At 38.8% G+C, this 288,358-nt stretch overlaps 11 protein-coding genes and 1 long non-coding RNA gene across 30 annotated transcripts in view; 7 read left to right on the top strand and 5 right to left on the bottom strand.

The window, feature by feature from the left end:
• The window catches only part of scara3 (scavenger receptor class A, member 3), a 24,997-nt gene extending 10,013 nt beyond the window's left edge, over positions 1–14,984 (top strand). The window contains 12 exon segments of the mRNA XM_044169303.1: positions 2,170–2,205; positions 3,227–3,268; positions 4,218–4,337; positions 6,744–6,824; positions 7,731–7,849; positions 8,079–8,323; positions 10,174–10,393; positions 11,447–11,535; positions 11,862–12,054; positions 12,729–12,906; positions 12,994–13,407; positions 13,410–14,984. Of these exon segments, the coding sequence (XP_044025238.1) occupies positions 2,170–2,205; positions 3,227–3,268; positions 4,218–4,337; positions 6,744–6,824; positions 7,731–7,849; positions 8,079–8,323; positions 10,174–10,393; positions 11,447–11,535; positions 11,862–12,054; positions 12,729–12,906; positions 12,994–13,407; positions 13,410–13,483 (1,811 nt within the window). The 3' untranslated portion in view covers positions 13,484–14,984.
• Positions 14,985–34,506: 19,522 nt separating this feature from the next.
• On the bottom strand, positions 34,507–41,799 carry LOC122863136 (adenylate kinase 7-like). The gene is made up of 18 exons (XM_044169302.1): positions 41,595–41,799; positions 41,355–41,510; positions 40,556–40,670; positions 40,345–40,439; positions 40,147–40,257; positions 39,881–39,964; positions 39,685–39,773; positions 39,505–39,595; positions 39,161–39,238; positions 38,352–38,501; positions 37,923–38,051; positions 37,600–37,705; positions 36,920–37,048; positions 36,768–36,833; positions 36,363–36,560; positions 35,152–35,369; positions 34,801–34,959; positions 34,507–34,703 (listed from the first exon to the last, which is right to left on the bottom strand). Exons 1-18 carry the CDS (start codon positions 41,676–41,678, stop codon positions 34,662–34,664), a joined length of 2,100 nt encoding a protein of 699 aa, XP_044025237.1. The 5' UTR covers positions 41,679–41,799; the 3' UTR covers positions 34,507–34,661.
• Positions 41,800–47,967: 6,168 nt separating this feature from the next.
• On the top strand, positions 47,968–53,922 carry actc1a (actin alpha cardiac muscle 1a). Its single transcript, XM_044169301.1, has 8 exons — positions 47,968–48,120; positions 50,093–50,246; positions 50,368–50,496; positions 50,593–50,788; positions 50,898–51,059; positions 52,722–52,913; positions 53,345–53,526; positions 53,652–53,922. The coding sequence occupies exons 2-8, from the start codon at positions 50,118–50,120 to the stop codon at positions 53,793–53,795; spliced, it is 1,134 nt and encodes a 377-aa protein (XP_044025236.1). The 5' UTR covers positions 47,968–48,120; positions 50,093–50,117; the 3' UTR covers positions 53,796–53,922.
• Positions 53,923–55,807: 1,885 nt separating this feature from the next.
• LOC122863551 (neuroendocrine protein 7B2) lies at positions 55,808–65,079 on the top strand. Its single transcript, XM_044170127.1, has 13 exons — positions 55,808–56,108; positions 56,205–56,301; positions 56,529–56,785; positions 57,805–57,956; positions 58,057–58,158; positions 58,277–58,450; positions 58,540–58,621; positions 59,021–59,132; positions 60,866–61,091; positions 61,846–61,995; positions 62,255–62,367; positions 63,292–63,345; positions 63,631–65,079. The coding sequence occupies exons 1-13, from the start codon at positions 55,933–55,935 to the stop codon at positions 63,757–63,759; spliced, it is 1,824 nt and encodes a 607-aa protein (XP_044026062.1). The 5' UTR covers positions 55,808–55,932; the 3' UTR covers positions 63,760–65,079.
• A 112-nt stretch (positions 65,080–65,191) lies between these two features.
• On the top strand, positions 65,192–66,709 carry grem1a (gremlin 1a, DAN family BMP antagonist). Its single transcript, XM_044169299.1, has 2 exons — positions 65,192–65,320; positions 65,493–66,709. Exon 2 carries the CDS (start codon positions 65,501–65,503, stop codon positions 66,038–66,040), a length of 540 nt encoding a protein of 179 aa, XP_044025234.1. The 5' UTR covers positions 65,192–65,320; positions 65,493–65,500; the 3' UTR covers positions 66,041–66,709.
• fmn1 (formin 1) lies at positions 66,710–101,216 on the bottom strand. 3 transcript variants are annotated; one of them, XM_044169286.1, is made up of 19 exons: positions 101,107–101,216; positions 98,361–100,283; positions 94,176–94,354; positions 89,006–89,114; positions 86,515–86,576; positions 84,446–85,200; positions 83,295–83,436; positions 82,392–82,479; positions 78,648–78,709; positions 78,469–78,557; positions 78,154–78,283; positions 77,361–77,507; positions 76,878–76,937; positions 75,511–75,631; positions 71,153–71,245; positions 69,293–69,344; positions 68,061–68,210; positions 67,413–67,494; positions 66,710–67,106 (listed from the first exon to the last, which is right to left on the bottom strand). In XM_044169286.1, exons 2-19 carry the CDS (start codon positions 100,165–100,167, stop codon positions 67,062–67,064), a joined length of 4,173 nt encoding a protein of 1,390 aa, XP_044025221.1. In that variant the 5' UTR covers positions 100,168–100,283; positions 101,107–101,216; the 3' UTR covers positions 66,710–67,061. The 3 variants fall into 3 exon arrangements, with proteins under 3 accessions (XP_044025221.1, XP_044025222.1, XP_044025223.1); XM_044169287.1 differs by lacking the exons at positions 94,176–94,354; positions 98,361–100,283; positions 101,107–101,216 and adding an exon at positions 89,269–91,619 and having other exon boundaries at positions 78,469–78,578; XM_044169288.1 differs by lacking the exons at positions 94,176–94,354; positions 98,361–100,283; positions 101,107–101,216 and adding an exon at positions 89,269–91,617 and having other exon boundaries at positions 66,719–67,106.
• Positions 75,782–83,286, top strand: LOC122863134. The gene is made up of 4 exons (XR_006374922.1): positions 75,782–76,079; positions 78,116–78,305; positions 79,959–80,072; positions 82,417–83,286. It is a non-coding gene; the product is annotated as an uncharacterized LOC122863134 (long non-coding RNA).
• A 4,364-nt stretch (positions 101,217–105,580) lies between the features above and the next one.
• On the top strand, positions 105,581–225,501 carry ryr3 (ryanodine receptor 3). Of its 12 annotated transcripts, XM_044169273.1 has the most exons (108): positions 105,581–105,717; positions 123,371–123,490; positions 128,388–128,492; positions 131,248–131,268; positions 136,338–136,352; positions 136,805–136,879; positions 137,150–137,228; positions 137,645–137,757; positions 139,797–139,896; positions 140,136–140,229; positions 141,113–141,187; positions 142,252–142,408; positions 144,124–144,288; positions 146,783–146,904; positions 147,054–147,234; positions 148,267–148,402; positions 151,844–151,939; positions 152,104–152,222; positions 153,803–153,936; positions 154,294–154,535; positions 155,977–156,169; positions 156,618–156,834; positions 157,540–157,644; positions 158,584–158,687; positions 159,203–159,286; positions 159,799–159,958; positions 160,228–160,372; positions 161,088–161,293; positions 161,561–161,735; positions 162,405–162,613; positions 162,898–163,061; positions 163,331–163,379; positions 163,502–163,662; positions 164,941–165,103; positions 166,136–166,222; positions 166,761–166,987; positions 167,776–167,988; positions 168,818–169,427; positions 169,951–170,151; positions 172,267–172,369; positions 172,755–172,889; positions 176,890–177,163; positions 177,372–177,486; positions 180,145–180,277; positions 181,749–181,852; positions 182,741–182,876; positions 183,903–184,086; positions 185,437–185,539; positions 185,918–186,038; positions 187,023–187,192; positions 188,418–188,638; positions 189,394–189,484; positions 189,848–189,988; positions 190,589–190,752; positions 190,899–190,977; positions 191,245–191,334; positions 191,837–191,980; positions 192,799–192,861; positions 193,024–193,099; positions 193,243–193,366; positions 193,701–193,816; positions 193,934–194,001; positions 194,109–194,230; positions 194,471–194,520; positions 194,610–194,670; positions 194,759–194,997; positions 195,857–195,938; positions 197,984–198,114; positions 198,256–198,374; positions 199,108–199,306; positions 200,051–200,145; positions 200,470–200,615; positions 200,725–200,812; positions 200,922–201,014; positions 203,291–203,458; positions 204,148–204,207; positions 204,333–204,467; positions 205,189–205,301; positions 206,482–206,866; positions 207,632–207,744; positions 208,092–208,143; positions 208,246–208,302; positions 208,454–208,553; positions 209,167–209,246; positions 209,411–209,487; positions 209,575–209,648; positions 210,552–210,566; positions 211,418–211,498; positions 211,650–211,738; positions 211,835–211,963; positions 212,078–212,182; positions 213,538–213,619; positions 213,778–215,063; positions 215,190–215,242; positions 215,313–215,475; positions 215,640–215,726; positions 216,036–216,236; positions 216,371–216,501; positions 217,155–217,197; positions 217,680–217,807; positions 218,351–218,411; positions 219,132–219,278; positions 220,807–220,941; positions 221,416–221,572; positions 221,728–221,792; positions 222,267–222,367; positions 222,456–222,507; positions 224,394–225,501. In XM_044169273.1, the coding sequence occupies exons 1-108, from the start codon at positions 105,670–105,672 to the stop codon at positions 224,487–224,489; spliced, it is 14,871 nt and encodes a 4,956-aa protein (XP_044025208.1). In that variant the 5' UTR covers positions 105,581–105,669; the 3' UTR covers positions 224,490–225,501. The 12 variants fall into 12 exon arrangements, with proteins under 12 accessions (XP_044025208.1, XP_044025211.1, XP_044025216.1 ...); XM_044169276.1 differs by lacking the exons at positions 131,248–131,268; positions 206,482–206,866 and adding an exon at positions 205,564–205,663 and having other exon boundaries at positions 193,240–193,366; XM_044169281.1 differs by lacking the exon at positions 136,338–136,352 and having other exon boundaries at positions 206,482–206,578.
• aven (apoptosis, caspase activation inhibitor) lies at positions 219,173–259,447 on the bottom strand. 3 transcript variants are annotated; one of them, XM_044169292.1, is made up of 7 exons: positions 259,184–259,447; positions 257,380–257,551; positions 227,949–228,019; positions 227,033–227,128; positions 226,631–226,913; positions 225,896–226,066; positions 219,173–219,309 (listed from the first exon to the last, which is right to left on the bottom strand). In XM_044169292.1, the coding sequence occupies exons 1-6, from the start codon at positions 259,376–259,378 to the stop codon at positions 225,924–225,926; spliced, it is 960 nt and encodes a 319-aa protein (XP_044025227.1). In that variant the 5' UTR covers positions 259,379–259,447; the 3' UTR covers positions 219,173–219,309; positions 225,896–225,923. The 3 variants fall into 3 exon arrangements, with proteins under 3 accessions (XP_044025227.1, XP_044025228.1, XP_044025225.1); XM_044169293.1 differs by lacking the exon at positions 219,173–219,309 and adding an exon at positions 222,504–223,187; XM_044169290.1 differs by lacking the exon at positions 219,173–219,309 and having other exon boundaries at positions 222,504–226,066.
• On the top strand, positions 247,217–262,186 carry chrm5b (cholinergic receptor, muscarinic 5b). The gene is made up of 2 exons (XM_044169289.1): positions 247,217–248,280; positions 260,215–262,186. The coding sequence occupies exon 2, from the start codon at positions 260,281–260,283 to the stop codon at positions 261,796–261,798; it is 1,518 nt and encodes a 505-aa protein (XP_044025224.1). The 5' UTR covers positions 247,217–248,280; positions 260,215–260,280; the 3' UTR covers positions 261,799–262,186.
• A 3,732-nt stretch (positions 262,187–265,918) lies between these two features.
• On the bottom strand, positions 265,919–269,622 carry emc7b (ER membrane protein complex subunit 7b). The gene is made up of 5 exons (XM_044169298.1): positions 269,252–269,622; positions 267,848–267,967; positions 267,582–267,720; positions 267,032–267,112; positions 265,919–266,796 (listed from the first exon to the last, which is right to left on the bottom strand). The coding sequence occupies exons 1-5, from the start codon at positions 269,482–269,484 to the stop codon at positions 266,647–266,649; spliced, it is 723 nt and encodes a 240-aa protein (XP_044025233.1). The 5' UTR covers positions 269,485–269,622; the 3' UTR covers positions 265,919–266,646.
• Positions 269,623–270,193: 571 nt separating this feature from the next.
• katnbl1 (katanin p80 subunit B-like 1) lies at positions 270,194–275,289 on the bottom strand. 4 transcript variants are annotated; one of them, XM_044169295.1, is made up of 10 exons: positions 275,059–275,289; positions 274,363–274,487; positions 274,188–274,225; positions 273,699–273,981; positions 273,448–273,563; positions 273,307–273,357; positions 272,763–272,852; positions 272,335–272,439; positions 271,646–271,739; positions 270,194–270,791 (listed from the first exon to the last, which is right to left on the bottom strand). In XM_044169295.1, the coding sequence occupies exons 2-10, from the start codon at positions 274,474–274,476 to the stop codon at positions 270,759–270,761; spliced, it is 924 nt and encodes a 307-aa protein (XP_044025230.1). In that variant the 5' UTR covers positions 274,477–274,487; positions 275,059–275,289; the 3' UTR covers positions 270,194–270,758. The 4 variants fall into 4 exon arrangements, with proteins under 4 accessions (XP_044025230.1, XP_044025229.1, XP_044025232.1 ...); XM_044169294.1 differs by having other exon boundaries at positions 275,089–275,288; XM_044169297.1 differs by having other exon boundaries at positions 274,363–274,469; positions 275,059–275,287.
• Between the last annotated feature and the right edge of the window lie 13,069 nt (positions 275,290–288,358).

Genomic DNA, 288,358 nt, shown 5'->3' with positions numbered 1-288,358 from the left:
TATCCCGGTGAGCATGGGCTCATCTGAAGGTACCACTAACAGTGAGACATATTCACTCATTTTGTATTGGTTTGAGAAATGGAATAAAACAGAAAAATAAAAGATCTTCTTACAACTCAAAATGAACGGTAAGCAGTAAATCCATGCGTACAGTTCTACCAATTTTTTTTATTACATAAAAACACACCAAAGTTAAGGTTGCAAAGCAGGAGTGACAGGCAAAGTTACACTTTATGTATTTGCTCATTTTGCATCCCTTACATTGAGTGTTGTACCTTCTGACTAAAGGTGGCTCTAAAAATTTAAAAAATTTTGCTCAATCCTTATGCAGAAAACAGAAGATTTATTCAGCTTGGATTCAGAACAACCACAACTGATTCTGATCCAGCCACACAGTTTCCTCTCAAACCATTGTATGCTTAATATGTTCCAATTATTATTATTTTTTTAGTAAATAGCCCTATTTTGGTGAAAATAGGGCTATTTACTGTTTTGCCTGTGACAAAGGTAAACATAGTTCAGTTAGAGATGCATCAAGGAATTGACCGTTTATAGCAAATGGTTATGCAGTCAGATTTGTTGGTGGAAGAGGCTCTGCTTTTGAGGGAGCTCTCAAAAAGTCAGAGGATTCTGCTGGGAGAACCAACCCCTCCTTAATAAACACATACATGAATGTTTAATCTCTATAAAGTCAACAATACCAAAAGATTAGCCAACAAATCCTCCAAAACAATACGTTGTTTGTCCTTGCCCTATAGAACGACACATAAATAAACATAAACATTGACTCACAGTTGGAAACGGCAAACGAACAGCGATCTCCCGTGTTACAGTCCTATGTTTGTTGTTGTTGTTGTCACTCTATAATAACATCATCTAACTTCCCCCTTTCCCCCTATCATAATTACTATGGCCGCTTGGGGGGTTTGTCACTTCAACATAAATGTGTCGCTTTGGGGTTGAAACGACTGATGCTGTCATTTTTCTTGGGAGGACAGTCTCAGATTAGCACATAAGGAGGAGGTTGGAGGTAGGAGATTATAAAGACCTCTATGTTTACCTGTATGAATATTATTGTATGTTACTAGCCAAGCAGCTATTGCAAGCATGACTTCAGTTCTCTGCCTGAGCTAAAGCTATGTATGCCCCATTTGCCTACAACAAGGAGAAACCTTTCAGAGCCACCTTAAACCTTACAGGTGGTGAGTATTTGACACTCACAATGTAGATTTTTGGCGGAATATTCCTTTAAATTACATCACGTCTAGACTCCGTCAACACTTTTTCCACATTTCCACAATCAGAATTATCATTGCAAAGTAATTTAGCTGTGCACATTTTCAGGCGCAGCGTTGATGTAACTCTGCAGTAATATGTGTAGCTGCATACATTACGCAGTCTGACAACTCAGCCTGACACTTTTTGCTTAAAGGCCAGCTCCTTTGGCAATATCAACACGGCACCATAGCATACTTTCTCTCTTCAGCTAGTCAGCAACATGCCAAACCCCCTTTTTTCCAGTGTATGAGTGTGTATTTATGTTTCCCAGCTCCTTTCCTTCAGAAACAGCCTCTCCTGCAGCTCCACTGAGTGTTTTGGCTTCCTCAACGTCCAGTGCCACACCCGCGGTGCCTAAAGTGTGGGGTTGGGTACCAGTTTGGGTGGTGTACAGTTAATGACGTGTCGTATAAAGTCCATTGCTGCTACATACAGTTATGAAAACATGACGTTGTACACCTGTTTATTAGGCCCTCTTGTTATATTCTGTGGAAGTCATGCTTCTTTCTTTGGCCCTTTCCAGCCAGAGTGTGTGATGACAGCCTCCTCAGACACATGTACACACACATAACACACAATACTCCCACCAGAATCGGCCCACACAATCAACAATAGTTCTCATACTTTGCACCACTATGGGGCTGTTTTCTCCTGAGTGGGTAACAGCTCAGAGAAAACATCTGAGCAGAACAAAAACCTTCCTTTTTATTGTGCTGCGATAACAGCCTCATACTGAACACACTCAGGGAGAGGCTGTGGGGGATTGTGAGGCAGCTGGTTTGTATGATTTATCAGGAGTAATAAAACCTGTTAGTGGCTCCACCAGAATTAGTTTCAGTCAGTTTTGTTTTTTTAAATGTCTGTTTTGTGTCTCTCTTTCTTTTTTGGCAGACAACTATGGCGGATACGAGAACCAGCTTTTCAAAGGTAATGATCAAGGTTTTCTATTGTACTGAGCTAACATTAATGTCAACTAGTTCATTATATGCATTATATGTGATCGTCAGTCACATGATAAATATGGTTCTGTCACTTGAATTCAAGGTCTGCAATCGAATGTGGGAGTGATGCATGCTGAGAGGTTTTTTTGAATTTCCACAATCTTGTGTTAGTTGTTTGCTGCCCTGATCTCGTGAGATTCACCTTGATTGGTTTCAGAGAAAAGTAAATGAGCTTTAAGCATGCTGTGAAGGGTATTCCATCTCAAAAGAATAGTTTTACATTTTGGGACATTAATTTGCTTTCTTGCAGATGAGAAAATTGACACCCCTCTCATGTCTGTGCGATAAGTACAGAGCTAGAGCCAGGTGGAGATTGGCTTAGCTTAGCATTAAGACTGGAAGCTAGCTAAAATCCACCCAACAGCACCTCTAAAATGTGACATGCATCTTGTTTGTTTAATCTGTACACAAACAGAAATGCAAATGTTGTTTTAGAGGAAGACAATTTATCCATTGAACTTTGGAGAGAGCCAGGCTAGCTGTTTCCTTCTGTTTGCAGTCTTTATGCTAAGCTAAGCTCCTAACTCTAGCTCCAGGGGGGACAGATATGAAAGAGACAGATATGAAAGAGGTATCAAGCTTCTAATCTAACTCTCGATTAAGTGTATTTCCCAAAATGTTGCACTATTCCATTAACACAATTACTACATACCATTTGCATGGTTGTAATTCAAGCAGGGTGGGTTTAGTTCATGCTGTCTCTGTTAAGAAAATAGAAAGGTACAAAAGTGTTGTCAGTAGTTTCAGTGACCTGGAGAATGAATAATGTGACTCCTTTCAGATATTTTTGACTTAACTTGTATTTTCACCACTTTAACTGATAAAAATGACATGACCATAAACACTACAAACATTAAATTCTGTATATTCCATGATTTCTTTGTTATTTTGTCAGTAGTAGAACATCATGTTTTCAAATTGTCATGTTTCCTTGTCTTGTTTTTCAGAGGAGGATTTCACTGGAGAGGAGGAAATGCCTTCATTTAGAGGTGAATACACACAAGTCTAACAACAACAAATAATGTCATCTGGATTATGGTCTTTTTGCATGACATGTATAAATGCCTGAGTTTGCCTTCCAGAGTGTGACTCATTTTATGTGTCTGTACATCTGCCATGACTATACCCCCTTTTTACTCTGCTACATTTATTTAATAGCTATAGTTACGACTTTGCAGATTCAGATTTTTCAAACAAAACATATGATGATCTGATCTAAAGGATGCTGCATTGTTGGAAGAGTAAAGTATTACTATAGCAGTTAAAATTAGCTCCACTTTAACCATACATTAAAACGCTGCTATCAGTAATAATAATCTTATATAGAGAGCTGAAGGGATTAATCGATAAGTCAATTGGGTTTAAATTAATCAGCAAAAACTTTGATAATTTTTTAAGGAAAAATGCCACAAATTCAAAGTTTCCAGCTGTGAATTTTTGCTAGTTTTCTTAGTCTTCTATGATTCAACTGTTAGTTGGACGAAACAAGTAATTTGTATATGTCAACTTTGGGAAAGTGCAATGGGTATTTTGTGCTATATTTTGACAAATTAATTAATTAATTAATTTACTATTATTTAATTAATTAATTAATTACTTGCAGGCCTAGGGATAATGTTATAACATTCTTAACTGTATAACGCACAAAGGGCCATTCTTTATAATGACTACTTTATGCTTAAAGTACATTTATTGTAATTACATTGTGGTATATTTATATTGTACTGCTATTTTTACTTAAGTAAAGGATTTAAATACTTCTTCCATCACTGGTTACACTCATCTCCAAACTAGCTAAAACTTATATGAATTTTGGATTTTTCAATAATCAAATCAAATGTAGGCACACATACTTGTCAGATTTTGACATTTTTGTTTTTATTTAGTCATTCACTCACACAAGTTAATTTATGTGTACATCCATTCAATGTCCTTCAGGTCGTAGCAGAGGTGGCTGTATGAGGTGCCAGCAGAGCCGCTCTCTCCAGCTGGCTGTCAAAGTCCTCTATGGATTTGTTGCATTCCTCATCATTATTGTGGCAGTGCTTGCATCACTTGGTGAGCTCAGTTTGACCTTTAATTTCTTCAATCTCAGTGGTTTATTGTGAAACCGAAGCTATAGTTTAGTTTTTTTCCCCCCCATCAAGTTGCAATCCTGCGAAGTAAGAGTCTCTAAACCAAATTAGCACCAAAAATACCCCCGATATTATCTCCCTGACTCCCCCACAGAGACGCTAATCTCTAAGGCTGGATACAGTCAGTGGTCCAAACAGCTGTTCTCAACAGCCTTGTGATTTGTTTGGTAATTTCACTGATTAATGCTGGCACCATGCATTGAGAGTGAGAAGTAGGCCTGTCATGGGAAAATATCACACTCTACTTTTCTATCTATGTGTGTCTTAATAAAACACAGTCCTTTTAACTCCCATAGATCAAATGAATGTGGTCCTGGATCTTGTGTGCCATGTTTTACCCGACAGCTGCTCAGCACAAACAGATGCTTTTCACATTAACATCACATTTTATTGGGTTTGAAAAGCCGTAAATCTTCATCTTTTACTACCATTCAGGGATCTCAGAGCAGAGAGAGAGTGAGGCTTGCTGTACATGTGTACCTGAATACAAGCTCGTATGTGTGTTGTGGGATTTGACCTCACTCTAGCAACGTAGTTAAGTTCAGTTTTGTTCTGCGTCTGCTGTAAACTGTGTGCGGACGTTTCATTTACTTACACATGTGCTGGAAATATGTAGACATACTCTACATGTTCACTAAAGTTTGCGTTGTGCCACCAGCAGTTGCTGTAATGTCTTTTATCCTTTGTACTTTAACTGCTGTGGACTCTGTGTACAGTATGTGTTTACTATATTAATAACTGTGTTGTACTTCCTATAGTAGCTTAATGTTGTTCTTTTAACATTCTGAGGGACAGTGTAGCTACAGTAAGTAATTTGACAGTTAACTAGTCTATATTTTTGTGAATCTAGTTTCTTGTTACTGTAACCAAGGGCATAATTTCCACTAGGGATGAGGGGGGGTTATGTCCCCTTCACTTCTCAAAATGTACCCCTAACTTTTATTGTTACAATGACCTTTATTGTTTCAGGTTGATTTCCTTCCAATCAACCTGAAACAATAAAAGTCATTGTTCTCTTACTGTCCAGCCACACAGTCATGAGTGAGTGAGGGAGATACCAGCTGTTAGATGCTAGCAAGAACAGTCAAATGTCTGCCTGAAGATGGGATATAATCCTGAATTTCAGTGGAGAATTTCAGCATCCTGTGGGCAAGAATAATATTCTGGGGGAAATATAATTATAATTTTGTAAATGTCAAAAGCAAATAAGCATCCAAAGACAAATCAACATTTACAAAAGTCCATTGTACCCAAAATGTGTGCCAACACACATATAAACATGGACACCACAAACACAGAATCGCTGCTGTTTTTTAATGCTTTATACACAGAAAAATAACTTAGTTTATGTTTGTTTCAACTTCCAGCACAGCTGTACAACACCAAAGTCCTACAAACTTAAGTATAAACAGAAAGGATATTGCACTTGGCTGCAACTCCCAGCTGTGCATGTGCACAAAGAAAAACAGAAACAAATAATCTTTGATTTTTCCATTCCCAGCTGAACATCTGTTTTATAAAAAAATAAATTCTTCAGCAAAAATCAGTTAAGTAACAAATGTGGAATGAAGTAAAACATTTTTTAGCTCTTTGCTTCATGGAAAAAAGGACTTTTTGGAGTAACATACATTTTGCCAAGCTGTCACATCCAAAGCATTAAAAAACATATACTGTTGGTAATGCATGTGTAGCAATTTGTATTGGTTGACCTACACATACTCTCTGAGGATGTTTTATTAAATTAATTTATTTTAAAGTTGCAGTACACATGTGGAAGCATTTATAAATGCAAACACACTATGGATCAGACTTCCATTAATCCCCTGAGTCAGGGTTTAGGATGCTGAAAAAGTCTGCAAACTTTCACAAATGTATACACAAAAATGTACTCTCACTAAATGATTCTTACTCTCTTGGGAAATATGTTGGGAGAGCAGGACCTGGCCAGCTGGCTAAACCATAATTCATTAGTGTTTTAGTTACATTTGTTAGCTAATGAAAGCTTTCCGTGTTTTGTTGTCGGGGCTTAAATTACAACTTCCTGTTTTTACTCCTTTAAATATGTCCTGTTAATGCTGAAGCACTGCTGATGTTAATCATTTCTGTATCTACTCCTCAGCATTCAGAACCACCCTCCATGTTTATTTTCTCTCCTTGAATACTACTGTTAATACTAAATGTTCAAGCACCAGTGATGTTGTGTTTCCCTGTTAGCATTTGTTTTAAGATAATTCCACATGTAATGTAAATCCTGAACTCTGAACAAGTGTGTGATTGTATAACCCTTGAACATATTTCCTTAACTTACTCAACTTTGCTGTGTATCCAGTGTTCAGGAAGGTTGACAAACTGTCTGAAGAGGAGTCCGTCTACCACAAGAAGATCTCCAGGGTTCAGCAAGGAATAGAGGGTAAAGTAGCTGGAATGACTTAAAAGTTGTCATTTTTTTGAGTCATTATGGCCTCATAGACAAGATACATTATTGGAAAACAATAGCAATGGAAAGACACTTATGCACACAGAAAACAGTTCTTCAAGGTTTATAATATATATAATAATAACTAAAAAGAACATATACAAATTGTAATTTTTATCTGCTTTTCTACCTTCATAAACACTTAAAAAGTGTTTGTAAATGTAGAACTATTTTGGTATGTTACTGTACAGAAGCTTTTTTGTGTGTCTGAAGTACATAGACCCGTGAGATTTTTCAGTGTTCAGAAGTTCATTCTTGACAAAAAGATCTCACCACAAGGTCCATTTAGTAGCTATTCTGGATCTTTTGCTCAGTTGTCATGAGGATGTTCAAGTTTTAAATTTTTCTGAGCACCTTAAAGACTTCTCGTTCACATTGGCTTAAAAACTGAGATTGAAAGTTCATTCTTGACCTTGAAAACAGCAGTTGACAAAAACAATCTCACTACAAGGTCCATTTAGTAGCTGTTTGTAATAGTTACTTACTTACTCAATTACATTTAGTGACTTCCCATCTGCTGAGGAGGATGATACTATCTAAAGCTCCTCAACAGCTACTAAATGGACCTTGCGGTTCAATTGTATTGTTAACTACATAGACCCTTCACATGTACCAGGTGTTTTAAGGTCATTCATGAATTGTGAAGCAGTACGGATGATCGAGTGTGATGTCAGGGGAGCTCAAAAGATCTTTTTCTCGCTCGTAAAACAGACGTGGTTACCAGAAGCTTTGATATATATCATATACATAAATCTAGAACTTTTATCCATCCTGCCTCACTGTCTCTCTTTCTCTGTCTCTCATCTCCCCTCCTTTTTTTTCTCTGACTTCATCTCTCAGATCTGAGCTCCACCTCTAACTGTTCAGGCTGTCTGGATGTGACTCTGTACAGCGAGGAGATCAGCAGGCTGAAAAGAGAGTTTGAAGACATCCAGAGGATGATACTGGGACAGGAGCAGGTACTGTATGGTGAATCACAAAACAAGTTCTAAGAGACAAAGGTGACATCTTCAAGTTGCTTGTTTTGTTCAAACAATAGTCCAAAACCCAAATATATTTAATTTGTGAAGATATAAAACAAAGAAGCAGCAAATCCTCACATTTCAGCTTTTTATAACATAAAAAAACAAGCAGGATACTGCCTGTGACTCCATTCATTTCTGATCACGGATTCCTGTCCCCCTCTAGGTCCTGGACCAGGCCTCCCAGACCCAGACCACCCTAAAGGCCACCAGCAACCGGCTGACACGTGACGTGCAAAACCAACTCATGTCGATCAAACTTCTCAACCAGTCGCTGGAAAGATACCTGGATCGGGTGGAGGGCTGGAAGGACGTGATCAAGGAAACTGAGGAGAAAATGAAGACGCTGACGGAGGATCAATATGACGTCAAAGCTACAGCACAGCAAGTTAACATGACGGTGGCACTCAGGTGATTGAAATGATGCAGGGAAGAGACAGATGGCCAAATATTCTCTGAACTGTGTTTTATACTTTTTAACACAGATATCAACTATGTGTCAAATGAATTATTGTGCTTTATTGTGACTGGAAGCTTTGCAGGTAAAGATACAGTAAGATTTACAGTTTTGGAGAAACTTTGGAGAAAATTTCCAAAACGTTTATCACTACAGTATAGTGTTCATTTTGTCAGCTATTTTTTATTTTTAGTCTTAATCCTGAGATCAAAAATCCATGTTAGTTTTAATCATATTTAGTCAACTTTACCCTTTATATTTTTAGTAAATCTTTAGTCACAAAAGACACCTATTATAAAGACAGTCAGTGGTTTAATTTGGTAATTTTTTAGGCCATAGTGGTAGTGTTGTACTAGACTGTTATATTCCTAAGTATTTATACATTTGAATATTATCTTTTGCATAAATTTGGAAAGAACACAAGCTAAGTACTTGCCACCTGGCTACTGCCCAGTGTATTTTATTCAAGCCCAAAACCAATTTTCCATATAAAATGCTGTGCGTTTTGATAACCAGTAAATGTTGCAGTACATTTAGCGGGCATGTAGCCATTCAAAATTGACAAGACCTGATTATGAAATGTGTGTAGCAATTATATTATGCATGCTTTAGCATGGATAGCATGTCTAACACACTCTAAATTAAACAAACTTGTTTTAAGCAAGAGGTTATCCATTTTGGCTGGTGACGTTTCACTTGGGCTAAACCCCCGAAATATGTAAGCATTGCCTCGCTGTTGTGAGATGCCAATAATACATTGCGTTACACCACTCCCTCTTGTGACTGCCTGAGTTAATATAAGTTAAAAAGTAACATGACATTATTAAACATCTTATTGTTAATGTTGCCTCAGTTTCTGTGTGGTGCACCTTGAGGTGTCTCTTCAGATTTGTAGCCACAAGGCTTTTCTCCCCATAACGTCATTACACACTTACTTTTTCTTTTGAAGTGGGTTCAGATGTCGATGTTTTTTCCGACCAAGCCATCACAGTCTGACGTTGGCCGAGCTCCTACAGTCTTAAGGTGCAGCTAGCTCCAGGCTTTAGCACTGTTGGCAGTGCACTGGTGGTGTGCAAAGTCATGAAGATGATTCAGGCACACAGGAAGTTTCATGTACATGTGTTGATGACCTTTCAGTAAACTGGCCAAGTGGGAACTTAATCAGTGGTTTACCGCAGGCAAGAAGCCAGAGTCATAGACACAACTGCAGTTTTTTTGACAATGCTCATAAGCAATTCATTACTTATGAAGGCAAAGTACAGTAAGAATAACAACTGGGATTTCCCATTTGAAAAGGGCATAGTTGTGACTCAGTTGCAGCACACATAATGCTGATTAAAACCTGCTGTAGAAGGTGACCAATGGAATTTATCATCCATCAATTTTTAGTTGTTTAAAATACTATATTTCAATGGGGTGATGATATCTTTTGCAATGTGTACATTATTTATTACCAACGAATTTTCATTAATTCCTGTTTATAACAGAAAACGCATGTAGGTCAATTATTTAGATAGATACTTAAAGTAGTGGTTTAACAAAATATCTACTCATCATTGGCATTCATTTGGCTTCTTGCTAATAGTTTGAGTGTGTGTATATTATCTATTCATCATGTTGTGGGGACATCTGTTGACAATGTCGGAGCTCACCTTCCAGATTCTTATTATATATATATATATATATATATATATATATATATATATATATATATAATTTATTTATTTATTTTTTTACATACACACAGCCGGACATTTTATCCACTTCATCTCACATGCCTTTTGTGTTTTCCTCTGCTCTCCAGTACAATGTGGATAGATGCCCTGCAGAGAAAAGCAGATGAGGAGACTCTGGTCCTCCAGAAGTTGACCACTGACTGGCAGAACTACAGCCGAGTTCTGAGCGCCATCAAATCCAACACGAGCAGCACCACGCAAAACATGCGCTTACTCCAAAACAACATCGTAGCAGATCATCAGAGAATCGCCTTGTCAACCGAGGTGTACTACGACCTCACTCAGCAGGTGTGTGTGTGTGTGTTTGTGTTTGCAGTGCACAAAACCCACCCCATTACATACATGTCTTTAGAAAAAAGAAGAGTTGTGATTGTTTGACTGATATAGTATCATAGCTTTATACACTGGTTTTATAGATTTAGAAGGAAAACACTTTGCAAAAACATACTGCTAATAAGGAATAGAACCGTTGTATCAATCTGCATAATTACAGGTTTAGAATGAAATTGTCCATCAGCAACATTCATCTTTCAAAAACCCATCGGCTGAATCCTGTGTTTTTGTGGGTGTGCTGTTGTACTTGGAGATCAATTTTAACATCAGTGCTGATAGTTTGGCTGCTTCTTACCTCTTAAAAAGTCTGTTTGAGGGCTAAGACTTGGTTTTAGAATTAAAGTTAAAATTTGTTAAAGTTGTGGTAAAGGTTGGGCTTAGCCATGTTGTTGTGATGGTTAAAATTAGGGTTCTGGTCTATGCAATGCATTACCATAAATTCTCAAATAGTGGCTTTTAAATATCTCAATGTCAGAGAGAACCAGGGCTTTATTTGTAAAAGGCCTATATTAGAGATAGGTCTTTTCCCCTGCTTTCAAGTAAATGCATACTCAAAACTTCCTCGATGTTTATCCATTGTCTTGATAAATTTTCATTCACCTATTAATTCTAGTCCTTTCACTTTTCTGTTTTTCCCGATCAATGTTAAGCTACCATGAATGCAACTCAATGCTTCCAGCAGATTTTTCACATTAATCTTAGTCTTCGAGCCTGCCTGTGATTGGTAGGCTTTTAATGTGAAACATCTAGAGGAAGTTTAAATGACGGTAACTTAACATCGATTGGGAAAAACAGAAAAGTGGAAAAAGTTAATAGGTTGATGAAACAGGTATTTCAAGGTGGTGAGTATGACATGACATTGTTGTAGGCTACAGATAATTTCACTCCCTTCAATGATTGTTTTACTCAGCATTTATTAAAGACCAGGCCTTTATATGAGAATTTACGGTATGTCAATGAGGGTCCTCACAAGTAAAGAAGTACAACATATGTCTGTATTTTCTCCAGGTGATGAACCTGCAGATGCAGCTTGACAATGTAACGTCTTTCATGGACGAACACGAGGAGAACATGCATGACCTTCACTACCATTCCAGGTAACGCAACTAGCACACGTGTACTACTATACATGAGAGGGCATTGTATTGACTTGCATCGGTTCCCTGGAGGTGAACTGTAACCTTATATGCCTAATTCCTTTACCCTATCCTTCACCTAAGTCAAATTCTAACCTTAACCCTAAAGACAACTCTTAAAACTGGTTAACTTTGCAGGACCCAGATTCTTTGACTCAGATGGGAAGTGAGCCCCACAACATGATGAATAGATAATACACACACACACACTCGACATGCAGACACAGGAAGAAAGAGCATTATCATTCCGGAAATGTAAAAACTAACATTGTAACCATACTCTTTAGGTACTATGAGAACCGAACAGGTGAGCGTTTCTCTGCATTGGATGGTCGTCTGAACTCCATCTCGATGGAGATTGACACGATCTCCTCCAGTATCAACGCCACCGTCAGCCACGTCCAGAGCATGTACAAGTACATTAACATCGAGAGTTCGTCCTGCCAGAGTCGCATGGGCAGACACACAGAAGATCTACAGGTGGTAACCACATAAGAGTTCTTTCTTATTGCTTACATATCTACTGACAAATACACAGGAAAAAATGCAGGTTAGAGCTGAAGTCCTGCACAGTAAGAGATTATATATTTTTAAATGTTTTATAGTATACTACACATGAAAAGCACCATTTGGTAAAATACATCCTCTATAAACACTAGGGTACCTTTCCATAGAAATACTTCTTCTGTCTGTGAACCAAATATGGTGTCATCTACATCCAACATTAGACACACCCCTTACCTGACTGCTATGTCATGCATGTATTAATGGCCACATATGTTGTCATTTTTTTGTTCTTTGTAAAGTTTTGTCTGATGACCAAGCTTGATACTTCAAGACAAAATAATCAAAGTTAGCTATGGCTAGCAAGCATCTTTGATTAGTTCACAAAAAAAGTTTATGCACTTCTCCTTAATATTATCAACTGGTAGTTTTACAAGCGCAATCAGGATAGTTTGTTAGCTTAAAGGTTAGCTAAGCTGATTTGTAATTTTTGACACACAGCCCAGTCTCTCGATGACATTTTTCTGTACTTAATCTTACCTGATTTCTCTTTCTTCTCTACTCTTCCCTCGTTGTTCTTTGTGTTCGTGCTCTTACACACATGTTCTTCTTTTGCTTATCGGTATCCTCATATCCTCTCTTTTGTGCAGAACCTGAACAACACAGTCCTGTTACTCCTCCACTTGGCCGACACACTGAGACAGCAAAACATGTTGTTGAATGTCCGACTTGATGTGGATGTCAGGAACCTGTCCATGGTGATGGAGGAGATGAAGCTTGTGGATGTTCACCATACCCAGCTCATAAAGAACTTCACTATAGTAAAAGGTACAGTAGATGTCGTCATATATAAAGAGCAGAACAGTTCATGTACACTTCATTATTTAACTTCACCTCACGATCCTGTCTCAACAGGTGCTCCTGGACCACCAGGGCCCAAAGGGAACCGTGGTGAGACCGGCTCAAAAGGACCCATGGGACTGACTGGGAGCAAAGGTGACCGAGGCCCTATAGGAATCCGTGGATCCGTTGGAGAAAAGGGCTCTCTTGGGCCCAAAGGAGCACAAGGTGAAACAGGCCCTGGTGGCAATAGAGGGGCAATAGGAATCAAAGGAACTAAAGGGTCTCTTGGTCCTCCAGGACCGCATGGTGAGAAGGGCCAGAAAGGTGATATGGGCCTCAACGGTATAGATGGTGTCCCAGGACCCACTGGGCCTCCAGGGATCCAGGGTCAGACAGGACTACCTGGCATCGTCGGGCCACCAGGACCAAGGGGAAAACCAGGGCCAACAGGTCCGCCTGGACCACCAGGAACACCTGGACCTCCAGGCTTCCATACCCACATGACCTAATCAACACCCAGCACCTGACCATGACGCCTGCTACTGGGCCCAAGAAACAGTAGAAAGATGAACTCAGAGGTGATTTGTCCAGTACAAAGAAGCTTAACAAGCTTATTGACAGATAGAAACTGAAAGAATATCATCCATTGTGACTGGAGACGCAATAAACCATTTCTATGGGATTATGCAAGACAATGAAGAACTTTATGAACAAATGCAACAAATCAAATTGGAGATGGGGCTTTAAAGGAGGCATTCCCCTGATATTATGACATGGCCACATGAAATGAACCAAGAGGAAGGTCTAAAAAATTGAAAACAGAACTGCTGCCACAGACTGTTTAATGTACTGGAAGCAAAGAATATGTTTGAGGTTGCTGTCAAGCCACCAAAAACTCATGGGGCATAATAAATAGGAGGGCTGTTAACCACAGATTTGGAGTAACGTAGTGATGTTTTCCCTGTCCGGATGACTCAAAAGTTTACATTCCCATGCACTACTATCTGGGCACAGAAAAAATATCTTTTTGTTTTGACATTATGTACACATTGACACATCCTTTTCTGATGGATGGCACTTTATTGGTTCTTAAAGTGTAAAAATTAAAGTCAGTTTACTTATCTTTTGGCATTTCAGAGCAGGTACTCTGAAGACTTTTCTTTCATCTACTGGGTGAAACTGTCATTTATGATCTGTGTTTGAAGAAGTGAAGTTGCAGAATTTATGCCCTCTGAATTTGAAATTAAGTGCTCTGATGACTTGTTTTACATTGTATGAAACTGTTGCTTCTATTGTTGCTGTAAGAATGAAGAAAGTAATAAGTAACTCTCTTGTTGACTCCTGTTGACAAACATTTTGGAAAATACACACATTCGCTTTCATTCTGAGAGTTCGATGAGAAGATCGATACCACTGTGTGCTGTAGCCAGGAGGTGATTAGCCTAGCTTAGCATAAAGACTGGAAGCACGGGGAAACAGCTAGCCTGAATCTGATAGTGACATTACTGTCACTATCAGATTATACAAACATATCATACAAAGATACAACGTGGTAAATAATAAGATTTAGAGGTTTTGACAGGTGTATTTTTGAACTTTGAAGAGAGCCAGGCTAGCTGTTTCCCTCTGCCTCCAGCTTTTATGCTAAGCTAAGCTAATTGCCTCCTGCTCTATCTCCATACCTTATGCACAGACATGAGAGTGGTATAAATCTTCTCATCTAACTCTTGGAAAGAAAGCAAATAAGCGTATTTCACAAAATGTTGAACTATTCCTGTAAGAGGTATGAAGACTAGCAAGGTCATGAAACTCATTCAACATATAAATGAATAATAATATTTGTAAACATGTCAAGTAATACAATTAAACACACACAAACAATTGTGATAGAGTAATGACTTATATTAGGTTTTGGGTCTTATGATACACACATAAATAATCTTTTATATCTCAGAAAAAAAAAGTTTTACAAAAAAGGGAAACATACTATTTTTGTAACCGTGTGTTGTAATGAAATGCGACTGGCTTGCATTGAACTTCAATAAAGCTTTTTTTTAACAGTCTGGTTCTTGTTAGTATCCTAATGTACTTCCAAAGCAGAGTGCTATTGTTGCCTTGTGAAGGAAAGGGAGCGGCCATTAATTCAAAACACATGTCAACCCCTCCCATTAGATTTTTGAGGTTTGCTGCCACAGACTCAAAGATATTCGAGTCGAGATATAGTTGTTTTAACATAGGTACTCTACCAAAAATGTTGCTTACAATTAACATTTTGCAGTTCATAGTAGAATTTAGTGATACAGTGATACATGTAGGGTACAGATGTCCAAAAATAAGAGATTCTGAGATTAAGATAAAAAATAATACCTTTGATATGCCCAAAATCACCTGTTTCTTGCCATCTAAAGCAAAGCATTTATCCTCTTAGTGTGAGTATGATTTATCAACAATCAGCAAACATTAATATCTGAAACAGGCGAATGTAGATGTGTTGTTGACAACCTCTCTGCAGCAGGCTGTGGCGACAGCGTAGGTCTCCTGCTGAATGATATTTTCACAGCATTTCCCTCTTTCTCATTGCTGGAACATTACAGGCCTTGTGGGATGTGAGGAACCTGATATCCAACAAAAACTTCCTTCAAGAATCCACCCAAACCCCTTATTCCTGTAGTCCCCATGACCGTTATGAGCATGAAGCAAAAACCTAACATTGCTGCTGTCTCTGAGCTATGAAGCAGGAAAATATGGCTGAGATAAAAAATCCAGGATTAGCCTTATATATATGTATATGATTTAAATGCTTATACTTTATTCTCACTTTAGACATCCTTCAATCTGACCAGCACCATTTCTGTGCTTTTTTGACAGATGTGTGAGGGAGACCTCCAGCAGACAAATCCAAACTATTCCCACATGTGGAGCCATAAATCACCAGTTGCTAAATTGTTGGAGGACAGATTTGCAGGGCACAGTATAACAGATGTCACCTCATCCAGCCACAAAACAGACACACTGAGAAAGCAAAGAGACAATGGAAGAAAAAGAGAGAATTGAGAGAAAATGTGAAAAAGAGAAGGAATGGAAAGAAGAAGTCTTGCACTATAAATTCATTAAAACCCCATAGATATGGCCAATGACCAGTGACATAATATTATTTGGTCAGTGTGATTCTTCTGCCCTCGCTATGCATGTGGATGCATAGCTATGCAGCGAGCTAAACACACTTCCAGTAAAGTTTCAAGACTGGAGTTAGCTTGTGATGTTGTTACTGGAAGCAAATGTGAAACTGAAAACAGTGCTGAATAAAACACAACAAATGCAGTGACAGTGATTACAAATCAGAAATAGACGCATCACAATGAACAAGAGTTAGACCAAGGGTATTGTAACAATGAATTTCAGATTAGTTACATTGTCTCTATGTCGCCACTGAATGAACAACAAGTCCCTATGAAAAGTGCAATATAGTCATTAATTTATAATATAAACATAAAGTCCACAAGACAAATAAAACACATAACAGTCCAACAGTAAATTAACAGTGATTTATAATGTTGCCTTAGCAACACATTATCTTCAGACAGCTAGTACAATGGCTAACTTCACTAGCACTAAAGTGATCACACAAAACTCATTTAACGGTTGCACTTTATATTACAGTAAGATGGTGTAGTCCCTCATTCGTCCAGGAGTGTTCTATCGTAGAAAAGGTTTCAGTCGTAGTCATCTGGACACTGTTTTCAGAATCAAGACGTTTCGGCTCCCATCCGGAAGTCATTCTCAATTGTGAAAAAATGAGACGGGAACTAGAAATTTAAGCTACTCTGTGTTACATAAGCCCTGCCCTCAGGAAGGAATCTACCTGTATCTGTTGATTAGCTAGTTTCACCGGAAACTGACCTAATTGTTTCCACGATGGCCCAGTAATCAGGCCTGTTGTTTCCTGGCTGCACCTACCTCATCACTGTTAAGTATCTGATTAGCATATGATTGGCGTGACCAAGGTGCTAATACATTGTGATAGACTTTGGGCAGATTGAATCTCAGACCACCATTTCTGTTCAAAGAGGTGTTTTCTTTTTTCACAAAAATGGCTTCCTTGTCTATCACAGTAGCAGTACTGTCATGGTTTTGGGTTTTTGTCCTGTTATTTCCTGTTTTACTTTGACGTGTTCTCCTCTCCTCGTGTGTCTTGTTGTTTTACTTCTTGTCTTTGTTTGCATTTCCCTGCAGTTGATTGTTTGCCCCACCCTAATTAGTTGCACCTGTATCTCGTTGGCTCCCCTACTTAAGTGTATATAGTTTTTCCTTTGTTCAGTGTCAGTTTGTCATTTTTACATTGTCTCTATGTCAAGCATCTCGGCCTTTGTGTCCTGTGTTCCCTCCATTGTGTTTTGGATTACGTCTCTGTTTCGTTTGGACCTTGCCTGCATTGTTGGACTCTGTTGTTTGCTCCCCTTGGACTGGTTTGCCTTTGTTGAACTGTGTTCCTGCTTTTTTTGGCTACTGCCTGCCTCTCCATGCTGGAAGCCTTTTGTTTTTATTAAATGGTTTAAGCTGCACCTGTTCTGCTAGTGCATCTGCCTTTGAGTCCTACTCCTGCCTTCCTGGTTCTCTGGCTTGACTAACAAGTACACAAACAATCAATCAATGAGTACATTTGTTAAAATACCACCTGTTTATTTAACCCATGTACTAATATGCAAATCTGTGCATAAATCATCCATGTTAGTCTAGTAATACTATTTAGGCTACTATTAACTAGAGATCTAGTAAGAGTGACCTGTTGTTACATCAATACAGCTTTAATGTGTGGTTAGGGTTAGATATGATTTCACTTTAGTTCAAGGTACAGTTCTGTTGTAATGTTGCATATTAGCCTCTAAGAAATCTAATAACTGACTGGGAAATAAAAATGGATTTCACTGTAGGTCACGGTACAGTAGATTAAACCACTTATTGCAACAATTGGAGATACAGTTATGCTGGATGCTGATGACTCTGCTCTTAAAATGCTCCCTGAATTAGCCAAGCAGCATGCTAAGCCAAAACAGGGGGCGCATTGCAAAAAAAACCCATGGGTATACAAGAGTGGGCCTAAGCAAGGCATGAATACCATTTGAGCCAAGTTAGGACTCTGAACTAGAAAAGTGGAGGCTGGGGTGGTGGAGGCAAAGCTTTAAATGAACCACCTTTTTATGAGAATAGGCTGTGATTGGTGTGTCACTGATTAGAAACGAAGATTCAATCAGTGGGCTGTAAGATGATTATAGCTGGGGAGTATGACTTCCCTGTCCTGCATGAACTAATGCGATGCTTCATGACGTTCAACTGAAGCCAGCTGCTGGTGTCAGAATGATGACACCTGATTGGATGTAGGTTGCTCTAAAAATCCTGTTCCTCAATTCGCTATTAATTGTTCTGAAAAGGGGTCCATTCACCTCCTTTTTAAAAATTAAATCTGTAACTAACTTATTTTTTGTCATCAGCATGGTGGACAGTCAGATGTTATGACTTGCTGTATTGGAAAAGTGCAATGAGATAACTTCTGTTATGAATTGGCGCTATATAAATAAAATTTAATTGACTTGAAATCTGAATTCAGCAACCGTAGCAGTGTTTAGTTTCTCATTACGACAAAGTGTTCGTAAATTGCTACAGCATTCATGTTCATTCATTCACCACTGGAACCTCCTCCAACTTCACTACTCTATACACTACCAATTAGTCTCATTGATCTGGTAGGGACTTGCTGCCTAATTAGCTAGTATTGTGGTCAAATTTGACCAACCCCCAGAGGAAGCGATTTAAAAGTTAGTGTGGAATGCCTTATATATCGTAAAAACTATAGCCTGCCTTCCCACACTACTTTAATATGTAATTTCAACACCTTAGCGTATAAATAAAAAAGGTGGCACTCTAGGTGCTAGAGTGTTATTTACCCACCAGAACACAACATAATGACTTTGGATGTTCTGCCATCTTTGTTGTAGCTCAAAACTAGAGTCAGAAATTTGTCTCAGGAGCAAACAGACTGAAGACAGGACTCTAAATTAATGCTAATGTTGCTCAGTGTCTGCTGGATGAACTAAGGAAATGTACACTATAACAACTGGAGAAGGCATACATAAGGGCTGTGGGTTGCCAGCTTGTTGTAGAGTTGGCAAAAGTGGCCAAAAAATGTATTCATGCGCCTTTAACAGTGAAAAAGTGTCAGTTGACAAAGCTACGGTAATAAAAGACTACAATACATTTGTACAACCTTTCCAAATCCTGTGCATTATGTTGAAGCTTTAGTTAGGCTAATACTGATTCTATAAATGCTAAATTGATTGACTGTCAGTTTACCACAGAACCAGAATGACCAGGACACAACTACATCTTGCTAATTCATTCCAGTATCGATACACACATCAATATTTTATCTTTTCTTTCCAGTCTCAACGCCATCCAGACTTTCATAATAGTTACAGCAACATGCAGTGATTCGTGTTTCAGATTGTCAGCCAGCCACAGTCCCGATCAAACTGAGGTTCACTTGAGTAATATGGGAAAAGGGGCAGGGTAACCAAGGCCTGTTTAAATTGGCAGGGATCACTTGTTAATTTCGGTTTGCACTGTACACCGCACCCTTACTTGCAAGGTATATTTGAGAACTTTAAAATTGCCAGAGGTCACTGGAGGGGGATTTTTGGAGGAGTTTAATTATTGTTTTTCTACTTATTATAGTGGCTCAGCATCTCATCAAGATGAAAACCTCTATAGTGTCATCTGTTTGGTGACTCAGAAAAGCAGCATTGTTTTTATCATTCTGCTTTGAGTTTATTCAGTGGGTTTTGAAAAGGTATCATTAACCTGAGGGGAGTATACTTGAAACAGTGAATGATGTTGAAACATGAAAATTTCCAACATGGACAGAGAGAAAGAGAGCAGCTCTTTGCTGTGTCAAAGGAAGTGAAGTAAGAAGTGTGAGAGGAGGGCATGGTGAGCTATAGCTGTAGTGAAAAACACCAGGCCAAGCCAACATAAATGCCGGGGCCAGATGTGCTTTCTGGAACCTCTGCCAGGTCTGACTTTCCCAGGTGGAATATATGTCACCATTTCATATATGTGTAATTTTCCTCCCCCCAAGGGCTTCACAACAAGCTGAAAGTTTTAACTTCATAATTTACCTGGGTTTTTTTTTTCTTCTGAGAGTCATTAATGACCGGGATGTAACACTTTTCTCTCCCTCTTTCCACATGAACACTTCAGGGCTGATTGGCTGTGAAGTGGATTGAGTAGCTGTGATGTACTGTAATGGAGTAATGGTTTGTTGCCTAACGCACCCCACAGGACCAGTGCTTTTCTGCTGACTCAGTGATGTAATGTCAGGCGTGCACATGGCTGTGATGAGATGAGCAATTTTGGTCTTTCAGTCCACCTTTTTAGTCCAGACTGAAATATCTGAGCAGTTATTTGATGGATTGTCATGAAATTTGGTTCAGGCATTCATGGTCCCCAGATAATGAATCCTACTGACTTTGGTGATCCCCTGACTTGTCCTCTAGCGCCACCATGAGGTTCACATTAGTGGCTTTGAGTGAAATGTCTCGACAACTATTTGATGGATTGCCATGAAATTTGGTACAGACATTCACGTTCCCCTCAGGATGAACTTTTCATGTCGCGCCATAATCAGGTCAAATTTTTAACTTGTCCAGTACTTTGTGTTTGTGACCAAATACATTTAAAATTAAATTCCCATTAGCCTCAGCTGTACTTTGTGCTTTGTGTTTATGCTAATTAATAAGTTAGCATGTTAACACACTAAACTAAGATGGTGCACATTGTCATTGTGAGCATGTTGCCATGCTAGTGTTAGCATTTAGCTCAAAGCACCGCAGTGCCAAAGTACAGCCTCACAGAGCTGCTAGCATGGCTGTGGGGTCTTGTTGCCTATGACCAGTATTTTGTTTTAATGTGACTTACTTTGTGAATTACTTTTTCATACAGACATGTATTCTTGTCAGAATGAAAATAACATTTATATCCTTATATATTCTCACATCCAACGCCGAAGACCATCCTTAAACAGAGACAATGCGACCTCCTTCCCATACGACCAGATTTCATCACATCGCCATACGTTGGTCATATGATGACAACTTATCTCTGAGAAAATTCAATCCGCTGTGGTGCAATTGACATCTCTAGAGAAAGGTAGCGAATGGTTCTTGGTTTAAGATTTTCCAAAGTCAAGAATAAACTTTCACACTCATGTTGTACCTCTTAAAACTCTCCATAGATGACAAGAAAGCATCATCCTAAAGGAACATCAAGTAGTTTTCCTGTTGATTTTCCTCAAGTGTTCTTCCATGCCGTTATATAGAACAATAATACTCTTTATACTGCAACACCTGCTGCTGTAATGATGTAAGAAATTATAATTTTTCTGAGTTACCCAAACAACCTTGGTGTCACTTCAAAGGCTTTTTTCCATTTTCACAGCCTCTCAAATCATATGTTTTGCAAAGCCATATGACCTTACTAATGCCTTTTGATGGACATGTTTATTCTTAATAGTCATTGACTGCTTACATTTTCATAAAGAGCGACAGCACTGGCAATTGAACCCTTCACCTTTGCAGTGTTCGCACTGCTCATTAATATAACAACTTTGTAATGCAGATCAATTCCTTTTCCAGCTTTTCTCTTCTTTTTCAGATAAGATTAAATTATACGGATCTCTGTACAGAATAAATTAATTCTCTTTATATTCCCCTTTTAAATGTCATGCTTTCTCTGAGCCTTCTGTCACTTTGATTCCCAGGTCAGGTTGTGTAATTTCTCTCTGTGCCACATGTCATAATGACATGTGGCACAGAGAGACATTACCTAACCGGGACCAGCACACACACACACACACACACACATTTAGACATATGCACATAATACACACACAATTTGAGACGTTAGCTAGTTGACTTGACAAGCCCCCAAAGAGCTCATTACGTAGACAGCTGTAAAAACACACTTGGCCTTTCACTCTGGCTCAGGTAACCATTATTCTGTATGTGTATGTGTGTGTGTGAGAGAAAAGAAGAGGATCACGTCTGCTGCAATGTGAGCAGTGAGTCAGCAAGTAACTCTGAAATAAAAGTATTTGGGTCTATGATTGAAATGCACTAAAAGAAAGAAATTGTGATTGCGATGTTGAAGCTGTGCACAAACAAGATGGAAGCAAATGGTAGGACAGTTCCAGTTGTTTAAACCACACAACATCTGAAAACTCTGTTGTGGGATGCCTCCCTTTTTGAGATCTGCTGCTTCGGTCAGGTCTGTTTAGTTTTGCCAGATTTCACAGGCTGAATGTCTGAGTCCTCCATACATATGGGATATACCGTACATGTATGCACTGGGTGGAAAGATAGTGTCAATATGACGGAGACCTTGTCAAAGAAAAACCAACATAAATGCACAAAAACCCTCATACAGTACATAATACACGTACAAATACAGACTTGCAATTTTCATGTCACACACCTGTTTACCTTGAGCACCAGCCCAGCTCCTGATCCACTCTCTAAGACTGTTTTCCTCCGCTAGAGGAAAAATGATTCGCCTGCAAAACAGCCTCCTCCAGACTAAAGTCAAGTTATTTCAATAAGTAACCTAACATTTAATACAGAGGCTAAGTATTATATGTTTGTTTGCTTTGCATAGCAGCAGGGGAAAAATGAGTCGTTTTATTATTATAACCATGTGTTTGGAGTTTGGAGTGAAGCTGCAGCTAAATGAGGAAGATTAGTCTGCAGTCACCGGCTGGAGAACATTGACTGATTTGTTTTCCTTCATTTTATTTTTGGCACAGCGTGTCCCACATTGGCACTGTGTGAGGACGGCACTGTCGTATGAACTGGTTCCGTTTTTAAATGCTAATTTTATTGAAACTAATTCCAATAAAATGCTTCTGCCCAGTTATTGAAGCCTGGCGATAAATGTAATGAGTAATGCCTCAGAAGCATAAATCAGAAAATTATACACCACATGAGTGGACGACTTATAAATCCAAATAAAAATGTCTGTTGAACAACAGAAAAATGACTACAATTCCAGACAGGGTATGGTAATAAACACAGTTGGTTTTGTTATTTTGGTTTTGTATTTTTTACACAAATATTAAAATTCCATCAGTCGAAACCTTCACTTTGAAAAACTAATGTCCAGTTCCCACAAACTGTGTTTGGTTTGTCAGTGGAAGAGCTCTTGGGATTTTTTCATTAAGGTGGAAAGTGGTTATCTGATCCAATCTTTTGCAATCTGAGATGTTTTGTTTATGAACTACATTCTTCTTTGTTCTCTAGCTTTGCCAAACAACCAATTTGAATGTAATAGCTAAAGCTCTGGGTCCTGGATATCGTCATTGCAATTTAGCAGCAACATGATGGTGGTCTTGTTGTGGGTTGGTGGGTTTTTGTCTCATTGCTTTTCTTGTTTGGTAAAATAGGCCAAATTGTGTACGAGTCATGCAGGGCCCACATGGAAGACAGCTGTGGTAACCGAGAGGCCAAACTGTGACTGTTTCTCAACATTAAAAACCAGTAATTTGGTTATTGAAATAAAAACATATTTCTCTTCGACTTTGTCATCATCTATAAACTTACCTCATTTCAGTCACAAAATACATCTGACAGTTTGCAAACTCTGGTGCTCATCAATGAACGGTCAAATGCAATTTTGCAAAGATTTACCACACATCAGTAATTCCCCGATTATGCAAGTAGAAATAATATAATTGTAAATCACCATCTCACTCCAAGATTTAGCAATAAAAATGTTCCATTATGTTTGTCTTCAAGTCCTGTCAGTGCATTCAGTGTCATTACAGATAATAATCAGTTCAATTAGGATATAGCTTAAAAGCCATGAGTTTCCAATAAAATGGGTTTGTGTCTTTAAAGCTGCACTAATCAATATTTTTCAATTTTAACAATGGATGAATTTACTATGTGTAATGTGAAAGGTGTTGCGTGTAGTGATGAACCCACAGAGGACTATCACCAACTCTAAAGTTCCTCTCAGATCTACAGTGTTTTAGCATCTTTCAGCTCATTGTTTTGGTTTTAAGACCCCCAGTGTTACGACTCCCAGCAACCTCATTTTCAATTCTCAGTTTTCAGCATAACAGCTCTGATAAAGCAACTGTATGATACCTGCCATGTGTAAATAGGCAACTGTTTGCTTACACATTGCTAACAACTTCATTAAGTGATAACAATCAAATGTTGTGCTTTCAGCTACGAATGCTGCCCCCAAGTGGTCAAAAAAATCTAATAAAAAGGGACATGTCCTAATTACAATAATATGAACATTAGTTGGGTGATTTATGAAAACATGGACAGCAAGCATATCTGTGTATCCCCAGTTGATCAACAGCTTTAGTGCCAATGTTTTAATGTTTTAATAAAAACTATCCTGAATGATGATAGAACATTATCAACAGGATCATCTAAAATGAGGGGAAAACTTTAAGCCAGGGTAAAGCTAAAATCTGGAGAAGAAAATAAGAAAAATCACACACTGTTTTGAACTACAATAATCTACATTTCATTGTTTCCATACCTAAGGTGTTAAAGAAGTAAAAATCATGCAAAAAAAGTCTACAATCTACAATGAATAAATTATTTTTCATTTCCAAATTTATGAACATAAAGGCCAAAATTCACTTCTTGTTTTGGATAATGGTTGTTGATTTAACATTGTGTATGCTAATGATATCACCTAATAGGTAAGTTGATTACCTACCTAAAACCTGTGTCAAACCTAAAACATGCTGTAGTATCTCTTTAAAAGCTGCACCCAACACATGACCCTGTACAGACACACAGTCAGACCCTTAGCTAACCCTCATCCAGTGTTTTTGGGAGGAGCTGCAGTATAAAATCCTCTCTTCATTTCCCTCCCTGTGTTTATAATAACAGAAGTTCAGCTGCTCCAAATGGAAACTGCTGCTTTCAGACACTTTTCCCTGCTCTTTCTCTCTGCTCTCTTCCTCTCTGTTTTATTTCAAGTGAAGCAGTGCCTCGTTGATCCAGCACAGCAGCTCTGCCAGAGGAGGGATGTTGGCCATCACAAATTTAAATAACCTCTCGCCTGTGTTATGCAACTAGGCTCCATACCCTGCCATACATCTGTGTTTCTCCATACTGTAATGCTGCCCTTCCTACACACACTGAACATAAACATTAGCAGAGACACACACGTGTATAAAGTTACTTGGTTTTCTGGGTTTCATTTGCACATGTAGGGAATAAAAAAAGAAAGGGAAACTGAATTTTATGTAAACAAATCCATTTCAACACAGATAATTATTTCCTTGGGGAGCAGATTATGGTAAAGCTGTAAATGCGACAGGGCCTCAAATGTCCTGATATCAGCTGCACGACTGTGGGTTTTGTAGGAGTCGAGGGGGGGTCCCCACGGCAATCAGAGATAATTATGGGATGTTTATAATGTCATTGCCCGAAACACGCAATCACCCACCTACACGGCTTATTCATATATATGCACACTCATGTAAACACAGAAAAAAAAGACACAAGATTGTCCTGTGAAGGGAGTCAGATCTCTGTTATTTGGGAAATGGTTTTTAGGGTATTTAAGCCCTCTATATTCTTAAGAGCTCAAAGTATTCATATCCAGACGGCCGTTATATTCTTCAGGATAAAGGATTTCCACTGAAGATCTACTGTACTGAAAGGCTAACCCAAACTTAGCCTTTTTGTGCAGGTAATTTCTTCTGTGTTATATCACAAATCACATTTTCCTTCTTTATATTCGAACAGCCTCTTCTCGCTGTCCAAACATTCCTCTTACAGACTCGCAGGAATCTCAGCAGACCTGGCTCCCATTAGCACTTGGAAACCATTCAGATATTTCTATCTGTGATTGATCGAGAGGGCCTGTTTACCCTGGAGCCTGCTGAGAAGTCACGAGTAGAACTGCTGACACTTCCTCTACTCGAACCTCGCCCCTACCTGACCCAGAGAGGTTTTATTATGCAAATATTATGTCAAGATGATGTAGCAAATGAGTGATCAAGTGTCAAACCTATCATGTCAGAGGTACACAATACTAACTAGCTGATACACATGTATCCACAGATACAGTATATGGAAGCAAGAGAGAGGGAATATTTTTGGGGTGGAAACACAGGCGTGCAGGCAATTTGTGGTGGGTCTGTGAACAATCCGTTCATTGGATTTCCTATACTGAAAGTCCTATTCTTAGTTCAAATAAAATAGATTTGTATGCCTCTTTTCCTCACTGTTGGGCATTTAAGTACTGCAGCAACATCCAGTTTGAAAGAGGAAACAACAGATTAAAAGGTAAATGAGGTTTTCATGTAATATTTTCCCCCATGGTCAAATTTTCTTTTACCATATTTACATCAACATAATGCATTTAATTTGACATTAAGTGAAGTAAATGGTGTGGTCAATCAGAGCCATTTTATCCCCAGCAGTCTTACTGGAAATAAGCACAAAATCATAAACATGTTATGCAGAACTCATGCATGCTGACGAACACACGCAAACACAAAGAGCTGCCAGATTGAACAGCAGGAGTGCACATGCTGAAAAGAAAAATGATCTCACAGCGCAACATCACCTGGTATGGGTTAGCTGCACGTTATTAATAAGTCTATCTGATCATAAACTTGAGAGCAAAAATAACTTGAACTAAATGTGGAGAATGCCAGTGACCTCGAGCCACTGCAGTGAATATGATACTTGAAATGAAACTTTGATTTTTAATAGGATGGTGTTCTTTTTGAAATGTGTTGTTTATGAACTATTAATGGAAACATAATGGATGGTTTATTAGGAAGATGAGTATTTCTCTATTACTGCTCTAGTTCTAGGAATCTCATGTCTCAAACAGATATTTTTTATTACTATTATTATTTATTTTATTTTGACAAGAATTTAACCAATCACGTTGCGGTTATGAGGTATGTAGGCGCCTTAACCATTCGACGCCCCAGACCTGTTTTATTATTATAACCTCTTTAAGGCTGTGACACACACTTTGTTTGTTTAACCATACATATAAGGTATGATTTGGGAATCATAACTGATTGGACCAAGCTGCAGTATGTCCAGTCTGGGGTAGTTTGCGTTTGCAGTAAGGAGATAAAATCTGTGGTATGTAATGATCCTACAATGTCTTCTGACCCAGTCGGTTCCCACCGTTCTTATTACGATTGTTTTAAAAATGCTTGATTTTTGACTGGAATCAGCCTGAGAGATGATACATTTTAAAAAACTGGCCAAAAACGACAAGCAAAGGTTAAATAGCGTGGTGTTCAGTGAGTGAGAATTATTTTATAATCCAGTTCATCAGGTTGTAGTGCAGAGCCACAACTCAGCTGAACTTACTGCTTTAGTTTAGCATGCAGGAACATGCAAGAAATTGTGTTTTTGTGGAATATCGAGTGTTGTCTGATAACAAGACACTAATTATAATCTGTTGTCCTTTCTGGCTGTCAAGACTAAAAAAAATCTATGTTCGTATTTTGGTCGAAATAGTCTTTAGAGGTGTCAAGTCTTTGTAGGTTTCAATAATCTTAATAAAAGAGTTCTGCACCGATTTAGCATTGCACTCCTGTAACACTGTCAGACTCAAAATGGACGGTTTAAAAAAAGAGGATCAGCAGAACTAGACATATTGTCTTTTTGATTCTTCTTCCTTGTAAAAGCCTGGTGCATCTAATACCCACAATGCAACTCGACCGCCAACAGTTCAGTCAAAGATTCAGGTGTGTTATGCTAGTAGAGGCTAATGTAGCCTCCAGCCTCAAGCAGAGATGAGGCGCTATTACAGAGGTTTGATAAGCTCACTTCTTTCTAACTCCACACCCCCAGATTCTTTTCCATCTTCAAACTTGTGGTCTACAGCCCCAACTGACCCTGACTCAGGTGACGTCACTTGAGGCAATTTATCAGACTTCATGCAGCTCCCTCTGGAGCCACAAAAGGTTTTATACAACTTTTTTCACCTGTGTAGTAGTACTCCCCAACAACTGCAAACAAACTTTGATGGAGTTCCCCTTGGAGGTTTGTTCCCAGCTTTTGTTTGCATCTCTCAGAGCAGTTAAAGAATTCAAAGACAAACTTCAAAGCACATGGTGGCTCCATAACATGTGTCCTCTGCTGGGCTCTTTACAACGTATTACAGCAATTGTTATTGTTGCCTGGTTGCAGCCCTTTAATCCGTCTTGACGTGGACAACATCATTTGGAAAATTGGTGAAACCACATCTTCACCAGCAACACACAGACACAGCATGTTTCCCTACAAAGTCTTTGAAACAAACGAGGCACGACCTTTTGGACCCCTCTTGGGTGACCGGTCTGCACGCACAGTGAAGCATGTCTGCGTGCAAGGACACACATACACACACTCTCTCTTTAGGCTGCCACGTCAGTTTCATTATCCAACAAAAGCAAACACTGCTGTTAAACACAGCTTGGTAAAATGAATGAGTGTGTGTGAGTGTGTGCACACAGGTCAATATGGCCGACACATGGGGTCAGAATGAATAAGACAATATATGCAGTACTAGTCGTGGTATAGTATTCTTGTGTCTGTGATTAAGGAAGAGTTAGAGTGAGGTCTGTGGTGGTCTCAGTTAGCCATGTTGTTTTATCTGCTAGGCTTCCAGTCACAATAACCTCTACCAGCGTTGTAGTGGTCTCACACACACACACACACACACACACACACACACACACACACACACACACACACACACACACACATATACACATTGGTGCTGCTGGTGGTTTAAAATGCTTAGAGAGGACCACACACACACTATGCCATAGATGTATGTGGACAGAGAAGTGTAGTGAACAATTGTTTCTCATTGTGATAACACCCACCCACACACACACACACACACACACACACAAATGGAAATAGCATCTACCACCCCGGTGGTGGTCACCCTAACATCTGCTGGTGGTTGAAAATGCTAGAAGAGGACCACACACACACACACACACACTATGCCTACCATGCCATAGATGTATGTGGACAGAGAAGTGTGGTGAACCATCTCAGTGTTTCTCATTGTGATAACACACACACACACACACACACAAGCTGTGTGCAGACCATTTGGCACCACGGTAATTTTACTGTTTTTACTGTTAACAGGAGTGAAGTTCCCCTTTCTTTTACACAAGTCCTCTCTGTCTCTCTCTGTTTGTAGGTGGAGGATGGACTGTGGAGAGCATGACAACATATTTCCTATGCACAGGAAGACAAACACACACAGACACACATCAATGAAATCTTAAAAATGAAACTGCCAAAAGACAGACTGACAGACTGCTACAAGAGTAGAACAGCTAGTTACCACTTACAACTGATTCTAATGCTACTATTATTACTGATACTGTTGATGCTACTACAGTACAACTTGTACTTGAACTACTAGTGTCACTGATAATACCACCAAAAACAAAGTTAAAATAACACATTTAATTTCTGCAGCAAATAAAAAAACATAAGGAGAATATGACATTAGGAAGCAATCAAAAGGAAGGAAAATGACTCAAAATAAATATGAATTAAATAAAACAGGTGGTCAAAAAAGTTGAAGGAAAGAGGACGGTATTTCCACCATAAACCACCAACGCCCTGCACCACAGAATGAGACCTTTCTTCCTCGCTTGTCCAGGTGAAAGTCCTCACTAATACACCATTTCTGGCATCCTGGATTAAAGGTTTTCCACTGGACAGCGATCATTATGGTGAACCAGACAGTGACCTCTGGCTTTGACCAATGAGGGTTTTTAGAGGCCAATACTGAAGTTTTTTGGGGTTTTCTTCATTATTCATTTATGCATTAAGGGGAAGGAGTTGCTGAGGGTGTCCCTAGATATATTGTCAATGAGTCATAATGTAATCAAGCACATTTTATCATCAAATCAACATTAATTTGTTGAGCTGTATGTCTGGTTTAGGAGTGATGTGTATGGATTTAAGATAGGGTAACATAGTTGTTTGAATTTGTTAGTAATTATAGGGAAAATAGGAATATCCTTGAAAAAAAGCTTAATTTAAGCTGAAGAAAATATTCATTCATTATTCATTTATTAGTGTCAAATTACATAGTTATTTTCAGGAAACTTTAGGAAATTATTCTGACATTACGGACCCATGTGACTGATAACAACATGGATGTGTTGCCTGTCAGCACTCTCATATGAATGGGGTCAAATTGAAGGATGAAATTGTTTGCACTGTACTGCAGCCATGCAGCCTCTGATGTGCTTATAGGATGTGACCCGCATAAGAAATAAAAAAAGGGCTAAAAGTACTTTAGGCTGAGTCTGAGACACTCATGACCTTAAACCAAACCAGTGTTCGCTGGTTTTAGCTCCTCAACTGCAAATCATGTACAGTATACTTATATGTACATTATACATTTTTTCTGACCATGACCATGGCTACATGGCTACACATTTTTAGGTTTTTGGATGTGTTTTTCCTTACGTTGGTTTCCATTAATTTCTGTACAGTATGCAAATCAATAAGAAAATCCTCAAAACTGTGTTACATTATAACACAGTTTTCATAGTAATGGAGTTGAAGTACAGACTGATTTGAAAAGTTTCCACTGCGTACCACATAACAATAGATTACACAGCTCAAGCAAGTTTTAAAAATCTGCTAATAGATCATATTGTACAAAAATTAATGGAAGTCAGTGGGTGGCTGGAATGGGGTAGTGGTGGTGGTGGTGGGGGTGCATAAACATTTCTGCAGTATGGATTGCAAAAGCTGTAAAGTGTAAAGTATAAGTGATGTGCTCAAACATACTAAACCACTGGTGTGGTCCTTTAAGGCTAAAACCCTAACCTTTACCGTTTTCATCTGCAGTTTCAACTTGTGTTGTTGACTTTTACTACATTTTTAAATGTTTTGGAGCCAAAATGATTATACAAGATTTTGTCCAATCATCTGCTACATGGAGGTCAAAGGATAAACTTCAATAATTGCAACTTGTACTGCTGTGTTTGTTATCATTATACTTTGAATGGTGGAATTTACTGCTTTAGGATATTAGTATAATGTAGTTTAAATAACAAAACGAGGGATGAGGAATCAGTTCACAATGAAGTTAATTAACAAAAATCTTCCACCACGACTACCAAAATATTGACTGTTGGACTACATGAGTGCTTCTACTAGTGTTTTCAAACTTCTAACTTGCTCCAGTGCATAGTGGGAAAAATAACTAATATGCAGAATAATATCCTCCTCTTACAGCAGTAAAATACTGGGAATGAGGAAGGGGCTGGCTGACTTTGGGGTCCAGTACAAAGCTAAACGACACATACACATATTGAAGACATGAATTATGGAAACCGTGGGTGTTTGGCAGGACATCTCGTCATTTCTCCCTATAAATACGAAATTAAATGTCAGTGACAGAGCTGGACCTGCTCCCTGCTGAGGAAGTCTGTCCTAATTTGTTCTGCCAGACCACTCTGCCTCTCCCAGTGTCGCTGCCAACACTTTTATTATGGCTGAATGGGCGACCCTTTGCCCTCTTGTAAATTACAGTGTCTCTTGCAAGTATTTTACTCCCCCATCATTTCAGAAGCTGTCATCGCTGTTTCTGTCCTGCAGTAGTCTTCAGTATGTTACCATCTTTTACCATCACCTGACCTCCACACCCACCTGCACATCTGTCCAGCCTTTTGTTCTCTTGTTCCTGGCTTGTTATGACCCATTGATTGTCTTTTTGGACTTCTTGCCTGCCTGTTTTGCCCTTTTGGTTGCCTGGTCTGACTGCCTGCTTGTTGCCGATCCGTGCTTTGAACAATGACCGAGTAGACTTTGCTTTTACCTTACGTGTTTCGTGTACGAGTCCTGCATTTGAGTCAACAAACGGTTTAACTGAGTCATTAAAATAAGTTTCCCCATGAGGATTAATTAAGTAAGTTAACTTAAATCAACAATCTGTTAGTTATTAAAGGTTCATGATGTAGTAATGATAAGTTTAACTGTGTACTCTTAAGGAATTCAGTTAATACTACAAAACAGTAGCTGCTATACACATTTGGACAGGCAATAATAAACTATCTATGAAACTCTTTCTGTGTAAATTATAATGACATTCTTGTATTAATAATGACACTGTCTTTAACTGTCAGGGTTCAGGTTACTTACTGAGTAAATTAAAGGCCCTGCACACCCACACAGGTGTTTTCTGTTACTCTTGTCACAGCACAGGTAGTATTGGTAAAATAATTAGTTTTAGGTCTAGGGGATTTGATCACTACTGAGCCTTATGGCTGTACCAGCTCCTAACAGGACAACTTGTCCGAATGCCTTGGTTGCAACTCAAGAAAAGGATGCAGGCCTTACCTGCCGCAGGTGAGCTCAGCTAGCTTTTCGCCTTCGCTTCACTTGTTCCCCACAGTGTCGTTCACTCGACCGTGTGGTTGGAGGACCGAATGGATTATATGCATATACTGTGACTGCGCAGCTACAGCAACAATTATATAGTTTTTCAGCTTTAATGACCTGGAAAATACTATTCTTGCCATTTGTTGTGGTAAGACCTTGTATATAAAGTGACTGACAGGAAGTGCTTCTGATTTATTTTCCATATACTGTAAGCAAACTAAAGACAGCTTCTAATTAGCTGGTGGATTCCGCAGTTTCCTCAGTCACAAATAAACTACAAAGCAAACTCCTGACACTAGTTTGAGTTTAATATCCACAACAACTGGAGCAACACATTCCTATTTTATGACACAGTTTACAACAATATCAGAACAAAGGCCTTTTCCACAGCCAGACTAATTTATTAAAAGCACAGCAAGGCAAGACATTGGGATTGCAATGCACCTCATAGCATGAGAACTCTCTTGCCTTTAAGTGGAATTGAGAAAAATATAAACACTTAAACAGACACTTTAACACTTGAATCCAAGTCCTCATTTCTCTTGTGCCGCTGTGAAGTTTCTAGATAGAATTCCTGCACCACCTACTGTTGAAAGTGCAGACTTCACAACTGCATGCACAGTGATCTCTTGTAGCCTAAATGAAAGTTAAATGATTCACATGCACATGCAAGAAATATATTTTGATTGTTTTCTGTACTTTTCAAAATATGGGCATACAGTGACTTTTTATCTGATCCATTTTTAAAACATTTATGAATAAGTTTGAAAGCTGTGTTTCCTGTCTCACCTCCAACCGAAGAACTTAAAAGTCTGTGTGAAGATTGCTGTGTTTACATCTTTGCTGGATTGAGACCAGAGTCAGCATGCTTCTTCCAGTAAGTGCTGATTCAACAAAGTGGGAGCTGAGTCACAGACCAGATGGAGGCTCTAAGAGGAAAGATTAGTAATGAGTGGAAACCTGGCTAAAACATAAATGTCTCTAACAAACACTGAGCCAAGTCCCACACCAAGAGGAAAAAATGTGGCTTTTTTCGTGTTTGAAGTGTGTTATTAATGTGTACAAATATATTTATACCATATCACAATGTACCTGCAATGTACTTTGTGGTACTTCCTGTGTTTTGTGTTTATTATGTTAAAGTTTTAGTTTAGCATTTTAATGTACTTTAAGTTTTTTAGATGATGATATTGTATTTTTTTTCTGTAATAATGTGTTCTGCACCCACTCAGCCATTTTACTGAAACTATTCATAGTTTTGCTTTCATATCCACACTGTGCAGGAACTAATACTTTATTTTCCACTTTGGCGGCTAGTTGAGATTCTTGCACTCCTGCTTGCTAGACATATATCTGATTTCCAATAAGTCACTCTTTATAAATGCTTTGTGTTTTTAGCTCTTTAGTTCACCAAGAAGACCCTCCAATGGAGCATTTAACCTCTGACCTTCTGAAAAGGGCTGCAGGGCATCTGGACAACAACCCATTTATTAACTATTCCTTAACATTTACATCTGCAGACTGGATGGATTATTGTAAAAACCCTTTATCAATGTCTTGACATGAATTAATATTTATATTTGATTATATATGACTTACTAAGTTTTGCTGAAGAATTATTAGAAAATGAAAAACTCATGACCCTTCATTAATGACTTTAACATGTATAACTGAAGAAGAGATTCATGAGCATTTATTAATGATTTGATTAGTAATGACTCACCAACCTAAAAGTTTCTCTTAACAATAGCTTATAAATGATCAATAAAGCATTATTAAATAATTTACTATCCATTACTTACACTTCATAAATCCTTTAAAAAAGGGTGACTTAGTTACTGAAAGTGGTATCGACCAGGGATTACACATGTAAGTGCTGTAACTCAAATGACTCACTGCAGAAAAATATTTGTAGAGAAATACCTTAAATGAAATTATTATCAGCGTCAGCTAAAACGTAAACCTATATATGACAACAAAGGCTCAATTACGCATGGGCATGTTGGTGGTTTTATGAATAAAATCTGTGACATTCAAGTCACTACTGCAAGGAAAGATGAACCAGATCGATTGCTTGAATGATAGGATCAGAAACCAAATTCTGACAACCTTCTAATCAAATTCCTTCATATTTATTATGAGCCTGTAACACTGATGTAGCACTCTTACAATGCTCGGTACAATCATCTTTTGATTATGTTAATTACTGTAGAATAAACACAGCATCAAATGCTGGAAATTTCTAACATGTATTGGATCATTTCATCATTAGACTGATTCTTGTTGGTTGTTCCGTAGTAGATGTTCAGCCTGCAAAAACAAAACAGAAAATATCAACTGTCAACAATTCACTCATATTAAACAAAAGGCACTTGTGTTCAGCACAGAAGGTCTACTGTGTAAATACCAGAAAGTCGACTGGGTCCTCTGGTTTGATCTTGCTGCACTCTAACATGGCCTCAGTGAGCGAGGGCATCACATACTTCATCAGGTAGTTCCTCAGAGGAATACAGTGAGCTTCGAGCAGCTCGCGCTCCTGTCTCTTCACCTCGGACAAATTCTTCTGCTAATAAATAATAAAATAATCGAACTGTTAGTATTTACCAGTAATTGTGTTCTATAGACAGTAAAGTCTGCATTCTTTCTTTCTGCTCCTCTTTTTGGATTATACATCCTCTCTGAATGCTAGTTTGACACACTTTGCTTAACCTATGCGTATACACGCATGTATAATGCAACACTTCTTCTCTCAACTAACCCACTCCTCATACTGAGCAGCCATCTCCGCCAGCGCAGCTTCATTCCTACGTTTCTTCTCAGCGGCCTCTGCAGCCACTTTCTGCTTCCTCTCTTCTTCTTTCTTTCTGTCCTCCTCTTCCTCCTCCTCTGGACTCAGGCCATAGTTCTTGGGAATCCCCACCATCTCAGTGATCTTCTTCATAACATCTGTGTACTCTGAATCACTTGTAGTGACCTCTGGAGAAGAACAAGTCATACTTAATGTAAAGAAATATCGTGACGTGGATTGGCAACTTCCACAAGCCTCTCTCTAAACATTGTGTTGTTTGCCATGAGGGTAACGGCTTAACGGTACACAATTTGATTGATTTATGGCACAAAAAAAGGAAGGTCGCTGTCTTTCTAATATGCTGGAAGGGGGAAAAGATGAAGGAAGCATCACATCAACATTTTTATCCTCTTCATTATAGGAACAGTTTGCTAGTTTGTGAAATTCGCTTAATCGCTTTCTTTCCAAGAGTTAGATGAGAAGATCGATACCAATCATTTCTGTGCAGTAAAAATGTAAGTGGAGCCAGCAGTTGGTTAGCTTAGCTTAGCATAAAGACTGGAAATAGGGGGAAACAGCTAGCCAGGCTCTGTTTTAAGGTTACAAAATCTGTCTACTAGCTCACTAATTAACACGTTATATCTCATTTGTTTAAAACATTAAAAACTGACGTGTCAAAATAACAACTTCCATTTTTACAGAGTTGAGCTGTTTCCAGGCAACCAGAAGAGACTCCAGGAAGTTACTGGTCCTGGCCAAGAAATAGTCCGGCCCATAACCTCCATGAACTGTTCCTTTAAACTTTTTAACTCAGAAGCAACATGCTCTTTGAAATATGAAGCAATGGCCTTTACAGGAAATGTGAACTTCATTTCAAGAAACTCTAGAACTAGAAGAAGACTACAAATAGTCTAAGACATGGTCACATTTTTCATAGTCGCATCATATTAAATGTAACCCAAAGAAATGTTAAACACACAGACACAGACACACCAGGACAAACCTGCTTCTAATGACCACACTCTCAGTTTTTCTACAATTTAATTTTCTATATCTGAGGGATTTTTAAATATTCTGTTTATGGCTTGCCATGTATGCGTTCTGCAATAATCTTTGTTTCTTGTTTGTGGTCTGAATCCTGTTGTGGCCTAATATGAACTATGTGGCTTTGAGAACACTACCGATATGTTCTGGGTGAATCTCAAGCTCATCAAAGAAGTCCAGCAGGGTTTCCTCAGCAGTACTGAGTTGTCTGTATCTCGTCAGGCGAGGTACAAATTCCTCCTGGGTGTAGCGCATTTTCTCTGCCACACTCTGTGGAAGTCCCTGTGCTCTCTTTGTCAGAAAATCATCTGTCGCATTTAGGGCAAAAACGTGCTCTGCAAAACATAAGACAAGTAGAATAAGAAAGGGCTTCAGCCAGAATGTGTTGTATTATTAGAGGCACAAAGAGAGTTTTGTTGAGTTAGTTCTAAGGTTATTTTACATGATTCTTTGTATCAATTCCAGTAGCTGCTACGCTGTAAGAATTGAACAAGCTGTGTTATATCGTTGTGGTAAATTAAAGTAAGAAGTACATCAGCAACCTGGAGTGATCTTCTTGTTGTACACAGGTGCTTTGGACAACAAATCCAGGTTCTCTGTGTCCTCATCTGAATAATAAATACACCACATCCACATTAGTGTAATCAATATTAATAAACATTACGCAGTTATTAAATGTATGGATGAAACTTACCAGAGAAAATCAGCTTTGCTTGCTCATACGTCTTAAGGAAGCCATCAAGAACAAATCCTTGGTTCCTACATGGCTTTGAATTCAGCTTTTCTTGCAAAATGTCAAAAACTAGATGGTCAGCCAGTCGACCTAATGGACCAAAAGAGTCGTTAAAACCTAGAGTGAGAAACTAAAAGGCTTTCTATACAACAAACAAGCCATCAATAATCCAAACAACAAATAAGACATGAATAAAATGTAAAATGACCCTTTAAAAATTAGCCCAACCCCTGGCCCAGATTGTGTTGCAGACAATGATGTGGAAATTACTTTTCTGCAACAAAAAAGGATTAAGGCAAAAACACAAAAAAGGAGAACAACTTTGGCTATGGTTAAATGACTAATAAACTAGTAAACTAGAAACTTAACTTAAAACTTTCAGAATTTATTAAACACATTAACATACTCTTTTCTTCCCATCACACTGACTAAACATCAGACCTGTTTCTGTTTTTCTCCTTTACGCGGGGTATAGTGCAGTTTTAGAGTACAAGTTTGAAGTAATCCAAAGACTGCTGTAGTCAAACATACAAAACAAAACTTTTAAAATAATGCTAATAAACCAAAAGATGTCTTCTTTATAGTTTTCTGAGCCTGAGAAGATGGCAGTTCTTATTTAAGGAGGTGGTTCTGTTACTAACCTGCATTCATTTCCATGCTTTTGTTTAAATGTTCCAGTTGTTTCTGTGCAGCAGCTGCTACCTCTTCACTGACATATTCAGTGTCAGTTTCATTCATTATTGCCTTCTGTAGCATATGGAAAGGAACATGAAAAATTAACAATGAGTATGTATTTTCCATACATCAATGTTGCTTGTGAGAGTCTAAATTGCAGCAACATATTCATTACATATCTTGTTTTCAAAGAACTTCCACAAGAGGGCAGTATATTTCCTTTAGTTACATGACAGCAGTGAGAGAAAAATGAAATCTGTTGTCTATGCAAGTCTTTGATTCCACTGACCAGTTGTGTGATCTTTTCCTCAATGACCTCTTTGATCTTGATGTGGTGTATTTGGTAATGACTGCAGAGCTTCTCTGCAATGGTGGTTTTACCCACAGCTGGAGGTCCAACCAGGCAGATTCTGATTGGCTAAGTAAATAAATAGAAAAAATTAAATCATAGCAGCTTTTATCTGGTATCAAAATAACTTTTACACCCCAAATACTCCATTAAGGTGTTTGTATTGTTGTGGATGACTTTACTGACATATTGAATCCAGGCATACTGTAAACCAGAGTAACAGAAATTTACTCTTTAGACTTTCCTGCTATCTGTATATAACAAAACAATGAAAACTCTGAACACTCCTTTAAGCCTTGTATGTCTCTAGAACCAACTGGGTGTCAAAGTTAAATTGTGTTAGTAAAATGACTTTATTTGAACACTCACAAGTAGCTGCCTGGTGTCTTTGTATTCTTCCACAATGCTCTCCATGTTTTCAACCATCCCAGCGTCAGACGTCCAGCGGAGACTGAAGGAGTCTTTTATGATAAAAGCTTCCAGGCGGAGGTTGATACTAAGGTACTGCAATTCCTCTGGCTGAAATTAGAGAAAACTTCAAGGATTATCAACACAGTGTGTTTTAATATTAAATATTTACAGGCAGAAAATGCAATGATGTGCTGTAGAGGGCCGACAGCATTTTCATTAGAACCATAGGCTACATCAGGTGGTTTCTCTGATCCTGTATCTAGAGCCACTAAAGCTAGAAACAACTCAGATATGAATTCATGTGTGTGTTGTTTCTTTACCCAGTTGTAAAGTGTATATTTGAGCCAGTGTTGTCATCCCAAATACAAAACATCTAGCCCTGTTTTAATTGTGTCAGATAGTAGACATTTTCAAGGGGTAAAGAATAATCAAACAACTGATAATAATAGTATATTTTAGTATTATTATATTGTGCTAAAGCTTGGTTGTGTATTCAAATGTTAAAACGAGTCTATAACAATAGCCTTCCATTGATTTTCCATGGAGCAGCAGCTCTAAATTTAATTAATAATATGGTACTTTTGAGTGCAAGTGTCTCTGGGTTGGATTCTCCCTCTGGGAGAAACTTATACATAGAGACTTATCATAGTCAAAAATATTAATTGAATATAGAAAAATCATGAATGGAGAAAGACTTGAGCATACTGAGCGATAGTCCAGACTAGATTCTTACTTATTTAAAATAAGAAAAAAATGACATACTGTACCTTAAAAGCCTTCATGGCGATGGCTTCCTGCTCTGCGACTTTGTTAACTTTTCCTGGCCCAAGTGTATCACTTACCATCTGAAGGGTAAAGAGTCAGAGAATAAGAACAATTGTTGAATTGGGTTTTTTTTTTGTCATTTTGTCTTTGCAGCTCACAGCAGAAAGTTCACAATAGTGATAAGAAACACAGAGAGCTACAGAGAGAGAGAGAGAGAGACGACATGCAGCAAAGATGCCACGCTGGATACGAATCAGTCTTGGGTCACCAGAACATTCTACAGTAGTGTTTTACAACAAATTCATTATCCATTTTCTTTAATGTTTTGCTGCATTAACAAGGTTACCTTCACAATATCCTCTAAGGTGTTCTTGGAGTCATCGACAGCAAGAATGGACTTTGACTTTGGCTTGAGTTCAATGATGTTTTGGATCACGCTGAAAAAGGAACACAGTTCAACCCTGCATTAATTATCTCAAAAAACAAATTACGGTCGATATGTAGAGGTACATTCAATTATAATCACCCTCCAAGGTCGTATACGTGAATCATGGGGATGTAATTTGTGCCCTGTCCAAAGAGAGGAACATTTGGAAACTGCATCAACCAAGACACCTGTTTGAAAATACAAAAACATTTTTAAAAAGATGATATTACAAATTAGGCATGCAGTATATACACAGATATACAGTATACTGAGTTATTATCACATTAATATCTACCTTGAAAAAGTAGTGAAAGAGGTTCTCTCCCTTTCCGTACTGAAGACCACTAGCTACAACATAGCCGGTAAGTTTGGACTTTTTCTGTAACATTGGAAAATCAAAAGGTTTACAGGCATCCAGTCTATGTCTTTTTATAGCTAAATTAATTTTCCTGGTGCTGTTTTCCACTGGGCAGTTCAATATTGGTGAAGATGAAGTTGGGACAGCACAAAAAATGACATGATGTAAAATGTTACTATTCTGTTAGAATATTTTGTACTTACACCTTTACCCAGTTTGAGCACAAGTTTCTCCAGATTATTGTGGTTTCTGAAATTGGGATGCGGCCTTTTTCTTCTGAACTCCTCCTCTGTTATCAGAACATCTACTTCATCCTGAAGAGAGAATTTATAATCACGTTGGTTGTGTTTCATTAACAGGACAACAGTCAACCATTTGCCTTCAATTTCCAACAGGCTCACCGGATTCTGTGGCTTGGTCATGGCCCATGTCATCACAGTGGAGACTAAGATAAAAATCTTCCGAGACTTGAAGTTCTCCATCTCAGCATGAAGGGCTGAGGACAATAAAGGAAGCAATAGGCTTACATTAATAGGTTGTTGTGGATAATGGCAAGAGACCAAAGTATACTTAAGCCAGTCCACTGAGTAATAAGCCTACTTACTCCCTTACCTGTGATTGCCCATGTTGCTTCTTCAACCTGCTGTTGTGTAGTACTTTCTGAGATGTTGTACACCACTACATCACACTTCAGCAGGCGCTCAAGAAGCTGATCTCGAGCTGGTGACTACCAAAAGAGATTATATACCCAATTACACACTGTTTGTAATTTGTATTGTCCAGAAACAGACATAATTTGGTAGGTATCAAGTAAAAGTAGCAATGTCACCATTTAAAATACATGTAAAAGTCCTGCATTCAAAGTTTTACTTCAGTAAATGTACTGAAGTAGTGTCAGCAAAATGTACTTAACATATTAAAAAGCAAAAGTACTCCTTAACAGAATCTTATATTATTAATGGATTACTATTACTGATGCATTAACTTGTAATCAGCATTTTATTGGAGTATTTGGTCAACATAATTATATCTATAGGGTAGTTTAATCTTTAGCAATGAATCATATTGTACAAGCAGATCATATGCTTTGCATGAAAAAAACTTAATCTGCACAGTAACTAGTAACTTTAGCTGTCAAATAAGTGGTACAAAGTACAATAGTTGCGCTTGAAATTAAGTAGAGCAGTGTGTGTGTAAAGTGTAAAGTGGAATAAAGTGGTAATAGTAACTCAAGTAAAGTGCAAGTACCTCAAAATTATACTTAAGTACAGTGCTAGAGTAGATGTACTCAAGTTAGTTACTTTCCACCACAACCTTTATGTGTTTGTCAGTAAAGCCTGGAAGTAATACCGAATTTCTCTAGACAAACGAAAGAATGACAGTGTTTCTTGTCATTTAATGCCTGACTCACCGCATACTGTTCAAGTAGAAAGCTTTCTTTTTCGTGTCTGGTGGAAGGAGACACAGTTCCCACTACTTGGAAAGCAGGTTCACCTCGAGGGGAGGCCAAAGTCTCACCTGCTTCGGCTTCCTCCGAGGCCTCTCCGGCCACGCATGTCGATAAAAACTGTTAAGTAGGCCAGAAAAAATGCTGTAAACTTGCGAACAAGCCATTTTACAACAATATGACATTAGCTACTTATTTAGCTACCTTGGCGATGTGTTTGGAAGAATACCTGTCGACGTCGTTAATAAAAATACGTTTGGGACGAGTTTGTTGCTTTTTGTCCCCCATTTTGTAGTAATGACTAACTTTACTACTAAAAGAAATGTGTTAAAACTCTAACTAGTACTCTAAATTTGTGAGAATAACTTTAACTGTTGCGCTGTGTACTTGTAGTCCGTTGCTATGGACTCACCCCGGTTGCTATGGCTCAGCCAATGAACTGCTTCGCTGAGAATGCGTAGGGATGACACGTTACGCGTTACTTCACGTAACTTGTCCACTGCTTTACTGAATAACCAACATGGCCGTAGCCACTGTTCAGTTACACATTATATATGTTTTATTGCCGAATAATATGGTCTAAGTGGTGTTTCAAAGCCTTCACCGCAGTGCCAGGATATAATTCAGGGGGTGAAATGCTAAAGCTTTTTTTATTTATTATTTTGTTGGCTTAAAAGTAGTAAAATTTAAACATATTGAGTCTAAACATACTGGAACAACCTTCCGATTCTCTTTATGATGATAATTATGTAACTTACTGTACCTTTTTCACATTCATCCACCTTAATGACTTAGGTGTACTTTATTCATTATTAGTAGATCAAGTGCTTCACTAATGCCAATAAGAAAATAAGTTGTTTTGATGTGTAATTAAGCTATACCATACACCTACTGTAATTATATTTCCAGACTGGACTGTTGCAGAGTTATCATACGTTATTATTTCATTATCTCTTACAACACTAATTGTTGTACATGTGTAACAATTTAGTTGCCCATTTAAGCCCTACACATGGTCATTGTAGGTCCTTCATGCTGTTGTTGCGCTGATGTGAACCCATAAGGGAGAAGGTTGGTGTGTTTTACTGTTTTGGCATGTTGCCATTAAAAAAATATTATTCCAAGAGAAAGTGTTGCAGGCTTAACAGCCTAGAGAAACTTCAGGGATTCAGGGTTACAATTATTGTATATTGTGTATATTTACAGTAGATCTATTGATATATCCACTAAGTCCTATGCTATATAGGGAATATTAAATATGTGTGCTGTGTGTTAGCCTATATCTATTGATCTTATTGTACCTATTTTTTTTACATGGTGTCACTATAGTATTCCTCTAATGCTGCTTTAATTCTCCTGTAGGAACTGCCAATTTAACACCCACTATGCAGCTCCCCATCTAACTCCTGCCCCCTTAAGCACACACACTCACAAACCACACACCTGTGGGTCTGTAGATCCCCTCAAGGCGCAGGACAATGGAGCGCTGACATGGAAACTTTCAAAGCACCCCATATATTTATAGAGCTGACATTATCTGAGAAACTGCTGGCAGTGCTTAATGGTGTCTGCTCTGCATAGATCTCAGCACTCAGTAAAACACACCCTGTCATATATTAAAAGCAGTGATACTGAAGGGACCTGCTTCATGGATGATTGGTTGTTTCTGGCCATGTATAGTAAACCTCTACATTTAAATTAACCAGTTGTTTCTTTAATCATTCATTCAACCAACTGTTACAAGTCCTGTAGTTCCTGAAATATCATGGCATTCTCGGAGGTGTATTCCAAACAAGGGAAGTTAAGGAATTTCATAATTTTCCTAGAGAAGTCAGGGAATATATGGGAATTTTATAAATGTTTAAAAATGTAGCAGAACTTAATTTACAACATTTGATTATTTTTTCATGAAGGATATTCTTGCAGCTGTAGCAAGCACATACAGTAGTAGTACGGAGGAAGAATCAAAACCCAAATAATAAAATGGCTGATATTATCGCCCAATATTAGCTCATCGGAGATATATTGTATTGGCACATATGTCTATGGTTAAGGTAGTTTAGCAATAACCATTATATCGTTTGTCCACCAGGTAGGAGTTACAAGTTTATTTTTCACCTATAAAATGTCCTATTGAGTACATTTCTTGGTCACAATTCTTGAATATCCGAAGTTATAAGGTTTATAAGGGATCCTTATGAATAATGTTTGTTTCTGTTTGATATTTTTATAATAACAAATTATCAAACGACAATGTGAAAACAAAGTGACAATGAAAGGGGTCACTTGTAGTGATGAACCTACCCGAATCTGCAGCTCCCCCCCTCGACTTTACGGCACTTTGTAAATAGTTTCAGCTCATTGTTCAGCTGTCCGGCCTGCAGCTTTACTGTTTTGGTTGACTCTCACCGCTCTCATAGTGTCATTCTTGGCTGCAGCAAGCAGCTGTCTGTGAAAATGCTCTAAAAAACCCACTGTACACTACTTGCTCAGCACCAAATGGCAGACAGACTAAGTTAGCAACTAGCTGATGAACATAGTGGAGCATTTTGCAGCTAAAGAGACAGATATCAGGAGTTGGTAGAGACCAAAAACAGAGCTAAAAGAGTGAATACTGGACTTACATTCGTCAGGTGGCCAGAAACACAACTCCAAATGATAAGCAACACTTGCTATATCAACTTAAAAGGGGATTATATGTCGTGATATGATATGTTATGTTCAAAACTTGTTTCCAAGTTTGGCCAAAAATATCAGTTTTTGAATGTATCGGCCAATATCAGATTTTAAAACTCTCGAATATCAACATCGTTATTGGTCTCAAAAAGCCAGTTTCTGTCATGTTCTAGGAAGAATATTTTTAGGTGATGACAACATTTGGACTTCATGTCATGAAGTAGTCATAAAACTGAATGTTTCTGCTGTCACATTTCTCATATCTCCTTTCTCAGCCTCGTGTATAATGATTTACAGTTACAAAAAGCTACTGATGTGATTGTTCTGATTAACATGTCAACCAGCATGCAGTTTGTCAAACACTGCCGAGCCGTCAGCTGTTTACAGCAGGCATGTGGCACATTAGGATAACAGTTGTTGGTGCCAAAGACAGCACTGCATGTTCATTGTCATTGGCTGTTTATGAAATTTACTCCTCTGCAGTGACATGGTTTTGGTCATTGTAATCATCTGGACTCAAACTACTGGTATTATACAAATATTCAGACAATTAGCTATCTAAACGCATTAAAAAGCACATTTAAAAACACATTTTTACTCAACTTGAAATATTCCTGTTCGTAGAAAATTAAAGTAATACATCTATTTATTTTGTAGTTTGAAAAATGTAACAAATTTGCCACCTATACTGTGTGAAAGTATAGTAACCTAACTGAAAGTAATCAGCTTGAGCTTCATTGCTAATAATTTCTAACATTTTGGTACAAACTTGGTTTCAAGGGTCTTTCAGCAACAGATATTACTCTATGTACACCAGCTTAATTTTCTTGTGCTCTTTCTTTTTTGCCATTTCTGCAGAAATATGTATTGTAACATTGTATTGTCAATGGTAAACAAACCACTGTCTAAGCAGGACTGACTGTTAAAAAGCAATTGTTGCCAGCAGCTGCTGAAGTGTGTGTGCATGTGTGTGTGTTGGAGGAGGTGGGGGTGAAGTGCAGAGGGGGCAGCTGTCAAGACAGACAAACCGTGTGCTTCCTACATGCCCTTATAAGGACGAATGTCCCTCAAAACCATGACCCATTTAAGACCAATCTGCTTTATCCTGATAAAGACCTGGTGATAAAGATAGGACTCTGCAAAAAGTGCTTCGTTGACTTTAAGAGAGCTGTTGACAAAACACAGCACCGGTTTCATCCAAACGTGATGTCTCTGCCTCCTACTTTTGCTCAACAATGTGCAGCAGTTGTCCCCTTACTGAACAAGAGAGAGCCTGTGCCACGCAAACACTTATTGGAGTAATTAGTTAAATTTGACATGTTTGGTTAGTATAAATGTTGTCAACTCATTCAGAATCATTCAGTGAAGCTATTAATGACACTAAGCTGGTGTGTTTCTGTTTGTAGTTTTCTTTGTTGATTTATTTACCAGGGAATGAAGACTATTATGTTGTGAATGTGATTATTTGCGTTTGATTTGGGATTTGTGGCCTGTAGAAACTGTTGTCAGTGATGGAGAGTAACTAAGTAAATATACTCAAGTACTGTACTTTTAACTACAATTTTGAGGTACTTGTACTTTACTTGTGTATTTCCATTTTAATGCTGCTGTATACTTCCACTCCACTACATTTTAAAGGGAGATATTGTACATTTTAGTCCACTACATTTATTTAACAGCTATAGTTACAGGTTACGTTCTGATTAAGATTTTCCAAACAAAACATAAATAAAAACCTTTCAAAGTCATTTTTCTTTTGATACTTTAAGTTGATCTTTGCTGATTATACCATTGTACATTTTTGAATGCAGGACTTTTACTTGTAATGAAGGAGTGTTTTATAGTTTAGCATTGCTACTTTTCCTTGAGTAAATGATCTGAATGCTTCTTCCACCACTAACTGATGTTGCAGACCATCAGAGGGCAAAAGACTCCTGAAGGACTGTGTTCCTTCACTATCGCTACTGCTGCTGCTGCTGTAAAGATGTATATACAGAAGATTCACTGTGGCCAGAAGAACAACACTGAGTTAAGATGTGACCACACTGAATCCATTTGTAGTACGTCCAACATAGTTGTCACATGCCTTATTTGGTGGAGTTGTAATCCCAAATCATACCTTTCTTCGGAATATACTTCTCTTTTCGTTGGACTGATCGTGCAGATTTCTGGGTAACTTCATTACCACAGAAAGTACACAAAGCTTTACGTCCCGTATGCAAATAATATTCAAATCCTCTGTTGGCTTAAGTTGCCTAAAGTTACACTCATGTAACGCTCTATGTTGTTCTCTGTTGTTTTGCTATATTGTCTTCCTGATTTACGTTTCATATTGTTGTATGTTGTCTGTCCTTCATTTTGCTCTTCAAAAAAATGTATTTCTTAGTGACTGAGATCATTGTAGAGCTGAAACAATTAGACGATGAATTGATTAGTCAATCAACAGAAAATTTATCAGCAACTATTTTGATAATCGATTAATCATTTAAGTAATTCTTTGAGTAAAAATGACAAACATCCTCTAGCTGGAACTAGAGGATGTTTGTCATTTTTACTCAAAGAATTACTTAAATGATTAATCGATTATCAAAATAGTTGCTGATAAATTTTCTGTTGATTGACAGGTTGTGAGGCTTTGCTGCTTTTCTTCATCTTCTGGGAAAGTAAACTGAATATTTGATCCTTGAATTAGCTGATTTTTACATGACCCTCTTTACAAGACACAAAACCCTTTGCAGACTGTGGTGACTCACCAGGAAATTTACCACAAACTTTATGAATAGTTATCTGCTGGCAAAGATATACGATGTAAAAGTAATCTCAGGTCTCTGTAATGTAAAAGCTTGGAATAGAAATAGACAAGTAGGTTAGTAGCGTCTCTCTCTGAGGTACATTGCAGCACATGGCTACAAATGGAATATTTCAAAGTGTTGGTGGTGTGGGGGGTATTTACATTCCTATTGCACTCAGAGTGGCCTGATAGGGCTGCAGCATGGAGACGTAGACGCTGTGGAGTGACGAATAAGGAGCCTGAGTCTGTGGTGACATGCAGCATCTGGCACCTGTTACACTCCATTTCCCTAAAAGGAGACACTGGAGCCAATCAGAGCTCAGAACTGTTGCTCGTCGATCCCAGCACAGGCCATCCCAGGGATCTGTCGTCTGCTGGAGGTCTGGGCCCTGGCCTCAGCTCCCTCCCACCCCCTCTTACAATATTGCCTCTCAGCTGTCTGGCATGTTTTTGGCCCCCCTCCCTCCTTGCCACATGCCACAACACTGGCAAACTGTCACAGGCAGGTCCCCTCAGACAGCTCCTTAACCAGATTGCTCAGACAAGATCTCAGATTACTATCACACCCTCCAATCACCCGTATCCCCAGTGCCCTGTTTGAGCTTAGTCATATTAACACACCCTTGGGGACCTGAAGGGCAGCTCCACAAAGTATCAGTGGTAGAAAGATGCTGCTATGTATGAGGCAGGAATCTGAACTCATAAAGTTCAATATTGCAGTTGAGGGATTTTCTGAGTGTCCCAATCTCTCTGTCACATTCAATTTAAAGGGCATAAGTTGATTTAAAGGGCATGAGTTGATTTTTAAAGAATCCACATAAATAATTTGACACCTAAAATGCAATTAAGATACAGCATTTTAATGTACAAACCATATATATTTGTCTCAGATGTGCATATTGTGAATGAGGATCCTTAATCACACTGAAATTAATATCAAACTGGAAAAAATCTCAATCCCAATTTTTTTAGTCCTCTATCATGAAACCATCCATCTAGGCAAAAGTCTTCACGAAACTTCCCACTACACCTTACTTCTGTCCATTGCCTTTTGTCTCCAAGGCAACATCTCTCCACTTTGGTGTCTGACACAGGATCCACTTTACTGAACCATTTTGCTAAGCAGCACTTAATTTGGGCTTGTGTGAACTCCTGAGCCCGCCCACTGGCCCCCAACCTCAGGACGCTGGGACATATTTAAGGACCACTTCACACTGTCACACTTTGTCCCAGTGGAAACTCCAGTCTTGTGGTTACAACTTGGTGAGTCCCTTTGCAGTCTTTCAGCTGTTGGTTTTTGGACCGTAGGGATCAGGGATGATGAGTAGACGCTGCTGCTGTAGGACATTACTGCCACAACATGGATATATTTTTTTTTACAGTTTGAAGTTGTTTCTGTGATCAGAGTTGATAATGTTGGGGGAAGGATGAGAGCTGAGAATAAGAGAGGGGGAAGAAGTTGAAAGAAAATTGGTGATGTTGAACAGTTCAAAGTGTTGTATATGTACAGGTCATCCAGATTCATTAACAGTGACCTGCAGAATAGGAAAGACGCTGAGGTTTAGTATCCAGGGATGGGATGCTTGCTGTGGAGTGGCAGGCATGAAGCTCTAACTCAGGATAGATACAACCTGCGAAAACATATTAGGTTCAATCAATATTAATATACTTTTAGATTAAATAGATAATATTAAGTTTGACTGTTTAAATACCAAAAACAAACAAACTCTGTGCACCGATTATTTTCATGGCAGGGATAAAAACCCTCTGAAGTAGCATTTATAATGTTGTGGTTGAAAACTCTCCACTGAAACCCACAATAATCAAAGTCTAGTCTGCCTATCATGGCTTTAAAAAAGATTTTTAATCTCATTGAGGCTTTCTTGGTTAAATGAAAATGAAAAAGTAGTTCAAAAATAATTAGTTTTTCTACATTAATAGTAGCTATTTTAATGCAGAGTGGTACACTATGGAAACCCCAGAATACAAATGGCCTCTTTTTATAATTCTTAATAATTTTGCAAATAACTTCACAGTTATTTATTTTATACCTTTCTAAAATCATTTTAAGCAAGTTGTACTACCTTGGAATGACAAGATTATGTTTAGTTGTATGCAAGTATAATGTAAATAATGTTGAATTTAAATTAGTTTAATTAAATTAATAAATAAGATATGCATACTAACTCAAATTTGATGAAGAGATTCTTGTACTTTAGCTCTGGTCAGAGAAGAACATAACTCATATTGCACCTGATTTGAAAAGGTTTATACAAAATTAAACAATATTGGCCCAATGTCTCAGAAACAGTCTTTTGGACAACCTCAGAGGAGGGATTTTAGAGTGCACAGTAGGGATACATGTTTGCTTTCCAGGTATTTTCAGTAGTAATTTCATAGTTATTTTGATAAAGCTGTCTGAAAAACAAATGCCTTTGTCAAAGTACCATTTTACTGCTTCATAAGTGTCATGCGCAGTACTGTCCGCAGGCTGATTTCCATGAAAACATTACATAGAATGCTACAGCAGCAATTTAAATTGAACTTACAGATTTGAATGGGGAAGCCTGTATGAAGGAGGGGATGCTGCCACTTGGGATGCAGGCTGTGGCCAGAGATCCTGGCAGGATCAGAGCACATGGTCCGGCTCCAAACAGAGTAGTCCACTATGTGGCGACAGCTGAGGAGAGACCCAGGCCTCTGCTGCCACTTGTCAAAAGACACACCGCCTCAGCTGTTGAATGGCTAAGGCTTAATGATGAGATACAGAGGACGGGTTGTGGGGGCAGAGGAGGGTGACAGGGGTTCAGAGGCTGAAAATAGACCTGTGAGTGTGTGTGTGTGTGTGGGGGGGGGTCGAGCCATGTCCCATTTTGGCTTTTCAGGCAGCTGTGAGACTCAGAGAGGAGATTAGAGCACTCAAAGGTGTCTTCATACTGAACATGGTGCTATATTGTTTCTCAGAATTGCATGGTGTTGTTTATTTCATGTCAAATGATCTTCCACTTAGTCTTTAAATGGAAATATTACACATTTTAACATGATAGGTTAAATGTGGTAGGTTGATTTAACAAAGTACAACTGAAACTTTGTTAAGAACCTTGAAGAGAGCAAATAATGTTAAGTGTTTTGATGTAAATATTGTCAAAAAGAAGCTCCTGATCCAGACTAAATAAAACGTTCCTGTGAATATCATTAGCTAACGTTTTGCCTGTGTTCCCATCTTCTCGTATAGAAGGCCAGCCAAGAAAAGACCAAACATGTGTGACGACGATGAGACCACCGCCCTGGTGTGCGACAATGGCTCTGGCCTGGTCAAGGCTGGGTTTGCCGGTGATGACGCTCCCCGTGCTGTCTTCCCATCCATTGTTGGACGCCCCCGTCACCAGGTAGGAATACTGAAAGGGCCATGAGTCTCTGAAAGATTACATGTTTGTAGCTTTATAAAAGGCTGTCTGTCTGTGTCTGTCTTGTTCCTGAGATTCTGAGATGTGCTTGCTTCGTTCTCAGGGTGTGATGGTGGGTATGGGTCAGAAGGACAGCTATGTGGGAGACGAGGCTCAGAGCAAGAGGGGTATCCTGACTCTGAAGTACCCCATCGAGCACGGCATCATCACCAACTGGGACGACATGGAGAAAGTGAGATTTTGGGACATGAAAACAAACAGAAATATCTAAATATGTTTTTCTTTTTATTCATGATTGGACATATTCCTCCTTGTTCCTGTTTCACAGATCTGGCACCACACCTTCTACAATGAGCTCCGTGTGGCCCCAGAGGAGCACCCCACCCTGCTCACTGAGGCCCCCCTCAACCCCAAGGCCAACAGGGAGAAGATGACCCAGATCATGTTTGAGACCTTCAACGTCCCAGCCATGTATGTGGCTATTCAGGCTGTGCTGTCCCTGTACGCCTCTGGTCGTACCACCGGTGAGTCTCTACCAAGGACTTAAACTCCTTGACTGTGCAACATTGCAGGCCGTTAAAAATGCACTCTTTATGTGTTGTCTTCTGACAAACTGCTGCTTTTTCTGGATAGGTATTGTGCTGGACTCTGGTGATGGTGTGACCCACAACGTGCCCATCTATGAGGGTTACGCTCTGCCCCACGCTATCATGCGTCTCGATCTGGCCGGTCGCGACCTGACTGACTACCTGATGAAGATCCTGACTGAGCGTGGCTATTCCTTCGTCACCACTGGTAAGAAGGCCCCAACAACTGACTGGAAACAAAAATTGGATGATTTATATGATTAATGGAGGTTTTCTAGAGGTTTTTTAAAAATTACGGGCAGTGGAAAGAAGTACTCAGATCCTTTGCTTAAGTAAAAGTAATAATACTACAGTGGCCTGTAGTGAAAGTCCTGCATTCAAAATTTTACAAGAAATATTGTCAGCAAATATACTACTATATTGGAGTATCAAAAGTAAAAGTATTCATTGTGCAGAAGGTTATATTATTGGATTATTATTAATATTGATGCTTTAACATGTAAGCACATATGCTACAGCTTGTCGAGGTGGAGCTAATTTTAACTACTTTATATCCTGTTGGGTAGTTTAATTTCTAACAATGCATCATTTCATTTGTTGTAAAATCTTAACCTGCAAAGTACTAAAGGTGTCAGATAAATGTAGTGAAGTAAAAAATACAATAATTTACTGTGAAATGTAGTTGAGTTGAAGTATAAAGTAGCATAAAACTGAAACACTTAACATATAAAGTACAAGCACCTTACAATTGTACTTAATTACTGCAAATGAGTAAATGTACTTAGTTACTTGCCACCACTAATTACGTGATAATGACAAATGCTAACACGTAACGTAACCATAGCATAACTAAAGAAGAGTCATGTCGGCAAACTGACAAGTATATAGCAATATCGAGCTAAAGTTTGCTAACATTGTCATTAGCTAACATTAGCCCTTAGCTACTGGTCATACCAGACCAAGTAGCTAGCAGCATGCCCTGAGTGTATTGAATTGAGAAAGGGTGTGTTTTATTTCTCATGAATTCAACTACAATTCAACAATTTATAAGAGAAAGAATTAGCTATTGCTACTTTAAAAATTTCATAGTCTCACTAAAAACACAAAAAGACATAAGAAAGACAAAGTGCAGGGCCTCAGTCACTTCCAGTTTACAGTTTTTGTAGTCTTTTCTCTCAAAGTATTGGTCCAAAAGGCTCAATCACACTTGTTTTGACTCGTAAGACACAAAGCTTGTATATTAAAGTAACGTTAGTAAGGCTGTCCAAAATACAGTGAGTCTGTTACAGTAGCACAAGTGGAGAAGAGTCGTAGGGTCAATGAACTGACTCGTGTACGTTACATGGCAATATGAACTCATGTTTGCTAACGTCAGCTAACATTTGCTACCATAAGCTACTGGTAATACCAGACCAAATAAGGCTGTAGCAAAACCCCTGAGTGTATTTAGTTGTAAATTGAGCAAGGGTCGGTTTTATGTCTTGAATATAAATTCAACTTTTCATTTATAAGAGCAAGAATTTGTTATTTCCTATTCTTAAAAGTCTCACTTTAACATAAGCTAACATTTGCCACCATAGGCTAAGATGAGGCATAGCAGCAAAACACCATTTGAGAGAGGGTGCATTTAATTGCTCATGAATTAAACTTTTCATTTGTAAAAGGAAGAATGTGTTATTTCTTCTTTAATAAGGTACATTACTTTAAACATGAAAAGTCAGGTGATGAAAGATAAAGTGCTGAGCCTCATTTTACGTTTCTTAACTGGCTCCAGAAAAGAAGACATTAAGCTGTTTGTAGATTATGTATGAATGAATGAGTGTTATCATGTGAGACTGGTCCACTAAACTGTGACTTTTCCTCCCTCCAGCTGAGCGTGAGATCGTGCGTGACATCAAGGAGAAGCTGTGCTACGTTGCTTTGGACTTCGAGAACGAGATGGCCACCGCCGCCTCCTCCTCCTCCTTGGAGAAGAGCTATGAGCTGCCCGACGGTCAGGTCATCACCATCGGCAATGAGCGTTTCCGCTGCCCCGAGACCCTGTTCCAGCCTTCCTTCATTGGTGAGTCATAACAGCAACACTCAACAGCTGTGAACGCCACACATTCTGCAAGTTGTATTTATATGCGATTAAGTTTCATGTGTACAGTGAATGTGAGTTTACTCCACCTAGTGACCAGTGGAAGATTTTTTCCTTTTCAAATTAAGACCAATAGTTAGTACAATTTCAGATCGTATGTTTTTAAATTTGTATTTCTCTATATTTTTTCTTAATATTTTTTATATTTCAGTTCCCTCTTTAAAATCTCTTCTTATGACTAATTTGTATGCCGACACTTTACTTTAACCCCACCTATTTAGCACTTATGGGCATTATATAAACATTAAACAGTAAATTACTATTATTATTATTATTTCTGTAAATATTTCCATATTAGCATGCATTTACTGTCAGCCACATGAACACTCACCTTTCACCTCTCACCTGCCCAGGTATGGAGTCTGCTGGTATCCATGAGACTGCGTACAACAGCATCATGAAGTGCGACATTGATATCCGAAAGGACCTGTACGCCAACAATGTGCTGTCTGGTGGTACCACCATGTACCCTGGTATTGCTGACCGTATGCAGAAGGAGATCACCGCCCTGGCCCCCAGCACCATGAAGATCAAGGTGAGCCCCTATTGACCACCACTAACTGGTTAAATCCAGTTGACAGGAAGTGCATAAGTTCAGTATGTTGTAAAAATGTTCTCGTACCAACCTGTACCTCTGCTCCTCCTTTCCCCTCCCTGCAGATCATCGCTCCCCCTGAGAGGAAATACTCCGTCTGGATCGGCGGCTCCATCCTGGCCTCCCTGTCCACCTTCCAGCAGATGTGGATCAGCAAGCAGGAGTACGATGAAGCAGGCCCCTCCATCGTCCACAGGAAGTGCTTCTAAATCTCCAACCAGCACCAAAAACCCCACACCAACTGCACCAGCTCTCCTTCCATATCTGTATTTCTACCATGCCTTTTGCTGTATATACATGTACCGTTGTAATAAAAATAGTTGCTTTTAACAGTAACAGTCTGGAGTGTTTAGTCTCAATAGCAAGCATTTCCATGAACATATCAGATGTCCTGTTGATTCAGCATATATAATTTGGCTATGACTGCACTGTTTAATAATTTTCCATTTACCAAAAGTGTGTATGAAAGAAACTGTAGTCATTTCCCCTTGCAAAACAGATTGTCCAAAGTAAAATATCATAAGGTCAGGTGCTAAAATTAAATCATACATAAAGGGTCAAAGACTCCAGCCACATTTGTCGTATTAATACCAACTTTTTTGTGACACCTCTCACACATTAGGTTGTTAAGTGCTGCTGGAGTTTTGACCCTATATTAAAGCTTTCTTTTCTCCATGAACCTTGAAGAAAAATGCGCCTCACTTTAATTAAATCATGCAGTAAAGACCATGTGAGATTAAAAAACATCTTTTAATTTTCCATCTAACAAAGGTATATATAAAAAAAAATTAATTTCCTCTTTAAATAAAAATAGATAATTTCCTTTATTTAAAAGGCTGCCTAAATGAAAACATACCGTCAGGTGCTGAATTTAAGTCATACTTAAACACCTTCCCCTCACCACATCAAGTTCTTCTTAATACTTAAAGTGTCGCTGGAGTTTTGACCCTCTAAGATTGTTTTTCCTTTTCTTAGTGGGGACATAATCTCAAGTGGTTGCTCTTTATGAGTTTTTTCCACAAAAATCTACTCAAAAGTGTTTCACAGCTGAACAATTTACTTTTATGATGAGATTGAGATCACTTATTTTGTCTTTTATTATATAATAATGCCCAATACTACAATAGTCTGAGAAATCAGATTCATCACCAGTGGTGGAAGTAAGTAAAAGTACTAATACCACACTGTGAAAATGCCACACTACAAGTAAAAGTCCTGCATTCAAAACCTTACTTAATACAAATAAGTATTAACAGCAAAATTTACTTAAAGTTTCAAAAGTAAAAGTACTTATTCTGCAGTAAAATGCTCCTGTCAGTGTTTTACTATTATATATGATGTGTTTGGAATAATATTACTGCTGCATTAATGTGAACGTTGTATTTTACTGCTGTAGATGTTTAAGGTCGAGCTGATTTTTACTACTTTATATACTGTTGGGTAGTTTAATCTACAGCAGTGCATCATGGTCTATAAGATCATCATATGTTTGTAGCGTTGCTGTCCTGTGAGAACCACGTATCTCTAAAAAGTCAACTTTTCATGAGCTCAGAAAAACGGCCCTGTTTTCAGCTTTGTGACGATGCATTTTCCAGCTAATACAAGGTTTTTTTTTAAATAGTGTATTTAGCTTAAGAAGTAGGAGACATTTCTCAACCCATAAAGGAACACTTCACCTTCAGTTTATCAGAAAAATTCAAATTCTCAAATCTGAACTTAAAGGAGCAGTGTGTAGGATTTAGTGGCATCAAGCGGTGAAATTGCAGTTTGCCTCACCCTCCCCTTCCAAGCGTGTAGGAGAAACTCACGGAAAAAGCGAACAGCCCTATCCAGAGCCAGTGATTGATTTGTCCATTCTGGGCTACTGTAGAAACATAATGGTGCAACATGGCGACCTCTGTGGGAGGGGCCCGCTCCCTCTGTAGATAAAAACGGCTTATTCTAAGGTAATGAAAATAGAACGGTTCTTATTTTCAGGTGATTATACACTAATGTAAACATACTATTTTATTCCTTTCCTGCCAATAACTGTGTTACACAGTGGACCTTTAAATACAGTAATTGAGTAAATGTAGTTATTTCCCACCACTGTCCGTCACCACCTGAAAGCTGAAGTGAAAGTTCTTTTCAAGTTGAAAGCTCATATCTACCACCTTCCCCATGAGACCTGAACACATCACTTTTCCTTCCTTGTCACCTGTGCCACAGGTGAAATGGATGAGCATAATAAAGCCAGCCTCCTTCATTCACCAGTGATTTTACCAAGTGAGTTACAGAGATTATGGTGTCACAGTCAAAGGCTGTTGAACTGTGTAGTTTTTGACATCTCTCAGTCATATTTAAATCATGAAGGTTACAGACAGTAATGTGATTCGGTTTCACCTTCAAGTTATTTATGGAATAACTGTGAAGAGCTTTGAGAAGAAGAAGGAGAGACTTTTCATCTGTGGTACAAAGATCTTTGGTGTTCCTCTGGAAAACTTACCCCGGCGATACATCCCTGAGTTTGGACTGGTGCCCTGGTGAGTGGTAGCAGGATTAGGAAGTTTATGATATTACCACAGACAACATGTCAGAGACTAATCCTTTTTTTTTTTTCTTTTTTTTTTGTGTCTCAGCTTTTTGGTGGATGCTTGTTCATTTCTTCTGGAGCGTGCTGGGACCGTAGGCCTGTTCAGAAAACCAGGCTCTCTTCCTCGCATTAAGACCCTCAGGGTAAGATTTTAACCTTTTTGTAGTTTTTATTCATATAAGTTCTACTGTAGTAATATGGCCATCTGGTGGTTTGAGCAAACACTGCTTCAGTGTCTGTCAGTTTTGTCTCAATTTGACATGTGAATAAACAAAGTATGTGATGCTGCATGCAACCTATAGTGTTAGTGATGTGACCTTCTTATTCTGGCAAGGTCAAAATAATTTTACACTTCCTGCGTCTGTTCCAGGCCAAGTTGAATCATGGAGAGGGGTGTCTATCCACAGCCCTCCCTTACGACGTGGCAACTCTCATCAAACAGTTTTGCAGGGAGCTGCTGGAGCCTTTGTTTCCCTCTGAGCTCCACGCAGCTCTGCTCAAAGCCCAGGCGCTGTCCAACCTGCAGGACAGGACTTCAGCCCTCCAGCTGCTGTCCTGTTTGCTTCCTGCCAGAAACTCCTCCTGTCTGCATTACCTCTTTGACTTCCTCACCAAAGTCTCCCAGAGGTTTGAGCGAATACTAATGACGTGGGGAAATTAAACCCTAGTAGACATAGTGTTCAGAACACATGAAAGTACTTCAGTCTGCTTTTACTGCTTTGCACTGGAATAGATGAGAGCAAACAAGAACCAGACAGATGTAAAGTGTGTTTATATAAAGCTAAACTTGTTTTGGTATTTGATCTGCAGTTAGCCGAATAGATAACACAAATGTTAAAGTTTTGAAATAGTGCTGATAATGTTTCTTAGTATCACACTAACTACTAGCACTGAAGCCTGATCTCTGTAACACTTGTGACCAAACTCAAACTTAATGTCAGAAAAAAGACTGATTTTAAAAAAAGATTTTGAGCTGCCACCTGTTATGGCTGCCTAGTGGGCAACAAGCTGGACGCTGCTGCTTTACTTCTTGCTTCCTTTTTGTTCAGTCATGATCATGGCATTTATAATCTGGGGTCAGCAGGTTAAATGGGCTATGAGTATTTTAAACTTAAACAGCAAGGCTACCTATAACTTACATTAGTACTGTATGTTTACACCAGTGGTTCCCAACCATTTGTCTGCTTGTAACCCCTCGTCCAGATCATGGCCTTAGTGTGGACATGAATTATGAGCAGCTTAACCAACAAATTTATTTTTTTCATTCAGATTGTTTCATTTGTTTTCAGAAGCCTGATGACATTAAAATATCCAGTATTTTTACAAGGGGGAAAAAAAGCACAAAAAAGTCAGGAAAAAATTAACATAGTTTGGTGTAACAGAATTTTTTTTTTCTTTCTCATCCTTGTGTATTGTAATCATCTTGGGACCCCTTAGATTTATCAGGGGACCCCTAGATGGGCTGGTCCTAACCCATGCAAGTCTAATTGGCTTACAATTATGGGCTATTTTCTTTCTTTCTTTTTGCCTTTTACAATATGAGTTAAAAGTACTGGATGTTCCTCAGAAAGGATTTTATACATTTTCAAGTGACATGAGTACATACTAATGATTTCATTTCAAGTGTTTTTGTGCTGCTATGCTAGATGCACCGAAAACTTGATGACAAGCTCCAACCTCGCCACAGTCTTCACTCCGTGTCTCTTACCACCTCCCAACAAGGCAGAGATGTCCGAAGGGCGTCTTGAACTCAGAGTTCTTGTCCTTCGCACCTTCATTGAAAATCCTCACTTATTTGGTAATAAACCAATCATTCTGTCTTGATACCATCATTTTAATTAAGGGTATTTGTACGGACTGGATATCTGCAACACTCAGATCGTCACTATATCTGCCAGGTGTGATCCCTAAAGCTGTAATGGACAGTATGGAGTTTCTGATGAATTTCCATCTTCTGAAAGACACAAAGAGAGGACATAAAAGAAGACACAGCTTCAAAGGTAAACCATATAAGCCATTAGAAAAATGTTCATCCTACTAAAATAAATTGTTAGTAGCTTCTTCTTAACTGAAAGCCTCCTGTGTGATCTTTAATTTCACTTTCTCAAATACTTAAAGTAATGCAGACTGTGAAGACGGTGCCCTGGATTCACAGGAGGTCAAAGGTCAGGCCTGCAGTCTCTGAGCAGAAGCAAGGGTCCACCTCAGGAGACAAAAAAATGCTCCGGAGAAGCCTCGGCCTGGAGACTTTCCCTAATGTCCAGCTGTTTAGGACCTGTATGCCTTGTGCAGGTAAACACAATGTGAAGAAAGAAACAGATTGTGATGGACGTGAATTTTCCGTTTCAAACAGATTGTAATGATATTAAAATTGTTTACAGACCAAACTTTCGGACCTGCAACGGCTTTGTTGGACAGTCCCCCCAAAGAAGCATGCAAGACCCCGCAAGAGAGACTGAAAAGGTAAATTATAAAAGCACGGTAATTCATTTCACAGGATTGCTTTACAGTGTAGAACCAATTAAATAATTACGTAGCCGGAAAATAGGAGATTTAAGACTGAGTGTGTGTGTGTGTGTGATCTCTACAAAATGTGAAATCTAGCATTGTTTCCTGCGAGAACTAATTGCAAAGATTGCAGGGGGATGTTGTAGTTTTGTTTTTTGTGCATTTTTGAGTAATATATCATACCAAAGCTGATCTATGAACGATAACATACGCTGTCGTTGCATCACGTTTCAGTTTAAGTATTGTTGACAGTTTTTCAGTGGCTTCATGTTAAACTACAACTTCCCAAATGTAAAACACATAATAATCTGATGTTTCTTATTTGGTTTGTGTCCCGTTTTTTTTGGTTTTCAGAGATCTGCATTTGGGTGATTTCCCGAGGTTCACCAGAGGACCAGATGCAGGCAGCTCTCCTGTTCTCACAGGTGTCGGGAAACTGCATCTCACAACTTGGAGAAGACGCACTTCACTATAATGTATTAAATATTAAGAAGCTGTTATGTGGGTTGCCCCACGTTACTGCAGCATTTTAGGGTATGATCTGACAGACCAGTTTATATTTATATGGTGTCTTAGAGCAGTTTAGTCTTAAATCAGATCACTGAAGTTGCATTCTACATTTTAATGAATTTATGTATTTGACTATTTCACAACAGGACTGTTTGTGATTAAGTCACCATACTTTTATATCAAGTGAATAAATTTTTTATTCAAATTTTATTTCTTTTACCTGCACATGTTTATACATATATTATAGGTGTGAAGTGGTTATGGTAATGTGAGGCACTTGCCTTGTCGATTAATAAGTATTTATTTTTGATGCAAACCAAAGATCCAAGCCTAAAATGCCTGAACAACAGTTATTTTTATTGAATTAAACATATGGCTAGTGGCATGCAGCGATGCCCTGACCACAGAGGTCCATGAAAGCAATCCACATAAGAAGTTAAACAGGTCAGCAAAAACAAAAATAAAGTAGCCTACAGACCCAGAAATAAGCACAATAACAGAGAATAATTCAAATGAAATAATGGTCAGCATATTGATCACCAACACAGGTCACAAGTGACCATATAAAGCCTCAAAACCAAAACAGCCAGGATGATGGGAGAAAAAAATATGTGCAAGGAAAATAAACAGATATAGGCTATATACGAATAAATATAATAATAAAAGAAAATATTGGATAAAGGGGACAAAAAGATAAGACATAACATTCGGTATGCATGCAACATTTTGATGGTATATACTGTAAGATCTCAGATGAGATCTCAGAGATTTTCATGACGCCTGTGATTCTTCTCAGTGTCGTGCATTTTATGTGCCCTGAACAAATAATTGGCACGAAGTAACAGCCAATGAGAAGGAAGGATTTTTGGTATCTTAGCAACTGCATCTGAACCGTGAAGTGAGGCGGATCGCATCCTCCTGTAAGGTTGCATAATGGACAGCTATGACGTGACATTGGAAGTATAGTGTGTTTCCTCCAAAATAAAGTAGAAAATTAAAATGAACCGGGGAAAGCAAAACGCGTAGGCCAGTTATTTTAGAACAACAAGGAAAACATTAAAATCTAAAGTTATGCTAAATCAACTTTATTGAATGAATGAATTTGTGAAAATTGGCGAGAAACAGATTCTGAAATCGCTTTTTCATCGTGTTTGTGAGGCAAGCTTTTATCTTGGAAACCGGAAAGACGCGTTTTTATTCTGGCCAGCTTGACAGAGGTCTCACACAGTAGGCAGGTCCCTCCATCAGCGCGGACACGGTAAGAAAAAATACACCGAAATTCCTTTTTTGATCATTTGTGATGTTTTCTAGCAATAAAATCATACATGTCCACAAATAAATGTAATTGAATTCAGCTTTTATTATAAATGATGGTGTTTTTTCTGTTTCATAGACATGTCATGTAGGCTATTTATAGACTATTTACATCGGCCTAACTGGCTCTGTTGACAGAGTGAGTGGCGCACCGAGGCTTTATACCATTTACAGGTCTTATAACGTTTCTATTAACCATAATAACAGATGACATAAAAAAAACATCCTACGCAATCACACTTTCCAGGTTATGGGCCCTTTTTATCTAATTAGCCTGTCATGTGTCTAACGGGAGAATGCAGCTGTGTTTGCACGATTACACGCATGTCCATCTTTTGTACAGTGCATTTTTATATTGTGTTTTCTTCCCTGCAGATGACAGAAATGGGCTCGGCGGTGCGGTTATCGTTGCTCGGCCTCCTCCTGTGCCTGCAGCTCGGCAGGGCTCCAGCCCGCAGCCCCCGCACGGCGGACCAAGTGTCTGAGGCCGACATCCAGCGGCTCCTGCACGGCGTCATGGAGCAGCTGGGCATCGCTCGGCCCAGGGTGGAGTATCCCGCACACCAGGCCACCAACATTGTCGGGCCTCAGAGCATACAGGGTATGTTGGGATGCATTCCTGTTATAGGGTCTTTTACATGTTAAGAGTAGACGAACCAGGTGTATTTTTGTATAATTTGTATTGTATTGTATTTACTTTCTTTTTTATTTTTAAGCAACAAAACAGGAGACATGTCAGGAGAGCAATGTACACATATAATGAAATTTAATACACAATTTTCTTATACCTCTGTCCCAGCATGTGCACATATGAACAAAACAACAAGGAGAGCAATACTAAGGGATGCTACATTTACAGTAACTTAAAGTCTGTACTTACTTATTTAGCTCATCAGTTTCCCAGAGCCCAAGTTGACATCTTCAAATTGCTTGTTTTATCCGACTAACAGTCCAAAACAAAAAGATATTCAGTTTACTATCATACATGACAAAGAAAAACATCTAATCCTCAGGTTTGATGAGCTGAAACCTGAGAGTTTTTGCCATTTTTGAAAAAATGACTGAAACAATGAATCGATTATCAAAAGTTGTTGCAATTTCTGTCAATTAATCAGCTTATGGTTTCAGCTCAGTTCAGCTGATTTCATTTATTTGTCATTTCATTTGTTGCTTCATCCTGTGCTGAAACAATGAAGCTAATGCTGTTGGAAAATGGAAAATATTGTCATATATGACATTAACAGAACTGTAAACGCTTCATTGACGCCTGCACTTGTATCATGAAGCTTTTTCTAGCTGTTGTTGTTGTTGTTGTTGTTTTTGGGGTGATTGTAGTGTTTGTTGTCCTCCACAAGGTGGTGCTCACGAGGGGCTGCAGCACCTCGGCCCCTTTGGCAACATCCCCAACATTGTGGCCGAGCTGACAGGCGACAATGTTCCCAAAGACTTCAGCGATGACCACGGATACCCAGACCCCCCAAACCCCTGTCCCCTGGGAAAGACAGGTAGAAACTCTTTTTCTGAGCACATTCCTCAATGAGGGCAAATGTTGCTATTAATGCTCCTACAGTTCTTTCTGTTCTTTATTGTATTTATTTGCACTGTGCTGCTTTTTGGACATACATTTCAGAAAAGACAAAATGATCTGAATCAGTATATTAACCACTTTTTGATTCATTGCCGGCATTTTCCAGCAATCCTGATGAACAGTTAAAGTGATACATTCTCTTCTTCTTCTCTGCCTGCTCCTCATCACATTCACAGCAGCGGACGGCTGTTTGGAAAACGCTCCGGACACAGCCGAGTTCAGCAGAGAGTTTCAAAAACACCAGCACCTATTTGACCCAGAGCACGACTACCCAGCCCTGGCGAAGTGGGTGAGTATAGAGTGGGACTGGAACTAATTATTATCTTTACACCAGATCAATCAAATGGTGAAAAATGCTATTTTTCCCTCTAGTTTTACTAGTTCCCAGAGCGTCAAATTGCTTGATTTGTCCAAACAACACTCCAAAACCCAAATATATTTAAATTACAATGATATAAATGACAATGAAATATAATGAGAAAATTAATACCATGCACCAATACCTCATTAACATTCTCCAGTTTTTCAAATGCAAGCCTGCATTTACACTAGCAATTTTAATACCTGAGACACAATATCAGGTGCATATTTCTACCAGGTAAAATATGTATGGCACAACTCCTTTAGTATTAATATTATTTTTTCTTACATTACATTCATTTGGCAGATGCTTTTGTTCAAAACAACTTACAATAAGGCATTCAAACTCAAAAGGAATAAGAGTTAGATGTCATCAAAAATTGGAAGTGCAACCCTCTCAAGCAAACTACAAGAGTATATTCTGAGTGCTATACATGAAGCGTTTATTTTTAAAAGAAATTAGACATAAGTAAGGGGGGTGTCGAGGTGTAGCAGTATGATAAGAATGTATTCTAGTTTCATTGTCTAACATTTGAAAAAGAGAAAGTTTCTCTCATCTCTTCCTCTCTGGATGTTTGGAACAAGCAGTCACAGCTTTGGTTTCTCGTGGTCTACTCACACTGGCGACTGCTTAAAAACAAAATGAAGACAAGACTTTTGCCATTTAAAAGATCAAACAAAACTTGTATCTTGGCTGGACTGGACTAAAGAAATCACCCCTTGGAGTGTTTTTATTTCCTAAAAGGCATTCAGGCAATTTGTTGACTGTAATTTAGGAACAAAGGATCTGGCTGTAAAACAACAGTTACATGATTTTATGTCTGAAAACAGTTTTTTCTGCGTTTCCTTTCAGAACAAGGAGCTTTTGTACCAAAAACTGAAGGGAGGCCCGAAAAGAAGAAAAAGGGTATAGTTTTTGTTGGTTGTCTTTTTCCTCTTCCTTTGTAGTATTATGTCTGAGAAACCACATCACCAGCACTGACATCTACCCCTGAAGGGAGCATTGTTCTCTAAAACTCACTGCTTTAGATGTGAAGTGATATTTTCTGAACAAGCTGAGAATCTCACTTTGGATCTTTTGGGATAAAACTCACATTTTTCTATTCAGATTTTGTTCTATATTGTCAAATGTTAAGTCTTTACGTACATGTTTACAGTATGTATAGTAATATTTTTGTCTGCCTTCCTGCAGAGTGTCAACCCATATTTAATGGGCCAGAGGCTGGACAACGTGGTCGCCAAAAAGTCTGTTCCTCACTTCTCTGAGGAAGAGGAGGAAGATGCACCGACCAGCTCTGCTGCCAGCAAAGCCACAACCTAAACTCCGGCACCTGCAACACTCCCTGTAATATTAACGTATATTCTCAGTTTTTAATGCTACATATTTAAGCATTTTGGTTGACAAGCAATGGAATTGTGACTCCAGAGTAAGTACTGTGAAATAAGAAATAGTAAGTAGAAAAAAGATAAACAATTTGAAAATTGGCCCCAGATCTTATTCACTAATTAGGCACAACATCTGTCTTACAACTGGGGCTCTTTATTTTTAACATATGGGCTTAATTGGTAGGCCGTTACAGTGCACCTGCCTTTAATAAACCATTACAATCTGAGAGCTTGGTCCATGGAAACAAAATCTGAGGGCCTTGTTGACACTCTGTGACCCTCATCTGTCACTACGGGGGGCAAATTTCAGCTCAAGACAGAGAAAATGAAAAATCTCAACACAAAATCGAAATTACTTGTTGTTTCTGAAGCTCAAAGCTTCGCAAACAGCAAGTAGGTTGGACTTTGTGTTGAGATTTATTTTGACAGCTGCTGTTTTGAAGGTCAAGAAAGAACCCTAAAGCTCAAAAACCAAAATATTACTCTGAAGTTTGAAAGATTGTCTTGGAGCGAAAAAACAAAACATGTCAAAATATCTCTGAGCACTGAGGATTACACTTCCAAGTGTGATAAATAAATTGGAAAGATCTCTGATCGAAAACTTAATGAGCCAAATATCCGTTATAGTGTATTTTATTAGAATATTCAAGATGTATCTTTATAACGGGAAAAAGATTCTCAGTTTACTTATACCAACCAATTTTAAAGCATATAGAATAGTCACATTGCCTGAGATTTACAAATTAAACCCAAAATGCTAAAATACAATGTGTTAAAAAACTTGACTGGCAGTGTACAGTATATCTACAACTGTATTATAATAAGAAGTTGTATAAAGATATATTGATTTGGAGGAATGTTGAATGAGAAAGTTATTATTACTCATGAATGTACAGAGATCAATTTACTCACATTTTGAAGTTTCTGAAGTTTAATTTTTGTATGTCTTGATATAACCAGTTAATCACCTCTGTGTCTTGAAGCAAAGATTCAATACAGATCATATTCTTAGTAGTGAATTATAAATTGTAGTAGCTTTGCTTTGTCATGTAAGGGATGACTGTGAACTGTGTCACTGTAGCATGGCAAATATTTTAAATCTTATTGTGATTAGTATCTGTTCTCTTCACTATAATGCAGTAATATGAGTCTCTACAGGCAGCAATGAATCTGTCTTGGGTCACTTCATGTTGACAAAAATGTTTGTGTTATGTTTTTGTTCTGTAAAGTCAAATAAACGATTTATCTGCATTGACAAAGTTTGGAGTTCAATCCCCCACACCCACCCCCACACCCTTCAAACCGATAAAGTGAGGATCGGGGTTTTTTGGGAGGCGTGTTCTGCTGAAACTGTGAAGCTCAAGACAGTTTAGAAAACCCCTCAGTGTGTCATTCATGAAGCCACTACAGAGGACGCAGGACCTGAAGGAGAAACACATGCTGTAAACTGTCTGACTGGATAAAGTTTTATTGTGAGGAGCTTAAATAAACAACAGGTAACTCAACTTAGTAGCTGCTGATTTTGTTTGTTAAACTAAACTCCTAAATTATCATGTGTTTGACAAAATACTGCATGTGCACTGCTTGTTTGGTGAGTAATGTGCGCGTAAAAGTTGTGCGTAAAATCATCACAACACTGACTTTTGTATTTGTTTTTTTTCCTTTCAGCTTCAAAGATGAAGACACCATCAGTGCTGATCTCTGCAGCAGTTTTGGCGCTGCTGCTCAGCCCGCTGAGGAGTACAGGTGTTGCCACCTTTCAAGGCGCTTTCCCACACACAAACAAATACAACCCAAACGAATCGGATAGATGCCAACAACCCGCCATCAGCGGACTACTTTCCCGAGGGACGGGGCCTGTAACCTCAACCGACGAAGTGCTGGAGTCCAGTCAGGAAGCGCTGCACGTCACGGAGCGTCGGTACCTGCGGCTAGACTGGTGCAAGACGCAGCCGCTGAAGCAGACCATCCACGAGGAGGGCTGCCTGACCCGCACTATCATCAACCGGTTTTGCTACGGACAGTGCAACTCCTTCTACATCCCGAGGCACAATTACCAGGACGGAGACGCCTTTCAGTCCTGCTCTGCCTGCAAACCCAAAACCTTCAGCACCATCACTTACACCCTCTTCTGCCCGGGTCAGATACCCAGCACCAGGAAGAAACGGGTCCAGCGCGTGAAGCAGTGCCGCTGCACAACAATAGATACGGATTAGACGCAAACTAACACATCCAGGTCGATAATAACCTTTTCCACTGAAGTGCAGCTTTGTGAAAAAAAATAAAAAAACGGAAAGTGGTTTTTGCTTAAAGGACACATGAGAATAAAGTGGGAATAGGAAGGTGAGGAACTTACCTGAGCCTTTTCTTTATCATTGTAAGTGGTCGCTTCAGGTGCCATGTTCCCTCTATGATGATACTTTGACCTGCATTTAATATTATCTCACTGACCAAAATATCTTGTCACTTATCAGTCATTGCTTCCACAAAGTCAAGGGTTTTTTTGTTTGTTAACAGATTTGAAGGATTTGGTTTTAGATGCAGGAACTTTGCCAAAGTTTAGGGTTTAGTTAAGTGAACTGATGGCCTTGTGTTTAAGCTTAAGGCAGGCTGGTTTGTAACAATAATATCAATATTTGTTGCAGACATGCAGGTCAATGGATGTGCAACACATGTACCTTATTAGAATGTGTGTAAGGACACATCTTCAAAGGACTCGGATGGTTGTATTGTTTCCACTGTGTGGGATGTAAAACTGAAGGCTTTCATGATATACCAATTTTTTTTTTACAACCTGCACTGCTAAATGCCACTTCATTTTATCACTGTGTGTATAATATGTGTATCACTGCCTGTAAATAAAACAGTTAAGCTATTACATCACATATTTTCTGATCAGTGATTTTATTTCTGGTAAAATATTGAAAAGATTAAACTTTACATGTCAGAATCAATGCAAAATGTAAGTGCAATATGAGAATCTATACACAGTGGAAGCTGATGTCTACATATTGCACATGAGATTTTTTCACACATTTATACACATTTTTAGGTAGCAAATTATATTACATAAAGCTGTCAGCTGATTAATGCAAGTACTCCATGGAGTGTAAGACAAATAAACTCTGTAAAAAAAATGTGAAAAGTATTGGTTTGGTCTCATGGTCCACATCCAGTCTGATACAGCTTGGTGAAGATGGTTGTGTGACCGTAGCACTTTTATACCTCCTGAGTCTCTTAAGTTGAAGACATGTTGGCTTCTTTCTGACGCAGTCGCTCTTTCTGTTGGGAGCAAATTATCATTGGACTTTGGAAAATTAGTAGAAAACTTTATACTAATGTATGCACTGTCTGGGTTAGGTAATATTTTCTATGGAGACAGTGCAGTACTAACTTATATTGGTTGTTAAACCTTAGGCGGTGTAACATTTTAATGTGGATTTGCAAGTGTATTCCTGAATTTGCAATTATCTATCTGCATTGCATGCTCAAGAGCTAGTTTAGGAAATGTCTGCTGGTGTGTTTTTACCCACAGAGGCAAATCTCTTTGCCTCTTCAGTATATCAACTTTACTGAATCCCGTCTTACCAAACTGTTGGGGTTGATCTTTCTGGTCTCAACCTTCTTCTCTCCTGTGATCCTCTTCACTGACAGCTGAGCCTCTTTTAATCTGCAAAAACAACGGGCATGTATATTAAAAAATGTAGTTATGTATCAACCATAAAATTGGTCCAAGGGGTCCATTTATATAATTTAACACAAATAAATGAATAAAATAAGGTCAGTGGCAATACAAGTTCTGTTCAATCAAACCAAAAAAGAAACAAAAATATACCCACAACAACATGAGGTAAGGTATTTCACTGTTCGTCCATCTGTCACATGCAAAACTTCAGACATTACTGACTTGGCTTTTTACAAAACATTAGTTGATTTAGGATTTTTTTTTATTGCATTCATTGAGAGAAGCTGACTGACTCAACCTGCACATTTCTGGTATTTTGCAAATACACAGATGAGCCAAAGAAGAGACACACCACCATTTCTTACTAACAGATGAGGGAGTTAATCCCTCATAGTTTGATTACAACAAAATTCTTTTTCCAGAGATTAATATTATTATTATTGGAATTCTAAAACTGAACCCATTTTTCTAAATTGAACAAAATTCCTGCTTTTTTACAAATGATGGTGCTTCTAAAGATGCTCAAGCACAGACAGGGCTATCTGATATACCTCTCTTTAGAGATGCTCTTGTTCTCCCTCTTCCACCTGGCCTTGAAGTCGGCACAAAACTCAAACCAGAGCATGAAGAAATGGCCAGTGGTCACCTCCTTCTCTCCCGTCTTGGGCTTCAGTCCAAAGTACATAGCCAAGTCCTGAAAACTGAACAGCAAGGGCAAAAAAGGAGAGGATTAAAAACACAATCAACCAAGATGGAGGTGTGGTTTTATTTCTGTTCATTTGTTTCTCAGTCACTGTTTCAGTTGAACATTCTGTTGCTAGTAGCAACCACTACTGGCAGAGTTCCGTAGCAGTTTAACTTACTTTGTTACGTCCGCCATTTTGTTACTATATCTCCGTGAACAAGCAAAGATTGACAGGCATCTTTTATCTACTTCCCAAATGCCCTTGTTGGGACCATTAGCTATAGGAACTAGTTTTATTTATATTGTGATTGTTGCTTTGTGTTTTGTTAATAGCTGCTAGCTGGAAGTGCTAGCTAATGCTGCTAACCAAGCTAGCAGTTATACTAGCTGTCTAAGGCTGATGTGTTGCTAATACAACATTCTAAGTGACTGTTATTTTACTGGACTAACTGTTTAACTTTTTTAACTTTTATTATTGTGGACTCTCTTTATGTTTACTAAACTAATTGCTGTGATGTACTTCTACATTTATACTTTTGTGAATGAGTTTCACTGTTATTATACTAATCAGTGTTGACAATACCTTTGGTCTAACTCTTGTTTATGAGTTAATCTCATTGTTTTCTGATTTTTAATCTCTATGATTGAATTTTTTGTCCAATAATTTTCATACAGTTTCATAACTGTTTCCAGTAAAAACAACACAGGCCAGCTCCTGTCTTCTAGCTTTACTGGAGGTGTGTTTAGCTCACTGCATAGCTGCAAACATAGTGAGGGTAGAAGAAGTCTGTGACGACATTCAGGAAAGCATGATATCACACATTTGCAGGGCCTTTGGTGAGTGTGGCTAATTTTGCCCAGCAAAACTTATGATGATAAATTATCCAACATTAGAATACAGATGTTGTTGAAATTGATGTTCATACTCATTCATAGATGCTACCGGCTTTGGTTTGTCAAATCTGGACCAAACTTTTTTATCTGAGCATACTGTAGACATTTTTGTGGCTGCTTGGGTTGACACTGAACTTAACAACCAAATTCAGATAAAGGCTAGTATGATGCCCACCAAAAGACAGCATGATTTAATTCTCCAACCTTTTTTGTACAGTCATCAACTGATAGGAAGCTTCTGCATGTTCTTTTCGTGCTGCAAAAAAAACAAAAAAACAGACAAGGACACGGTTTATTTGTAGCCAGACTCCCCAAAAACACATATATTTTAAACAGTTGTAATCCCTATGGAGATTCTGTTGATATAAATACTTGTAGAAACATAATAAGAATCTCTTGTATGATGATGATCATGTCAGGTGGAGCCAGACAACCATTTGGGTCTCTTCAAAACAGCAATTACACAGCCAGTTATTCAACAATGGTGCCATTCTTGTTGCCACTTTCAAATTGCAAAGCCATTATAACAGAATAACAGGCACACTACTACCTGTGTCTGTCTCCCTGTAATGTTGTGGGATTCTGCTTTAGCCTCCAGATAAATGTCCAGCTCAACAAATCACTCAAGTTGTCTATCTGAATGAGATCATTTTACTTTATTCCAGTGCAACTTTACGAATTTATGAAATATTTTTTGAATAAATACACATTCTCTTATAAAACTTGTATTTGTTCTTTTGTTTATTACAGTTGTGATGTTTGTCTTAAAAACATCTTGAAACATGTTTGATTTTGCACCTACTGCATTTTAAGAGGAAAATAAAATGTCTCAGGCTAACTTCACATGTTTCAAATGACATTCAAAGGCTTGTGTGGCTGTAATGGTTTTATATCAAATGAAAGTGATACAAGGGACAAAAGATCTAACGTTAATAATTCCAGTGTGTTCGGATTGGAGCACACCCTCACTGATGTTTAAAAGAATGGCTTGGGCTTTACTTTGAAGCTTTGATGTGCCACTTTTTTGTCATGGGGGCGGAAAAAGTGATGATATTCCAAACAAGAAAAGCATTTAGCAATTACAATGCATCTATGACATTTCAAATACTGGTGGATGGGAAGCTTTTCTCTACTGCAGGACCTCTTGTGATTTATCTCTAGATGGGTCAATATAAAAATCTTACAACATGGAATGCCTCAGTTAGTTGGATGAATATTTCCCAGTGCCTGTGTGTCTGTCAGTCATTGCCAAATCTGCCTGATCCCTATCTGAGTGTCTAGCCTTTACTCTGAATCCATCCTATCTCCCCACACACACACACACACACACACACACACACACACACACACACACACACACACACACACATACCAAAGACACTCCATGAAATAGGAAGAGGGACAAAGATATTCATCCCAGCAACAGGATGAAACCTACATTTATCTGACTGTTAAAAAGACAATAGAATAGTTTAGAACAGATGGAGCATATGAAGAAAGAAATTGAGGTTGGTGTTGTAGTGGATGTCACGCAGGGAAACGGGGAACACAAGGGAATACTGTACTGTAATAGGACTGTAGGTAGGGGAGACACAGGTGTAAACAATCAAGGCGGGGTCAACAATCTAAACTGGAGGGAAAGCAAACAAAGACAGGAAGTAAAACCACAAGACACACAAGGAGAGGCGAACACTACAAAGTAAAACAGGAAACAGGACAAAAACCCCAAAACTATGACAGTTGGAGATGACAGGTTTCTCGAAGTAGACTGGGCTATTACATGATCATTCTTGAGGAGTTTGCATTGCATTTAAATTGAACCATCTGACCTCAAAGAGTAAAATATCTTCAGTACTGTTAAATATGGCTCCAGAGGTGTTAAATTTTGTATTTTTCTTTACCAAGCACTACGTCTCCAGAAAGAAATCTACCTTGTTAACACAGTAAACTAATGCTGGTACTTGAAAGTCCTAATTGACATGTTTGTATTCTTCCAAAGTACAGACTTGTTAAAAGTAACACTTGGTGTTTGCAGCTGCACAATATATGACTGTAACTACTCACCGCTGAGAACAAAAGCCTCCATCTTGTCCTTAAACGGCTGCAGGTGTTCTTCAGGAGAATCAGAACAAACCTTCTGTACGTCTTTCTCACATCCTGAAAAAAATATAAACAAGAGAATGCACTTAACCTTTCTTTTTATGTTTCATACATTTTGCATAAGAAAAGGAAAAGTGTAGCTGTGGAGGACAGAGAAAACATACTGTATGACAATACAATATATATTAAATATAACATAAAAATAATACATAAAAAAATAACAAGAGTGATTTCATCCTGTACTTAGATCATGGACATTATTTACATTTGCTGTTAAAGGTGGATATCAGACAGGTCTTTCTTGGGTAAAAGTCTGTAGTTTCCAGAAAGTGGGATATATTTACGTTTATGGGTTGTTTGCAGTAGTTAGAAGCATGAGATAGTTAAAACACGAGCAGTAATAACAACCAGTGGCTGAACAGCTTACTTCTGTAAGTGAAGTTTGGGTCACTTGCCAAAAGTACACAAACTTCAAAAACAGAAAATCCAAGGAAGGAAGGCATTAACAATACTGGACAGGTGAAGTGCCGCAATGTCTGCTCATTATTAAAAATAAAGATCTCACACAGAAGTAGACTATTTTAAACCTGCAAGGGTTAAACCAGAATGAGGCAATTTATCTTCAGCAGATCTTCAGGAAGCAAGACATGATTCCCTTGTTGGACTTTGATACCAAGAAGTCACCTGACATCCTTCAAGGGGTACTCAAGTGATTTAATGTTGCACTTCCAAAAATTAGGGGACTCTGAAAAACAGATTTAAAGAAGATTGGTCAAATCTGGTAAAGCAGACGTTTAGTCCATGTAATGGGTCAAACTCCAACAAGGCTAAGAGTCTACAGCCATGCTAGCAACTCTGAGCTCTGTGAGATTGTACTTAGGCACAGCGGTGCTTTGAGCTAAATGCTAATGCACAATGACAATGCTAAAACAATAATGTCTAGCAGGTACAATCTTTTCTATGTTCACTACCTTAGTTTAGCGTGTTAGCATGCTAACATTTGCTAATTAGCTTAAATTTTCATGCCAATCCATCTAATAGCTATTGAGATATTTCTGTCTAGACTAAAGTGGTGAACTGACCGACAGACCGCCATTGGCCTCTCTAGAGCCACGCCACTAGCATGGCTAAAAACATCGGATCCTACATTTCCCATAATGCAACTCAATAGCGTCTTTTGTTAGAGAGTCCCTGTCTGGTAAACACCCACTTCTCCACATTCCACAGCTTCAGTTTGTAACATGGGCTTTACATAATAAATTTGTGGTCTTCAAGCCCAAGCTTATAACCCTGATGACATCACTATGAGATCATCAGGGTTATTTTCCTCAGACTTTCAAAAACTCTCTCCAGAGCCACTGAAGACATTATACAAGTGTTTTTACAGGCTGTGTAGTCCTCCTCATGACTTCTATGTTACAGTGAGATTTAAATGTATAAATCACTTGCTTTTTTTAACTTAAATGTTGCAGCTTTAACCCATAACTACAATGTGATGGATGAAAAGAGATACAGAGAGAAAGTTCTGGGTTAAACTAGCTCCACCTGTGCCCAAGCAGGAGGTTATCAGCACCGCTTCCTCTTTAGATATCACTTGTTGAGATTCACCCAGAGATGGCGACTGCAAACTCCCCTCTTTCTCTCTTCCTCTGCCAGTCTGCGGCTCCATGTTACTCTGCGTCCAATCAGTGGATCAGAGGAGCCAGTCTGCGGAGCCAGTCATAATAGAGGCTGCAGAGGGAGCCGAACCCCTGCCCCCCCACCCCAACGCTCGATCAACATCTCCCAGATAAGATTACAAAAGAATACTGTTTTCATTCAGTATTTCTGTAAACTGTGGAGATCTCTCTCTGCATTGTGTGGCGAGCCTTTCTTTCTTTTGTCTGCCTTTTGTGTTCGACAGAAGTTTGCTTATTTCAGACTGAAGAGGGTTAAAGACGTTCACATAAACAGAGCCGGATGATGAGGAGTATGGTGCTTTCAGATGTGAGACTGAAATTACACAAACTGCACTGAAGCAGTGATTTGGTTTCATAGTGAGGGATGAAGAGATTTTAAGGTTTTGATGATGGTGTGTTTAGATCAGTCACCCCATAAATCACAGCACTATCATATCAAAGAAGCCAAACACAGACTACAGTACATTACAGTAAGCAGAAAGTCTTCAGGAAGGAAACACTACGTCTTCACAACCCATATTTCACATTAAAATAGCTGAAGCGTGCCAAGAAACATGCTTAACAAGTGTAAAAATAAAGAAAGATCTTCACTTAAGCCAATAGTTAGTCCATATATGATCATGGAAATAAATTGATGACAATGCTAACATGCTGGTGTTAAGCAGGTATAATGTTTACATGTTCACCATCTTAGTTTAGTTTGTTAGCATGCTAAAATTGGCTAATTAGCACTAAACACAAAGTGCAGCTGAGGCAGAGTTTTGCAGGTTTTTCATTCTAAACTTAAGTGTTGGAAAAATAAAACTTTTGACCTGATGCTGGCGCTAGAGGAAAAGTTAAGGGATCACCAAAGTTATTACAAATCATCCTGAGGAGAATATGAACGTGTGCACCAAATTTCATGACAACCCATCTAATCATTGTTGAGATATTTCAGTCTGGACTAAAGTGGTGGACCAAACAACTGACAGACCTACATTTCCATCCATCCATAGAGCAATACAGCTGGCATGGCTATAATCATATTTAGGGGATCCTTATTTATGTTTATGTTATTTGTGTGCTGATACAACTTGACAAAACTCTCAAATATCAATCGTCAGTCAGCCTCAAAAAACTTGTATCAATGTGGCTATAAATAGTTCCTGTCGGTTATTGAGAGTAACAGGGGCAGAGTTTCTGGGAAAAGACATTGCTGGTTAACTAAATGTAATTGTTTAATGTTGTGTGAGCAGCACAGGCATTATGATCTATTCAGCTCTATTGTATTGGGTTAGAGCAAGAAATCTCAAAACCTGACAAAAACCACATCCGCATGGCTAGACACCACTATAAGTGAGAAAATATGTTTTCTGTAGTCATTTGGATGAATTTTACACTTTTTACAGTGAATAGGCTAATAGAATGAAGTAATTTTAATGTAAATATAGTCTTTGGATCTCATTTCCCCCAAGTCAGCGTTGGATGACTTAAGAGAAACTTATCTCCTTTTAACTGTGTTGGGAAACATTTCATACCAACCAAACAGAAAACACAGGGAGAGTGAAGAACGACAGAAGCAGAGCTTCAAACCAGGCATGAGGGCGGTTCAAACAGGCAGAACAAAAGGGAACCTGCGACGGGCGATCCAGATTGCACGGTGGTTTGGGTAGACGGGCCGATAAGACAAAGCTGTGTTGAGAGGTAAAGAAAGCTATCTGTGGCACACATCTAGGGGCCACACTGGAACCCAGGTGATAGAGCCGAGCAGGTTAAGGATCTGTGCGTCTCTGCAGAGGCCTGTGCAGATACACTACAGATACTGGAGGTCTGGAGATTACATAAGTGGGAAGCTATGGTCTCCCTGCATTGGAGACAGGGGCACAAAGGCACAATGATGGGAGATCTGATGGGCAGAAGGATTAGAAGCTGGATCTGACAGGCGCCAGGCCAGTATCAGCAGCAAGACTCCTACTAGTCTCTGAATACACGCACATGCAGCGCACAGTGAGACACAGGCAAAAACACATGTATACATAGGGATACAACAATACACACACTCACAGCCGTACACATGTAAGAGTAAGCATTGTCCTCAACATGACTTGTCTGGTTTAACTGGCTGGCATGCCGAATGGCGTCATATGGGCACACTTAGAGAGAGAACAGGCTAGAAGGATAAGAAAGACGAAAGGAAATCTTTTGTTCTGGGGTTCTAGCTAACTCAAGTTTGGTCAAAGAAGCAGACCAAGTATAAACAGTTACTCAATGGCTGGGGCCAGTGATGGGAAACCAGGGTGGTGAGTTGTGGGGGGTGGGAGGGGTGTCTGAGGAAAAACGATGCCAGACTGGGCCGAGGTTAGGTCTGTGGGAACCTCTAAAAATCAGAGTGATAGAGTTACACAGGCTGGCTGAGGTTTTCAAAGAAAAACACACAACAAAATGACCACAAGGCGAGATTATTCCGGTCACCCAGTCACATGGCTGCTAAAGCTCACCGTCTGTCTGCTCAGAGTGGAGCTAATGTTTTGGGGAATGTGTGCAACCATCTAATATTATGAATCGAGAGGGGGAGAAGAGTTTTGGCATTCATTACTCTGGAGGGTTGTTTTTTTTTTCTTTAGAGAGAAGAAACTGGGATAGATAAAGGTTGACATCACATACTTGTCAGATCTCGTCCAAGCTGTCTCAGGTCTCTGTTGAGATCATCAAACTTGACCTGTGCTGCCAGGAAGACGTCCTGAGGTTCAGGAAGTGGGAATATACTCTTGTCTGTGCCGGCATTCTGGTGGAATACAGTCAAAAACACAGCAATAAAACATCACTGTTAAATCAGGAAATGAGAAATGTATCTGCAGACATTGGAAACACACTAGAAATTGTATTATTATTTTATTTTATTTTGAAGTGTTCTCCTCTCCTTGTTTGTCTTGTTTCATTTCCTGTCTTTGTTTGCTTTTCCCTCCAGTTTTGATTGTTTGCCCTGCCCTAATTAGTTGCACCTGTGTCTCGTTGTCTCCCCTACCTGAGCGTATTTAGTCTGAGTTCTTCCTTTGTTTTGTATTGGATCGTCATTGTATTCACGTCAAGCGACCCGGCTTTAGTTTTCTGTGTTTTGGATTATTTCTCTGTTTTCTCTTGAACTTTGCTGGATTTTGCCTGTTCCCTGGATTTATATTTTCCTTAGTTTGACTGCGTACCTGTTTTTGTGTGACTCCTGCCTGCCTGTCAGTGTAAGCTGTGTTTTTTTTTCTTTTCATTAAATTACATGTATTCTATCCACCCTGTCTGGTGGTCTGCATTTGGGTACTACTCCTGCCTGCTTGATTCTCTGGCTTGACAATCTTACAACAATAATTGGTTGAACAGGATTTCAAATCTACTGAATAATGGATCCAAGGGTGGGAGTTGCCATAGCCAATGTCCAAGTGCCACACCCCATGCACTTTAATCACTTCAGAAACAAAAGAACACAGATATATCTTAAAGTTACAAAGATAAAGAACAAAAAGTACTGCGTCCATCAACTGTCCTCAAATAGAGGAAACATGACAAATTCAGTTCTTTGTTTAGGTCAAAAGGCTCAACTGTGTTAAGAGTGTGAATCAAATATTCCACAATATGAACAGTGAGTTGACTATGGCAACTCCCACCCTTGGATCCATTTTCCAAGAGATTTGAAATCCTGTTCTAGGTTGACTGTGTATGTTTTCCTTATGTCTTTGTCCATTTTGACTCTGATAAAGACACAGCAGTGTTGAAACGTTGGTCTATTTGCAAAGGCTGCAAATAAATCAATGTGCTCCAGTCCCTTTCACCCCCCCATGGTAGATATTTGATCATGTCAACCCAAAAATAGGCTTAAAACTCCTTCTGTTACAATTATCAGTATTAAAAGCACACTGAACAATTTCTCATCAATGAACTTGATAAATACCAACTATGTAAAAGGAAAACAATAGAAATACATCAGCTTCATGCAGAGTGACGCAGACAACGTAACAATATGTCAATAACAGAGCAACTAATACCTTATCCACGTTGTGCAGGTAGTATGACACCACATAGTCCACCAGGCTGATACGATTGTCCTGAGAAGAAATGCAGGAGACGTGTCAAAACTGCATCAGAAAAAAGTAAAACCTTAGTGTGCAGGCTAGTAGCTCACTGTCATATCCCAGTGCCTTCATTAAAACCATTTAATAAGATGTACTTTCTCTATCTAGATAATTCATTGCATGATATTCAGACTGCATGCAAGGTGTAAAATGGGACCACTCCCATATGTGTTAAAGTGAAACAAATCCAGTTTCTGAAAATGTTAATGAACTCATTTAGGTCACCTTTCTTTTAATTGTCGTAACAAGCTACAGAATTATGGACTCTTTTACCCAGGGTTTGGCCTCTCAGGCTACATACTCTAACCCTGTGATTGGGTTAGGATATGTAAATAAACCACAATGAAAGGTAGGGATAAAGCCACTACAGTCTTCCTACAGTTATCAAGGCCTTACCCGGCTCTTCACATCCTTCAGTTTAGGTAGAATCTCCAGGCCAAAGCCGTCAGCCTGACCTCTGACCCTGCTGCCTCCGTTCATGTGGTTCCCCAGAGCCAACACCAATCCCACCACTCCCCTCACACCATCGCTCTCCAGCAGAGCCTTAAAACAGAAAACACACACAGGATCAACTACATTTTATGGTGAAGTAAAGACAGCTGGCACCTCAGATCCTCCATATTCCACATCTCCAAGCACAGATACATATCACACACATCATATGAGAATTATATATGTGTACTCATGTATAATCACTGTAAATATCTTGTAATAATAAAAGGTAAGTACTGATGTGAATTTTTAAATCTGACACATTTGATCACAATTAAACCTTTTAATTATTTAAATGTGCTCAGGATGACCCAAATGCGATCAGACAGAGCTAAACCTGTTAAACATAAAGTTGTGTTTGCACCCAAAATGCACTAAACATCCTATCATTGAACCAGAGGGAGTCAGACATGCATTTGGTCTGTAGGTGCTACTTGTAAAAGAGAAATGATCCTTTGTGCTAAGAAATGTGTGTAAACGGCAGACAGCTCAAACACTTTTTTAGGATATTAATGGATGGAGAAGATAGTACATTGATGAAAGGGCATAGAAGAAAGGTATAGAAGAAAGGGCAATATAAAATCAGTGAGTACTAAGGATGTGGTGGTTTTGATCCCAGTGCAATCTAGTTAAATAAGAACAATCTGAACATCATCAAGGTACTGAGTGGGTTTGCTGTCAGGTGCTCTCTTCCTACCTCACAGACAGAGGAGACTGTGTTGAGCTTGCGTTGGATGGAAGTGATCCCATCGATAAAGGCCGACTGGAAGATGATGCAGTGTGCTCTGCCTGCAAAGTCTGGGATCTGACACAGCTCATACAGGAACCTGGAAAACAACCACATCAACAGTAAGAGGACAAAATGTGATGATATTGTCCATTCCTCTTAGAACTGCTGACAGAGGTTAAACACAGTATACAGGCCTGGTATTTGTCTCCTCAGTGTACACACACACACAATTAATTACTGGTGCGGTCTCTAAACATTTCTGTCAGAAGGTGAGATACTGACTGTTCGGGTTTGTCCAGCAGTTTAACTTCCTCTTCCTCTGACGTCTCGTAGTGTTTCTTGATTCTCTCCAGTTCCTCTGGTTGCGCTCTCTGACACATTGACAATAAAATCTAAATAAGTAGTTCATAATTGTGCAGTTGCACTTGTAGTTAAAGCGCAGTAAATGCTATAATACCTACATTTTCATACAGTGCTTCAATGGTCTCCAAGTCCACCACAGAGTGGTCCACTGTCAGTACAGCTAGAAGTGGGAATGTAGAAAAGCACCAATATCAAATTTGAATTGGAGAAACAGTTAATAGGGCACTTTCAGATTTACTTGATCGTCGCACTAAGCAATTTCTGAATTTCCACCTAATCCAACCTAAATACAACCAATCACATAATCAATTTTGGAGGCATGTGAAATTCCCTTGTAGAAAGAAAGTAACTTGTCTAAATGGTTAGAAAGTCCTTTTGACTGTCCCACAGGCAACATAAATAAAGAACCGCTTACTAGACTTCACTGAGAGGCATTGCTCCAAGGATCTATGCATCTATTGCAGGAACAATTGTGTGACCCTTTCAATCAAATCAAGGTTAAGAGTCTTAGCTATGAACGTGTCTCCTTATAGTTGGAAATCATGCATTAGTAACATTAATACAATTCTAAAGAAATGGGCAATAAGTTTATCCAACTGGAAATAATACACAGATGGTATAGGACACCACAACAGTTATATGACTGGAAATGGATAAATGGATACCAGTAGACTCTTGCTGGAGATGTGAAGAGAATGGTGCCTTTATACAGCACTGAAAGATTGGTGGATTATCCAACAGGTTATTTTTGTAGTGCTATAGAAGCAGTTTTCTATGCTGGACTCAAAAACTGAATTTAAGGACTTCTCCTTTAGAAGATGGATTATTCTGGCTAAACGGACACTGCCGAGTCACTGGAGGACAAAATCTCCACCACCTTATGTGGCTGGTTGTGAAAAGAGGAGATGTTACTGTGTGTGTGTGTGTGTTTATAGGTGTTTGTGTCTGCTATGTCCCCTGAGTAAATTATGTAAATTTGTCTCTGTTCTCGTGTTCAAACTTTCAATAACATTTTTAATCATTTTTAAAAAGCACATTGATTCTTCAGGTACTAATCCACAACTTTTACAGATAAATAACTTCCCTGATACTGATATTACACAATAGTATTGCAGTTTACATGTTCGAAACACTAATGTTTGGAAGCTTTTTCTTGACAAAAATCCTGCAATGCTCCTTTGAGTTTCTTTGGTCAGCAGATTTTTTTTAAATAAATAAAAGAACTGAGTAACTTGCATGATGTATCTTGTAGAAAGTTCACGGTAACACCCACAGCACTGAACATTTTAAAAGATTACTGCATTAATTTTAAGTATAATGTCACATAGTACTCTAACAAACAGCAAATAAAAAGAACTGAAGCAATACAAAATACCCTTTAATGGGAATGTGTGAAACTATGCTAACAGGGGTAAAAGTCCCAGATGATCCTTCCTCTGATTTACTGAAAAGAAGAAAGATGTTTGGACGTTTGGGATTAGCAATGCAGACTGGCTCTCTGTAACCATCTTGCTGACATTGTGGTGAGTGTTTCAGCCTTTAATCCTACTTTAAATTCACCAACAGCTCATACTCAGAGTGAAATACAGGGCAACTTCAGTGCGATGCCGGGGTTAAAGTTAAACAAGGGTGATGTTCATGGAGATGCGGTTACCTGAGTGTTTACAGATGAAAGCTGCAGGTTCAAGTTCCCAGAAAAAGCTGGGAAATACAGCTAATTTGGTGATTTACTGTAATCCATCTTATGTGATAGACATAATGATGTTTGTTTGATTACACACACTTTGAGGTTTTAATGGTGATTCTCGTGATAGTCTAAATATTATTTATATACCAAGAAAAGAATAAATATCTAGGGGAAATGCTGAATACATTTAAATATGGAAAAATATATTTCATGGCAAGCAATAGATTTAGCAGCTTCCATCCTAAAAATTAATGTCAATACTGGCCAGTGGTGGAACAAGTTTTCAGATGCTTTACTTGATTGATAGTGGCAATACTACAATTTAAAATACTCTGTTGCAAGTAAAAATCCAGCATTTTAAATCTTACTTGAGTAAAAGTCATAAGTATTATCAGCAAAATGTACTTTAAGTATCAAAGTAAAAGCACTCACTATGCAGCATAAATGGACTCTGTCAGTATGACATTATTATATCTTATACTATTGGATTATTATTACGGATACATTAATATGGAAGCAGCATTTTAATATTGTAACTGTCTGCTGTAGAGCTAATTTGACTCATTTTATATACTGTTGGGTGGTTTAATTTACTGTATAACAGTGCCTTGTGTTTTAAAAGCGTGTTATAGGTTTTTAAAATCCTTATCTGCAAAGTAACTCCAGCTGTCAGATAAATGTTATGGAGTAAAAAATAGAATATTTCCCACTGAAATGTAGTGGAGTTAAAGTATAAAGTAGCATAAAATGAAAATACTTGTGTCAAGTACATGTACCTCAGAATTGTACTTAAGTACAGTACTTGAATAAATAATATTTATAATAATATAATAATCTTTATTTATAGAGCATTTTTCTAATCTATTTTACAAAGTGCATCACAAAGGCAAAAAAATAAAACACACATAAAAAAAACATCCGGTTTCAAAAGAAAACAGATTAAAAAAAACAAGAAAAACATTTTTAAGTATGTAGAAGACAATTTAAAGAAAACAGTTATTAAAAGGGACTTCTTGACTCAGCCGACCTGATTTCCTCAGGCAGGCTGTTCCAGATCCTCTGGGCGCTGATTGCAAACGCTTTCTCCCCTTTAGTTTTCAGCCGGGTCCCTGGAACAGACAAAAGACCTCTGCCCGAGGATCTCAAAGTACGTGCCGGCTCGTACGGTATTAAGAGGTCAGAGATATAGCAGGGAGAGAGGCCATGAAGAGCCTTAAAAGTAAAATCTTAAAATCTGTTCTAAAACAGACTGGGAGCCAGTGTAAAGAGGCTGAAACAGGAGTTATGTGATCACGTTTCTTGGTTCTGGTTAAAAAGCCTGGCAGCTGTACAGTCTGGAGTCAATCAATAGATTTTTGGTTCAGGCAAATAAAAAGGCTGTTGCAGTAATCCAGGCGTGATGAAGATGTGTAAAATGGTCTTGTAAAATGTACTTTTCCACCACTGATACTGGCCCACGTTTTCCAAAAATACCATGTAATAAGGTACCAACAACTGCTTTGTCAACAGTAAAAGTGAAAGTTGGATCATGAAAAATCCAAAAGTTAAACAAATATGGAAATTAAAAGTCCAATCTGCATTTTGCAGCAACACTGCACAGTGAAACCATTGTGATATATGGCACTGGAGGCACTTTTGAAGACACCTTTTTGGAACTTTTTGGAGTATTTTATTGATGAATTGATACACTAATGTAACAAATATAGGTTTGATATATTTTGAGACTGGAGTAGGGATACCTTTGTAGGCTTTAGTGCCCCAAAATAATGGACTACAAACTTTGACACTTTTATTTTGACATATTATGATAAAAGGAAACAGTTTAAAAATGTAAATTCAAAGTTAGATCTGTTATTGAACTCGTTTTTTTGATGCACTAGTACATTTGAGAAAAATATATTTTATTCAGCTTTATTTTTTATAGTTACAACGACGAATGAACTTGGATTTGAGACAAGCTCAAGGACACGATGGGCCTATATATGAACTCTAGCTTCTGCATCATATTACCATATTGTACATGAACATTTTGAATGAGTCCAAGTTTATTTCCTGTTGCAGTCATTCCTAACATCAATAGCTGACCCAAAAAACTTTGACCGAAGCCGTTGTTTCCTAGCAACACTGAATGATTGAAATGCTCTGTATAACTTACCTTGTTGTATATCTTTCATCTCCAGGTGGAGGCTCGATATGAGGATGCCCACGGCCTGAGAGCGCTTCCCGTCCAACAGCTTAATGATCTGACACACACACACACAGTTACCATGACCACCTTACCACTAAAAAGCATTAGTGAGTCATTAGGGGAGAGTTTACTGTGAAAAGATGGCGCACAGTAGGTCATATTATGCTTCACCTTGATGCATTAGCACTTCTTGCATTTGTAACCAGAGCTGTTAGGAATGGGGATTGATTTATGTACACAGCTGATTAAATGTTACTGACAGCAAGCTATTGTGCATGTTGTACTCATGTTTGGGATCTTTTTTTGGCCTTTTTATTTCATTGTATTATTATCCTTCTCATTGTCTCTTAAATGTTTTAACGCATTCTTATGTCTTATGTATAGTGCTTTAGACTGCCTTTGTGTTTGAGAGGTGCTATGCAAATACACTTGTAGCATTAGTGTCCTTACTGCTTGCAAATGCAGCAAACACAAATAAAATCAAGGTGAGGAATTGGGAGAAAATGGCTGAACAGATACAGAACAGTGGAGAAATATACTTCTAGTGTAAAGAGCGTAAATAAATCACAACTGTGAGTTGAATATAAAACGCTTGATTTGACAGGAAAAGATAAATAACACTATGAGGAAGACATAAACTTTATCATGGGGGAATTCTTTAGTGTCTTTGCCCTCCCAAAATGCTTTTTTTTTTACTCATAATTGTGCCTCAGTATGAATTTATAATGCTCTTTTAACAAGTTTATAATGATCTGGCATCTGTAAACTCAATGGCATCAACCCCCTCTAGTGGACAAGCAACGTATTGCAAATAATCCCAAAAACTGAAGTGTGTCTTGCATGATGTTCTAGTTAATTTTGTCGTGTTACCTTCTTGGCTTTGGCTTTCTTCTCATAAGCCTCTGACAGCGGCTTCCTCTTGGTCTGTGTGCTGGTTTTGGCGAAGAGATCCTCAAACTCTCTGGGATTTATTATATTTGGTTCCTCTAAAATGTTCCACAGTGTGTTGGTACTGCAGGAGAGAGAAACATCATGTTTAATCAGCCTCTCTTTTAATCTATTATACTATAGTGTAAGAACAATAACACAAAAGTGTGGATCAGGGTTCAAAGATGCATCGGTTTGCTGATATGAAGCCAATAAAGGCATTTTAACAGCTGTTAGACCCTCTATATAAAACTGATCGACAGGTTGTTTAAGTGATGCCCGTCACCAGAATTTATTCTGATGTGACATTTTAATTTCATTCTACTCAATTGTATAAGACTATGTGCCATTATCTTGGAGTTCAATGAAGAGGTTCGATTCTTTTCATTATCGATTAACCAGCAGATTGTATTCTCAATTACTCGATAATCTTTTAATATACAAAATGTTTTAAAAATTTGCTCTATATGGAAGTTCAAAATGGCTGATATTAAAGATATATATAAGACATTATGAAATAAACAATGAGTGAGTGACAAAATATATACCATATATAAAATAACCAGTTAATTATGAAATAATTAAATTAATTATTAAACTCAACCCATTATTAGTATTATTAAGCACTATTTCATCATTTATGTTTTCATGGTAATATGGTTATATTTTTATTTCATTACAGACATTTTTCTTTTCATTATTTTTTATTTTAACATGCCCTTTTTCAAATGTCTGTTTTTAGATCAGAATCTGCTTTTAATCCAAGTTGAGTTTTTTTAAGATATTTTAATATTTCACAATTTATTGGTTGATTTATATATTTTTCTGTATTTATTCAAACAATAATTGATTTCATAATGTCTTTTCTATTTAAATATTATTTAAATAAATAAGTATAAATAATTATATTTTTAAAATTTACATTTAAATTTTAAATGCTTTCATTGATATTGCTTTAACGGATTTCAATTGCTTTCAGCTCATCCACTTCAAAAGACACTTCAAACCCTTTCAGTGCTTCTACTTCAACTGACACTTCAACATCTCAGATTCAATTTTATTTAATGAGAGGTTGTCTTTGGCTCTGAACCTACTTGTTGTCCTGGATCTGGATTCTGGTCCAGTAAAGAGGCCTCATGGGTTGGGATGGCTCCACTGCTGGTTTCCTGGGAGGTTTATCAACCATGAGACCCCCACCTGGAGGAGGAGGAGGTGGTGGGGGAGCTAAGCCTGGCATAGATGGAGGAGGAGGAGGAGGTGGTGGGGGAGCTAAGCCTGGCATAGATGGTGGAGGTGGCGGAGGAGGTGGTGGTGGTGGTGGAGGGCCATTTGACGGCTGCATGTGGTTTAGGGGTGAAGACAAACTTGGTGGAGGAGGAGGCAGATTGTCTGTTTTGGTCGGTAACATTGTCTGAGAAGGAGCAGGTGGTTGTTCTGATAGAGGTAGCGTGGCTCCAGGAGGAGGGAGAGTTTGGGATGGAGGGTCAAGCGTCGATGAGGAAGACAAAGTGTCGTCCCTCTGACCGGCCAGGCTGTGGCTGATAGAAGCCAGGTCCAGCTTTTTGGGGGTCACCTTCTGTAACTGAGGGCTCGTGCAGGCTCTCCCCGTACCTTCTCCATCCTCAGGAGTCTTAACAAATGTCTCTCGGTCTGTCTGGATGCAGACTGTGCGGAAGGATTTGTGTAAAAAGTCGTCTCCCGTTGAGACAGCGACATCTTTGAGTTCCCCATGATGGCGGGGCCCAACCTGGGAGAGTTTGGCCTGCAGCTCGGCCAGAGTGAACTCCAGACGGGCGACACTGTCCTCGTTTTCCACCCGCAGTCTGGAGAGTTCCTGACCATAGTCCTCCTGAAAATAATATTAGTTAGACTTAGCCCCACTTTGTGCCTCTTGTGTATTATCATTACAATCAAGTCACAGAACTAATCTGTTTTTCTTAAATAAACTGTAAATCTCTAGCAATCTTTCACAACCAGAAGGTTATCATCAGGATAAAAAACTATTCGGTCCACTGCATAAGAAAAGAGATTTTTAATAACGCTATATTTTTCTGTAATTTCGGATTCATTTCAGAATAATTCCCAAGAATTTTTCCTGGAAAGAACAATGTAATTTGGTAATAATTATTAAGGAAAATAAGAATGTCCTTGACAGAAAAACTCCATTTAAACCCAAGTAAATATTCATTCATTATTAATTTATTAGACACTTATTCATATATGTTGAATTGTATGCTTGTCTGTACACAAATTTCACATTTTTGCATTGCGTTGAGTTGACCTGCAGTGCCCTGACTAAAAGATGCTCTAGGTTACACTATCATATTTTTCTGGAATTAATTCTTCACTTCCTCTATTTTCCCTGTAATCAGTACCACATTACACGATTCTTTCCAGGAAAGTTTTTAATTATTAGTATCCGTAAAATAAAACATTATCAGATTTTCAACACATTTCCCAAGTTGTGACTCTGTGTCCTAATTCAAACATAGATAGTAGCCAAAAGTGACATATCACTGTGCTAGATTCATATGATGCAAGAAAAATATAAACATGTTATTATGTATGAAAATATAATATAATAGGAAACATTAATATAAAGGAGATACAGTATGTCACTTCCAGCCATCTTTGTTTGGATTAGGAAAACAGAGTCGCAATTTAGAAAACAGGTTAAAGAAAAATTTTGCATGACAGAAAATGTTTTAATTCAGATGGACAGAAAAAAACAGAGGAAAGTGTTGTTAAACAACATTGTGGGTTTTTAGATCACAAGCTTTATCTTTCAGACTCTAATGTAATAATAATTAATACGAGAGGCACAAACTGGACTTTACATCCATGGGGATGATTGCAGCAGTCCAGCTTTTCTTGAAGGAAGTGTTCAACATATTAGGAAATACACTTATTTGCTTTCTTTCAGAGAGTTAGATGAGAAGATTGATACCAACAGAGCCAGGCTAGCTGTTTCCCCCTGTTTTCAGTCTTTGTGCTAAGCTAGGATAACCGTTTGCTGGCTCCAGCTTCATATTTACTCTACAAACACAAGAGTGGCATCAATCTTCTCATCTAACTCTAGGCAAGAAAGCAAATAAGTGTATTTCCCAAAATGTCAAACACCTGGCAGCACACCAGGGATCCTCACTACATCCTTCATACTGACCTGTAACTTCTCCAGCTCCTCTTTGCATTCTCTCTTCAGCTGCAGGAGAGCAGCCTGGTGCTCTGAGAGGAAGAACGATGAGAAAGAGCATCTTACAACAGCTTTGTGTTCTTTCTTGTACCACAACAGATGTTCATTATAAAAGCTGTGGTGCCCGAGAGCGCTTTCTTTACCATTATGGGTACATTAGTGATGTGGCTAGGTACAAGCTGAGGACGAACAACTTACAACAACCGTGAGGCACTTGAGAACTGTGACTAATTTTGCATGACAAATCAAATTCATGTTTTACCACTGCAGGAGTCTTGAGGGATGTTTGAAGAGGACAGACATGGTGAAAAACAATACAAAACTTTACCAGATGATGGCAGTAGAGCCCCAAATGTAAGGAAAAACATACAGACTGTGGCACACAGCTCACTGGCTGTAGCTGGCATTTTAGACAAACTATTTAAGCAAATATTTATCTGCTAATGGATGAATGAACTTGATGAATGTTCAGTTAGAAAGTGTATTTAGTTTTACCTGGACAGGCATAGTGTCAGTGGGTGTGTACACATGGAGCACAGTTTTATCCCTGCTCAAACAACCTTTGATAATCCCAATGTTAAATAGAGGTAGACATTTTTCAAGAAAGTTTTCTTTCTGAGAACTCGTCTATTGAAATACCAAAGCAGGACCACTTTTATGCCTTTAGAAAGCAGTGAGTGACGTTTGATGTGCATGAATATTAGCCGTGACTCAAACAGGGTTTGACCTTTTTTTTCTTTAAAAAAAAATCATCTTTTAAAAACATTTTGAGACTGACAACTTATTTGCGAGCACTACGTGGTTTCATGCAAAATAAAATCACCGATCACTGATTTCTAGTTCAAAATGTGTAGACATCTGGGGTCTGTTTCACAAAGATATTTTAGACTTAATTTTGCAACTTAGACAGTTTCACAAATATAAAGAAGGATTTGTTTTAGGCCTAAAAAGTCAGCCACCCTACAGCCAGGCTAACGGTGAATTAAGAGCTATGTTTCCATGGTAACAATCAGTGACACCTGCTGACAGTGTTTCCATGGTAACAATCAGTGACACTTGCGGTATCAAATGACAAAAATAGGAAAACATGACTCATAATTTGCATTTGTTGACAATGTTGCGGGAAAGACTTTTTAGAGACTGCAGTGGAAATATACAGCAGTGAAGAGATCGTCAGGCGTTTTCATTTGGAAACTATCCTGAGTCTGAGTGAAGAGTTAGCAGAAGTACTCAACCCTGCCACATTAAGAAGCTACAGCATCTCAGTCTCATTAGGATTTTAAAAATCCTTTTTTTTCAATAAAATATTAATGATTTGCTTAAAGGCACCACATTCTGCGTCACATGTGACCCCAGTGTGCAGTCTAATAAATCCCTTCACATACTGAAGGCGCTGGAGTCCCACAGACTAGTTTGCAATGGACACACACAGGGTGGAGTTGTGTTTACCATAGCAGTAGAGCTTGATATTACATCCACCACATGATATCACAGAGCAAACACTCCTACTCCCTCTATTGCTTTGTCTCAAATTAACATCTTTCATGAATATTCAGAACACAGTGTTTAACATAATGAATCTGTGTGGTTTTATAGGGTTGTGACATCTAAGTGACAAGTGAGTTCATTTATTTTCGCAAAACTTTCTGTAATTTCCATGATTTTTTTTAACCCTAATGTTCTATTTGGCATCCTGGAGATCCTATGCCCTCTTTAACAGATCAAAACACAGACTTGTCACTCTATTATCAGCTTGATACTTCACGACTTTTCATAATTTTTGTGAGATTTGGAAAAGATGATGTGTGATACAGGAAATGACACATTGCAGCTGTTTGGGGTCTCACAGACTCCAGCTGTTAAACATGGTTAAATACAATTGATTTTCATATGCATTTTATCTGTGATTGGTGTTTTATTTCTTCTTCTTTCTTTTTACACAGCACTTCCCCTCCCAAATCTATCTGTATTTCTTTGAGGTCAAATTTACCGCAAACATAAGTAACGTCACTCTATAGGATAACATACTGTACATTTTCATTGGTCTCTGAATTACTTTTTGGCAAACAAAGGAATATATAGTTGTCCATCAATAGCCCATGTAACATTAAATATTTCCTTGTTTATTGTAATAACAATACTTTGTGCTTATTTCTGTATTTTGTCACCTTAATGAAATGTGCAAAGCTCAGTTTGTAGCAAAGGGACGGGTTACCACTTAAATACTTTTCTACATATTGGATTTTAATAAGGTTAGAAGAAAAGAAAAAACATATTTGAATGGAAATGGTTAATTTTTCAATTATTGTTATTATTTTTACACATACAGCAAAGGAGTCTGTCGGACCCCAAACGATGAGGTTGGAAAAGCCAACGTCAATAAAAACACAAGGGTTCAGTTCGGTGGGGAGAATGTTTTTTTTTTTGACAAAAATATGAATGTGTATAAAAGTGTCAGTACCTGCTTCAGTGTACTTCAGCCCAACTTTTTCCTCCTTAAGTGGCGGCCAGACGGCTTGTAGACGTCCAGGAGTTCTTTCTTCTCCCTCTCCGGGGGTGGAGGCTTCTGACTAGACGGAGAAAAAGAGTTTGATTTCTAACAGAATCTACACACAGGACAGTATTCCAATAATGGCTACGGGAAAGCTAGTTTTCCACCAATAAAAAGTAAGAGGTAATGATTATATGTTCAATGCTCGATGTTGATTCAGACACAATTCGTACTTTGCAGTCAGGTGAGTCTTTCTTCTCTGTTGTCTTATTGGAGGTTCTCTCAAAAAGCGCTCTCAGCACATCTTTATCTGTTCTGATCCTCTTCCTCACTGCCTCCATGTCCATCTTCTCTGCTGGGTCCTTCTTCAAAGGCTTTGGGGTGAAAAAAGCTTTGAAGGCATCGAATGCTGCCTCTGCACTGGACACAGAAGGTTTCGTAGACTTGAATGAAACATCTGAATTGTCCTCTGTTTCAAGTTCTTTCCTCTCGCCCTCTTGACTTTCTTCATTCTCATCCTCCTCTGGTTCAAGTTTTTTCCTCTCACCCTCTTGACTTTCTTCATTCTCATTCTCCTCTCTGGTGTCGACCTGGTCTCCCTCAGCCTCCATTTCCTTCTTCTCCTCTTTCTCATCTCCTCTCTTTTCCCGGCTCAGGAACTGGGAGATCTGGTCCAGGAAGCTCCCCTGAGTTTTAGCATCCCCTTGCTTCTCGGGGAAAATATCCCTCCTTGCTCCTTGAGATGAAGGTTTGATCTGGGCCACGGTGTCATGCTCGGCCCCGACTACCCCCTTCCTCAGGACCCTCAGGCTGCTGAAGAGAGCAGGGAGCTGGATCTGCTTGTCTGTGGGGGAGCCTGGGGAGAAGGTGGCTCTGGTAATGGTGGATCCAGGTGGAGGGTTGTTGGCTACAGCTGCAGATGTTATGAAAATATTTGGTGAAGTGTCTTTTGGGCTGGGAGGATAGTGGGCTTGGGCGGAATAGTCTGGAAATACATCTTGTTTCTCTTTTTCTTCTTTGCTGTCCTGCTCTGCACCTGTACTCTCCTCTTCATCATAATTTTTAAAGCAGGAAGGGCCACCAGTTTGCTCCAAGGTTGGTGTTACTATTGGTTCAACCTGTTCCTCAACTCCAGGTCCGGTCCGAGTCACTGTTATCACTACACGTTGGGTTTTAGATGGTCTACTTTTCACAGATTCCTCAGGGTCAAACCCCACATCCAAACTGGAAGTACTTGTGACAAAATCTTCCTGGCTGTCTGCAGTTTCATACTTAGTGTCATCCTGCTCAACAGCAATTGGTGCAACACCATCACAATCTGCATTTGTGCAGTCAGTTGAAATGTGTTGACATTTTGGTTGCAAAGATTCGTTCAAGGCACATTCATCCAGTGATATGTGACAACCTGCGTTGCTGCAACCATTAACTTTGTCACCATGTTCGTCTGGCATCTTATTCTGCTTGTGATTTGTTGCAAAGGTCTGTTTCTCTGAGCCATTTTTCGTGTTTACAGCCACACTTTGCTGCTCTGTTAGGTTGACATTATTCCTCTCCTCCTCTGTCATGTCTGAGTCATTTCCTGCTTCTCTCCTAGTTATATGTCCCACTAAGTTAGAGGTGATCTTCTCTCCTTCATGAGGCAATATAACATATGATAAGGAGTTTCTACTGTTCTCCAGACCATCTTCAAAACTCATATCCCCATTTTTCTTTAGATTAAAACTCAGCTCAGTGTCTCCTTGCATTATGTCCTCATTTTGCTCCTCTGAGAAGGTCCTGGAAAATTTTAGGATTGCTTTTTGCTCCTCCATTTGCTGGGAGTCAGGGTCACTCATAAAGAAAATGGTGAAGTTATCCAGAATGGAGCGAGCAGGAAGTTCTTAAAAAGTTTTTCCCACAACATCAACATTGTGCTTACCATTTACACTGCTCATATCTGAGACTTAAGTGCAACATTGTGCTATCTTACATCAGAAAAATGCAGTCTAAGAAGGTGTCATGTGCATTTGTATGACATGCACTAATTTGTATAACTGGTTCCAGGATCATGCAACTTCCATTCACTATCAATACATGAATGCAAGAAATGTTTAAGTCAATAAAGTCATATCACCACTTCTGAAAATCCGACCTGTTTCCGCTCCAGTTTGTTGAAAAGAAATAAGATTGATCCTTTCACTTCTACAGCAGTTCCTTCATGTCTTACCAGAGAACTAAATTTCCAAACCTAAAACTGGAAGCAGCTGTTAGTCACTCAGAGTAACCAATAACAGGACAGAAATCCACAAAGTAATGGAAAAGTGAAACTTTCCAAGCCCGGCTCCATGACTGTGCCGGCTAGAGTGACTCAGCTCAACCACAGTTAAAAGTCAGATCCAAGTCCTGGCTTTAGTTTCTAAGTTCGGCCTCCTTTTTCCTCCGGCTCCTCTATACTTGCTGCAGTAGCTTACAGAGCTGCATCTTGGACGTCGTCCTGCAGATTGTCACAGTGTAACTGGAAGCAGATGGTGTCTTCAGCCACCGTTCCTGACAACACCCTGACAGATCCGTGAGCCATAAGGCAAAGGAAGCCACCCACAACAGATGGTTGGACACCACACCCAGAGCTGAAGGAGGGTAAATAGGACTGCCAGGGATCCCTAGTTAAACATTTGGCCTGTAAATCCACAGTGACAGGGAGGTCTCTCAGCTCCCCCTCAGGGTACTGAGCAACACCCAGCTAATCTGGGTGTCTTAGTGGGTCCAATCCCACCTGTACTGTTAATCAGCCCACATTAAATCTAACATACACTATGGATCGACAGAGAAGTTTTGTCAGATTATTGGTTGTAAAAATAAAAGTACTTGGTTTAGTGGCAATGTTATTGGCTTAGAATAAATGTGCATTTTTTTATGTTTTATATTTAATGTTTTATATGCATTATGATAAGCACTTTGAATTGCCTTTGTGTATGAGACTTGCCTTGCTTTGCCTTTGTTTTTATAAATTACTTTTCAAAAGGGATATATATTAAATTATATCACATTTAAGTTGGTAACACAGATCAATACAAAAGGACCCATTTAGGGAGCCTTTTTCCACAGTTTTTATGGATCCTGAATTTAAAAAATGAGACTCCTAAACTTCCTCCTTCACTGGTTCATGTTTGGGTTATTCTTAGTTCTCAGGTTCCACCCTTGTTTGCTTTTATGCAGCAGGTAAGTGACATTTTTACTGCATGTCATTACACTGTGTAACTTTCTCGGACAATTATTGTACTTTACCCTGCAGTAGCGTCTTAACTGGCTACACTTGTTTGAATACTAATAAAGTGCTTTTGCATTCCCAGGGACGGGACACTGTGGCCTTTATGTGAGCTGTGTTTATGTAATAGCAATGAATCCAGATAATCCTATGAAAGAGCATTAGAATCAGAGTCCACACATAACACTCCTGAACAAACACACTGGATTGTATCAAGCATTAGGCAGCAGAAATACAGTGTGTGTAATGTACTGCATACAGTAGATCAACATACCACAACATAGTGTAACTGTATTAAAATGGTCTTTACTGAATGTTTACAGACCTACTGTGTTCCTACTGATTTCTTACCTGATTCATATGAAATTCATAAATATTGTCTCCACTACAGACATTGACGTCCTTCCGCCTTTCTAAGATTTGTTCCACATTAGAGAAAATTGTTTTTGTGAAGTTTTCAGGAACTTTACAACTCCATACCTTGTAAAAATGAAAACCATTTCTGAAGATGTTGGTGCATTTTCTGGTTTTAGAACTGATTCTCCATAATCTAAAGCTTGTTTGGGTGAATTCAGAGTAGCTCCAGACTGGACATAGTATGAAAGAATAAAGTCCAGATTCTCTACTTTATTCTTTCTCAAACCATATTTCTGGTGAGCACGTTTACAATTATAGTTAAAATGACGAATACGTTTGAAACTTAAAATCTACAAGGCTACTTGTTTCTGCTCTTATGCCCCTAAATTGTTCAATCCTCAGCTTTCATATTTGTATTGTGTTTTATTTGGTTTGTTTTTTAATGATTGATTATTTTTTAATGTAGTCAAACATTTTATTTGTTATTCTTCTTCTATCTTTGTTCTGGTGTTCTGCTTTACTTTGTTTCCTTTTTAAAATCCTGTTTTAAGAAGCATTTTGGGTTGCATCTTCACATGACAGGGGCAATGTATTATTATTTCTATTATTATTATTATTACTCATGCAATATGTTACCTTAGTGTGAAAACAAAACCCTCACAAAATGGTCAAAATAAATGTAATTCGTCTCAAGTTTGAGTCCAGGACAACAGCTCCAGACACGCATGTATGCAGCGGGAAAGAGGCAAAGCTTTAAAACGCAGTAAACTACCATTTCTTGCTAATACAGATACTATTGCTTATACAATGTACCTACAGTACAGAATTGCATTAAATCCCTTTTGTTATGTAACCCCAACGAACACTTTGTCACACTTTGTCACCACTGTATGAGGCCATTTGTTGAACCTGGATCTACAGGATTGTGAAGCAAAGAGACCACACTCCACTGTAGTGTGAAAATGTTGGTCAATGTCATGATGATGCAGAATTATCCCCTTTAAATTCTCTGAATCTAAATGTAAAATAACAAAGGTAACATACAGTACAGTATACTACACTATATCCAACACACTCATCACCCCTCACATTTACACATGCATCCTATTTAGAGCCCTACATTCATGTGACCTGCAGGTCTTTGGACTGTGAAAGAAAGCCAAGAGAACATGCAAGCTCCACTCAAAATAAAAACAAAAGTGTGATGATTTAACACAGGACCTTGTCGCTGAGCGTTGACAGTGCTAACCACCATGCCATTCTGGGGGAAAAGTGTTTGTCAGTGCTTGTGTGTGCCCCTGGAGCAGGTAAAGGGTTAGGTATCATGCTCAGGTTTACTTTGGCACACCATCATGAGCCAATAATCTGCAAGTTGTCATTTAGGTCAAACACTACAGCAGTTAATTTAAGTGATTATGCCCTTGTTACTGGCTAAAAGTCTGTTGATCAGCAAAACAGGATGCAGACTTTTAGGCCATGGTAGTAAATACTTTAAAACAGTAAAACCAGTCTAGACAGTAAGCCTTTTAAGCAACTCACCCGAAACTCCAGTGGGAGAGGTGTGGTCGTCGGTGAATCAAAGATGTCATCTTCAGGGGCTGTGATGCGCAGGAAGTCTATGTGTTTTGGTCTGGAGGGATGAGAGAGTGACCTGCAGAAGGAGAGAGACTCCTCTACCTCCTGCTGCCAGATCTTCTCCTGCCTCTGCAGAGCCTCATCTGGAGAAAAGGGAGTCAAATCATAATTAGAGCAGAATCATTATCATTGGGGGAATCTCAAACTGCAGGTAAAAGTGGCCCAAATCTGTTTTTTCCTTGTGACACAGATCTGTTTCTTCACTGGCAGCATCAACAGTAAAAAAAATAACACTTAATCTGACATTTTCAGTCCTGATTTGGGCAACTTTACAGAAAAGCACGTCAAACATTAAACAGGAACACATACAGTTTATACTGTAAAAGACAGATGGAAACACAAACAGATTAAAGATTATGTGTGAACACTAAATCTACTGTATGTCATTATCATAGTGTCACAGTAACAGGAGCAGGTGCATGCTGCCCCTGAGGAAAATTGTTTTTAAGTCTTCCTCTGATTACAGAGGTAAACAGGCAAAATGCTTTCCATACGTGACAACTGTTCACGGCTCAGACTGTAAACATGCCTTTAAACAAACTAAGTGCCAAATTAATCAACACAGAGATCTTCAAAAGACTGACTAATTCTGTGGCCCTGCAGTAAATCATGTGTGTTATGCTATAGTGTCACCATGAGGATATAAGACAGAACTTCAGCTAAAAATAAATGGCAAAACTTCTTTCTCAAACTTTTGCATTTAAATTATTCGATGGACACTTGTTGCTTATTGTCATCATTTTCAGATGTGTATATAATGTGATGCTTGTGGAAATTATGCTTATGTGCGTGATACAGATCTATGACTGATCAAAAGGTTGCACAGCAACAGCAAATTAAATAATTATTGTGGGAGCAAAAAAATACAGTGTGTGGATTCAACTACCAGCACCTGTTGAAGAGTTTTTTGGATGTGCTTGTCATGGTTTTGGGTTTTTGTTCTGTTATTTCCTGTTTTAATTTGAAGTGTTCTCCTCTCCTCGTGTGTCTTGTTGTTTTACTTCCTGTCTTTGTTTGCTTTTCCCTCCAGTTTTGATTGTTTGCCCCGCCCTAATTAGTTGCACCTGTGTCTCGTTGGCTCCCCTACCTAAGTGTATTTAGTCTTTTACTTTGTTCAGTGTCATTTCATCATTGTACTTTGGACCTCATGTCAAGCATCCCAGTAACACAGCCTTGTTCTGGTGTTTTTGTTTATTGTTTTTCCTGGACCTTCCCTGTGAATCTGACTTTCCTGCCTGCCTTTGGATTTGTTTGCTTGTTTGTACTGCTTCTTTGGATTTTACTTTTGCTTGCCTCAACATCCCGTAAGCTTTGTACCTTTTTGTTTAAATAATGTCACTAAACTGCACCTATTCTGCCTATGTGTCTGCCTTTGGGTCCTACACTTGCTTTCTTGGTTCTCTGGCTTGACTGCCCTACAACAGAGCCTGCCTCTCCCCATTAATCATACTCCTTGTTTAAATGTAGATTATACTACGATTAGTATGCCAGTATCCAAAATTGCTATCCAAATGCTCCCAAGATGTACAAATTTAGGTGACATGTCACATACAACATTATATGCGTACATGGGAGCACAGTTAGCTATAATACAACTGTTTTGCTATAGTGTTCTTATTAAGCATCCCTATCAGTTACATACTATATTGTATACCTATGTTAGATGGTGCTGCAAGGATGACCGCTACTGATCCCTGGCCAAATGTGCTAATTGAAAAACTATTAGAGTACAGACTGCAGATGTACGACGAGGGGTTTTGAAGTGACATCATTTATCATTTAAAATGAATTTGGATACATATTTAAGTAAGCAAACTATGTATTTATCTATTTCTGTTCAGCAATCACCTTTCTGAGTTGCCACAGTAGGATGTGGATTTAAGAGTGGCTCTAATACTGCTGGAATTAGGGGTTCAATTCCCACTGTAGTGAAGCTAAAAATGTACTGTATACACTGATGGTCTGTGGGGAAATTTGAATAAGAACATCTATCCAATACCAGATGTGGTCAAAGGCAGCTCAACCTTGAGGAGAGGACTGTGTGTTTTCTTTCACTTCCTGTATCCATATTTTCCCCTATTTATTGCCTAACTGGTCACATGGTCCTCACTCTTATCTCTTGGTACAGAGAGTAAGCCATTCTACAGTAAATCTGTCCGTATCATTTCAGATAAGCGCGCCACCAGAGGTGCCAGTTGTGTAACTTTCATCCGACATATAACCGTCCTCACAGCCAGATTAAAGAGCTCATGGAAATGTGTTATGTCCTCAATTTGACCACACTGAAGAGAACACTGGATTTTGAGAATAGCCCTCAGAGGGCTCTGCATGTCTGTCTTCCTCTCACTCTAATCATCATCCTCTTAAGATTTGTTGTATTTCACAAAGCTCAGAGCATTAATCCTATTTGGACAGCCAGGCGTCCTGCTGCACAGCCTGGTTGAGCTTTCATTTCCTGAAAAGAGAGGAAGAGGCATCAGACTCTATACTGATCTAACTGAATGCCAGACTCAGTCATTTCTATATATAAATGAGTTAGTTTCATTCCTTAACATAGTTTTTCCTTTTATATCCCCTGCTTTATCTTTAAGGTTGTTATATAAATAATCTTATTCCACACTGTCTGTACATCTACAGTACATTAAATATCATCTTCCAGCTCTTCATTGAAGCTAAATTGTTTAAACTGAGTGAAATATTCCAACCTAAGACCACTTTATCAAAAAGAGAAATTCTAGATCTCTTGTGCATCATTTTATATAACTTTTCTCCAAATCCAGCCTGACATATTTGGTACTTGTTGTTTTTTTTTTCTTGTTTTTTTGGGGGGGGGTTTTGTAAATTTTGGGATCTCTTCTAGAAAAGGTTTCTTTTTAAATGTAAATCAAAGCAGAAAGATGCTCCAGCCTTGTACCATATTATCCACATTATGGGGGAAACCTGTTTTACAACTACATTCCTCTTGACTTATTTTGTTTATGGAACTTTTTATACAAAGAGACACACAAGCCACCAAGAAACAGCAATTCCTTACAATGTGGCATAGCAAGGTATGAGCAACTACAGTTTAATTGATCCAGTGTGGTCTTTAATGTCTGCACCGATCTAAAAAGAAATCCAACATGGTTTATATTTATCACAAGCCTCTGTCTGGGTCATGTGAACACAGTCTCTCTCACCACAGCTGCTGAAGCTAGCCTGAAGGATGTGTGGTAGTCTGTTAATAATGACCCCTTGCTGGTTTGACATACCACCACGTCTGTGTGTGTTCACTCAGGCATGAAGTACTATTGAACACCTGATGTGGATGCCCTTTGGCACTGACCTGAGGAGGCCAGAGTTTCCTTTTTTAAAGAGGTGTGTGTGTGTGGCAGCGGACGAGGCCAGACACCACCAGGCTAGGTTCAGAGCACTAAAATCAGTGCGTCTTAATCAATGTGTAAATCTGACAGTCAGGACTCAGCATGTACCACCTTTTTTAAAGCAGTCTGCTCTTCCTCTTCTGTACACTTCACTGATCAACCGCTAAAAGTTAATGTCATGCTGTTATGCAAACACATCCCTCTTCACCCTGGAACATAGCTGAAAACTTTCTAGATATTTTGTCCACCTTAATCCACCGTACGTTAACTGAAGCACATAATGAAACACATGATACAAGGTGGAAGCTATCAGAGAGAATGCAGCTCAGTGTGACGGCTATGCTATGAAATCTTTTAAAATACTTCACAATATCCTCCATACTAAAAATGTCTGAAACAAACCAACATAGTAAATTAGCATTTTTTTAAACTGTATTTTACTTAGGCAAAGTTCCTGCGTGGTTTGTTGTGTTGACATAATATTTAACTTCTAAGAAAAAAGATGGGGTTAGTAGAAAAACACATTTTTGTTCCTTAAAGTGAACGGTTTCCTCAACTGCTGTTTCCAAGGTCAAGACTGAACGTTAAAGCTCAGCTTAAATTACTAATTTTGTAACAGAGTTTTGCAAAACAGTAAAATAATATGATCGTAGCATCACAATATATTGAATTATTAGCTAGCCCTACTATACTACTATTGTTGTAGTAGCATAATTAGCATTATTACCTGAAGAGAGTAGATAATCTTGACTGGCCTCTGTCTCACTGGTGCATCTGTACGTCTGCGTCTGATCCTGTTCACTCAGACTCAGGTTCGCCAAAGTCTTCCTCGTATTCTTCAGATCATTGCCTGTCCCACCAGAGACTGTGGTGGCACCTCCGCAGCCTCCAGCCCCCTGAGGGAATAAACTGTCTTCGACCGAGCTTATCCACCCTGTGTGACGCTCAGAGATGTCTTTTTCATGCTGGTCGGTCAAGCTCAGAGGCAGAGAGTACTGGCTGGACAGACTGGACGTGAACAGGGTGGGAGACAAGCCTTCGAAACTGCTAGATGTTCTCGGAGAAACATCCAGGATTGCAGACAGAGACGGAGAGGGCACAGGGGAGGTTTCTCCACCTGCTGAAAGAGAGGGTGATGAATTATTTGGCACAGTAGAGGTGAAGCTGTAAGAATATGACGGTAGCTTTAGAGACGTTCTTGCTGAGCCAACAAGATTTGGCATATTGGAAGTCTTCTTGGCCTCTGTGAAGGGTTCACTCTCTGCTTTTGCTCCCTCCATCCTCAGGACCTGACGCAGACTCTGGCTCAGAGCTTCACCCAGAACTTGAAGCTCCTCAACTAGCAGGGGCTTGTCTTCATTGCACACTTTGTTCTGAGTCTCCAACTGGGAACCAAATTCAGCAACACATCCATCTGAGATAAACTGAGCTTCATCTCTCCAGTCGCTGCCTTCTTCCATCCAGTCCGAACTGGTGAGACTCACCCGACGTATGATCCCTTCCACCTCCTCAATCTTTCCCATTACTCGCTGTGCTGCAGCCTTCCTCCTCATCTCCTCATATCTCCATTGAGAGGACTTCTCTTCTACACATTCTGCCTTCTTTTCCTCATCTGTATCTCTTGCTGCCTGGGTGATCTGGGCTTTCTGAGTATTCCTGGTATTGTCTTCTGTCTTCCTAGTCAGCTCAAGACTACTGGGGGAGATATACGTTGAGTACATATCATTGTCATATTCAGAGAGGTCTGTGTCTGAGTCAGGGAGAACACATTCTTCCTTTACAGATAAATCCTTTCTAGGAGAGAAAAGGCCTTTTTTGCTGAAAGATCTAGGAGTATTTGCAGACGAGGCATCAGGCAGCTTCACTCTCCATGCTGGTTTTAGCTCCTGTGGACTCCTGTTCCCTTCCTCCAACAACGAAACTCTTTCTTTTCCCATAACGCTCTTTCTCCTGGCTGCAGGAGTGCAGATGATCGGCCTGTCTTCCTCCAAGTCCCACTCCTCAAAGGTAGGAGAGCTCGTTATCTGGAGCTTTGTCACTCTCCTCGCCTTCGGAGGCACCCGTGGAATCCCCGGTGTCCTCTTGAGGTTATGCTGAAAGGCGCCGGTGTAAACTAGCCCGTCCACTCTTCTCCTTCTCTTCTGAGGGATCTGTATTCTGGGGGATTTTGGTAAAATATCCAGACCCTCTCCATGACCATAACTGTTGAGCTTTATCTTCGTTCCCTGTTGGTTGCCCATGCTCATGAAAGCCTGGCACTCCAAACATAACGGTAACAACTCTGTCAGCCAGCGGATGTCAGAGGAGTCATCCAACGCTTTGAGTGTTTCTTTAAAGCTGGTAAGGCCGAATTTGTCTGCTTGACCCCGCTTCACTGTTTCAGCTGGACCCTCCTCCTTGCAGTTAGAGGTTAGTCCTTGTTGAGGGGCTTTAAAGGGGGAAGCTGGGCCGCTGCAGTGGGAGAGGGATGGACTCACACAACTCCGCTCGCTGATCGGGATGTAGAGGCGTAGGGAAGTGCGAGTACTCTCCATGATGTTATGTGATTACCAAAGATAAAGCAGGAGATGATTCCTCTACAGCATGAATTGATTCTTTGGAGTGGTTAGACCACTAACTTATCTGTCTCCACTGGACAACCACTTGAATCCTGACACAGAAAGACAAAAAGTTTATTTCACACTTGTTTTAAATGCGTGTAGATGCAAGTGTCTACTTTTCAGATCGTTTGTTTGTTCGTCATTCCAACCATTCCAACCCAAGAGCTGAAACATCAGTCAATTGCAATAAACAGAAAATGAATCGTCAACTATTTAAATCACTTTTTTTAAAACGAACACCAAAAATTGAGCTGTTTCTGCTTCTCCAATGTGGATAGTTGCTGGTTTTCTTAGTCTTCTGATATTAAACTAAATCTCTTTTGGTTTTGGACTGTTGGCTGGTCAAAACAAGCAATTTGAATATGTTGCTTTTGGAAAGTTGTGATGCACATTTTTTTTCTGACATTTAATGGATCAAATGATTAATCGAGAAAACAATCATTAAACTAATCATTGTTGAAGTACATTTACTCAAGTACTGTACTTAAGTACAATTTTTGAGGTACTGTTTTTTAATTGCTAATTTTAAGTAGAAGATCTGAGTACTTCTTCCACCACTGCCCTACACTAAGGCATCACAAAGAGCCACATTTTATGTAAAAATCAACTCCTGACCCTGACTCACAAACTTCATGAATAAAAGAATACATTTGTATTACTAGTTTTTAACTTTACTTTCATTTTATTTTCACTTGGTAAACTAACACAAATGATTTCTAAAAAAAAGTACTTGAAACAAGTCGAAAAGTCAGAATTGTTTTTTGAAAACGTCTCATTGACAACATTTTCAAAATAATGTGTATTTATTTATTTTAAACTTCGTCATATAAAAGGCCAAAAATAACTAACACTTGTATTCAGGAGCTCACTTACTGTGTCGCATCCCTCCGTGCAGCAGCAGTTTACTCCTCCGACTGCAGCGACACTCAGGTGAGAGAAGACAAACTGCCCGCCCACTGAAGTGACACACACAGGAGCCACCCAATCAGCGCTGTCAGGGGGAATTCGGACGACTCCCATTGGCTCATCGGATAAGAATCACCACCACTAAGCTCTCTGAGGACTGTCAGGTACTGATGGGAAAACATAAACAAACAGCCGGTAGGCTCAGTCAGGATTTGCCACTAATCAATCTAATCCTCTTGACATCCATCTGAATAAACACAAAATGGGCACCGCTGAATGTCTTCTGTTTAAAAAAACAAAAAACAAAAAAAAACTTTTGTTACTTTGGTTGAAATGTCGCAGTAAAACAGTATACATTTTATTTTTATTTTTTTTTCCGAGTATTTCAATTATGACAGATTTTTGCAATTACTTTTTCTCACAGGTAAGTCACAGTAGTGGCTTTAACAATGTGACAGATAGTTACACACATCAGTGGTGAAAGAAGAATTCAGATCTTTAAGTACAAGTAACAATACTAAACTATAAAAATATTAACAGCAAAATGTAATTAAAGTATCAAAAGTAAAAGTACTTATTATGCAGCATAATGGCCCCTCTCAACTTTAAATGATTATATATTATGTTTTATTATTACTGTCTAAGCAGCATGTTCATGTTGTAGCTGGTGGAAGTAGAGCTAATTTGAACTATATATGTTGTTGGGTAATTTAATCTATAACATCACATTTAATAAACTGATCATCTGTTTTGTATGTAAAATCTTAACATATACAAAGTAACTATAGCTGTCAAATAATTGTAGTGGAGTAAAAAGTACAATATTTCCCTCTGAAATTCTAAGTATAAAGTAGCTAAAACTGGAAATACTCAAGTCCCTCAAAATTGTACTTAAGTACAGTGTTTAATGTACTTGACATTCACCACTGTTTGAGATAAACATGGAGAAATAAAGTTGCTCCTTGTGAGTTAAAGCCACGTATAGTCTCTGTATTAACCTGAAACTTGTAAGTCACATCTGCCCTCCTGCCACACTGACCATGGACTCTATTTAGGTCAGCTGTGCTGTCAGTGAGTGCACCGGGCTAATCTGACCTACTGGCCAGCTGTCTTTGATGGATTACAGAAGTTTAAAGGAAACATACTGTTAACTGTGGCCACTCCAGCCACGACCATGGCATCTTTAAAAATCTTGAAAAAGAAGATGGATGATTATGCATTGGGTTACTCAAAAAAAGACTGCAACCAGTGGTGGAAGAAGTATTCAGATCTTTCACTTAAGTAAAAGTATTAATACCACACTGAAAATACTCCACTACACGTAAAAGCCCTGCATTCAAAACCTTACTTAAGTAAAAATATGTAGGTATTATCAGCAAAATTTACTTAAAGTATCAAAAGTAAAAGTACTTTTTCTGCAGTAAAATGGTCCTGTCAATGTTTTACTGTTATATCTGATGTTTGTGGATTAATATTCCTGCTGCATTAATGTGTATTTTGCATTTTAGTGCTGCAGATGTTTAAGGTTGAACTCGTTTTAACTACTTTATATACTGTTGTGTAGTTTAATCTACAGCAATGCATCATGGTCTATAAGATCATCATATGTTTGTAGCGTTGCTGTCCTGTGAGAACCACGCATCTTTCATGAGCTCAGAAACAGCCTGTTTTCAGCTTTGTGACGATGCATTTTTCAGCTAATCCAAGGGGGGTTTAAAATAGTTTATTTAGCTTAAGAAGTAGGCGAATTTTCTCAACCCATAAAGAAACAATTCATCCTTCAGTTTATTACAAACATTCAAATTCATCATTTAATTGCTTTGCTTCCATGAGATTAATAATATGCAATCTCAAAACAACTGGAACAATCACCAGTTGTGGTTAACTCTTCAGGTATGATCATTCTGTAATAGACTACATTTGAAACTTCACAACACAGGTTGTGGCTTTGAAAAACCAACAAAAAAGGAACATTATAATGGACCAGTAAGTGCTCAAATCTGTCCTTTTCCCCCAAATACACAGAGAATGAGATACAGAGATACAGAAGCACAGCTCAAAGGAGTGAAAATGACACTGAACTGAACATAAAATCTGATTTATTGTACTGTTTAATATCACAAAAGAGTGGTATATTTAGATGGCACTTACACAATACTCAGTATAACACAGTTCAGTTAAATTGTGTAATGACTTAAGGGCTCACTGGCAGATATTGTCCAAGTTTTTTGGTTGTTTAAAAAGTTTTATAAACTTTCTAGGCATCCACATAAAAACTAGACAGGCCTTCAGGTCATACGTTATAAAATACAGTTTACACAGTTACAGTGGAAGTTCAGTAGATGACCACTAGATGTCATCAATGTCTTGGCAGGAAACATGATCTGGAGCAGGTGTTTCTCATGTGTCTCCTGATCAGTGCATGAGACTCAATGAAGTGTACATATGGACAGCTGGCCAATGTTAATTGGGCTTTGCTGTGTATAGAAACTGACTTTAAAGGTAGATACAATTACACAAGACAATTTTGATGGTCTAGGACAATATTTGGAATCCTGAGCAACTATTTTTCATATTCAGAAACTATTAATTGGAACTTTTTTTCTGCGTATAACCTGCACTGCATCTATATGTGATTATTATTGTAGTTTTGGTAAGTGCTATATAAATGAAGATATTATTATAGAGTTCTAGTGTGAGTGAAATATTTTTTCACCTAGATGACTTTTATACGATCCTAATATTGTGAGATTTGAATTGGAAGCTATAACTCTCCTAGATAATCTGCCTGTAATTCATTGAAAAGGAGAAACAATATTTTTTTTATGTTACTAAGATAATTTTTAAATCTAACAAATGTTTAAATCAAGTTAAGTGAATGGCGTCAGTGTGGGCAGGTAGGTGAAATGTTTCTCAGCAACACAGTGCTTTATGGTTAACAATAGAGCCACTGGTAGTTCTTGATGCTAATCACAAATGACATACACAACACAACATTAGACTTTTCTATAGTGCAATAAAATATATTTGAGCCAACTTAAACATAAAATGTACCTAAAGTAAACCTGCCAGAGACTAAGTTTACGGAATCTGTTTATCACTCTGCTTCCTCTCAAATGAAGCAAAGCAAAGCAAGTATGTAAGTAAATAAGCAAGTTGGCAAACAAGTGAGGATAAAGTAGCATGTGCATAAATATAGGTAAGGATATGTGCAATTAAGCAAACCAGTAAGTATACTTAATAGGCAACAAACATGCAAACAATTAACAAGTCAAACTCTGCCTCTACATCAGGGGTGGAAGAAGTATTCAGATCCTTTACTTAAGTAAAAGTACTAATACCACACTGTGAAAATACTCCAGTACAGTAAGTAAAAGTCCTGCATTTAAAATATTAAGTACAAGTACCTAAGTATTATCAGCAAAAAGTACTTAAAGTATCAAAAGTAAAAGTTCTCATGAGGCTGAAAAATGACCCCTGTGAGTGTTTTATTTTTATATATTATTATTATTATTATTATTATTATTACTGATTCATTCATGTGTAATTAGTATTTTACTGTAGTTGTAGTGCTGTTGTTGGAGCTTGGTAATTTAATATAGTTTATGTACAAAACATATAAAACATAACAGTGCAACAATCATGTTTTATATGTAAAATCTTAGCCTGCAAAGTGACTAGTCAGCTAACTAAAGCTAAAGATAAATGTAGTGGAGTATAAAGTAGCATAAAATGGAAACACTCAAGTAAAGTACCTCAAATTTGTACTTAAGTACAGTACTTGAGTAAATGTACTCGGGCTACATCCACTGCTCTACATCTGTCTTCCGCGGTTGTGGTTTTATAAATTGAGTCTGGTCACATGAGAGTGAAAGTTGTTTTCCCTCCCAAGATTGATGAAAATCCATTTCTGTAAACTAAAACTGCATCTTATCTGCAGACATTTGACCCACGTGTGAAGGGGCAGGTGTATGAATGGGTGAGGCGCAAAGTGAGAGAGAGAGAGAGAGAGAGACATTCATTCATCCCCACTGCTGCCTGCCATTCAAGTCTACCTGCTGACCACCATGCGTCATTGTCTGACAGGGAGCCGATAAAACAGCTGACTCAACTGACAAATGGGTTTCACCGCAAACCTTTTAAAAGTAGAAGTATTTTAGTTTCTGAGCATCATCGCCCATCATCGGCGGAGCAGCAGCATCACCACCGCCGGGAGCTCGCCCTCTGATGCCCCGGCTCCGTCCGTCCGCCGGTCCGCACTGCTGCTGCTGCTGGCGTCGGGGCGCAGGGAGGAGGGGGAGGAGGGGGAGGAAGAGGAGGCGTGAGGAGGAGGAGGAGGAGGAGGAAGGGTGGATGAGGGGGTAGGTAGGTGGGAGAAGACAGGAGAGGAGGAGGGGGGGGGGCTCGGCCGGGCTGCCCTATATGGCTGTGGATGAGCTCTATGCTAATATCGGCTTGAGAGGCACAGCATCGCGTTTCTGCCGGCAGTCAGTGGTGGCTTCCAGAGTCTGAGCAGGCTCCTTCACAGCCATGGCTGAGGGCGGAGAAGGGGAAGATGAGATCCAGTTCTTGAGGACTGTAAGTAAAGATAATCTTCATCGGTGCGGTCCGAGCCGTTTCATAGCGTGCACTTCAGTTCCCTGTCGCCAATTAACGCTTTCAGACGCAGCAGGCAGGCAGCACGTCAATTAAGTAAATCGCCTATGCAAGTTGGATTATTGTGCAAGTTTAAAAAAACAAAACAAAATAAAAAAGGTTAATTTTGGCTTTGCTTGTGCATGAATGATGAATTATTTATTTATATATTATTATGTATTATGAAGTTGCCGCAGGTTGCACCTGCACCCCGCTGCCACGGCGCACCTGTCGACAGGACTCTTGATGTTGAATCTCAATGAGACTCCAGTCTGCTGGTGCAAGGGCAAAAACGACTCAACACACTCTCTTGCCATTTTTATAACACACGCAACCTCTCATTTCCCACCGTTCGTCGCTTCCTGATCTGTTTGATTCTCGGGAACGCCTTGTGCAAAAATGATTTATTTTAAATAATCAGTCACTTTTTATATATTTTTTACTTTTATGGATGTATTCTCCTCCTTGGGGAGAAGGAGTTTCACTAAGTTGTGCTCACACGCAAGCCGCCCTCTGCGATGACTATTTTAGTTGTTTGACGCAGGTTGCTTAACGGTGTCCCTGCTCTGTGTGGTTATACACAGCAGTTATCCTCGTAAATGATATGACAGCTTGTATGTTGGTGTGGTGGGAATATCTATGGCGGTGCCTAGTGAAGCTTTGTGGCCCAGGTGTTGCATGGAGAGCAATAAGACTCATGACACACGCTCAGCAGGGATGTCTGGTTTTAACGCCACCTACTTCTCAATAAGACTTTTATTTTTACCCTGAGAGTCATTATAGTCTTGTAATTTTTTTGTTTTTAACAGATAATTCTGTTCATGGAGAGATAAAATTGTGTACAGTTTGGGTTGAATCGTCAAATATCCTGTAATTGGTATTATTTTTAGTGTTATTTAAAACCTGGAACCTTGTCCAGGACCCCTAGAGTTCTCTGGGCCCCCACTCCTAATCACCCTGGATTTATAAAACACACAATTTTTCTTATTATTCTTACGTCATAGCAGTTTGTTTTGGTGGTTGAAATCAAGTGTACTTTACATCACAAGTAACCATTTTGCAAACAATGCTGCTGTTTATTAATGTGGATTTACATTTATATGAATTTGCTCAGGCAACCATTGGTTTCCATTCATGTCTGTACAATATGAAAAACCCACACTTGGAAGTTGCATTGTCGCAGTGAGGTCATGCATTGCAGTCTTATTCTATACTTCAACTGCATTACCAGGATAAAGTAATATTGACCACAAATGTCAAAAAAACATAACGTACATAAATAAATGGAAATTAATGGCTGCCTGGAACTGTAGAAAAAAAAAACACTGACAAAAAAAAAACTGCAGTGGTACTTTTGAGAGACAAAATGGTCAAAATCGTAGCAGCAAAGGCCAAGATATCCTGACTTAGTTCCTAGTGTGAGTCACACTCCTAAAACCCTGGATCCTACATTTCCCACAATGCAACAACCAGAGAAGACGACAGTTTTCACAGACTGTGTAATACTTCATGACGAGTAAAACTAATCTTTGTTTATACCTTAGAGGAACTAAAACTTGTAAACATGTTGGTACGGTCCTTTTAATTAACATTCAGTTAAGTGACAGTCTCTTTGTTTTGGTTTTCCATTGAAGTCTAACAACAGTATCCTCCTCTCTCACGGCTTTGAGATGTTGATATATATACAGTATTATTAATCTATATGCAATCCCCTGAAGGCTTGGCTTGTTAGTGGCAGGCGGGACCCTGTACTTAACAGCTCCTACTATTTGTGATGCCAGTGATATGCTGACCCATGCCTCTCAGATTCTACTGTCCCAATGGCATCCTGGTTATCTGATGACAACAGCGATTTGAGAGGGGGGCTTCCCCAGAGCTCTACAGAGCCTTGTTATCAATCCTCACTGGTGAGAGAAACGTGCCCCTTACAGGAAGCACTAAAATAAGAGTGCTAATTGAAATACACTACATAACAATCTGTTGTACGTTATGGTATAAGCCTGTGTACAACTGGTATATCTTTTGTGCAGGGGAGGGGGGTCAAAATTGTTTAGTTTATGCAGTGCGCATGCTCCAACGTGCATGCTGCCTGTTGCTGTAGCTCCGTCTCGTCGTTAAAGAGTTTCCCCTCGGGGATCAATAAAGTATTTCTGATTCTGATTTTGTCAGCAACTGCATTTGTAGCATTGTTTTTGTTTCAGTTCAGGACAAAATAATGTGGTGGAAGTCTCCAAGTCAGATATTTATAAGAAATTGTCAAATCATTTTCAATGGTCAAAAGTGCAAAGTATCCTGTTATTGGATATTACTGTCAGGTGGTGACAGAGGTCCAGACTCGGACACAGTCTCACCTTGCTGTTGATGTGTAATGTTGGGAAAGCTGGCAGCGATGAGAGCTTCTCTGTCAAAGGAAACAGCAATGAAAAACAACCGAGAGAAGGAAAATGTTACGCTGCAAGATGAAGACAGCAGTCCCTTCTGTAACTTTACAGACCCACACTGAAGTTTTCCCTCTGTCCTGATAATGGCGATACAAATTTTTTTAATTAATGGCAAAAACAAATTGCAGTATATTGAAATTCTTTGCTCACTGATTTAGGTATTACTTTTCTTGGACAGCTCATTAACTATCCAGAGATTTAATTTAGAATGAAAATGACAGGAATATTTTTTTCTTGTCATGCTTCAGCACACGCGTGCAAAGGATAACAAAATAGTATTTATTTTGGTTTATCTTCAGGAAATGATCCGTGTTCAGCTTTGGCTCGTACTGCACAGGATGTTGGAGATTCAAACAACATTATTTGGCTTTAATTTATGGACAAATCAGAAAATCTGCAAGTCTTTTGCTCAGTCTGCTAGCTTCAATGTTATAAGAACACTTAGTGATACTGACGTTTAGTCTATTTGTTGTGTCGTTAACTTATTGATTGTGTTGCTGTGTCAAACAATGACGTTATACTAAACAAAGAAGAAATATGAACAATCGTCTTCACTGAAATGACACTAGATTACATTGTCAGGTGAAGACCTTGTAACCAGGTGATCGTCATGTTTTATTGGAATTGTAGAATTTCTATTTGGTCGAGCTAAACATGACTGCTCCTATCATAGCTTAGCAACCGTAACTAGGCATGCTAGGTCTGTCAAGCTTCGGATTTTTCTAAATGCTGAAGTGGTGTGTATGGGGTAGTAGTAAGAGCGATATTTGGCCAATAAAGACTCAAGAGGGTTGTGTCTTTTAATTTTTTTTTGTCTTTCCAAAAACTAAAACCACAAAATCAAAAGTGTAAGGATTTTTTATGCCGTAATGTCTTTTAAACCAGGGGAAAAGCCTGGAATAGATATACCCATTCAGGTCTATCAAAAATTGTTCTTAAAAAAACATTGCTCTCTTGTTTTAACTTCTCCTACAGTGTTGTGTATTTGTCTAATCCTCAGAAAGACAGCCTTATCTCCTTGGTACTTAAGCAGGAGCCCAGTGGCTAATTCAAGGACCCTGTGAATCTTAAAAAATTGGAGGCCAATAATAATATATAATAATAGCTCAATGTTATGACGCTAAGATACTTGCTAAATGTATAGCTCATAGACTGAAGAGTGTGCTGGCAAGCATTATCCATCAAGATCAATTAGGATTTTTGCAGGGTCGTTATATTGGAAATAATATTAGACAGTTGTGAAACATTATGAGTTGAATATAAAACCTTGGTTGATTGTGATTGCTGATTCGGAGAAAGCCTTTGATAAGGTTCGTTTAGATTTTATTTTTTAAAAGTTCTGGCTGTTTAAATTTTGGTAAATCCTTGATTAATTGGGTTAGAATATCATATAATGGTATTAGTTGTAGGATTATCAATAATGGTTACCATAAGGAATGGATTAAACAGTCTGTTTGTCTGCTCTAATAAAAACTGCAAAAGCTGGCTTGTCGGGGTGCCTTCCAAGGCCAAAAGTTAGCATATCATCAACTAAATAGTATTTCCACAGTGTGGAGTCTGGTCCTGGATGCTATCTGAATTTAGGGTAACGTTGGCAGCTTTGTCCTGCTCTTTATTGAACTTGGGGATATTTACCCAAGATGGCGTTACGTTCACCAAACACATGGCATAGTCCTCATCCTAAAAGCCTTTTTTTCTTGTAACATTTAAAGTAAAAATACTGTTGTAAAATATGATATATATATATTTATATATATATATATTCCCTTTATAATACTTACAATACTAGGACTAACTAGCTCTGCACTGCAATACAAGAACAATACTGTTTCTTTATTTCAGTGTTTTGGATCATCAGCTGGTGAGGATGATGACCTTTGGTCTGAGACATGCAGCTTTAGCCTCAGTCTTTTAGCGTGCTATGATGTATGTAGCCATTAAGTGCATGTTTAAGTAGATTTAGCTGGAAACAAAAGTCAGCTGGAGACATGCAGCCTTTTCAACCAACTCATGGAGCTAAAGCTAGCTTAATTAGCTAGCTAGTTACAACTGATAAAATCTGCCAGAGACAGTTGTCATTTCAGCTGACAAAACAGACTGTCGTTAGCTAGAAATGAAAAGTCTGCTTTTGTTTACCTCTGTCTGAAATCACAGACCCATTGTTTCTAAAACTACTGAGAGTTTTGTGTGTTAAATTTTCCATATGTGTTGTGTGCGAGAATGGAAAGTTGGTAGCTACAGTTACTAAGTGGGTTTAAGTTATAGGTCAATCAAGGCTTATTTCCTTTTTTAGAGATCTAAGGTTTATAAATGACAAGAGTATAAGCCGAAATGTAAACATAATTTTCCAGGTGAGCTACTGTTACACCTTTTTAAAACCAGGTGATCGAGGCTTGCAGTCCACCAGTAGGTCGCTCCTCAGGGCTTATTTGGAGTTTATGTTGTTCTGGAAGCCTTCTGCATACCGAGGCGAGGACTCTGGGGGTTTAAATTTAGCCTTTTTAAAGATGATGCTTCCACAGCACATACAGCTCTGCTCCCCTTGCACTAAACCACACCAGGGGCAGTGCTTGAGTCGAGGGACCACAAGACCAGTGACACTTTAACACCATTTTTATAGGGATAAAGTAGCATTTAGAAATCAAATGCTTGATACCACACTGTAATATACAGCGTTTTCTGAAGCTTAATATGTCACAGTAATGGACAGTGTCACTGAGCTTTCAAGTGGAGCGGGACAAAGTTTGGCACTAAATCTACCAATGTATTAAACAAATGGATGTTGGTATAACTTGGTAGATTTGTGGTCTGATTTCTTGTTGTTCAAGGGTGTTAATTTTGAGTAGGTTTTGATGTTGTTTGAAACTTTTTGCTTAGGGTTTATTACTTATGGTTTACCAGATGGCATCACTGTTCACACATCACAATCACATACAGTACGTCCAATAATTGTGTAATACATGTAGATATGCCAGAGAAGATTGGAGTCACATTTTGGGGGTATTAACCTGTGGTAATCTGTAGTTGAATGGTTGAGAATTATTGATTAAACAGTTTAAAGAGAACATACCATATGTTTTGGAAACCAATGCCAAGGGATGACGAGTGCAAGCTCATGTTCTGATGAATGTTGTGATGATGGTAGGATTGGTTTGAGCTTCTCTGATGTAATTGGTTGAAGAGTTGTCAAGGTACGATGAGTGGAGTCAAGGGTCAGTGAAAATGAAGAGGGGTAAATACAAACTTTACAGTGTCAGATCTATTTTAATATATTATTATTATTATTATTATTATTATTATTATTATTATTAAGTTAAAATATACGATGGCCGACAAGGGCAAACACACTGCAATTTAGGAAAATACAAGCAAATAGACAAAACATAAGCAAATGAAAGAAAGAAAACATCTTCATTAATTTGAGAACACATGAGCAGCATTTAGAAAACACGCTGCAAATACACAAAACGACAGCGGAAGTGTTTTCAGAGGACACTAAAAAGTGCTGAACACAGCTTGGACACGCTTGTTGTCAAGTTTGTTGCCACGGTTTGGGACTGAAGTCGGGTCCGTGTATCATCTGTTCATGTTTATGTTGTGGGTTTCTGACTTCTGCAACTGCACTACTCTGCGCATGCGCTGGAAGTGGCCGCTGCACGTAGCCCACCCACAGTCTATGGCCCTCGTAAGAAATTGCAGAGCGAAAAAGTGGAATTCTATCAGTAAATTTAATGATTTGTGAGAAGATTTGGTGTTTTATGATACATATTAACCTTTACTGTCCTACCACTAGTGTTGACATGATAATCATATAGGCATTATTAGACCAGAAATACACACATTACACAGTCCGTCTGTCATTACTGATGAACCTGGTTATTATCTGTAATTAACAGTTGTTTGCCAACGTGTTGTTTTTTGGGTTTTTTTTTGTGTGTTTTTTTTTTTTTTTTTTTTTTCAAATTTACCGTGATTTATTAGTTTCAAAAATGCTTCACAAATTTTTTCTTGGAATCTGCGTGCTCCCGTGAGGTAAGTGCACACTGCAGATCAGACTGCACATGTGCAAAGTGGAGAAAGTACAAAACAAAATAACAGAAAAACAATGAATGGATGATACGGACCCAACTTCATGAGTCACAAACCTTTTTAGTGTCCTCTGGAAACACTTGGTTGTGTTTTATTTGCAGCGTGTTTTTTAAATGCTGCGCATGTATTGTCTAATGAAGATGTTTTCTTAATTTGCTTATGTTTTGTCAATTTGCATGTGTTTTCTTAAGTTGCATTGCATTTGCCCTTGTCGGCCAACGTATAAAAATAGTTTCTATGGCAACATGTTTTTTAGAAATTATTTTCTTGATTCTTCAGTTTCTTTCTGCAGATGTCAGGTAATTCACTCAGTTTGATCTGGTTAACTCAGATACTAATGGTTTAATAATGATAATATATCTCTGTGGACAATCCTGTCTCATACAGATTATGCAAATAGTCTATGCTATGTGGATTAGTGAACAGTGCATTTTATTTTTTTGCCTAAACTAAGTGATATTTAGTTTCCACCAGATAATATTTTAGGGGGAAAAGGACCTCGTCAAACTTGACAAAACAATCTCACCTCAAGGTCAATTTCGTAGCTGTTCTTGGGCTTTTGATCATATCACATGATTTTCATCTGTAGATAGAATTTGCCGAGTTGTCGTGGAATTGGAGATGTTTAATTTCTCTTTTTTCTGAGCACCTAAGGATTCTTCATCCATGTTGGCGTAAAAGTTCAACTTTTAAAGTTGATTCTTGACCTTGGAAACAGCAGCTGACCAAACAATCTCACCTCAAGGTTCATTTAGAATCAGAATCAGGTTTATTGCCAAGTAGGTTTTCACATAGCGACAAGGAATTTGCTGTGGTATTTTGCTGCATAACAAAAAACATAGTAAGAGAAAAGAAAAAGGAAAAAAACAAGTGCTGCAGTCGAGAATCATAAATATCAAACAGAAAAGTTTACAATAAAAAAACATGTAAAACATCTGTACAGTGTTAAAAATGGAGAGGATGGAATGTGCAAAATATCGACCAAGAAATGTTCAAATGTTTACAGTATAAAGAATAAGTGCAATGTACTGAATAATAAGATAATCCAAACATTTTGCGGTGATGTAAAGCATCGAGTCAGATATGGAGACTTAATGTAACATTTAGTGTCCATGGGGCGGGATAAGAGTCAGCGTCAGTGTTGAGGGCAGCTGCATTTAATAGCTGTTCTGGGGCTTTTGATTGTATCACATGAGGTTCAGTTATTTTTGGTGATAATATCCAGTATGAATGATTTTAAAAAAATCACCTTGGCAACATTGCATGTCTCCAAAAACCTATTAAAAATAGTTTCATATCAACAAGTCTAAGGAGAAGAGTTTTCTGTGGAAGTTATACTGTAGAAGAATAAATGGAAGCATATGGCTTCTTCTGATTGTTGTCTGTTGCCCAGATAGCTCAACTATGCTGATTTTGTGCAGATACAACCTGGAATAATGGAAAGTAACGAACACTATGGACTTGTAATTTCTTTTGTTAAAAAAAAATCTGTACCGTCTCAGTCATCAAGTCATCATTCCTGTACACTATGCAGCATTTACTGTATTGCAGTAGTTGATACCCTTGTAAAGTTTGCCTCTTCAATGAGAGTTGGAAATGGAGAAAAGAGAGAGAGAGAGAGGCAGCGTTGCGACCTCAAGTGAACCTCCCTCAGCTTGATTTAAATTAAATGGGAAGGATTTCCTCTGATGCTTTGCCATCACAGACTGCTCAATCAATACAGTGTGTTCATTGGCAGCTCTCTCCAGTCATCAGTACTGAAGGACAGCAAGCCTGCTGCCATCCCCATCATTTACGCAACCTTGATGTAAAGGTGGCATGACCTTATGTCACTAACTCTCTGTCATGCTTTTAATTTGGAGATGAGATGTGAGGGGGTTTGACTGGGGTGGCCCTGTTTAGTTAAATAACAGACTAATTGATCATTTAAGCCGACATTTCTGACATTATGTAAATATTTAATGCTGGATGAGCTCCTTTTTGGAGTTGCATTAAAATGTATGCATTTGGTGTATTGAAGATTTGTGAAAACTAGCTTTTATGATGTTGGTTTAGAAGAAGGTTAAGAATTTGTGAGTAAATACTGAACAATTCATATGAGCCCAAAATAAAGTTGAAAATGAATTAGAACAATATAAAATAATGTTATTAAATGTGAAGTTTTTATTCATCTCTGGCTGCTCTTGCACAGAGAAAAGGTCTGTGTCATTCAGTGCTCTTTTATTTTCCAGAAATAATTATGTTTTATCTTTGCATTATTCTATGTCTGTCTTCAACCTTGACTGGTGTTATAAAGCTTTTAAAATACCCATAAATTATGAAAGTGGTGAGACAAGGCTCAGCCAGTGTGTAGCCTCAGGTTTGTCTTTACCTGCAGGCCTTATGTAAATGTTAATTCCTAAAATACTCCATATCAATATGTTAAAACTCATTAACTGTAAAATAATCTATTAGCTTGCAATGTTAAGGACATAAGTTACCTACTATTACTTACATTTCTACTTGGCCTATGAATTATTTTGTCTTTATCGGGGCTGTGGCCTGTTTTTGCTGTCTCACAAATCAAAAGAATGCAACTGATTTTAATTAGCAAACATTATACAATCAAAATCAATACCTCATTTAAATTATTGGCTGTAAATACACTTACTTAACATTATCATTTCACACTCCGTGCATTAAGTTCCATACCATAACCAAAAATACAAATTAATTTAACTTGCACTGATATTTCAGTTTCAGCAGGAATGATTGTGCAGTATGCTGCTGTGGTGGTCCAGGCAGAGTGAGCAGTAGAATCTCAGTAGGAGCAGCAGTGTGAGTGGACTCTCAACCCAAATAATTACCTTCATTAATCAACCGAGGACTGAAAAAGGTGCAGACGGTGAGCCTCTTGCCATTTTGAGTGTCCCTTAGGTCACTCGGTTCATTTTCGTTTAATGCTGACACGGTTCAGTTTGTTGTCAGCTCTAATGGTTTTCTTCTAAACACCAGTTAGCAGTGTTGTAGCCTTTATTAATCCACCTTAAAGTCCCTGAAATGTATTTTCTCAATTAGTTTCTTACTGTGTGCGATGGGATCCTACATGAACACACTATTTTCTGCCAACAGTCTTTTGGTTGTTTCACCTGAGAAATTTCTGTATTTCTTTTTTTTTTCTCTTTTTGCTAGTTTGAAGTGGGTGGGGCCCAGTTGGAAAAAGGTGATGTTACTTACTTCTGTGCACCAATCAGAGTTTAGCAACATTTGAATCAGAAATTGATGAGTTAGTGGGCTGTTTGGTCAGTCAAATCTGATCACAGTCCTGATGAAGTTGAGTTTTTGAGTTTTACGCTCTTAATATATTAATTATAACGAAACACTTAAACCTGCAATGTCTGATTTATCAGCAGAAACAAGTTGTGAACAAACATTGACATCATTACCTTTTTAAGTTGATATGGTGAACTTGTTCCATCCAGCAGTTAGTTACTGAGCAACATTATCATTCATTTGGAGTCGTGTTTCTGGCCACCTGGCGAATGTAAGTCCAATTTTAGCTCTGTTTTTGGTCTCCACCAACTCCTGAGGGAAATATGTCTCTTTAGCTGCTAAATACTCCACTATGTTTACCAGGGCTCAGGCCCTTTGCTGCATGTCATCCCCCCTCTCTCTCCCCTGCCTTTCCTTTATCTCTCCAGCTATCACTATCACAATAAAGCAGTAATTCCCAAAAAAAAATAAAATAAAAACAATGGAACAAAAAAAAGTATAAATTATAGCCGCTTTAAGATTTAAGTTTTTTTCAGGGGCTTTAAGTTTGTGGAGCATGAAAGCTCCTTTACAGGAATGCCTTGCTATATAGTCACTGAAGAGCTCTGCTGGTACAGTTGGGTGCTATTTGCCTTGCTCAAGGGCACCTTATAGTAATGATAAGGGGGGATCAAGCACTCAATCACTTCCAAACCCAAATTTTAATGATTGCCACTATGGAATAATCCATTGTTTGAATTACTCATCCCATTTAACTTATTTTATGACAAGATACGATTTAAGGGTGTTTCACTTCAGGAAAACATGATTTTATTTGTCATTTTTAATAATTCACTCTTCTTTGGTTTTTCAGTAAGCCCACCAACATCCTAGAAACATCATTTTCTATTTGTTGTGTGCATCCAACCATGCCAGCTGCAGTCTAGAGATGACATCTTTTAGCTTGATGGATCTGGAAACCATTTCCCTCCTTATAGGGAGGGAGGTTTACCTTGTCACAGACTGCTACTGATGTATTGCAAAACACTTAAATGCTCAATTAATTTATGTTGTGTCACATCCTCTATTGACCCATAGCTGTTCTGTGTGTCTGAGGAATGAAAATTTTACCTTTGTTAAATCTGTTCTGAGGAAAAAGTGCTTGCCTTATCACGCTGCTGTCTTCTGAGGCTTTTGTAGCATTAGAGCTCAAATCATCTAAGGTTTGCATCAAATTTGAAACACAGAGAACTGACAGGATGGAGTATAAAAACAACTGTCAGCCTGGGTCAGGGGCTGAGAGCTTAGAGGGAGAAAAGAAAGCTTAAGTTGGGTTCAGGTGAATGTCTTCACTTCACCTGATGTCTCCACTTCTCTTTCAGTCTGTTTTTCATCTCACACACACACTGTGTGCCACTGTGTGCCTGTGTTCACTCTGTCTCATCCGATAGGATGATGGACTTTAGAGAGGCTCCAGCTTCGCCCCTGACCGGAGGCCCCCCATTTCTCAGTGCTCAGGTGGACACCTCAGCCTTGCACACATGGGGGCCTCTATTATTTGAAGCTGCTCTAAAGCAATATGCATGCAAACTAAGCCAAGAAAATCCAATTTGTTATAGGAACACGATATAAAACTTGGAGTCTGTGATCCATGGCAGTGTACTGCTGGGCAAAACTTGCTTGACTGCGGAATTTCATTTTATTTATTTATTTTAATATAGAGCTCAGATGTGCGGTGCATTATTCATTTTGACCCATGATGTCGTCTCAGACATGCACACCTACACACACTCTGCATGCTCATATGTCTGCACATGATGTGTGACAGTGATAGCATAATGTTTAAATGCATCTTCAGTGACAAATCTCTGTGTGTAATTCCTGAGGTCAGAAAGATGTCTAGTCTTTGAAGTGTGTATTGAAGACATTTTTTTAAAAATAAAGATGTCTTTGTGGATTCTCTGAGGCTGTGATCACCTGCAGAAAGTTCAGAACTACTTTTGGGATGCATTTTTGGAGGTCAAGATATGTTTGAAATACTTCTATGGCAATAATAATACAAAAACAAGACAAAAATAAGTACACACATTGGTATAAACATGATGTGAATGCCCAGTAATTTTCTACAAATGGCAGTGAATAATAATGTTTTAAAACTAAAGCTAAGTTAACATTTTAAGGCATAAATTTGGTGTGTTTTGTCAACTTCTGGCCCTGTGCTCCCAGTACTTGTCCTTGAATAAGCTATCAAAACAGTTCAGAGAGGATATCTGTCCTAGGTGATCCAGCAGAATTTGAGCATTTTTTAGAAGCAAGTAGATTTTTTTTCCTAAATCTACCTAGTAAAAAAATCTGTCATAAAAATTAAACCTAGACCTAAATCAAACTTGGCTAAGGGAGCACCACACCTTGCTGAGAGAGGAGAAACGAAAGGAGCTACAGCAGGAGTTACCTGTCAAACCACAAAGAGTGACCAAAAAATGTGACTACACAAAACACCACAGAAACATATACAGGCTGAACAGACAGGGTGAGAGCAATATCCTGCAAATAAGGTATATGAGTGCTCTGTAAATCTGCTTGTTAATATAAAATAATACTAAATGAATATTTTACATACAATGGTCTGAATCCTAACATTTCCTGCAGCACACACTGCAGCTTGATATTTTATTTATTTATTTTTTGTACTCTGGAGCTGAATGGCTGTTTGCCGACAAGAGACATGGATCTTAATCTCAATCAGTTATGACGGAAAGCAGTCTGGCTTTTGTAGAAAATGACTGGAAACAAAGTGGCCCAGTGGAACTGCTACTGCTGCTTAAACACAGAACTGAGCAGATGAACTATTATTGGGGCGCCGTGGGCTTCTGTGGAAGTTTGTCTGTCTCCTACAATTTACTGGCGAACTGGCAAAGTTCACTGGGAACAACTGGTAACAACAGAACTAAACGTTTTGCATGACAGTAAAGTTCTTACATTTATTCAATGACCAAGACAGTAACAGTAGTGGGAGATTTCCAGCTTTCCACATCACTGAATAGTGACATGTAGGCATAAATAGGTATAAGTAGGTATAAATGGTCATTGCTTTTTGTGCCCAGAATTTTGTTCTTGACGAGTTTGTATGAAAGATGTGACCGAATAATGTAAAGCTACTTTTGTATACGAGCTTTGTAACTCATTGTTAAGACTTAATTAACCATTTTACATGTAATATGCCTCTCATATCCATTAATTAATTTTTATTATGTTTTATTAAGTTATTTTTTTATTATTATTAATATTTTCTGTTTAGGCTATTTACTTACTTCGTTTACTTAATAATGTCTGTTATTTTATTATCACTGTTATTTACTTTATTTTTGGGTAATTTTGTGTCAAGATTATTGACAGCTGGAGACAGGGGTGGAACGAGGGTGACTGGGGGAGAAACATTTCTTTGTCTTGGTATGATGAAAAAACAAAATGCCAATAAATATATTTGTCAAAAACATTATGGAACCAGTGAGACATCACTAAATTTACCCAGCAGATAAAGAAAGATCTGTTGCATCCCTGTTTCCGTTTGAGATGTATGAAGGAGCTGCAGGTGCAACTGACTGTATTGACTTTGTATCAGATCTGATAATAGATGGAGCTGCAATAGAATGTGGCCGAACCAAACGTGCGGCATAATACAGTGCGCTGCGAAACAGCGCGTATGTGTAGGAATCCGTAAGTCCCGCGGTTGAGAAAATGTAGTGCAAAGGAAAGAGCTGTCTGACCGCACTGTAAAGCGGTGAGAATTGTACTTTCATAGCGTACACGTAGACTGACTAATTTTGTTTTTTAGGTTGAACTTTTTTTGGTGGTTAAAATATGTATTACTGTTGATTCCCATTCAAAACAATACAGAGCTGAGCGTCTGTGGCGGAGCAGCTGTCTACTTCTCCAAACTGGCTGAGCGCCGACCGACATCTACTGTAGGTAATACACTGACTATTGATAAGTGCCTTATACAACCCCACTTCAAAAAACCTGAACTATCCCTTTAATAATTTTTAGACACTCTCACTATATCTCCCATTTTCTACAGCTCTCCGAGGTTTTAAAAATTTAACATGAGTTTGGAACATTGTGAATGATAACTTAATTATTTATGGTCAGGTGGTTGACAGATCACTCATGAGTGCAGAGATTCTTTAGATCTGTGATACTTTCACAGCCTGGAAAGTAAAATAAGAAAATATACACACAGAAACTTCAGAATCATTTGAACCTCACTTTAAGAAACATTGTTCTGATAGGCACCAACATCGGTCCTTATCCAGCTTATCAGGTTGTAGTTCTCACACATCCACACTGTATCTACTTTGCTCTCCATGTTGTTAGCTAAGCTTCACTAAAACAAGAAGCTCAACCTGTACTTAGCACCCTGCCTGACATTTATGAGAAACACGACGCCTGAGCAGTCAGAGCAATTTAGGCAGACTACACGCTGAGACAGTGTGAACAAGGAGACAAACGTGCTGGAAGTTTCCCTTCAGTTTCTAACCCCAGTCTGCCTTTTTTCCTTCTCAAAGTCTGCCTGTTGATCTCCACTGAGCATGTGCAAAGCATGCGTGTCAAAATAGCAGCGCTGAGGGATTGAACAGATTCACCTTTTCTCAAGTTCACATTGGTGGCAGCGCCGGGTGAGTTGTGGGAGTTTATTTGGCACGCTGGAGCATCTGTAGCTCTCGGGTTTCGGTTGGTGGATGCATCGGGCCGCACACACACACCTGTCGCTGTCTGTTAACGCACACAGAGGCTGGCTGCTTAGTGAACGAAGTACAAGAAGAAAAAAGAAAGCAAGAGAAGCGTGGGAAACGTTGAGGGACTGTTGAAGAGCGGAGACACATCCAACAGTGCCAGTGGTCATTCAACAGAAGCTCTAACCAGAGTGACACTTTTTTTTGTTTTGTTTGCTAGAGCGGTGAATTTTCGGACCTGCAGGATCCAAAAGGGATATTGAGGGGTAGTGAGGACGGGTGGGGTTGGGAGAGGGCAGGGTCAAGTTCCCGCTCTACACTTGGAAGCTTGGTAAAGCAGCCACCCAACCCCTCACTTGCCTCCTCCCGCTGCAGGCCGGAGCCCTATACATAGTACTGATGCTGCTCTTTAGCTGTCTAGCAGATGGTCACACTGCTGCCGCAAGGATCACTTTGCCTCAGATTCACCAGATTCTCTGGCTTGGGATCAAGTCAGGGGTGCAGAGAGAGACAGAAAGTGTCTTGGCTGTGGGTACACATGGCTATTTCATTAGTTTTTGAGATCTGATCATAGCGATTGGATTTTTATGAGAGAACGGCACTACTTATCCATTCTTGAAATTAAAACCCCCCATACACAGTGCCTCTTGTGGTTGTATTTATTTAGAACGATGTTACATTATCATCCATTCTGCTCTTCCTCCCATTGCTTCACACTGCTCAGATGACTGGATGGCATCCAGTCTATGTAGCATTTCGATCCCACCGCAACACTGACTACTTCTGGTTCTGAAGCTGCACTATCAATGTGAGCAAAAAGCAATTTTGGTGTATCTTGAGTCTTTCAATGTGGTTGTCAATTTTAAACAAACTTAACTATGCATGAATATGTATCATTGCCTGACTGGTGTATCATTTTAGTGTCACATGTTGGACCTAATTGCTGCCTTCAAGGATTTTCCATACTGACAAATAAAACATTTCATGAAATTGGTCAAATTTATAGAACAATTTCACACAAAAAATTAGCTGTTAGCTGTTACATAAGCCTTAAAAATGTAGCTATAATATGCCACTGGTGCCAGTTTCATAAGGCCACCAGAATTCCAAACAGCTGAAAAGAAAGAGGCGTATTTACTTGATTTTAAAGAGGTGACAAGTCTTCAGTCATCCCGTGGCCATATAGAGTTTCCCTATCTGTAGCCTGAAACAACAAACTGTGTTTCCTCCATCACACAACTACTAGGAAAGCTGCAGCAATGATTCAGAGCCAACACTGATGCTTTCTGCTATCAGTAATCGCCTCCCCGAAGACCAAAGTTGAGTTGTGGGGTATTTAAAACACTGTTGGTATGGACTGCAGTACCAGCTCAGCCCCTCATTCACTTTGCCATGACATTTAACTTTACTTTATCCATTAAAACTGCTTGAAGATATACTTTGGTCAGTTTATGTACGATACAAATCTGTCTCTAAAAAGGTTGTTGATCAGTCCCAAAGAATCGGGTACTTTGCCTTTTTGTTGGATCAGCTCTAATTAGCTTCTGTGCTAATTAGCTGTTGTATAAATCACCAAATGCCCCTTTGACCATAATTTGTTTATTCATCAATTTCAGTCACATTTTACTCTTTAGGCAGCTCTTTAGTTTCTGTGGGATAATAATGATCATCTCTGAAGCAGAATGGACTTCAACTATACAGTGAGTTGTCGATAATATTTTACCATTAGTAAAAAAAATAAATAAAGATGTTGATTTGTTCAAGCCTTGAACTAATAATTTGTAGTGTAAGATTTCACAACGGCTTCATACTGCTTAATAAATTCAAAGTGTGAACTTTGACATCTGCTGAAAGAGCAGAAAAATCTGTCCTGATCCCCAGAAAACTGTTCTGGATTTTCCTTGTTTCCATTTTCATCTGTACTGCAGTGTGAAATTACAAATTAGTAAATGCAATTTTCTCATTTATTGTTGGATACAGGATATGGTAATGAATGCTTTCTAATGCAGAAAAACATCTGACGGTATAATGGGGTGCATTCAAAAACTGAAAAACCTTCTTAAATAATTTTGTTTTACACAAGAGTCTGACCATGCAGGGACTTTTATTTTGCAATCATGCTAAATTTCCTAGTTTTGGGTCCAGAGTGCCATTGTTTTGAAACAGAGAAATAGAGAGGCTCTGGGTGCTGCACAGCCTGTATCTAAACCTATTGAATTAATACTGCTGTGAAGGAGGTGGGAGCCAGAACCATGGCAACCATCAGCTCAGATTAGTGTGGGACGTGAGCTGGCAGGAGACATGCACACACTCTCACATACACACATGCAGTATACAAACAAATCAATATCTGTGTGTGTGTTGTTAAATAGAGCCCGACCTTCTCAACTCTGACAGATACAGATGTTCATTTATTGGTTGCAGTGATTGAATCGAGGTTTTCCACTCTCCCACAGAGATACCAAAGGTAAAAGGTTTAGAAATGATATTGCTCAAAGCTGCTTTGCTGTTACCGCTATTGATTAATATAGTTTTTGTTTTGGTTTCTGCTGCTGAAATGGTTGTCTGTTCTAATTTAACAAGACATTTCCTTGCGTTTCCTTTTAACTGATTTCCGCAACAGTCTCTTTAAATTAAAAATGACCTCTCCATACCTTATAACTCTAGGTGCCTTATTTTACTTTACCAAATCATGACAAATATGTATGGCAATTTTTTTTTGTATTGTTATATAAAAATGTCAGTTCTTTGCTATGATGGATCTTGCTCCTCTGGGCACATTCACAATAAAATGTGATCATTGATTTTGAGGCTACCCAGTCTGCCCCCACCCCATAACACAAAATCTAAGGGTTTATATTTTATGCTACTTTTATCTGAAAGCTAAGTTTCATTAGCAGCAGTGACCTCCATCAGTTAACAGTGCATATGTGGGTGTCAGTTTAAAAACCTCAACTGTAGTGTATTTTGAGTCCCAGTGAGGATGGCAGGAGAAACAGCAAAACTGAGCCAATATAGATTATTTTCTTGTCCCATCTTGTTTATTTTGAATAGGTCACTGTCAAACATTTTTGGCTTTAACGCTCCTCTCTCCTCTGGCAGGATGATGAGGTGGTGCTCCAGTGTGTGGCCACCGTCCAGAAGGAGCACCGCAAGTTCTGCCTGGCCGCCGAGGGACTCGGAAACCGTCTGTGTTACCTGGAATCCACATCTGATGCTAAGGTGAGGATGGCACACAGCTGTATTTAAATTTACATTTAAAGTCTGCTGGAGATATTATGAAGATTATGGGGCTCAAGTACCCCTTGTTGGGAATCACTGTGTTAGTGGACACCCAGAAGTTTGAAAGAGGAAAGCTGCTTTCCTGATTAAATAATAAAAAGAATGAGGATTTACAAAATATAATATTCAGCAGAGACATTCCTGAAATGTAATTAACTGAGTGCAGCTTACTCAAGGTCTTGAAATTGGCCCATATATGAATATTCAGATATTTACTTTTGTATAAACCAGACATGAGACTAGACTGGAGGACGATTTTAATTCTGATGAAGTGTAACAGAAAAGCTGTACTAGTATCTCTGTTTTCCTGTCTTGTTTGTGATTACATCTTCCAGTAATTAGATCCTTGAAAAAATTGGTACCTATCCTCCTTTTGAAAAAATGTGTCTCCTGCATAGTTAAATTAGATACACAACATAATGTGGCATCCAAAATAAGTCTGCAGTCCAGTTTTGTTCCTTGGCAGTCTCTCTTCCTGATAGTGTAAATCAAAGAGACACTTGTGATTTCTTTCACTGAAACCCATCTGTTTATCCTCTTTCCCTCCCACCCGCTCTTATTGAGATGAGCTTTCCCGTCAAATAATGGGAATAAATTAGAAAGTGCAGATCCTGCTCAGGCCCTATGGTGCAAAGTACAACTACTTAGATGAAAACAATCTCAAAATGGGTGCCATGGTGGTGCGGAGGAAAAACACACCCCCACCTCTGCGGCTATCCAGATTCAGTTCCCAGCTGTGGTGCTTCCAGCTTGGCCAGGACCCCAACAAACACAACTGACAACTAGTTATGGATCATGTACTTGCTTCTGCACTGGTGCATCCCTGTCGTTGATCATGGGGCCTGGGCAGACAAAACAACAACAAATATGATATATAGAGGATGGTTTTGACCACATTCGTTGTTAGAGGAGTGAAGTTTCTCATTGTGACTGTGTGATAAAAATTAGCATTTTGCTGCCTGTGGTGTTGTAGCAGCACAACAGAGCTGTCAGTATTCTGTTACACGTCTCATTAATCTTCTGTTTGACATGATGTACTGTGTGGTCTTCAGAAAAAAAGACATGTTGAAATGAAGCAGATCGTGTTGGTTCTGGAGAATATGCATCTTAATAGGAACATAAGTGTTGTATATCATTATGTGCAACATTAGTCACAATATTTTCAGTTATTTCATTAACAGTGATATTTTTGAGACATTTCAATGGGGAGAGCAAGTTGGTTGTCAGTCAGTAATGCAGATGTACGTGGGATAGACAATGCAGCTTATATATGTATGTATACTGATGATGTTCTTACTGTTTATTTTTGGCTTCACACTGACTTTACGTGTCAGAGTGATAATCACATGATCACAACCGCAAAACTCTCCAGTGCCAGGTTGGGATGTTTTAATGACTTGTGCATATCAAGTAAAGCCTGATTTAATTGGGCCACTGAGCAATAAGATTTTGGATGTAATTTGGGGATGTGAGGGCTTGTTTCTGTTCACCCACCTCTGCAGTGCTCTAGGCAGCCCATCCCAAACACCTCTCTCCTCTCACCTTTGTACCGGTGACAATACTTCGGGCTTCCTTGGGTGTGAAATGTGGCTGAGTTTGGCACGAGGGGAGGGGCTGTCATCTGCTGGCTGATCTCAGGTGTTGACACCTCATTTCCCAGACGAAGCCCGACTGCCCGCCGCTGCTGATAGAGCGAAATAAGGCCGGAGTGAAACGGGGAGTTGTTAGGTCAGAGTTCTGAGGCGGTGTTTTAAATATCAGTGTTTTAAATAACATTTCTATCATCATATGTTCTACCATGGCATATTGTAAGCTTGGGCAATTACAGTGGCATCATTCATTCATAAATTTGAATAATCATTAGGAAAAATATCATCTTTGAATTAAGTGAACTCCTAAAAGCCTCTTCCTTACCCACCTTTTAATGTAATTTCATATTAAAGCAACTCAAGTGTGTGTATAGATAAACAAAATAGCTTGATATACATATACAGTACATGCAGCATATTTATTACGTTCATGCCCATTTTATCATAACTGTTTATATCTAATATATTGTTTTGATTGTGTTACAGGATAAGGCTGGCGATATTCCATATCATTTATACTGTCAACAAATCCTATGAAAAGACCAAAATGATCAATGCCTCTATACTTTCTAACTTCCCCAGACTGTCTGTGGCTTCAGAAGCCCATTTGTTCCTCCTGAAGACGTAAATCTTAAAAAAACAACTTTTTTTTACATTTGAATTAGTAGAACAGTAGACGATCTTGAAAAGATGGAATAATTAATTTTATTTAACTATTTGATTTCTTTTGAATAGCCTGCATATGATGTAAGACTCTAGATTGTCAAATAATACAGTTTGATCTTTCGAAGGATCATTTTACCTATTTTTACAGCTTATATTATTGTGTTGAATCAAGCCCCCTATAGAGTATGGAAAAAAAAATTTAACATTTTAAAGGTCACTGAGACAGTCTCTTCTATTTCCAGACAAGGGAGAATGTTCACTATGTCTGCCCAACCCTGGAAGAAGTATGATAATTGGAAAATTAAAGGTGAATAATTCATAAGAAGTGTAAGGTCTGCAGCAGATTGCGAATTATTACTGTTAGAAGGTCGTATGACACCACAGGTGTAGCTGCGTCATGTAATGTTGCATCCTCCTGCAGGCAAAAGTAAATATTCAGCTGACCCTGTCTGAAGGTTTATGGTGAGATAACTAGATTTTGGGGATGCTAACTTTTTATAAATGTCTTTTCCATTATATTTCTTGGATTTTTTTGTTACTGGAAACATCTGGGTGTAAATGTAATTAAATAATGAATATCTGAATGGACAATATTTGTGTTCAGGCCACTGATTGCAGTTCACTGAACTGGACACAAGCACACACCATCCTCATTATCACCCAGCAGCCCTCCCCTCTGCTCACATTTCTCACTTCACTGCAGAGGTCAAGGGTCAGCCGGTTGTGTTACTGAACCAGGGCAGGCACCCAACCCAACACCTTAAATTCTTCCTTGTCCTCTTCTGTGTTAGGGAGAGATGGGTAGCAGTGCATGCTATGTGAAGCTGGCTATTGTTATGAAATAGAAATAAACTGTAAGTATGTACAAATTAATATTAGGATCATTCATGGATATGATGTCAGGGATATGAACTGATATGGGGGTGTGGGAGTTGTTGGGCTATGGCTAATTTGTTTGTTTACGTGTTGTTTACGCATCACAGTCAGCAGTGTAATGTTAATCAACAGTGCCATCTAGCACGTAAGAAAGTAAATCATTTTTTCACAATTTGACAAGCAAGTAACAAACAGGCCCCCAGGTCTGCCTCTGAACTGCTTTTGAGTTGCCAGTAGCATTATATAATCTCAAAAGACTTATTTTGATTCTTCAGTATCCTCTCTTTGCATTGGCTCTTTGAATGAACTTCAGTTGCCTTTATTTATTTCCATCCCAGTAATACACACCCCCTTGTTGTGGACAATCTCTGATCACTGAATAATTTATGATTATCAGTTATTACTGAATTTACTGAATCCTAGCAGCCATGCATTGAAAGTTTAAACAGTTAAACTTATAAACAGTTTGCTGAGAGTGAAAGCCAGATCTGAAGCCTATTATAGAGGAGAGCCAAACAACACAGTGTGCTGAGGAATGAGGCCTAGCCAAACTAATTATTGGTCATTGCAGCCGCGGGTTGTACACCTTTTGACAGCCCTCCTCATAATCCACAGCCACTTGTTAGCAACACACCAGGATGGCAAAGAAGTTGCAAGTCATCAGAATTATTTATGAGCACCATTCCTCACTGAGCTGTTTAATCATTTCAGTTGGTCTGTTGTCTCAGATCAGGGCCTGCACTTCATTTCGTAACCAATTACTGCTGTGAAAATAATTATCAAATATGAGAATGTAGATAAAATGTTACATGCATATATGCATGTGTGCATGTGTTAAAATAAATCCACCACTTTAAAGCACTGCATCTACCTGTTATTAAGTCAGTTAATTTCTTTACGATGCATAAAGATATATAGAAAAGAAGAGAGAAGAATTTGGATATGTAGCATCACTGTCACTAGAATGAAAGACATGACAGGTCCCAGCAAACATGTGCTATAGAGTAGAAAAATGTGTACACAGTGTATAGGCACCAAAAGGAAATTTGAAGCAATGTCTAGTTGTCCACACTGTCAGCTCGTGTGTTTATGGATTTGGTCAATTAGAATTTGAATATCTTTCTGATGTCAGTTGTTTCCAAAAATGCTTAAATATATATTTATTTACTGTGTCATAACAGGCCCCAGTTTGGAGCTACTTTAGACTGACACTGCAATTTTTATTTAGGTCACTGCCTGCACATCACAGTCCATCGACTAGCTTGGATACTACACTTGTCAACTTTTACAATGTCAATGCGCATCATAGAAGTTTTATTATATATTTCTACAAGTCTTTAGCTCTGAGTTCTTTAGTCTCAAATTTTAGAGAAGAGTATCAAGTTTTCCTTAAGTGTTTATGTTGAGTCTCACAATCTGCCACTGCCATGTCAAAAATCAGAGTTCTGTAGCTCAGGGATTGGGGTGCAGCAGCATATCGTCGAGGCTATACATGTAAGAAAAGGGCAAAAACAGTCAAGGAAATTCAAGGAGAATAAACTCCTGCCATACTATTTTTGTACCCAGGAGAGGAGCCTGCTATTGCTCAAAACACCTTGTGGTTACCTCTTGAACTAATGTTTCTTTCCCTCTGTCTCTTGTTCTCCTCTCCTTCCTACCATCTCTCCCTTCTTACTTCCTTGTCTTCCTCTCCTTCCATCCTGCAGTATGTTCCTCCAGACCTATGTATTTGTAACTTTGTGTTGGAGCAGTCCCTGTCAGTGCGGGCCCTGCAGGAGATGCTGGCTAACACTGGGCAGAACAGCGAAGGGGTGAGTACTTCCCTCCTTTCCACTGATACCCCACTGCTCTCTGTCTCATGCACACAAACACACTCAACACTTGCATACACAAACAAATACATGCACACTCATGTACACAAATCATTCTGTAGTCTACCAGTAGCACAAAATGCCCTTGAGGTGTTTTTATTTTTTACAGTATACGTTTCAGTTAGAAGTCTCACTCTCATACCATATTTCTGTGATCTTGCTTTTTGTATGTAGTGTAACAGAATAATGCTCTTCACAGCTGTTTTCCACTAAACGTAATTTAGCTTCAGGGATATGTATTGAGTGAACTTGAAAAGAAATCCCATGCTGGTAGAGCAGTCACAGTACTGGAAATACAAATGCACTAAATCTGCTTAGAGGAGGCTTCTCAGTTTAAATACAGGAAACTGGCCTGATTGGAAATCCTTCAGGCATTTTTGAGGCCACCCAATCAAGGCCAAGTCCAGCCATGAAGCTTTTGCTGTTGTTCCCAAATGATGCATTCAAATGCTGTCAGATTTTTCAGGAATAGAACCGAAGAAAGGAAGAAAGAAGCACTTCAAACCTCTTTTTTAATGTCAGATTGGGAAATCAAATATAGATCAAGCACAACTTTGTGGAGTTGTAAATTTACATTTATTATTCAAGTAATTTAATTGTAACATCTAGCAAAATTTGATGCTGACAATAACTAGCAAGTACCTGTTTGCTCTGCTAGCTGGATCTTGGACAAGTTGGACAAGTTGTCCCACTTCCCCAGTTGGAGAAAAGTACATCTGATAAGCACATTAATGTGACTTGAACCCACAAAAATAGATAACTTTTTTTCTAAGTCAAAAATTTTGATTTTATACACTCAAAACACCTAACCTAGCAATTTACGTCATTGCTTGTCTTAAATATCAACTTGTCACATTATAAAGATACTCTTTAGTAAAAGTAACTTTTGAATGTAAATTAAGTGAAATCAGCACACACAGATATATTGACAACAAACGTATGATGGACTTTTGCCCTGCAAGGAGTTTTTGTTTGTTTTGATGGGAGAAGGTAGTTTTTTTTCCCCAGCTAGTGAGCTTTTAAGTCTTAAAGTATCTACACAAATAGAACATCTTAGGAAGGTCAGTAAAAGTAACAAATGCAATTTGAGAAAGTAACTTAGAACTGTACCGTATTACTGTAATTACTGTAATGGCTAACTACTGTAATGCACTGCCCATATCAATGTGTATGAATGGAAGAATTTAAACAACCAGAAACAGGGTCCCTTTCAGCAAGGCACTGGAAAAGGTGACCAGAGCTAAGATATTTAAACTAACAAATTATACAATTAATTATTTTGCACATACTTCAAACTATTTCTGCAGTAAATTTTTACTGCGATAAGTGACTATGTTAAAAATCACTAAGTAGGTTGGATCAAATCCCAATAGCATTTAGAGCAAGCAGACAGACCACACCTAGCAATAATCTGAACTACTTTAACTCCAATTGAATTCTAAATAGAAGCTGTCTGTTTTAATTCTCTGTAACATGTTCCTGTTTTGGAAAAAGAGATCAGAAGGCTCTGATAATAAAAGGCCGTTGAGGGTCAAAGAAAGGAGGGAAATTGCTGCTGCATCAACAGCCTCCTCTACCTCCACTCCCTTGATTTACGCTAAACAGTGTAAGCCCCGTCCTCCTGGCTCCGCTCCAGCTCACTTGGCATGTTTATTAGAGCAGGTAAGTAATCTCTGATCGGGAAGAGACTCCGTAGCGCCGCAGGGATGTCATCAACAGCACTGAAGCATTCCGTGAGCTACGTGTGGTCTGTAAACCCCTGTCAGATGCTCATATTCACTCATGCTGCTGTGCTCTAACAGAGTCATTTCATGTGTCATTTAATCTCATCACGCAGCACTTTTAGATCTAGAGGGGGAGGTCAAGAGACGGGAAGGGATGGCATCACCCTTGTTTGGATGAAATGTTGAGCCCTTTCCTTCTAATATGTTTTGGGAAAAACTAAGAGAAAACAGTGCTTAATTCTCAAATAGACCCTAGCATTACATTTGGACAAACAAACCACTTCATACAAGAAATTGCTTCTTAGTGGTGGTAGTTTTTTTTTTCATCACTGTTCTTATTGGATACACATGGTCTTTGTTGATTTTGAAATCATTTCTCAATTGATGGGGCCCAATTATTATTAGCTAATACTTAGGGCAGACCACTGGTATCTAGGAACAGAGATGACAAAGCTATGGTAGCATGAGTCATTCTGCAGTACAGCTGCAGCTATTAGAGAAACCCAAGCACTACACAGTATTACGGTGCTATTTGCAAGATGAATTGAGTACAAAATCCCACAATACTAATGCAAGATAGCCCAAATTGTGTGTTGTGCTGTACGGCTCTGGCTACCTCTGTATTTTCATGCACAACATAGCCTTCGGGCACAGATGGTTCTTTAAGTGTCTTATTTTGTACACCGCTTGGGTCCTCTCCACTGGTGAATCGGGCCTGCATTGTTATTAGCCTGGGTAGCAGATTTGTTTTGTGCTCAACTGTGCAACATTGTTGGCTGGCCTTGTTTGGCAAGACAACATGATGTTGGCTAGAATACAAACTCTCTGGTAGCAAGGCTAATAAATCACCCTCCTCTTCCTTTCCACTCTAAGGGTCCATTTCTCTCTACTGTTGCTCTCAGATTTGTGTAATTGACTGCCATACAGTCCAATAACACATCTTCTTTTCATTTGTATTTGTGTGTTACTAGAGTGCTGACCATGAAAAATGGGTAGGTCCATCAGTTTGTTCATCCATCATGTTGTCAGTGTGCATGAGAGACGTACTGACTGCCAAACGAAAGGGTTGAACTTTTGGCACATTCACTTGAAGTGACGCCTATTTCTCGATTGCCATAAAAACTGCATTTATAGCGTGTACAGTATTTAGTTTAGTTGGCAGGTACTGCATGGTAGGGAGACATTAAGCTAATGGTAATACATTTAATTTTTTTCACCTCACCACATATTGTGCAAATGGATATTAAAAATACATTTATTTCCGTGCAGACTTCCTTTGGATATTAAACTGAGCGTTCACCTCACCATAGCTCAAAATATTCTCTTTCCCTCAGCCAGTCTGGGGATAATCAATTAGCTTGTCACAGATGTCTCTGAACTTTAAATGATGGCAATCTTGAAATAGATATCCATTGGTGCTGTCACCTTGTGCACGAGTCAAATGTTTTGCCTCATCTCTGAAGACTACTTTGTGTGCAAGTGTGCGAGCACTTTCAAGTGATAGTGTCTGCTTCTCATTTGCTTAAGCTATTCATTATCACATTTTTTTGCTTTTAATGCAATAAGAGTCAAGCCTGTATACAGCTTAAAATGTTTGTGTTGTTAAAAAAATACATACATATATTATCATTAAACTTTGCGTACCAAAAGTAGTAATGATCTCTCATAATTTATCTAATTTACTATCTAAATGAGAGGATCTGAAAACCCACACGTTGGCAGAAAACTCACTTTTGTGGTTTGGGTGTGCTGCTCTGTTTTCTCTGGGTTTGGTCTCTAATGTCAATTAATTTTAAGGGTATTGACACGAGGAAATGTCCTGAAATCAGTTTTGATGATTTCACATGCACTACTGTTGAGCAAAGCTGTTGCAGATGATTCAAGTATTATTTATCTGTTCATCATATAACTCGCACAACACACTGGACTGCCAACACACTACACTTCGTTTTTTTTTCTTTCCTGGATGGTGTTTCTTCACATATTACACATCACGCTGTACGTCATATTTTGATGGACTGTTGTGCAGTAAATGTAAAGCAAATGGAGCACAATCTCTGTCTCATTATCCAGATGATTTGAAGGACATGGCATTGAATATGTACATGAGAATCAATATATCAGATGGTACTTAGCAAATGAGTCTGGCATGACTCCCTTCTTAGCAGCCTTGAAAAATTGATTAGTGTGCTATTTCCCATGCTCAGGCTGTTCCATATAAGATAAGCTATTGATATGAAGTGAACATTTAAGTAAATTACTTAGTCATGGTTTGGTGTAATGGCCTCAGGCTTTGGCAAAGAGAAAACAGACATTTAATTCTTGTAAAGCCAAGCAGGCAGGAAAAATAAAGATTGCTGAGTGTTCAGGAGGACGTTGGCTCATAACAGCCACCAAAATCATCCATGTGTTTTAAGTATTTGTATTTATAGTTTTTCACTGATAATGGATTAGAACTGGTTAAGTGATTTATCAATTAAAAATGATAAAGATTTGCTGCTTACAGCCTTTACTGTATTATTGTAAATTGGATAGCTTTGGCACTTTTTATTATAGATAGCAGTAACGCTTAAGGTATGGCTTTTGTATTTGGCGTCTGGTAAGTTGTGATAGGTATTCATCAAAGTATTTGTACTTAGTATGTTTTAAAAAATGAAAAACATACTAACTAAATGAATTCAGATTCATTCTTTATTGAGAAATTGATAACGCAAATAATTATTAGTTGCAGGTAACACTAGCTAACACTTAGAAGTTGTAGGTTAACTTCGTAGTTGTAGGCAGGCAGTGGACTACTGGTCGGCAGTGGTGGAAAGTAACCAAGTACATTTACTCAAGTACTGTACTTAAGGAAAGTACAAGTACCTCTAAATTGTACTTGAGTATTTTCATTTTCTGCTACTTTATACTTCTACTAGAGGCACTAGAAGCAAATATTGTGCTTTTTACGCCACTACATTTATTTGATAACTTTAGTGACTAGTTACTTTGTGGATTGAAATTAATAATACAAAATCTAATCAACAAATGAATTATGAAGTATTGTTATAGGTTAATATAAGGCTTTATTAATCTACCCAGCAATACATAAAGTAATTCAAATTAGCCCCACCTTTACCAGCTTCAACATTAAAGTGATGTATGCTACACATGACTGCATCAATAATTATAATCCAATGATATACATTATTCTGAAATCAGTCTTTCACTCCAACTAGTACTCTTACTTTTGGTCCTTAACTATATTTTGATGCAAATACTAAATTTTTAATGCATGACTTTTACTTGTAACAGTATTTCTACACTGTGGCTACTTTTGCTTTAAATAGAAGATCTGATTACTTCTTTCACCACTGCTGGTCATAACTTTCATTCGGCAAAGAAGAAAATTGTATAATTAATTAACTTAATTAGGTTGGTTAAACTTGGTTCAGTCTGTGGAAATACAAGGATAGACTGCAAACATCTGTAATATCTTAACATAGTTTTAAGATGTAACCCGCGACTGGAAAACAGGTAAAAAAAATAATAAAATCCTAAAACAGGTGGCATTGATGACCTAATCACGGAATCACGTATGGTGTGATGAGGTCACAGATGCACGTTAGGATAACGTTAGAATAACGTTATTTTACCTTTGTGAGCGAAGCAACCGTTAAAGGTATTGTGTACTAGAGCTGCCTTTCGGTAAGTTAACAACTTCTCAGTAACTGTTCAGAAGAATTCACGATTTTTGATTACAGGTAAAGGTAAACTCCAATCCATTTAAAAAAAAATAAAAAAAATCAAAGATGGCGCATAATTAGTGTCGTAGCTCAACTAACTACTGGAGGGCCGCTCAGCTGGATTGCACAAAGCGGCAAGACGTCTAGAAGTTAGCTAGCATAGGTATGTAGCATCACTTTCCGTTAGCTACATTAAATAGTCCTGACATAATTCAACTGTTTTGTTTCTTTTTTTTTTTAAGAGGCTGTTTGTGGTACAGCTGAATTGTATTGCGTTATACTGAGAGGTGTTTTTAATATTTATTCTAGTTAACACCCTCAGTGATGTAGCTAAATGGGGAAAGTGAACAGAAAGTGTATTAGGTAAGTTAGCCTTGTACCTATTTTAACTAGCTGTAGCTTACCTAAACTGTGGGGTCCCTCCAGCCATCATTAATCATTTACAGTACCTGTCCCTTGGTGGTTTTGTTTTCCCTGCACCAAATGCCTATGATGGGCAGTGGTGAAAGAAGAAATACCATAGTCTAAAAATACTCCTTTACAAGTTAAAGTCCTGAATTCTAAATGTTAGTAAATGTCATAGTAAAAGTACTGAAGTCTAAAAAGCAAAATGTACTTAAAGTATCAAAAGTAAAAAATACTCATTATGCAAAATGGCTCCTTTTTAAAAGTGTTATAGAATATTAGAATCTGTTTTTATCACTAAGGAATACATGTAAGAGCATTTTAATGTTATAGTTAGTCAATGCGGAGCCAATTTCAGGTACTGTATACTACTGGGTAGATAAGTAGTATAATACTGCATCATATTATATAAGCATATCATTTTGTTAAATGTAGAAAGTAACTAATAACTACAGCTGTTTTAAATAAATGTTATGGAGTAAAAAGTACACATTCCCTATGAAATGTAGTGGAGTAGTAGCATAAAATGGAAATACTAAAGTGCAATTTTGACATACTTGTACTTTACTTAAGTACAGTGCTTGAGTAAATGTACCTAGGTACTTTCCACCACTAACGAGGGCTTCACTCAAAAGCAAAGCCATCCACAAATGACATATGCTCATCTAGAGCTAAATGCTACATCTTATGGACTTAACTTTGCTAGTGGGCAAATATAAGTTGATGGACTGTTGGCATGTAGTGCCAGAGACAGCAATCTACCATGACACAAAGGATGATTTTGGTGTCTAGTTATGTCCTCATGACTTGACACAAGATGTCGACCTGTGAGCCAGTTAAAATTTTAAAAACTAGCAGTATTCATTTAAGACACAACTTTCTGTACACCCCACCTCCTCCCCTAACACACAAACACGCAAACAAATGCAGCGAAACAAACTTCTGTCTTTGTTTCTAACACAAATGCACTCCCCAGTACCAAGCTGTTTAGGATACAACTGGAGGGGCACCAAACCAAAGGTCACAGTTCCTGGCAGTGATGTGTCAGCACTGTAGGCAGGCCTGAAATACAGGCTGGGTCTCTCTCTATACCCCCTCCCTCACTCCCAGCTGTTGCTGGATACTCTTCCCATTTTTCTTTTGATCGAATTCTGTTTCCTTTTTTGTCTGGCTTATACAAGCCATCTGGGAGAGACTTGATCGCCAAAAGAGAATTAACTTGGGGTCATATTCAGGGGACAGTTGGGAGTTCCCTTTAGGTCAGTTTAAATGTGACCCTGCGAGCAAACACAAATTTATGCTGACAACTTGACTAGAAAGAGGATAGCCTCCACGTATTGCTTATTGGATAAACACTGCAGTGTGCGTCACACTGGTTAGCACAGTCCCAGTCCTGGGGTTGGTCCCAGCTCTTTCTATGAGGACATTAAACATTATTTGTCAACTCAAAAGACAGTGAAATCTGGTAGACTGGACACTTTAAATGAACCGTAGATGAGAGTAGAGTGTCTGTTTATAGCCCTAATAATAGAAATTTTCCACTGTGACAATGAGAAATATCTAACAAGTAGACTGTGAAAGAATGTACGAGCAACAGTATCAGGTATGTGACTACTGAGCTAAATTGTCCTTAAATTTTTTACCATTAATCCAAAATTTAAACTGAATAAAAACACAACTTTCAGAAATGTATTAGAACCTTCTAATGGAAAATCATGTGCTATATACTTATGTATGAGTTTTAACTCGCACTCACTTATAAGTCTTTTAAATCAATTGATTTGAAAGGGAACTGACTCCATTACTACTATAGGCCTGTTCCAAATTTCTAGTGTCTTTCCAGCTCACGATACTAAAACCATGATTCAAATTCAGAGATGGTTTAGATGTCACTGCTTATAGTACCTTGTCTTTTTTTCTTCTGCCGCTAGAGGTTGATTAAAAAGGTAAGTAGAATTTATTTTGTTCACCTCAGTGATGGAGAAGAAATCATATCTTTATTCTTTCTTGCTCAACTATTTCATCACATTTCCTCATACCATTGTGCTACAGTGTATCACAATTATTCTTGTTTGTCACAAGAATGGGCAAGTTGTCTAATGAGTGTGTTACTGTACATGGTTGTGTTTGTGTGTGTGTATGTTTGTGTGTTTTCCTCCCTCTGTTTGTTTCCTGCTTGCACTTGGAATGGAAGTCCGAAGTTGAAGATACTTTATCCATTCAGTCCCTTGCAGTTTACCCACACAGGGTCAAAAGCAGAGGAAACTCTTAACTTAATATCTGACGAGGTTACTAACTTAGGCCACAGATGTGATATGTCAAACCTGACAGGGTCCAGAGGTCAATTGTCCTATATGATCATATGATGAAAATCTGTTACCTGTCTATTTCCTGGCAGGCGGGTCAGGGGGGTGGACACCGGACCCTGCTCTACGGTCATGCCATCCTCCTTCGCCACTCCTTCAGTGATATGGTGAGTATCAACTATACAATTTGATTGTCCAGTAAAGTAGTGCTCAGTGGCACATGCTGAAATAAGATGTATGGATGGATGGATGTCAATAACTTGATAGATAAATTGGTGAAATGAAACAAATTTTCTCAATCGACTAATCAACTGTTTTTAGGAGAGAGAGAGAGAGAGAGATATTTCAATTACACATTTGAATGAGAGCTGATTTCCGCTCTCAGCTTGTCTTACTGTTTCCTTTGACTTAAGACTAATTCATTTTTCACTCACCAGTACCTGACCTGTTTGAAGACATCAAGGTCTCTGACAGACAAGCTGTCATTTGATGTTGGATTACAAGAAGATTCAATAGGTACAGTATGACTAATTGACACTTTAAAGCGTTCACTTGGCTTTTTACTGCTTTTAATTGAATTCAATCCTCCTGAGTAGACATTCCAGGTTGACCTAACCTTGAGATGGAATCAATACCCATGGGAGAAATACTGTAACTGTGTTACATTTGACATTTGAACTACAGGAATGCTTTAGGCCATTTTTCAGGTGGAAACAATACTTCAACTGCTCCTTCAGTCTTCCTCAGATGATGTTTTTTTTATTATGCTTTTTGCTACCCAGAATAGACAGTTGCTTTAACAACAGAGAGGAGTCAGGATTATCTTAAATGGCATGTATGTGACTGTGTTGGGCAATAGACCTGCTCAGATGTTTGTATGTATTCTACTTTATTACCAATATATGAATGTTTTTGTGTATCTGTGTCGATAGGAGAGGCCTGCTGGTGGACCATCCACCCTGCATCCAAGCAGAGGTCCGAGGGAGAGAAAGTCCGCATCGGAGACGACCTGATCCTTGTCAGTGTGTCGACAGAGAGATACCTGGTAGGTTAAGTCCAGTATCTCCTCTCCACAATAAATCATTTCAGACTGATCTGTAACTGAGAAGAAACTGAGAGGTTGGAAGGTTGAAAGAAATATTTTTTTGTTAATGTCACTGGAAAACAAGCTGTTGTTTAGCACAAAGACTCTGATGCACTTTTTTGGATAGAAGATGTATACTTCTTTTAGTAGAAGATGGCGTTATAGTAGAGAATCATCTTAAACTCGTCATCACACACTAGAAAGCAGATGCATTTTTAAAAGATGGTGGGTTAATTGCAGCTCAAACTATTCTCATTAAATCAGCAGGCCTCCACTCAGTTTCTCATTTCAAGATAAGATGTGTTTTTCTCATGAATATTTACGATTTTTCAGACAGTCTGGATACATCAGATACAGTCTCTTGTTTCTGATGCACACTGTATCATCTCTCATTTTCCTTTTTCTGGTTTGCTTGTCGGGTCTCACTTCATTCAGATTTTCTCTGCTGTTGTTTTGGGGGCTTTCTTATTTCTCTGCCAAATGTTTTCATGTCGGAACAGCATTGTCTGCCTCTAAACTTGCAAGAGTTCAGAGGCAGACAATGCGCCAAATTTTGGATATTATGCGCCCCACATAGCTGAAGTTATCTGCTTTGGTTCACTGTTTGTCTCAAAAAGGCACTTTGGAAAGTTTCATAGCCTTCGGATAGCTCTGATACCCGTCTCACTCCAGCCAACTTCAGAGTGACAAGGCAATTCAAGGGGAAACCTTTAAAACTTTACACTGCTATCTGTAATGGAAATCTGATTACTTGTAAAGCCCTCCTGTGCAGTTTCTTTAAAAAAAAATTATTTTTAGGGAAGGCATCCATCTGACTGATGAGCTTATAGTTAATGCTGTCTCCCTTATGCAGAGCTATACACCCGACCTCAATTAACTTACTAGGTAAAGAGAGAGAAGAGGGAGATTTCAAGAGGGAGGGTGAGAGTGAGAGGGAGAGGAAGAGGCAGAGAGAGAAATGGAAAAAAGAAGGGACAGCGACGTGCCACGCATAGGAGAGTGAGCAGCGCTGGCTTCTAGTGGCTGCTCCAGCCCTTCAGGGATAGAAATGTGCAATTAAAGCAAAACTGGCAAAGAGCCACACTTTCATCTCCTCCGATGGGAAATCTTCACCTGATTTGGCCAAACAGAAACTCAGCTTTTGAAGAATGAGACAAAGACCAGAAATTCAGGCAAAAGCAATCAGTGCTTTTGTCTGAATCAGAGAGGTTGTGGCACAGCCTTTTTAGGATGTAGGCGTTTGTTGCTTTGTGTCTTTGTGTCCAGTTAGGCTGAAATGTGTCAGCAGTTTCCCTTTACTCTGCATTTCGTATTCAGGCCTGGCGCCCAAATGTCAGGACAATAAAAAAAAGAATCATATTAGGGAGAGCTAGTGCTCAAAAAGTTTGACTTCATACAATTGTAATCCACACACTGGTTTGCAATATTTTTATGCACAGCACTCCATCAATCCATATCATCTGTTGCACTGAAATACATGGTATACTGTACATTTTTAAAAAACACAAAGACTAATAAAAACATTAAATGTATGGTTATATTTGGCCCAACAATTATGTAAAAGTACATAGTTTTCAGGGGAATTCAGTGAGATGAAATAAGATGTACCTCATTTCCATGTTTTTGCTAATCAACACATATTGTGAGGATGTAGCCGAAGGCTAGGATCATTTCGAGCCTTCGCTCGCCTCTGAATCCTGCCTGTAGGGAAATGGGAGCCGCTCCAAGTGTTTCTGCTGGAAGGAATTATTATTATAGAGTATTATCTGAACATAGCTGCATAGAAAAACACTGGTGCAGCAGTGCCATTTAGCCCACAGCGTTATAACGCTGTTTGCTCCAGAGGAGAGACACAAAGTTGTTTAAATCTCTTTTTTTCATCTGTGCAGTATTGCTCCGTCTTTGTCTACAATATGTTTCCCTCTTGCTAACACGACTACTTCACTGGCAGTCTCCACCCTTCTGTCTAAAGCCATGTGTAACCCGCTTCTCTCTTGCAGCACCTCTCTATCTCCAATGGCAACAACCAGGTGGATGCCTCCTTCATGCAGACCCTGTGGAACATCCAACCTACCTGCTCTTCAGGCAACATGACTGTAGGCAAGTTCGTGACCCCAGTAACAAAAGCAGCAACCACAATAACAACTGTCTCTCATCCACTTTTTTCAGAGACAGTTAAATGCATTTTTTAAATTGTTTTTAAATAGCATGGTTCTTCTCTCTGTCTAATAATCTGTTAAGTTATTGTGCAACTATATAACCATAATAAAGATGGAGACTTTCGGCATGATCCAAATGTTGAGAATCTTGTAACACAATGTTGTTTTTGTAATTATTAGGGTTTTTGATTGGTGGACATGTGATGCGTCTTTGTCATGGGCATGATGAGAGCTTGACCATCCCTGGAGCAGACAAGAGTATGGAGGAGCAGAGGTTAGTAGATAATTAGCTCAGTAATTCAACTAAATTTAGTTCATGTCCAAGTTTTCTTGTGATCAGTTAGTCAATATTTAAAATCTTTAAAACTAACAATTGAGATAGTAGTTTTTGGAGATGATAAAAAAGAACTGTTAAACAACTCTTCAACACTTTTCTGCAATAGTTACTGAGGGCCAAAGTGCAGTTTGCCAGCAGAATAAGACTTTTAGATCCTGTGCGTGAATGTATGGAACAGTAGGGAAAAGAAGAAATAGTGCCGTTATGCACCTCTAAAAAAAGGTTGAAAAATCTTTCCTGTCCTTCCCTCTTGTTAAAGTGGTATGCAGTCAAGTTTTTTATCTTTACACTTTTTGTGTTTTGTGTATGAATTGAGAATTCAGTTCTGATCCTTTAGTGTCCACTCAGTTTTAGGTGTTATTTTCTGGGTTCAATAATAAGCAGACAGGTCATCCTTCAACCAGAAGCACTTAAATATCCTTGAACTTCGACCATCTTATCTGTGAATATTTTCTCTTTCCAGAATCAGTATCACAAGAAAGCAAATTATGTCTTTGTATCAGACTAAAAGATAAAGTAAAAATATGACAAATGGTATGTTACCAGATTTTAATTATCAATCCATATTCCATGGGCAGTTTGTGTAAATAGTTTCAGCATAACACATGCAGAATTTAAAAATATACGTATATGCATTGCTTTAGTAAGATACTATGTCACATAGAAGAATTTCTTGTTCAAATGCTTGAGCAGTGAGACTTAACATTATTTGTATTCCCTGTGTCTGAGCTGTAGCAGTAGCAGAAACTTTTCAACCTATTTTATTCCCACTGTGACACAGAAATAATTGACGTTCCCTGTTGTGTCTTTGTGCTCTCAGGATAGTCAACTATGAGGCGGGTAAGGGAGCATCAAAGGCTCGCTCACTTTGGAGACTGGAGCCTCTCAGGATCAGGTGAGATCAGACCCAAATACACACACGGTGAATAAAATAAACTCAGTAAAGTAAATAACATAAAACCCTAAGAGAGATTTCTCTCAAATACGTAGAAGAGTTGTTTTATTTGAGTGGAATCTCTTCATGAAGAATAAAAAGAATTGGTGCTTTATTTACAAATGTCACAGCTACTGTACTGAAGGTTATATATAAACTTCACCTCCTTCTATTCTGAACTGTCACTACCGATTAGTTGGCAAAGTCCTTCAGAAGGTGAGGTTCAGTTTACCATCCCTTTCAATCTACGTCTCTTTCTCTGTCTATCACCCTCCCTCTTCTTCTTTTTCCTTTCTTTAACTGGCCACCCACGCAATTTCCCTCCAGTCACATCGTCTGCCAGCTCTTACTGGGACTGTCTGTCAGAGTCTGTACACTTTGAAATGGCGCAGGTGCATTTATTAAGTTACATGTTCTCCTTCTCGGCTCAGATGAATTTTGAACAGTATTTTTCCACACTGTATCATCCATATAGAGAAAAGTTAAGCTCCACTGACAGTAAGAAAGTTAAACTTTATCTATTTATCTATCTCATTCATTCATACATTCTCATTCCTTTGGCAGATTGGTTTTTACAAACATTTTGAAAATATCCTAATTGGGTGATTTAATCTGCAATGCAGAGTGAAATAGCACAGTCTGTTACTTTTAATTAGAAAATAAGAAATTCTGGTCAACAGCGCCATCTTTTTTTCACTCTTTCATGATGTCAGCATTCATGATTTTGGAAGATCAATAGGTGTAGGTAGCATGGAGAGCAGTTTGGTCAGCTAGCTAAAATGGATGGAAGCTGTTTTACTTCTAGCCATTAAATAAACTAATCGGCCTCCAGAATAGGGCTGGGTATTGTTCAAAATTAAAAATATATGATAGTTAAGTTTTGGTACAGATACCAAGAAATATTTTTTTGATATCCTGCTTTGAGAATTCTAAACTTTTTTTACTGAATGCTGAATGTTCGTTGTTGATGAACACACAGTCCTGTGTTGTATCCAAAGTTTGTGACACCAATACTCTGTTTTTAGCTGGAGTGGTAGCCACATTCGCTGGGGTCAGGCCTTCCGACTACGCCACCTCTCTACTGGCCATTACCTGGCCCTGACTGAGGACCGTGGACTGGTCTTGCAGGACAGGGAGAAGTGCGACACCACGGCCACTGCCTTCTGCTTCAGGCCCTCCAAGGTCAGTGCTTACTATCCCTATATTAACATAATTTATTTATTCTATTTTTACAACTAGCTCTGGTGTGCCCCTTAAGCAAAGCAGTTACACCATCTGAAACCTGCCCTCTGTGTTGATGTAAATACTTGTTCTTAGTCAACTTACCTCATTAAAAGAGAACTCAAAATATCTTCCTCTGACCACTTCATCAAAGGCTCCAGAGATGGGTCTGTAAGCTCTTAATGAGCTTGTGGCTCGCCACAATAAATTGACCTTTTCATAGCGGCTGAGTAGACACTGTAAATGTTGGAGCAAACATTCATGTTGTCCACTGGTCTAATAGGAACTGGCTGGGTTGTAGCCATTTTCAATTAGGAAGTCAAGAGGAATATACCATCACCACCACAGTATTAAGATTCACTGTGATGCAGTGGGGGATTTTCAGGATACCTACTTTGTATTCTTTCATTTGCCTTTGCTTATTTCTTTCTCTCAATTACCCACCCTTTTTTATCTCACACTCTGTTTTGAACTCTCTCTCAATCAGAGGGCTCTTTAGTTCTTTAGTTTTAATAGCGTGTATTCCAAAAATAGCCTCGCTGCCAAAAATAACCTGGAGAAAGGAGCACATGGCTTACTTGAAATTCAAAATGAAAGCAGGTGTTTTAGTGACGTTCAGTGATGCTCAGATATGTTGTGTTTACTTATAAATTGTGCAGTTTGGATGGAGAAGTTGACAAAGGAGTACGATTGTAAGATCTTGCTGATCCATCGTGATCCAACAACCTTGATTATTAATTTAGTTTTAAAGCTTAATAATGAAATTATTTCCCTTTTTTTTTTTAACTGTTTCAGAGCCTCTGCCTACATCTATCTGCTATCAAAAGTAGAACTGGATACTGTAGGTCCTAATACAATAGGCTAATGCTTTTGTGTGTATATGTATGTTTTTGTGTTGAACCTCCCTCACCTGTAGGAATCTAGCTCAAATTTGTGAAAATATCTATAGCTGATTTCTGGGATTTACTGTTTGTTGCGTAAGTAACCCTACTTTATTATCCTGTGTTGACTGCACTGACAGCGCAGTGCTATGAGTCACCTTCACAGAGTACCATTGTGTCCCTCTAGATATCCTTTTATGTACAATAGGTACAATATGAAATCCCCCTGAGTGCTGTCCACTTCGGAGGCTTTAATTTTCCATCCCACCCCACCCCACTCCTGACAGTGTGATTAACCTCAGTAATCAGTATTCCTGCAGGACCCACAGGCTTTGTTTGGTTTACTTGGGATTCATGCTTCTTTGGGGAAAAAAAATATAGAAACTGTTTTATTTTCTACATATTTCTTAACTTCTTCTCCCTCCACCCATTGTGCATGCAACCCAGTGCCAGTCGATTCCTGCATCTAAAAAGGTCAATGCTTTTCCATGTTGAACATTGGTATTAATATGTTCCCTGCTACTTGCTGTCGACTGCAATCAGCTGCATCACTCCATCTCTGCTGAGCCAGAAATGTAGCAGAGCTAATGAGGCCAGCAGCAACCTCCTGGCAGGCCAATGAATGCACTCTCCTCAACCTGCCTCTCTGATTACCATCTAATCATAATATTTCTTCATTTGTCATATTTCAATGCCTGTGTGTGTGTGTGTGTGTGTGCGTGCGCGCACGTGCTGCTTTTCTCTCTGTGTATATTTGGTAATGTGGGTATGTGCCTCTCAATGTCAACACAACAGGAAAAGGGCGACTTGGGCCCAAAGAGGGACATTGACGGCATGGGAGTTCCAGAGATCAAGTACGGAGACTCTGTCTGCTTCGTCATGCATGTGGCAACAGGACTGTGGCTGTCTTACCTGGCGCCTGATGCCAAATCGTCTCGCCTGGGACCCCTGAAAAGAAGGGTAAATAGGATAAAACCTTTCCTCCAGAACTTCAATTTTACAGAGTCATTCCCAAAGTCACTTTATAATGAATCATTTTGGAACTTAGATTTATTCCCATACACGTCAAAAATACTTTCTATTCAGCCATCATAAACAATGGTATTTTAAAAGAGACAGATAATTAATGAAATATGTATATTTCTCTGTACTTATTAAATTATATATTAATAAAAGCAGGTACCTGTAGAAGTAATTCTTGTGGGTTTTGTGCTCAGATAGTTCCTTGTTTTGTAGCTTGTAGCCCACCTACACTAAGAAATACAGGCAAATACATATAGTTTTCTTTTCAGAGCTTGTTATTCATTGTCTACTATCTGAAAAGCTTCCTTTTGTTGTGAAGTTATGTACATACAATGTACATACTGTATGAATAAGCAACAGTAGAAACAAGGGTTGGGCTATAATTCCAGATTATACTGACTTTCAGTGTAATTGTATTGTGAAGAAATGATCATATCAGAATGCCAATTGATGTACAGTCTAACTTGTTCTGTAAGAACATTAGACAAAATAATCAGACAAAACAGTCCAACTTCTGTCAAACATTATTTCCATTATTTTACTGTGATTTTGCATACAATTGCCATATTGTGCTGTGTAGTATATTAATATTGGAAAAATACTGGTTTCATTCGAGCCCTGGTTTTTATTCCCACAATTCACAATTAGTTGTGGTCTTTGGAACATATTAGCCCTTCAGGAACATGTTGCAGGCTAATCAGACTTCATAGGTGAAAGTGCCCGTTGCATAGTGATACAAGTAACTATATATGGTATGTGGCATATGTCTACCTATGTGTTTACAGTAAGATCCTGAATGCCTGCCATAGCTCGTCTCCAACACCTCGAAGCCCATTAGCACAGTAGCAGATCACACCCAATCAAACCAGTGGGTTATATGGCCATTTAAACACCTACCCCAACAGGCAAATATTTATTTTCCCCTCTACTTAAAATCATTGTCTACCCTGGATACTCTTGATACAACCCTTCTCCCCTGACACCCACCTGTCCCGCACACATGATGTAGTAACCCATTTAAATGTGATAATGGGCCATGTGGAGGGTGACAGTTAGTTTTGGGTGAGACAGGGGGGGATTAAGGCGGCACATGAATGCTGCTCATCCCTGGGCATGCCTCCAGGGACATCAAACGCCACCTTGTGCTGGCGCTAGGCAGTCCCTGCAGCCTTGGCAGCATGCCAGTGCACCTGATATGTTGGAGGTGATAGTCAGTCAACATTTAACCCCCCTCCCCCCCCTTCTTGATTATGCTGTTTGATTACAGTGAGTCAGGTTTCACTGAGCTGTAGTGGTGTAAACCCACTAGCCGCAGGAGACTCTCCCCTTCAGACTTACCCATTACCAGTGATGTTGATATGTTTTCAATGTAGTGAGTCCCTGGGACCCACAGGTGGTTGTTTGAGTGTCAGTAATAAATACGAACACACATTATTAAACTGTAAACCATTAATCAAACCAATAACTAACCGCAGTCAACATCAGACAACAGCAGTTACCTAGTGTTCCTGTAGTGGTGACAAAACATTAAAAAATACAGGCTACATACAGTATTAGCAGTTTGAATGAAACTGATGCTCTCTGGAAAATATTACACCAAACTCCCTTTAAGAAATATGACCTATTAGCAATTCCTTACGTGGCCTCAAAAATACAACTCTAGAAACACAACATAAAAGATGTCACATGTTAACAGTCTTGTCAATATGGCATCAATATAATCCATAAAGAAACTGTATTTCCGTACTCGCTACCAGCCCCTGTTTTTTAGTTGTGCTGTTTTAGTGGGAGAAGGCCGTGTGAATGAGAGGTGAACGTTTCAAAAATTAAGATTTCTCACTAAAATACATGCTGTTTGGTGGATCAGATACACACCGAATTGAACACAGACTCATAACACTCTTAATTCACCATCTATCATGTTTGTGTGTGTGAGGTATTTGAGGAGTTTTTTCAGTCATTACCAAAGTTAACTACCCGGTTTGCTGCTTCCCGTTTGGTGCTGGAGAGATACAATATATATATATATATGCACTCACGGTAAGAAACAGTTTTTTGACAAGGTTTCTTTTGTTTATTTCTATGATTTCAACACACATTTGTTGTTCACAACGTATGTCAGCATTATCGGGGAAAATACGTTGCATTCCCTGGACACATCAACAGTGAATTTACTGCGTCCTTTCGGATTTTAATGTCAGAGATGCAGGAAGTGTACCTGACAACATCACTGCGTTACATACTTAAATGGCTTTTCTTATAGCTTCTGGATCAATAGCTTGAGTGTCTACTATAACTTTTAGATATAACTTTTCAGTTATATCTGAGAATAATCAGAGAGCAATGTTGAGATAAGGCTTTTGATAAGTCTTGATTGGATGTAAGGACATTTATTGATGAAATGCATATCTATGTGTCTTTCCTGGTTTAGGCCTGCCTGCATTCTGAGGGCCACATGGACGATGGGCTTATCCTGCAGCGCTGTCAGCATGAGGAGTCTCGAGCTGCTCGCATCATCCGCAACACCACGTTCCTCTTCGCCAACTTCATCAAGTAATGACAAGGGGTTATCCACAAACACTTTCATCTGTCTTCTCTGTCACACTTAAACAACATGACAAAATAAGCTTTAAAACTTGAAATAGACCAAGCAAAAATTAACATTATGTGGCTGAGTCTCCTTCATGGTTTCCCCCCAACAGGGCTTTGGACAGAACAGCGGAGGGTGAGACCATGGTGGTGGCTGGGTATGTTGAAGAGGTGCTGCAGACGCTGAACGACCTGATAGAGTACTTCAAACAGCCCGATTCAGAGCTGGAGCACGAGGAGAAACAGTGTCTTCTCCGTTCACTCATCAAACGTCAAGACCTCTTCAAGGAGGAGGTGAGAGTGGACGATGTGGCCATTATCTTCTGATTAACAAGCTCTAACAAAATCCTGATTGTGAAGTTGCTATGTGTGGATAATTTAACTCCTTGGTAAACCCAAAGATGCTTTTACCCACTGGAGCAGCTTCAGTTTAAATAAATCCAGATGGCAGTTGAGACCATTTATATTAGACTGTACTCTATATAGCTTTTGTTTGGAATGCTTTTGATAGAAATTATCACACTAGTTTGCGAGGTAGCTATGCTTCTTTAATGCTATGGTTCCCAAATGAAGACGTGTAATTCACAATATGAAGGTCTCTTGAAAAAGAGTGTTTTAGACATTTTTTATGCCTTTCTATTAGATATTTTGACAGTAGAGAGATGGGTAATGACATGCAACAAAAGTCCTCGACTTGACCTCATGGTCGGCACCCCAAAAATAATTTAAAAAAAAAAATAATAATAATAATTAGTTATGGTTGTTTAGTGTCTGTTTTGTAGATTATTTTTTTTTATGTGCAAGAAAATGTGTCCCTTGGCTAATGATCTTATTTTTTAATCTTAGGGTCAGGGTGAGACCAGAGAGAGTATAAGCAATCAAAATAAACCTGTAGCCTGTTGAACTGTTATCCTTAAAATGTGTCCTACATTGCCTTCATCAGGATGTGTTCTTTGAGTATGTTTCCAATTTCTTTAAATACAATCAATTAAGTCATGTGACGTAAGAACATATTTTCAGTTTTTAAACTTCACCCCATTGAGTGATTAAAAAAAAAAAAAAGTTTTTATTTTGATTTCTCTGTATACAGTCTACATCATATACATTTCTTCCATCAACAAAACAGACCCACAAAACAGAAACCAAACTAAAACGACAGCACGCATTTATCCCACATATAAAACAAACAAGCTCAACTTCACTATCTTCATATTTGATCAACTTAAATGAAAAACGTTTTGTACATATTGTTATAAAAAGGAATATACTTTCTGTGTAATGAGGTGAATCAGATTATTCATGGCAATAATGCCTCCTTTTTCTTAGGGCATGCTGACCCTCCTGTCCAAATGCATTGACCGAATGAACCTATACAACAGCGCTGCCCACTTTGGAGAGGTTGCTGGGGAGGAGGCAGGCGCAGCGTGGAAGGACATTCTCAACCTCCTCTATGAACTCTTGGGTAAGTGGGCTTGAGTGATGGATCATATGAAAGATCCACATCTTCTGTCAGCAGTGTCAGCTGTTGACCCTGGGTAGATGTGCAGTATTAATCTTCCTGCATGTCTTCACTGAATCCTCCTCCTCTCCTTTACACTTCACACTCTGCACTTCTAATCTTGCATGTTTTCCTCTCCTCCTCCCTTCCTTTCTCCTTCATAAACTCCCTCCTCCCTACTCTTGTTTTCCTCTATGCCACATCTGGAGTTCACAGCTGGTGACGGCCTTTACATGACATTTCTTTGTAATTATTTGTGACAAGGGAGTGGAGAGAGAAGAAAAAACAGTATATCTCTTGTATTCTTCTTTCACAATTTGCCCTGCCTTCCATTTAGGTCACATCCTGCTCTGAGATCAGTGTGGGCACATTACGAAGCATTGAGCTGCATATTTGATGAAATGATAGCGTCATTAACAAAATGCCAGCCATCACAGGTGCTGGCATTATGCTGTTCTCTCGGGGCCTGTATTGAGTCATGAATTCTAAAGCTATGACCCTGAAAAGTTAAATTTTTGACAACTTTTTCTTGGGTAGTTTGTTTTGCTGTCATTGGAGCTTCCCCATCAACAGCTTCCCCTCGGCTCACCTTGACTGCCCTTATATTCATCTTCACCTCCCCAGCATGTACTCCCACATGCACACACATTAAACACACACACTAAAACCCACAAATACACTCTTCTTAGTACACTCCAGCCTTGCCCACGGAGGGGTCACCTCCAAGGATGCGAAAGCAGTCTGGCGAAGCAGATTTTGCATGATGAATTGTGCAGCGGCCTTGTTTGTCCTGACTTCCTCTCCCTGCCTTTCCACAGTAAGACCGCCAGTCTATTTAAAGGAAAACACATAGTTATTGGTCTAAGTGAATTATCCAGGTGGTAAACTTACCTGTTAATTGATGAGGACATGGGCATCAAATTCTTCCATCATTGTAAATCATTGGTTTTGGTGTGTCTCTCTTTAAACCACTGTAAATGGTTAAATGAGTGCTCAATTGAACTAGTTAGAAGAAGAATATCTCCTCATGGTCCGCTAGCTGTCCGTTCTGTGTGTGCTGGAAAACAAAATCCAGTGTTGGTACGCAGTCCTGGCTCTGTAAATGGGAAATAAACAAAATGACTCAAACCGAGCCACACAACAATGTTCCAGCCGTGATTTGTGTGTCAGGTAACGTTAAATGACTTACTGCCTCTTAAAGGAAGTTTTTTCTTGCCACTGTCGCCAAATGCTTGCTCATGGTGGGATTTGTTGGGTCTCTGTAAATAATATTATAAAGAGAATGGTCTAGACCTGCTCTATAGGAAAAGTGCAATAAGATAACTTCTGTTATGAATTGAACATAAAAAAAATAAAATTTAATTTTTGAACTTGCCCACGGACATTCAGCTTACTTTCTAGTTTGCCAAGATATGCTGTTGTTGTGCTGTTAGCTATAGTAGCCGGAGAGTTGTGAGTATCGCTGTCTGGAGTTGGTGTGCTAGCTCTGGGAAACCGTCTCTTAACGACACTCATACAATGATGTTGATAGGTTTTCATTGTAGTCAGTCTCCAGGACCCACAGGTGGGCATTTGAGTGGGTCCCCAATAAAATTTGTGGGTTTTTTTTTTTTTGACAAATTGTAGATTTAGTGTTAAGCTCGTGTTTAGGGATGGGTGTTATAAGGATTTTATCATACTACTACTCTTATCTATACTCTTATGAATTCTTTTTCATTTCTAAATAATTGCTTTTTAAGAAATATATTATTTAAAAAAAAGAATAAATTCAGAACAGGATTAGAATTTAATATATTATGTGAAACTAAATGTTGTTCCTAGAGCAGGCACATTAACGTTTACAACAGCAAAGTCACTATATAAACTCAATATCTCACTGGGAATATCTCTCAGGGAAAAAATTGTGTGCGTCTCCTGGACGTGTCAATAGTGAGTTTACTGCGTCCTTTCAGATTTGAATGTGTCAGAGACGCCGGACGCATACCTAGCAACATCACTGGGCATGAGGCATTACAAGTGTGTTCATAATGTTTTACAAGTATCTTACCTGCTTATAATTGTTCTATATTTGTTCTTGTAAAGTACCTTGATCATACTTACCTCTTTATGAGATCTCATTGTGAAGAGTAACTTAACACAAGGCTGCAATCACCAGGCTGTTTTGCTGCCACTGGTCAAAAATGTCAAGTCTGTTTCATTTCACTTCACTTCTAACCACACCCTTGGGTGTACACCTGAGTGCATCTGTACATCACTGCAGCAAGGTGAAATGTTTATCCACTGGAGGTCAGATAAAACAATATTTTGAGGTGGTGTTAAGTTACCAGTATGCATTATAATACATTGTTGTTGTAGTAGTAGTAGTAGTAGTAGTATGTGTATAATGAATTACACATATGGGCTTTTTTTAAAGTATTCCTCTCATGGGGAAAAAAATGCCAGCACACTGACAAAAAAAAGTAGAGGAGGCTCTTCAGATGCTGAAAGAATCCATTTATTCCATGTGCAAAAATGTTACAAAATCTGGCAAAAAAAAACACTTTGGTCATAGTAGGACAACTTTAAAAAAGCTTTTTTTTTTTTTTTTAATAAAATGGGACTGTTAATCCTGGATTCAATATGCAAACCCTTTCACAATTATTTCTCTAAGTTGAAATGTTGCCAGTATTATTACTAAAAGCTCAGTCTTTCCTACTTTATTTAATAGTCATTGCTTTCTATATCCCTTAATATAGTGTATGCTAATGTAATCATTATTTGAAGTCTGTAGTCTGTGTAGCCTCAGGTTCCTCCTCTCTGTCTCTGACTTTTAATTTCATATTCACATAATTCGCAGTGAACATCTTTGCCCTTGCATCGTGGTGTGGCCTCTATCCATGTGTTCGTATTGATAGCTTTCCTTAAAAGGCAGAATTAAAAGAGATTAGACACCCATCAGTATTCCTTTGGCACAAAGTGCTGTTAAATTGTTTCACAGGGATTATCAGTCCAGTGTCCCTGAATCCTAATGGTGAAAAATGAGACAGGAAAGTAATAAGGAGACTTCTTAATGTCACCACGGTGGCACAGAAAGGGCACAAGAGAACACTCTTCAGCTTTTTAGATGACTTCGCAGTGGCTTCAAAATCTTTCCCATGTCTTTTCTATCAAACAGACTTCATAATAATAGGTGTCAAGTGGTTTCACAGATTTAATGATTTTTAATATCTACCTGTGGACTGAGGATGTCAGACAACAACTTTATGTTCACAGGAAAATGGACTATCTCTCGTCATACTGTCTGCAACATCCACTCATCTATAAATCAGTTGCTTGGATCTAATTTTACACTCTTAACCTTATTATTCATGTCTTTACTAAACCTTTTCATTATATAACCTTGTGAAAACTTTGTCCTTTGTTCAGCTGCACTGATTCGTGGGAACAGGAACAACTGCACCCAGTTTTCCCGCAACTTGGACTGGTTGGTCAGCAAACTGGAGAGACTGGAATCTTCATCAGGTATTATGGGAAACACATTTTTTCAGATCATCGGTAAAAACTTGGAAAAAGGCCCAAACCCTTATAGTATTACACTGAGTGTCAGACATCTTAGCTTCAGTGGAGCAATTTTTCTATTTATTATACATGTGTTCCAATAATGACAAATATTTTGTCTGTCTCAGGGATCCTGGAAGTCCTTCACTGTATCTTGGTAGAAAGTCCGGAGGCTCTGAACATCATTCAGAGAGCTCACATAAAATCCATAATCTCTCTGCTCTATAAGCATGGACGCAACCACAAGGTAGGCAGAAATACAAGTGCAGTAGCTTAAATGTTAGCTATAGGTGTTTCAGACTGATTGGTTTCGACTCCTGGTGTGAGCATGTATGACTCCACATGCAACTGCTCAAGTAGGACTATTAGATTTTGATCCAGTGTGATGTCTGATGACTGTCAATGTTAACAAAACTAAAAATATAGCCATGCCAGAAGCCAATGAGGCTGTCAAGCTCGAACACACCAGAAAAAGAAATTGTTGAATGGATGAAAAACGGAGAGACAACTTTGCTACCTCTAGTGGTAATAATTTTAATTTGGCCTAAGAGTGTTTTCACACGTGGCTCAGCTTTCATTAGTCTCAGCTGTGCTTTGAGCTGTATGCTAATGTTAGAATGGTAACTGTAGGAATGTTAACATACTAACATGCATTTTAACAACAACAGGATGTTTATATGATAACGCTAACATGTTGCACTAACATGAATAATAGATAATAATGATAAATAATAAAAGTTAGCATGTTACCATTTATAGCCTACATTTAATATGCTAACATGTTGTGTAACATGCTGAGTATATTAGCATGCTATATTAGCAATAATCTCAAAGTACAATGGAAGCTGAGGAAATTGTGAATCTGTTGTGTTGGAAGTTTAAATTTTGAATTGTTGGTAGCATTAAATGAAACGTCCAGATATCAATAAAATCATTAGGAATAATGTTTGTACCAAATTTCATGCTACTGTATCACTGAGATATTTTACTCTGGTCACTTGTGTTGAACTTCGTATTTTGCCCTGGTAAATTAAGAGATGCAGTGCCAAGCTGTAAAATACAAATATCTTTTACAAAGCTACCTGTGGCACTGGTGATTTCAGAAATATTTTAACTTGCAAATGTGTTTCATAGAATGCAGGGAAATTACATGAGGTCTACTTAATTCAAATTTTATTAGAGTGGAATTTTTGCTTTTTATTATTCTCTTTTGAGTTTATTATAAGGTGTACTCTTAGCAGACCAAACAGATTTTGACTGTAAAGGGGATAATCTTTATCTCAGCCTCCAAATCCTTTCTTCTGCCTCTCTACTGGGTGATAACAACAAAACCCAGTACACAGACATTTGAGCCTGAGAAAGGATTTACATTTCAGTTCATAAAACCTCAATTACTGTTGAACAAAAGTCAAGCTAACAATTTAGAACTCTTGTTGTAAAATGTATTTAAATCTTTGTCATATCAAACGATGATGACATTCCAACCACGTGTTTTACAGGCAGTGTTCAAATGTTTGTCTCTCAGTATTTACCCTGTAAATTGTACCAGGCATAAAAGGGCATCCTCGTAAACAGCTGTTGATCATGAGTGGCAGTTGGAAGTCTATGGCCTTGTTGACTTGAGGGCCCTCTATACAGTGTGCATATGCTACATACATTGCAGCTTGCAGAGAATCTGACTGAACAACTGATCACTTAACTGAGAAATAAGGTGTGGATTTTCGTCTTAGGGTGTGTGAATGCACTTCATTTACACATTTATAAAACAAAAGAGAACAATAAAGAATGCCTGACGTAAGTGTTATCTCCACTTTGTCTCTCTTTTAGATTCTGGATGTCCTGTGTTCCCTCTGTGTTTGTAATGGGGTGGCAGTGAGAGCCAATCAGAATCTGATCTGTGACAACTTGCTTCCCAAGAGGGACCTGCTGCTTCAGACTCGACTGGTCAATGATGTTCAGAGGTAAAGAAAGAGAAAAGCATCTTAATGGTTTTATTCCTCAACTTGTGAATAAATATGAATACGTGTTTATGGGTTCAAATGTTATTTTTAAGTAATCTTGATAGCAGGTTAAAATTTAACATAGATATTTGTGTCTTATTGGGTCAAAATCTCAAAATATTCTCCCAGCAGCCAGGTGATGTTTTGGGTGGGTTGATGGGAGGACATTTAGGCACACTACTTGGTGCTAAATCAGAAAGTGTGGCTTTTTGGGTTCAACAGAATGTACTTCAATGATTTGTATTCTCGGACTAACTACTATTTGACTATTAAACATGCATTGCATCATCAAGCTTCCTCCTCTCTTATCACCTCCAGTATGAGGCCAAACATCTTCCTGGGCGTGGCTGATGGTTCAGCTCAGTATAAGAAGTGGTATTTTGAGCTTGTGATTGACCAGGTGGACCACTTTGTAACTGGAGAGCCGACCCACCTGAGGGTAGGCTGGGCCAACACTAAAGGCTACGCTCCGTACCCTGGTGGAGGAGAGGGATGGGGTGGTAACGGTGTCGGGGATGACCTGTACTCTTACAGCTTTGATGGACTTCATCTCTGGTCAGGTAGGCATCTTACAAGACCCTCATATAAGATCAGCACTACTGGCTAGTCTTATATGATGTTGACTGAGATTGGAAACCTATTTGGATTCATAGAAGTCCCACTGTTCACCTGGAGCCAAGTTAGAATAGTTGGTGTTTCTTTTACCTCCATGGAGTATGCAAGGTGTTACTGGGTCTTACTGCATTAACGCAACCTTAAATGCCCTACAAATGTATTTTTTAAATCAGCTTCTTGCTATGAGCAGGGAGGTCCTACATGAATACACTATTTTATGCCAAAGTTAAAACAGTTTTGGTTATTTCATAGGAGAGATTTCTCTTGTGTTTTTGTCGTATTTGTCAATGGTTTGAAGTGGGCGGGGCGCAATTACAAAAGGGTGATATCTTATAATTCAGAGCATCAATCAGAGTTGAACAACATTTAAATCAAAATGTGATGTGACATTTGGGGGGTTGTGTGCTGTTACCAGAACTGTCAGTCAAATCTGATCCAACCTCATCCACACAGTCCTGATGAAGCATATTAGTTGAGTTTTTGAGTGTTAAAATCTTAAGAAATAATAATTAATGGTGTTTTTTTCCCAAACTTAATGTTACAGAGAAACATGCAAGATTTGAAATCAACTTTTTAACAGCCTTAACCAATAAACGTGTAAAGCAGCTATGTTTGAAATTCAACAAACATGTACAAGTAAATTATAAATAGAAGTGTATTTCGTTACTTGTGACCTGGATCTATTTAGTCTATTTTATATAATATAAACTGGTAAAATCTTTTTATACTAATTTCACCATTGCAGTGAAGTAATTAAGTCAGTTATGGTGTTCAATACAAAAATAAAAAAGTCTTGTGGACTTGGAAGAACTTTACCATGACAGAACTTATTGTGAATAATGCAGGAGCCTGCTGTCCCCTCTCTAGGTTGCTCTTTTCATTTTCCACATAGTGAAGGACAAAGCACACCACTGACAGTGATATAAAATTCCACCATACAACCTCCACCTTAGACCTTTCCTGAGGACTTTGATACACATGTCTTACATCTTCAAGTTTAACACACTGCAAAGCTCATAGCTGAATGCCAGCTGACTGCAGGTATGTTCTCCTCCTGCATAACAAGAAATAACTAGTCAGTAGTTTGTGTTCGCATACCAAACTGTCGGCTTGGTGCTTTAGGGCTTTGAGTCCTTTTTAATGCCCCTGCTTCTCTGCTCTCGCCCGAAAAGCATACACCTCTCTTCCCTTCCAAATTTACTGAAAGACCCTTCACCTCCTCTCATCCATTTCATGTCATCCCTTTTAAAGCACTCATCACCCATCTCTCCACCTCTCTGCTCCCCTCTCTTCTCCTCGCCCATCATCCTGCCCTACATTCGCAATGACTTTGCAGCCGTAACAGCCATCCATCCTCCCTCTCTGTCTCCGCCTGGTGTTGTCTAGGCCGAATCCCGAGGGCCGTGGCCTCCATTAACCAGCACCTGCTGAACTCAGACGATGTGATCAGCTGCTGTCTGGATTTGGGTGCTCCCAGCATGTCCTTCAGGATCAACGGGCAGCCTGTCCAGGGCATGTTCGAGGACTTCAATACCGAGGGATTCTTCTTCCCCGTTGTCAGCTTCTCTGCAGGTGTCAAGTAAGGCTCTGCATTTATAACTGGGAAATGAGATGAAGAAGCATTGCCAATAGAGGTGCTTGTTTTTATTTTTTTCTGGGGCTGTTTTTATACTTGGGATGCAATTACAGCTGCTCAGCCTATGACCTTTACTTGGGTGGCCTTACTCTCAACTGCAACCCTGGTATTAGGTAATGACAGATTTGTGGAGTGCTATTTGCTGAATTGCATTTGAGTAGAAAATTGCAGGTTTCAAAATTAAATGGAAAAAGTAAAAAGAAACTCTCGTAGAAAAGGTGTCAGTCGTAGACATCGTAGAAACCTTTTCTACGATGGAACACTCCAGGACGAATGAGGGACTACACCTTCTTAAAAAGAAACTCCAAAATAAAATACCCATGGTGACATTAAGTGTCAGAATATTATTATTACATAACATCATGCAATGTTATGTAACTTCTCATGTTAGGGCTCGTTTCCTGTTGGGTGGACGCCACGGAGATTTCAAGTTCCTGCCACCCGCTGGTTACTCTGCGTGCTACGAGGCGCTGTTGCCCAAAGAGAAGATGCATGTAGAGCCTGTGAAGGAGTACAAGAGGGACCACGAAGGGGTCCGTGACCTGCTGGGAACCACCCAGTTCCTCTCTCAGGCCTCCTTCATCCCCACTCCTGTTGATACCAGCCAGGTGAGAATAGGACCATCAGGGAAATGTTGCTGTTGCATCAGTTTATTCAAGATACAGCAAAGAAAATGGCTGAATACTCTGTATTATATACTGTATTAGTATGCATATACTATGAAAATTACCAAAATATGAAAAATATGTAAATGCATTATACTGTGTAATAATAAATATAACAAGAGAAATGTTTTTTTTTGTTTTTAATTTTTTTTTTTGCTATATTCAAAATACTGTTATTTAGATCAGAGAGATTCTTACCCTGAAGAAATTTAAAGGATTATATTATACAGGATTTTGCTACTTTAGATAGTAAATTCAAAAACAGTTTAAATATTTACCAGCTTCATCCAACATTGCTGATTATTTACACACTATTGCTGGTCTGCTGCTCTTTTTTTTTTTTTTTAAGGATTGTTTGGAATGAAAATAAAACTTCAGAAAAGTTTTTGAAGCCTTCGGGAGGTTTCAGAAATCTCTCATATGATTAATTCAGTTTGTGTTACACACCTGTTATATAATACTCAGCTCTGCAGTGCCCCTGAAGCACAAATGCAAAATAAATGCAGACTTGCTAGTGTGACAAAGCCAAAATCATGTGAAAGTTTTTACAATCCACAGGAAAAAAATTAGAAGAGTTTTAAGTTGTTGTCCCATTGGCATCTTTTTATCATCCAACTGTACCATGTGTTCCCCGTCTCTCTCTGCCAGATTGTTCTTCCCCCTCACCTGGACAACGTCCGGGACAAGCTGGCAGAAAACATCCACGAACTGTGGGGGATGAACAAGATTGAACTGGGCTGGACCTATGGCAAGGTAAATCTGCTATCCATAATCTCATTCAGCACACAGAAACACACTAGGTGTATTTGGAAACGGTGCGTGACAAAGGTCAACTTGAGTCCTCGCCAGTAAAATGCATGATTATGGCCCATTAACTGTAATATCTCAGTCCTTCTGTACATGACAACAGTGGGGTTTGGCTGCTGCTTCAGTTTACTAATATTGGCCTGTTAGTACACACAGCTACAGAAAAACAGACGATGCTCTGTGCTGGAGAAAGTATCAAAGTATCAAATACTTTACAAAGTAAGGGTGGGGTGGGGTAACCCAGGTCTTAGTTTATTGATGACAACATTTAGGTCCAAACAGCTGCTTGGTATTTAATTTTGCTGTAACAAGCCTCAATGAGTTCAAAGTGACATTGCACTGAATCCAAGACAGATGCCTCTTTGGACAAGCGGCAGATACTTGGCAGGCAGGATGATAGTAAAGTTGGATACAGCTTCATTGTTTTGTGCTTGGCCTTAACTGTGTATTGCTTATACCTTTAGTGCACCTCAGTGCAGAAGATTATCAGAGAAGCATCACTGGCAGCATCTTATTGAGAGTCAACAGTAAATTTTGACTCTCTCACAGACAGCTGAGCCTCTTGCCACAATGACTCTCTTCTCTGAGCTGATTCAGGCTTATCTCTGCTTCATTAAAAAATCATCACCTTAATTTAGTCCAAGTGGAAAACAAACACAAATGAATCTCCGTCTACTGCAGATAAATTCGAATGCAGTCCAGTTTTTTTTGTTTTGTTTTTTTTTCTGCATACTGAGCCATGCTTAATCAAATTTTCATTTGATGTGTTTTTGCAGTTATGGATAGACAGGCTCATATACCAAATGAAAGAAAAAGAAAACAAATCCACATTAGTTGCTGTGACATGAAACATACAGTAATGACACCTGTCTGCTTTCTCCTCAGGTTCGTGATGATAACAAGAGGCAGCACCCTTGCCTTGTGGATTTCACCAAGCTGCCTGAAACTGAAAGGAACTACAACCTGCAGATGTCCAGTGAAACACTTAAGTAAGGACTGCCAGTTTGATAAATAATCCAATTACATATTCATGGAATTGCCTTTGCTCCCTGCTGAATGCCGTGCAAGAGCAGATTAAGGCTCAGATTAAAGCAGTGCTTGTAATGACTTGCATCTCCTGAGTGAATTCCAGTATTGATTTCTAAGAAATCTTGGGTCCAGAGCTTATTTGAGCCAACTGAGTCATCTCACTGTAAAAACATTTGTCTTGGCTCAATAAAGCAACCTCCTGTTAACGTGATCTTCAATGCAATTTGTCAAACATTATCAAACAACATTACATACTGTTGGTGCCCCAACTGCCTCCTCCAACAGCTGCTATTACACTGCTACTATTCGCAGTGTAACTATTGATCGACTGAGATGTATCAATGCCTAATGAGGTGTCTCTCGATGGATTCTGCTGGTGTTAGGTTGAAACATATTCATCTTTGAAAGTGTAATGGTTCTTGAGTATTGATAGTTATTGTCGTTATTTCTCTTTCTGTTTTAAATTTCTCCTCAGGACCCTTTTGGCTCTTGAATGCCATGTTTCCCAGGTCAACGTTCACGCTGAGGACGATCTGAAGAAAATCAAACTTCCCAAAGAGTAAGTTAGCAGTTGTTTTTCTTATCACAGCCTCTTGTTTATCATCGTTTTATCGTTAATACACTTATTCTATAATTCTAGATTTTTGCTGGAGTTTTGGAAAAACTGAAGAGGTGATTTAGATAAAGAAGGCCATTGTTGCTTACTTGGATTGTAGACTTCCCACTCTCAAAGACAAGATTAATTATATTGTTAGTCAAATTTCAAATAATTTCAGAGCTTCTTGTTTGAATTATCTTATTAAGGATTCTTTGTGTCTGACCCTCATGGAGAACATACTGTCAAACACCACATGGAGTTACTGTACCATTTTTGTTATTTACTTTGTATTAGTTGTAGAAATTGTTGGTTTAGAAAATTATTCTGACATGTTATTCCCTTGCCTTTTGTTCAAGCTGCAATGTCTGATTGTTGTACATTGGTCTTGTTACTGAAGTGTTTGAGTGTCTATGGAAATGAGAACATGATGTGAATAAGAGCTTTTACCTTTTGTAATGTTGTTTCTTCTGCAGCTACATGATGTCTAATGGTTATAAGCCTGCGCCACTGGAGCTCTCTGACGTGAAACTGACTGCAGGTCAGGAGGTTCTAGTTGATAAACTGGCCGAGAATGCACACAACGTGTGGGCCAAAGACAGAATTAAACAAGGATGGACCTATGGCATCCAGCAGGTAAAAGTCATTATTCTTTCCATTTAGGAAGGAACTGGCAGTACACTAGTCTGGTTTTTAAATATTAGTATAATTAATAGTTAATAATAAATTTGGTATTTTATTGGAGATTTTTGCTGAAACACTGTTTCTTCAATTAGTATGCTAAAAATATATGCTACATTATTTGTTAACCTCATTTATTTTCTTTTATTTGTATTATATGCTTGTCTTAATTCTACTTGCATATTTCCTCTGTTGTATTAGCATATTTTTCTTTTTTCTGTCAGGATTTGAAGAGCAGGCGTAATCCTCGCCTGGTGCCATACGCTTTACTGGATGAGCGCACTAAGAAATCTAACAGAGACAGTCTGAGAGAGGCCATCAGGACCATGGTTGGATATGGATATGACATCGACCCCCCAGACCAGGAGGGTGAGAACATGTTGCTGGCACACAAACCCCTTATAACTCCTGGTTTCATTTATATAGCTAAGTTAAGAGTCTGAGTGTTGTAGGGCCAATGTAACCTCTACATTTAATTTCATACATTTTTCAAGTTCAGAAGATACAATATAATCATCTGCAAGCACGGCTATATTCCAGTGGTGATGTGCAGAATTAAGTACAAATCTTACATAACATGGAGCTCCAGTGTCAACTCAAATACTCTAGGAATATGGTATTTACAGTGGGATATTTTGGCTAACAATGTTTTTATTATAATAGCTATGGAATCTGTTGTGAACTAATATTACAAAGATATTTTTGCCATAAATTCACATGTGCAGCTATGGACAATGCATTACTAAATGTTGTTCAATTTCTTTTGGCATTTTAACACCACAGTTTTCAAAATTGTTACATGCTGGTATGTTGAAATCTATTCTCCATCACAGTGTTTATTGGGATATTATATGCACTAATTATACCGGCATATATTATATAGTATTATACCAAGTGCACTAAATATTTTCAGATTTAGTGGCATCGCCAATAACTTTAATCAGGTGACCTGTAATTGTATAATTTGATACTGAAAATGCTACCTAAAATTAGCTACATATCCTATTGGTGTTACTTGTCAGTTGTTATTTAATGTAACTATCAAGTTAAAGCATACATTTGTCATGTCTCTCCCCATCCCTAGGCACCCATGTGGTGGATGATCAGAGCATCGAGACCATCCGCCTCTTCCGTGTGGAGCAGACATATGCAGTGAAGACGGGAAAGTGGTACTTTGAATTTGAGGCCCTGAGTGGCGGTGATATGAGGGTTGGCTGGGCCAGACCAGGCTGCAGGCCCGATGTGGAACTAGGAGCGGATGACCAGGCCTTCGTCTTCGATGGATACAGGGTAAACCAGCTCTGTCAGGACATATTGTACTATTTCACTTCAGCAGCAGCCATAATTTCTTGGTGGAGAAAATTAATTTAAAAAATAAAAAATTTGCTTCCTTTTTATAGAAAGTGTCTTTATTAGAGCATTCAAGATATTACCATTGATTGATTCTGCAATATTTTGGCAGCTTGTACAGTAGGATCACTTTTATCATAACAGTTTTATTAGCATGATCATATTATATGTTCTGCAAAAACGTAAAGCTTTGTCTTTTTTCTTAAGGGTCGACGTATGCATGCAGGCAGCCGCTACTTTGGACTTCCTTGGAAAAAGGGCGACGTGGTCGGTTGCATGATCAACATGGAGGACAAATCCATGATTTTCACCCTGAACGGAGAGCTCCTGATCACCAACAAGGGCTCTGAGCTTTGCTTCACTGACTTTGAGACAGAGGACGGTGAGGGCTCCATACTCCAGTGAACTTTAGTGCTAATTCATTCATTTATTCTGTGTGTGTGTCCACAGTATCTCCAGTGGTATGACTGGGTTTGTTTGGCAGTTAGCATAAGGCAAAAAAAAAAATAACAGTACAAAATGCTACAGATGTAGCAATTTAATGAAGTCCATTGTGACATTGGCCCATTACTCTGTAAATGAACCATCCTTCAGGACAAACCAGGAGAGAAAGTGAGTCACATTGGAATAAAGTTAAGTGATTAAAATTAATTGTTATAGTTGATGTGTTATGGATGTATAGACAGTTTGCAAACTGTGCTTAGACACATGACATTTCACTGAGTTTTTCAAGGCTAATAAAGATACACATTTTAGTAAAATGGTGTGTGCTAAAATTAAGTTAAATAATTTTTATTACTAAATAACACATTCCTATTTTTTCACCGGACTAATTAAATGTAACTCCAGAGAGACAGATCACATCGTTGGTAGTAGGGAAACATCGGAGTTAATTTTTAATTAAATGTGCAAAGAAAGATTTTCCAGCTTTCTTCAGGAAGGAACTTCTCGCATTGCAACAAGGGATGACATGATGGGATGATATTTCACACTTTAGAAACAACCATTATTGGCCTGGCAAACCCACCAATGTCCCTTAACCCTCCTCCAGGTTTCATCCCTGTGTGCAGTCTGGGCATGTCTCAGAGCGGACGTATGAACTTGGGTAAGGATGCCAGCACTTTAAAGTACTACACCATGTGCGGTCTCCAGGAAGGCTTTGAGCCCTTCGCTGTCAACATGAACAGAGATATCACCATGTGGTTCAGCAAGCGCCTTCCCACTTTTGTCAACGTACCCCAGGACCACATACATATCGAGGTAAAGAAGCATTTTCATCATTATAATTGTTGTTGTTGTTGTTGGTATTGTCCTGTTTATGTTTATGGCAACAGGGATTCTCATTCACTGATTATCAAAGCTGCATGTTACCAGTAACATCTGAAAAAGAGTGTAACTGGAATTTGGTCAGTTTCTAGCTCACTCCATGTCTACAAAAGTAGCTATAATGAACAGTGCTACTGGTGTCGATAGACACATTTATGTTGTGTATCGATTTCCTTCTTTGGAGTTTGATTCCCTCCTCCTGACTCTTAATTCCTCAGGTGACGAGGATCGACGGAACGGTAGACAGCCCTCCCTGCCTCAAGGTCACCCACAAGACGTTTGGCACACAGAACAGCAACAATGATATGCTCTACTGTAGACTGAGCATGCCTGTGGAGTTCTATTCTGTAGACAAGTTACTGGACGAATCACTGAAACTCAGGTCAGACATCAACGCCACACTGGAACAGCAGTGGAGAGCATTGTTGTGATGCAAATAAAGATATAATTATGATCAGCAGTGGAATTGTTTTCTTGAACAATGACAGTTTTTGTAGCAATGTCAGATTAATCAATTTGATCATTTTGTCTCAATTTGCACCTAATTCCTATGCCTGGCAACTGCAATACAAAAACACACACATGAAGATGGGTTTTTCTAAGATCACTTTGTTGCTCTTATAACCTGCAGCTGTGTTTTTGTCTCTGCAGCCATCCTCCAAAAGAAGATGGAACTGTTGACTACGGAAGCATCACAACTGTAAATCAACCCAAATTTTTTAAATATACAGAAGGCATCTGAAAAATATTGTTATACTCTCTGCTCTCTGTTCACTAAGGGTAACATATTGTGCTGTTTTATTTATTTATTTTTAATGGCAGTACTACCACTCAGTGAGAGTGTTTGCTGGACAGGACCCTGCGTCAGTGTGGGTGGGCTGGGTCACTCCGGACTATCATTACCATAGCAAGAACTTCAGCCTCCATAAGACACGAACAGTCACCGTCACCCTGGGAGATGAGAGGGGCCGAGTTCATGAGAGGCAAGCTCCCTGCTTTTCTAATATCTGGAGTTTATAGGATATCATGAAACAGAGAGAGGTGTAATGTAGACGGGAAGAGTCAGCAGATTTGCTGGGTTCTCTTAGGAAATCAGGCTGTACCTGGTAATTTCAACAACAGTCCCTTACAGTATTTTAGGGAAGGTTATACAATATTGTTTATTCAGTGTGAATTCTGCTCTGTACAGAGCCGCTAATCCATTGTCCATTCCCTTGCATTACATTTTGCTTTCCCCCCCACAAGACTTTTCTCATTGTATTAGTATGGTAAAGGCCAAGTTCAAAGTAAAATTCATTAAGTTGATCCATTAGCGCAAAGTGTTACAAGAGAATGTAAAAATGTGAAAACATGTATCAATGGGAAAGAGAGAGTATTGTGAGGGAATGAAGCTCTGGCTGTTTGGAAACCCAAAAACTATTGCAAGAAAAGGCAAAAGTAACTTCTACCATGTTATTTCAACGGGCTCTGTCCAATGAGCAAATTACTGTAAATGAACAAAACAAACATTGCCAATCGTAACATCTGAAACAACAAATAGTTTCACAAGTTAATAAAATGATTTCGTCTTCGATGATAAAACTGTTGTCATCAACAAATACATTTTTTCTTCTTTTTTTAGTCTTCCTTAAAGCAAAAGAGCAATCATCCTCTGAAAATAATTTACATTGCTCATTAGGTGACATGCTCATACCAGAATTGATTTGCAGTGTTTTAGTTTAGTTTATTTATTTGACATTACAAGAAGCAGGATATTGAAGTAGCAGCATCTATGAAAAATGTCAAGGATAACACAAGTCCATTACTTTTTTTCCATTGTGGTGCTTGATGCAAAGATGCAGGAGTCCAGGTGACCTGGCAACATTATAATACCAAAAATCATCATCATTAAAATTGTTCCTTGTCAATCCTATATAAATTACTGACAAACTGTAAACAGTATGGTAAGCTTAAACCTCCAAATTTCCCATAAGACATAATTTGACCTTGGAATGGCATAGACAAGACATATTGACTTATCTTTTATCATGCTTCTCCATCCTCATTCAGTGTTCAGGGGAGTAAATGGAGAAGAGAGCTTCTGTGTGTAACAATGAATGTGAATGAGGAAAGACTCACAAGTGAACACAACAACAATAGATGAATGTGTCACATAATGAAAAGATATTGTGTACAAATTCTTCTATTTTTCAGTCATCTTTGTTATCCTGTGGATATTCACATTGACATGCCAAGCTCATTTTCTGCTTTTGTTGCTGCAGTGTCCAGAGGAGCAACTGCTACATGGTGTGTGGAGCGGACGTAATCGGTCCATCTTCCTCCAGCCGCTCCAACTCTGACCTGGAGATCGGCTGTCTGGTCGACCTGGCCACTGGCCTCGTCTCTTTCACTGCCAACGGCAAGGAGCTGTCCACAACATATCAGGTACTTAAGAATAATAGCACAGTAATGGGGTGCAGAGGACTACCTCACAAGGACAGCCTGCCTCATAAATGTCATTATTTCTTTCTCCTGTGGTAAATATTCAGTATTTCTCCTCTGTATGCTTTTTGGTTTCCAATCCATTTGAAAAGCAAAAGAAAAGGAGTTTAATGTTGTTTAAATTTGGGTTATTACTCCTCAACATTCAGCTCCATAACCATTACATTCAGAGACTGAGAACCTTTGAGTTGGTTTTGTTGCAATAAATCTTTGGGATGATGGCACAGACATATTTGTATTGCCCGCACGTTCTTAAAAATCTTCCCTTCAATCTTTCTTTCAGGTAATGTAAACAAATTAGACCTGCAGAAAGGCAGTTAGGAAATTATACAGCTGAATTCTCATCTGTTTTCCATACCAGAGTCTTAACAAAGACAGACATCTGCTCAGTAATCCTCGCCTGCCTCGCTGATCTCAGGTTTTTAACGCATCATATTGAATACCTGACTAGACATCGAAATGATGCCCGCGAAGCTTTCATCACCCAAGTCTTGTTCTCGTCTTTAACCCTGTTATTGTCTCCCGTTTTTCTCTCTTCTTTCCACTCCTTGATTTAGTTGTGAAATGACATTTTTAAAAGGGGTAGCCTTCCGAGGGAATTAAGGGGGCTTTTAACCTGATGAAAAGCTTCTTGTCCTGTTACGGCTTCAGAGCTCTGGCTGTTTTTCCTCTCTTTGTATTTATCTTTTGTCTCTGATGGCTGTCATCAATACACCAACTGATACTCATTGAACTCTGATTTAAAACACCAGCTAATCCATGGGCTTAGAGGTTAAAAGCCTTCTGACATTTGTTGAATTTGCCACCAGAACAGATGCTAGAAGAGCACTATAAGAATTACCTAAGTTCAGGACAGATCTGACTGAATCTCCATCATGCAGTATTGCAGCACTTTCATTTTGGTGCACTATTAAATTCTATGAATCTAAATGATTAAGTCTATGATATTGATCACTGAGCTTTGTTTATTTTCAGGTTGAGCCAAATACCAAGCTGTTCCCAGCTGTGTTTGTACGCCCCACTAGTGCAAACCTCTTCCAGTTTGAATTTGTCAAGATCAAGGTTTGTCTCTCTTCAAATCTAACAATATGCAATGCTTGAACATGATATGATGTGTAATAGTGGATGTTGTTGTTGTGGAAATACAATTTTAATCTTGCTCATTAACTAGTACCATAGTACACCTAACCTCATTTATAGTAATTAATAGATCACCGTGATATGTAGAACATTTTTGCATGGGGCATCTTGAATTTTTAATGTCCCTCATCCTCAAATAGTCAAATGCTGGTCAAAAGACCCAAATTGTAACTCTGATCCATTTTCGAAGAATTTGATTTCATTAATTAAATAGTAAACTCTGTCTGTACTTGAAAAAGTAGAAGTCGAATTAAACTATAATAAAAATACATATTTTTAAATATATGCACTACTTGGGATGATCTAAGGATGATAATTGTGGATGAAATATTAATCAAGTTCTTTATTTTGCTTTATTTAGCCAAGGACCCCTCGGGCACCACATATTTAAATCACTTAGAAGTGTTTTTAGAATCAAAATGTTTATTCAAGAAAGTGTAATATTGAAATCCTCTCCCAGGATGCGATGCCGCTCTCGTCAGCCATTTTCAAGAGCGAGCACAGGAACCCGGTGCCGCAGTGCCCGCCACGACTGGATGTGCAGACCATCGTGGCCGTGCTGTGGAGCCGGATGCCAAACACCTTCCTCCGAGTGGAGACTGCTCGGGTTAGCGAGAGGCACGGCTGGGTAGTCCAGTGTCTGGAACCGCTGCAAATGATGGCCGTACATATACCTGAGGAGAACAGGTCTGCAACAAGGATGTGATGTAGATAGTGATGTAGGCTTAGAACATATACTGTAAACACCTTCACCTGCAGTATATGACTGGTTCAGTCTCACAATGTTGTGTTTACCTTATCTAGAAAAAAAGAAACAGTTAGAGCTCAGCCAATGAAAAGCCATGAATTGAATACCTTGGTAATCAATGAGATGAAGAATAGTCTAGTAGTGCAAGTATTGTCAGTATTAAGACCGCATGACCTATAACCTCATGTCACGCAATATTATGTTTGATCTTTTTTATTCAAAGTCTGGTTGTATACTGTAGGTTCCCTGTTGTCTCAAAGTTAATGTGGCTATGATTTGGTGATTACTGTTGATTTTATGCCAGAATTTATGGAGTTTGTTTGTTCCTCTTAGGAGTGGGTAATATGGATAAAATCCTTTATCATTAAATAGAAGTAAATAGACCTTCAACTATTTATGGATAAATAACCAGATGGGAATGTCTGTTTTTTTTTCTCTAATTAAGTGAATTAAATACCCGACAGATAAAGAAACTTTGTCACATTGTTGCAAAAATCATTAAATCCAAAACTGGCCACAATGACTTAATACACAAAGAAATGTTAAAAGGGATAGCTGCCATGGTGTAGCAAAATCTCTGCAGGTACCCAAATTTATATAATCTTACAGTATATATATATATATATATATATATATATATATATATATATATATATTTATTTTTTTATTTATTTATTTTTTATTTATTTATTTAATTTTTTTTTTCTCCTTTCCTGCATTCTTCTAGGTGTTTGGACATCCTGGAGTTATCTGAGCATGAAGACCTAAGAAAGTTCCACTACCACACACTGAAGCTGTACTGTGCCCTCTGTGCCCTGGGAAACACCCGCGTTGCTCACGCCCTCTGCAGCCACTTGGACCAATCACAGTTCCTCTACATCATCGACAACCAGTACCTCTCTGGCATGCTGAGAGAGGGCTTCTACAATGTCCTTATCAGGTGTGGTAGTTGCAGTTGGTTTAAATATAACATAATCAAATTATTACTCTTGATTGTAATTGATTTAGTTTTGAATGATTTTTCATTCATTTTTGCCTTCCCGCAGTTTTGTAATTTGTTATTTTTAATTTTTTTGACTGCATTTGAGTTATTGAGGAGTAGAAATTATGGGAAATATAATAAATGCTGCTGTCAGTGATACAGAATGAAAGTCTACAATGTTGCAAGTGTTAAAATTTAACAACCTCAACTTTCATGCACCGGAGGGAAAAAAAGTAAATTTGTCGTCATAAATCTTAATAACGACTCTGACATATTTGTATTGCCTGCACACATCCAGTGTAATTGAATCTCTCTTTTCTTCACATAATGTCAATAAATTCTCAACTTAACCTCACAGACAGACATAACTGGGACAAATCATACATTATGAATGTCACCTGCTGCTTTCAAGACATCATGCTCCATTATCACTGAAAGTGCAATTTTAAGTGAAGGGTGTTAACATCCATGTGGGTGGGGAGTTTTGTTTCAAAACTGAGATTATGGGCCACAAAGAGTTCGAGAATCCAGCCTCTCAGCAGCTAGTCAGGTAATCGCTGAGTCACTGGTATTGATCAACAACCCTGTCACCTCCTACAGATATATTATGGTAATTTTGTGCTGTGGGGCTGTAGAAAAATATTACCAATTGCACATTTATACCACATTGGGAAAGATATTTTTAGACCTAGAATACTGAATGGTTATTTATTTATTATATAAGTATATTGGCCAGTACCTCCCAGATGTGTGTGATGATTGAACGGATTTGTCTTCTCATGTCCAGCATCCATCTTGAGACGGCAAAGGAGGCTCGCCTAATGATGAACAACGAGTTCATCATCCCTGTGACGGATGAGACTCGCTCCATCAAGCTGTTCCCTGACGAGTCCAAGCGGCACTCGCTGCCTGGCGTGGGCTTGAGCACCTCCCTCAAACCTCGGGTCAACTTCTCCCCCGTCGGCATCATAAACACAAAACGCCACCAGTACCTCTACAGCCCCCAGATCCCTCTGGGCATCCTGAAAGAGAAAGCCATCAGCATGCTCACTGAGGCTGTGCAGGGTGGAGGCACGCACATCCGAGACCCGGTAGGTGGCAGCGTACAGTACCAGTTTGTCCCCATCCTGAAGCTGATTGGAACTCTGTTAATCATGGGAGTCCTAACCAGTGAGGAGGTGAGACTGATTCTCCTCCTGATTGACCCCAACGTGTTCGGAGAGGTCAAGGAGGGTGAGGAAGTCAAGGGGGATGAAGTGGCCGTGGCGGGGGAGAAGGAGGAGGTGAGCAAGAACGAGGAGAAGGCTGTGGAGGCAGGAGAGGAGGAGACAAAGGAGAGTAAACCGCCAGTTAAAGGTCTGCTGGAGAAGTCACTGCCCGAGTCTGTCAAACGCCAGGTGATGAAAATCATAAACACATGCTCACACATTTCAGTGATTTAAATATGAGATTGAAAGTAGTTGCATAAAACCAAGTACATCAGTTTATATGCCATGGATTTAATTAAATTTTAATCTTCCCATCTTATTTGCCTTCATCAGATTTGGTACACTTATTCCTCATTTGTTAGCAATTCAGAGCTTTTATGATTTATCTCTTACTGAGAAGTCACTGCATGAGTGCAAAGGAAGGCAGTGGTTGAATACTAATGCTCCTATCAGTGACACAAAGTCCACAATGCAGTAAACATTAAAACTCAATAAGTACAGCTTTAATCTTTGCATTATGGAGATGGAGACAGATAATCTCTTGGAAATGGCAATAATATGTGAGGTTTCTCTGTTTAACATACAAAAAATGTTAAATCAGTTCATAGGAAACTTATTCTGTTTTATAACCACATCAAACAACACAGAAATGATTGCTGGATTGTCATTCTTGCGGAATCAGTGTCTTTGAATGGGTCTCTGTTCTTTTCAGATGTGTGAGCTGCTGCACTACTTCTGTGACTGTGAGCTGAAGCACCGCATCGAGGCCATCGTCTCCTTCTCCGACAACTTCGTGTCCAAGCTGCAGTTCAACCAGAAGTTCCGCTACAATGAGTTGATGCTGGCGCTCAACATGTCTGCCGCCGTCACTGCCAAGAAGACTAAAGAGTTTCGATCACCCCCACAGGAGCAGGTACAATACTGCAGTGAACTAAACAGCTTATAAGAAATGGTTTACATCCTGTTTGAGATGTAATTTGTGTTCAAGGTTGTTTAAGGTATTATATTGGAACAAAACCGTAGAATGATCACACAAAGCCTTGAGGTAAAGAAAAGAAAAAAAAATCAATCACCTTGACTGGAGTCAGAGGCAGTGACTGGAGCACAGGGTTTTGTAGTTCTCTGAGTGCCTTTTAGTTTTCTCATGTTTCTTAACTTTACTTTCAGCTGGTATTCCCAAAGGGTAAATGTGGGGCCATATGTGAGGTTAAATTGAACTTGGAGTCTGCATTGTGATAAACTGTAGAAACAGCATTAATCCACTAATTTATAGGTTTGACTTGAAATTGTTTGCAAGGTTCAGTGCAGGTTGTTTAAAAAAAAAAAAACCCAACAACACAATATTAAAGCACAAACAAGTATAAAAACTCAATGTCAAACCTGCTAGATTTACAAAAAAAACCCTGTTTGACCAGGGCTTAGATGCTGCTAGGAAACCTAAATCAAACCAGCAGACAGAGCAATCTCTGCTATCTGAACCTTTCAGACCAAAATATCTCCCTGTGGGTTTATTCGCTCTCACAACAGATGTTGAAGCAATCGGCCTTTTTAACTTTTGAGAGGACAGACTCAAGTTTCGTTGCTATCAGGGCAATGGTCACTCTGGGGGCAGACTGGACTGTGTAACCCTTATTGTTTATTTGGATCCACATTAGTCGTTTCTCTGGTAACAGCTACTCTTCATAAGGTCCTTAATTGGGATTAAATCATAGTGATGTGGTCTAGCTCTACTATTATGTCATATGCACTGTAAATACTAGACATATAGGATATGGGACCAACTCGCCTTCATCTGATCATTTATCTGTTTGATGATTGAAATACTTACTAAAATCTTACTTATTAAAATCATTGGATTCCTCTGTTCTCCTTTTTTGAAAACTTTTTGGTTTCCTGCTTTCTACTGATTTAAAATATAAAAAGCTTTGATAGAAGCAGTTGAAATATTTGTTGAGACCCTGTGATTAAGTATTGGATCTTGCTGCTTAGTGGCTCCCTATAACACAAACTAAAGCGTATTCATGTTGCTCTCCCTTACATCACATGCTTTCATTGTTTTTCAGCTCACTGTGTAACAACTGCGTCAGCGCAGTGAAGTGCCAGGGGCTCAGATCTTTGTAGCTAATGTGTAGGCCACATTTACCATCCATATCTCTTTCAATGTGTCTCAGAGTAGAGAGGAACAGAGAGGTACAACATTATTCTTCCTGCCCAGTAGCCAGAAAGTCCCAGTTGTTTCTTTTCTGTTTGTGTTCAGATCATTTGCTTTTGTGCCGAGTAGAGTTCTTGCATACAACACAGCAGTGAGCCAAAAGTTAGATCTGCACAACTGCAAAGCTTTCTCTGTTCAGAATTTTATAATTGCACTTCCTCTGAGCTGCAAAAACTTGTAGATAAGTATTGCCCTACAGCTACACTCTGATCTCTAAAAACATAAGTACTGTAGTGGTCAGCAGCAGGTGTATACTGTAGGCAACATTCTCCAAGATCGCTTTATGTTCCTCCTGTGGTTTATTAAAAAGCTCTGTCAGAAATAGACATCTGAATAGCCTAAACTGGACTCAACATTTGCTTAGCCTGAGGAAGCATCTCATGTATATTTTTAGTCTGTTTTTATAGTTAGCTTGTAACATACGGCAAACACAGCAGATTTGTAGCTATTTAGAATAAATTATCATTAAAGCTTTTTAATGATAGTCATGTCATCAAGAATTACTTTAAAGATTTTAATTTTCACTTGTCAGACTCTCTCTGCATTTATCAGACAGATACTATCTGAAAAGCCCATGTGAGCACTCACTGCAGGAGACTACATTAGTATTTCTGCTGTTGCGTGTGACTCAGAATAATAATGGTGCTATCCTCGCTGTATGCCTTCCTCCTTTTATTCATTCCTTCACACGCTTGTGTGCTTGTTTTGCTTATTTCTCCTTCCCTCTCCTCGGTCCTCCTGCTCCCTAAAATACATTTTTATATTCCCCTCCCCCGCTCTCTGCTCTTCTGAACTTATTTTGTCTGTTTCCTGCAGATCAACATCCTGTTGAATTTCAGTGCAGGGGAGGACTGCCCCTGTCCCGAGGAGATCCAGGATGAACTCAACTCCTTCCATGAAGAATTGCGACTGCACTGTGGTAGAGTCCAGTTGCTCAGTTTTTTTTGCTTCATAGATGTTCATACTTTACTGTACGAGGCTCAGTGAAGGTATTTTCTCACACAAACAGATCCTTCTGGACCTTTGACTAAAACAAAGCAGTGGTTTTGGGGGCTGAATAAGAAATCATAAGCGCTTGTCATACAGTATGCCTCTTGTAAAGTGGAGGCTATCATATTGGCCTTGGCCTGATCTGATATCAGAAATAATGAAACACCAAAATACTGGTGTTTTAACATACTACACTTAGCCCCTTTTAACATACTTGCACCTGAAGGCCTGTACCACTAACTTTGTGCTCATTTAAGCAAAGCAAAATGTTGAAATTCTGGGAGTGTCTGACAAAAATGTGCTTCCCCTTGCAGGAATTCCCGTGGAGGAGGAAGAGGAAGAGCAGGACACTTCGATAAAAGGCCGTCTCCTAGCTTTACTCTACAAGATCAAAGGTCCACCTCAGAAGACAGAGGAGGAACCCACGGAGATGGAACAGGCTGCTCCCAGTAAGTAACTTTGAACACCAAAGAGGAAAATGGCCTAGTAACCTGAAAGTGTAATTATTGGTTGATGAAGTTTCTGAACACCTCATAGCACAGCGTTTTTGAGAAATTGTAAATTATTCAGGTGCACTTGTAAGATTCAGGAATTCGGAATAAATGGCAACAAAATCTCAAAGGATCAGATACAGAGACAGATTAACCTCACCTGACAGAAGGCAATATACAAGTGCGCTGTCAAACCACACGAGAGCATTCAGCATTTCACAACAGATCTAACATAAAGTAAAGTAAAAATCACTATAAACCCATATTTGTAAACTCTTTTCAACTGACATCAGAGGATACTTGGATCCTAATTTCATACGATGGTGCAGATAGCAGTGGAAGACTAACTTTTATCAAATAATCTTGGTGCTACACCATTTACACGGATTTCAGTGTTGTTGCATGCCATCGTATTAATATCTATTCAATATCTAAATGTTTGCTGGAAAGGCAATGAACCATAACACATTCTAAAGTTTGATGCACCATTAATACCCAACATCACATTGGTATTAGAAAAACCTTGAAATAGGTACAGATTTATCAATCATAAATGAAACAGAACATAAGACACTGCCTGGCTACTAGTTTAACAAGTTTTTTGCTTCAATGTAGGGTCAGTGGTTTCAATATTCTTTTCTGCTGCCCTTTGCTGAAAGCCTAGTTATGTTCTGTTTCAAATAATAGAAGACTAATGGACAGCCACTGCAAGACTCTCTGCTATAAATTTTAATGCTTTACTCCAGCCTCCCACACTCAGCCTGCATTATTGAAAAGCTTCATGAGTGGACAGATGATGTGATTGAACATGATTCTGATAGACCTGCATTTCTTTTGTACATCATATTAAGATCATATTAAAGTAGGCGTATTTAATGATGGCTGCTCCTCTTTCAGTCTATTAAAGTAAATTTTTAAGCATGTAAATGTTATCTTGATGTCTAATCTGTAATTTTGCGTGTAATCTGAATAACACCAAATTCAATCAAACCACTTAATGAAGGCTTTGGAATCATTACTGTAAGTTTATCATTCAGTATTACAAAAAATAAAATAAAGATAATTTCTCTGTAAAACTGATTTTATGTCTCATTCCTAAATCTCCAAAAAGAACCCACATATTGTCAGTACTATTCACAAAATAAAGCTTTGTGGGCTGTGGAAGAACACTGGTAATTTTATAAAGAGTAGCGCATTACACTTGTGCTACTACATAAAAGCTAATATAGCTGTTAACGCATCCTCAAAATCAGCCTGCTGTTAATTGTCAGTGGAGGAGCTCCATGTTTTGTCTGCTGATGATAGCTGAGTCTTCTGTCTTATAGTCTTTCTAGCACTGAATTGCTGACTTATGTGCACTATTTAAACTCTAGATGTTACAACAATACATTCAAATGGATTTTGGAACACTTGATTGAATTTTCTTTGAAATGAAGGTTGTTGTCCTTATGGTGATCACCATGCAGTGCTCGTAATTAAGTCTTTTATTCATTCCTACATCGTTCTACTTCAAATACACTGACTACATCTTGATAGAATTTATAAAGATAATACGAATTAGTTTAAAAACAGGATTATTTTGTCAGTGATGAACTTTTGCCTTGCTGGATGAGGCAGACATTGCACCTATATTGTGGTGCTACATTAAATATATTTAGAAAAATTAACAGAAGCAAATGACAGCATTGATTTAGTTTATCATCAGTACGGCCAACTCAGTGTTTGGTCTGCGCTGAAAATGTATTTTGAAACAGCTATGAAACTTAAACATTTTTATAAATTACACCATACTGACTCTGTGTGATTATTTGCATATTAGCTTGCAGACTGGGTAGTTTTTGTGTTTGTGATAACTCCCATGTGAGCAACTGTTTTGAGACGATGCAGAGCAGATGTGAATCTGCGAGACGTTCACCTTCAGGGCAGCTCTCTCACTCGTCTCTTATTAGGATTCTGCTCGAATCCGGCCCTTTGAGTGTTTAAGTCAAACAGCCCAACATTTGTAGCAAACAGAGTTCACCGATAGCTTTGGAATAACAATGTTATCATTTGGAGAGGTGCAGCGTTTAGCTACAGCCTCTACATTTATCACTACAGGTCACTGAGTTCCCTGTTGTGCCCTGTTTTATTGTTGCCTGTCTCAAATTTCATCAAGTCTCATCAAACTTACAAAGGATCACCCAGACTTTACTGCTTCTTTAAAAAAAAAAAGACCCAAAAAAAAAAACCCAATCCCCTCCTGGGCTTCAGTTTAATTTTCATCTATCTCTATATATCTTTCTTGTATTTTGTAACTATAAATGTGGATGAAAGGCATGAGGCAGACCAGGTTATTTCTTTTATTTATTTATTTATTTTTTTAATGAAAGACCTTTTTGAGATGCCTGGGGAACAGAGCCCAGCTGTTTCTCAACAGTCCTTGGAAACAATTTCAGACCTTTTCTTCCAAGGTACTCCCTCTGGAGTAAAAAGTTTTAAGGACAAGTCAATTATACCCTAACGCTAAGTCTGTTTACTGTGGGGAGAAGAGGGTTGAGATTAGTAGTAGCTATTTTAATATCTACATTTTGCTTAAAAAATCAATCATTATCTTCTAATCCCAACATTTTAGAGTCAAGTTTTGCTTAATGTTGTCAGTGTTAAGTCTTTATGAGGAAGGCCATGGCAGTATTATTGATTGCATTGTGTTTTGCATTGTTGAGAAGAGGGTTAGCTTGTTAACACATTTAGAAAGTGAATGTCGGTAGAGTGCTTGAGATTTACAGCTTCATATTGTACATGCAACATCCAAAAATCCCAGTTCGATATGTGGATACCACATGTAAAAACCACCAGAGTTATTATGCTTCAATTATCTTTCTCCTAGTGCTCAGCTGAGACACCATGTCAAATACTAAATTGAATTTGTCTGCTGATTAATTTACTGTGTTCATGCTTTTTTTTTTTTTTTTAATAGTGACAGATCACACACACCCAATGACAAACTGCATTCCCATTCCAAGGTGATAAAGCCAGTCTGATATAACCTCAAAGTACACTGTTAATTGATCTGCAGACATCCCCTGATGTACTGTATGAATGACAATGTTGTCAGCATATACAAGATTATGGTACGGTCATGTGGTCAAATTACAAAGGTAGCAGCAAAACCCACCCTATAGACTTGCACCTGATCTTGCTTTTCTTCTGACATGATTAAAGAATGTACATCCACTGTACTTCTGCTTGAATGTGGATGTTTACTTTTCGCTTGGTTGTGGTTATTTCTTGCTGATTAGTCTATACAAAATTTTCCAGCATCACACAAAATGTTTTACTTATCCTGCCACCTTTGCACTGTTGTCGTACCTCTTGAGCTCCCTATTGGATGCTCTTCATGTGGATGATACATACATTTTAGCTTCCTCCACCTTTCTCACACATTACACAAGTCATTTCATAACTTGTTTCTGCTGCCCCCAAGTGTCCAAAAAAAATTAGTTATTTGCAGGCTTAATCAACCTGACTAGTTGTTTTATACCAACGGATAACAAAAGGGATAAGGACGATGAAATGAAATATATCACATTGGTGAGTCCTGGTTGATTCACACAGAGCACCAGATGCTGATTAGGAGACAGTTTGTGTTGCAATCTTAAGTTTTGCTTTGTGTCTTTATCTGGATGGATAAAGAGATTATCTTTCCAATGATTCACCCGTCTCTGTCTGAAGTGTCTGTTTTTGAAGGCATGACAAATACGTTTTTAGAAATATAATAATTCGTATTGAGTCCAGTGGCCGCACAATAGCACTTTCTTTGATACCTATGTTGCTGCATTCTGTAGAAGTTGTATCCAAATTGTGACAAAAGCTATAATATGCACATATAATATGTTTGTATAGTGTGGTGGCACCATTAACCTCTGATAGAAAAGCTGCACTAACTTTACTACCTCTGTACTATTATTCACTTCACCAGCCAACCTGAAGGAGCTCATCTCCCAGACCATAACCAGCTGGGCTCAGGAGTCTCACATCCAGGACCCAGAGCTGGTCAGAGTGATGTTCAGCCTGCTAAGGAGACAGTATGACGGCATCGGGGAGCTGCTCCGGGCCATGAAGAAATCCTACACGATCAGTGCCGCGTCTGTGCAGGATGCTGTTAACCTGTTGGTATCTCTGGGTCAGATAAGATCTCTGCTGTCAGTACGCATGGGCAAGGAGGAGGAGAAACTCATGATTGATGGTCTCGGGTAAGAAAATTAGTTGAATAAACACAGTGATGTCTTTTTAATGTAAAAATATAATGGTTGATAATAGTTATTATTACACATTGTTTCTCATTGCACATTGTTACTTACATAGATACATTTCCACATTCAGGCAGTATTTCCAAAATGTAATATATCAGTTATCATTTATATATCATAACCTTCACAAACCACTTTCTTGTGTTCCCAGTGACATCATGAACAACAAGGTTTTCTACCAACATCCCAACCTGATGAGAGTGCTGGGCATGCACGAGACTGTCATGGAGGTCATGGTCAATGTGCTGGGAGGAGACAAGTCACAGGTACCAAGGCATGACTTCTTTCTTTATTGGCTGTGGTCAGTACAATTCAGCGCTGTCAAGTTGTTACTGTCATGAAAGTAAATAGTTGACAAACAATCTCAACTCAAGGTCCACTTACATGCTTGTTCTGGAGCTTTTGACAGTCCTCATCATCACACTATTCCACTGATTTACAAGTGGCAGTAATGCTTCCAAGAAAAGCAGCAATGGGCTAACAAAGGCAGGGAAGAAGAATACCACTAGCATGTAAACAGTGCAGGATTTAAAATGCTCAAATAAATCAGCTTTGCAAATGTTTTCCGGAGAAGGAAATACGTTCAACAGTTTTGTTAGACTTCAAGGATATACACACTGCGTTTTGGTAGGAAACACTGAATGTAAACATAACTTTTGTTTGTTTACAAGAAAACTCCACAGGGCACCTTTAACCTGCATTTCAAACAGAGGAACCTAATTCCAATGTATGTTCTTGAACATCCTCAAGAAGTTCTTACTCCCAAATTAGTCAAATCTGATGGCCCCAGAAAAATCAAGGTGAAGCTTGCAGTACTGAACGTCACTGATTGATTAAAAAAATAAAAAGATTTCAAACTAATCGGAAATCCACTGTAAGTCAGATTTGCTAAATCTTAACCATTCTTTTGATGTGAGGGAAAATGCACACACAAATATGTTAATTAACATTTTAGTCTCTGATTTAGATCCATAGTGTACCTGGGACTGTTTGCTTGAAAAGCCCTGACAGAGGATAAACTTTTTATGCTTAATAGGTTGTATACTGATTTTAGGAAAACAAATTTAACCTAAGAAGTTGAAGTAAGGCATGACCAACAACCTAATACCCAGAAAAACCACAAGGGTAATGGAGAGGGCAGGAGGGCATGAGAGGGGTGAGAGGGAGGCCTCTCAAGCCTGTCCATTTTGGGCAGTGCTGACAGAAGCTGGAAGAGACGGTTGTGATTTAATGCCACAGCCAGTGCCAAGCATGAATTGAACCTCAGACAGAAAACCCTCAGGGAGACATTCAGGCCTTCACATTGGACTCTGGCAGTCTGATCACGCAGTCTCAGACATAAATTCCAGACCAGTTTACTGCCACTTGATCTGTGCACTTCACTTACTGTGGCCATATAAAGTGGCAGTACCACAGCTTGTAAATGTATATCAGGTTTGCATTATTTACTCCTTGATTATCTTAAATGTTGTTTTAGTCATTGCATGGTATAATATCAAACCATGATGTAGTTGGGTAATTGATTTTATAGTCACATCTTTGCTCACAAAATCAAAGATATCAATTATATAACATATAATCAAGGCATAAATTGAACGCACTATAAAATAGAAACTTTAAAAATACATTTTCTATTTTTCAACCCAGACTTACTAATAAAATGTTGATTCCCAATCGTGCAGTGTTACCACACAGGAAGCATTTCCACTGAGTAACTTTTCACAAGGCTTAAACACGTTAAAAAGGTGAAATTGCTTTGACTGTTGACTGATAGAACATTTAGGTCTGATAATGATTGATTTTCTTTGCTGTGCATATTTGCAGAGTGTAATTTGCTGTAGGTAAGATGAGGATTTCCCTCACTCTGGCATCTATCCACTCCTCTGGCAATTTACTTTCATCTCTGGAGTGGACAAAAATTACTTCACTCTTAGATTTATGCTCAGACTGAACCAATACTAGAATTTACAAAAATGAGAATGACACAGAGGTAACGGCATTATATGAAAAAGGTGAAATGATTTTCCAGTTGTGTGCTGAACAGAAAATACATTTTATTTATTGACTACACTTTAAGCTTTTATCAGAGCATCTGCATCCTCCAGAAATATCAAAATAGATTAAAATCTGCCTGAGCTCCTGCAACGGCTTCTTTGGGGAAAGGCTAGATATCATCTCCGTCAGGTTGGCCCATACAGTATATTTTGGAGAATACTTAAGAGTTTCAGATTCACATTTAAATCTGAGGGTCTGAAACTCTTAAAAACTATGCTACTTATGGGATTTATGGGAAATCTCCAGGTCCTGGAGAGAATTCTGTTGGAGGAACATAAATACGATATTTTGTAACTCCAAAATTGAAATTTATTCAAAGGGATTATCATGGACAGGATGAATGCTGGAGGCAGTGTGGTGGGGGAAAAAATTAACATTTTCATATGTTTTGTGCTTGGCCTTTACTGTTTTCATATTGGCAAGATTGCTAAAGAATAAACTGAAACTTTTGTGAATAAAAGTTAATTGCTCTTATGTCACATAAACTCATGGCTCAGGATGAATATCTCTTTAAAATACTCTGGGCTGCTAACAAGAAAACCATAACATGGAAATGGCTGTAGCCAAACCAGCAAAGGATGACTGGACTGCAATTGTCAATGAAATAAACTGTATGGAGAAACTGACCTTAAGACTACAATATGATCAATATGTAAAATACTGGAAGAATGGACTACATTAATAGTGTGTGCCTCTAAGATGTAACCCTTTTACATATGTCATTGAAAGACCTTTTTCCTGTGCAAGTATAATGTTGCCCATGTTAACCATTTCTTCTTGTCTGAATATCTTGCAAAAAAACCCCCATAAAACTGAACTGCTTTGACTTAAGCACATCTTTACATTTGTGTTTTCATTTTTGTCCACAGGAGATCGCCTTCCCCAAGATGGTGGCTAGCTGTTGTCGTTTCTTGTGCTACTTCTGTCGTATTAGCCGCCAGAACCAGAAAGCCATGTTTGACCACCTGAGCTACCTGCTGGAGAACAGCAGTGTCGGGCTGGGTAAGTACTGGTAGACAACATAAAATGAGACGGTCTACTCTCCTTTTATCTACTGACAGTTGCCATGCCGCATTTTCTATTAACAGTTAGTCTATATCATTCTGAGAGAGGAAGACAGGTTTAAAAATGTATGGGAAAAAATAAAGGATGAGCAGAAGATACTAGTTAGAATGTTAGATGGTTTAGTGAAAGAGAGAAATATTGAGAGAATAAGTTTAAGGTATTCTTTGACATTTTTTAAGTAAGTATTTACCACAGTGTAGGAACTGAAAAAATGCCCTTTTGCTGCTCCCAAAATGATGCAAAGGTTCACTGAAACCAATAGGTGCCACTTGCTGGAAGAGTTTTTCAGTTTTGCTAGAAGTGCTGACACAAACTTATCACCCACATTATGCCATGGTATCAGTTTGAGAGTGAAAAGAGGCAGAGAAGCAGGCAGCTGGTCGAGAGGGAGGCAGGAAAATGAGGAAGGAGGGTTATTTAGGCATGCAGGGCAGGACTGATGAGTCACTGGGCTCCGGCTGCTGCTGTAAACTAAAGCTCCTGCTTGTGAAAGAAGAGAGGTTCACATAGTGTGGAGAGGACAGATGAAAGCAAACACACCAGTTTATGCCTAACATGAAACAGTGTGACGTGGTAGACATACCTTGTGTTTTCTGTGGGTAAATGTTTGTTCATTTCAAGACTAATTGTCCTAAATGATAAGTTTGCCTGCATGAAGGACATAGTTATAATTATAAACCTATTACCAATCTATTTTTTTTTTTTAATTAAATTGCACTGCAACAGTGTGCACAATAAATTTCCGACTATGTGCCCAATGGGAATGTAACCTTTTATGTAGGCAGGGAGTGTTTCTGCACACTGAGTCGCGGAGGATTCATTAACTTGAATGTAGGAATATATGCACAACATCAGAGTATTTCTGTTGTGATCAAATTTTTTGATAAGTTTATTAAAAAGTGCATTGATTACAATATTAATGGTCATTGTAGTAGATAGGAGACACAGATGTCCATGAAAAGTGAAGCAGTTCATCTATGAAACATTCTATAGATCATCTGTATAAACTATTTTTATGGTTTCTGAAAATTTTCATTGTTTGCGACTTGACTGTCATATAATACTGAAGTAATATAGTGCTTTTGGTAAATGTTTGAGAATCTGCTGGATTGAAGAGTTGGAAAGAGCTGCTGGAAATATTTGTTTTCCTTTAACAGTAAATATCTTTAGTGTTTGAATGATATAAAAAATCTGTGTGTCATTTGTAATAAGATATCAGCCTTTGCTTAAAGGTCAGACCTTGACTTGAACTGATCTCATTAACGCTTAAACACTACCTGCTACTCTGAACTGCAAGAGAGAGAATATCACAATAGCACACGTAAATAGACTGCCCCCTGTTGTTTAGTACAGAACAAATGTAAAGATTGCTTTGCTGTTAATACTTTGTGTGTGTGTGTGTGTGTAGCCTCTGAAGCTATGCGGGGCTCCACTCCTCTGGATGTTGCAGCTTCTTCAGTGATGGACAACAACGGCCTGGCTCTGGCCCTGGAAGAGCCCGATCTGGAGAAGGTTTGTTATTTCAGCACAATAGTGAAAACATATTTGACTGCAAAATAATTATTGAGGCTCGCTGCTGTAATTACACCATTATTGAGCTTCATACCATTATATTTTATATTATTAGAACATGTCAATCCAGTGAAAATACTGCAGCTCAGAATTCACTGTGATATAACAGCTTGTATTTTATAAGATATGTCACTAATTTCTTTTGTTGGTAGAAATGGGCAGTGTGTACAGAAACCTTATTTAAATAGCCACAACATGGCTCATAAAGCAGTGTACCCAGTGGTTTCAGATTTTTAGATTACCAGTGTTTATTCTGTTCAGTATGACATATATATTTGTTGCTGTAACAGACGAATCATGATAGACTTACTTTAGTGTTCAATACTATTTCAGGCACTGTAAAATTGTGAATTTGAATCAAATTAGATTTAACATATTGAAAAGAGAACAAGATACTTTTGTAGTAAAAGTGCATTTAGTTTTATATAGGGTAAGTGCACTGAAACAACCTTTTTAGTAAATTTGCATATGTACTGGGACAGTAAGATGAAATTAGTCTTGACTGTATTATTTGACTTGATGAAGTACTGAAACATTCTGAAGTGCAAAATGATCAGCACATTATTTTGCATTATTAACAGCTGAGATGACTCCTTATTAAAACTCCTCACTGCTGACTTAGGGTGAAAGTAAGCCAGATAAAAATAGGAACCTCATGCCACCCAAGTTTTCTCAGTGAAAAATGAAGGGCGATTTTGTGCCGTTTGAATAAGCTAGCTCAGCAAATGCTTTCAAGCTGTCACTGTGACTAACACTGACAGTCAAAGAGACAGTGTGGCATTATAATACCCAGGAGTCAAACTGAATTGTGTGTGTGTGTGTTTTTAGGTGGTGACATACCTGGCAGGCTGTGGTCTTCAGAGTTGTGCCATGCTGGTTGCTAAGGGTTACCCAGATCTCGGCTGGAACCCTATAGAAGGAGAGCGTTACCTGTCCTTCCTGAGATTCGCCGTCTTCTGCAATGGTATGTCGACTTATATATACTGAGCTCATGGAGTAAATACTGTAAAACTAGCCTTTTTAAAGATACCTTGTGGATTTTTTATAACCAGTGGCGCTGTAGAGTAATGTTACTCTGCAGGTCCATGTTTTGTTTATATCATGTTCTTCATATGACGGCAGTAAACAGCTGGTGTGCTGTAAAAAGTAGCAGAAATAAAGATGCGACGAGGAAAACCACAAGCTGATGTAAACTATGCAATATTAAAAACTTTCTAAATAAGGTCTTACAAATGTTTTGAGGCACAAAACGCGTTCAACATATTTATTAACCCTTAAGAAGACATACTGTTTGTCAAGAAATGTTGAATGTAAACAAAATGTGTTTGCACGCAAAAACTTTACAAGGTACCTTTAAGGGTACACTTCTGTTAAGGGTTAAGGGTACAGATCAATAAATGATTAGCTTTTTAATTAATATTAAGAAATTAGTATAGTTCCGATTAACAAACAAAAACAAGGCAAATTCACTGCAGTTTACATTTTATACCACTGACCAAAAGGGAGCTTTATGGCACAAAACATTAAAGTTTCTATATCTAGCATGTTGTGCTGAAATTGTTCCTGAAGACAAATTGTTTGTGTGAATCCATCTTTGTGAGTGTTCTGTGTACACACATTGTGTTTGCATGGCATGTTGGATGATGTTATTGTGACACTATTATTGAAGATATAGGTAGATAAATAAAAGATCACATATCAATAATCACAGAATCTTCCAGGAAACTTTGGCTGTAGTAAGCAAGTTAGTAGCCTTCTTCCCTCCATCACCAACTACTGTCAAATGCCCAAGAGTAGAGAAGTGCCCAAGTGGAAATGTTAGTCAGCCTTCCCTGGATAAAAAAATTAAATAATCCTTTAGGAAGGCAATAAACATGACGTCCAGGATTTCTGTCCTCTAGCTGACACTGACTTCGTGTTGTCTTTTGGGGATCATTTAAATCATCCACTATAAATGCCTGTTGATTGCCCTGCTGTATTTGTATACCAGGTGAGAGTGTGGAGGAAAATGCCAACGTGGTGGTGAAGCTGCTGATCAGACGTCCAGAGTGTTTCGGCCCCGCCCTGAGGGGAGAGGGAGGTCAGGGTCTGCTAGCCGCCATGAAGGAGGCCATCAAGATCTCTGACGATCCTGCAGTGGACCTGCCCAAGACCCCCACTGGAGTCCCTACTGGGTAGAAATCCACACCAGTTTCTTACATTATTTAATTCTAGTCAGGGTTGAAAAGCCTGTGAATCAGCGTTTAGATCATCATGAGACACAAAAAACCCACTGAGTGGCTCGAAAGCAGTCACTAGTGATAAAGTCTTCCATTATCTGTGTCTTTTGTGGTGAATTGTTACATTTAATTAGATTTGCACGTGTGTTTCTGAGCTCTGTTAAACCAGCATTATTCTTAGTTAATACACTTCTTAATAGTACTATCTCAGTATGAATTTAATAAATTGTTCATTAACATTACTGGGAAGAGATCGAAGTTTACTTATTTATGTAAGCCTGCACAAAGGAACTGGAAAGAAAAGGGCTTTATTGCTCTCAGTTTGAATGTGAAGTTTTATCATCTGATTGAATTGCTTTACTGAAAGGTCTCGTACCAAAACAGGAAAATCATCATAGACTCTTTATTTAACCACTGTGCAACATACTATGCTTTGAAGAGTAATTTGTCCGATATGATTTTAACACAATACAGGGTTGCAAATAGGCTCTCATCTTTCTCACATCTATCGCACAAATCTCACGCCAAATAAGAGCTAGCCTCAAAACCACTCCTTCATGAAAAAGTATAATTATAGGCTATATGTTAAATAGGCTTTCGCTGCACACAGGACAAAGTCTGACCATCAGACTTTTTTCCAGTGCCCAAAGCACACAGTTTGTGGCTTTAGTTGACAAAGGTGCACACACACATCGCTCCAAAATCAAAAAATTCATGATTCGATTCATGTTTTTTTTCGCTTCTATTTTGGTTATTGTAAAATTGGTCTTTTCATTTCATTCCGAGTGGCATAAAAAAAGTCTTAAATCTAATATGCTTAAAGCTGTAGGAACCCTGATTTAGGTAAGTCTCGATTAACTAAATGTGTGATACCATACAGAGATACTTAAGGCAAGTTAGAGGTAAGGAGAAAAAAATACAGCAGCCTTGACACTGATCGAAGCTGTAGCCAGTATGTAAAAAGTGTTGGTGCCTGCCTGCTTATATCAGTATGCAAAGGCTGTAATACACTGGCTGCATTTTAATGGGGAAGGTTATTATTATTATTATTATTGCATGAAGTGAGGAGAGGGATTGGGAAGTGGGTCAAAATCAATATGTATGACATAGTGGCCTGTAAGGAGATCATGTATTGTGCCAAAACATTGTTATAAATCCTCACAAAACTGCTCATCTATTGCTCCTCCGGTGCCCATTTTCTTCTCAAACTACCTTGTAGAATCTGAGTTAATTGTTCCTCATTTTCTTAGTTCTAGGGAGGTTTGCACAAAATATGCTGTGACAGTGATGTTTTGTGTGTTTCAGGTCTGGTGATGAAGAAGGAGAAGTTATTCACATGGGCAACGCCATCATGTCCTTCTACTCAGCTCTCATAGACCTGCTGGGACGCTGCGCTCCAGAGATGCATGTGAGGCTCTCCAATACAACCTGAGCTGAGGAATAACACACTGTATAGGGAACAGTAACCTACGGTGGGGGGGGATTTGTTATTTCATGACTTTGGTGTCTCCCAGAGTACCTTCATAGTCTTCTCATTAAGACAACTGTAATTTTAGTATATGTTCACCCACTGTTATAAGTAAACATAAATAAGTAGAATGAGACAGTGAAGAAGGTTCCTTCACCAATATTTGTAATATTTTCTCCTACACATTCATCACATTTTGCTGTCATATGCCTACATCTCGCACAGACTTACTTTCTTGTTATCCAGATGCTCTACACAATAACAGAGACCACTGAATGAAGTAGTGAGTTGAATATTTCCTATTTGTATCTCTTACAGCTTATCAATGCTGGTAAAGGTGAGGCGCTGCGTATCCGGGCCATCTTGCGCTCTCTGGTTCCCACTGTAGATCTGGTGGGCATCATCAGCATCCCCCTCAAAATGCCTGTGGTTAATAAAGGTATGTTGGTCTTGGAGGCTGCTGTTTTATTTGTTTGCTACCTGACATCATGCGTGCAGATGTTAATGGCTGAAAATCAACAGATAAACAGTAATAAATGAAGTTGAACCAGGTGCTGCAACAAAAACAAGCGGTGAAAAGTTTGAAAATGTTGTGGGGAAAAAACTTCTAATAGCAGCCAAAAGTGACACAGAAAAGCATCCAACTGAGACAGAAAAACGGTCTTTGGACTGGATTCAAGGCTGAAACTGGTCTCACACACAGCACATTTAAACTGTGTACACAAACACAAGCTACAGTATATCACAATCGAATTTTCTCCGTTGCCTTCTGAACTAACATGCCACAGTACTTTGCCGTCTAGAAATCTGAAAAAAGTTGATTTGGCTGGCATGTACAGTAAGTCACGCTGCCAGTTCAAGGCAACTAAAATAATTTCATATCTCTGCAAAATGAATATCATCAGGCTCTGCCAGCTGGTGGTATATCAGCCAGGCTTCATTCAGGTGTGACATTCTTTGTGACATTTTCCAATAAGAAAGCAAGCTGAAATTAAATGACTGAATTCAACAAGGTTTTGCTTTTTGTAATATATCTCCACAGCTTATCATTTCTGGAATTACTTTTACCTTAAATACACCCGTGACGCTCATTCCCACTATTTGTCTTTTTTGTTTCTACATATTTTGGTCATAAATTATGTATCATTCGATACTGTATTTATCAGCTTTTGTTACTTAAGCTCTTCCTCCCTCTTTTCCCTCACTTCCCTAGATTCTGTATGTACTCCCCAGCATCATTTTTCCTTCCACTCCTCCCAAACAAAATCTTTAATCGCCTTCTAAATACACTTTAATAGTCTGGAATACTAGAAAAAGTGTCAAATTAAATAGAAATAAGAAACCCAATGTTTACAAAGTGTTTATTTTGATAACAGAACATTAACCTGAAACTTTTCTTCCATAAAATGTGTTTAACCTTCAGATGGCACAGTGACAGAGCCCGACATGTCAGCCTGTTTCTGTCCAGACCACAAGGCCCCGATGGTGCTCTTCCTGGATCGAGTGTACGGCATCGAAAACCAGAGCTTCCTGCTCCAGATGTTGGAGGTTGGCTTCCTGCCTGACCTCCGAGCCTCGGCGTCTCTGGACACAGTGAGTGAGAGAAAACCCAAATAACTTTCACCATTTATCCCTAGCAGGCCTTCACCTTCTAACTCCCATTTTGTTACTCACTAGCTACCAAAACATGTGTGTCTGTTTCCTTAAAGAGTACGTTTTAGTTTTTTTAGCCTGTAAAGGGACAAAGTAAAAGTGCTAGCTGCTAGCAGGTGTAATATTATATCTTCATCATCTTATCTATCTCTGTTCCTTTTACATTTATAACTGAAATTGTGTTTCTGTTAAGTTTGGGTTTCCAATTTGCTCATGACATGTGTGACAGAGGCAGATAATCTCAGCAAACATGAACACTGATTCCTCAGTGCTACAATCAGAACAAAATCTTGTCATGACTGCCTCCAAGTTGGCTGAAACATTAACATAAAAAACAACTAAAATTAAACATCTGCTCATCCTCATGAGAGTGAGAAACACAATCAGTATTCAAATTGTCATATTTGTCTTGTATTTAGGGATACGATACTAGTAATACCTACTGTGGCAATGTGAGTGAACACTATGGAGCAATGTTTTTATTATTGGGTCCCCATTTTGTTTGTATTGTGCATGAGCACATTGGCAGTGCGATTCACATCCTGCCGATGGTTTAACGGTACTCCATTATCGAGGTAACGAGCCAAGAAACAGCAATGCGCCAACAAAGGCAGTGAAAAAGAAGGCTGCAATCTAGCAAATATGAATGTAAACTGCATTTTAATTCAATGCACGGCTTTGCAATTGTTTTGAGGAAGGGAATGCATTCAACAATTTTGTTAGACCTCAGCTTTAGATTCAGTGTTTCTCACTAAAAACTCCCTGTGTTAACAAGAAAACTTCACAAGGCTCCTGTTTCTCTCCTTGACAGGCAGACTGTCATTCATAGAAAGTCATTTTAAAATGAAAGCTAGCAGTTAAAAATGTCTTTGATTTGTGTTAAACTGTGAATATTTCGCTTAACTCCATTTCAGTTCTTCAGTGGGGTTCATTACTCCAGAGCAAATGCAAATAAAAAGTTAAACCTAAAGTAAACACGGGTGATTCGTTGTCATTGTTTTTGCATTAAGTCATCAGTCATTTCTTCAATAGTACTCATAGCATACATAAGGTCAACTGCAGTATCACCACCCTGTCACCCACAAAAAGTCAAATTTAGATGACATGTGGCGACTGTACTGTGCCATCCATCCTTCAGCTACATGTATTGTTCTCTGTCCCACAGGAGGTGTTGAGCACCACTGAGACAGCGTTGGCCATGAACAGGTACATCGGCTCGGCCCTGCTGCCTCTGCTGACCCGCTGTGCTGCTCTGTTTGCCAACACAGAGCACTACGCACAGCTGATTGACTCTACGCTGCAGACTATCTACCGGCTGTCCAAAGGCCGCTCACTCACCAAAGCCCAAAGGGACGCCATTGAGGAGTGTCTGCTGGCTATCTGCAAGTAAGGCCTGCCAAGCTTTGTTCAGACTCAGCTGAGAAAATGTTAAAGGGGAGCTGGAGATTTACAGAGGCTGCACCTTGTTATTTTTCAAACAATACTACTGTCAAGTGGCTTGTCTCTTAAGTGCTTTAGTGCAACACATATTGAACAGACCTCTTTTCCGCTTTAGTGGGTCTGTTCACCACAAATCACAAACTGCAGGAAACAATGACATTAAGTCAGCAATATTACTTGAATTTTCATTTACACGGTGAAAGCAGGTAATCTTGTTTGTTTTTTTTTAGGAATTCATACTATTTCTTATTTAATGTATGTTTATTTTGTCTAATCAATTAGGCCTGCATTTTTCTATTATGGCACATAAATGTGCACTTGGCAAGACTAGACTAAGACTAATACTGCCATAGTATTTGAACGATTGACATATTATCAGTTCAGTTCTATTAGTGCCAAATTTAGCATCAGCAACATAATCCTTCATTAACAGCCTTACTTGGTATTAAAGAATGATTACATATTGTTGGCAGCCATTTTGGATGTCTTCTCTCTCTCTCTCTCTCTCTCTCTCTCTCTCTCTCTCTCTCTCTCTCTCTCTCTCTCTCTCTCTCTCTCTCTCTCTCTCTGAGAGAGAATCTGCAGTTATTGTAGCTACTCCCTATTCTTTTTATTTTTATCAAAATTATGATATCTAGCTAGTCTCTACTCACTACTTCTGTATTTTTATGTTTAAATAATGTAATTCTTATATTTCACAGGCATCTGCGTCCTTCCATGATGCAGCAGCTGCTCAGACGGCTAGTTTTCGACGTTCCCATGCTCACTGAATACTGCATGATACCTCTCCGGGTGAGACACTGGACACAGTTTCTTGTCACTACTGTGCTTGATTTATTAGTTGAAAGAGTTATGGGATAATTCTAACAAGCAATCAGAGGCATCTCGTATTTCACAACCCAGTTATCCTCCTCACTTGCTGTGTGTTGAACACCCAGACATATGATTGTTTCCTCCCCCAAGCATTTCATAAATGTCTGTATGAAGTCAGGTGACATTAGGCATCATGTATTCAAACCTATATACATATAATACAGTATAATGTTGATTTTGTGCAATGAAACAGTAAAAACCATACTCACTGGTCATTGATGTGCAAGAATATTTAATAAACTTGAACTCATTGTTGTGTTTTCTTGTATCTCTGATCTCTAGCTTCTGACCAGCCACTATGAGCAGAACTGGAAGTACTACTGCCTGCCTTCTGGTATGGGCACCTTTGGCATAGCCTCTGAGGAGGAGCTCCTCCTAACCAAGAAACTCTTCTGGGGAATATTTGACTCCCTTTCTCACAAGGTACAACCAGAAACCACGTTGTATCGAATATTCATTAAGATAGGTCGACAGTATGTGCTTTTACCAAGAAATTATTTATGATTTTGGAAAGTTGTAACACCTCTCTGTATTTTCTTTATCTATTCTTCTTCATTTTCTGTCTCTGGGAATAGATCAGAAGTTACAGGAGACAAAGCAATATTTTCCTTAAATCCCTCTGATGCATAACAAAATGTTTAGTAGTCTAGTAGTGTTTGCTCTCATAAAGCTGCTGTTTTTTCTATTCTGATTTCAGAAAATCTTGAGTTTTCAACACCTGTGTGTGGCTCTCATAAGAGAAAAGTTCTTGATAGTGAAGTGAAAGCTCAATGAAGTGGCTGTGAGCAGTGCAGCTGAGGCGAAACCAAAACAGATGAATCATTTATCAGTCTGTGACAGGCCCTCGCTTGGTGCAGACTTTTCCAGCTCTGTCATTCATTTTGCCTCCTCTTTTTCTTTCCCTGGCTTTTCTCTGCTCAGTCTATCCACCTAATAGCTAAGCAGACATGTCCTCATTGCAGAGAAAATGGTGAGAAAAACAGTTTTAAACTCTCCCTTCTGCTGCATCTGTCTCTTCTGTAGAAGTATGATGCTGAACTTTTCAAAATGGCCATGTCATGTCTATGTGCCATTGCTGGAGCCCTGCCTCCAGACTTTGTGGATGCCAGTCTTGGAGCAACTCTGGAAAAACAGGCGTCAGTGGATGCACAGGGCAACTTTGATCCCAAACCCATCAACACTACCAAGTGAGTGGTCTGGAAAAGCAATTACTTACTTACTTCAAGGAGAGTGTTTGTCTACAAATCAAAACAGCGCTTTTACCTGCTCAATAAACAAGTAAAATTGATTTTGTAATAACAATAATTATTTAAACATTGTCTCCACTTTCTAGTATCTCCCTTCCTGAAAAACTTGAGTACATTGCCAACAAATATGCAGAGCATTCCCATGACAAGTGGTCCTCGGAGAAGGTTAGTTCCTGTCCATGTGGTTTCAATGTTTTCTCCCTCGTGCTGACGTTTAATTTATGCCATCTCTAATATAAAATAGATGTACATAGAAGGCTCAGTACAAATTGCTGAGAAATGATCATTTTATTTTAATTTTATTCTACATTGTCTGGTACGATAGCATGCCTGGCCAGCAAGTACTCACAGTAAATGAGTATTTATACTACTGAGTTTATATACCTAAAATGCAGTATATACTACATGCCCTGTAATAAACTGTTGTTGCAGGTTTCAGCAGGCTGGAAATATGGAGACAGTGTGGATGAGCAGGCCAAATCTCATCCACTGCTGAAGCCTTACAAAGCTCTGAGTGAGAAGGTACATGCACACTGGTACTCCCCTCACAACGCTGCTGTGAGGGGAGTAGTAAACTTTTTCAAACTGCTTATTGTGTATCAAACATAAGCTACACAATTTTTTAATGAAAGGGAAGACAGAAATAATGGTTGAGTTTTGAAAACTTGACTGGCAAAGAAGAAAACTGGTCAAAAATAAATATATAATTTACTGACAACCTATATCAAATTAGGGGTGAAAAGGCCATTAATTCAGTTAGGGTGAACCTCAAACTTCAAAATCATTAAAGCGCAACACATTTTTGCATGCCAAACTATTCATTAATATGAAAATCCAATGGGAAAATAACCTATAAATGAACATCCTTTAGAAAATGAATGAAGTTGTTTCATGTTTAGATCAGATGTGTTTTTCTGACTTGTATAAACCTTGTTGAACTGTCACATCTGGTGGGGACACAGTCCTGCATAAGATGTTAGGCCAAAAAGTGACTGTCAGACTTTTGTGTGTGTTCAATATGAAGGAGAGAGAAACATACCGCTGGCCAGTGAGGGAGTCATTAAAGAGCATGCTGGCTATGGGCTGGAACATTGAGAGGACCAAGGAAGGAGAAGCCATGTTCCAACAGCGAGAGAGCGAAAAACAACGAAAGATCTCAGAGTCTCAGGTAACATCCTGACGTATGATCCACTTAGTGGGATAATACTTCATACTCATCATGATTAGTTGTCACAAATGTTTCCTTGTAATTACTACCTCACTAACTGACATAATTCAGAAGATTCTCCTATTTTTTAAAGTTGTCTTTGTCCTTTGTTTTGAGTAGCCTCAGCTTTTATTGTGGTGCTGCACTGTAAAAGCAGAGATAATCTATAATGGGACCCCATTAAAAAAAATTAAGTGGGAAGACCACTCCCAGGGAAACTGCAAGAATAATACACACAAAGCAACAAAGCTAATGGCTTGTATCGGTATCATTTATCATAGAAATGCAATATATATATTTTTTTTTTTTACACATATCATTAAAGTTATCGAGCAACATAAATACTGAAAAGCATGAATGTTGTCTTGGACTAAGAAGTAACTGATGCAACAAAAAGAAAACAGGGTTTTTTCCAGCTCCGTAGACAGCTCAAAAGTCAGGCAGTGGTAAAACTGTGTATAGACAAATTTGCCTTTACATTTTTACTTACTGTAAAAGTAATAGTTCATTTCTAAAATAATAACTTTATTTCTGGCAGGAAATATGTTTACTGAAAAAAACATATCACTTTCCTGTACACCAGAGCATTTCACCAGGAAAGAGCTACCAAATGTTTAGAACTGCAAATGTAAAAGCTTTGCGGTAGAGAGCAATCGAATCACAGCTGTGTTGTGTCAACTGGCAAAAGGTAGTAAACTATAAATTATTTTAAAGGGAAATGTTGTGGAATAACTTCAAATATGGCTTTGTGGTTTGATTGTCTTTTTCTGACTTTGTAGGTTAATGGATTTAGTCCTGCTCCGATGGACTTGCACAATGTGACCTTGTCTAGAGAGTTACAGGTTGGTTTTTATTTGACTTCTTATATTGTTGTTGTAATGATAATATAGTTGTTACAATAAGTTGTTACATATGCAGTGTATACTGAGAATTGTCTTTGTAACACAAAAGCAGCATACAAGTGTTCAGATTTGATGAAATTTGCATTTCTACTGTTTCTGCAGGGCATGGTGGAGGTGGTTGCTGAAAATTACCACAACATCTGGGCCAAGAAGAAGAAAACTGAACTCGTTAGCAAAGGTGTGTAAATGTACAGTTTAAAAATCCACTCGTGTATTTCACTTCATACTGGGAGGGTAAATAATTTGAGCTGCGGTAATTCTAACTAGTGATTTGTGTAAAATGCATTTGAAATGATTTTAGAATTGAATTTGACTTAGCAGGAGGAGGGACCCACTCGCTGCTGGTTCCCTATGACACCCTGACAGCTAAAGAGAAGTACAGAGACAGAGAGAAGGCCCAGGATCTCTTCAAGTTTCTGCAGATCAGTGGCTATGCCATCACAAGGTTAACGTCCTCTCACTCCCAATTTATCCTTCATTGAAGCAATAAGTAAATAAAAATAAGCATAATGTCACAATAGCTCAAAGCAGTTTTAACAGTTTACTGTATTGTATACTTTAGGTGAAACCTAACTATGATTTTTATCTTTCTAATCGCAATATTTCCCTAAATTTGCAGTCATTTCACCTGACTATTAGGCTGTGCTCATTCAGTCATTCTAGTTCAAATCCTAATTAGCACTACTATGAACAACCATTTGTTATTTATATTATATATCTTGTATATTGACATACTTTGCTTTTGATAATGAGTCATTTGTGATCCTTTCATCTGACAGAGGTCTGAAGGACATGGAGCAGGACTCATCAACCATGGAGAAGCGTTTTTGCTACAAGTTCCTCAAAAGGCTGCTGAAGTACGTCGACTCTGCCCAGGAGTTCATCGCTCATCTTGGTGAGTGTGTGGCATTTTAAACACGGGTACACTGAGCACAGAGAGGTGCTTTACATTGATTAACTCTTAAAAATTCCTTGACGCTGACCTTCCCACTCAACATTGTTGTTAATTCAGAGGCTATGGCCACCAGTGGGAAGACAGACAAATCACCTCATGACCAGGAAATCAAGTTCTTTGCCAAGGTTTGGAACACTTTTTTTGCAACTGAACCATTGATGTGATGTTGAATTTACTTTTAATAAGGCTTTTACTGAGGTTTAAGTCTTATAGCTGAATTTCTTCTCTCCAGGTGTTGCTTCCACTGACAGATCAAACTTTAAAGAACCACTGTCTGTACTTCCTGTCCACACCCAGCAAGAACATGAGCAGCTGTGGCTGTGCCTCCAACAAAGAGAAGGAGATGGTCACCAGGTACTGTGTAGAAGCAATCTGCGTAATCATTTTTTAATTGTCAGGTATTTGCTGTTCAGAGGGTTTTTTGCCATGTGTAAAGTCCTCCCTTTTTATCTCTGTGAAAAGAGTGCAGAATGTCTCTTTCATATTTTCATCAGACCTTTTCTTATTTCCTTGCTGACTTTGCTTTTTTCAGCTCTTCTTTGTTCTCTCTGAAGCTTTTTGTTCAATTCTGTTCTTACCGTCTTTCTTTTCCAGCCTGTTCTGTAAGCTGGCAGCTCTTGTCAGACACAGGATTTCTCTCTTTGGTAAGGTTGGCATTGCATCTCCCTGTATGCTTGTGTGCCTCTTTGCTTTAAATTTCTTTCCACATCTACAGTAAATGTTTCTCTCACAGGAAGTGACTCTGCAATGATGGTGAGCTGCCTGCACATCCTCACTCACTCACTTGACACCAGGTAAGCACACATCGTTGTCTGCTTATGCACAAGTCGACAATTTGGTCTTGTGCATGCACTTTAGCCCTTGTGTTCCCTCCCCTCTCAGAACGGTGATGAAGTCTGGCTCAGAGCTGGTCAAAGCCGGGTTTCGGTCGTTCTTTGAGAATGCATCGGAGGACCTGGAGAAGCTGCTGGAGATGCTAAAACTGGGGAAGTTCATGCAGTCCCGTGCCCAGATGAAGAGCGTCAGCCAGAGCATCAACTATGTGACTGTGGCGCTGCTGCCCATCCTCACGGCCCTGTTTGAGCACATCAGGACACATGAGTTTGGAGTGGACCTGCTGTGTGAGTTCCTGTTTCCATGCCCACCATTTTCTGTTTTTTTTAAAAAAAATTTAACTTTATTTGTATTGCTTTTTGAAAAGAAAAAACACGTGAATATAACATAAAAAACACAACAAGATAAATTAGGAAAAGTAACAGAATAGACTTGGTCGCCAGGGACAATACACAAGTTCATACATATTGAGGGTGTATTTACTGTATGTTAAAGGGAAGGAAGGGTTGTATTCCAAACTTTCACAAAATGAATGGATATACATATTGTTATTATTATTATTATTATTATTATTATTATTATTATTAATAATAATAATAATAATAATAATAATAATAATAATAATGCTGCCTCCGCCTCCTTGTACAAACTCGAATGCGGCTCGGGCTGCATATTTCTGTCCAAATCCGACCCGAGTCTGAGAGAGTAGTAACCGAACCCGACAGGCATTCTCTCTTCATGTCTGAACCTGACCCGAGCCCTACGCAGTTCATGTAAGCTGAAGCACTGAGTTTGTGTTACCCAATCACGCAATTGTTGTTACCATTGTTGTTGCCTGTTTACCCTAATTACACCGTGTAAATGACCGTCAAAAGGCATTGTTTTATCTCCAAGGCCATTACATAGTCCTCAACTGGAATTCAAACGTGACAATTGGTCTTGTATAAATACCCAGTCTTTATGTGCCCATTATGTATACCATTCCTACATTTACATAGTAGAGACATACCCACCATTTTAGATAATAACTTTTAATTTGTCTTTCTCCTCATGTCATTTTTCTCCTCATGTCATCTTTTATGTAAGTAGACTTTGTTGTTGATTAAAAATAGATGCGTGTTTGGTTAATATTTTTGTTTGTTTCAGTGGATGATGTGCAGCTGTCCTGCTACCGAATATTGACCTGTTTGTACTCTCTGGGAACAGGAAAGAACATCTTTGTGGAGAGGTAGGAGGCCAAACTTTTCTTAAACCATGCAGCAGGATGTAATATGGCTTTTAGTTCTACACATGAGAAGTACTGTATATTTGATCATTAAGTTTAAGAATCCTTGGTAACGCTGAATGCTTGCTATAATTACTATGATCTATGAGAATTAGTATCAAGGAACTGTGAAATAGCAGTTCATAAACTACATTATGCTTGTCACTGTTAATTAGGAAATGGCTGCTAAGCTTTTTCATTAACTCATGTTTGTGACAAATGCACTCACGACTTGTGGGAGGATTTATGGTACGTCATGTACTCTTATTAAAAAATCTACTATGATACATATGCTACAGTTATACAGTTTGTGTTACAAAATGAAGACAGGGGTTTGGACTTTGGCCAGAAAAGATAACAATCCTATTTTATGAAAATCTATTAAAAGAAAAAAGATTGCATGGCTCAGGGGAGAGGACACAACAGAAACACTTTGTGCTGTTACACGGCAATAAAACATCCCAAAACTGTTTTTGTGAGACTGTGGTGGGTGGACCTCAAATCCTCTAGGGGGGTCCAGGGGACATGCTCCCCCAGAAGAATATTTTGTACATTTTCAAGTTAAATGCATCAATCTGGTGCATTTTGAGAGCAAAATGAATAGGCTAGATCTATGAAGAACTTCTCTGGTAAACACATTCAGGGTTTTCCCTAGGTTTCTGGAGGGCTTAGGTGCTGTGGTTGTGGCGGGAGTGTTGTGCGATCGTGGGCTTTGGGGGTCCTCCCCCAAGAAAATTTTATGTTATTTGACTAAAAGCTATGCATTTTACATAATTTTAGACTATTATCATAACAATATTTAAAAAAAAAAACACAGGTTGTAGTTTTTCACATTATACTTTGACATTAGCAGGAACAAAAGGGAAACAAATATGCTCACTGATGAAGTAAGTGCGATGTCCTGAAGTAATCCTTCACATTTTTGTGAGTGATCACACTGTGCCACAATAAAATAATTACAAAATAACATTGGTTAAACAAGGAGATTATTATTTTTTTGCGATTTGCTCATCCTCCCAAAGTCAGGGTGAAGCCACTAACTAGCTGTAGGGGTGGGTATCATTCGGATTGTATCTTTATCTTATCCTTACTCGTATCGGCCTGGTTCTTTATCATTACTAAAGAATTGGGGGTTTTTAAATTTTTATTTTTATTTTTTGAATAAATTCCGAACAGTATTAGAATTGATTTTATATTTTAAATATAACTAAATATTTTTTCTAGAACAGCAACAGTAACGTTTACAACAGCAAAGTCACTATATACACTCAATAATATCTCACTAGTGTCAGTCAAATAAATAATATTCCTGACCTCAAAATATGAAGAACACACACAGTCAGTATCAGTCCTTCCTCCTGTCCTCTGTCCTCCTCCCTCTGCTGCCGTTGTGATCACGCTTGTAGAGAAAGAAGGGTAAGTTTACAAGAATTTGCCAAATTTTATGATTTGTGGCAAAATAAGAAACAGTTAGGCTACATACAGACAGCTTTCGTTTGAGCTTGTTCATAACAATTTGCTATTAGCTTAACAAGCGCACTGTGGTTGTAAAAACAACAACTGCGGACAAAGCAGTTGGAAATATCGCTTTTCTACTTTTTCCTGATGAAGGAAAACGTTACCTTCACTTCACCAGGTGTCTCCACCGAGGCCTCTTTGCTCTGCCGTCATGAGACACTTTGCTTAAGCAACGGCGCAAAACACAACATTAGAGATGTTTTATGTTAATATGATAAGTGTAAAAATATTTTCGGTTCGTTATGAAACTAGTCTAGGTATACATAAGGAAACACTGGCTGATACCATGTGGTGCTCTGTGAAGGCTCTGTGTACTGAGAGTCCAGTGGCAAAGGAAGAATGAGCGTTAGTCCTAACAAGTATGCACCTGGAGTCACTACTCTTTACAAACAGAAAATTTATAATTTATTATATAGTGTGCGTAGTTTTTTGTTACTTCACTGGCCACTTACTACTCATTAAACTGTATGAATTTACATGTTGATCTGCAGACATCTTCCAGCACTGGGGGAGAGCCTGGCGACCCTGGTGGGAGCCATGCCTGTGGCGTTCCTGGAGCCCCACCTAAACGCCCACAACCCGCTCTCTGTCTTCAACACCAAGACCCCACGAGAGAGAGCCAGTAAGTGTCCACCAGATCCTCCTTTTAATTTTGACCATTATCCCATTAATTTACGGTGTTCAGACATTGCTGTGTATATACTTTCAAGTTTCCTAAAATATTTCAAATTTTAAATGTTGTCTACGTGTTTTTCTTTTCTAGTCCTCAGTATGCCAGACACAGTGGAGGAGATGTGTCCAGAGATGCCTCGTCTTGACAGACTGCTGAAAGATGTCAACGATGTCTCAGAGTCTGGAGCTCGCTACAGTGACATGCCACAGGTCTGAAAGGCTGATGGGATATTTAAATGTGTTAAAAACAGCTGTCTCATGAGGCTTTTGCTCCAAGAACAACATGGCCACTACTTGTATGCTATTGAGTTGCATTATGGGTTGGATCCAGTGTTTATAAGGCTTGACCCATATGAGGGACTAAAAGTCAGGATATCTCTCTGCTCCCTCAATTTTGACTTTACTTTTTATAACATGTTTTGCGAGTTGCCCAACTTAATGCAAGTGCAATAGTAAATTGCACTAAAGTACCTCATTAATGAATGGTTTATTTACTTTACTTATTTCTAGTTTGATGTTAAAAAATGCTAAATCATTTAAGAGGATATTTTAATATTGCAGAGTGTTGAATATTATATTACAATCTAATCTAAATGATGTAGAACATTTTGAAGTGATATCCTTCATTTATAAATTATATTGCTTAGAGACACAATTAACCATTTAATTTGTGCGCATGGAGTTCAAATGTATCACTGTAGGAATACATTTGTTCATAGATTTAGCAAGTGGATTTCGCACCTCTACAGTCTCTACTGTTGAACTGAAATTTGACTTAAAATTGTTGAACACACTGGACTGGACGTTATGGCATATGTTATTGGATTTACAATGTCACTTAGAACTTTTGATCCCAGACATACAGTAACACATTGCTCCGTTCCTCTTCTGTCATAATACCTTCAGTCATCCAGACATTTTACCTTCCATGTGTCTCCTGCAGGTCATTGAGGTGATCCTTCCCATGCTGTGTAACTATTTGTCCTACTGGTGGGAGAAAGGTCCAGAGAACTCACCTCCAGGTGCCCAGTGCTGCACTACGGTGACCTCTGAACACCTCAGCATCATCCTGGGAAACATCCTCAAGATCCTCAACAACAACCTGGGCATCGATGACGCCCCCTGGATGAAGAGGATTGCAGGTAAGTGCCAGGCTCAAGGCGGTTAAAGAGAGAAAATAAATATGATTTGAAAGGGTTCCCTACCGGTCAGATTACTTATATTCATTGCTTCACATGAATATGCATTTACATTACATTAGGTGGTGAGTTTTGTCTATTTTTCTCAGAGATAGAAAGTACCCTGCTCATCCCTCTTCTCTTTTGAAAAACATTGACAAACAAGGACAGAGTCAAATTTAAGGTCAAACTTCAGATGATAATATAAACTCTGAAAAGTTATTTTAAATGAGGAAACCCATGTGGGAACCCAATATTAATACAATAACAACATTTATTTTTTGTAGAACATTAGCATTTTCAGTGCACATTTCTCAGTGGGAGTTCAGGAAAGGCTAGATAACATAATTGGCTGAGATATTCTCTCACTTCTAACACAAACACGAAAAGAAATTAGACAAGGGAAGAATTCCTAACGTCCTACTATTTAACTATTCTTTAACTAATATTTCCTGTTTTTAGTACCACTGTATTTTGAGAGATGAGAATAAAAAGTAAAATTGCTGATCTAACTTAAAAACTAAAGTGTTAAATTTAGTTTGACAGTTGTGACAGTGCCAATAATGTCCTGGACAGAGCAATGATTTTGGTTTCTGAATTCTCAAAACTTGAGGTGCAAATCCTTCCAGAAACCTGTCGTATTCTTGAAAGCATCAGTTTCTTAGTTGCCCATGTCTAGAATATGTTTTCCATTGTCTCTGTCTCCAGTCTACTCTCAGCCAATCATCTGCAAGGCTGGAGCAGATCTGCTGAGAACCCACTTCCTGCCCACACTGGACAAACTGAAGAAGAAGACAGTGAAGGTGAGAGCATAAAATATACTGTGCATGGTATTACAGCAGCACATTGTATCCACTGCTCAGTGATACCTTTGGTTAAAGTAGATTTTTTGCTGACTCCATCATAAGCTGCTGAACCTGTAGTGCATACAGTATATGGAGCTAGTCCAGAAACATTATGCACACTCACGTCACTACTACTGAGAGTAAAAATACCTCTGCCGCTTACTGAGAAAGGACGCAGGGAGGACATTATTACCATTGAGTTGGAAGGGGTTGTGTGTGTGAGGACATTTTATACTGTGAATCGATTGCCGGAAATGAGTTGTTGATGTGCTACAAACGTAGGTTGTGGCTGAAGAGGAGCTGCTGAAGGCTGACGGTAAAGGTGACAACCAGGAGGCCGAGCTGCTCATCCTGGATGAGTTTGCTGTGCTCTGCAGAGACCTCTATGCTTTCTACCCCATGCTCATCCGTTATGTGGACAACAACAGGTACAATATTAGCAAAGATGATGTTTTATTTTTTAATATTGTCAGATGTAACACAACTTAATGTAACTCAATGGAAAATGTTCCTCTTTCATGTTGTTGTCCATTCCAGGTCCAGGTGGCTGAAGGGGCCGGATGCCGACTCTACTGAGCTCTTCAGGATGGTGGCTGAGATCTTCATCCTCTGGTGCAAGTCCCATGTAAGTCTTACCATTCAATCTAGTAGTCATATGACAATGTTATGTTTGATACCAGGATACTGGTCTTCAAAACGTCTTTCCTGATTAACCTCTTTGTCTTTGAACCCAGAACTTTAAGCGTGAAGAGCAAAACTTTGTGGTTCAGAATGAGATCAACAATTTGGGCTTCTTGACTGGAGAGGGCAAGACGAAGATGTCCAAGGTAAATATGATAGATATTACATATGATATGGGTGAATACAATTTTGCAAAATTATAGCTATTGCTAATGCCACAGTAAGCTTAATGAAATACATTAAGGGATAAATCTGGTAATTATTCTGTGTTGTTTTTTTTTTTTCTTATTGTCAACAAAACCCATGAAAAATTGATCGTACTAACGAGTATTGCCTATGTATCCAAAGCCTGGTGCAACTTATTCCTCTGTGCCATAGAGCTCAATTTTTGTCCAAAAACTATCACAAGCTCATCAGTGAGTCACATTTTTGCACTGGATGACATGTTTTTTTCATTACGATGAACATGGGCACTGTAGTTTATTTGAGTAAATCCGACAGGCTGTAAATACTCACTAGAGCACCAAATGTGTATTAATTTGCAGCTGAAAATAATCCCTATTTACACCTGTTTTAGTAACATTTGCTAAAAAACTACAGTGGCCAGCTGTTCAGGAAAATTACTGAGCCTTTTTTAAATTGAAACTTTTTATATTTGTGATTTTCGATTTCAGTAGTGAATAATAAAGACATCACTTAAATAAAATGGGCATTGAATAATTACTGTCCTTGAGTTTTGCTATGGCACAGGAGGAACCAACATTGACTAATCTCCTGTCCGCTTGAACTTCATATGGGTCATAAAATTGATCTCACCAGAAATGTCATTATCCGGCCAAGAAATCCTCTAGTTATTAGTATCGATCCTAATGGTTTGTGTTATCAGACAGTAAAAATCATAATTTGAGATGATCCCCTTTATATTGTAGATAACATTTACTCAGTAAAGGCAACTCACAGGCTTTCCAAGAATGAGTCTTTTTCTTTGGTTTCTGTCTGTCCTAAAGCCAGGAGATGGAGCAGAGGACATCTTAGTTCTTTCTGGGTTTAACTTGGACTTATCTCGCTCCTCTCCTGCTCCCCCCTTCACTACATCAGCACTTTGGAAAAGCACAGCCTGAATACTTGTCCTGACGGGATCCCCTAGTGCTCCAGTTCTTGCTACTGTATTTCACTTTGCTAATGGGGGGAAAAAAAGTCCTTCTAAGCACTTTTCCTGTGTTTGAATAGATACCCTGACATGTGCTGAACACGCTGAATATGTAGATGTAAGATGTTCTACAAATCAACTGCATGAGTTAAAACCTCTTAAATTCACCTCTACACCAAGGGTTTACGACATATAACATTTCATGCGGATATTTGTTGTAGTAAAGTTGGTCATATATCTGGATGTTGACAGTGTTCGGTCCAGCAGTCGCTCAACTAGCTGTCACTGTGAGAGTTTGTTTATTTGTTTTGGCAGAGCCGGACAGCTTATTTATTTGCACTCTTGGGCGTTTTGACACGATCGCTTACAGTAGAGCAAAGCTCCTCGTCTCTTGATCCTGGAGGACTCTGCTTATTAACAGATTTATGGTGAAGCACTTTTGGTCCCTAGTATGTGATTCATCTTAATCCATCAGTTAATCAGAAGGGGTGTGGTCTGTTACATATTGGCTCATAACTCAAGTTGTCTTTGAGCAATCCTGTGGACTCAGTGGAGACATCACCGTGGAGACATCACCGTGATTTGTTCACATCCAATAAGGGGGGAGCAACACTTGAAATTGCAATGAGCAGGCCTGAAACCTGCTCATTGCTGCTTGTGTCTTTAATTTTGGGTCATTAGAGCCACTTGCTTTTGTTGACCGCAAAAAGGTTTGAACCTGGAATTACCGCATGCAGATATTTTTCATTGTTGTTTGATGGAACACAAAATATATTCCTATATGCCTATACTCAAGATAATCCTTGTTGTGAGCAGGTTCATGTAGGAACTATCAGTAGAAAGAAAATAGTTCCTACATGAAACTGCTCACAACAAATCTGTGGAATATCTTGAGTAACCGGGTCATAATTTCTGGAAAGAGACATTGCTTTTGAGTTTTTCAAATGTTAATTTTTTTGGGGGGGCGGCGCACCACAAGCAGAGTGCCATATAGTCCCATTATATTCTAAAAATGCGTTGTCTCTACGGCCGATATCTCCAAAACTGGGCAACTCGCACCAAAACAATCTAAATGGATAAATAGCACTACAGGTAAGAGAAAAAAACATGTATTTTTGTTTTTGGGGTGAACTGTCCCTTTTACGTTAAATTTAAAAATACAAGATATAAATAATTGTTGGGAAAAACACTTAAGGAGAAAGCAATGATTTTTTTTAGGTTTAGAGTACCTTAAACCTTCATAGAGTAAGCTCTTCTCCTTTCTCTCTGTAGTCAGGGGGGGACCAGGAGAGGAAACACAAGCGCCGTCGAGGTGAGTACTACTCCATCCAGACCTCTCTGATCGTAGCTGCCCTGAAGAAGATGCTGCCCATCGGCCTCAACATGTGCACCCCAGGAGACCAGGAGCTCATCTCCCTTGCCAAGATTCGCTACAGTCTGGTAAGCTGACATAATCAGGACCTGGTAACTGAATACTGATAATGTTGATTATTTTTAGTGTCACTTTTTCAATGTATTTTTTAACTCCCAGCACTGCCTTCAGTCTGTATGGTCTGCTTCACCAGCAGTTCAATCGCTTTACCACGACTGCTGTGATTTCTTACCATTACAGAGACTTCAACCTATCCAGAAAGAGTTCATTATAAAAAAAAATTAAAAAAAAGATGAAGACAGAACAATGTCGTTAAAGCCCTTTACCAAATTCCTTCTTTGGTGCAGTAGACATACATTATAGAATAACAAATATTTTTCAAATGTAGTCCATTGTTGTTGAAGCCATTTCTATGGAAGTAATAATATTTTGAGTTTATTTTGTAAATCTGAGAAAAACTTGTGTTGCAAATAAAACGTAGAAATTGGAATGTAAACAGTTAGCCAGTGATCTAGTATAATGCAATTTGATTGGCTGTTAGATTTAGTATGAAAGAAATAGAATCCTGCGAAACAGTCAGAAGCCACTGGACTCTGGAGCAACACAGTCTTTGGTAGTGAGTTAGCTTGTTGCACTCACAATTGTGATGGCTTTATATGCACATAAGCACCCTGACTATTTACGCTGAATGAATAGCAATAGTTTATTAACACTGCTTTGCAGTTTTTCTGTTATGAATACCTTTTCCCTTTCTTAGAGAGACACAGATGATGAGGTGAAGGATCACTTGCGTCAGAATCTCCATCTCCAGGACAAAGTAAGATGATGTTCTGTATAGTTATAATTCTAGCAGGAAGAGCAGTTTAAGTAAGATTGATGTATTACTACTGTTTAGTATGATGCTGCTGTTTATTTATTGATTTGATTGTTATTGTGTTGTAGTCTGATGACCCCGCAGTCCAGTGGCAGCTGAACCTGTACAAGGACGTGGTGGTGAAGAGCGAGGAACCTGCAAACCCAGAACACACAGTGGACCGAGTGCAGAGCATCTCTGCTGCACTCTTTCACCTGGAGCAGGTAAAAACACAGTTCTTACCTTCATTTATTTTCACCAACATGTCAACAATACATCACAGGACATAAAAATGCATACGCATATCCGTTATTGCTCTCCAGACATAAAAGTTGGCCACAGATATACCTACCCAGGTGATACACTATTAGCAAGGCCACTAGGGCACCAAAGGCAGCCTTTTTCCTAAATATGGGAGTTGCCTGTAATATTTCACACAGAGCAGTACCTTCCAGTGGTGAAAACAATCAAACACTCTGAAAATGAATAGACAACAGTTTTGATATTCGATGAGTTGTTAACAAATGTCAAAAATTCACCGGTGTCATCTTCTCAAATAGGAGGAATTTCTGTTTTTCTGTGTTTTTTTTTTTTTTTTTAAATTTACTTTTTTTAATATCTTTTTAAATTGAATATTTTTGGGTCTGGGACTGTTGGTAGGACAAAACAAGCAATTGGAAGAGTCACCCTGGGCTTTGGGAAATTGTGATGGGCATTTTTCACTTGTTCTGACATTTTATAAACTAAGCAATGAATTGAAAAAGTAACCAACAGATTAACTGATCATCAAAATAATCAGTAAGTATCAACTTGGTACTGTATTATGTAAAAGGCAACAATCTACAAGGTATTATCTAGATGAAATGCTACACATACCATCTGCATTGTAACTACACAACTGTTCCCAACTTTATGTTTCACTGTTGTCATTTCCTTCCCCCGCAGGTGGAACAGCCTCTGAGAAATAAGAAGTGTGTGTGGCAGAAGCTGCTGTCCAAACAGCGTAAGCGTGCTGTGGTGGCTTGTTTCCGCATGGCTCCACTCTACAATCTACCCAGGTGAGTCTCTTTTACTCCTGTCACACTTGTGGAACTGATTTACAATGTCAGTAATTAAGTATTGACATGAACAATGTAAAAAAAATAAGACATTGCTTTGTCTTAATCTAACCGTATATAACAAGCAGTCACCAAGTAGTCGTGTGGGGTGGGGCATTATCTTTTCTTGATTGTGTGCCCATGTAAACCCCTCTTCACCTCCCTAATGACATTCTCTCCTCTGTGTTGTTTTCTTGCATAACACTACCTCATCCTCCCTCAGATACAAAAATAATAATTACTTCCTGAATGGCTATCGGGAGGTATGGCTGGAAAGGGCATTCAAAGCCTCCAGCTTTGACCGCCTGTTCTCCCTGCTGACGGTAAAGTGAAACTACGGAGCGAATGCTTCATCTGTTCAACCCCCCCTTCATCCACCAGGCTGTGGACCAATCTCTGCCTAGCAACCAATTGTTTCTGCACTGTTGATTCTGATTGGTCAGCTAGAATGAGCCCAAGAATTGACTGAAATAAACTTATTTGGAAAGTGGAAACACACTGCGAACTGCAGGCCTTTGTCTCATTTCAGGTGTACCCTGAAGGAAGGAATGAAGAGAGGAAAGAAGAAGACAGAAAGAAATCTATTGAATACAATTTTGACTTTCATTAGTTGGCTACCTGGTTTACAAAAGTATGCTTGCTTACAGTAATATACAGTATAAAAGTTGTTTCATGTTATTTTGCTTCCTGCTATTATGATGATTTAAAGATTTGTTTTTCATTTGACATTTTGCCAAAGGTTGTGCAGTTTTACAACACATCTGTGCATTTTTTGTTAAGGAAAATATTTGATGTAAATCTAATTGAAAGAAAAGGAGTTGTTGTGGTAGATCCACTGATTTGTTGGAAAACTGCATATCTCCCCTAAAGTGTGCATGCTCCTCCAATGAATTTTACAACCCAATGGAAGTAACTGCAGTTATTTTATAGACCAAACGTGACCAGTCAGAAGAGCCAGTGGGTCCCACATTGACCAATCACCACCCTGCCTGAAATGCACTTCCTGTAACCCCTTCCTCCCCCTACATCTCTCCTTCCTGTTTCCTCCAAAAACTCACCAGAACCCGCCCTAATGCCACTGTACCTCCCTCCCCACTGCCCTCCATTCCTCCCCACCTCCCCTCACCTCCCCCCTTCCCAGGCATCGCGCTATCAACTTCTTCATCCCGGCCTATCAGAGACTTTGGATAGAGGCAGAGGAGTACTCCTTTGAGGAGAAGCTAGTTCAGGATCTGGCAGTAAGTACTGGGCTCGCCTTGCCCTTGCCCCACGTGCCCTGCGTTGGCACCCCTCTGCCAGTCCTGTCTGCCGAATGCTTCTTTAGCTCCGTGCCTGTCGAGCCTTGGGAGCGCGCCCGGGTGGGGACCTCGCCCAAAGCACCCAGGGGCACCCGCTCTAGGCGTGCAAAACCCTTCAAACAGAGATCCGTCAGGGGTCAGAGGCTGCATGACCAACTCAGGAGACACAGGGCCAGCTCCGGCGCTCACAGCTCTAGAAAAGCAGGCTATGCCTTTCTGACAGCAGTGGTAAGAAGGGCCTTTCATTAGGAGTCACTAGCTGTTTGGCTGTCAGATCTGGATCCAACCCATCAGTTGTCTTTTTGCTGTACTCTGTAAGTCTGTAGTGTGAGTGTGAAGGTGGCGTTACAGTACGTTCTGTGGCCGTGACGTCAGTGGCATGCTCGCGTAGTCATGTGAAGATCACATTTCATATTAAATCTTTGTATGCAGATGTGCAGCAAATTCATCAAGACACTAAAACTGTGCCATTGAATAAGAATAAGTACAGCCTTAGATACAGTTGCTCAAAAATCAGATTACTCACTGTTCTTGTTGGGGAAGATTATTTTTAACATAAGTTTTGTTCTACAAATCTGTCAGTTAAGTTTGGACTGTTGGAGATTTGTGTAGTTGTGATAGTTGTCAGGCTCCTGTACTGTCAGGATCATTCTTCATGTTCAAAGTCATATCACCAAATGGCTTACTGCTTGCATCTGTTTGCTGTAACATGCATGTATTTGAAAACTGTTCATCATCCACTCTTAACTTCCTCGTCCCGTCCTTTCCACGGATCACCAGGATCATCGCATGCCAGTGCTAGTTGAATGTTACTGACTCATTTCAGTGTTTTTTGACAAATGTGTGAATGGGCACAATTGTCAGTGAGTTTGTGAAGATTAGAAAAAAATGCTGAGGAATTGACGCTATGGTGGGATATTTCAGGAGAGGGATGATTAGTGGTCAGATGAGACTTGGGCAGAGCTAACTGTTCACACCTGTGGACCCCTGCAGAAAACGCCGATGAAAATTGTGGAGGAGGAGGAAGAAGAGGTGGCTGAGATCCAGCCAGACCCTCTCCACCAACTTATTCTCCACTTCAGCCACAACGCTCTGACAGAGAGAAGGTGAGATAGTTAAATCACTGAAAATGAGAGAGAGTCTATGTTACAGTGAGCATCTGAAATTCTGTCATATTAGGAGAGAAGATTTTTAACATTTGTGGTTTATTTAAATGTGCTACGTTTAGCTTTTTAATGCCAATAAATAATTTCCTAATTAATTCGTTGTGTCAGGTATCTCAATTGACATAACGGTGATATACTGTATAGATGTTGAAAGAAAATTATTTAGTGGATATTTATTCAATGAGGATGTAGTGTTTAGATTATGTTTCACAAGGAGAATTGCACATTTGTACTGTTGACTTATCACACATAGTGATACATTGTGACTTGGCTTCACTACTTTTCAGTCACTTGGAAGAAGATCCTTTGTATATTGCGTATGCAGACATGATGGCAAAGGTAGTGGCCTTTAAGTTCTTTTTATGTATAAATAATTGTGGTAAGATTTGTGTTAACATGAAAAAATAAGCTTTGAAGTGTTGTTGACCTGTGTGTCTTCAGAGCTGTGCAGAGGATGAGGAGGAAGAAGAGGAGGAAGAGAAAGAAAAGACTTTTGAGGTATGCCCTTATAAAGTCTTAAAGTAATGTGTCTTTTGCCAATTACTTTTATCTTACCATTTATCAAAACGTTTTATATCTGTTGCCTGCAAAGAATTCACAGGTACAGTAAAATTTTTGTCGATGATGATGTGTGTGTGTTGCTCCTCAGGAAAAGGAGATGGAAAAGCAGAAGATCCTGTATCAGCAGGCGAGGCTGCATGCCCGTGGGGCCGCTCAGATGGTGCTGCAGATGATCAGCGCCAGTAAAGGTAATAATGAGCTGATCATTTCTCAGCTTTTGCAGGTAGTTTAAAGGAAATTATTCTGTAACCTTTCTGCTGTTTTTATAAGCATTTTCAGGTGACAGACCGACAGTGGCCTTTTATTTGACAGTTCAACTACAGACATGGATGTTCCTCTTCTGCCACAGCTTCATAAAGACTTTTTTTTTTTTTTTTTTTTTTTTTTTTTGAATAATTAGTTAATTATTTGTAATTTGATGGCCTTAATGTATCAAAATTCCTTTTTACTGATAAGATGGTGGATTACTTAAACAACTGCCACCCCCAATGAGTTTCATTCTGGATATTTAGATCCGTATGAGGTCTAAATGCATTTAAGAGGTTTTTCATTGTTGACAGGAATAAAATTCTGAATGAAACATTGAATACTTCAGTATTTTGCTGTAAAATGGTCTGATGAGACACAAAAAGCTAACTTTCAACCTAAAAATATGCTGTATGTTTTGATAACATTAACCTTGCATATTCACACATATTGCATTTTTTACAGAACTATCTTATCTGCTGGAGGGATTTAGCCTTTATTATCAGTCAAACCTGCTCCTGTCCTCCTTATCTTAAATTATTCCTTTTTCATCAGGTCGTCTGGGCCCGATGGTGACCTGCACCCTCAAACTGGGAATCTCCATCCTAAATGGAGGCAATGTGCAAGTTCAGCAGGTCAGATTATACAGCTCAGATATTCATCTATTTGTCCTATTTACTGTATCATTTGTATTATTCTGTCCATCCATCAACATATATCATTACAGAGTAGCTGTAATTATAGAGTAGCATTTGGTTTTGTCAGTAGGATGTTTAATACCTCTCTTCTCTTTCCCCAGAAAATGCTTGATTACCTGAAAGAGAAAAGAGATGCAGGCTTTTTCAAGAGTCTCTCAGGACTGATGCAGTCTTGCAGGTGCTGATATATTATCCATACTGCAAAAAGGAACATCTGTGCAGACATCAAGTGATTTGTATTTGACTTTTGAGTTTCTTTCCCTAGTGTCTTGGACTTGAATGCATTTGAAAGGCAGAACAAAGCAGAAGGACTTGGCATGGTGACAGATGAAGGTTCAAGTAAGTGAAGAGGTGTCTTATTAGATGGGCTATTTGATATTCTACCTGTTTTCCTGTCCTTAGTCTTTCAGTCACCACATTTTTGCCCCAGTTTTCTCTTGCACTTGTTACTCTTGATTACAAAACAACACAAGATCCTTTTCCCCTCACTAAGCTAATGCTGTACCATGACAACTGTTAATAAATGTTTGTTTCATACAGAAACTACTAATTAGAAACTATCAAAATTACATTGCTATCAATGTGAATTTTGATTAATACAAATAGTTTGCTGCTTGTGCTACAGTCTTGAAGTCACTGAAGTCATCAGTGTGGTGTCTTTAATGTCGTCTTTTGCAGTAAAAAAAAAAAAAAAAAGCAGTTAACCTTTGTGATGATATTGAGGTTATTGAAGTAGGTATGTGTCCTGTCATCTCTTTCAGACCAGTGGTCTGTGAGTGGCCGTTAACAGTACAAAACTTGTCTGAGGACATGGTCCAGCATTAACACAAGAGCCTCCATCTCTCTCCAACTTTCAACACAAACTCCTCACTTGACACTTTTGACATCAAACTATGTCCATCTTTTCATCATTCAGTCCTCTGCTAAACATTTCCACTGAGTTCTGTGTTTAACAATTCACTGTTCCTACTCGTGTCTCTGTTACTATTATGAATTTTTCACCGTGACTGAATTCTTATTTGGTACTCATCTCGTTAGATGCAACAAAGACACAACCCAGGCCTATGATTTCCTCCGTCTAAAACTATTCTTTTTTTTTTTTTAACTGCATGACTTTGTTTTTCACTCGTAGCTGATATATTCATATCTCTTTGTATTGTAACTCAATGTCCTCTCTTTTTGCTTATGTCTTCGTGTATTGTTTGTCTCCTTCCTGTCATTTAAAAAACCCATCGATGGCAGTCCACACTGAGCGGGGTAAATAGCAAATTTAGATCATCCTGATATGGCTATGCTTCCACCCTGAATGTCTCCTCCATATCTGTGGTCCATACTCCCTGCTTTATTTGGTACCCAGCCTCTCCCTCCCCCAGATGTCTATAGGGACACACTGTGCATGCAGACTGTTAGGGTACATAGAAAGTGGATCTTCAGAATCCATTGCCTGTCCTTGTGTGTGTTATTTGTTCCCATTCCTTTCATGTTAACATTTACTAATGCAAATCCTATTACTGATGCTCCAATCTGTCGTTCTAAGGCTATCAGTGCCACCACCCAAGGGTTTGACTGAAGGTTTGTGGACTCTTCCACAGCCTAAGCAAAGCTTTGTCTTGCTTTGGACTTGGGGCCTATTTCACAAAGCTGGGTTCCATATAGATGTCTAACTTTCACATGGTTCTATCTGCTCACAGAAATGTATTTTTGCTCATTTTGTTTAGCTCTGTTGACTAGATTATCTGGTTGATTTTTAAAGTGAATAATGTAACCATGTCTGTCTGCTGCTTTTTTTCTGAAATGACACCCTTCATCAGGCCCAATCCTGGCCTGCATGTGAAAGTTATCAGGCTTCCTCCAGCTTATGGAAATGTCCTAGTGTCTCACTGTTGTTTAATGTAAGAGCATTTTTACAAAAAGCACTGAACTTGCAATCTAAAGGCCCTGGACTTCAAAAATATTTTGAACATGAAACCTGTCCTGCTTGCCACATATTAATTGCTTCTGAGGGGGGGTTCATTATTATTGGACCTCCTCATGTTGAGTAAATAAAGACTTAAATTACTTTGTGTAGGGTGACAGTTGTAGTCATCAAAAATGTCTTTTCTTCTAAGGTTCCAAAGTGCTACAGAACGATGACTTTACTAAAGATCTGTTCCGGTTTTTGCAACTTCTGTGCGAGGGGCACAATGGAGGTGAGGTCGTGCTTATGTGTATTTTCATCAAAGATTGGAGCATTGTTTTGTTTGTATAAGTTGTTTGTGCACTGCTCCATGAGGACACTGTGATCTATAAGGAGGAAAGACCATGGATGATGATAAGGCTAAGAAAATTTTTATTTGTCAGATTTCCAGAACTTCCTGAGAACCCAAACTGGAAACACAACCACAGTCAACATCATCATCAGCACTGTGGACTATCTGCTCCGTCTTCAGGTGTGTTAAGCACAAATATAAAACCACAAAATGTACACACACAATATTACTTGCGCCACCATCTTCATTGTCTACTAATGTGATCCTGCTCTTTAGGAATCAATCAGTGACTTCTACTGGTACTACTCTGGCAAAGATGTCATTGATGAGACTGGAAAAGTCAACTTCTCCAAAGCTTTATCTGTTGCCAAGCAGATATTCAACTCATTGACTGAGTATATTCAGGTAAGAATCCAACCCCTCAACACTGTCAACACTGTTAAATCTGCAATGTAAAGACTCAAATTACTTTCATCAGATATTTCATGATGTGTTTTTTCCATTATCTCTTTCCTTCAGGGCCCATGTCTTGGGAACCAGCAGAGTTTAGCTCACAGCAGACTGTGGGATGCAGTTGTGGGATTCTTGCATGTATTTGCCAACATGCAAATGAAGCTGTCTCAGGTATAATAAACCTTATAATTATACTCCTTGTAAAGCATCTTCTTCAGTTCAGCTTGAGAGGATACAACTAAAACAAGCAAATCTCATGTCCTGAAATACACCCACAAAGACTGCAACAGTGTGTGTTGAAATAGGAAATCTTTATCACTTATTTATATTTATTTGATAAGCATAATTAATGTAGTATACATTCTAATTCACTATGACAATCCTCATTTATCTCTCTAGATTTACACATTATGGTGTCTTAAAGCAGGGGTTCCCAATCCTAATCATCTCGCAACCCCTAAAATATATCTTGGTACACCTTGACGGGTCCTTGGGCCTCATTTATAAAAAACAGCGTGTAGGATCCATACTAAACTGCATGCGCACAAAAGCCAAAAATGTTGTGCGGCAAAAAAAAATCTGATTTATAAAACAATGCATATGCACACCTGCGGGCAACTTTCCCTTTATAAATCACAGTCCACCTGGAAATGTGTGCACTTGGATATCCTGCCCTCTACACGCCCACATTCAACCATAAATGGTAAATGCAAAACACCACATGAATATTGATGCATATAATGAGCCTGCTTATGGTGAATGGCGTGCGACCACAGCGGTGTCTCGAGTGCACTCTGCAGAGATTTTACACACACACAAACTATATAACAACTGAAATCATACTTGGTTATATATGCACAGTATTAAAAGATTACTGATGTTCTGTTCGGCAGTTCTTTAATGCTATTTGATGTAATCTTGGATTTCTACAATCGATGATGATTTCATCAGTTACAGTCCAGCCCTCTCCTCTGCGCTCTGGGTGTGGGGAATGCGATGGTGAGACAGCACTGATTTAAAATATTGAGCGGACTTTGATTTAAGATTTGAGTTGGCTTATATCTCAAATTGAAAGTGCTTATTATGGTTCACTACAAGTAACACTGCTGGTTTGAATGTTTATGATAACGAGGATATATAATTAACGTTTGATATTTAGTTAAATTAAATGTGTGAGAGATATCTTTACAATCTGGCTTCAATTCAACACCTCACCATCTGCGTCGCTAATTTCCCTGTTTCCAAATGTTTGTATGCATGGGTCAGAGTTTCCATACAGATGCGCACATTCTCCTGTTTGTTTTTATAGATCACAACTTTTGTGCAGGAAGTGGTGTACGCCTCTTTCAGGCCCTGTTTTTTGCGTGCGCAACGGTTATAAATGAGGCCCCTGACCCGCAGATTGGGAACATCTGTGTTAAAGCATAGAACATTATGACAGACAAAACTACAATAGGTTGTGTTCTTGCTTTGGGAAAACTCCTCCAGAACAAAGATTTAACAAAAGGACTCTAATCTCCTTGTAGGACGCCAGTCAGATTGAGCTGTTGAAGGAGCTGATGGATTTACAGAAGGACATGATTGTCATGTTGCTGTCTCTGCTAGAGGGTAAGAGCCTGAAGCTGTAATTCAATGTCAAAAAAATTACAAAAGACAGGCTAAATGTCTGTGTAGATGTCTGTATTGTTTTTTTGGTACATGTCATGTAGTACAAAATGCATTGTGTTTTGTGTATAATTACTAAAATGCATGTGTTCCATCCCTAGGTAATGTGGTGAACGGAACAATTGGAAAGCAGATGGTTGACACCCTGATGGAGTCTTCTAACAATGTGGAGATGATCCTCAAGTTCTTCGATATGTTCCTCAAACTGAAGGACTTGACGACCTCTGACAGCTTCAGAGAGTATGACCCTGACTATAAAGGCATTATCTCAAAAAAGGAGTTCCAGAAGTCAATGGAGAACCAGAAGCAGTACAGCCAGTCTGAGATCGAATTCCTGCTCTCATGTGCAGAGGCCGATGAGAATGACATGTTCAGTTACAAGGAGTTTGTGGAGCGATTCCACGAGCCGGCCAAAGATATCGGCTTCAACGTGGCAGTGCTGTTGACCAACCTGTCCGAACATATGCCACACGACTCCAGACTCACCACCTTCTTAGACCTGGCAGAGAGTGTACTTAGCTACTTCGAGCCTTATCTGGGTCGTATTGAAATCATGGGCAGTGCAAAGCGGATCGAGAGGGTGTACTTTGAGATCAGCGAGTCGAGTCGTGAGCAGTGGGAGAAACCACAGGTCAAAGAGTCCAAGCGTCAGTTCATCTTTGATGTGGTCAACGAGGGCGGAGAGAGCGAGAAGATGGAGATGTTTGTAAATTTCTGTGAGGACACCATTTTTGAAATGCAGCTGGCCTCGCAGATCTCTGAGCCAGATGTGGTTGAACAACCTGAGGAAGAGGAAGATGAAGATGGACACAGTATCCTGGACGAGCTGGCCGGAGAGGAAGAGGGCGCCCTAGAGTCTGCCTCAGCCTTCACCACTGCATGCCGCTCAGTCAAGAAGAAGATTGGCAATGTCCGCCAAGTCTTTTCCGTTAAAAACGTGCGCAAGCAGTTTAAGAAAATCAAGAAGCTGAGCATCAAGGAGATTATCACAGGCTTCTTCTCCTTTTTCTGGATGCTCTTCACAGGCTTCTTCAAGGGAATCTACGGCCTCATATTTGGGTTCTTCCACGTCATCTGGTCCTCCATGTTTGGCGGTGGCCTGGTTGAGGGAGCCAAGAACATAAAGGTGACAGACATCCTCGGAAATATGCCTGACCCGACCCAGTTTGGTATCCATGGAGATGTTATTGAAGTAGAGAAAGTGGAGGCCATAGAGTCATCAGGAAGCTTAGATATAGCCATGACACCAGCAGGCGACATAGCAGAGGTCGACATGATGTTGGAGATGCTGACGATGCCCAAGAGAGAAGGAGGAAAACATGTGGAACCGGGCCTGGGTGATGTTTCTGAGTTGAGTGCAGAGACGTCCACTACTGATCACAAAAAGGTTTGCAGTCAAAATGCAATAACTTCATCTGTGTGATGAATGATTTTAAATCCTGTAATTATCTGCTTTTCATTATCACTTCCATTCAGTCTCTCAGCTCATGAAAATGTATTAAACCTCTTGCAGAAAGCTGCTGCCAAGCCTGTTGAAACCCCCGAGAGTGAACCAGAGAAAGCAGAGTGAGTAAAATTAAGTGAAAGGAAAATTGATTATCTTCATACAAAATAAAATTAACTGTTTTGAATACAGCACAGAGAACCAGGAGAAAGAGGATAAGCCAAAGGAGGAGGAGGCTAAGGAGCCAGTGACGGAGGAGAAGCCCAAGACCAGATCGAGTCTGCCTAAAGAGGCGGCGCCTGTCTTCATGTCAAGTATCTTTGCTTTTCTGGACGTCTATCTGACCAAGATGCTGGTGAGTGCTCACATCACATATGCCTTCTGTCAGAATGTGTTTTTCTTCAATATTGTTTGGTTCAGCACGCATTCCTTGTTTGTATAAATTGTTTCAGAAATGTGGATAGGCAATTACAAAAGCAGTCAGTTGGTCTTGCTGTTAATCAAACTTTTTCCTTGCAGAATTACCTGGCTCGTAACTTCTACAACCTGCGTTTCTTGGCTCTGTTTGTGTGCTTTGCCATCAACTTCATTCTTCTCTTCTACAAGGTAATTTAAGTCAAGTTTCCATCCAGGTGTAGCACAAAATTTAACAGAATTTCCAGAAAAAAATGGAAAAGAAAATGCAAAGTAATGTGCATTTTCTTCTACTACTGTTATTCGAATATTGGGAGTTGTGGATTTCAATGCGATGATCACTAACAATCCTAGCAAGCATTTTAAGAAAACCGAAGGAAAAAGGGTAAAACCAAAACTAGAAACAAGTATAAGAAATGTATAGTGAAAAGAAAATTCAAAAATACGCCAAACGACACAGATTATTCATTGTATATGTGATACATACTCTTTGCTCTTTAGGTCACTGGTGAAACCGATGAAGAAATAGATGATGAAAACCGCTGGGGTGGTGATGAGGAGGATGATGTGAACACACTCTTCGATATGGATGAGTTTGTCCTGCAGGAGAGCAGCGGCTACATGTTACCAACCCTGCGCTTCCTGGCTATATTCCACACTGTCATCTCCCTCGTCTGTTTGTTCGGATACTACTGTCTGAAGGTAGGTATATTCATGATACTTTTACTGCTTCAACAGACTGTCTTCACTTCGCTGAGAACCATTTCTTTGCAGATGATACCATTGTATGAGTAAAGTTACAGTTTTCGTTACCCATCTTAATATTTTGCCTCTAGGTTCCTTTGGTGGTGTTCAAGAGGGAGAAGGAGATTGCCAGGAAGCTTGAATTCGACGGCCTCTACATCACTGAACAGCCGTCCGACGATGATATCAAGGGCCAGTGGGATCGACTCGTCATCAACACCCCGTGAGTCACATAACTTTTTCTCAATAAACACCTCATGCTGCTTGTTCCAATATCCATTAGTATCATACAACTCTGTTTGACAAGTATGTTATTATCTGTCTCACACCTTGCTGATCAGCATGAGAAAGTTCAGAGTAGCGACTAGTGGGAATTAGTCAATTAATTGTTAAGTTGATTGATAGAAAATTAATGAACAATGAATAATTGACTAATTGTAATTTACTCTGTTTGCACAAAATAAGTACGTGCTGTGGGAAATTGTGGTGGGCATGTGTCCTTCTTTTATATTTTATAGAATAAACAATTAATCTATAAAAGCATGAGGGGCTTAAATGAACTGCACCAGTTGGATATTGTCATTTTTAAATCAGAATAATTTGAATCACACGAAAATTCTTTACATAGTTGATTCATACAAGAAAAGAAGATAGATTAATCAATAATGAAACTTTGAAACAAATTACATTTAAACTTTGTTGCTGATGAGGACAAAAGAATTCCTGATCATCCCCAGCTGACACATTTCACGTGCAGTAGAATATATATCAGATCATTTTAGAAGGGAATTCTATCAAAGCTTCTCTAATAGATGCATTTTATCAAACTATTTGTACCACAGTTGAGCTGAGTATAATTTCTACTTTCCATTACAGGTCTTTCCCCAGCAACTACTGGGACAAGTTTATCAAACGCAAGGTGAGTGTGTGTATAGTATTGTAACTTTGATCTGAAATGATGAACTTGTGGAGTGTAAGTGTTGTTGGGATCCTTCAAAGCTGACAAAGCAATGGCAGCTGATCAACCTGATTTCTTAGACATAAAATTATAAGATATAACTAAAATATGTAGTAATATTGTATCTGTTAATCTGGATTCCTAGTCAGTCTCATATCAGGGGTTGTTGAACATTTTCATGTCCAGGAATCCATATTAGAGGATTGTTTTTGTAATGCAGTTTTCAGTTGTTTACATGTGAGGGTGATAGTGGCATATGTTATACATTCTCTGAGATAAGTTATAGTAAAATTAAACTCTGCTTCATTTTGCTGGGAAGACCCTGGAACATGCATGAACCTTCAAAAAACCACAGACATTATAGTTCTGCTCTGTCTTCTTCTTTCTCTGTTTGATGTTAAGTGACAAAGCTGATCTCTGCTGTCTTCCCTCTGTATGTGTAGGTGATCAACAAATACGGTGACCTGTATGGAGCTGAACGCATCGCTGAGCTCTTAGGATTAGATAAGAGCGCTCTGGACTTTGACCCCACAGTGGAGACTGTAGAGAAGGAAGCTTCCCTGCTCTCCTGGTGAGAACTCAACCCATGTTTTCTCTTTCCTCCTCAAGGGCCACATATACTCCAATATGGATGCAGACACAAATAGTGATCTTTTTATATTGCATAGGTGGACTTGTTTACCAATATGCAGTCGGGGAGAGTAATCATTGATTTATTGGTACTGACCAACACCCCTATTTACAACAATTGAAAATAGACAGCGGTTACTTTCTCTTAAGGGGTTGTTAAAAATTGTACTCAAAGGTCTTTTAAATTAGGGCTTGACTGAGGCCTGGAAGTTTGAGCATTACTTGACCTAAGCACGTAAAAACTGGTGCTGTTAGATGTATTCAGGTATAAAAGTCCATAATTTGCATGACGTGGATAGAATGATCGAAATGTCTCTTACTGAAAATTGAACACAGTAGATTTATAGACCAGACTAAAAAACCAGACTAAACTAATCGCCTTATAATCCTCATATATAGATATAGTTGACATTTTTTAATGTTTGGATGTCAGCTATACAGCAACACCACCACTGTGATTTAACATTTTGTTTTTCATTGACAGGCTGAGCTCTATTGATACAAAGTACCACATCTGGAAACTGGGCGTGGTTTTGACTGACAATGTAAGTTTATTTAATGTGTACTAAAAGCACTTTGTATTCACTGCACTGTAGGGTAAATAACATGACAAAAACCTAAGAAAGCTGTAAGAGTGTTTCACTTGTGATCAGGGTTTTGGTTAATAAGGTTATTCTGTAACCCGTTACAAAAGTAATTTTTGACATTAGCTTTAATCACGTCAGTCCTACTGCAAATGTAGTGCAACATGAACAACTCAACTTTACCACAACTGGTTATTGATGACAAGTTTAGTTAAGCACAGCTCTGATAGTAGAGATACTCAGCAAACAACTTGGACATCATTCTTCAAGGTTTTATTTGTCACATACACAAACTATGTGTAGTGAAATGCAGGGTGGCATAGTATTAAAGCTGTGCTAAGAGACCCTTGTGCAATAAATAAAAATAGAATTAGAGAAAATAATTAATACAAATTCAAAGATACAAAAAATTATAAATATATGTAATTTAAGTATTTAAAATGTGTGCAGATTGGCTCAGTGTGTAGGTGGACTGCAATTTTTCAGTAAAAATAAACTATATATATATGTCACAATAGTATGGCAAACTATGCAATAACATTTTGTACGTGCTTAAGGACAAATATGCAGCGCAATGCAAAGATTTATTACATTTTCATTAAAATCAATCAGATTCTGATTTTAATGAAAATGTAATAAACCATCATTTGTCACTAATGAGTGGCCTTTCTTTTCCTGCAGTACTTCCTGTATCTGATCTGGTACACCACCATGTCCATTTTTGGACACTTCAACAACTTCTTCTTTGCTGCCCATCTGCTGGACATCGCCATGGGCTTCAAGACTCTTCGCACTATCTTGTCTTCTGTCACTCATAATGGCAAGCAGGTAGGTAGTTCAGCCAGCAGAGGGAGCCAGACTACAAATAAGAAAATCAACAATAATCACTTCACATACTCAACATTGTGTGGCAGAGCAGCTTTTTCTTATAACTTCCATTTTCCCTTTTTCTGAGCTTCTATTCAGACTTAAAATTAAGGCAAATGTTTATGGGGTTTTTAATTGTTACACGTTTCAAAGAATGTCGAGAAATACTGTGCTACTGTCTGGATAAACTGTTATTTTAGGCCCTCATCTCACATTGAGATACTTTTTTAATATAATGTAATCTGCATCTACATGTGGTCTGTGATAGATAATAAGTACAAAACAACTAGCAATGTGATTCATACTGAACACCAACATAATCAAATCAAGAAATTATCTTCTGGAAAAAAGGAGCTTTGAAATAGAAACTGTATGTTTTATGAAGAGTCTCAGTCATCCAGGTCACATGATATCTGGAAATAAATTAATGAAATTAAATAGAACTAAAACAGGATTTGCTCTTTTGTTCTTAAGGATGTTTTGACACCTTGAGGCATTTTCACTTCTTCTGACTTAATAGGGAGATGGGGTCATTCAATAATAGTGAAGCACAGTTTGTATCTATTTTTTTTCCTAGTTTATCAGACAAATTAAAGATGATGATTTTCTTCTCACTGTTGCTGCTGATATGTTGTCATAAAGTTAATGAATGCAAAAGTTCATAGGTTAAGAGTAGTTTAGACCAGTAATTCCCAACCAGGAGTACTTAGACAGATTTTAGAATAGTTAGCTTGAAGTTTTGCATGGCTAAAATAGGAAGCCAAAAAGTAATGGATAAACAGTTGAAATCGTTAGCTAAAAGTGTTGGATAAAGGGCAAAAAGGCTACAATTATAGGGAAATTAAATGGATTAAGGGTTGAAATGTCCACTCTTCTGCCACTACAAGATAATATTGCAAGACGAATGCAAGCTTTATCAAACCAATAGCATTAAATAACATCCAGTTTAAAATCTGTTTAAATTAACACATCTGGAACATGACGAGGCACACATCTTGACAGGGCTGTGGGGGTACATCAGACAAAACAAAACCACTGGTTTAGACTATTATCTTTCTGACAGTAAATGCAACAGGCAGTATTCATATTTAAAATGCAGAATAACAAGCAAGTAAATTGCAGGTCATCGATTGAGGCATGAAGAAGTTCAGCAATTCAGGAAATTAAATTCACCATTACAGAAGGTCTCCAAAGTCTGAATACTGATGAGACTCCCTGAAATCCTCAATTCAGCTGTAGAAGCCTTGAAAATACTGCAGTGCTTTTGTTCTCCACTTTCCCAATGAAAAAAACTGCACTGACATTAAGATGTTGATCCAGTTCTCTGACAAAAGCTACATTTAAACAAGAAAAGGTGCAATAATTTGTGCTTCCGAGGAGGTTGTTCTCTCCCCAACTCTCAGCTCAAATTGTCTCTGGGAATAAATAAAGGTCAAATAAAATGTTTCAAAGCATGTAAGTACCGTAATGAATTGTCTCTCTCTTGTAGCTTGTGCTGACTGTGGGTCTGCTGGCCGTGGTTGTCTATCTCTACACCGTGGTGGCCTTCAACTTCTTCAGGAAGTTCTACAATAAGAGCGAGGATGAAGACGAGCCCGACATGAAGTGTGACGATATGATGACAGTACGTCTAACCAGCTCCGACGGGGAAAAAAAGGCTGCAGCCCTCAGCAAGGGCAAATGTTTGGAGTTGAAAAAGATTCATAAGGCTTTTATTTTGAATGGTCAACTCAAACATTTTAGCCTTCTGCATCAGGGTGTGAAGGCAGGAGATGACTACTGGACTGAGTAGAAAGTATTTTTCATTAGTGTGCATTATTATGGTTTTGAAAACTCATTTTCTCCCTTCTCAGGAGTTCGTACATTTTTCTTAACTTTTCTTTCTTTGAGACATCTTTTGCTTCTTCTAGCAATAGATGAAACCAATTGAATTTAGTTTTCTTGTCTGAATGAAAATTTTATTTTGCTTTTTCATCCCTAGCCATCATAGAATAAGTTACAGCTGCCTTTAATACTCTACTCATCTTTTCAGCTTAAAAACATGTGAAATGACTGTGACTACGTGACTAAGTTACTTTTCCTTTTTTCCTCTCTGCAGTGTTATTTGTTCCACATGTACGTGGGTGTGAGAGCTGGAGGTGGTATTGGAGACGAGCTGGAGGACCCAGCTGGAGACCCCTATGAGCTTTACCGCATCCTGTTTGACATCACCTTCTTCTTCTTTGTCATTGTCATCCTGCTGGCCATCATTCAGGGTACACACTCTTGGTATCACATTTGTCTGTGTTCTGCATCCTAAAGCATAAATGCAACGGACACCAGCATTGTCATGTATTCATATCAGCTTGATAGATGTGTTATAAGATAAGTCATGCTCAGTGCTATGACCAACTGTTGCACCCTCCTTAAGGTTTGATCATTGATGCCTTTGGTGAGCTGAGAGACCAGCAGGAGCAGGTGAAGGAGGACATGGAGGTGAGACTTAGGGTCCAGCCAGGACTGAAACAAAAATCTTTTCCTTTAGTCATGCGGACGCAAATACTGATTGCCTTAACACCCAACTTGTTTGGTGCGGTTCGTTTGGGCTGGTGTAAAAGCTATCAATCAAACCCTGGTGCGGACTAAACAGGGCCAAAAACAGGATTTTATTACAATAGATATGGGATTAACAAGAACTCAAATCTGAACTACAATTAAATCTGCTAAATATGTTGTCAAGGAAGCAATGTATAGTATATTTTAATGGAAATAATTTGGTAACTGTGGCACCACGTATGCACGTCCTGTGTGAGTGCAGGGATTTTAACGCATACATCAGAAAGTGAGGAGTGAAAACATTGTTTATGTTCTTCCTTCTTCTTCTCCGAAAGAATAAAGAGTACTATGTATAAGTTGACGTACTGTGGCCCTGTATCAAAATGTAAGCACCCACTCTTATTTTTCTTTCAGACCAAATGCTTCATCTGTGGCATTGGGAATGACTACTTTGACCGGACGCCTCATGGGTTTGAAACCCACACCTTACAAGAGCACAACCTAGCTAACTACCTGTGAGTGCGGCAACAAACACAGAAAACCGAAACAACCAAAGTTTGAAGTATTATTTCTTGTCACACCTTTATTCCCTCCTGTGTGCAGGTTCTTCCTGATGTACCTGATTAACAAGGATGAGACTGAACACACGGGTCAGGTATGTGACAAGAGTTTACTATATTTTAGCTTCAATTCACTTTTACATTCACATTTTCTGAGATGCTTTATATCATGTATCTTATGTCTGATCAATCTCAAGACAGCAAAGGTAGTTACAGAAACTTCAGTAGGTTTTTACTTGTGCAACATTTCAACCCACTTGTTATGTTGCATAAGTTCAGCTTAGCAGGAGGAAGAAGCAATGCGTGGGTTCACTTTGACTTTTTTGATATTAACTTGTTATTGTCGTGCACCTGAGATGCCAGTTGCTTTTATTTGATGTGCATGCACTGTTCTTATCTCACAAATTTAGCTACTCGTAGAGGAAAAAGTCGCAAATTGTAAACACAATTCAGTTTTCAGTATTTCTGCAGAAAATAAAGACAGGATTTATTAATAATCTTAATCCAAATGATGGATGAAACATACTTATGATGTATTAACTTACCGCAGTATCTTGGGTTCTTATGGGCCATCCACACCACAACTATAACTACAATAGTAGCAAATATCATCGTTGGGATCACTTTCGGAGCAATTTGGTGATATTGTGGTATACAAATTATTGGGCTGCAAATTACACAAAAAAAACATAACATAATTTTACCTGAGGTATACTGCCAACACTGAGAGGGTCTCTGAAGTTTGTTTGGTCCTCTTCTTCCCATGGTAGTTATGCTATAACGTATAAGGTCCAGTGTGTAGGACTTAGTAACATCTAGCGTTGAAAATGCAGCTTGCAACCATTTAAACTGCTCGGATCACCCTCCCCTTCCAAGCGTGTAGGAGAAACTACGGTGGCCACAAAAGGCCCTATCTAGAGCCAGTGATTGGTTTGTCCGTTCTGGGCTACTGTAGAAACATAGTGGTGCAACATGGCGACCCACTCCCTCTGTACATAAAAACATAAATATTATTCCATTTCTGCCAATAGATCCTCCTAAATGTTACATACTGGGCCTTAAACTGCACCATACAAGTTAGTAACAATGTTGAGTATGGGCTGTAACTTACTTATACTTCCCTGAGCAGGTGTCATTCATTAACTGTTGCCAGGTCTACTTACTTAAAGGTCCAGTGTGTAACATTTAGGAGGAGCTATTGGCAGAAATGGAATATAATATTTTTGTTTTCATTACCATTAGAATAAGCCGTTTTTATCTATAGGGAGCAGGTCCCCATGTTGCACCGTAGTTTCTCCTACACGCTTGGAGGGGGAGGAGAGTATTCAAATGGTTGCAAACTGAGCTTTCACACGTGTTTTACAGTACTACTGCATACGTGAAAAAAGTTGTATAAAGCATTTTGTGCACAAAATTGGATACATTGCCTCAAATGATGTCACTTGAGTCAGCGTCAGTTGGGTCTGAAGACTAAAAGTATGAAAATGAAAAAAATCAGGGGGTGTGGAGTTAGAAAGAAGTGAGCTTACCAGACCACTCCTCATCACTGCTTAAAGCTAGCAGCTCGAGGCTACATTAGCATGTTGTTGGCTGAGTTGCATTGTGGGTAATGTAGGCGGCAGGTTTTGACAAGAAGAATGTGTGGAATTAAAAACACTATCGCTTGTTCTTCTGCATCGATTTGGATCCTCTTTTTTTTTTTTTTAACTGTCCATCGTGAGTCCAACAATGTAGCTGTTAGTGTTGACTTTGTATTTGAATGTATTGGATTAAATTTACAATTGGCTGCTGGATCCGTGATTTCCCACAATGCAACCGATAGAGAGGGTCTAACAAAGACATGCTATCTGGTAAATGCCCAATTCATTCATACACAATAGGCCCCAGTGTGCAACACAGGCTGTCTGTTATTAATTTGTAGTCTCCTAGCCCATCATCAGATATTATCTCAGCAGATTTGTTTTGTTTTTTCCCCCTGCAGGAGTCGTATGTGTGGAAGATGTACCAGGAAAGATGCTGGGACTTCTTCCCTACTGGAGACTGCTTCCGTAAGCAATATGAGGACCAGTTGGGTTAGAGAGGGCAGCTACTAGTCTGGTGCCCCAAACACCCCTCTATACTTTCCTTTTATCTGAAAGAGACACTGAACTTGACTTCACCCTGTTATCCTGAACACTCGCCGGACTTTCTCTGCTGCCATGGTGTCAAAATCAATCATTTTGAATTCAGATACACAAAACATAATTTTAAGAAGAACAACTGGACATTTCAGGTTTGTGCATCAAAGTCCTCTTCCTTGTTACAGAAAAAAGTCACTTACCACGACGCCTCTTTTATGCAAATTCTTATTTTGATTCACATTGCCTTTTCACTTGCTTAACCCCAACCTGTTACACAATTTGTTGCGTGTAGACATTTGATACACGTGGAGGGTTACAGCATGACAACTGAATGTTTGAATATGCACAATTTCTAGATTAATGCCAGGATGTTAGTGTCACTTATTACCAAACCACCTGGATGGATGTGTGCTGCTAGCATTGATCACTACTGATCCAGTTAACATCAAATGACATGAGTGAGACCCGATCTGCCTTTCAAACCTGTCAAATGAAATAAAGAGTTACAGAAGATGGTTCTTCCAGGACCAGGCGATTTACTGTAGGTGTTTATCAAGTGCCGATGTGCCTTATGAGAAACTATGCAAAAAAAAAAAAGTAATCGTTTGTGTTCCTCCTGACACAAGCAGTGCTCTAGTTCTGGATTAGTTACAAGCAGATTTAGCTCAAGCTAGTTTTGTGGCTTTTAAATAAAATTTCAAAAAAATTGTTGTATAAAATCTAGATGATCCTTGTGTAAATGTTGCTTAGTTTGGTTTCCAAGCTGTGGTGTCCTGCCCGCCTGCACTTCTTTCCACAGTAGAAGAGCCCCACATCAGAGAAAAATGAAAAAACAAAACTTCAAGGATTTATTGACGACAAAATGGTTAACTGCTATTGTATGGCCATTTGTATGTATGTAGTAGCTTTGGTAAACTGCATTTCTTTTGATGAGGGGGAGGAAATGAATAAAGTAATTGACGCAATAAACCAAACGTGTCATCCGTCCCTTGGGCAGCTGAGATCCCTCTGATGGCAACACTCCTGTGGTGCGTAACTTTCACAGCCACACAAGGAACAGATAATCACTTCTCTGAAACATGAAGTGCAGAGGGAACATTCTGACACGTTCTCACAAATGTTCGAGACGTACTGGCCCGTCTCTAGACCTCTAAACATATTGTCACCCATTCATGCCTGGAAACTGGATATACTAATAAATTGACTGCCACTTTTTAATAGGCAAAGGAGGCCAAAGTGAAAGAAAAATCTAACATGTTAACTTTATAATCAGCTTTATAATTCATCAGGCTAAATGTTTAAAGTTCTGATACGAATTTTAATGGACGGAGATACAAGTTAAAGTCCAGTTTCTTTTATATACCTCTTCTGTCTTCCCTGGTGGGTGCTGGTCAGGAGATCATGCTGTCAAGCCAGTCCTCCAGGTCCTCCTCTGTCACTTCCTGCCTGATGGAAGCAGACTTGGGAGGTGTGACATCATTGTCTTTCACCTCCTCCATCTTCTCTTCTATCACCTCCTTCACTTCCTCACACACTGCAGATTGAAAGAACACACGATGGGAAAAGAATGTGACTTTTGAACATATTCGACAACATTTTTTTTAACACTGAAGAGTAATTTGCTCATGTGAGATTGTTTGCAACTTTTTTTTTATTAAGTTCTTGATAATTTTGGTGTAATGAAAGCAAAAGTTAGCCAGAAGCCAGTTAGCTTAGCTTACTGGAAACAGGAAAACCACTAGCCTGGCTCTGTCCAGTGGTAGCAAAATACGCCTTCCGGCACCTCTAAAGCTCACTAATTATCATGTTCTATCTCCTTTTGTTAGAAATCAAAGTGTAAAAGTGGCAATTCACCATTTTACGGGAGTACAGTAAGACACTAACTTCCTGGTTACAGCTCAGAGCCAAGAAATAGTCTAGCACATAATCCAGCAAACTTACTGTTAGAGCCAGGCTAGTTGTTTCCACTCTTTATGCTAAGCTGCTGTTAGCAGTAGCTTGATACGTGAAGTGGTATCAATCTTCTCCAAATAAGCATATTTCCCAAAATGTCTCCTTTAAGCTGGGGAAAACTACAACAGAGTTTAAATACACTGACCTTTCTGTGGAACCGCACTCCTCCCATCTGCGACACTGACAGACTGGTTTCCTGAAACATCTAAGACTGGTTTCTGTAAACTGAGCAGCTGGTCCAGCTCTTCATCAACATCATCCACTAGCGGCTCTGCAGCGCTCGAGGAGACCAACGCTGGGTTTGTAGCCACGGGGGCTTTCTGGCTGGTGCTGAGGACTTTTAAAGCTACAGACGGAGGAGTGGACACTTTGGGCATCTCCTGTTTAGGGGTGAGGGTCATAGAGGGCAGCTCTACTGGTGTCGAGACCTGGAACAGGATTAGTGAAAAAATTACTGCAACAGGGCATACAGTGAGATTATAAACATTAAACCTACAATCAAAGTCCAAAATTAGTTAGAACAGTTTTTTTTTAAAAATCAGCCTACCTGAACCAGCTCGACCTCCAGGTTGAGTCTCTGATGGAGAGGCACTTGTTGAAGGCTCTGGGCGAGAGATGGGAGGTCCACAAACACTGCAGACATCTAGAGAGGAAAACTAACTGTAAAGCAGGCACAATCTTGATGTTGGTGTTTTCAGATTTAATGTGTCTCAAACTGATTTACAGAAAACAGTGATTGAGAATTTAAGATCTACAGCCACATTTTAAGCCCACTGGATCTTCATCTGGATGTGCAATCAAAATATAATTTAAGCATGGGGATCTGTGTCCAGGGATGTGAAACCTTAGTGCAACATGTTAAATCTTTTGTAATCGTTATAAGTAGCCTACGAGTGCGGGTCAGTACTCTTTTGTACTTGCATACAAAGTGAAACAAAACATTGCCGCTCTGACTGTACACAAGAAGTCGAAAAAATTCAGGAATCGTTATATAATCGGACTGTGTTTGATTCACTGCTTTGTATCCACAGTCAAATGCTGGTAGAATCAGATAAATGATGACAAAAGCTTTCAATTTTAAGATTATGTTTGTGTTGAAATCAGCAATCGCTGCATCTTTGCCTTCAGTTCTTTTCAACAGTTGAGTGAGTCATGTGAATAAAAGCAATACTACTCTTTTGGTAGTCAGTTCTGTAATTTGGTCCTAAATATGCTTTATAAGTATCCAAACTTTAAATTACATGCATTTAAGAGTTGCTGAGATATTTCAGTCTGGAGAAAAGGGGCGGCCACACCGACCAACACACATGCCGCTACTAGCGAGCTAACGATGCTACATTAGCGCTTTCTAACTGCAGTGCATTTTTTAATCCAGGTGTAATGTTTGCTTCCGGGATCCATACTTCACAAAGTGGGTTAAATCCATGAAAGACTGCTGCAGACTGGGTAGAATATAGATTTACCTGACTGGCTGCAGATGAGTCCATCTCCCAGTCCTTTTCTTCTGAAAACCGGAATTGAGTGAACGAATCTCCTGAGAAAGACACACAGAAACAGAGTTTGACATATAACCGCTGCAGTCAACTCCCTTCAGGACCGCTGTTTTAGTTCAACTCAAAACAACTTAGCCTCTTCAGTTTATTCATTTCTTTTAAAGTACAAAGACAACTCCAGGCTGTGTGATGGAACCACTTGCAGTGCTCGTGTAAGCCAAGCGAGCGGCCTTCACACATAACATGTATGAAATGCTAAACCAGTGTTTCTCTGGAAAGCATTCAATTGCTTTGTGTAAACTGTTGATCAGTACGAGAGCTAAAGCAGGGCGAGCATGTGACGCCACTTTGCTTCCAAAACATCAACTGGCTGAGGGCTCTTATAACTACAAAGGCACTGAGGTTGTATTATTAATGGCCACAAACAGCAGCAGTGCCACACATTAAGCAGGTAAAGACTTAAGAGCTGTTCGCAGTTTGTTTTTGTTTTTTTGCTTAGTTTTTATGAAGAAAATGGACACAAATGAACAAATGATAAAACTGTCCAGATGAAACTTGTGTTGTATGAGAGGTACCATGTATGAGGAGTGCCGAGTCAAAACAGGACATCCACTACAACTACTCAACAAGGACACACAGTGTCAGATGTGAAGCACCACTATTAAAACTCATGTTGTGGATGTGGATTTCACAACCAAGCAGGAGTATGTAATTTTGGGTGGAATAACAAAGTAGTTTTGAATAATTTTAGATGAAGTGGAGAACAGTTATCTTTGTTCAAAACATAGAAGGAAGAAATACTTGAAAGCTACATGACGCTAACAGTTAGCCAGTTCTTTCTTTGAGGTAACTAAGGTGGGGAATTGCTTCACTCTTGGAAAACACGCTTATACACTTTATTCCAAGAGTGACATGAGAAGATCGATACCACTTTCATGTCTAGGCGCTTTAGCCAGTAAGCGATTAGCCTAGCTTAGCATAAAGACTGTAAGTAGGGGGAAACAGCTAGTTAAAAACCTATGCCTACTAAACACCTATAAAGCTCACTAATTAACACGTATCTCGTTTGTTTAATCTGTTCACAAACAGTAACGTTGTGGTTTTAGGGGTTTAGCCGGGAGCAGTTACTTCCTGGAATCTTGACATCACAGTGAAGTTGCTAGGCAACCAACACAGCCGCTGCACAGAGGAGTTGGACAAATGAATTAAGTGTTGTTTGTCAGATAGTTACAGCACGAAGCTCCCTCTAAACCACAAACTATTGTTTTTATTCCTATCACATATATTTTTGCAATGGAAACAACCTTTCTGTGTGTAATTTAGTGGCAGCAAACATGCCTGAAAGTGGACTGCTGATTTACAGCTCAAAACAATGACCAAATGGAATAAATATAGTGAATTATTAACAGATGCCCAGGGCAAAATAGCCTTGAAAACCTTAGTGAATTTAAAATTTAGGGCTGAAACTCTCACAAAAATGGAAGAGCTTTTTTGTAATTTACCCTGTTAAATTTATTTATTTATTTTTATTAGGCAGGTGTCCCCATGGCCATAGACACACAATGTAATCGCAACATCCCAGGTCTCTACTGTCAGCTGACAAATACAGGCAAAAATGCCCCCCAAATTTTTTCCCCCAAGGTGTAGAGTCATATTTAGCGTACAATACTGTACGTCAAAAATGCGCACACAGTATGAATGAGTCTCCTGCGGGCCCAGAGGATTCTTTCTAGTGCACTGGTTCAATTTCCAGTCAGAGAGCTTCAGTGGTCATCCCCACACAGCCAGCCACAGAGGAAAATACCGTCAAATTCTGTAACAATTGTAGACCTTGTTGGTTATTTAATTATTTTTCTTCAAAAGGGTGAGGATGTGTTACTCTCACTTGCATAAATCAAAGCACACTGATGCTGAACAGTGTGCAGGTGAGTCACAAACACAGCAGACTCCGGTCAGTGTGTCACACACAGATGGACGGTCATTCGCAGCCTCTTGTGCATTATATTACAGACACTCGGCCTTGCGGGCGGAGACGCTCAGCACCATCTGCAGTTGTCCTTTGATTGCTTGGGTGTACGGGAAGTGAAGGGGGTCAAGGAGGAGAGGCTGCAGGAGGGCTTTTTGTCTGCGGGCCGAGTCCCTGCTGTCAAACAGGCAGAGCAAAGATGATTTATGAATAGAAGCATTATCGAGGTTACAATGACTCCGAGGCAGACGGATAAGAGAAGGGAATGCGAATGTCAGCTTTATGTGACGGCTGAGGGGACGGGTGTCTGTTATCAGTAAGATCGACTGCTTTTCACAGATACAGATCTGGGTGTATAAAACCTGGATTTGGTGGATGTGAAATCGAAATCTTAAACCTAACTCACAAGACTGATCTGCTTAAGATAACAGCAAACATCTTTTGCTAACTATATTTTGAGCACCTCACCTTCAAATAAGAAACCAGGGAACCATTACACAGTTTGGCTAACATGCCGACGCCTGTTGAACTATTAGGTCTTAATAAAAGAATTATTAAGAATTAAAGCATTAATTAGCCAATATTTCTTTGTTAACGTACATCTAGTTCACATACACTTGGGAGGCACTAATATATTAAAGCAGTGGTTTCCAATATTTTTGGCTTGTGACCTTTTAAAGCAGTCTACACGTGAGCCGTTGTCACAGGTTACATGTGTCTATGACTTGTCAAGACTAAAGTTTCCTTCTCAGATTGTTTTATTTGAATAGTTAGTTATCTAAAGAGTTAAGACTATCTAGTATTCCACTATTTTAAAAAAAAAAAAGAAAAGAAAAAGCATAGATTAGAGAGAAGTCAGAAGCAATAAACATTTATTTCCTATCTTGTTACCTGTGGGGATCCTGTCCCCCCGGGTTGGGACCCCTACCTTTTAAAGAGAGTTACAGTAAGAAATCTGCCAGAGCAGTTTTTCCTCACAGATATGCACGTTCATGCACAAATCTAAATTAGAGCTAGACCGATAAATTGCCCAGGCCGATATGAGATATATATTAGCTAATCGTGTACAGTATGTATCAGTAACGGCGTGAGTCACAAACTAAATATGAAATGCCAAAAGAGAACTCTGACAAGTACTTTGTTTTTTTTATTTGTTTTTTTTAAATCAGCACACATCTTGGTGACAATTCTTTAAAAACAAATTTAATCTACTATCAGATGACACTTAATTGAACCCACCGGGGTAAAGTAGGTGGTACAGCAGCACAAGAAACAGACCGGACAAGGATAAAGCAACCTGGACCTACACCATAAATCAATATAGAAAGCAGATGCAAATAAGCAGCGATATGATGGTATATACCGTGCGACGGTAGAAATGTGTCCACCAGTAGAGATTTGGCAGTACTGCTTCCACTGCGGGAGCTATCCCATAGTGTCTGCTACATATTTGGGGCAGGCTATGTAGCAAATCAGGCCTGGATTCATGCATGATCTCGCGAATCCAGCTGCCTCCCAAGGTAACGTGATTTGGGCAGCAGGACTGCGACAGTTGGTGGCGGTAATGATACACATAATTTTTGCCAACCGCAGCAGAAGAAGAGAGTGACAAGAAAACACGGAGGAGGAGAGTGAAACTGTAAATACAGAGCAGGAGGAGCTGTTTTTGTTTGTACAGAAGTTCCAAATAAAATAATCAAATGTGATGAAGTACGGTTATTTTAAACAATGTCTTAATTGAATTTACAGAACAGTTACTGTATCGTGACGCATAAGGTAACCGTGATAAAATTACATGTTGAACATTTATATATAAGCCATATCGCCCACCCCTAATCTGGGCTGATGTTTTTGGCTGATGTTGGCATATCACAGACATACTGATATCTGCATAAACTGTATACTGGCAGAAAAAAGCAAAGTCTTTTATAGGCTGCATTTAATGTATATTTGCCCCTTTAAAAAAAAGTTGAAAATCTTTGTTTTTGTAGTTATTGTTTAGTATAATTTAATTTAAAAGTCGATATTGTCATCAGATTTTTATTATTCTCAAATATCGTAGGTTTCAGTCGTAGTCATCTGGACACTGTTTTCAGATTCTGAAAACAGTGTCCAGATGACTACGACTGAAACCTTTTCTACGATAGAATACTCCTGGACGAATGAGGGACTACACCGTCTTATTATTCTCAAATATCAACGTCAGTATGAGCCTACAAAAATCCATTTCTTCCTGGGCTCTAATGGAAACAGAGGATGATGCATTAAAGAGTCACTTTCTCATTTAGGCCATAATTTGTGATTCATCATGAAGTGCAGGAAAAACTGTATAATCATGTCATTCAAATGTTATTATGTCCACTCCAGTGTTAATGGAACAGCTCCAGGATTTACTGTGCGACGTCCCCGGGGTGCCTCGGTTCATTCCTCTCGCTTTTGTTGTCGTTGTTGTTCACTGATCTAAACTGAACGACTGTGTTGAAGGGTAAATCTGCACTGAGGTGGAATTACCCTTCAACAGTGGCTACAGTGAAATACCCCCGCCTCTCACTCTCATGTTCACTCTTTTTCCGGCTCCTGCTCCTCTTCTGTTTAATATCTTCCTAGACCCTAATCCTCCTCGTCTTCCTCCTCCTCCTCCTCTTCCTCCCCCCGCTGCCGCTCTGTCTCCGTCAGTCCGTCTCCAACACACAGAGCTGCTGACACCGGTGAACTGCCTCCCTCCTACACCTCAGAGCCCAGTGCCATCCTGATCTGTGTCCATGGAAATACCATCCCAGGTAGTTCGGAGGCGCTGACACAACCATGGCAACAGCTGCCAGTGAGGATGAGAGAAACGCCTGTCAAACCTCCAGAAGACAGAGACAGAGAGAGAGAGACAGACACAGAGAGAGAGAGAGAGACAGAGAGAGAGAGAGACAGAGAGAGAGAGAGAATTGGAGGAAGAGAGCGAAGCAGACTCTTCATTCCTGCTCGTCCAAACAGAGACTTAAATCCCCTCTCTGCTCGGACGCTGTTTTAAGTGCATAGTTCCACCTGCAGCCTCAGATGTGTCACCAAGCTGTGTGAAGTACAGGCCATGCGGTTTCCGATGTGCATCCGAATCACATGTACATATGCACTGCACTAAATAAACACTGGTGCTTGAGCTTGGTTCATAAGAAAGATCCTAATATCTTGGTGGGATTTGAAGATCAGAGTTGGCACTATAACAAGTCTATTAATCGATCAGTAGAAAGTTGATCAGCTACTATTCTGATAATGCCAAACATCAACTTGTTTCGGCTTCTCCAATGTGAAGATTTGTGGCTTTTCTCTTTTATATCATTGTAAACTGAATATCGTTGGACTAAAACAAGGCATCCGAAGACGTCACCCTTGGGTTTATAAAATTTGAACGGCCGTTTTTTTTCTCCGTTGTTTTCTAATGTTCCATAGACCAAACGATTAATTGATAAAATAAATCGGCAGATTAATAGTTAATGAATGCGTTGGTTGCAGCTCCAGCTGGTACAGTGGCTGGGCAATAGGACTGTCAACCAGGCCATGTTCCTCTATTTCAAGATTGGTCTGAGGCTGCAATTTATGATTATATTAATTATCGATGAATCTGTTCATTATTGTTTTAGATCACTGGTTCTCAAACTGGGGGACGGCCCCCTCAGGGGAGTTACAGAGCCACTGCAAGGGCAAAAACTTGGAGCGCCTCTAAATCTGATTTTTGAAGGAACAATTGTTAAAATACGAGAACTCTAAAAAAAAAAATTATTACAGTCTCGTGGTTAAAGCCACAGCCTCCAAATATTTTACAGTGGACAGAAAGAAGTTAATTTATGTCAGAGAAGATTTTTATGAAGAAATGGGCGCCACTTGTAGGGGGAATACACCAGAACCAGTGTTTAAGAGCATATATTTATCTTTATATTTATCTAATTCTCTGTTTGGGAGTTATTCCGTTGCATATGTAGTTGATATGAAAATAAAGTTTTTTCAAAAAAGCGCTCTGATGTTAGCGAGGCTATCAAAATTCACGTTAGCAAAATGACAAGATGGACAGATTTTTGACAGGAAGGAAAAGAAAAAGAGGTGATGCTCACCAAGCTAACTGGTCAGTCAGGTCCAATATATTACAAAGAAGATTATTTTGCTTTTGATTACACTGACAACATCGCAAGACAACCCAAAGCATTTTGTATCTAAAAACAGTTAGCAGTTTGGGCAAGGCTTGACTTGCATTTTTATTTGTGAAAAAGTAAGCAAAACATGCTTAAAAAAATGCTGTTAATGATCTAATGATCTTACCTTTTGTCATACTGATACTAGTTTCCTCCATATTGTAAATGATAAAAATACAAATCAAAGCAGTTTCTGCAGGGCATGACATTTTTTTTTTTTGGCTTCCACAAGGGGGGCCTGACAGAAACAGTTTGAGAACCACTGGATTTAGATCAATCAGTTAATCATTTGGTCCATAAAATGTCAGAAAACAGTGAAAAAATCCCATCACAATTTCTCAGAGCTCAAGGTGACTTTTTAAAATTGCCTGTTTTGTCCAAATGACAGTCAATTTACAATTATATGAAACCACCTGAACAAGAAAATATTTGGCATTTAGTTTGGATAAATTCATTTAATTAATTAATTTAATACCAAAACCACTTTATCGACTGATTGTTTCAGCACTAATGTCAGCAAGACATACATACAACATGTAGTTATGTGTTTATCGAGCATCAACAGCAATTTTTTTCCACTATTCCAGACATTTTCTGTTATTCTCAAATTATTCAACTTCTCCTGGAAAGGATCGAATTAACTTTGGAAACCTTCCCCATCCTGTGTAGGATATTTGTTAAGTTTTACTGCGACAACGTCTGCAAGTAAAGCTCCTGCTCTCGCCGTACACAACTGATTAAAGATCAATTCATACTTCAAATGATTGTCTGAGTGCGTCAGTGGCAGTTGGGCCGGTAAACCTCTGTGAGTTATTCCACAGTGAATAAACACTGCATTACTCATAGTGTGTGCTAAGTGGCTCGGCTGGCATTGTGTAACTTCTGTATAATGTGGTATCCTGTCTCTTGACATCTTGCTGGCTGAACCCCATGTTAACAAATGTGGCTTTTTGCTTGCAACCACGGCTTCGCTGAGCTATCTATGGCTCGCTAATGCCGAGTCCCGCTCTCATCTTTTATATTTGGGATGTGTTGTGGCCTCGCTCCTGCCTTTCTGTTCCGCTCTGCTCTTTTCCTGCGCCACTCAACTCCACTCTGCTCTCACCCCGCCGCTGTTCATCTTCACCCCTCTCCGTTCTGCTCTGTGAGACTGTCGAGCACTGCCACCGAGTCAGGAAGAAAATAAGACGTGCTTTGCTATGAACATGGTGAAGGATCGAGCAAATGCATATAAACTGATGACACAATAACTTTTTTTTTTCTCTTTAACTCTTCTTCTTAACAGCAACATGCACCTAAAGGGAGCATTAATGCCGCCAACATTTATACTTCTTATATACTCGACATGAGTCCTGTACTTGAGCGGAAACAATTTAGTCGATAACTCGAATCTGAAACTATCTTAACAACCAATTAATCATTTCAGTCGTCTTTCAAGCAAAACATCAAACGTTTGCTAGTTCAAGCTTCTTTAATGTGAGAATTAGCTGCCTTTGATTTTACAGCATTTTACTTTTGGATTTGGACTGTTGCTTGGACCAAACAAGAGGTTTTAAGACATTTCCTTGCCTTCTTTTTTGACATTTCGTGGAGGAAACTAATCGGCAGATTAATCGATACTGAAAACAATCCTTAGTTGCAGCCCTGTCCTGTAGCGTGCAGTCATTTCTAAAAAGGGTTTATAATTTAACATCTAACCAACTAAAACATAACTCAGAACTGTTCAAACTCCCGAAACTTTATTTTAAAATTCCAGTCAAGATCCCAAAGTTTCCAAAGGTAGCAAATGTGTCAGGCTGAATTTTGATACGTGTCTAAAATTTGACATGTGAATAATGTTTGAGCGTAAAAAGATGCATGAGAGAACTTTGCATCTCGGATTTTATCATCAACAAGCAGATAAAGAATATAAATGGAATCGTTAAATTCCTTTTTCAAGCAATAATGCCAAACATTGACTGGTCCAAAGCTCTCACATGTAAGGATTTGCTGATTTTCTTACATTACTGTGTACTGAATATTTGTTTTGGATTGTTGGCTGGAGAAAACAAGACATTTGATGACCTTAGACTCAAGGATATTGATGTGATGGACATTTTTCTCTGTTTTCTGATGTTTTATAGACCAAATGATTTATCGAGAAAATAACCAGCAGATTAATCAATTAAAAAAATAATCCTTAGCTGCAGCCCTAAAGGGTCAAATGGGAGCTCATGAGGTTTCATTTTATAATTCTTTGAATGTTTTTGAAATTCTTTTTGTGCCTCTCCTTTTGCAGTAATTTACATCAAAAAGCCTGTTAGCTTGCTACTGTTGTTGTTACGGTAGCTAATGAGGATCTAAATAAACAATAAACAACAATACTGTGCATACAAATATAATCCTAAAAGTATCCTGGGTTGTGTGTACCTGCAGAAACTCTCTCATCCTGTTTGCCAGACATGTCGAGGTTGCCCTGCTGGCTGCAGTGCAGACAGTCACACGCACACCACAAACATCACAGATGCACACGCATATTGACTGGGCCACACCTTTAGTATACAGCTCGCAGCACAGACCCAGTAAACTCACTGTATATAAGGCTGCAGGCTGGGCTTAACCTTGATTAGCCTTCTTTCTTGTAGCGGTGACTGGCTGAATAGAAACAGGAGGGACATGTAAGGAGCAGTGCCGCTGCTCAGTCTCCACTAACACCTGCGGTGAAATGTTGACATTTTATCTGACTGGAAGAGGAATACACACATTCCCCGCTCCCCCCTTCCTCCTCCATTTGCCAGTAGAGTAATGGTGTGTGATCAGTGAATGATTACTTCTCTTTTAAACCGGCTGTCATGGCAGATCCTCACTTGATAAGAGAGGAGATGTAGCAAGGCAGCTCATAGAAAACTGAAGAGTGATCGAGTATTATTACTACCGTGACAAAGCCCATCTGATAGGTGTTTAGTAGCACTAAGCAGGGGGACAGGATGGAAAATGTTAGAAAAAGGCAGAGGGAAAGATAAGAGGAAAAGACAGAAGGAATTAAGCAAGAAAGGGAAACAATGAGATACAAAGACTTTAGAAAACATGCAGGAAAGACTGTTCAGAGAAACTTGCTGCGATCTGTGGTGCCGATCCTCTTTCTGAGAGCTACAGTACCTCCAGCATGCTCGCTGTCACGCCTTTTTAACCAAACCAATTAGCCTAACACGACACGGCGCTGAAACCCACTACGCGTCAATAAATCACTGCCAGCGCTAATTGCAATTAAAATCCTGAGCAAACGAGGCGAGACAATAAAGAGGGCTAAAACTATTTACTCTTAACTTTTAATGGTGATTGTGTGAGGCTGTGTTTATGTCAAAGTCATATCAGAAGAGCTCCAATCCACTCGAGGCCTCGTTCTCATTAGGCATGTGTTTTATTGGCATGCAGCTTGGAGGTAAGGGGCTGCAACTCTACTGAATTTAAGGACAGCTGAGATCAATAGTGTCAAAAGGAAGTGGTGTACTTAATCATCCTGCTAGTTCTATACATTCATATTTTCATACGATGATATAATAGTATTAGAGGACAATGCACAGAGAATTATTTGAAACTTGGCAGCTCATGCACTATTACTTTATACCATATTATTATCATCACCAACCGGTAAACCCACTTTGTACTTCACACTTATTTTATTTTATGCTTATACCCACTTGGTACTTAATTTATTTTCTGACCTGTATTATAGTGTATCATAGTTTTATTTTTTGCTTAGTACTTCTATTCCAGTGTGCACTGATAGTGAGCTGCTGTAGCAAAAGAGTTTTCCCTCGGGGATCAATAAAGTATTTCTGATTCTGAAACTAAGAGTAATCCAAAATCATTGTAAACCTGCATCTGATGGAAATATAAAGTAAAACTGACAAAAGGAAAAAATGATCCATGCTCTAAAAATGTTACAGACATAAGGCACACAACAAATATATGCATAAACATACATTTATAATCATTATTTTCAGTCTGGCAGTTTACTTACGTTGCTATGTGAAGCAAAAGGGTTGTAATGTGTTGTATGTTTATTAAGTTTATAAATGTTTGTTTTTGTTTATAGGTTGTCTTTTGGCTGATTAACTGTGTCTCTGTGAATCTCATATTTGCTCTGGTGAAATCGTCTGTTATAAAAAGCAGTCATGTGTAAATTTGGCCGCTCTTACTTGAGCTTAAAAATCACTTGTCACATCCTGATTACAGTCATTTTGTTATGCAACTTCTAAAAGCAACTGCCTATACCAGTGACGCCTTACTGTAGATCTGTTGCAGACAGTAAAGGGGGTGAATAATCAATTATTTTGTGTTTTACATATGTACTTTGTTTTCACTTTTTAAAATGTGTTAAGTCTACAGCCATGCTAGCAGCTCTATGAGGCTTTGAAGCTTTCAGCTAAATGCATCAGCAGGCTAACATGTTTACAATCAGTATGACAATGCTAGCCTGCTGATGCTAAGCAGGAGTAATGTTCACCACGTTTACCATCTTAGTTTAGCGTTTTTTGCATGCTAACATTTGATAATTAGCACTACACACAAAAAATACAGCTGACGCTGATGGGAATGTCAATTTTTCTAGTTTTTAGCTTTCTACAAACAATACAAACATCAGTTTCAGAGCTAGAGAGCCTATTATCACTCTTCCATGTGAAACAAATAATGTTTTTGAACAATAGCTGTCCTCTTCCTGCTGTCTGACAATGCTGAACTCCACCAAAGAGCTGATGGGAGATTACTATCTGTCCGGCAACAACAAGCAATCGCCGACAATTTTGCTAAAAGTCATTTATCGAGCAAGAAGATTTAGAGTCTACAGCCATGCTAACAGCTCTGTGAGGCGGTGCTTTGAGGTAAATGCTAACATTAGCATGCTAACATGCACACAATGACAATGCTAACATACTGATGTTTACCATTTTTACCATCTTAGTTTAGCGTGTTAGCACGCTAGATGAAAAGTCAGAGGTTCACCAAAGTTATTGCAAATCCTGAGCAGGACATGAAAGTCTGCACTAAATTTTATGGAAATCCATCCTGGGTATCAAGGATGTCTGTACAGTATTTCATGGCAAACCAGATATTTCAGTCTGGACCAAAGTGGTGAAACGACCAACATCCGTAGATCGACCGTTATAGCATGACTAAAAAAAAAAAAACTCTACTGTGATTAAATGTTATAAAAAAAACAAACTTTAAATTCACCAAATGAAAATGTCTGGTCTGACTGGCAGTCTAGTGCATCATAACAACTCATAAAAATATCTTTACTCTCAAATGATTTGGACAGCTGTTGGGCATAAAACAAACCTGACATGACAACAGTGAAATTAAGTGACAATTAGACAAACTGACCTGTGTGACACAGGGACTGATTGGCTGAGTGGATTGACCAAAGACTCCCCAGTGTGTAACAGTGACGGTCACAGAAGGTCGATGAGGCGAACCAATCAACACATTTTAACAATGACATGCTGTCTGACATTGCTAGCTTTAGACTTACAAAGAGACGATGCACAGAAGGCAAATCAGGTGAGAATGAGTGTGTGCTTGAGGCTCACATGAAGCCTCCCAGCGCTGGTCCCTGTGGCTAAAATAACCATCGGTCTGAAAGTGCTGGGACATCTGGGTCCTTCATTATACAGATGCAAGGAGCCTCAGCTATTAGGTTAGCTGAGTAGAGCACAGCTAATACTGATGCACCATGCTAAAAATGGGTCAAAAGCATGAAATAAGCAGGCTACGCTGAATTAAAAAACACAGATCTATCAGCAACATACACAACATTTTAGTTGTTTAGCTGCTTTAGCAATTTGTCATTATTCACTTTGCAATGTATGAGAGAAAAATCAGACATAATTGACAGAAAGCTGAGAAAGTTCTATCCATAAACTGACAAACTGATGCATTTTGTTTTGTTATATTGATGGCAGGCAAAGCATTACCAGTGTTTTTTCTCTCTTTACAAAGTCCACAGGAAGATAAGAACAATGCACCCACTGGCAGCTAAATAAAGACCTGTGGATTGCCTTAAATAAGCACCAAACTACCAGTAAGCATGAATGTTTCAATCCTTTAAAGACTCGAGCGGATGAAATGTGACAGACACCACAGCACTAAAATCCAAACAAGATATCCAGGGCAGCCACCCCGGGTTGATCTATTCACTCCAGAAATTCCAAGTTCCTCTGTTCTTCTGGTAAATTCATCAGGAGACACTCATAACTGTCTCAATCATGATGCTGCAGTCTCAAAGACACAAAACACACACCGCCACCTGCACTCTGTGAAGACACACTTGTACAAATACAGTTTGTAGGATAATTTATTGTGTTCATGGCTACACAAAGACAAAGTATGTGAGAGTTCTTTTCTTTTCAGTGAATGAACAAAATATTGTGCCCATTCTTCAGGCGTGTTCTATGACAATGCTGTAAAATAGGAAATCAGCAATCAGCCTATTTTTGTCAATTTTGTGTTGATCGATGAATAGACTAATTGTTTTAGCACTAGCCTCTATAAATAAACAAGAGCCAGACCAATACTGGATTTTGGGGTACAAAGACAAAAGGGTCAAACCCAGGGTCGTCCAACATCACATCATCATCCAGCAAGATGCTGCGTTGGCCAACCAAATACATGGTAGATTACTTAGCAACATGACTATGCAGTGTTTTGACAATCCTTCAAACTCATGGTTCTGTATGTCCAACTGGACTCTCTGGAGCGTAATTCATTGTCTCACCAGTACCTGAAGCAACATGCCCCCACCAGCACAGCGCCATGCATTGGTTTAACGCAGGGCTGATGCCCTCTTAGCCATTTCAGTACTGTAATTTCTTCTTACTTAGAGGCTGACATGTACTCCGATACCAATACATCTACAACATCAGCCAATAAAATCAGCCCCTGGACCGCAGTGAATAAAATATTTCAGACACGAGAGAAATTATTCTTAACAAAGTTGTATTAAACACCTTGAGAAAACTGTGCACAGATGTACACTTGAAAACACAGCCCTTCTGATCCTTTTGGCTCAAACTGTTTGACTGAAATGCTACAATCAAAGAAAAGCATGAATGATGAAAATAAAAATCAACAAGTTGGAGGAGATCCAGCACCCCTCAAATTACACAAGCAGAGGTTGCATCATGGAAATCAACAACTTAAGACAAAAGGTCCACAAGGAGGCAACATTTTACGAAAACCAGCCTCACATTATCAAGAACCAGAGACACATATGCTGCACCTGTATGACAGACATCTCACTAATCGTCAGACAGACGCCATTTGAATAAGAAGACATCAATTGATAGTTTAAAATTTATAACACTGATGTGAGGAACCATTTCATTTTGAGTGTGTAGTCATGGGCTATTGACACGTTTATCTACACACCCACATAGCAAATGCACACACTGGGCAGCCATAGAAGGGTCAAAAGGTCTGGGTCAATGAATAAATGGCAAAGTAAACAGCAATTATCCAAAGTATCCATCTCTTTCTCAAACTTTGTATGCTCCATTACTTCCTTGCTCATATTTTTTTCTTTGGGATGTAGGATTGTCATTTAGTAAATGACAAACTGAACAAAAAAAAAAAAACACGAGGAGATCAATAGATTTAAGTGGCTACCGCTTCCCATTAGAGGACCTTTTTCCTCAAGACTGCCTTGCCGAGATGCTGTGAGACACAAATGCCCCACAGTCAACTCTGCTTGTGTGTCAGTTGGAGCTTTTAATGACTCTCGTTCATATTCTAAAGCAGGCTCTTAGGGACTTCGGATGAGATGGTGCCAGTTCAAGAAAGCCAGCAAAGGCTACTGATCTCTTATTACAAAATCCTGTAGAAATTAATATCTACATTGGCGGGAAAATTACATCAGTGGCCTAAAGTAGTTATAACTCATTCAAATGCTACTTGAAGGGTGATGTTGCTTTTTGCTAATGACAGCAATGCCTGTTGACAGAGAACTGGGCGAACGCTGTTTGGTGTTTGAATAAAGACCATTTGACTGATGACAAATGTTAACGTTTGGTTGGTCACAGCTAACGAGCAGCTTGAGTTGAAATTAAATGCAGAAATGTTCAGGCAGGAGGAGGATGACAACCAAAGGCTTTTGGAAGCCATGCATCTGGTGAAAAGCTTCATGTGTCATTATTATCAGCATTTACCACAAGACAACACAGTGTGGGAGGCGTGAAGCACGCAAAGCAATTATCTTTAATTGAGGCAGAGAATCACACCATTAAATGACTAAACCGCACTCTTTTTAAATAATCGGCTCAGCTTTTGGGAATTAAAGGTTATTTGACAATGTAGCTCTGACACAGTTATATATCATCTGTGGATAAAAATCAATAATCAGCCTCAATACCAATATTTTGACAGCTTTAAAAGGCTGTGCACAGATAACAAGAGTAATCTAGATTTAACTAATACATTAGGTTACAGGGTTTTAGGGGGATTTTTCACCCGTTTCTCTCAGTTTGGAACAGCCAAATCCCATGTAATACAGTGCTCGTCACTGACTGTTCCACCACCAAGTGTAAGCCACGTTGCTCCTCCTGAATCTGAGGTTCAACAATCGGTCAGAGCCTTTTTTCCAGCTCCAAAGCATATGCTTTCCTTGGGAAGCTGAGCAGTGTGATACCCCGATAACTGGAGCAGTTCATGCAAAAAGAATAAAAAGCTGCTTACTTTCTCTATTCCCTCTCTTTCTTCCTTACTTTATCTCTTTTGAAAAACATAACTAAACTGAAACAATTACAAAATAAATCTGGTCTTGTAAGAAAAAATATCAATGGCAAAGTAAACAGCAATCATCCAAGGTATCCATCACTTTCTTAGACTTTATATGCTCCATGACTTCCTTGCGCCTTCTCTTTTTTCTTAGGAATATAGAAAATGTAATTTAGTAAATGACAAAAAAAAAAAACATGAGGAGATCAATAGATTTAAGTGGCTACCACTTTCCATTAGAGGACCTTTTTCCTCAAGACTGTCTTGCCGAGATGCTGTGAGGCACAAATGAACGACAGTCAACTCTGCTTGTGTGTCAGCTAGAACTTTTAATGACTCTCGTTCATCTTGGTTCCCCCAATTGTAGACTGAGGTCCCATTCATATTCAAAGGCAGGCTCTTAGGGACTTTGGAGGAAGGAAAGATGGTCCCAGTTCAAAATATTATCTACAGTGGTGTGAAAAAGTGACCTTAAAAAGGCAGTTCATGCTCAAAAACCATCCAGTGTGGCTGAATTACAACAATTCTGCAAAGATGAGTGGGCCAAAATTCCTCCACAGAGCTGTAAAAGACTCATTGCAAGTTATTGCAAACGCTTGATTGCAGTTGTTGCTGCTAAGGGTGGCCCAACCAGTTATTAGGTTTAGGGGGCAATCACTATTTCACACAGGGCTATGTAGGTTTGGATTTTGGTTTCCCTTAATAATTCCCTTCATTTAAAAACTGCATTTTGTGTTTACTTGTGTTATCTTTGACTAATATTTAAATTTGTTTGATCTGAAACATTTAAGTGTGACAAACATGCAAAAAGGGGGAAAACACTTTCACACCACTGTACATTGGAGGGAGTAAGTATTGTAACAAACTAGGGCTGCATGATATTGTAAAAAAAAAATCATTTTATGACTATTTTGACAGATTATGATTGCGATATGATTCAGTTAGTGGGAATGAACATTTTTGCATCACAATTTTCATTTTCACTGAAAAAACTATTAAAATCATGATGATGTGACATTTGTTGGGGTCTGCACCAAAAACAAACAAACATGTCTTACATCTGGAGTACAAGATTTGTAGTCCAGGGCATCTCTGCAGCGCTACAGTACTTCATTATAATGCTGTTTTGTCACACATTTGACCTTTATTAAAAAATTGCAGCTTCTGCGATTAGGATATTGCACTTGGCCACATTGCGATTTCGATAATATTTCAATTAATTGCGCAGCCCTACAAGGAACTGAGTATTTGTTCTTCATGCAATAATACGTGTGGCTCATAATTGATGGCTACTGTATTGTTCTCCCATCAATAACTTAAGCCTACGATAACCTCTATTCACAATAATAGTGGTGGCTAACAGCACCATGACAGTGCTAGTGTGTAGGTGGATGTGTCCCATCTACGAAAACCAAGCAATCACCATATATCTGTGTGCCTCATTATATGAACTCCCTGAGGGATACATTAGACATGCCTCATATCTTTTGTATTGCATTCTTCTGATTATCAATAGCTAGCCTGCAGCTTAGTGGAACATGCATGATATAGTCACATGAAAGAAAAACCATTTCAAAGAAATGCACAGCACCCGGTCTACTCAAGTTCAATCACTCAGAATGAGGATGAAACAGCTGTGGTCCTTTCAGGACGATCAGGCAAGATGTAGGAGCCAGAAAAATGGTGGCACTTCAATGGGTCCTCCTGTAGGCTGGTCATCAAATCCTCCATTATAATAACTGTATAATGCATGCGACAACTTTCAAAGCTAATACCTTTGTTGTTGAGAAATGACTGATTTTATGCATGCACAACGTTTCACAACGCACACTAATATTATTATTATCATTATTATTATTAACAAAACATAAAATTCCTAGAACTCTATTTCTACTGTTGTGTTCGAGGATATTAAAATATTGATATTTCTTTAATTTACTTTCCTAAAAAATAAATATCAAAACTGGTGTTCGTCATGTTATTTAATTCAATTAGTATCATTAATATAGTAAATCAGTGTGGTGAAAGTATGGTACAAACAAAAAGTTCATTGGCTTGTTGAGACAAACCCGTCCTGGTTGACAATGCCAATAAGTCTGTTAAAAACAGAAACCAATGCATTGGAAGAAACACATTTCACACCCTGTTTTGTATTTTTATGCACTAGAATCAATGGCATAAGCCCACTAGCATCACACTTTCCTAGCTGGAGCAACTTTCCATGTTGTACAGTGGCTGATTTAAATAAACACCAGGCTTCCACGCAAGTTTCCACAACAACTCTGCCATCTTTGCTGCAGACCTCTCACCACTGTACAAGGCAACAACATCAGAAGATTTATGGGTTTAGTTTTAATTGTTATAAAAGATATAATTTCTATATCCTCGATTTGTAGCTCCTCCATGCTGCTAACAACAACAACAACAACTGGGGTCAAGAGAATTGTGGGACTTGCCGGTGATGGACCAGAAAATGTTGAGAAACCTGGTAAAAAAAATGTAAGCAAAAATGTCATCCAATATCCCGAACATCTTCATCATTGCTGCTCACCTGTACGAGGCCTCATGTCATTACATGTGTGGTGTTGAGTGCTGATGGCATGTTCCACAACACATGACAATGTGTTAGTCTCACTGCGTCAACAGCAGTCACCGAGCTGCTCTCCACTGGAGTGGACGTTGCTCACTGATATGAACAGCTGCTCATGAAACCAGCAACAAGCAGGAAACAGATTAGATTTTTAAACTGTTGGGCCTCATAATCATATCAAATCATATCCTGGATTAATGTGTTTGCTTGGGTTTTACCAACAAGAGGCTAAAAGGTGCTCTTAAGGAATGCACCAAATACAACAAAGTCAAAAGCATTGGTTAAAAGCTTGTTCTATTATCCTTGACTCGCCTCTTGTCAATAATAGCTCAATCTCTTGTTATTGATCTTTTTCATGTTTCTCATCATCTTTATAATGACACTCATACTCTCAACTCATTACTAATGCCACATGGCTCTGAGGAGGCTGGAGTCGCAGAAGTAATTCTGCCTCCGGAATAGATGTATAGCATTTTGATAGTGGTAGCACAGCTGGGCGATTAATCGTGAAGTTACCAGAAGCAACATTATGACTCTCGAACCAACTTAATTTTAGACATATTGATATGTTTGATAAATTAATTCCTTTGTACAGATAAAATGAGGAGAAACGCAGCTGGTGGCTGGTGCAGATGAAAAAAAACCTGGTACATACTGCTGAGAAGTGTTGTTCAGATCTGTTTAAAATATTAATTATTTTGATAATTGCAACACGTGAACATATTTGTTTGATTTTCCTGTTTTAGCAAATAAACACTGCTGAATATGTTAAATACTACTCAGTCATAATCTATGACTTTCCGTTTATTTTTCAGTGCAAAGAATTAATAAAAAGCTCCACTGTGCGGACGGAGAAAATTGTGAACAGGTGTATTATTTAATAAGATGCTTTTTAATTGTTACCAAGGTAAATGTAATATTAATTGTGATATTGAATTTAGGTCATATTGCCCAGCCCTAAGTGGTAGTAACTGCCAATAAACTATCTTGCCAGGTACAGATTGGAGCTGGACCGATAAACCAGCCGGGTCGATATATCGGCTGACGTAGCTTATTGTCAATATATCGGTATCAGTGTTTATGTCGGCCAAATTAGGTTTGAGGAAATTATGACAGTAAACAGTGTTACGATTACGTTTGTCCACCAGAGAGCGCTGACAAGTAGATTTTTCAACTGTAAAATGTTCTGCTCAGTATGTATCTGGGTCATAAAAAATAGAAGGGATCTGTATCAAGAGTTTACGTTATGTGTTTTATGTTTAACGACATATCGTTATAGGATTTAAACTCTCAAAAATAGATATCAGTATCGGCCTCAAAAATCCAGTTTCGGTCGGGCTACACTACAGATATCCTCTCAGTACATGCCTTTGCGCTGTAAATTAATTTACATTTCAGCCACTGAGAAGATGTATTTCTCACCTCAGTGCAGCTCCTTATGAAAAAAAGCCAAAATGAATTTAGTTTGCTTCCTCTATAGTTACATCTACAGCAGAAGCTTATCAGAACAGGGAAGGTCATAACGAAAGAAACAGAAAGCACGTGCTGAAAAGCACTTACTATGAGGCCAGGAGAGGCAATTGAGATTGCTTGGCAAAGTGGAAGCAGTTTAAAAACTCTACCAATCACCACCGACAGCTTCCACAGTCACTCACCCTGCTTTTAAAAGAGGGTGCACGGTCAAACACACTGGAGATTAACCAAGTCACCATAAAGTGGGACATGTGACATGTTTGAGGAGCCAGCAGTTGAATGCATTTCCTCTCTGATGAAGACATACAGCTGTAAGCACTGCTGATACAAAGGCAAACAGTCGGCCTTTTCTGAACTGCTGCTGCTGACACCCACATCGACTCCTCCTCCGGCTCCTCCCTCTCCTCTGCTTCATCCTACTCCTCCACCTCCTCACCTCTTCCTCCCTCCTCTTACATGTTGCTCAGTGCTGTGATACAGGATAAGGCTTCCGGCCGTGTGGGAATTTCTCCTAATAGTGGCTCACGGTTGAATGTGCGTGTTGGTGAGGATGTTAGTGCGTACAAGCAGCTTTATCAGACGCAGAAAGCAGAAGGCAGGTAGGAGAAAAAAAAGTCATTCAATCAGTGCAGCCTCAAGGATCGAAGAAGCTTTATACTCCGCTTTCCTTGCCAGTGGAGTTGCTCAAACTTTGCAGAAAGAGTGAGAACATGCTGCTTTCATCGATTTCGCAAAAGATGTTGAGCTCACGAGTTTATCTTCGGTGAAAAAGAAAAAGCTTTGATGAGATCTTCTCTTGATTATCACTTCTGAGGACCAGGAGCCGTTTCCAGTAATTCACCCCTCTGTGAAAAAGGTCTGTACAGGACCAACGAGGCACCCAAGCTGGTCTGTCACATGGACATTGACACTGAACAGCTGTTGCGTTTCCCATCTTGTCTCAGAAAGAGACTGGACCGTTTAGGAGCTATACAGTACCACATGACGATGCTGAAAAACTTGTTTGCATCAAAGTACCTCGTACTTAGCAACTGATGAGGATGAGAGACGGTGTGATGACCTACCTGTATTTGACAAGTGTGTTTTTCACCTCGTTGGAGAGAGGAGCACAGAGGGAAAAAAGTCAGCAAGAGGGAACAGGGGAGGGGAAGAGCGAGTCAGCAAGGGAAGGTGTGAAGCAAACGCTGTGAGAGGGAAACAGAGAGAAGACGTGCAGAGCTGAGAAAGACACAGGGAGAAGAAACTCTACCAGACTGAAGAATGAGTAAAGGAAAATCAGCATATCAAAGAGCTGGTGAAACGCCCATTTAACGCTGGAGGATCGTTTTGTCAGAGCTATACAGAGTGAGTATGTATTCTGTTAGATGTGGTTATTATGGCAGGAAATTAAACAGCTCACAGGAGCAGCTGTCAACTGACCCTACTTACTGTTCAGTGAAATCATATTATAAATTCTAACATTATACATTTTTTATTACTGAATAGCAAATGTAGCCTGAGTTACTATATTAATGAATCATGGAACAAGTGCTGGAGTTCATCAATTGTCAGCAGACTGGGAGCTCTAAAGTACATTTTGTACAATGTGGATTTAAAATAGAATCTTTTGACACCCACAAAAGGTTATTTAATTGATCCTGAATCTTAAATAAACTTCAATAAGTTTGGGTATGGGTGTGTAGAGCTGCTCTGTGTGTGTTTATTTTTTACCCTGGAAAAAGTGGGAGGTACAAGGAGTGAGATGATTTGATTTAAGGTATCATTAAAAACCATGGAGATGACAAGTCACATGACTGGCATCCCAACACTTGTATCACTGTATTCTTGGAGGCATAAACACTATGAGCTTTGTCCAAACAAGTTTTAAAACTGATCGCCAGAAAATTAATAGGCAACCATTTCAATGATTAATGATTAATTAAAATGCCAGAAATTCACTTGTCCTAACTTGTTAAATGTAAATATTTGCTGCTTTTCTGCAACTGTTGCAACAAACGATTATTTATTATCGATTACTTTGCTGATTATTTTCTCAATTAATCGATTGGTATATAAAACATCAAAAAACAGTGAAAAATGTCCATCACTACCCTAGGTAGTGGTGACAAACCATAAAAACAAATGTTCAGCATTTTTACAGGAAAAATTACTTTAATGATTAATTGATTATCAGAGAGTTGCAGAATAATTTTCTTTTGATTGAATAATCGAATAATTGTTGCAGTTCTGTAGTAAACTGAATATCATTGGATTTGGACAGTAAATTGGACAAAACCAGCAATTTGAAGACACCAACTTCAGCTCTGGGAAACTATGAGGGGCATCTTTGACTATTTTCTGACATTTTATGAACTTAAAACATTAATTGAGAAGTTAATCTGCAGTTGAACTGATAATGAAAATAATTGCAGCCCTAAAATAAACCGTCATGTATTAACATATTGACACAGGTATTTAAGGATGAAAGTGGGTAGACTGTTCTGTGGGATGATCTCAGTGAAGTGTCTATGATCCACCTGCTGCTTTATTTGGACTCACACCATCCTCCACTGGCTTAATCATATTCATCAATTGCAGGGAAACGAAGCAAGCACCTGTAATGCTTTGTTTCCTATTTTTTCCCATCCAGACGGTACATGACCGGCCTCATTCCTCTGCTTTGACGCCAGTCTCCTCCAGTCTAGATGGCTAATCAAGTATCCATAATGACAACGGAACATATAAATTACTGGCATGATTGGGACTATTCATCTAGGTTAGGAAAACGTCCCTGTGTGTGTGTCAATCTAGTTAGGTGAATCACTGAAGCTCTAATGCGATTTCCTTTTGTTTCATTATGATTGAGCCTTGATAGATGCCCATTAGCAGCCTCGGTAAACTACGGCTGCGGGGGAGGAGGACTAATCCTTGTGTTAATGTGTACAGATAGATGACCACCTTAGGATGCTGTCCGAGCAATTCCCCTAAGTCACACACACGTCTGTTTCACTATCCCCGTGGGGGACAGTCATTGACATAATGCTTTCTCTAGCCCCCTACCCTAACCATCACAACTAAGTTCCTAACCTTAACCCTAACCTAATTGTAACCTGTACCCTAAAACCAAGTCTTAACCCTCAAAAAGCAGTCTCTACCCACGAGGACCTCAATTTTTGTCCCCACAGTGACGCAAGCCCCCATGGGTTAGTGTGCATTCAGGTTAAAGTCCCCACCAGGATATAAGAACATGAAACACACAAATCAAGGGAATTGCACCATGTGTGCATTACCCATAGCAACAGCACAATCAACCCCCAACAATGCAAGGACTAGACCTAGACAAAATAAAATCACCTTCAGGTTACAAAAGAGTCAACAGCAATTCACTCCTTAAGGCTTGATGTGTTTTAATTCAATCAATACTCTTCAAGTTCATCACAGTTCCTCTCTGATTCATGACTACTGAAATTCTCAAGGCGATGAAAACATTTCTTCACAAAAGCAGTTTCTAAATGCGCTGGTCCTGAAATATTTCAGGTATCAAAAGCACCAAGGTTTCATCTGTGAAAAGCAACATCAGTCCGGACGACACAGTCATGAATAAGGTATACTGCGACCTCTGTGAATTCTTATTATTGAGTGTAATAGAAGGTGTAATCAGAGTCAATCAAAACACATGAATGCTAAAAGCATTTGGGATGTTTGGACAAGCAGTGGGGCCAAATAATAGCCATCCAGGAGGCCACAAAATAACAGAAATCAACATGACCTTCATTTCAAATCAAACAGTCTGTGTACATAATTTCCCTGTCAGGCTCCATTTTTCCTAATCACACTAGGTACAGTAGAGCTTTCAATAGAGCTTTTGCAAATAGAAAGTCAGCCACTGAAAGGTTAAAAAGACTCAATTATATATTTTTAAATAGATTGGCAAAGCAAATTCACTGAAAAGGTAGAAGTCTTTATAGATCTCGTGCTTAAATCTCCCAGTGGCATTTAAGTTTTGTGCATTAATTTGTTTTGCGTGAATTAATTATTGAAAACATGCAGAGATAAGATGAAGCTTTAATGCTCTTTGTGGGAAAACCGAGTCACTGCACCAGCAAATGCATTTGGATATTAAACAGAAGAAATGGTCAAACTGAAATATAAACAAACTGATGTTATATTAATGGAGATGATATAAACAACAGTGACAGGTTCTGCACTAGAACATCTTACTGTTGGTTGAACGTCAGAATGAAAAGAGTTACTATATATTTTATATTATAGTGCCAGTGGTGGAAGAAGTACCCAGATCTTTTACTTTAGTAAAACTAGCAATACTAAAGTGTAGAAATACAAAGTTCAAATTTTACTCATGTCAGTCATGTGATTAGAAAATATACCAAAAATATGAACACACGTTTTTTCATGCTTGAATTCTATACATGTTTCCCATTTATCTACATTTCCGAATTTAGGATTATATTATTTCAAATGTTTACACAACAGTCTCACCTCAGATTCCAATAAGTAGCTGTTCTGGGGCTTTCAATCATATCACATGATCTTCATCAGCAGATGAAGTTTGCCTAATTCTCATGGAACTGTGCAGCAGATTTTCAGCAAATTTCCATTTCATCTGAGCACTTTAAAAAAAAGACTTCTTGTAAACGTTTTAAATGTTGTTTAGACTATACAATAATGGCTCACACATTAGCATATTAGAATCAAAAAATGTATTTATTTATCTAAGTGTTAAATTAGAATTAAAATTGTGATTTTAGATGAACAGCTATATTTATAGCTGTTCCTTCATTACATTTTTCAGTCACATACTGATAACACACAAGCTCTAAGAAGCATTTAGTTAAATTGCGACCTCATAAAACTTCCCCTAACTGTTTTATCAGACTGATTTTCTGGGCTCGTCATATTCTAACAGTGTGTAACACCATATTTTGTGGAGGTAGGACAGCTGTGGACTGTGCCTCAAAAGGAACTATAATTATAAAATTGGTATGTAATGCCTCAGTAAGCTGGCCTACTGTTACACCTGACACTGGAGTTGTGAAGCAGCAGTAGTTTTTTTTTTACTATTAGTTCTATTATATTATAGTAAAATGTGCATCTCAATTTCCCAAACTTGACATATTTGAATTCTTTGTTTGATCTGACTGATAGTCCAAAACAGTTTATCAGTTTATTATCATGGAAAACAAAGAAAAACTGCAAATTTATACATTTGAGAAGCTGGAACAAGTGATTTTTTGTAAGTTTGGCTTGAAATTTGACTAAAATGACTGATTCCAGCGCCGTACGAGCAACAGCCAGCAACAGTTTGTACTCCTTATATTCGCTTTATGCTTTGCTTTATATGTTGCTTTACTACTTTGTACTGCAAATGCTGTACAACAATTTTCCCTAGGATAAATAAAGCTCTATTTTATCCAATCTTAAAACAATTATCAAAATTGTTACAGATTCATTTTCTGTCAATTAATCCATTAATTATTTCAGCTCTAAAAGATCTTCTTTTAAAACTTACAAGGAATCACTTTCACAAAACCTCAATGCTTTCTGCCCCTTAATGTCAGAAACAAAACAATCCCCACCCACTCAGATATATATTGATAAAGTTTTGTTTTAGGTTGTTCATATGTGCTCAGCTCTGAAAACAGTGGATGGCAACATTAGCAGATTAAAGGTGTGGTATGCGATTCTAATCCAATACACATCTTTTTGTCAGATTCAGCGAATGTCTCCTCACAGTCCGCTAGCTGTCCGTTCAGTGTGCGCACTGAAACAAAACCCGGTGTTTGTACACAGCCCTGGCTCTGTAAATAGGAAACAAACAAAGTGGCTCGGACCGGGCCACACAACACTATTCCAGCCATGATTTGTGTGGCAGGTAACGTTAAATGACTTGCCCACAGACAATCGTTTGCCAAGATATGCTGCTGTTGTGATGTTTGCTATAGCAGCAGGAGAGTTGTGAGTATCGCTGTCTGGAGCTGGTGTGCTGGCTCTGGGAAACTGTCTTGTTCTCTCTGGCTGTTCGCTTCGCAGCAGCAACTGTAGTGACAGTTTGCAAACCCACAACCTAGACAATGTTAGTTATTTTACTTGCTGTGTCGTTGTTTGCTCTATATCATGGTATTTGTCATGGTATTGGATTTCTCCAGAATCGCATACCCCACCTTTAAAGTATCTTCTTATGAAAGGCAGCATCCTTGTAGTCAGATAATGGCATACTGCTTTGTGGCATAGGAAAAACATTGAATCTATTTGATTAAAATGTTGTAAAATCAGCCCATAATCTCACTCACGTCTAACGCCTCCAACACACTGTAGGTAAAGCTCTGCTCTCGACTACTCTGCTCTTGTGAATCTCATAAGAATTGCTGCTCTAGGCCATTTCTATCCTGAAATACATAACATCTGCACATACTTCTGACCTGGTACATTCTGCCCAATCTTGCCAACAAAGTAAACAGAATACTCCAACACTTCAACACCTTGGATACAAAAAGTGATGGTGATATAAGCTCCACAATAAGAAGTATTCTATAATAACTTTAGCCAAAAGGAAAAGGGAGGTTTCTGTTGTGAATTCCTGATTTCACGGCTACCTTAATTGGCCAGAAAAACGACTCTTGAAAGCATTGCCTCCCACGTACAATTAAGTATCCTCTAGAGAGCGGCAGCCTCTTGATGTACAGCATGACTAATCTGACAATGTGGGCAAAACACAGAGAGAGTCAAAGAACTCACAGGACAACCTTTGGCATTTATGCTACAAGAGAAAGGGAGAGAGACATGCTGCTGCAACACTAACTCTCTAATGGCGTGAGAAAAAAAACAAAAATCCTATAAAAACAGCTAGCTGCTAAAACCCTCATCTTGAGCTAAAAATGGCCTTGCAACTTCCTCCAAAAACACAAGCAAGTCGAAGAGCTGCACAGACTGTCAGTGTCAACTCTTGGATATTTAGCTAAAACCCCATCAAACTTGGCTGATCAAAGAAATTTTATCAGACTTTATGCTGAATAATATTCAGTACTTGTTCAGTGAGTATTTAATAGCGTGTTTTGGTCCAAATATAACCTATTTAACAAATGTGGGTTTTCATTAAAGGCAGCTAATAAAACCAATATTTTAAGTTATTTTAAGTTAGTTACATAAGTTGAGATAGGTGGTATTTTAGTTATAATTTCAATATCTCGTAAATGTATTCATTTTAATGCCAGAAATTGTAATAACTGTAGTGTTCCTCCCAGGATGTTATTGTTTCCATAACCTCAAGCCTCTGAGACAACACTTAAAGCTGCATTAACTGTTGGGGCATTTTGAAGGCTCCATCCACTATGTTCACCAGATAGTCGGTAACTTTGGATGTTGGACGGGTAGCGCACAGTGGGTTGTTGCAGCTTTTTCCACTGAAAACTACTGCCTGTTGCAGAGACTGAATCAAAACAGTAAAGCTGTGGGCCATAAAACCAAAACAAAGAGCTAAAAAACACTAAAATGCTGATGAGCCGGCTGATAATTATCTGTGCGTTTGTCACTACGAGCGACGACTTTCACATTGCACAGTCATTTGACCTATTGTTCATATTGAAATATTGATTAGTGCAGCTTTAAACCTTAATGAAACGCTCATCTCAAACCCACAACAGGCCTTTAAAAGGACTAATTTACCAAAACATAAATGGATGATTAAAAAAATAATAAATCAAATGTGCAAAGAAAGTAAAATCTCATTTACATGCTTTGCAGTAAAAAAGGAAACTTAAATCACATCAGTAGAACACAAAATGACTGATTGATGTTTGTTAATTGGTACAAGGCCAATGCGTTGGTGTAACCCTACTTTGAATAATGGCATCTTAATACCCATATCACATCCTGTTGATTTATAAAATTCAAATGACCCAACACTAGATAATATAAAGATTTTTAAACCACAACACCTGTTAATACAGTGAAGTACTTTACTATCTGCAGCAGTATGTTATGAAATCAGTTCAGTCATGCTGAGAAGAGAGTGGGTGAAAGGGACGGCTGCGATGCCAGACTTGTACTTCTTCATCAAGATGTTCGAGCATTCCTGCCATAATGATTCCAATGTAGCAACTGATTTGTACTGTATTTCAGAGCAGAATTCAACCTATAGACTGTGGCAGCACCACTGCAACACTACATTATTGCCCATTTTAAAAACCCAAAGACATTCCAGTCACTATAATTAAAAAACAGAGAAAACCATTAAATCTTCACATTTGAGAAGCTGAGACAATCAAATGTTTGGCATTTTTGTTTGATAAAAGACTTAAACAATTAATCGAATATCAGAATAGTAGATACATGTTCTGTCAATCAACTAATCAATTAATTGTTTAGTTTAACCACTATGTTCAACAAACATTAGTGAGAAGAAGATGGCCGAGCCTTTCTTCAACTTGCTCCTTGTTGACTTCACTATAAACAAACTCTAAAGGCATCAGAAACATGTAGGAGAAGACTTCTAACTGCCAAACCACCAGGGGGGTGTGTGTTGCTTGGAAATAGATGACACAAATAAAGTCCATGAAAATGAGAAGTAAATATGCCATGAAAGTCCGGGAGTAGAGGGAAGTTTCAGGTCCTGAATACTGCCATCACTGCCAACAGTCCAGGAAAAAATGACACACATTATTCACAGCCTGCTGTAAACTTTGAATGTTGTTATAAAATCAGACGAGAAGCTGATAAATTATTTTAGACTTGCTCATATCTTAAACTCATGAAGCTGCAAAATCCACACCAACTATAATCAAAGAGTAAGTACACCCAATCTAATAATCCCACTTGCACTGCCAACTAGTGGTGACAACACACACGCTGATTTGGCCCACTTATCAACACGGCCAGCAGTTGGAGCTGCAGCACAGCTCATGGAGGCACTTAAGGTACATTAAAACCTTTAGCGCCTGATTCCCGCAATTAGTGTCAAAAATCGGTAACAAAGTAACAAAGTAATCCAGTGATAGTTGTCTGTACATCCATGGATACACTGAAAACAAGAACTGCTAATAGCTAATTCTGCATACTTTTAATGATGCCAATTTGCCAAAATGGTAAACAAATATAGGCAAAAAAAAAAAAAAAAAATAAATAAATGGGGCTCAAGTAATGTTAACTTTACTGCATGTTGCACTATCAGTATTTTTTGACATTACTAAGGCTCAGAATCACCACCCATCGACATGGTTCTTATTCCTGGAACACTCTCCTCTATCCATTTATTTACCGTCACTTCCCCTGTGTTCAAATGCTGCACACACAGTGTCAGACTTTGAAAACCCCTGGTCTATACCTTTCAACCCATAGAGGCCAGTGAAGTTCTGTTTTTCCTCCTGAAATCTAGTGAGGAGTTACTCTTTAACAATTGCTAGAAAGCCAACAGACATAGCAATATAAAACACACATCAGATACTTTGGCTAAATTACGGCACGCTTGGGAGCTGCTAAAATGAGACTTAGCCTGCTTCCCTGTCTGTCATATTTAAAAATAAAACTTTTGGCAAAACACTAAGCAGATTTGGGGGGGTGACCATCTGCTCTATTTAACCCAACGTGAGGCATGAGCAAAATGTGACAGTGCCACATTGGGGCTGTCATCTGAGAATCAGTCCTAAATATGAAAATCTCAAGCTCTGCTCTAATAAGACAGTACTGTTTCTTACTGGTGTTCCTTTGGGGAACAGAAACAGGGATGAGACTGTTGAGACCGCAGAGGGCCAAACACTGACCACTGAGGCTGAAATTAATTTAACAAACAAGGATCTTCTATGCAGCCATCTGACAGCAAAGTCCATACAGAGCAATTAAAGTCTATTAAGACAAGAGACATTTCCTTTTAACTAATTAGGGAGATAATATGGAGACAACTTCAGAAAAGTACAATTAGACTCAGTGGAGCATTTGACACAGATTGAATTTCCATGTCACTGTCCCAGACAGGCTAATACACAAATTAAAAGTCAACACAAAAGCATAATACCCTTGTACTGTTTCTTTAGTCCAGTGATGGTTTGATCATCGTTGGTAAAAATGAGCAAACATTTATTTGTGCCAACTGAAGCAAGATGGACTGAGAATTTGTCACTAAAGCTTTTGAAGCGAACTGGCTTTATTTCTTTGTCATGCTTACTGTGCCACTATTCCACAAAACTGACTGAAAAAGTCAAAAAATTCAATCCCTTACTGATTTATTTATGTCACATTATTGTGTTGACTTACACAATTCTACCTTTGAAAGAAATTCCTTTATGTACACAAATCTAAGCCCAAAAAAAATAATCATTCTAGGAATATTTCAGTTTTTTGGGAAGCTCAGATGCCTGACGTCGTGCCTCTCCTGCTGAGGGCTGACTGAGCACTTCAGGTGTGGTTGGCAAAACAAACAACTTCCTCAAGCTTTTCGTGGCCAGACCTTACCTGCTGTCTCCAGCAGGACGTGGTAGTCTGTTCCTCTCTGAGTGGGCGTGTCATCATCAGGCTCCTGCCTCTCTGACACCTCGTAACGGTCCCAGTTTGACTCCAGTTTCCTCCTGGAGAACACCTCCATCCTGCCATCTTCCTCCTGACAGTTGTCCCCTTCATCCTGATCCTAAAAAGAAAACATGGCGGCATACACAATGAGGAAAGTGATTCAAGTGACATTAAAGTGATAAGTGCTTTTCATATGGCACATGCTAAGCCCGGAGTTTTAAGGTCTCAGTAAGCTCAAAACAAACTAGATCACATGATGTTGTCAGACCATGACTGAAGGTCATGACCTGTTTTAAATGGCCAAAAGCGAAGGTGGAGCGCAAGAAGCACAAACACATACTAAAAATTATCTGCACAAAAATACACTAATTATTTTACTTTATTCTACGTGGACGTGACCATGTTTGGTCGGTCTTCCACAGTCCTCAGGAGAGGAATTTTTTTTTTTTTTTTTTTTTTTTTTTTACACATCTTTTTCTCCTGTACCATCTTCCCATGGATGTACAGCAGGTTTCATGCGATGAGGTGAAGAAGGGAACTGTTCAAAAATCTGTCCTGGAATTGTCGGTTGGGAAACCATAACATAACCTCTGAAATAGGTCATCTTTCCAGAAACAAAAGGAACTGTACTTTGATATTACATTCTTTGGTGTAGATCACAACTTACAGAATTGCCAGATCATGTGAAAAAAATAATTTCTTCCTTTTTACTAACTTCAAAAAGTTTAAACTGAGCGGAGTCAGCTAGCCTGTGTGTGACTAAGATTTTTCCATGACAAAAATTACACCTCCACTGACGATGTTCCACGGAGTATAATTCGAAGAGCATTTTGTCAAGTGGTCATTAACACATAGCTCTTATTCATGATCGGTAGCTAAGCCCAACAAAAGGATCCAGGTAAATGGCATGTCCCACTGTATAACAAAGAATAGACGTCAGTGCAACAACTGAACTCATTCAATTTGTGTGAGTCATAGATTTCTTTCCATTTTGTCACAAACCTTCAATAATGTTGTCATGGAAATGTGCAACGTGACATGAGTCAGAAGGACAAAGTGTGGTTTTGCTCAGTTTTTTTCTTTTTGGTGCCCTGTCAAAACTCAAACACACAACATAATCATCAAAGACCCCATGGTAGATATGGAGCACCAAAGGAGTTTTTTTATGATTGCAATCAAGGAGCCCCTGTGTACCAAAGGAGATTTGTGTGATTGCAATCACAGAGCCCCTATTGTTTCCATTCTAATTCTGCAGTTAAGATGGCAGGGGCATCAACTGACAGAACATCCCAGTGGAAAAGAAGCTGCCTGACTATCTAGTGTCATTTCATTTTGTGCATTATGCATCAGCAGTACAGTATTAGATGTGGATGTGATAATGCTGACACAAACCCACTAATGCACAGCAATCAACCAGTGTGGCTGGTATACTGAGTAAAGCTCACAACTCTACAACTGCTACAGGGATTGTGCTTTGGTTGCATTCAGGTTATTCACGAAGCATAACTATATTTAAACAAAATATCAATATTTAAAACTTTTCACAACGCTCGGTATTAGCATCTACAAAGTATTAATGCTAATTAGGCCGAGTTGAAGAGGAGGTCATATTATGTTTTACATCATCGTCAAAGACCTGTGTGCGTTTTTTTTTTAGAGACGTAACTACAAAATGACTAATTTTTCAATGTGGTTTGGTAGAGCGGGATAACGGGCTCGCCTATGGAACGCAACTTCCATGCTCTCTCACCCGGGAATGGAACTCCGCTGCATGTGCGCCTCCGCCGCGTCCGCGACCGCGGTAGTGGTCTCTTTTACCCCGGCCGCGGTGGTGGCCTCCTCTCCCTCTGCCCCGGTGTTCGCCGCCAAAACTGTCGCTGTCGTTTCCACCCCGGCCACCTCTTCTCCAACAACCTCCTCTGCTTCTGTTCGGTCTACCCTCCATTGCTGTCAGCTGTGGCCGGATAGTTTAGCATGTGACACCTCAGGGTACGGAATGAGTGTTACATTGAATGGTGTTCTATGATATATATACATTTCTTTTGATGGTTCCGAGTCTCCATCAAAAGTCCGATAGTCTTGGACAAAAATAATTAATGTCACACTTGGACACTATAGACATATAATTAATTTTACATTTCAAAAATTGAATGTCAACATTTTAAAATATTTTATTGGAGAACAAACAACAGTTTGAAAAATATAACAATTCTGGCAATAAATTACAGCATAACGCATTACATCAAGGGTCTATTCCATTAAATTAAAATAAATAAATACATTTAAAAAAACAGCTGCAGGGTTTATGTACAAAAACAAAAATGTTAAAAAAGCTATGTTATTATTGTTTTCAGTGGCTCTATATTAGTGGCATTATATTATATTTCGAGGTTTATTAAATAAATCAAATTTCAGTACAGCTTTAAGGAATTTTGTGCTTATGAATAAAAACTGCAAATGTGTAAAAATCACTAGTAATTTAGTAGATTTGATTGCATTTCTATAGTAACATACAGTACTATATACAAGTTATGTGGTAGTATATTAAACAGCTCTATTAGACATGTGATGTTTCAGCTTCCAAACATGTCCACTGAGGACACATTTACATAAATGCTACTACTACAACTACAGTACTTATAGTAGTGTATATGAGTGCACGCTTTGTGACCCCTTAAAAATGAGAAGATATATCTACAGCGGTTTATCCTAATATAATAAAAATATTTAAAAAAACAAGTATGTGCAATTGTTGTTGTAATGTTTTTCTTTGTATTTCAGGAAAACTCTTAATGGAGCTGCAAAAGGGCACCTCTCTCTGATAACACAGACAGATAACACAGCACCATGGATGTACATCCTCCAAACAGCACTTTTGCCAACACATCACATGTCCATGCGGCTCCCCACAGCCTTTGGGAGGTTATAACCATCGCTACAGTGTCGGCCATTGTCAGCTTGATAACTATTGTTGGTAACGTGCTGGTGTTGCTGTCCTTCAAAGTCAACAGCCAGCTGAAGACTGTAAACAACTACTACCTACTGAGTTTGGCTTTCGCCGACCTCATCATAGGAGTGTTGTCCATGAACTTATACACCACATACATCCTGATGGGTTACTGGTCCTTGGGAAACCTTGCATGTGATCTTTGGCTAGCAGTGGATTATGTAGCCAGCAATGCTTCAGTTATGAACTTACTCGTCATCAGCTTTGACAGATACTTCTCCATTACAAGGCCGCTGACTTACAGGGCTAAAAGGACTCCAAAGAGAGCTGCCATCATGATAGGCCTTGCATGGCTGGTGTCTTTTGTCCTCTGGGCACCACCCATTCTGTGCTGGCAGCACTTTGTAGGTGAGAGAAAAGTGCCTCTGGACCAGTGCCAGATCCAGTTTTTAACAGAGCCTGTGATCACATTTGGGACGGCCATTGCTGCTTTCTACATCCCTGTCTCTGTTATGACCATCCTTTACTGTCGGATCTACAAGGAGACGCAGAGACGGACCAAAGATCTAGCAGAGCTGCAAGGGCTCGCAACAGAAAATGTCCTAGAGGGCACTAAACCTCAGAAAACTATCATTCATTCTTGCTTTCATTTCACCAGAGAGAGGAGAGACCGGAGTCAGGCCTCCTGGTCCTCATCTAACCAAAGTAATGCCACTAAAACTACCATTAGATCAGATGAGGCATGGGCGAAAGCAGATCAGATCACTTCGTTTAACAGCTACACCTCATCTGAAGAGGAGGAGCATCATGTTTCTATAGAAACCCCACAGGGATCTTTCAAAGAGCAAGGTAGTGGTAGTAAGAACGGGCAGGTGACTGATTATACAGAAGATCAGTATTTTTCCACTCCTCAAAAGAAGAATAGTAAAAAGCACATCTCTTATAAGTTCAAACCTGGCTCAAAGGGTAAAAACGGCAACCCTACACCCTGCCTGCCTGAAGCAGAGCAGCCCACCAAAAACGCCTCCCCTTCCTCCTCCACCACCTCCAAACCCATGGACCCCGTCCTGAAGAACCAGATCACCAAGAGGAAGAGGAATGTGCTGGTGAAGGAGAAGAAGGCGGCCCAGACTCTCAGTGCCATCCTCCTGGCCTTCATCCTCACATGGACGCCATACAACATCATGGTGCTCATCTCCACTTTCTGTGCCGAGTGCATCCCTACGTCCCTGTGGCACCTGGGCTACTGGCTGTGCTACGTCAACAGCACCATCAACCCCATGTGCTACGCCCTCTGCAACAAGACCTTTCAGAAGACCTTCCGCATGCTTCTGCTCTGCCAGTGGAGGAGGAGGAGAGGCGAGGACAAGCTGTACTGGTGTGGACAAAACCCAAACGCCAACAATAAAATGACTTGATGTGGAACTGCAATAGTAGAGCAGACGTATTGCTTTTGCCCACATGTGGATTTTCTTGATATATAATCTAGTCAGTGGTCATCTTCAGCATGAAGTGCTGCATGTGATTTTTGTGTTAAAGTACATGTTGTTGGAAAATGAGCTGAGCCTGATGCAGAACTGCTGTTCCAGATTATTACAGAAAAAAAAATCTCATGAAGGTGGCTAAACATTTTTACTAAGGTTAAAGGTTAAAGAATGGGTTCAGAGTATTTCAAGGCTATCTTAAAGGGGAACTCCACTGATTTTACACATCAAAGTCTGTTTACAGGTATTGGGAAGTGCTACTGCATGTGTGAAAAAGGTGTATTAAGCCTTTCGTGGCTCCAGAGGGAGCTGTGTGAAGTCTGATAAATTGCCCCAAGTGATGTCACCTGAGTCAGCGTCGGTTGTTTGAAAAAGAAAATAATCTGGGGGTGTGGAGCTAGGAAGAAGTGAGTTTACCAGACCTCTGTAGCCCGCTCCTGATCTCTGTTTGAGGCTAGTGGCTCCAGGCTTCATTAGCTAGCAACCTAATCTCCAACTGGACTATCAATGGTCGAGTTGCATTGTGGGAAATGTAGGTGCCAGGTTTTGACAAGGAAGAAGAATGTGTGGAATAAAAAAAGACGATATCTCTGATTCTGCTGCATCGATTTTGAAACTGTCCATCATGAGTCCAACAATGTTATAGATGTGCAATGCTAAATCGGTGGAGTACTCTTTTAATACAACACTCACATGCCAATCTGTACGTTGAAAGAGTTATTGGTCGCTGTAATCATTCCTCCTCTCCATACTGGTGGTAAGGTGATTTCTTCCTACAGTAACATGACTCCAATGTAAGAGATGGGGGACAAAATCTACAGATTTTGGGAGAAGGAGTAAATGTAATTTTATGAATTTTTAACCAGGTAAATTAACTTTTTTGTGGAAAAAAATCATATCCGATACAAATTATTATTCAAAGCAGAGTATTTTTATGTCTGGAGGGGATCTTTAAAGATCAGCTGCCTTCCCCCCCCCCCTGATTTTCACAGACAATAAGTGACAAACCATGACATGACAACAGAACATAACTTATCAACATATCTAACAGGATAAAATGTCCACATTGTTCTTCCTACATCAAATAATGTGTTCATAATTTATTTGGTCCAGTATGGTTTTGTTGGAGGGTACAAGCTGCTAGCTTCATTGCCAATAAGTCAAATGTCAACAGAGCATATTAAAAGTATTCACCGCCCTCGTAAGTTTTCATGTTTTATTGTTTTAAAACATAGAATCAAAGATGTTCAACATCAATAGAAATATATATAATATGTCCATTTTACTGGCAGAAATACAGATGTAATAAGGCACCGTGTTTGCTTTTGCTTTCCCAAGTTGTTTTCCGAGTAAACACATGGCTGGAGAAGGCAATCTGTATAATTAACACTGATGACAGGTAATCAATTGCATTCTTCAAGAATGTCTTCACATCAGGGAAAAGCCATGACATGTGCATGAGTGTACCAACCTCACCACAGCCATGCAGCACATTTCTAATTTAGTTTGGTTAATTTTCTTTAATCCACATGGTGTCAAATAAACTCTATGTAAGCAGTTTGAGTTGAATTATCTTACACCTTTCACCTGTGTTGTAAATTTCAGGATATCTGAAGGGATAGTAAACCAAAAAGGTAATTTCATACTAAAAACACTGCAAATTTGTAAGATACCTGCTTGATTTCGACTGCTGAAGCCTTTTATTAGCTTTGACTGAAATTTATAATATGATTTTGTCCCCACTCTCTTACGTTGGAGTCCCGCTATGAAGGATCTGGCCCGATGTGGACAGGAGGAATGATTACAGGGACTAATAACAACGTGCTTTTCAACATACGTACTGTGTGAACATGTGAGTAAAAACTCTGAACCTGTCCTTTAAACCTCATATAATCCTCTTTTATACTATTGCTCACTTGCACTGTATATAAAGGACATATTGTAGGCTTACACATTTTAAAGTAACGTATAGTATAAAGAACATATTTCACTGATACTGTTGGATTGTACACCTCACAAATGGTAAAGGTAAATTGCTTAGTGTATATCAGTGTTTGGTGAATGTTTTCTCTTTTGTTTTCTATCTTGGCTCTTGAAATCAATATTTGATCTTGTGTTCAAGGGCTACTCTGTACATTTCTGGGCATTTACAGCTGCATTTAGTTTCACAGTTGTAAAATGAAAATGTAATATGAGATTGTTTATGGATCACACATCTATTCCTGTTAATATTCATATAACTGTAAAAAACAAAACAAACAAAAAAAAAAACACTTGACACATGGCATTTGAAGCAACTTCTCTCTGATGGACGAGTGTTGTTGTAAATTATTGCACTTATATGTCTATTAATGATGTAATGTCAAATGTTATCTCCCTAAACTCTGTGCCTTTTGTTCTACTCAGAGGCCAAAGTGTTTTGTGAATGAATCTGTGCTCTTTGTCAGTCTGTGCAGTTTTGTGAAAGTGTGTACTGATTATGAACAGTGAAATACAAACTCAAAGGCAGAATTATACTTTTGTCAGCATGAACATTTTCAACATCAAATGTGTTGAATCTGATCTGATTTGGTTTGTACTTGAAATGATGCAAATCATTGCCTGCTCCAACAGTTGACTAATAAAACTAACACACCATGGATAAATGGATAATACGTACAAATAGCATGATTGATAGTTCTAGACTTCCCAGAGGTCTCACAGGTCCAAAGGCTCCATGTTAGTGCAGATGTTCTGCATTACAACAGTCTGATGCAATTATATTATTAAAGGAGAAGTCTGGTGATATTCTATATTTTTATTATTGTCAACAAAAACCATGAAAAACAAAAAACCGACAACGCATTGATCCTACGAACAAGCATTATCTGTGTAGCCAAAGCTTGATATACCTTATTCCTCTGTGTCATAAACCTCCGTTGTTGTCCAAAAGCTGTTAAAAACTCAAGAAGAAAGCACACTGTTCCACTGGGTGACATGTTCCTTCATTACAAGGAACGTGGGCACTGTAGTTTGTTTTGAGTCAATCCCACAAACACTATTTCCTCCTGTTTGAGTAGTATTTGCTAAAAACTACAGTCCCCAGCTGTTTTAGTAAATTATTTAACTTTTTAAAAAAAAAAATTAAAGTATATATTCATGACCTTTTTTTTTTTTTTTTTTTTAAAGATTTACATCTTCATCATATCGAATGGGCTTGGGGCTGATGAAGTCAGAAATATTGAGAGACATACTAACGTTGTTAGTTTTTGTCTCCTCGTGGGATTTGTTCTCCATAAGAAAACTATAATTGCCAGGATTATCGCTTCAAGCAGTGGTTCCCAAACTTCCCACAGGTTAGGGCCTTAGTGTGCCTGATGAAGATCTGTTAGGTCGAAATGTTTACTGGTCAAATTAAATCTATTGAGCTATCAGCACAGCCTGCAGATCCTTTGACTTCTGCCTACAGTTTGTCTTTTTAAACCAGCACCTGTAGGTTTTTTGGATGTGTGCGCTCTACACTGTCTTCAGACTGACAGGGCTGATGTCTCTCTGAACACGGTCTTACTGGGGACATCAGTTGTGAGCAGTTCAACCCAAAAGTGATTTCTCATATTGTTTGATTTAAAGGATTTTTAGAGGCCTGAAGAGGTGACACATTTTCTGTCTTTCTCATCCCTTTAATTATCTTGTAACCACTCAGATTTATCTAGGTTGGGAACCATTTTAAAGCATCAAAGTTCATTCTTAACCTTTGAAATAGAAAAAAATTACTAAAATCCCAACTGAAAGTCCACTTGCTAGCTTCTTCCTGAGATTTCAACCATATTACATGGTCTTCATCAGCGGATGGAGTTTGCTCAGTTGTCATGGAGATTAATCTGTGGTCAATGTCAACAGATCCCTTCGCCGATGAAGACCATGTGATATGCTGAAAGCTCTGGAAAAAGCTAGAAACTAGACTTGGAGTTGAGATTGCTTTGTCAAATGTTATTATTGAATAGTTATTCGTCATTATATCTGTGCTATCAACAACTGAGTGACTTAAGAACTGAGGACATTTATCACAAACACGTTTTATTGTAACTTTAATATGGACTTTACTGTCCGCTTTATTAAAAGTTAAGCATGTTACACTCTAGAGATCTTGAAAGCAACCACACAGCTCTTTCATCCTTTGAACTGCCAATGATTACCATTTTAATTTATACACCTTAGGCACGTAATGTAGAGTATCTGAATTCTGACCATACAGTACGGCACACAATAATTCAAAAAATGAGAAGACTATGTGTTCACTCTCAAACAAATAAGATGGTCTGAAATAAAAACACAGTTGTTTTATACGATTTCAATTTATTTATCTAGGCTTTTAAATAAGAATTTATCAGTCTTAAAATTCAATTCATCTTCATTCAGTCATATTACTGAAATCGGAAAAAACAAGAAAGTCTCTGTATATATATATGTTCTCTTTCAGGTAGTGGAACTAGCAGCAGTGGAAAAATGCACACCGGAGGGTTAGCACAGAAAAGGTTGATGAGAAGTAGAGCCACATGTAGAAAGTATAGAGCAAATGAACAGTTTTTGCAGGGTTTAAGAAATGTCTATCAGTGCAGTATGAAAAAAAATCTTATTTTTTCTCAGTTTCCAAAAGCAAATTAGAAATCAAGATGTGCTCAAAACATCTATTAATAAAGAAAACTGTACAATAGACCCAGAGGAAAAAAATGACGCTTAAAAATCTTGCTTCCATGGCATAGCTCAAGCTTCTTTAGGCAGATTGAGGGCGCATGTACAGTACTACCTCCTCTTGACAGCCGGCCTGGTGCCCTTGCTGCTGCCACCTGCCTTGCTGGAGCCCTTGGAGCCAGAGAAGAGCTTGGTCATGAGCTCGGAGACGTCTGGAAGCTCAGGGTTTGGGTTCAGCATGTTCATGGACTGCTCCATTTCCTGTAAAGGACAGCAGTGAAACGAAAACAGCTATAGATTGAGACACGAAAGGCTGACTCAAAACATCAGACAACAAAGACAGACTCAAACCCATCACAAAAATCGATTTCATTGACATTTCCCACAGTTATGATATGCTCACATTTTGAGATAAGGCAAGGACAGGATATCGTTTATGTACGCATACGTACAGTATTTCTGAAATAACACTTTAAGGATATTAAGGATTCTTTACCTTTCTCATCTCTGGGTCATTGGTGTTGACCACCTTTGGCAGCAGAACAATGATCAGAAGGGGCAGAACCATCATCATAACCTGCAGGAGCAACAAAGACAGTAACTTTAAACAAGAGAGCCAGAAGCACAAGAACTATGATGGGACATTTGTTGAGGTCTGTACCAAACAAACATCTTTTCTTACATCTGGAGAACAAGATCTGTAGTCCAGGGCATCTCTGCAGCGCTACAGTACTTCATTATAATGCTGTTTTGTCACACATTTGACCTTTATTAAAAAATTGCAGCTTCTGCGATTTGGATATTGCACTTGGCCATATTGCGATTTTGATAATATTTCAATTAATTTGTGCAGCCCTATATTTGACCAACTTTTCTTTACCAGTAAGTACAACAACAAAAAAACAAAACAAAAAACAACTCAAGGTGAGGTTGTTAATTGGTAATGAAATGCACAGCACAGAAAACAATGACACATTTTTGTCCCTGCATTTCCTAATCCAAATGACTCGGCAAGTTCAGTGCAACATCTTCTATTTATTTTTTACCATTGGGTTCATGAGGAAGTCTGTCCAGCCCCAGGTTTCTCTCTTCATGAAATAGCTCTGAGGGCCATTAGCCCGAATTTGAAGAGGATATGGCTGGCGAATTACTTCTGAAGTCTTGATGTAGTTTACAAGACGCGCCCTGTGAAATGTCACATGGTTACTTTAGTGGGTTAGAGTTGCCTCTAAAGAATATACAAGGCTGACACTACCAATATGAAACATTTGCGTGTTCCTTTTTTGTCTTCTCACTGTTAGTAAGGTCTTACCTCATTTTGCCTTTGGATGTGATATCAACACGTACTGGTTCAAATCTATGGTTAGGGGTGACAACTTCCACAACGTAGGATCCTGAAGGGACGTCATTCACAGCAAAACTTCCATCAGTTCTGTAACAAGAATTGGATTTTGTCAAGACTGCGCATGTTTATTAGGGTTAGGGAGAGAGAGGTGTTGATTAAACTTCATGGACATTTTGGAGGCTGTAGTTTGTACAGTTGTTGAATTAAACTGCATTATACTGTGAAATGTATCCATCTATAATATTGTCATCCTGATTGTCCATACTGTAATTTTACAAAGTTAGTTTAATCTGTACACATGACATCTATTGGGGAACTCTCCTCTGCTGCTCTTCCTGAAGTGTCTTACATTTTTTCCCTGTTTATGGAGGTTTTTTTGGGGGTTTGTCCTGTCTAACGACAGAGGGTGTTGTATGCTGTACAGATTATAAAGCCCCAAATTTGTGATATTTGTCTATATAAATAAAATTAACTTAAAATGTGTCTGTTTTGTCCACCCCATTTACAGCGATGAAGGTGGACTAAACATTAGAAACACCTCTCAGTAAAATGCAATATAACTGCATTAGATTTAGACAGGTGTAAATTATAAATTAGCAACTGAGTGTGTTTCATCTTGGTTAACTGTTGAGGCTCGGCCTTAGGAAAGAGGACCAGCCATCTCCTAAAAATCACTGTCAAGTAACACTCAAGTGGAACATCTATATGGTTACCCCATTATATAGTATAATAATGCTATAAGACTGTTTTACAACTTAAAATATGAATCATGTTCCTTCATGGCAAATATTCACAAGAATTTCACAGTAACCCTTGAAGGGAAAACCTGTCTGAGTAGGAAGAGTTCAAACACCTTAAAATTTGTACTTTTGTAATTTGTATCTCAGACAAATTCATATCATATACCATAACTAGTTGTATAAAACTAATACACAGTGAATGCTTATGGTGTTGTGTGGGAAGCCTTTGATTTAAAGGTCCTACTAAGCTAGCTATACATCAGTGGTTGTAAGACTGCAACAACAGACACTTCTCTTGTGGCCAAGGTTTGTTTTGGTTACAGCTTCTGCGAGACCGGAAGGCCTGGCTGAGCTCATAATGAAATTAAGTTCAGTGACATGTAAGTAATAATGAAATAGCCATGTTGTTGTACCGGTTGGCATGAGTTACATCCACAATTATTAAGCTGTAAATTAGGTCGGACAGCTGGGACCTGCCATCTGCCAACAGCAGCTGCCGTGCGGTCACCAGCAGTAACGTTAAGCACTTACAGGCAACCGTTTGGGCTAGCTGGCTATGCTAATGCTACGTAGCATCGCTAACAGGCTAACTAGCTAGGGGGTATAGGGTATAACTGTGGCTGTTTCTTACCTCACAAATCCCACGTATTCTTCACCTTCCACTAGGATTCTGGCCGTGGAGACCCAGTCTTGTGTTTTCATCCCCGGAACTATCGCTCTTCCCTCGATTTTGAACCGATCTCCGTTCGGCTGTGTCGATACACCTGCGCCAGGCCCCGTTTCCATGTCAGTGAAACACCACGCCACAACGAGCGCAACCTGCATAAAAACCCACAGCAGCTGAACTCTTTCCCTGCACAACATGTTGTCTATTTTCTTTTTTTAAATCAAATTAAAATAAGGTCTAACTGTATGTGCGTCAATATGTATTCAAGAACCGTTTGGACACGGAGCAGAAGAATCAGCACATCAGCTGTCTCTGCGGAAAATGACGTCACTTAAAAAAAAACTTTATTGTACAAACCGACAATCACACTTCGTTTCTATTGATGTACAGTACTTTTTGTTAAGCTTACATTTTTAAACACCATTTAAAGCTTTCAGTTAAATATGTCATACTATGTATTTTGAATGTCAAGACCCCATATGTATTTTATGAAATGATCAAATGTTATGATTTTAATTACATTTAAATTCATTAATTTTTTCCTTCACATATTTGATAAACTCTCTAAAGTTACATCTATTAAAAAAAAAAGTATAGCCAAAATTAAATGTTCCACTATGAGTATTTGAAAAATATAATCTACCTTTTTATTGTATTTATTTTTGTCTCCTTTACCGTTCTTGTCCTATCCTCGCTTTCCATTTACACCATTTAACACTTATGATGATAAACAGAAAATGAAAACTTATTTTGATTAATAAAGTTTTGATGAAAAAAAAATACACCAACCAAAACTTGTTTGGCCACTTTGGATAACATAACTGTTTTATTTACCCAAATTTATCCTAATATTTAAAAATGTCTGTCTGAGCCTCCCCTCCCCTCTATAACAATAAAAAGAACAAATTTGATTTTCTTCAAATTTATTTAAAAGAAGATTAAAAGAATCACTTGTTTTTACATTATACAGGCAACTGTCATATGAAGAGGCAAAAATGAAAACAAAAGGAGCTCTAATAACTTAAGACTGTTGCAGATTCAAGTTCCTGATTCCAGAGAACCCAGACGCAAAACATGAAAAACAGCGGAGCATTCATTACATCCACAAGTGCATTTGCATTCAATGGCAAAGAGTGGTGTAGTGAGAGACAAAGAGCTTGGCACTTCATAGAGCGACGTTACACCCAGTCTCATGGAGGTCCACTAAATATGCCCTTTCACAAGACGGTCCACTTCAATGTGAAGCAGTCATTTGCTGTTTTTTTGCAGAAAGGCTGTCTCAGCCCTCCTTTAAAGAGTCTCCAGCTCTAACTGAGGGAGTTGTCTGAATTGTCAAGTTCAGTCCCAGTAAGAGGTTTGAGTTTAAGTGGCAGAAGGAACCAGTCCATTTCTCTGGCATCATTATCAGTTCAACACACAGCCGTGATCCGGCAGTAGTGGTCACATCCTCAGAGTGCTACATAGACAACTGTTAGGGCAGCTGTGATAGATAAGCCTCGATGGCCTGCAACATGAAGTGAAGATAACACGTTAGTTGTCGTCACAGCCAGTGGAACAGTCATACATTTAAAATAATCTTTGTTTTTACATATTATCAACAAATAAATCACAGTTCAAAACAGACATTTCTGCTATTAAATGTCCGCATTATACACATCACAACATAGTGGATTACTTAATTACTGACTATAAAAAGGGGATGTTGATTTGGCTTTCTGCAACTAATACTTGAAACTTCAAATCAGTACATTTATTTTCCTTTTAAAAACTGGTTCTTTCACGATTTGATGGTTTTTCACCATGAAACAGGATGTGAAGATGAAAACAAATGAACCACAATCCCAATACAGACTCTCAACTCATGTTACAAACGCTTATGACAGTAAGCTTATGGTGGACCTGGAGGTTTTGTTTAGGATGGGAGTGGTTGGCTGTGTCCACCCAAAATCAACAGAGGGTGGAAAAAACAGGAGCAGCACCTGTACGATCTGGTGAAACAGTTCTGTGACAAATATCTTTGTGACACATTGTTCATTTCAAATATCTACAAGGACGTGTTTATTCAGCTCTATTGCAATTGTTTTCATTTAGTTTTGTCCATATCAAGAAGAAAAATGGCATCCTTTAGTTTAAGAAAAAAAAAAAAATAAATAAATAGAACAAGCACTTTTCATTTCATTAAACCTTCAAGCAAGTAACCCCGACAAAGCTTGACATAGAACATTTGAATAATCCATATTTTGAAGGACTGTGAAATGCCATTTGAAAACCATTTTCCGTAACTTTCCCAGTCCTGACAAATATTTTACAGCTCTTGCTTCATGAAAAAACCCCTGATAGGTACTATAATAATGTCACCTTTGCCAGTTCTCCCGTAGATCCTGGAACCAAACATAACCGGGCTCCTTCCTTCCATAAGTCCTTCAGCCGCTGCTTCATGACTTCAATATTCCTGCAATAAACATACAAACATTACTATTTCAGTGTGTGGTGAGTGCACACATGACTCCAATCAGTCACTGTAGAAACCCAAACACACCCTCCCTCCCTGCTAAGAGCCCCCCCCCCCCTTGGCTACACGTCCACAACTGCAGTCAGAAATGTACATGACTATCTTTTCACATAAGTTGTTGAAAACTTTGATTTAGAAACTCAAAAGAAGGGCACGGTAAACTCAGCAGCACTATCATCAGCCACGAGCTCTAACTAGAAACAAACAGCTGAAACTCTGTTCTGAAGTCATGTATTGCAGTAACACAACCAACATGCAAGCATATCCGGCTTGACAGTAGTTAATGAGGATCTGAATAAACAAATAAACAAAGTGACAACTGACTTTGACGCATTACATTTTGGTGTCAACTGAGCTTCTCCTGTTCAGTTTCAATTTCCAGTGAAATATTGTACGTTGGTTGTACGGTTAAGATTTGTACAGAATCAAAACCTCTGAAAATGAGACCAAGTTTGAAAACAGCTGTAACTACCCTTTAAGTCTCGGTTGTGTCACAGAGGGACTACTAGGTTGTATTTAAGCATGCGCAGCCCACCTGTCTTCTGAACGACTGTCCCGCAGTCTTTTCTCATTCTTAGAAAGTTCTGGCCACCATTTTCTGATGACGGATTGAACCCAGTGCAAACCCACCGTTATGTGTCTGTAAAATAAATAAATAAGATTTTAAAAAAGATGAGTTTAAAGCAGACAAGTTGATTAAATCATACTTCTCTTTCATCTAAGTCATAAGATTCAAGTGCTAAGTCAAAGACATTTCAGTACTCATCCAAGAGGCTTCATCAGTTCTCACTTGAGTTCATTAGTTATTCATCAGACTGGCTGAAGCTTCTTGGATGAGTGGAGAATCGTGTTCCAGACTAAAACAGCAAATCCAATTGCCTTTAACTCTGCCTCTCTTTGACATCATATCTAAAAAAGTACTGAGATCATTAAACATGTATGCAATTCCTCAGTGACACTTACTCTTCATATTTACTGGCAAGAATCACTTTCACTTGGGGCATGAGGTCAACGCAGCAGCCAAGTGACAAACATGGTGCTTCGGTTTGAAGGCTGACGAGAAACAAGAAAACACAAGACGAAAGAAAGAAAGTGAGCAGATAATCAGTAATGTGGGCACAATGAAGGTCACTGGATGACAAAGATAAAAAATGCACCAATATTAAACATCAACATGAGCTGTCAGAGAGTTACAGGACTGAGGATGCATCCTGTAGATTATTAATTATTATAGATTAACTAACAAGTGTGCATGAATTATTGGTTATCTTATTCTTCCCATTCAGTCAGTTTATTTTTGCTTTTAGCTTGTTTGCCTTACGGGGGAATTGGTTTCAGCGAATAACAGATTTCACAGAACAGATGGATTCATTGATACAAAAAACGGATAGTTGCGGCCCTAATGATGCTACATGATCTTAGGTCTGCAGTATCATGCAGTCCAGTCATCACAGGTGAAGCCAAATCATTAAAAAGCAAAAATGCGAAACACCCAGATGAGACTCACTTGTTTGTTAAGACAGGTAAGCAGTCAAGCAGCACCCCTGTGTCTTGAATTCTGGGAAACCAAAAAATGTTTTAAGATGCAGCATGTTATGTAATTGAGGAATTAACACAAACGACCAAAATGCAGCTGTCACTGTTTTACCTTATTAGGTAGGCCACTAATTCACTGGCATTTCTTCGCCATAGTGTTTGGGCTACTTTTAGTCGCAGATTCCTTCCGAAAAGGATGTGATTCATAGCTTCATGGTCCTTTGATAACTGTACGTGAAGACAAACAATGCACAAAGGGAATTCAGTCTCCAACAATGCTGCAAATTTGATCAACCCCAACACAGAATTAAAATGATTTAGTTTTTACCACAACAGAGCAATAGTTTTAACTGTGAGTCTCACCTCAGTAAGGTCTCCGTACTTGGAGCTGGCCCCTGCCATCTTGGAGGCCTCTGCAGAGTTCACAGGGAGCCCGCAGTTGTCATTGTAGTGCATGCCCCGCACATCATCAGAGCACGTCAGCTCATTTTCTTTGTTGGCCATGCCGCGGACACGGTCACGGTCTACATCTGATGTTTTGCGGTGCAGCTTTAAGCCCACCTCCACCACTGGACAACCCTTTCTCTTGAAAGATGACAATCGCTTCGCTTTGCCTGGGCTGTGTACTCCGTAATGGACTTGAAATCTGCCAAGAGGAAAGTCGACATGGACCAAATGCAAAACTGTCATAGTTGGGAAAACCATAAAATTCAAAAGCCACAGACATGGTGATAATGGTTATGGAAAGGTGCCTTAATGGTCCAGTGACTGGGAGGGATGATCTGTGGGACACAGACAGTGAGTGAGTGATCATAATTAGATGAATCCCACAAATGTGGATCAGAGACTCACCTTTCTTTATCTAATTCTTCCTTATTTATAATATCCACCTAAAACAAAAGGATAAGGGATGAGGCCACTACTACAATCTCTACTGCTACAATACCACTGAACTGTACTTCACAGTCACCAGGATTTAAACAGACAACAGGACAATTATTTACAATTTGCTTTCATATCTCCATACCTGCTTCATGTTCTTTTCAGCAGAAAGATGCAGGCAGGATCGCAGAAAGCCATTGGATTTATTCTGGTTGACCTTAAAGACTTCCCGTTGCCGGACATGCTTACCAGCTGCCATAATAAGGGACACTGTTAGACAAACAATTGTGGAGCCATCGTTGGTAAATCTATCTCAGTTTCAGGAGTTGGAAGAGTCAGTCAGTTTTAGTGGGCTAACAACTTACAGGTTGGCTTGCTATATGCAGCATGTGGTCTAAGATGCAGCAGTGTGATTCAAAGAGACTAAAATCAAACATTTAAATGAGATAAACAAAACAAAAAAACGCTGCATTTGAGTTACAAAGGCGTTGGCTTCTGCGATACAAGCATTAACGTTAGCTAACGTTAGGTGAGCTTCAACAGTCAGTCACAAATGCCACGATATGCTGATTAAAGTTAAAGGTAGTAAGTTGTGTTTTCTGTCTTGCTACAAATGAGACAGAGTGCATTTCGTTACATCCCTCAGCTAAAAGTTAGCATTAGCTCATGTTCCTAGCTAACCAGCGCAGAACTACCGTTAGCTTTAACTGTTAGCTTACAGCTCAACTACCAAGGATACACGGAGACGGAGAAAGTAACTATCCGGGCCGCTACTGCCAGCTAGCTAGTTAGCCCTCAAGGAACATATGGCTTCATAAATTGTACTTCAGAGATTACTTACACCATTTAAACAGTAAAGTGAAATACCAACCGCATCATTTTGTGAAGTGTCACGAGGTCTCCTCAGATGTGTAAATCCAAAACGTGAAAAACTGGTTAAACTCAAGAGTAACTCCGCTCTGTGCAGGCTCGCTAGCGTTTCACAGTTGTACCATTCAAATGAATACACCGCCGGTGTGTGGGGATTGTGGGATTGATTTTTGCAAAGAAAAACTGGAGTTTTAGCGACGACTGCTGGACATTACGAAACTAATTTAAATCCTAGTGTGCCATGGCGCCATCCAGTGCCATGTAGTCTGTAATGCAGAAGGGCATCCCATGTTGGCATCAGCAAGTGGTGGAGGAAGTATTAAACCACACTGTAAAAACACTCTGTTACAAGTAAAAAGGAGAATACTTATAGTATTAAAAGTAAAAGTACTCAAGTCCCCTGTGACTGTTTTACTATTATATATTATACTGTATCGTTAGATTATTATTACTCATGAATGCATGTAAAAGCAGGATTTAACTGTATCGGACTGCAACTAATGATTATTATCATTATGGATTACTGTTGATTATTTTCTCCATTAATCAATTGATTTTTTGGTTTGTAAAAAAAAAACAAAACAAAAAAAACAATCTGAAAATAGTGAGAAATCCCGCCACAATTACCTCAAAATTAGTTTTTAAAAAGCAGCAAATCCTCACATTTGTGAAGCTCGGACCATGTAAATGACAAGTGAATGACTTAAATTATTATCAAAATAGTTGCCAATTAATTTTCTGTCAATCGACTAATTGATTAGTCAACTAATCGTTTCAATTGTACATGTATAAACTATTGGGTAGTTTCATTTATGACAAAACATATTTTATAAGCTCTTCATAAGTTTTGTATGCAAAACTCTTGATTTGTAAAGTAACTAAAGCTGTCAAATAATTGTAGTGAAGTAAAAAGTTCAATATTTGCCTCTGAAATGTAGTGAAGTAGAAGTAGAAAGTGGCATGAAAAGAAAAGACTCAAGTAAAGTACAAGTACCTCAAAGTACAGTACTTGAGGAAATGTACTGAGTTACATTCCACCACAGGTATCAATTCATATTTTAATTTGTGAAAGCTGCCAGCCCTACATGAAATACAGCATGCCCAGAGGTGGAAGAGGTACTCAGATCTTTCACGTTAGTAAAACTAGCAATACCACCGTGCAGAAATAATCATACTAATACAAATACTGTAAAATTTTACTCAACTAAAAGTACAAGAGTTTTAGCATCAAAATATACTTAAAGTACAAAAAGTAAAAGTACTAATTTTGCAGAGTAGCCCATTTCAGAGTAATGTATATTAAATTATTTGATTATCATTACTGATGCATTAAGATCAATTTACATAATTTTCACATAATCAGATTTTCAGACGTCTGTGTTGGGGTCTTAATAAAACTGACAAAACCCCTGATATCATTTTAATGCTTTCTTTTTCACGCTTTGGAGACAAAGTTAGCAAACTTAACAAAATTAACCAACCAATCAAATTTGAGCCATTTTATGAAAAAATCTCAAATCATCAGAGTACTTACAATTCAGAAGAAAATGGGACTTATTTTCCTCTTCTCCCAAATCACAAAGCTCACACAATCTGTTTTTCCCCTCAATACTTTTGAATCTGCCAGACTCAATAGCAGATGAAGAATATCAGTCCTTAACTGTGCAGCTAAAGATTTTTGGCTTCTAAAGTACTGAAAAACTTCTGTATATCTTTACACTCCTGAATAATTGACAGGCGCCTTGAAGGGCAGCAGAAATTGAATAAAAGTTTTTTAATAAAAAAAAAACCCCTAAGAGACCTAAACATTGTATAAAATGAATATGAAATAAACCAGCAATAAGCAAGATAGTGTTGTTTTCACTCTCACTTGTATTTAAGAAGCGATAGCTGCACCATGGTTGGAAACAAAAGTGAGGTAACAATCCTGATCCTGCAGCTTCTCCTTTAGAGCTCTAGAAACAAGAGTGGCAGCAGGAAAGAAAAGGCCCAAAAGTGTTGGAGAAGTTCCTCTAAACTGGTTTGACAACGGTTAAAAATGTACATTTTTATATTACGGTACATTTGTAAATCTGGGCTATATCATGAGCTTTCAATTATAAGGTTGCATTAACATTTAGTTAAGTTGGCCTTCACAACCGTACAACATACACAGAATTGAATTTCTGCTGTTGACAAAGTTTTTCCATACAGATCGTTCATATTTTTTGTGTCTCACAAATTGAATGATCCGGTCCTTTGGTCACCCTAAGCAATTTTCCCTTAAAAAAAGGAAACAGAAACACTAGTTACACAACAGATTAAAGAAGGAGCCAAGACAACATAATGTTTTCCTGTTTCAGCCTCTCACCTCCAATGTGGTCTGGTTTAAAATTCTTCTTTTTGCTCTCCGTGCAACAGGCGAGAGATAAAGACACAGAATAAACATGCAGGATAATATTTCAACTCTGCACATGGAGTACCCCTTGTATATCTTGTATACAATATATTGTATTGTATATATAAAAAGGAGCAGAGATATGTGGGCTATTTTACTTGTTGCAGTATTATTATAAAAAGACCTGAAAATTGGACAGCTTTTTTATATAACTACTTGTTTAATACAGTACAGTAATGTCCATTAGGCTCAACCTGCTATCTTTAACAGAACACTATAGATGATACTTTTCTCTGTTTGCAAGTATAGTTTTACTACTCAACCATTTAGTGAAGTGGTCCCACAATAACTGTTTGTGAGAGCACGTAACAAAAAGCTGATGTGCTGTTTCAGAATCAGCTTTATTGGCCAGGTATGTGTACACATACAAGGAATTTGACTCTGGTTTTTCATTGCTCTCAGTGTACATACACAGAAATAGACATAAATACAGCTGTAAACAAACATTAAGCTACTATGTGTGTATATATATATATATATATATATATATATATATATATATATATATATATATATATAAAAACTTTGTCCTTCACCCTCAGCGGGTGGTCTCATCCTTCGAGCTCGGGTCCTCTACCAGAGGCCTGGGAGCTTGAGAGTTCTGCGCAGTATCTTTGCTGTTCCTAGTACTGCACTCTTCTGGACCGAGATGTCTGGTGTTCTTCCAGGGATCTGCTGTAGCCACTCCTCCAGTTTGGGGGTCACTGCCCCGAGTGCTCCGATGACCACGGGCACCACTGTTGCCTTCACCTTCCAGGCCTTCTCCAGCTCTTCTCTAAGCCCCTGGTACTTCTCTAGTTTCTCATGTTCCTTTTTCCTGATGTTGCCATCACTTGGTATTGCCACGTCAACCACAACGGCTTTCCTCTGCTGTTTGTCCACCACCACGATGTCTGGTTGGTTCGCCATTACCATTCTGTCAGTCTGGATCTGGAAGTCCCACAGGATCTTGGCTCGGTCATTCTCTACCACCTTTGGAGGTGTTTCCCACTTTGACCTCTGGGTTTCCAGTCCATACTCAGTGCAGATGTTCCTGTACACTACGCCAGCCACTTGGTTATGGCGCTCCATGTATGCTTTTCCTGCCAGCATCTTACACCCTGCAGTTATGTGCTGGATTGTCTCAGGGGCCTCTTTGCACAGCCTACACCTTGGGTCTTGTCTGGTGTGGTAGATCTGGGCCTCTGTTGCTCTGGTGCTCAGGGCCTGCTCCTGTGCAGCCATGATGAGTGCCTCTGTGCTGTCCTTCAATCCAGCCCGCTCTAGCCATTGGTAGGACTTCTTGATATCAGCCACTTCAGTTATGTTCCGGTGGTACATCCCGTGTAGGGGTTTGTCCTCCCATGATGGTCCCTCCTCCAGCACGTCTTCCTCTGTTCCCCATTGCCTGAGACATTCCCTGAGCACGTCATCTGTTGGGGCCTTATCTTAATATATATATATATATATATATATATATATATATATATATATATATATATATATATATTAAAAAGTACAAAAAAACAACAACAGTAAAATTTCTGACAGTAAGACAATTAGTGCAATGGTGCAGAGTGCAAATGGTGCTGAAATGAATATGATAATGTAACAAGTTGCTTTATATACATGAGGTAGATGGATATGACACTAACACTATCTACAGTATGTACAGTGTGCGTAGATTAAAAAAGTGGTAATATTTACATAAACAAAGAGATACATTTTCAGGTACAATGGATGTTTCAGATTACTTTTACATGTGGCACAAAATAATTGAATGGATTATATTCATTTAGCTTGAATTGGACGTTGGTCTTTGAATGTGTTTGCTTAGAAATTAATAATTCATGAATGGAGCTCTGAGTCTGGACATTGTTTATAGTCATCAGATTCTCTTCACAGCAGTGCAGAGCAGAGTTCAAATCATGGATAGCAGTGGTGGAATGTAACTAAGTACATTTATTCAAGTACTGTACTTAAGTACAAATTTGAGGTACTTGTATTTTACTTGAGTATTTCCATTTTATGCAACTTTATACTTCTACTCTTCTATACCTCAGAGGGAAATATTATACTTTTTACTCCACTACATCTATCTGACAGCTTTAGTTACTTTTCAGATTATAGTTTTTCATACCCTTGCTGTCCATTGAAAACCATGTATCTCCAAATTTGGTGATTCTGAATTTTAAAAGTTGACTTTTTAGAGACACGTGGTTCTTACAGGACAGCAACACTACAAACATATGATGATCTTATAGAATATGATGCATTGCTGTAGATTAAACTACACAACAGTATATAAAGTAGTTAAAATCAGCTCAACCTTAAACATCTACAGCAGTAAAATGCAACATACACATTAATGCAGCAGGAATATTAATCCACAAACATCAGCTATAACAGTAAAACACTGACAGGAGCATTTTACCTCAGAATAAGTACTTTTACTTTGATACTTTAAGTAAATTTTGCTGATAATACCTACATAATTTTACTTAAGTAAGGTTTTGAATGCAGGACCTTTACTTCTAGTGGGGCATTTTCAAAGTGTGATATTACTACTTTTACTTAAGTGAAGGATCTGAATACTTCTTCCACCACTGGTGGATAGATACTGGCAGTTTAGAGTGTACGATTTTTTCTGAGCACTGTCTGCTGTAAGCTGTTATTTTGTTTTGGAAATATTTAGTCAGGTCTATTTGCAGCTTTCTGATTCCAGACAAGACACACCTGCTCGCTCACACTCTCTCTCAAAGTGGATTACTAAAAAATGTGCTACAATTTGTATGCTGAAGCATGAGCACACACACAGCATAGAAATACCAGTGTAAAAAAGATTTGTGTTAATTTGAACCATTTAGAACCAGTCTTCTTAGTCACACATTGTGTAAAGCGATCAGTGAAAAGAAGATGAAAAAGACCCGATATAGAGTGTTGAAATGTCACATTAAAGTGGTGGAATAAAGTATTACTAATATTATCTAGAACTCTGGAGACTTTTTCTTTCTTTATATCATCATTATCTCAGTCAAGAACTTACAAGAGGTAACATGCACGATTATTTCTTAAAAGAATAGTTTTACAGATAAGCTCATTATTATATTCTCTTTCTTGCAGAGAGTTAGCTGGGAAGACTGATACTAATCTCACACCTGTAAGGTAAATATGTCACTGGAGCAGGCAGCCAAGTAGCTTAGCACATAAACTTGAAACAGGAGGAAACAGCTATCCTGGCTCTGTCCAAGGGTAACACTAATCAACATGTTGTATTTTGTTTCTTTAATCTGTACAAAAACTGAAGTGTAAAAATTACAGTTTGCAGTTCTAGGGGTGTTATGGGCCAGACTATTTTTTGTGTGGCTTAGAGCAGTTGCCAGGCAACCAGTGGAAACTCCACGAAAAGTCGTCTCCACCGAAAGTTATAGTACGGCACATAAACCCATTAAAAACAATGGACCTTCATTTTTGCACAATTTAAAACGTGATAATTATCTTTTAGAGGCACTGGTAAGCAGATTCTTTACCTTTGTATAGAGCTGTTTCTCCCTGTTTCTAGTCTTTATGCTAAGCTAAGCTAACCAGCTGTCAAACTATTGCTTTAAGGTAATCCCAAAATGTTGAGGCTTTAAAGAGGCTTGACTACAATCCCTTGCTTCAGATAGTCATATTATCTTATATAAACTTCTTTAAGGAGTGAATGTTGTCTATCACCACAGATGGCTGCTACCCTTGATCCTGCACTTTTTCTTTGAAGATCCCTTTCACAATATCTCTGATTTCACAAGGCTGAGTGAGTGGTTGTGGCTGCTCTGCTATGTTACGAAGGAGGAAAATTTCCTGGCACGTCTTAGGTAGACCGAAACCCTTAGCGGGCAACGTAAAGTCCAAAAAATACAAAGCAACTCTGAATGATTGCCTTCATCACCTTATGGTGAAGCATTTCCATCCTGATGGAAGTGGATTCGAAAGGGTGGATGAAAATAAAAATAATGTGAATCACTCACTGTGGCTGGCGCCGTCATCACTTCTCAACTCAATTCAGCATCTTGGTGTGGCAATGGAAACAACTTGCTCCACAATTACAAGGAAAACACTGAAAAACAGGATTTCCTAAAGAGTATATTGGTGTTAATGCATTTGTGAAACTTGTAGAATCTACGCCCAAGCACAGAGAAGGAGCTCATAGTGGCCCAACACCCTATTAAAAGGACTTAATGTTCCTTTATTTTGGCAGTTACCTGCAATTAACTTTGTTCAAAATCATGGCTGTCTCCTTCCTCAGACAGCCACAAAAATGAAAATGCCTGGTGGCTGTTTCTGTCTATCATGTCCAAGAATCAGAGAGCAGCTGCATGTACCAACCCAAACACACCAATTCTTGGAGATACAAATGAAAATAAACCTAAGTTAGAGTAATTGAAATCACTGTGCTGTTGGTGCATATGAAGGACATCCAAACAAAATGTTCCAGTCATTTGATGGAAGCGTAATTAGATTTTGGTAAATCTTTGGTAAAAAATGTTGTGCAGTGGCAGTCTAAGGAATTTAAATCACATTTAAGCCATCATCAACTGCTGTGGATATTTGAAACAAAGCTGCTTTTACAGGCATGTTATAAAATATTCAGACTCCAAGATCAAGATCAGTCTGGAGTGAGATGTTAACATCTGATGTGGTCATATGTATACATTCACACTCTCATAGCAAAAATTACATTATTTTTGTCCAGACACGGTGTACTGTGCCGAAATAACGGTCAAATACAGATCAGCAAGACTCAGCGGCTCTGTGAGGCTGTACTTAGGCGTAGCGGTGTTTTGAGCTAAATGCTAATATCAGATTGCTAACATGCTCACAATGACAATGCTAACATGCTGATGCTAAGCAGGTATAATGCCAACCATGTCCACCTTCTTAGTTTAGCGTGTTATCATGCAAACATTTGCTAATTAACACTAGACACAAGGTGAGGCTGATGGGAATGTCATTATAGTTTTGCAGGTATTTAGTCATTAATCGAAGTATTAAATTATTATTATATTTGACCTGATGATGGCGCCAGATGAAATGTTAAGGGATCACCAAAGTTATTACAATCCAACTGAGTGAAACATGGATTTTTGTGCCAAATTGTGTGCCAATCCATCCAATGGAAAGACATTGCCATCCCTACAGCCAAAACAAAAAAGTAGAAAATGGACACCTTCTAGATAACCAGCAGATGCATGTGCTATTGTGACAAAGTTTAAGCAGCGTACTTGCTTAAGGTGTCGAGAGAATGTCATATTGTTATTTCTTTGTACTGAACCTAATTTACTTCAAGCAGTACAGCAGACCTCTAACTTTCACTCAAGGCAACACTAAGTATAGATAACTTGAAAGCAATTAAAGGAGCTATTTTGTATTGTAATTTTTGGATTTAAGGCACTTGTGAGAGACAGATTTAAAAAAGAATGGCCAACATCGAAACAACAGAGACACATCCTGACTTTTAGCCCTTTGTGTGTGTTAAACTCCAAAAACACTGGATTCTACACTTCCCAAAATGCAACTTGATAGTGTCTTTCACTAAACCCTCCCTGCCTGATAAACGCCCATGTCTCCGGTTTGAAACACAGGCTTAATGTTAAAAGTTTGAACGCGAGCCAAAGTCTGTGGCTCAAGGTAATTAAACCCAAATTTTATGGATATAGTGCTTTATTGTCAATACACAGTATTTTTTAACTCTCACACCACCAACACTGCAGTCATACAACTCTCTTGAGTTGTCTGATGATGTAAACTCTCGTTAGTCCTAAACATGGGAATCGTTCCCATCTCTACCATCCATCCCACATGGGATTACAAAGCCCCCACCAGTGCATTATATGTACAGGTGTTCATGATATTGTGTCCACCCCATATATACTTCACCGTGGTGGTTCTGTAACATATAGCAGCAGGGTAGTCTCCTAAGCATATGTTAGTCATTACAGAGTGCGTCATTTTGCTTTGAAATAAATTAGCATACAGATGTTTAAGCTTAAAATTGAGGCAGATTTAATTACCGTAACTGAGTAATGCAATTTCATTTTAACCCTCAGCCAGTTAGAAGGGCATGCCTTCTGTATTTGAGAGAATAAAATTATGTACAAGCACAAGACAATAAAGGGTCTAAAATCCATAGACCACAGGTAAATTCTAATATGCACATTCAAAACATTAGTCATACTTTATGGTCCATTTGAAATTGATTTCTTACGCGCCTGTCCAAGTTGTAAAAAATAATACAATACCAAAATATTTACTGCAGCCCCAATCCCTCTGTACAGTCAGGAGAGCAACGCTGAAGTTTTATGACAGACTTCACAGAGATTGTCAGTGATGTACAGTATTTCTTTGCTGATAACTACACAATCTGTTAATTTCCATACAAATTTTACAGTTAAAGTTTACAGCGGTTTGTGTTTGATGAGTTGAAACTGATTGTTTATATATCAGCTCACAAAAAGAATTTGAGAAGGAACAGACTGTGTTCATTCCAGATCCCTGGGCCTTTTTGTAAACATATTTTTTCTAAAAAGGAGTTAGAGATAAACATAGACCGCTAAATCAGATTTTCTCAGACAAAAGCAACCACCCACAAAGTCAGTAAGAGTATTAGTTAGTATTTACATTAGCAAGGAAAGATTTATATGACAAGGTTTCCTGCAGATAAAAATTGAGTGCTTGTTAGAGTCTGTGGGTGTTAAAAAATTAAGCTGGGATTTCTCTGAGGTGAAAATTCTCTTCATATTTATGAAAGGCTAAGTCTCTAGCAGGAAAAGCTTATTGCTAAGAAGCAACATGACTTGTAATGGAAGAAAACCTTTTGTTTGCAGTGAATTATGAATGGAACTGTGTTATTCAGCCAGTTTTTTTTTTTTTTTTTTTTTTTTTTTTTTTTTTTTTTACAAGATAATGGACAAAATGAAACCAGTTCAGCCCATGAGCCAGTCCAACTTTCTGGGGGTCTGGCATGAAAATCAAGAGCTCTTGCCAACTCTTTAGCATACAACACGCTTAATAACCACGTAGAATCAAAATCAGAAGTGTGAAAATGGAAACTTTTGGCAGTAATCAGACTTGAAATGAAATTAAAATCTAAATTAGATAAATGATGTGACAAACAAAAAATAAAACTCAATAACATCTGTCTTCGGATACTTGTATCCTTATTGGGTACTGTAACCAACAGGTTATAGTCTTTAAAAGTTGGTGTAGTCCCTCTCTGCCTGCACATTTCACTAACACCATCACTGTCAGCAGTAACATGTGATGTTTCTGTTTAATTCAACCATCCTCACTTGGCCTGTGGCAGCATTTAATCCCCCTCATGTCTGCTAATGGTTGATTCCTGAGTTTTGCTAATAAAGCGATCCTGATAAATTATTAGTGACAATTTTACTGAAGGGGCAGGAATTCCAAAAACCGTAAGAGTCATGTTTTTAGCCACACTAGTAGCGTAGCTCCAGGGATAGCAATTTCAGTCTGTTTGACAGTTAGTCAATTGTTGGGTCCACCACTTATGTCCAGACTGAAATATCGTAACCTCTATTGGATGGATTGCTATGAAATTTTGTAAAAACATTTATGGTCCCTAAAGATTTAATCCTAATGACTTTGGTGATCCCCTGAGTTTTCATCTAGCGCCACCAGCAAGTTTTCTCATATTCAGTTAAATATCTCAACGTCTATAAGATGGATTGGCACAAAATTTGGTACAGACGTTCATGGTTCCCAGATGATATATCCTAATGACTTTCATGGCTCTCTGACTTTTCCTGTTGCGCCACGGTGAGGTTGACATGATATTGTACAGATATTCATGCCCCCCTTAGGATACATTGTAATAACTTTGGTGATCTTTACCCATTCAGCCCCACCATCTGGTTAAAATTGTAATTTGTCCAATTCTTTGGGTTTATGACTAAATACCTGCAAAACAGCAGCCTCAGCTGTACTTTGTGTTTGGTGCTTATTACCAAATGTTTGCATGCTAACACGTTAAACTAAGATGGTAAACATGGGAAACAAAACATGCATCAGCATTGTCACTATGTGCATGTTAGCATGCTGACTTTAGCATTTAGCTCATAGCACCGCTGTCCTTCAAATAAAACCTCAGTGAGCTGCTAGCATGGCTGTAGACTTGTTCATTTATTCAAGGAACCTATCACAATGACATTCATTCATCAAGTCATGCTGTTTTGTGATTTATTAATAAGTAGTTCATTTTCAAGTCATGCCTATACAGCCAGATTTAAAATAAACATAAAGCACTTTACAAAAGTGTGAAACAGTGGAAGCCATTAATAAGTTGAAGCACAGAGCTCCTTCTCTTGGGGCTGACAACAAACAAGCAAACTAATCTGCTACTTTCTTTTATCAGGAGAGGAAGAGAACGCACTACTGAACTTGCAAAGACCAATCAACTTTGCTCTCTAATCTGTCTTTTCCTGTCCCCCATGCCCCTAACCCTTCATAAAAGCCTTCACATCAGGGAGTGAAAAAGCTCTGGCCTGTAGCCCTTGAATTTACGTGTAGCCTCTGGAGCTTAATGTGGGTAATTGTGTTGACATTATGTAAGACTGTTTTGAGAGGTGCTTCACACACAGCACCTCTGTTCTCAGAGCGGCTCTCTGCCACGATGAATGATTCGGGGTCCTCGTCCACAGACCGCAAACCAAATAAAATCAAAGAGATGGCAAAGATCTCAGGAAGGGAGAGGTGGCAGCGATTTGAGCATTCCTGTCATATGATTCAGGGACAGATGCCCAGGATTTCTCAAACCAAGCAAGTGTTCTGACTCGTCAGTCCTGGGGTGAAGTTCCCAGTGGAATCGTCTAATAACCCTTCCAACCAATAAAACTGCATCTCAGCTGAGCCTCTGTTGAAGTCTGTATTTACATCAACCTCTGCAGATCCTTTGATCTATGTTGTACCTCTTCTCACGGGGCAGCACAAGGGCCTTCCACAGAGGACCAGCAGGAGACATGCTGATGTAATTTTACTAAAGTAATGATGTCTAACGTGCATCAGCTGTATGGCTGACTGAAGGAATGTTCCCATACTTTGTCAAATAATCAAGGACTTCAGGGAATCATTCGAAGTTGTTTAGATTCAGATTTTGTCTCACATTTCAAGCAGCAGCACTCTTTAAGCATTATTCCATTCTCTCTGTACAGTTTTGTTTCCAGATGACAGAAGAGATAGCTTTTGGGAAAATGTAGAAAGTGGCACACTAATGTTCTGAAATCTGCATATAACTGGGTTTTTTCCATTGATTTACTGTATTTGCTATTGGACAAATTCATTTTGCATTTGTTAAAAACATCTGACAGATTTATACGTTCTTTTCACCACCACTTACTGGTGCACTGAAGGTTTCTACCAACCACAATCATTCATAGAGAAACTAAATGGATGCCAGATGCATTGAGTGTCTCAGCTTAAAAACATTCATAATAAAGGCCACAAAAGTCATACTGTATGTTTCTTTCATGCTGTAAGAGTCACTTGTCATCCAACCAGTCTAGATCTTTTTTTCAGCCAAGTTTGTTTGCAATTTCAGGCCGAAGTGCTGATTTATTTGAGCCTCTAGTTGGCTGGGGAGGCATGTTTGGATGAGTGACAGATCCTTTTTGTTGGACTGAGTCAGGACATACATCTCCACGTAGGTGGCCCTTTACAGCCAACAGATGCTGGAGGTATGCATTCTTTGAGAGCTCATTCCAACACTAGATGGCAGTGTGTGTCTGTAGCTGCTGGACATCTGGCTGGGTGTCTAGACAGAAGGGTTTGCTGCCAGCAGCTGTGGGATCCAAATGTTCAGTCCACCTCAGATGGACTCAAAGATTTTTACACATGGCTGCCAAAGTCTCTAGCCCCAAGAAGCCATGAAGCTTACGCAAAGAAAGTCACACAGTGTACAGAGTGACAGAAACACACTGCTTCACAGGACATGGCAGGGAAGAGATGGTGTGGTTTGTGTGGTATGTCAATGTCAGGCTGGGGAACCAAGTAGGCAGGTGTAGGACCCAAATGCAGATGATCAGACTGGGTAGGTGCAATAGAAGTAATTTAATTAAAAGGAACCACAAAGGACTTAAAGATACAGGAAGGCAGGAGTGACACAAAAAAAAGAGTAAGCAGTCCAACTGAGGCAAACAAATCCAACAGGAACAGACAAAATCCAAAAAAAACAGGAGAGGTCCAAGAGAGCCAAACCTAATTCCAACAGACGACACAGGAGACAAACGCTGGACCGCTTGACATAAAGTACAAAGACAATCTGACACTGAACCAATGAAACACAGACTGAAATACACTCAGGTAGGGGAGACAACGAGACACAGGTGAAAACAATCGAAGCAATCAGTGACAAGAAGCAAAACTACCAGACACATGAGGGAAGGAGAGTTTGTTCTCTCACGGGCCCTTGAGATTCTTTATGGGGTTTAAACATATCTTTTCTGGAGTCTAAGAACCTAACTGGTTGAATATTTTAAATAAGCATAGCTGCACCAAACATCTAACATGCCTAACATGTTCTATGATGGTCAAATTGTCAAAAGTGGGAAATGTATCATTACCAGCTTTCATACTTTTGAACTAAATAGGTGGGAAAAACATAGACACAATAATGTGCTCTTTTCATTACATTACAGTGTGATTACTATGTACACAGTAGGTGAGTTGACTAATTTAAAAGGATGTCATGCTGAAAATCAAATGTTTTTAAAAGACCCTGCCTCCACTGTTTTCAGTTTGAGTTCAGTTTCAGGTTGACGTTTGGAGCAACCGACAAACCACCGACAACACGTCGTAC

Source organism: Siniperca chuatsi, linkage group LG16 (assembly GCF_020085105.1).
Source record: "Siniperca chuatsi isolate FFG_IHB_CAS linkage group LG16, ASM2008510v1, whole genome shotgun sequence".
In the NCBI taxonomy this organism is placed as follows: Eukaryota; Metazoa; Chordata; class Actinopteri; order Centrarchiformes; family Sinipercidae; genus Siniperca; species Siniperca chuatsi.
The sequence above is the reverse complement of the archived record's forward strand: the minus strand, read 5'-3'. Positions and strand labels throughout refer to the sequence as shown.

What these genes read in the sequence shown, in the direction of transcription:
- LOC122863136 (XM_044169302.1), bottom strand. Translation starts at nt 41,678, where the DNA reads ATGGGGGACAAAAAGCAACAAACTCGTCCCAAACGTATTTTTATTAAC. An exon ending in TCGCCATGAAGGCTTTTAAG is followed by an intron (nt 38,502 to 39,160) that starts GTACAGTATGTC and finishes CTCTAATTTCAG; the next exon opens with CCAGAGGAATTGCAGTACCT. An exon ending in AGGACCCAGTCGACTTTCTG is followed by an intron (nt 34,704 to 34,800) that starts GTATTTACACAG and finishes TTGTTTTTGCAG; the next exon opens with GCTGAACATCTACTACGGAA.
- actc1a (XM_044169301.1), top strand. Translation starts at nt 50,118, where the DNA reads ATGTGTGACGACGATGAGACCACCGCCCTGGTGTGCGACAATGGCTCT. An exon ending in CGCCTCTGGTCGTACCACCG is followed by an intron (nt 50,789 to 50,897) that starts GTGAGTCTCTAC and finishes TTTTCTGGATAG; the next exon opens with GTATTGTGCTGGACTCTGGT. An exon ending in GTTCCAGCCTTCCTTCATTG is followed by an intron (nt 52,914 to 53,344) that starts GTGAGTCATAAC and finishes TCACCTGCCCAG; the next exon opens with GTATGGAGTCTGCTGGTATC.
- LOC122863551 (XM_044170127.1), top strand. Translation starts at nt 55,933, where the DNA reads ATGAAGGTTACAGACAGTAATGTGATTCGGTTTCACCTTCAAGTTATT. An exon ending in CTCACCAAAGTCTCCCAGAG is followed by an intron (nt 56,786 to 57,804) that starts GTTTGAGCGAAT and finishes CTGCTATGCTAG; the next exon opens with ATGCACCGAAAACTTGATGA. An exon ending in GACCTGTATGCCTTGTGCAG is followed by an intron (nt 58,451 to 58,539) that starts GTAAACACAATG and finishes AATTGTTTACAG; the next exon opens with ACCAAACTTTCGGACCTGCA.
- grem1a (XM_044169299.1), top strand. Translation starts at nt 65,501, where the DNA reads ATGAAGACACCATCAGTGCTGATCTCTGCAGCAGTTTTGGCGCTGCTG.
- fmn1 (XM_044169286.1), bottom strand. Translation starts at nt 100,167, where the DNA reads ATGGAGAGTACTCGCACTTCCCTACGCCTCTACATCCCGATCAGCGAG. An exon ending in GATGAAAGATATACAACAAG is followed by an intron (nt 78,710 to 82,391) that starts GTAAGTTATACA and finishes TCCCACTTCTAG; the next exon opens with CTGTACTGACAGTGGACCAC. An exon ending in AGATCAACCCCAACAGTTTG is followed by an intron (nt 67,107 to 67,412) that starts GTAAGACGGGAT and finishes TGCTCCCAACAG; the next exon opens with AAAGAGCGACTGCGTCAGAA.
- ryr3 (XM_044169273.1), top strand. Translation starts at nt 105,670, where the DNA reads ATGGCTGAGGGCGGAGAAGGGGAAGATGAGATCCAGTTCTTGAGGACT. An exon ending in GATGGAACAGGCTGCTCCCA is followed by an intron (nt 172,890 to 176,889) that starts GTAAGTAACTTT and finishes TCACTTCACCAG; the next exon opens with CCAACCTGAAGGAGCTCATC. An exon ending in AAGAGCCCGATCTGGAGAAG is followed by an intron (nt 181,853 to 182,740) that starts GTTTGTTATTTC and finishes GTGTGTTTTTAG; the next exon opens with GTGGTGACATACCTGGCAGG.
- aven (XM_044169292.1), bottom strand. Translation starts at nt 259,378, where the DNA reads ATGGAGGGTAGACCGAACAGAAGCAGAGGAGGTTGTTGGAGAAGAGGT. An exon ending in CAGCGGAGTTCCATTCCCGG is followed by an intron (nt 257,552 to 259,183) that starts GTGAGAGAGCAT and finishes TTTTCTTTTTAG; the next exon opens with GATCAGGATGAAGGGGACAA. An exon ending in TGGAGGTCGAGCTGGTTCAG is followed by an intron (nt 226,914 to 227,032) that starts GTAGGCTGATTT and finishes ATCCTGTTCCAG; the next exon opens with GTCTCGACACCAGTAGAGCT.
- chrm5b (XM_044169289.1), top strand. Translation starts at nt 260,281, where the DNA reads ATGGATGTACATCCTCCAAACAGCACTTTTGCCAACACATCACATGTC.
- emc7b (XM_044169298.1), bottom strand. Translation starts at nt 269,484, where the DNA reads ATGTTGTGCAGGGAAAGAGTTCAGCTGCTGTGGGTTTTTATGCAGGTT. An exon ending in GAATACGTGGGATTTGTGAG is followed by an intron (nt 267,968 to 269,251) that starts GTAAGAAACAGC and finishes TTCTTGTTACAG; the next exon opens with AACTGATGGAAGTTTTGCTG. An exon ending in ATGACCCAGAGATGAGAAAG is followed by an intron (nt 266,797 to 267,031) that starts GTAAAGAATCCT and finishes TGTCCTTTACAG; the next exon opens with GAAATGGAGCAGTCCATGAA.
- katnbl1 (XM_044169295.1), bottom strand. Translation starts at nt 274,476, where the DNA reads ATGGCAGCTGGTAAGCATGTCCGGCAACGGGAAGTCTTTAAGGTCAAC. An exon ending in CTGAAAAGAACATGAAGCAG is followed by an intron (nt 274,226 to 274,362) that starts GTATGGAGATAT and finishes CTTTTGTTTTAG; the next exon opens with GTGGATATTATAAATAAGGA. An exon ending in GACAGTCGTTCAGAAGACAG is followed by an intron (nt 271,740 to 272,334) that starts GTGGGCTGCGCA and finishes TGTTTATTGCAG; the next exon opens with GAATATTGAAGTCATGAAGC.